The sequence below is a fragment of the Pristis pectinata genome, chromosome 10, assembly GCF_009764475.1.
Source record: "Pristis pectinata isolate sPriPec2 chromosome 10, sPriPec2.1.pri, whole genome shotgun sequence".
NCBI classification, from domain to species: Eukaryota; Metazoa; Chordata; class Chondrichthyes; order Rhinopristiformes; family Pristidae; genus Pristis; species Pristis pectinata.
Window position 1 is genome coordinate 97,509,525 of NC_067414.1, and position 232,477 is coordinate 97,742,001.

At 43.0% G+C, this 232,477-nt stretch overlaps 2 protein-coding genes across 5 annotated transcripts in view; both read left to right on the forward strand.

Moving 5' to 3' along the window:
* The first annotated feature begins 14,562 nt into the window (after positions 1-14,562).
* On the forward strand, positions 14,563-190,389 carry LOC127575387 (inactive tyrosine-protein kinase 7-like). Its single transcript, XM_052025208.1, has 20 exons — positions 14,563-14,924; positions 96,568-96,861; positions 110,006-110,108; positions 115,907-116,094; positions 124,939-125,086; positions 145,767-145,897; positions 148,751-149,017; positions 151,575-151,708; positions 153,346-153,481; positions 162,878-162,997; positions 164,753-164,899; positions 165,600-165,750; positions 165,916-166,043; positions 166,170-166,370; positions 168,043-168,198; positions 170,310-170,542; positions 172,563-172,643; positions 174,295-174,446; positions 176,886-177,064; positions 188,347-190,389. Exons 1-20 carry the CDS (start codon positions 14,870-14,872, stop codon positions 188,505-188,507), a joined length of 3,165 nt encoding a protein of 1,054 aa, XP_051881168.1. The 5' UTR covers positions 14,563-14,869; the 3' UTR covers positions 188,508-190,389.
* Positions 190,390-208,080: 17,691 nt separating this feature from the next.
* The window catches only part of LOC127575481 (serum response factor-like), a 65,332-nt gene continuing 40,935 nt past the window's right edge, over positions 208,081-232,477 (forward strand). Inside the window, exons 1-2 of one of the 4 annotated variants that reach the window (XM_052025414.1) lie at positions 208,081-208,790; positions 221,627-221,893. In XM_052025414.1, coding sequence (XP_051881374.1) covers positions 208,281-208,790; positions 221,627-221,893 — 777 coding nt within the window. In that variant the 5' untranslated portion in view covers positions 208,081-208,280. The remainder of the gene's footprint in view (positions 208,791-221,626; positions 221,894-232,477) is intronic. The other 3 variants (XM_052025413.1, XM_052025415.1, XM_052025416.1) reach the window with 3 other exon arrangements.

Consider the following 232,477-nt stretch of genomic DNA (forward strand, 5'->3'; position numbering starts at 1 on the left):
ATGGACCTAATGCAGCAGATGGGATTAGTGTAGATATACCTCACAGTTGGCATGGACAAGGTGGGCCAAAAGAGCCTGTTTTTGTGATTTAATAAATATGAACATGGATCTCTGGATAAAATGCTGACACATTTGTTTTCATTCCAAACATAAATGGAAGGGTTTTAATTGATTTGGAAGGGTTAGGGTAACTAAGGAGGAGAATCAGAGAGGATAATCAAGATGCAAGAGGACAGGGAGGGTCAAACAACAACAACAACAGTAATTGGAGGAATCTGTCCTGGCTTGGAGTATAAGTACATTAATGCAAAGAACATGAAAAATAAGGTTGCTGAGTTACAAGAACAAGTTGGCACGTGGAGTTAATAGAGATATAATGGTAATAATAAGCACCCAGCCCAAATTAATTATATTTTTAGGAGAAATAAGAGGAAGAAAAAGGAGTCACTGTCAGCAATGATCAAAGATATTGTTACAGCTGTGCAGTTGTGTTTGGAGGATCAAGAACAGAATTTTTCTAGCTTGAGTGAAGAAGCAGGCTAGACAAGTAAAGCACTATTAACCACAAAACAGTGGAGGAGTAAATATGCTAAAAAGTTTCAGAAAGACATTAACACAACAACAATAATGGTAGAGTCATAGAGTTACACAGTATTGAAACAGGCATTTCAGCCCAACTCCTCCATGCCAACCAAGGTGCCTTCCTGTGCTAGTCTCATTTGCCTGCATTTGGCCCTCTAAACTTTTCCTATCCAGATGCCTTCTAAATGTTGTAATTATACCCACCTCTACCACTTCCTCTGGCAGCTCGTTCCATAAACCCACCATCTTCCGTGTGAAAATCTTGCCCCTCAGGTCCCCTTTAAATCCTTCCCCTCTCACCTTAAACATATGCCCTATAGTTTTAGACTCTCCCTACATGGGAAAATGACTGTGATCATTCATATTATATATGCCCCTCATGATTTTATAAAATCACCCCTCAGCCTCCTTCACTCCAGGGAAAACAGTCCCAGCCTATCTCGTCTCTCCTCATAACTCAAGCCCTTCAGTCCTGGCAATATCCTCTGTATGTTCTCTACAGCTTAATCACATCCTTCTCACAGTATGGAGACCAGAACTGCACACAGTATTTCCAGCTGCAGTCTCACCAATATCCTATACACCTGTAAAATGATGTCCCATCTTTTGTACACAATGCCCCATCCAATGAAGGCAAGCATACCTGTGCCTTATTTACCACTTTGTCCACCCATGTCGCCACTTTCAGGGAATTTTAAGTCTCTCTGCCCTACAACACTCTCCAGGACCCTGTCATCTACTATGTAAGTTCTGCCCTGGTTTAACTTCCCAAAATGCACTTCATACTTGTCTGAGTTAATTTCCATCTGCCATTCCTTCGCCCACTTTCCCAGTTGATCTAGATCCTGTTGTAACCTTAGACAGATCCTGTTGTAACCTCAGTGAATACCACACCACCAATTTTGGTGTCTTCCACAAACTTACTAATTATGTCACCTATATTCTCATCCAAATTGTTAACGTATATAACAAATAGCAGGAGTCCCTGCGGCACACTACTAGTCACAGGCCTCCAATCTGAAAAACAGCCCTCCATTACCCCCTCTGACTCCTTCCTCCAAGCTGATTTTGTATCCAATTGGCAATCTCACCCTGGATCCCATGTGATTCCACCTTCCAGACCAGTCTACTATATGGGATGGCAAAAGCCTTGCTAAAGTCCAGATGAAGAGTCTTGATCCAAAATATTGACTGTCCATTTCCCTCCACAGATGCTGCCTCACCTGCTGAGTTCCCCCAGCAGCTTGTTTTCGCTCCAGATTCCAGCATCTACAGTTTCTTGTGTCTCCTTGCTGAAATCCATGTCGACAACGTCTGCTGCCCTGCCATCATCAATCCTCTTTGTCACCTCTTCAAAAAACTCAGTTAAATTTCCCACACACAGAACTATGTTGACTATCCCGAATCAGTCCTTGCCTTTTCAAATGCAGATATATCCTGTCTCTCAGAATCCCCTCCAGTAACATACCCACTGCTGCTGTTAGGCTCATTGGCCTGTTGTTCCCTGACTTGTCCTTGCAGTCCTCCTTAAATAATACTTAATTCTTAAAGACTTTAACACACTGATATAGTCTGGGAGATAATCACCGTTAAAGGGCAGGAAAGGAGAGGAGTTACTGGAACGTCTGAAGGAAAAATTTCTTAGGTCAGTTATTTCCAGTTCAACATGTGTTCAATCCTGTCCTAGGGAACAAAGCAGGGCAAGTGGAGAATGTTTCAGTATGATGGTACTTAGAAGGTAGTTCCACCAACAATTAAAGGTGAAGACGGTTAATGTGATTAGGTCCAATTTTATTTCAAAGGGGAACTGGGCAAAGTAGAATGGAAACAAGAATGGAAAATTATCAAGTGAAATAGTAAATAAGCAAAGGTGATTATCAAGGAGAAAATAAGTTGGGTTTAGTCTGAAGCCAACCCTTCAAAGGGAAAAGGAAGCTAGAGCCACCTGGATTATTGAGGAACCAGGTTAAAATAATACAATAAGGTGCTTTAAGATAAATGTCACGTTCATTTAATCAGCGTGAATCGTGAAGGATGCAGAAAATACAAAGACAGACAGAAAAATGGAAGTAAAATGTGTAAAAAGAATACATGAGAAGAGGTCCAATACTGAATTATATCATAAAAGCAGTTAAGTGACTGATGGGCAATAATGGAATTGAAGGCATGGCCGAGGTACTAAATGAGCATTTTATATAATCTCTATATCAAAGTGGATTTTGTCCATATTACAGTAGAAGATGAGATTAATTAATAACCTCATTGTGAAAGTGCTCCTAGAAAGCAGTGATCAAAATATAATTGAACTTCACATTCAATTTGATGGAGAAGGAAATGGGTCCAAGACTAGTATTTTAAACTTAAATAAAGGCAATTAGTTGGACGTGAAAGCAGAGCAAGCTAAAGTGAACTAATAGATGAAGTGTAGGGATCAGTCAATGGACCTGTAGTGGCAGACATTTAAAGGAATCTTTTGGAGCATTCCAATGAGGAAGAAAGATTCCAAGGGGAGGACACACCATTTGTAGTAAACTAAAACATTCAAATATAGTATCAAACTGAAAGAAAATGTATATAATTGCACAAAGGTAGTTGGACAGAATTTTAAAAGTAAAAAAATGACAAAAGATGAATGAGGAAGGAAAATTAGAGTAAGAGGTAAAACTATCCAGAAATTTTAAAAAAGTAAGAGCTTCTACAGATATTTTAAAAAAGGAATTGACAAAGTGAGCTTTGGTCATATAGAAAGTGAGGCTGGGGAATTAATGATGGAAAACAGGGCCATTAATGGCAGATGAATTAAATGGATATTTGGCATCAGTTTACATGAAAATAACGTCCCAGAAGTAGCTCTGAATCAAAACTGGCAGAAACTCAGGAAAATTACAATCACCAGGGAAGTGGTAGTGAGCAACTTATTGGAGCTGCAGGTGTCCTCTCTCTGCATCCTGATGGACTTCATTACAGGGTCTTAAAAGAAGTGGTTGGTGAGATAGTTAATGCATTGGTTTTAATTTTCCTCAATTCCTTAGATTTGAAGAAGGATACATAGATGGTAAGATAGTAAATATAACCACTTCATTCAAAAAGGGAGGGAGACATAAAGAAAGAAACTAAGGCATGTTGGCTTAACATTTGTCACTCAGAAAATGCCAGAAGCTATTATGAGAAACACTATAGCAGGAAACTTGGAAAAATTCTAAGTGGTAAAGCAAAGTCAACATGGTTTAGTGAAGGGGAAAACTTTGAAGAAGTAACATGTACGATGGATAAAGGGCAACTGGTGGATGTACTGTACTTAGATTTCCAGAAGGCATTGTATAAGATGATGCATTAAAGTTTATTCTGAAAAACAAAAGCTCATGGTGTGGAAGATAACATTAATAGGATACAAGATTGCTTGGTGGACAGAAGATAACGAGCAGGCATGAAAGAATCTTTCTGGGGTAGGCAAAATGTAATCTGTGCTGTGCCACAGGTCACAATGCTAGGCCCCCAACTTTTTACAGTTTATATGAATAACTTGAACGATGACACTGAAGGTATGCTCACTAAAGTTGCTAAAGACACAAAGATAGGCAGGAAAGTAAATTGTAGGGAGGACATAAAGAGGCTACAAAGGGATATAGATATGTGAAATGAATGGGCAAATAATGGAATATAATGTAGGAGAATGTGAAATACTTATTTTGTTATTTATATTTTTATTTTCAATTGTGAAATTGTCCATTTTGGCATCTACATGGTGAGAAATTGCAGAGCTCTTAGACACTAAGAGCATGTTCCTCGTGCATGTTTTGCAAAAGCCTAGAATGCAGGTATTGTGAATAATTGGGAAAGGTAAGAAAATTTTATTATTTATTGCTTGGGGAAATTTAATACAAATATAAGGAGATTATGCTTCAATTATATAGGGCATTTCCAAGACCACTTCTGGAGTACTGTGTACAATATTGGTCTCCATATTTAAGGAAAGATGTAATTGCATTGGAAAAATTTCAGGAAAAGTTTGCTGAACTAATCACTGGAATGGGTGAGTTGTCTTGTGAGTAAAGGTTGCTCAGGCTAGGCTTGTATCAACTGGAGTTTAGAAGAGTGAGATTGGACTTGATTGAAATATAAGATCCTGAGCAGTTTTGAGAGCACAAATGTGGAAGGATTGTCTCGTCATGCTGTAGAATCTGGAACTAGGGTTTACTGTTTAAAAAAGAGATTTAAGACATTTTAGACATTTAAGACAGATGATGTGAAAAGAGCAGTGCACTAATTATGGGAAACTTTAATCTTCATGTTAATTGGGTTAATGAAGTTGGAAAGGGTACTATTGAGAACAAATTCATAGAATGCATTCAGCATAGTTTCCTAGAAGAATAGGAACAATAGAACCAGAGAACAAGCTATCTTGGATCTAGTAATGGGTAATGAGGCAGATTTAATTAATGACTTCTGAGCAAAAGATACCCGATGAAGTAGTGATTGTAGTATGATAAAATTTTGAATTCAATTTGAGAGCTAGAAACTTGGGTTGGAAACAACTGTGTTTAACTTGAAAAAGAGAATTATAATGGAATGACAATAGAGTAGGCTAAACTGGACTGGGCTGACAGATGAGCAGGTAAGGAGGGTATTGATTTGAAAGAGAAAATTAATAAGGAAGTTAATATTACTGGCAAATAAATTCAGACTCCGGCTTAGAAGGACAAAAGAGATAATAAAAAATGAGAAAATAAACTGAGGGCAAACAAGTGAAGAATAAAATAAAACAGACAATAAGCATTTCTTTAAGTTTACAGAAAGACGAGAGAGGTCAGGTGAACATTGGTCCCTAGAGAACGAGGCTGGAGAAATAGTTATGGGGAACAAGGAATTGGCAAAGGAATTAGACAGATTTTTTGCTTTGAACTTCATAGCAGAAGATACTATGAACATTCTGATAATAATGAAAAATGCTGAGGAGAATTCAAAATAAATCAACATCAAGAGAGAAATAGTATTAGGCAAGTTAATGGAGCAAAAGGTTGATGTCCGCTGGCCTGGATTGCTTGCATTCTAGGATCCCAAAAGATGTAGCTACCAAGATAGTGGATACACTGGTTGTAATCTTCCAAAAATCCTGAGATGATGCATAAGTACCAGACTGGAACACTGCTAATCTGACATCCCTAGGGAAGGAGGCAAAAAGCAGATAACTTTTACCCAATTAGCCAAACATCTGATATTGGAAAAATGTTAGAATCAATTTTTAAGGAAATAATAGCAGCACATTTGTAAAATCATAATTCAATCAAGAAGAAGAGGAAATCATGTCTGTTAAATTTATTGGAGTTTTTTGGGGAATTCTTGAACAGAATGGATAGAGGGTCATCAGTAGACGCATTGTGTTTGGACTTTCAACATGGAGTCTCACAAAAGGATGAGTCACAAGATAAGAATCCATGGTATTGGATGGCATGGTTAGAGGATGGCTGACAGGCAGGAAGTAGTGACTTGGGATCAGAAGGTCATTTTCAGGTTGAGGACCTGTAACCACTGTTATCGCACAGGGATCAGTTCTTGGACCCCAACTGTTTAGAATAAATTTTAAGGAGGCAACGTACTTGTAGAGAGATATAAGATAGCTATAGAAAATGGATGATTCTAGCTTACAGAGAAATCAGCTTACAGACAGTTCATCAGGAATGGAATCCTTATTTAACATGGGCACTGCCTGTATGTATTTTTAGGCAAAGTTAAATAGATTCTCGAAAAGCAAGAGAGTGAAAGTTTAGTGAGAGTATGCAGAAGTGTGTTGAGGTTACATTCAGATCAGTTATGAGTAGCAGTGTAGGCTTAAGAGGCTGGGTGGCTTATTCTCACTCCTAATTCATATGATGACGGGTCTCTAGGACAGTGCTATTGGAGTCTTCAAGTTGAAATTTGGGTGCAGGCCCTGTTCTGGGAGCATCCAACAGTACTCCAGTGTGGCTGGATATTTTGTCATCATCTGTGCATACTTCACATCCCATCATCAGGCTGGCTCAGCCTTTGCCTGGGGCTCCCCAGCAAGTGGATAATGATGATGATGAGGAGGAGTGGTAGGGGTGGAGGAAAAGAAGCAGCGAGAGGAAATGGGAATTAGGGTTCATTTCTCTGGCTGGAGATTTGCTTGAAGAACCCACCCCACTGGCTCCATTATCAGATGAGGTAATAACCGGGGCAGTGACAGACTGTATTCACACTCTTCAGCTTTGGTATTATTTGGATGAGGTCCCATGACAAGAGGTTACTGTGGAACTCTGACTTTACTCTTCACCTTTCGGTTGCTCTTGCACGCTAAGACCTGTGTCGACAGATCAAAATGATGCAACCACTTTGTACTTAATGAAAGACAAACACATTCCTGTAAAGGATTAACTAATTGTCCTTAAGTCGCTCCAGAAAGTAAGAAAGCAACAGTTAATGCATACTTCCTTATCTTAAAAATCATTCTTTACCTTAAGCAGCGAAACAATCTTTATGGTGTTAACTTAATGAAAAGCAAAACAAAGATAGCTTTATTGTCACCAGATAGAGTCATGAGGATCGCTCCATATACCTAGAGGAATTAGTTAACTGGCGTCATTCAGGATCTTGAGAAAATGGGGTATAATTAAAGTTTCTATGCTTGCAGCCAGGTTACCATCTACACACTTGGGTCTCCCAGTACTGCTTATTTATTAATCGACCGTTTGTGACCATAATTTGCTAAGGCAACATTTACTGCCTTTTTCTAATCGGTCACAAACTGTGTCTCGTCCATTTTAGATGACAGTTAATTGTTGCGAATTTGTGGAGTAACACAAGCCACATTGGACAACCAAGGCAGATTTCCATCCATGAAGGACATCAGTGAACCAAAAGGGCTTTTAATGATAGTTCAGCTGCTTCATTATCACTATTCCCACCATTATATTTTTGATGTAAAACAAAAATTAAGTTCATCAGTTGCCATGGTGGTATTTGAACTTTGTCTCTAAATTAATAGTTCAAGAAACGGATGCCAGGTAGTCAGTAACTTAAATACCATTCTAATTACAGGAGGAATTCTCAGTTAGTGGCTCTCTCAATTCAATCACGTTAAACTCAGCAGTCGCTAAAGCATGCTACTTACTGTGGAGGTGCGGCACTGTCATGAGGATGCCCTCCTCAGAATCAGCAGCAAAATGTGAGAATTGTGCCAATCCTGCACCTTGGCAAATCAATCTTTTGCAGCACACCCTTAGGCATGATGTTCTGAAAAACCAGTTACCCAGTATTTTGAAGTTCAATGAAGATCATAAATAATGCAGAACACTCTCAAACATCTATGGTATCTCCTTTCTTATCCATCTACAGGTACGATTGAAGACTTGATGGTGGCTGCATCATTAAACATGGCTGGTGCACAAAAGAAGGATCTCATCTATTGAAACAGAGCATCTTCTCATGTGGTATCATTAGACTGATCTCAGATGGCCAACTGAAATGGATTCTTGGTTTACTGGGAAGACAGAGCACGATGTGTTCAGTGCAATGGGAGCTGGTTTCCTTCCCCACCCATCAAACTGCTTTGAAAATCTGTACTAGTCATGGCTAAAGACATTACCCATCAGGATGCCTTCATCACTATCACTCCATGACATTACCAATTACATACAGCTTCCCAACTGCATCTCACTGACTATCCAAGTTCCTGAGGAGCTTAAATCTTCCCAACAGGAGAACTAATCTATTTGCTCCAAATATTTTAAAGTGCAGGAGGAATATTAGTAACTTCGCTGGATAAGATATCTGGCACACTTAAAGCACAGTGACCCCAGTTACTTCAATTGCACTTGCCAGAATCCTCATTTACCTGGATATCACATCCATCTCATTGTTGAAGGGCTTCTGCATTTGCTGATGTTGCACAGAATCTTCCCAATGTGTTTGACAATTTGAAAAAATATATACATTAATTAAGGAATAAAGGTGACACACATCTAAAGTAGCATACAATGCTTCATCTTCCTGAAGCATCCCTCTAAATCAATCTGTATATTTAATCTAAGTGGTTATGCTGGAATGTGCTTCTCCTTGACTTTTCAACTTGTCTTGCTAGAACTACTACTCTAGATCAACCTCCATTCACTGCACTCACCAAATGCCCCACATCATAGCTGCAGCCAAGACCAAGCAAGACCAAGGAATTGATTGTGGGCTTCAGGAAAGGGAAGTTGGGAGAACACACACCAGTCCTCATTAAGCAGTCAGCTGTGGAAAGGGTGAGCAGCTTCACGTTCCTAGGTATTAACATCTCAGAGGATCTATCCTGGGCTCAACACATTGATGCAATCATGAAGAAGGCACGCCAGCAACTCTACTTCGTTAGAAGTTTGAGGAGATTCGGTGTGTCATCAAAGACTCTCACAAATTTCTATAGATGTGCAGTGGAGAGCATTCTGACCAGTCGCATCTGACAGATATGGAGGCTCCAATGCACAGGATCGCAAGAGCTGTCAACTGTCCCCACCATTGAGGACATCTTCAAGAGGTGGTGCCTCAAGAGGGTAGTGTCCATCACTAAGGACCTTCACCATCCGGCACATGCCCTCTTCTCTTTACAATCATCAGGTAGGAAGTACAGAAGCCTGAAGACCCATACTTAATGATTCAGGAAAAAACTTCTTCCCCTCCGCCATCAGATTTCTGAACTGTCCATGAACATTACCTTGTTATTCCCTTTTTTGCACTATTTAGTTTATTTTTGTAACTTATAGTAATTTTATGTCTTTGCACTGTACTGCTGCTGCAAAACAACAAATTTCACATCATACGTCAGCGATAATAATTCTGATTCTGAAAAGCCAGGCTTGTGGAATAGTCCTTTTCAATGACTATGGAGATGGTTGTGATGGACCACAAGGCCCCACTAGTTTGGCTGGCAACCACACTGTTACAAGTTGAATGGCAGGAACCTGGGGTAGAGAGCTGTGAGCTACATGTGAGGGCACTGTTGGAGAATCAATGGTGGCAGGTGAAAGATGCTGACATCCTGAAAAAGACCAACAGACTCCAGCTCCAAAATATCACTGACATCCAGTGATTCTTCTGCTGCCGGTATCTCTCCACTCCTGGATTACAGCAATCTGTTCCCAAATGGCAACTGTCTGGAACAGGGGCATAGTCTACTCTTAGGTGATGGAAATTGGAGCTCAATGGAGCAGAATAAAAATCTACTGAGACATGAAAACTTTGTCTAGCTTCAATGGAGGCAGGAAACTAATCTCTCAACCTTTGAACCACAAGAGTGTCATCACCTATTGGGAGTGAAGTTCCTGTAACTTTGCGTTGGAGAAGATGTCTATGTTGTTCCGCAGAAAGTTGTGTGAGACATTAGAGATTACACCTCCTTGACATTCTTACAAGTGATCAGCAGGTTGAACAATGCCAAGTATTTCAATAGGTTCTGCAACAGCCTTCCTAAGTCTGCTCTCCTATCACACTCCTCACTTCTAGTCTTCAAAGCAGAATTTATCTGCAGCCTTGGCCTTCGAGCAGTAATCACACTAACTTCCATGTCGCTCTGACCCAACTGCAACCATCTGTCTCTCCATAGGAAGCAGGCACCTCAGATCTATCCTACTCAATCCTTGAAGTGCCAATATCTGAATCAGTGCTTGGTTATTGGGGTGGTATATCCTCCTCCTCTGTGGAGTGTTTCTCATACATGGGGTGAGGATGCAGGACATTTGGAGTCAGTGTTGTAAAGCACAGAAACAGGCCATCATACTTATCTATATTAACCTCACTTGCCTGTATTAATTCCATATCCCTCTATGCCCTGCTCATCCAAGTACCCGTGCAGATTACTCTTAAATATTGTTACTATTCCTGCCTCCACCACCCCCCTTGGCAGCTCATTAGATACCAACTAATCTTCCTGTGAAAATTTTACCCATCAAATCCCCTTTCAACCTGCTCCTTCTCACCTAAAACCTATGCCCTCTAGTTTAAGACACCTCTACCATGAGAAGCAGACTCTGGCTATCTACCCTATCAATACATTTCATAACTTTATATACCTCTATTATGTCACCTCTCAGCCTTCTTTGCTCCAGGAAAAACAGACCCAGACCAACCTATCCTAGCTCTTCTTATAACTCAAGCCCTCCAATCCAGGCAACATCCTTGTGAATCTTTTTTGTACCTTCTCTAGCTTAATCACATCTTTCCTGTAGTGTGGCAACCAGAACTGCACATAATACTTCAGTATAGCCCAACTAATGTTTTGTGGAACTGTAACATGACATCCCAACTCTTGTACTCAATATCCTGTCTGATGAAGACAAACATGCCAAATGCCTTCTTCACCATCCTGTCTACCTGTGTTGCCACTTTTAGGAAACTATGTACTTTTACCCCAAGGTCTCTCTGTTCAACAACACTGTGGAGGGCACCACCATTCAGGAACAGCTTCTTCCCCTCCGCCATCAGATTTCTGAATAATCCATGAACACTACCTCATTATTCCTTTTTTTTGCACTATTTATTTATATTTGTAATTTATAGATTTTATGTACTGCTGCTGCAAAACAACACATTTCATGTCATATGTCAGTAATAATAAATCTGATTTACTGTGCAAGTCCTGCCCCTTAACTTCCTAAAATTCATTACTTCACACTTGTCTGAGTTAAATTCCATCTGCCATTCCTTTGCCCACTTTTGACAACCTTGTGATCTTTGAGACAGAGATATATCCTGTGATAAAAAGTGTAGTAATTGTGAGTGCATGCACCTTAAGGGCGAATGCCCAGCAGGCATGCAAATTTACAAGAGACATTGCTGTGTGGGGAGAAGGCATGTAAAAGGGCCGATTAGAAATGTCCTTAACTTCTTTGTCCATTTTATCCTGAGCCCAGACAGGGTGAATAGTCTGGTGATCCTCTCCAGCAATTCGATATGCCTTTAGGATTGTAAGGGTCCTCCTCCACAAAGGGGAAAGGGATGCATCCGCGATGTGCACACGTTGTTGTTGTGGCTTGTGTCGATCTCAAGTCTTCATTTAGGAAGCTGCCATGAAAAGGGCCAGGGCATCACTACCACTATTTCAGTTGCCTTCTCCTTTTCACTTCATCCCCGTATCCCTGGTGCAGAGATATGCCTCCTCTGTTCGTCTTGTCGTTGTCGTGGCTATCCCTCGAGGTCGAGGATGATAGTCTTTGTTCTGTTGATCTATTTATGGGCTCTCAAGAGGCTTATGAGTCTTAGGGAGTCATCAACGGGCTGTTTTGGAATGTTGTTAGCTTCCAGCCACCACATTGCCTGCTCACATTGCCCTTCCCCGATCACCGAAAGACTTGAGAAGTAGCCCACAGAGCGAAGACGCCTGTGCATGTATTTGTTTAATATGTACTTGATGTTGCACTACAAAAAGCACACGATACTTCACAAATCAACCAACTGATTCCAATGGCATGGAAACCACGATGATTGGAGCTGATGGATTTGTTGCCGCCTTCATCGGCCTTCACAGCCCTTGAGTTCGAAGTAACTTTGTCCGCCTGTTCCACTGTTGAGGTCTTGGTTGGATTGTTCTTTGTCAGGAACCTCACTATGGACCTTACCGCCATGGGTGACCCTACCCGGAGCATAGCTCCAGACGGCATCGCTCTCGGGATCTCAGGACCACACAAGCTTCTCCACCACAAGGTGACAATCCACGGAGAAGTCTGCATATATCTACATATATATCTACAGGATATAAAGACGGAAAACGAGTATGGTCCGACATCGTGACGGTGACGTGGCGCTAAACATTAAACAGGAATTGTCTTAGTTCTTTTCTGTTATCTTTTTCGGTCCAGAAATCCGGCATGACCCGAATGACTCCACTTTGTTGACATGAATATGAAGATCCATGTCACGCTCCCCTACCTGTCCTTCCAATCATTTCGACAGAGGGCACCAAAGATTCTTCCAGTGGCTCTGATTTGGCGGACAAGCCCTAAAGAACTGGAGTACTGATGTTAATTAGCACACGAATCCATTCGTAAATACACGGGTTTGAAAATATAATCGTTGCGCAAAATTGAGGCGCCAATATTTTCACCAGGATCTCGAATGAATGCGGAGACCCAGTTGCACTGGCGTTAAACAGGCGCGAGTTAAATGCGTGGCGCAAGTTCAATAGTCCCATTCAGGAGCAAATGAATTTCGAGGTCACCTGTTTCCAAGGGGTAGAGTCATTTGGCAATAAAGATTGACGATTAGGGGGAAGAAATCCAGAGGAGTGGGAGGTGATGTGGAGGAAGAAGTGAAATGAGAATTACATAAATTCTTGTCAAACAACGAATGCACCAACACACAATCTGCTGGAGGAACTCAGCGGGTCGAGCAGCATCTGTGAGAGGAAAGGGATTATCGAAACCCTTCGACCCGAAACGTCGACAATCCCTTTCCCCCCACAGATGCTGCTCGACCCGCTGAGTTCCTCCAGCAGATTGTGTGTTGCTCCAGATTCCAGCATCTGCAGTCTCTTGTGTCTCCAACGAATACACCATCTTAATGGATCTTGGAAGCAATTTCAAATTAACTTTTAAAGAGAATTCAATACATTATTGAACAGGAAAAAAAAGTTGTCAGACACTGGGAATGGGGAGAAGTGCCGGGTGATTGGATGGTTCATGAGCTTTTACAGACACCAGTAGCCTCGTTCAGTAATATTTTATGATAACTTGTAAAGGAATATTTTAAAAAGGATCTCATAATCTCACACATGAACTCCTAGTTACGGCTGCTATAATGTAGCTGCAAGATAACAATCAATATATTTTTTTCTTGTTGCTCTTTCTCTCCTTTCGTGTTTATTTTCAGCCCTCAGTTAACCACAGCCAGCAAGATATCCTGTGACTGCAGAGAAATAATTTGCTGATGGGTAAATATTTTGATTGCTACACTAACCAGGAGCTCTAAACTGTTTCTAAGCTCTAATTTCTTCATCTTTCGGTGTAAATATACTTTCAAAGTAATAGAATACAAATAAGTAAATTCCCCACACCAAATTATTCTTACGCCTAGTGGATGGGTACATAATATCCAGAACGATCCAAGTAGGTAATGGATAAACTGATCATCTGTTGTGGCAGTGAACCATATAACCCACGCGATCGATATTTAAATTCGTTGGCTGATGTGTTCTCGGCCGATGTGTTCTCGGCCGATGAGAGTGCTACATTCAGCCTTGCTCAAGTTTCGGTGAGTCTGCTGAGAAGTGGGTGCTCAGCTCATGTCTCTAACGCAAGATAAATGACCGATCACCACCATCCTGGCTCCCAGACAACGAATGGGTGAACAATGGTGGGGAGTTCTGAGACTTTCCTTCAGCCTTACCTCAACACCGAGATGGGCGAATAAAACAAAATGGTCAAACATTGCGCTGGGGCTTGGCAGACTGAAAATGGGACCAAAATCGCCTCAAGTTCGTTTCCGTTGCTTTCTCGGGCTGGAAGTACAGGATTACTGGAGTGACTGCGCTTCACTGGCCACAAGGCGCTGTGCAAAGTAAACTCCTTCTGTCCTCCCATGGCTCTGAACCATCCGCAACCGTTATCAATTACTTCGTCGCTGGGGTTTTAACAGGACCGGCCCAAGGGGCAGGGAGTTTAGAGAGCGTCGTCCCTTTTGCGGGGTTCCAGTCGGGAACGGTTCCTCCTGAGGAGAATGAACCGATTCCTGTCATGACTTGGGGTCTCGCGTGGGTGCAAGGACTTTAGCATAATGGAAAAATCTGCCGGCAATTATTAATGTGGTATTTGCTGAAGTATTCATCAGCTCGGCGACGCTCACCTCTCCCTCTCGGGCACACAAAGCGCCCCTTTGACTGGGGAAGACAACTTGGCCCGAGGGCGGGTCCGCCCCCGTGACGTCCCCATTGGTCGGAGAGTTGCAGACCCCGCCCGTCTCGCACGGCGAAGGCCGGCGGCGATTGGCCCAGGCGGCGATCAAACAAAGGGCGGGGAGGGCTGTTTCCGGCGGGCAGGTTCGGCGGTGGCGGTTTGGTTAACGTCCCCCGCTCGCGTTGCCCTCGCGCGTCTCCGTCGGTTGGGCGCGCGAGCGATGCTCAGGCCGCGTTGAGCGGCCGTTCAGTGAAGGTGTCCGGCTCGCAGCTCCCGCCGCCCGAAGGGAGGGAAACCCGCTGCCGTCCTCGCTTCGATCTCCCAATCCTTCCATCTCCACCTTTTCTTTCCTTCCCTCCCCCCCCCCCCCACCTTCCTTTCCTCACCCCCTCCCCCCCGGTGTTGCCGCGATGGCGAAGAGGACGGCGGCTGCGGCTGTTTGGGCCGCCGCCCTCTTGGCGCAAGGTAAGTGGAGAGAAGGCGCCCGGCGCCGCGCTGATTTGTTCGGACCTCGGGGGAGAGGGTTAATCTTTCTGTTCGGGGGTGTGTTGGAGGGGAGATGTGTGGCGGGGGAGTTAAATAATACAGTAGTAACTCGGCACCCCCCGGACTTGGGTGGGAGGGAGACTTTCTGCTGCAAGTCAAATCTGTGATGGCACCGAAGGTGAACTCGCCGGCGACTTTCCACAAGAAACATTGTGTTCAAAGAGCGTGCGGCGTTTTTCCAGTGTAACTTATTCCAGGCAAAGATGTCAGCGCAAGCTTGCGAGTTTGCAACAATACATGTAGTGTGAGCATGTGTGTGTTTGAGAGCCTCTGCCGTAACCCCAGTAACAATGAGAGAGGAGAACACAATGACCGCCTATCTATTTCCATTCAGGTATTTTATTCGCAACAGTTTTTTTGTGAGAAATCTCAAATCGAAGGGTGCTAAAAGGCACTTCAAAAAAAAAAGTCTGACCCGCGCTCTGTGATTACTGCAATAATTGCAGCCAGATGTCATTATAAGTCGGGGTCTGAAAATCTTTTAATCTTTCGGCGGCGATGTTTTGGTACTCTGTCGGGGCTATGGCAGAATTATTTCAGTTGCTGTGACCTGCACTTGGTTGGGTGATCTGAAATAATTTGGAGGCGGAGGATCGGGATTATTTTGTCGGAGTTTTTGGGAAAAATTGCAAGGTCCGGGGGAGGACGATCAAATCCAGTTACTGTATTGTAACGCTCCGGTTGTGGAAAAAATTGGATTCTAAATTCCAGCGTGAGCCGTTGTACTGGTGCACGAAAACGACCCCTTCGATCCGCTATGTCCAGGCCGGGTATCAAGTACCTATCTCTACTCATCCCCCTTTTTAAGCGCTCGATCCGTATTCTTCGGCATTTTAAGTGCTCTTCCTATTAAAATGTTGTGAGAGTACCTGCCTTCGCCACCCCCACAGGAAGTACGTTCCAGATTTCAGCCACCCTCTGGGTGGGAAAGCAATCGTCAAATCTACTACAACCCACGCCGTCAGATCATCGACATTTCTGCAAATGTTTCTCACCATCTACCCCTATCTATGTCCCTCATAATTTTGTAAACCATAATTGTGCCCCCCCCCCGCCCTTAATCCTTTTGCTTAAAAGAAAAGATACGACAAAGGTAAACTATCGCTCCCTGACTTTTCAGCCAGCCCGCTTCTGGCCAGGTGGGGCTGCCTTCCATGAATAAATAAAATTATGGCGCAGAGAGTCCATTCGGTCCATCGAGTCTGTCAGTTGTGTGGAATTTTTGGATTATTCTCACGTTTGAATCTTATCCATTGGTTAGAGAATTATCAGGCTGAAGAATAGTTGTTACCAGTGGTGCCCTCTAAACTAGGATACTACCGTTTTGCATTTCTGTGGCAACATTTTCCAAAAATGTGGCATCAATTTTGCAAAGATTTAGCATAGAGCAGTCATTTCCAATGTACATCTGCAGTCCTTAGCCACTGTTTCCCTGGCAGCAATCTTAAACAGAACCAGACTGTTCTAAACCATGTTCTGAACTTCGTCATGTTGTTTGTCGAGTTTTTTAAAGCATTTTTCTGTTCTTATTTCTTGAATTTGGTTTTGGATCTTGTATGAATGTCATTATCACAATCTATTTCCATCTCTATAAATGTGTATCGTCACTTGCCTCACCACATCATCTGACATTGATTACTTGAACACGACTCAAAGGTGGCTGTCCTCATTCTGCTTTAAACTTGAGGTTATCCAATAGGGGTATCCCACACCTCAAGGATAGCAGCAGTTCAAGAATGCAGCTCACCACCACCTTCTCAGGGGCAACTAGGAATCAGCAATTACATGCTGGCTGAGTCTGTGAAACCCAGATGCCTAGAATATATTTAAAAAAATAAATGCCTGTGTCCTAACTTGTACCAAGTCCAGCTGATCTCTCAGCCCTTGCCCTCGTTGACTTGTCCTGTGTTGGAAAAACAAAAGACAACAGATGCTTGAAATTCTGAAACAAGAACAAAAGGAAGAATACTTATCAGGTCAGGCAGTATCAATGGAGAGATGGAAAACAAGCATGCTTTAGGTTGCGGAGAAGTGATGGGGTGAAGAGAACAAAGACAATATCTGGGATAGAGTGGAAGCCAAGAGTGACTTAATGACACAAGTACTAGTCTGTAATTCAGAGCAATGAAGGCTTGTTAAATGATGTCTGGAGGAAGGAGGAAAGTGCTGTAACAGTGAGATGAAAAAATATTGCTGTTTTTGGAAATCTGAAGCAAAAGGGAAGCTGGAAATACTCCAGACAACAACTTTTGGGAGAGTAAAATGGAATTAACATTGGACTTGAGGCCAGCAGGTCCCATTTTGGCTGCACTTTGTCTGCATATCCCTCTGAACCTTTTCTGTCCAGGAACCTGTCCAAATGTTTTTAAAACATTGTGCCCACCTCTGCAGCTTCCTCTGGCAGCTCATTCCACATACCCACCACCCTCAGTGTGGATAAACTTGCCCCTCAGGTCCCCTTTAAATTCCTCTTGCCCCCCCCCCCCAAACTTAAACCTATGCCCTCTAGTGATAGACTATCTATGCCCCTCATTATTTTATAAACCTCTAAAGTCAGCCCTCAATCTCGTTTGCTCCAGGGAAAACAGTCCCAGCCTATCAGGTCTCCATTTAACTTGGGTCTCCAGTCCTGGCAACATCCTTATGACTCTTACTTCTCCAGGTTAATCAGAGCTATTGTGATTAGCATTGCGACCAGAGCTACACACAATAATGTAGGTGCAGGCTCACCAATGTCTTGTACAACAAAAGCATGACATCCCAACTCTTATACTCAGTACCTTGACTGATGAAGGCAAACTTGCTATATACCTTCACCACCCTGTTTAACTGTGTTGCCACTTTCAGGGAACTATGTATAATGTAATGCCACTGATCAAAAAAAGGGGAGAGATGGAATGGAATTCTTTTGGTCAGTTAGCCTAACAGTAATAAAAAATAGAAAATGCTGGAAATGGTGAACAGGTCAGGTAGCATCTACGTAAAGAGAAGCAGAGTGGGATTCTGATGAAGGATTTTGGACTTGAAATGCTATCAGTTATTGGGAAAACAGTGGAATCCATTCATAAAAGGGTGGTAGTAGGAAAGTTAGAAAATTGTAAACCAATCAAGCAGTCAACGTGGTTTTATTAAAGGGAAATTGTCTTTCCAATTCCAAGAGTAACTTGAGAATGTAAGAAATAAGATGGTTAAAGGGAACCAGTAGACATGTATTTGAATTTCCAGAAGGCATTGATAATGGTGCTACCTAAAATCTTAAGGTGAAGAGTACAAGAGATTTGGGTAATATATTGGCACAGTTAGATGGTTAGGTTACAGAAATGAGTTAGGATAAATAGCTCTTTTTTTTGGATTGGCCCTCAGTAACTAGTTGGGTGCCAAGGATTGTTGCTGCAGCCTGAAGTACTTGCAATCTATGTTAATAACTTGGTTGAAGGGACTGCTGATGACAAAGTTAAGTAGGTTGGCAAACTTTGGAGAGTTGTGAACAGCCCAGTCCATCACGCAAACCAGCCTCCTCTCCCCTCCCATCCCCTCCACTGACTCTGTCTGCACTTCCTGCTGCCTTGGGAAAGCAGCCAACGTAATCAAGGACCCCTCCCACCCGGTCATTCTCTGTTCTCCCTTCTCCCGTCGGGAAGAAGATATAAAAGCTTGAAAGCATGTAACACCAGACTCGAGGACAGCTTCTATCCCGCTGCTGTCAGACTCTTGAATGGACCTCTTGTACACTAAAAGATTAACTCTTGATTTCCCAATGTACCTCATTGTGGCTCTTGCACTTGTCTACCTGCACTGCACTTTCTCTCTAGCTGCAACACTATATTCTGCATTCTGTTTTTCTTTTTAACTATGTCCATGCACTTAAGTATGGCAAAATCTGACTGGATGGTGTACAAACAAAAGCTTACAGTCACATCTATCTTGGTACATTGTGAGGAGGGCACAACCCCAAAGAAATATGAATACATTATATGAATGGAAAAGTTGGCAGGTGGAAAAATAATGTTGAAGAAAATGTGAGCTTATCCCCTTTGGAAGGAAGACTGAAAACGCTAATAGTGATTTTTTTTAAATGAGGGGAGATGAAAATTTTGTGGTACTAAGTAATCTGGGGATTCTAGTGCATGAAACAAAGGATTGGCATGCAGCTCCAATAAGTATTAGGAATGCTAATGGAGTGTTGGCCTTTATTATCATAAATTATAATAAACCAATACCAATTATCAGGGGTGTAATGTATAAAATTAGGGAAGTTTTAATGCAACTTCATAGGATGCCAGTGAGTCTGCACCTTGAGTACCATGGTCACTCTTGACCTCTGTATTTAAGGGTATAAATATATTGGCAACAGTGTAGGGAAGGCTTATGGGGTTGGTCCCTGAGATGAAGGGTTCATATATGAAGAGAAGTTGAGCAGCTTGGCCTAGGCTTGCTGTACAGACGAATTGGAGGTGATCTCTTTGGAACATAAGAGTCTAATGCTGAAATGATGTTTCTCCTGGGTTATCTAGAGGCGGAGGGAATAGGTTCAGAATAAGGAGGCTGTTCATTTAAGTGAGAGATGAGTTTTTTTTGAGGCTGTTTGGAATTCTTGACTTCAAAGGAGCATTTCATGCATGAGGCAGATTTATACAAAACCCTGAATTTCCTCTCTAACCCACCTTGGCTATGGTAGATTGGAAAACTACATTAAAAGATATGACAGCAAACAAGCAATGTGATATGTAGTTTATACATACCCTTGGGGGAGGGAAAACAACAGGTAACGTGGTCCAGTCATGGTTATCGAGAGATCTCAAGGAAAAGCCCTTGGATTGGGAAATTTTCAGAATTCAGTAAAGAAGAGCCATAACTTTGGGGAAAAGGAAAGTAGAATATGAGAATAATCCAGTGAGAAATGCAAAGACAGACTTTAAGAGCTTCTCGAGATTTGTGAATAGGAAAAGATTAACTGATGTGGGTCCCTGCTAGACTGAGGCAGAAGAAAATGTATTTGGGAAAATAAAGAAATAAAAATTGAAAGGAATGTTTCACTTTTATAGGAGATATAGAAACCATCTTTGTAGTGAAAAACCACCGGTCTACAGTGAATAATGAACTTGAAGAAATTAATGCTAGTTTAACAAAATTGTTTTGGAGTAATTTAATGGGACTGAAAAATTATAAATCCCCACAGCTGATTGAATGCTTTTTACATGTAGTCCAGGAGTAATAGAGAATGCAACAGCCAACTGATACTCGGACAAATCTATGAAATCATGCTGCAGTAATGACCAGGTTTTATTTGGTACTACACAAATTTTTCTCCTCTGAATCCTCTTGCCAAATATAGTTTAGTTCATTGCTCACAAGTTGTGTGTGGTTAATAAAGTACAAGAGTGATTAACTTGTAGCTGGCCAAAGAAATTTACAACTTTGAATCTTAATATTGGTGCTTGTGAAGAAGTGAAAAATGTAAGCAACAATCTGCTGGAGGAACTCAGCAGGTTGAGCAGCATCTGTGAGAGGAAAGAAATTGTTGACGTTCTGGTTTGAAACCCTGCTGCAGGGTTTTGACCCGACACGTCGACAATTTCTTTCCTTCCACATCTGCTGCTCGACCCACTGAGTTCCTCCAGCAGATTGTTTGTTGCTCCAGATTCCAGCATGTGCAGTCTCCTGTGTCTCCACTGAAAAATGTAAGGGTGCTTTAGACGGTGCTTATTTGATCTCGCATCTTGGGGTTAATACTTCTGCTTGCTTGCTTGTATTTTAAATGGAACTGACTACAGAAAAAGGTAACTGGAATGTGGTTTCAGTTTAGTGCATTCAGAAAGTGCCCTTGAGTGTATTCAGTGGATTGCACGCAAATGAAAGTGGTGCTGGAGGCTTTTGTACAAATGAACTGGAAGCCGGTATTTTGGGATTTAATATGATGGTTTCTGCTTGCTCACCTGTCTAGGCCAAAGGAATAGTGTCTTCAGAATTGAACTGCTCTCATTTGTTATGTGGATTTTTTCAACTACTTGAAATTTCTAAACTTTGTACTTGTCTGTTTCACTTCAGGCTGTTAGAAACATTCTGTTGTACATGAGGATTCTGTACCAGTGTTGTTAATCTATTCAGCCGCTGCTCACATCTGGCATGATTTTCGTTGTTTTTTTTAAAAAGGCTAAAATCATAAACAATGTTGATAATTTTTTTTCAAATCTCTGAACTTTGTGGTCATTTTATATTTGGCATTGTGCACTTAGAATTCATATGAAGGTGTTTTAAAATATCTGGCATCCCAGATGTATTGGATCTTGGGTAGGAAATATGGTTAGTGACCAGGTGAAACTGGTTGCATGTTGGTTCACAACTCAAGTACTTTCAGAGTTCATCAGAAAATGGGGCTGACTGCCTGTAATTAGCCATGTTACTAAGGTGATTTGGTGATAAATGAAAAAGTTGTCTTTGGTTACCTTTAGATGATGAAATGGGGTGTAATAGCATATATAGAGGGTTTCACTAACAATCAAGAGATAAGAGTTCAAATCCAATTATTATAGCCAGGGAATTCAAATTAATTTCAAGTAATCCAGAATAAATACTGCTTTCATTTATGTGGGCCTCTGAGGGCAAGGGATTGTCATTTAAATTTCATCTGGAACACTAATGTTCTTGCAAGAAGGTAATCTTGCCATCCTTTTCATTGTCTGGCCTGTTTCACTCCAGACCCTTGCATGTGACTGACTTGCGATCATTGCCAGCACTTGCCCCATTTCTGAATAAATTTTTTTGTAATTGCACAGCTCCAGAGTCCTGCCAGGGTCAACACTTATAACTTCCTCTCTCACGCTTTGAGGTGTGGTGGCCCACAAGATGTAACTAGGCCACAGTGGGGAAAGTAAGACTCTGTCTGTGGGTCACCCTGAGTTTCTGATGGCTCAATACTTTTCTGACTGTGGTTTTGGGGTGTGAAAGACTAGAACATGCAAACAGACATACAAATTAACAGCAGCAGCCCCCAGATCCTTATCTGCCCTCAAATAAGATCTCGGCTGATTTGATTGTAACCTGAACTCTGTATTCCTGTCTACCTGCTGTAATCTTAACCCCCCCCCCCCCCGCCCCCCTTGCTTATCAAATGTCCTGTTTTAAAAATACTCTTTTACCATCATTTTGAGTTCCAAAGACTTAAGATCCTTTGAGAGAACAATGACCCATAGATCTAGATTCTCACACAAGATGAAACATCCTCTCCATTGCCCCCAGGATTTTAAATGTTTCAGCTTTCTCCCCTTCTAAACCACAGTATCTATGTAAATCTAGCCTGTCCAGTCTTTCCTTATAAGACACTCTTCCCATTTTAGATGTTAGTCAAGTAACCCTATGAACTTCTTCCAATGTATTAACATCTTTAAATAAGGAGATCAGTAACTGTGTACAGTCCTCCGAATGTGGTCTCACCATTGTCCTACACTATTTTCTTCCATAGATGCTGCCTGACCTGAGTTCCTCCAGCATTTTGTGCGTTTTGCTCCAGATTCCAGCATCTGCAGAATCTCTCTCTTGTCACCTGTACTATTCTCTTTGTTAGTCTCTAGCGATTGAGGGTGATTTGGTTCCAAGACGACTGATAAGGCCAGTGTGGAAATGTAGGAACATGGGGCAAGGGGGGCCTGATTGGCTGGGTGGATAGCTTGTAAATTGGTGTGCTCCTTCTGTTCATGTAGAGTTTGATATGCTCCTAATGCATCAACCATTGTGAATGTTCCTTCTATACTTGAAGTGGTAATGGGTCAGGGATTCCCAAGAGTTGGTGGTGGTATTACATTTTCTTTCAAGGAGACTTTGAGCACTTGTTTGAATCTCTTCATCTGTTTGCCTGCCAGCCTCTTCCCATGGAACCTGGTGTTGAGCATGCAAATGATGTGGCCTGTGCAATGGAGCCAGCTGAGTGCAATGCCCCATATCTGAACTTAACCTCTCTATTATGTTTCATTTCCCCTTGCAATAATTGATAACAATCCATCAGTTTTTCTGATCATTTGTTACTATAGACCTACATTTTATCCATGAGCACATTCTGCACTGGTGTGATGCCATCAGAAAATATCCTGTTACCAGTATGGTGCCTTTACTGATCAGAGAAAGATAAAAATGTTCAACAGCCTTCCAGAATTTCAGCAAGTTGATATTGGATAGGTGACCCTGGATAAGGGGCACTGCATCATGGGTATTTATGGCTCAAGGATTAAAAAAAAATTACCTTTTGGAAAGATTGGAAATTGCTGTTTTATTTTTAAGGTGAAGAAGGGTAGAGTAGAGTGAATTCCAGTACCTGGCACAGCTGAAGTTACCAAGTCAATGATGGGGTTTGCACATGGGTCAGAGTTAGAGCAGAGACACCAGAGGATTGTAAAGCTGGAGGAAGTTACATTTGGTCGAGTCAATGCTGTGGAGGAATTTGAAAGCAAGGATGAATTTTAAAATGGTGCTGTTACTGAATAGGGAGGTTATGGATGACTGGATTTACTGCTGTAGGTGGCAGATTTTTTGGCTCTGCAAGTTCGTGGATGACTGGCCAGGAATGTGTTCAGGAGCTGTTAAACTAAGGTTAATTGATTATGCAGTAGTGGGAGTTGGTGGCCTTAATAAAGGAGCAGATGTATTTAGAAGCACATCACAGGGTAGATGTAATACCAAGATGGTGTTTGTATCAGTCTTGGATGATTGCAGGAGAATTTTAAAGTAGTGAGTTTTAGACCCCTCTTCACTCTGGGTGATGTTTTATTTTATCAATTACTCCCTCTAATCTTTCCACATTGTCTTTAAATCTTTGCCCACTGGTTCATGACCCCTTTGCTCAGGAAATCGGATCTTTCTGCTTTACTGTATATAGATCTTTTAATTTCGTGCCCCCAGATTAAACTTTCCTTGGCAAACTCCATTCCAAAGGACACCACTCCAGCCCATATTGTTGCTATACACCATGAAAAGCAAGAGACACACTATTGACCTTTGAAGTACTCAACCGCAGGCAGCCTTCTATTCAGTAAAATTGTTGATCATTACCATTTTGCTTTTGGCGACAGATGACTTTTGGTTTCTCTTGTGCCTTAAGATTACATGGTGAGAAAGTGTAACTTGCTACCACAAGGAGAAGTCAAGGCAAGTAACATGATGCAGTTAAAGGGAAGCTCCATGGTTATTCTGTTCGGGTTGAGTAACATAGAATGGTGTGTCCATGCACTTACCAGCAGGGGTCAGTGGATAGAAATTGGAAGCTGTTGTCGGGTATTTTCCACCCTGATTTCCAGAATGAGTGCTGATGTCAGTTGTGGTGCCTCAACTGTGCTAGAGCACTTATCCATTAAAGTAGAAATTAAAAGGTAAACAATTTAAAATTTGCTCAGGAAGGGGTCATTGTTAGAAATGTTCATTTTTGTTTTCAACTGTAAGCTTCAAGTACTGGTAGGCAGTTAGTTCTATGATATACTACAGTATAAATCAGGACTTTTGGTCCATTTGAATTTGTGCCAGTGCTTTTGAAGACCAAGCCAGTCAATTGCATTCCCTCAAACTGTGGTTTCCCTTTTTGAAGATGCTGAGTCTGCATTCTGCTCCATGCAGTCCATTCCTTCCTAAAGTGTAGTGCCCAAAACTGGGGGTACTCTCCATGTGGGTTTGAAATAATATTTTAAATATAGTAAAATCTCATGGTTTTTCTGCTCTCAGACACACAGAGTAAAGCCCAGAATCGCATATGCTTCAACTCTGCGTCCACCCTTTCTGCTGGTCTGTCCCTACCCTCTTGAAGTCTTTTCCAATTTTCTCACTGTTCATTACTTTTTCAACTTTGTCACCTGCAGATTTCAATATTATGTCCTGTACCTGAAGTCAGTCCTTAATATGCATTTTTAAATTGCATCCAGATAGACAGGTTTGGGGTATGCCTCTCTATGCTTCCCTGCTATGTGGTGGGGGGGGGGGGGGAGAACACTTTCAAAGTTGAAAGCCATTGACATGACTGTTTCCTTTTTTTTGTGGACTTCAGTTCTGTTAACAAACCTATTGTGGCATTTTATCTAATATCTTTCCGAAGTTTATGTAAGAATATGAAATGCACACATTTCTTCATTACCGTGCTACAAAATTTGTATCAGATCAACCCCACACTCTTTAGCTTCAACAAATACATGCTGGCTTTCCATTTATTCCAAGTAAAGTGGTGGAAGCTTTTCCCCCCTCTTCTAAATTAATTTCCCCCTTTTTGTAATTGCCCTCTCAATCCTCTGTGAACATAAGTGCAAATATTTTTGCGACTTCACAATTTTTAGTTTTGACCAGTTGTTGAGAGCCCCAAAGATTGAATATGTGCAGTCATCCACTTGGATACTATGCTTTTATCTAAGGAGGATTAAAAATTGTTGCTCTGATATATGGAATTTCTACCCCTCCTGGTATTTCATGTTCAGAATAAAACTGTTATCGATGAATGTTAACATTTTAAGAGTGCGAGTAATTTTATCAATACTTGTCACAGCCAGTTTCAAACAGTATACTTCAGATGCAAACGTAAAATCTGAATTTATAACCACATCTCTTTTGCATTTTTACTATTAATTTTTATTTAAAATGCACAGCAATTTGAATAAGGACTAACTTTTTAGAATGTTAAATCTTTTGCAAATTTGTCTTTGAGTTGGATGTAAATGTATGTTCTACTTTATAAATAGTGCTTGTGACCTAGTGATTTGTAGAGCCATTTGCAGTTTGTGATTTTTTTTAAACAGAAGCAGATGCCTGGATCATGGATCCTGTAAGTTAATATCACCAGTTCTGTTTCTGAAGTTCCCTCGGAATAAGACAAGGGACCAGTTGCTCAACCCTTGGAACTCTTAACAAGTGTAGGCAGTACTAAGATTTATAGAGTGACAAGCTGAGGTTAGACATCTCTTGATCTGAGATTGTTTTAAAAAAGGCATCCAATACAGTTTAGAATATAATGGTAGAGGAAACTGAGTCATGCGAAACAGACAGAACTGTTCAGAAATCCCAATGGTTTTGCATCTGACCCACCAGGTGACATTTGCTATGCTCCTTTCAACTCGCCAGGTTCCCCGTTTCTGTGCTTCCTTTCAACTTTCTGAGTTAGTTGGGAAACCTGTATAATACAGGGTAACATCTTAAAAAGTGCATTAGAAGGATGTTTGCATTAATAGAAATAAATCCAATAATCTGGAAAATCTGCCAAAGTCATGATCGTGCTGGATTGTTGGAGTTTTATGATGCACTTTCTCTTTTCCATTTCTTTGACTCTAGAGACGAACCTTGCTGCTCTACTTTTCTGCATCATTATTTTAAATCATTTGAGATCACTCTACATCTGTCTCATTTGGACACTTATTATTCAAAGATTATTCTGAATACCAAAATAACTTAACTGTATTGAAATTAATTTGCTAATAACTCGCCCATTCTGCACCTTGTTAACATTTTACAGTAGTTTGTTGGTTTGCCTCTCTGTATGCCCTCAAATCTAAAAATGATGTTATGCAACAGTGAGCCTTCCTGAACTTGCATCTTATCAAACCTCATCAAGCAGTAACATTTGCCTTCCCATTGTAAACCTCATTATTTCCAATGATTGTAGAGTCGTACAGCACAGAAACTCTAGTGATTTTTATTTTGATACAGTGCGTTTTTGGCAATTGCCAAGCATGTCAGGACTTTTACCCTCTGTTCCAATTGAGAAACCTGTTGCTCAGTTGTGGGTTTGCATTCTGTTGTTGGAAACAGTAATGCAAGTATTTTCATTAGTTTCTACTTACTCTTCACTGTATGGTTTGGATGTTAACATCTGTGCTCTTGTGTTGGAACTGGGGTGTAAGGTCGAGGATACCTGAATGATCAGTTCCTAGCCATTGTAGGAGCAGGGGAGAGTTTTCTCAACAAGGGCTCAGCAACAGTTTAATTTTATACTGATGTTGTACAGACGGGTTTTCAAAAATAGTCTGAGTTTGTGTAGATGCAGCTTTTACAGCTGAAAATGTTCTCAACCCATCAAGAGAGAAAACAAAGCTGAAGAATTTGTGATTTTTTTTTGTGTGCGCCAAACAGTCTACTAAATTTTATTGTATCATCTTGTTTGATACGATATTTCAGGACATTTGGGTTCTACTATCATGGACTTTTGGTCAGTTCTGAAATGTGTGTGTATTAGAGATCACAATTTCCAATTTACCTACAGTATGTTGCTACAACTGGTGGAAGTCCAGTGTGGAAGGGTCAAAATATACTGAAACTGAATGATCTTGTGAAAATGAAGCATCATTGCAAGGGTATCATGATGAAATTGGGTTTTAATGGGATAGTGGATTACATCAATAATCGGCTTTGGGGATTGCAAACCACTGATTTAATTTTTCAACCTAAAATCAGGGAATAGAGGCAGACCAGGCTGCTCATCCTGGTTCCTTGTGCTTTCCCCGTGACCGTGTTTCTACAATTTTCTTTGAAAGTTACCATTGAATTCTTTTTCATGACCATATCGGTTGGTGTATTTCCAAGTCCTATCCTACAATTTAGAGGATTTTTTTCTCATCAGTTCTGGTTCTTTTGGCCAAATTAATTTATCTGTAATTTCTTATGTATCATTTAGAAATGACTGAAAATTCTTCTACTTACAAACTGTTAATCCATCAAGTTTCTTTCAACTTCGTTATGCTAGGTCCTTGTGTCAGATTGTGCTCATCTTGCCGCAAATCAGATTCTTGCCTCTAGATTTGGAAAAGAAAAGCAAACAATTTCCAAATTAGTTCTTAGTCTGTGATCGAGATGAACTATGTCATGTATAGTCAGAGTTGTACAGCACAGAAACGGGCTCATTGGCCCACCACATCCATGCTGATTTCTTTTGCCCATCTACATGAATCCCATTTGCCTGCATTAGGACAATATACTTCTATTCCTTGCATATTAAAGTGTCTGTCGTCTTCCCTTTTAAACAGTGATTGTACCTGATTTCTATCACCTCCTCTGGCAATACGTTCCTTTTTCACCTGTGTTATGATGCAATTAATCTCAATCCTTTTGCGTCACTTCTTACCAGCTGCACTCATTTGATTCTGTTGTCTATCCTACTGCAGCCAACAAATCTCCAGCATTGATTTTTTTTTCCCTCCCGACACTTGTACTTAAGGAGTTGTACCAATTCCAGTTCCCTCTCTAGTTATTATCTCAACCAGAGGGGGTGTGCTTCAGGAAAGATTGAGCAGAATGATCCTACCCTTAAGTTTAGGGGAACAGATTGTTTTAGGAGCTTCTGATGCTGCTTGACAGAGTACATGCTGTTGTATTATGTCCTGTTGAGGGCATTTAGAACTAGTTGGCATACTCTAAAGGGTCAGCCACTTAAGCAAAGGGGGGATTTCTCATGAATCTTAGGAATTGTTTATCCCAGAGAGTTGCGAATGCTGAGTCATCATTCAAGGCAGAAACAATTTGTTTTGAACTGGGAAATCTAGAGTTATGGTGATGAAGCTGTAAATGGAGTTGCCAAAGAGCAGTAAAGCTACTTTTATTTTAAGTGGAGAAGGTGGCTTTCTGGGCCAAATGATCTGTTCTTGTGTATTCTTTATCCTTGCTGTACTATGTAAATTAGCTGAACTTTGTAAATGCATCTTCTCTCCATGATCAAGATTGCCTTCTTCCTCCAATTTAACCCCTCCACATGGGAACCCAGTTCCATACTTCTATTAGTTCTAGATTTTGATTACTTATTTGTAGTTCTTCCATCCACTGGTCTTGACAAATCTGGTTGTATTCTAATCCACACCAGCCTCTTATTATTCATCAATTGTGCTGTTTTATTCAATTCAATTAACTGGCCTCCTCCTTCCTATTGCTTGTAGCCTTTTCTCCAAGAATGTGTTTCTTTCAACTCTTCCCACCTTCAGAAGCCAGTTAAGAGTTAACTGATTTGCTCTAGGTTTAGAGATGTATCATAAAGATGATGATCGGGGAATTCATCAGTTGGTGTCAAGAGTTGATGTTATACAGGGTTGAGATGTAATGATTTTGGGGGATGCTGATGGATTTCTGTTTTCTCATGAAATGGTGTAGGGGTGAGAGTAAGTGGCTCAAGACATCTTGGGTGCTCTGCCAAAAAGGGGTGGTGGGTGGGGAGTAATCTCTGTGAAAGGAAAGTCTGAAAACACCTAGCTGGAGGATTCTGATTTTGGGCAACTGACAAGCTCTTGGTTTTCAGTTATGATCTGGCTTGGTATAGGAGATCTAGCTATCAGCACTAGCTGATCACATGACTCCAAACAAGTAGTGTATGCCACTTGATGTCACAAGTATACAGCCAGTTAACAACTCTTGCACTTGAAAATAATGGTGACAGTTTTGACCCATAGTATTTTGCTTTGACCTGAAAATGGCACTCCAAGCAACTTATTAAAGTATGACCATCTCCAAGTGTCAAGTCAGTGGTGTGATAGAATACTTGCTATTTATTTGGGTAAATGTAGCTGCCACATTTTTGTACAAAACAAATAGGAGTTATTGACTGTATTTGCTGCCCTGTCTCTGAACTGCAGCTGTTGTATAAAAGATCTAAAATGGGCCTAAAAGGGTAAAGGAGGGAAACGTGTGTTTGGAGCCAGAAAATGTAGGCAAGGTCCTAAATGAGTACTTTTTGTTGGTATTCACCAAGGAGAAGGACATGAAAGATAGTGAGCTCAGCGTGGAGCATGCTAATGTGCTAAGGGCATCTTGAGGTGGTGGTCGGTCCCTTGAATGTTAAAGTGGATAATTTGCCAAGGTCTGGGGATAAACCCCAGGTTATTGAGGGAGACAAGAAATTAGATTGCTGGGGCCTTTTCCAAGATCTTTGTGTCCTCTCCAGTCACAGGAAAGGTCCCAGAGGACTGGCAAGTAGCGAATGTTGTTCCTTTGTTCAAGAAGGGAAATGGGGATAATCCTGGAAAGGATAGACTTTTGAGTCTTGTCAATGGTCGGGAAACTATTGGAGGAGATACTTGGGGATAGGATTTATGAGCAATTGGAAAAGCATGGCTTAATTAGAGACAGTCAGCATGGATTTGTGCACGGCACGTCATGTCTTACTAACTTGATCTGAGTTTTTTGAGGAGGTGACGAAGGTGATTGAAGGTAGAGCAGTGGATGTTGCGTACGTGGATTCGACAAGGTCCCTCATGGTAGGCTCATCCAGAAGATTAGGATGCATGGGATCCATGGTGACTTGGCCATTTGGATCCAGAATTGGGTTGCCCATAGAAGACAGGTGTTGCGCTTTGGGAGATCAAATGTAAAGGGACAGTACACAGTTAATGGCAGGACACAACACTGTTGATGTATAACGAGATCTAATGTTCCAAGTCCATAGCTCTCTGAAAGTGGCTGCACAAGTTGATAGTGGTAAATCAGGTGTATGGCACGCTTGCCTTTATTGGTTGAGGCATTGGGTTCAAGGTTAAGGAAGTTGCGTTGTAGCTTTATAAAACTCTGGTTAGTATTCTGGAGTATTGCATTCAATTCTGGTCGCTCCATTATAACAAGAATGTGGAGGCTTTGGAGGGGGTGCAGAAGAGGTTTACCAGGATACTGCCTGGATTGGACAGCATGTACTATAAGGAGAGGTCAGGCAAAGGATTGTTTTCTCTGGAATGCCTGGGAAAAAGATACTGGCCATCTAAGCTTCTCATAATCTTAGAAGTTTAAGATTATGAGAAGCTTAGATGACCAGTATCTTTTTCCCAGTGTTGAAATATGTAATACTAGAAGGCTTGCATTTAAGGTGAGAGGAGAAAAGTTATAAGGAGGTATGAGGCAAGCTTTTTTTGACAGTGGTGGGTGTCTGGAATGTGCTGCCAGGAGTGGTGGTGGAGGCAGATTCAACAGATGTGTTTAAGAGGCTCTTGTATAGGCACGTGAATATGCAGAGAATGGAAGGACATGGACCATGTGTTGGCAGAAGGGATTAGTTTAATTTGGCTTAATTAGTTTGGCACAACATTGTGGGCCAAAGGGCTGTTCCTGTGATGTGTTCTGGAGCGATGTGTCATGATTAGTTTGTCACCAAGATCTTCCCCAGTAGCTTCCACTGTTGAAGGTGGTTAAGGGGAAACCTGTATTTAACTTGAAAACTTTGAGGAATTGACAAAGTGAAGGTGGAGCACTTGATGTATTCTGTCTGAATTTTAACAAGACATTTGACAGTTATGTGGTAGGTTGATTCAGAAAGTAAAATCCCATGTGATCCAGGAGAAGGGCCAAACTGGATGTAAATTTTTCTTCCTGAGGAAAAAGGAAAGGCAATGGATTAAGGAAGGTTTTGCCCTTAATTGCTGTTCATGGGGCTTAGTACTTATCCTTGCCTTTCCATGATAAGTAATTAATTTGAATGTAGAGAGGCTGCAGAGAAAGTTTTGAAGGATATTGCCAGAGCAGGAGAAATGGGTGGCACTCGAGTTGTTTTCTTTGGCATGAAGATAGAAAGGAGACTTCACAAAATTGAGAGGCTTCAACAAGTTGAATAGAACTTTGTCAGCAGAGGGGTCGAGAACTAAGGGTGTATCTGATAGTTTTAGAGGGGAGTTGAGGAAAACCTGTTCACCCAGAATAGTGGATGCTGCCTGAAAGGTGGTTGGAGGGAGAATGCTTCATGATATTTGAAAGACACCTAAATGGCACGAGGACCCATACAATGCCACCAATCGCTGGGATGCGGGACTAACTTCATTTCCATTCAACCCAGCAAACAATGGAACTATGTGCCACATGGCTGCCTTCAGAACTATAAATTTAGATGATTCCATGGGATAGCTAATCTCGAGCTACAAGATGAGCTTTTCTGCATCCTGTCATTCTTTTGAGTATACAAACCCATTCTGTCTATGGGACAGCCCTTTATCAAATGAATCAATTCGGTGAAACCTTGTAGCATCTCTTGCCCTCTAATATGTTGGCCAGCCTTGGGTAAGTCTACTTGGCAACAGGCTTGTACAAAGGCATCTTCCGCACATCATATGCCATCTCTTTTTGCTAGCACAATGTTCCTGGTCTATTTCCTTTGCAGCAACCTTGTATTCTCCTTCCATTTCGCCTTGCCATTAACTTTGTATCATCAGCAAACTTGGATTAATTGGACTATTGGTCATGAGGTCCAATGAAGTGTGCACTTTGTTGATCCTGCTCTGAATATTGGTTCCTTAACTCCAGCCAATATTGATCCACTTCTCAACTTGATCTGTTTTTTTTAATTGTCTAGTTGGCAATGCACCAAGAATTTTGGTCTTGTCTGCTGCACGAGCTGATTTTAATTTTTTCATCTTTTGAATGATAGCTAAACTAGGAATCCTATTGTGAATGCATGTATTGCATTGGCATGCATCTGGTCTGCATAATCAGTCATCTGATGGGAGTGTATACAATTTTAAAACAAATCTCTGGGTAAATGGGAACAATGACTTTTTTTGTTCCTTTCTATGAACAAGAGCAAAGGTCAGTGTGTATATTATTAGGTCATATTTGATCTGCAAGAATGTAATCACTGAGTTTATATTGTGCAGAAATGTTTTTGGGATTATGATGCAATTTTTAAAGTAGTTTTTTTTCTTTTCAAAGTCATTCAGAGTAAGCCATTTTACTTTGTTTATGGAAAGTTTAGCTGCAGCTTGAAATTATTTTCATTATTGTAAATGTTTGACCCACGAAACTATGCACTTGATAGGACTGACATAGCAGTGTTGCTATGATATTTGTGTGAATAAACCTATTGCTATTTACTGATGGCCTCATTGTGTAAACCTCCAGACTGAATAAGTTAGTTTGGATCCTTTTTTTGTCAGCATTGATTTATGATTTCCGATTGTTCTGGGGGGGGGGGGGGGGAGTTGTGTTTTTAAGATTGTTTTAAATGCTTGGGTTGAATGATTATGATTTTCAATGACTTCATTTTCTTGATGTCTGAATTTTTGACATTAATGGTAATTCAGTCCAAATCAGATAAGTCAGTGATACTGCATCTCTGCTGACCGTGTACCCATTTGCACCTATTCCATTTTGTTTCCCCATATTCTCTCTCCAGATTATATCATTTGCCTGCATACTTTACAGTGGCCAGTTAATCTAACCACCCACGTCTTTGGGAGGTGGGAGGAAAAAGAGCACCCGGGGAAACCCATACAGTCACAGGCAAAACTTGCATACTTCATACAGCACTGGAGGTCAGGATTGAAGCACAGCCATTGAATTGCTTAAAGTTATGAGAACTTAACCAAGACTGAAATGGATATCTCTGTACTATTAGGTCAGTCTGACTGTTGAAGAAATCTGATTTTAAGGTGCATATTTTGCTTGGTTTGTGCTGCAGAAGCTAGATATACGTGTAGGTTGACACTTGATGTGTTACACCAGTTGGTGTGGGCTGAATGCATCAGCTGATCACGTCATTCTTATGGTTATGTTCTTTACACACCATAAAGTAAGTTGTATTTCTATTGCATTCCTCTCAAATAGCATTTTTTGGCACATTAAATTTGGGATGAATATCACACAAGGTTTTCCATTCCTTCTGGATAAGATGCACAGTAATGATTCTTTTCACTGTTTACATATTTCGTACTTTAAGACAAATAATTTAAATATCTACATTTCAAAGCATGATATTCTTGCACAGCTGTTTCAGGGTGCATGACAAGATTGTACAGTAAGATGCATCTTGGAGTCTGTTTTGAATGTGACCCAGCTGTGGAATGGGAATTACAAACTATTTACATATAATTTGTTGAAGAAAACAATCTGCTAGATTTGAGTTTTGCCTTGCATCAGGATACCTTTACGTTTCTATCTAGCAGTCTTATAGCACCTTGTAGCCTGGTCCAAAATGTACCTAAAATGCTAAAAAGAGGAACTTGAGTTTGCAGTTTGGGAATGCAGATTAATTCAGAGTTGTTTGTGATTTTAATTTGGCCCAGTGGTCTCTTATTAATGTCAGGACTGAAGTGTGATTTTTCTCCTGGGAGTTAGCTGTTTAACTGCAGTTTCTTCAGAATGGTATTTAAATACAGCGTGAGGCTTTAATGGCAGATTGGTACATTGAATTTTATGTAATATTTGGACATTTATGTAATAGGTTCAGCTGGTTCTATGAATGGAAATACAGATTGTTTTCTACTCCCATAAATCTCAAGTTTAACACTTTTTATTTTTAATCCCTTCAAACCCTGAGTGGAAGTCAAAGTAAGAAACAACAAAAAAAGTAAGGTCAAAATTGTTTCTGTTCAATGATTAAAATTTCTGTGCTGGTTGTAAAAGGGAAGAAGACAGAATTTGCTTCAAGAGTGTGTCAGATGGGGTTCAAATTGTCCATGTAGACTAGTGGCCAATTTTATTTGTTTTTTCAATTGTTGTGGGGGGGTGGTGGTGGTGGTGGTGGGGGGGGGGGGTGGGGAAGAAGGGAAGAGAAGAGGAAGTTTGGGCAGAAATAGGCTAAAAAGTCCAGGGTGTGTGCAATTACATGAAAATTAAGGTTTTTCTGAAGTTGTTCAGCTTTGGAGATTTTGTTCAGAGGCTTTGTAGGCAGCTGAAATTTTGAATGCTCTCAACCAACCAAACAGCAAATGACCTTGGTAAAAGAAAACCAATGTGATGCTGTGTCTGACCGGATTATTTTCTTTGCCAAACCCATTTCCTGGCAGATTGCAAAGTAGGCTAGTTTTAACTCTTGTGCTTGTGTGAGTAAAGCACCAGCATGAATGATGAAATCTGTTACCTCAAGTTAGGGCCAGACTTTCAGTATGTCCAATAAGTGTGTGGGTCCTATAAACATATCCCTCTAAAATCAAAACAATAGACTTCAAATCATGGAACAGCTTCAACAGGTAGCTTATTGACTTAGTGTACAGGCATGGCAAGTCGACCAATGGCTTTATTGTTACTTTGACTTGGTTGCTGTTGAGGAGATGGTGAAAATGATGCATCCTATTGACTCAAGTTGTTAATAACTGAAATTAACCAATTTTGCTGAGTGCAATTCAAAAGTTACAAAACATCCTTAACTGAACAAGAAACACTAAGCAAAAACATCAACATTTCTAATTTTTTTTAAAAACAAATCTGCCAGCCTGTTTTGCACCACTGTCTCATTTGCTGGATCCCCTGTGTCTTTAATTTCTCAGACTACTTGTCCATTATCAAGTAGCAAAAGAGCAAAGATTTCCTCCAACTAAATGAGGTAGACTGAAATCATTGTCTCGGTCCCCACCATAACCTTCTCCCTGACAACTATCAGAGATGAGCTGGACTGATTTCAACCTTGGTGTTGTATTTGATACCATGATGAAGTTTAGATCAGATGCCTGCATAATATTAAGTAATGCATATTTCTTCTTGAACAGTGCTGACCTCTGGCCCTTGCTTTGATACCCTCAAGCATGCCTTTGCTATTTCTAAACTATTCTAGCATGTACCTGGCCAAGCTCCCTCATTCTGTTGTCTGTAAAGTTAAGATCATCCAAAACTGTACTCTTTACACACTGCCACTTACTTCCCCAGTGCTTATCCAGTCCCTCTGTTGTATAGTCTAGTCCTTATTTTCAAAAGACCTTGACCTACCCTTATGGTATAATCCTTAAAACTATCTGCCCCCCTCCACTTTTGGTCTTGCTCATTGGTGAGCTTAATAGCTGCATCACTGACATTCATTCCTTTAGCTGTTGAGGCCTGTAACTCTGGAAATTCCTTCAAGTGCTGCCTTGTGGAGCAGTGGCAATTGCATTGGAGTCAACAGTGAATTGTACTTGAGAACAAGCAAAAATCAAATTGTACAACTGAATTATTACTGTGTGGTGTGCAATTGCAAAATTGAAGGTCTGTGTGGATGGTCCACATAATTTTCTTGAGTAATCATTCTTCTGTCCTGATCCCACCCACCCACCAAAGCTGGTCTCAAAAGGTAACTTGCAAAATGATTTTTAATGAATTCTATCTGCTGAAGCCTTTAACATCCTGTAGACTTTGAGACTTCAGAGTATGATTTGATTAAGTGTTGCATTGTTCCTAATGTAATGTTTCTGACTTCCAAATGTATCCTTTTAAATGTTTGTCCTTTTACTTCACCTTACACTATAAAGGACTTTCAGGTGCAAAGAAGAATTAAAATGTTGTGTGATTTTATTTTTGGAGACTGCTGAAGACATGGGAAAGGAGTTAAAATTGAGTTGAATGTGGATATACATTCAAGAATGAAAGTTAATGTTACGTAGATAAATATGGATAGATCATAGTGTATTGTTGTGAAGTACAATAAGTTCCAGTAATTGCTTTAAGAAAAGTTGCCTCATGGAAAATAAGCTGGAATCAAATGCAAGAAACTTGATATCAAAAACTCCTGAGATAGAAATTTTGTGGGACTGTCATTGCGATTATGGGAATGAACATAATAAAACCAGAATTATGTTTAGGTCATCTGGTCCTATGAGGCTGCTCTGTAACTAGTTAAATTCATCTTCTGTGGTGTGAAAGTTACTTTCCAGTTATTGTACCATGCTTGAAAGTGGTCTAGGTTTTCCAGAGCAGTTGCATTGGAGTATTGGAATTCATTGTTGATTGGATAATGGAAGAAAGGTCATTGATGAAGCAGCTGAAGAAGTTTGGCCCCAGGGTGCTGTCCTGAGGAATCTGTGCAATGATGTCTGGGGTTCAGATCATTGGGCAATGGTAACGATTTTCGATTATGCAGGTTATGACTTCAACCATTGGAGTGTTTTCCCCTTGATCCCTATTGGCTTCAGTTTCTGAGGGCTCCTTCATGTCACTCTCAATTAAGTTCTGACTTGATATCAAGTGTAATGGCTCTTGCCTTCCCTCTGGAATTAAGGTCTGATTCATGTGCTGAGGTCTGGAGTTACCCCATTGAAATCCAAACTGGGCATCGCTGAGCAGGTTTTTGTGGTGAATAAGTGTTGAGCGATAGCACTGATAAATGCATTTCCATCAGTTTTCTGTTGATCTGAGGAAAAAGCTGTAAGGCATTAATGAGCTTGATTGGATTTGTTCTACTTTTTGAGCAGCACATATCTGGACAATTGTCTACTTGGTCAGAAAGATAGCAATATTGTAACTAAACTGCAGCAGTTTGGCTCTTTGGCTGTTATCTGGTTGCATAGCCTTTTTATGTAACCAGTCAGTAACTTCTTTCTCAAATGGAGTGAATCAAAGCAGCCAAAAATGGGCTCCTGTGATGGCAGATATATCAGGAGGCAGCTAAATAGATTATCCACTTGCCACTTCAGACTGAAAGTAGTTACAAATGCTCCAGCTTTTAGCCCCACCATTGAGGATGTCCTTGGAGCTGTGTCCTGTAAGCTATTTGATTATTCTCATTCCTATCATGACTAGACGGCAAATATTTGATTTGATCAATTGGTTGTGAGTTCGCTTAGCTCTGTCTATTGCATACCGTTTTTCCCACACAAATGGTTCTCCTGTGATTTGTTTTTTCACCTGGTTGACACCTCATTGGATATGCCTGCTGTTGCTCCTGTTCCTGGCACCTCCTGCTAGACTGCTCATGTTGATGCCCTGTTTGCCAGTGATAGAATGAGAAATCTGTGAAGCCATGAGTTTAAGGATTGTCTTGGTTTGTTATTGTCACTTTTACCAAGGTACAGTGGAAAAACTTGTCTTGCATTCCGATCATACAGGTCAATTCATTACACAGTGCAGTTAGTACAGAGTCCATTGATGTAGTACAGGTGAAAACAGTACAGAGTAAAGTGTCACAGCTACAGAGAGTGCAGTGCAATAAGGTGCAAGGTCACAACAAGGTAGATCATGAGGTCAGAGTTCATCTCATTGTATAAGGGAACCGTTCAATAGTCTTATCTCTGTGGGGTAGAAGCTGTCCTTAAGTCTGGTGGTACGTGCCCTCAGGCTCCTACGCGATGGAAGAGGAGAGAAGAGAGAATGTCCTGGGTGGGTGGGGTCTTTGATTATGCTCGCTGCTTCACCAAGACAACGAGAGGTAAAGACAGAGTCCAAGGAGGGGAGACTGGTGTCTGTGACACGCTGGGCTGTGTCCACAACTCTCTGCAGTTTCTTGCAGTCCCGGGCAGAGCAGTTACCGTACCAAGCCGTGATACATCCAGATAGGATGCTTTCTCTGGTGCATAGGTAAAAGTTGGTGAGAGTCAAAGGGGACAAACCAAATTTTTTTAGCCTCCTGAGGAAGTAGAGGCGCTGGTGAGCTTTCTTGGCTGTGGCATCTACGGAAGTGTTCACTGATGCCAGTGATGTTTCAGTGCCTCAAATGCCCTGATTTTGAGCTACCTGATCTGTCCTAAGTTCCACACAAGGATGGAGGTATCCTTGGTGTGGAATGTTTGTGTATGTTGGGTTGAATGAAGGAACCAGGGTGGCTTTTGTTGCTTAAATGACACTACTTAATGAAGAGATGTTAAGACCAAATACAACCATTACAAATACTAAAAATCAGTGCATTACAGAGACATGCCCTTATTAGGCCAGGTTGACAAATTGGTGATGCTTGTTATAAAAAGACCAGAAACCTGAATCAAGCAACATTGGTGACTCAAGACTGCAGATGTTGGAATCTGGAGCAAAAACTAACTTGAAGAACACAGTAGTTCGGGCCTGTTTTCAAATCCAACATCTTCTCGTCTGTACAATTTGAAGGCAGCCATTCTAAAAACTGATAGCCCATTCTGAAGAGCTAGTAGTTTCTTTCACTTCATCTATATCTGTTGCTATTTTATTTGTGTCTCATGTTCTGTTCTGTGCCAAAGCAAACATTTTTGCTGACACTGTTATCTCCTGTGTGCATTATTGATTTGATTACTTCAATTATTTAGCTCCTTGTTCCTGTCTCTAATCTCTGTGAATCTACTCTCATACTTTATTCCCTTTGAGCATTTCAGACTGCCAGCCATATTCTTTCTCAGTGAAGCCTGACCACTGCATCAGATAATTGGTTGTTTTGCATGTTTACTCTTGTATATACCACCTAATTGCTTTCTTCCCGGGTCAGTTATTGGCTGAATATTTTTAAGGTGTTAGTGAAGGTAGTTCTATGTTCCTCTTTGAGTGATTTTTTTTCCATCAATTTTAATCTTTCACTTTCCATCCATAAACACACTTGGATGGCAGTTAATGGACTTGCATCAATTACCAGCTTTGGGATTCATAGCTTCCAAACCATTTTCCCCTCACTTGTACATCATCGGAAGCATACTGTTCCTTCATGGTCACTGGGTCCAGACATGGAATCTGCTAAATAGATTTGTCTCTGCACTTTGCCCAGAAAGACTGCAGTGGTTCAAGAAATAGCTCTCCACTATCTTCTGGAAGGCAAATAGGTTTGGGCAATATGAGTGACAGCAATGGCCACATCCTGGAAAAAGAATAAAAGAACTAGATGACATATTTCCTGCATAGTGTGATTCACAAATATAGTGAAAAGTCACCAACCTGTAAAAGTTAACTGTTACCTTTTCCACAGGTGCAGCCTGACCTGGTGGCTATTTCCAACATTTTTTTCATGCTGTAATAGTTTTAAGTAACTACACACAGCATTTGTTTTAGAGCTGTGTGGTGTTGTGTAAGGTCGTAAGAGTTTTGTTTTCCTTTAATCACTTGCTGGTTCAGTCCTTTATCTTCTCTTGATGTTGAAATGGGAGTGAAATGATTGTTATATAATCCTATTTTTTGCAGGTCTTCAGTGAATCAACCAGTTTCATCTACTGAACAGTATTGATTCATTGCAGATTCAGTCTCATTAAACTTGCATACTAGTAAGTTGGGTCACCAAAAAAGGTCAACTTGTTCAAATGCATTAACTGTTGTGTGTTCTGGAACATGGCCATTTTCAAAGCATGCTGTTCATGGAACATTGCTTAATAAGTGTTGCTGGTGTTGGGTTCTGAACAGTAGTTTTGACAAAGTTTTTCAGTCTTAAGATCATTCCAAAGTATTCTAAACAAATGATATACTGTGAATTGTAGTTACTGTTGCAGTAGGGAAATGTGGCAGCTGATCTGCAGACAGCATGCTCCTGCAACAGCAGTGTTACATGATGATAATATTTTAATTTCAGGAATATTTAACACATTACTGCCTAGCATACTGGGTATAATATCTGCTTTTCTTTGAAGTTATGCCTTGGCATAGTTTTGTATTCACCTTGGAGCAAACTGAAGCTCATTTTGACAACTTATCTGAAAGACAACCCATTTGAAAGTGCAGAATTACTTCAGTACCACATGGAGCAGTCAGCCTCAATTTTACTGTTCATTGTTAGAATGGACTTTTTTAAACTCTCACCCTATCTCCACTTCATATCTCCTCCCCCCCCCCCCCCAAAAAAAAACTGGCATTCATTTACCGAAGGATAAGGTGTTTGCAAATATTCCTCTCCAACATTTAAAGGATTTAATGTGAAAATGTTTAAATATTTTTTCAGAATTATCTTCTTGCCAAGGTGTTGTGCTCTTGGATTTCTGCCAGTTCAACTGCAATTGGTTGTTACATGGTATCTGATTTGTGTTTTGTGTTCCGACTTGTCCTTCTGATTCATTTGCTTTTCTATTGAAGAATAACTTGCCTTTATTTGGAGCTATTTATTAATGGACTAACTGACAACAGAAGGTCTTTCCCTGTGCTACAGTAATTTGGCTGCTGTCCATAATATTCTACTGTGTTTTGCTGGATTGTCATATTAACAGTCTAGAAGGCCATGGATTAGTCATTATATTTTTCTAGTCAGCACTTTCCAGAAAGTATATTATTTCAATTTAATTATGCATTATTGTGGAGAGGTGTAAGAGCAAACTTAGTGGATGGATGAATGATTTTCAGAACACTGCACCTTTTCCAAATGTGAGGTTCAAAAGGTGTGGCAAATGAACACTCAAGCATTTAACTTATTGATAACTTGCTGGAATATTTGTAATAATGATTAGAACCTGTTAATTGTTTTTTTTTGTTAGAATAGAGGCCAGACGCAGGTTGGAGGAGCATCACCTCATTCTGTCTTGTGGTCTCCAACTTGATGGCATCAACATCGATTTCTGTGACTTCTGGCAACCCCTCCCCTCCCCTCCCCTCCCCCCCTTTGTTTTCCCTCATTCCTGTGGCTGCCTCTTCTGCCTTCATGACCTGCCCATCACCTACTTCCTATTCCCCACCTCTTCCCCTTTATTTCATGGTCTACTGTCCTGTCCTGCCAGATTCCTCCTCCAGCCCTCTGCCTCTTCCACCTATCACCTCTTAGCTTCTTATCATCCCTTTCACCTGGACTCGCCTATCACTTGCAAGCTTGTGTTCCTCCCTCTCCCCTCACCTTTTTATTCTGGCTTCTGCCCTCTTCCTTTCCAGTCCTGATGAAGGGTCGCGACCTGAAAAGTTGACTGTTTGCCTCCATAGATGCTGCCTGACCTGAGTTCCCCTAGCATTTTGTGTGTGTTGTTTGGAAAGCCTCAGCTATTTATAAATTATTATTCATTCAAGGGATGTTGACTTTGCAGGCTGAGCCTACCCCTAATAGTTGCCCATCCCTAATCACCTTTGAGAAGGTGGTGGTGAGCTGCTGCCTTGAACTGCTGCAGCCCACTGCTCTTGGGGAGGGATTTCCATGATTTTGACCTAACCACAGTGAAGGAACAGAGATGTACTTCCAAGTCGGAATGGTGTGTGGCTTGGAAGGCAATATCAAGAAGGTGGTGTTCCCATTGCTTTTGTTGCCCTTGTCTTCCAAGCTGTTTGAGGTCGTGGGTTTGGAAGGTGTTGTTGAAGAGTCTTGGTGAGTTGCTGCAGTGCATCCTGTAGATGGTACAAGCTGCTACAACGATGCATTGGTGATGGAGTGAGTGAATGCTTGTGGATGGGGTGCCTGTCAAGTGGGGTGCCTATTACTGTCTTGAACACATCGGGTATAAGAGCATTTTTGTTTGCTTCAATGAAAAAGTCCACATTGATTTGGAGCTCTCCCTCTAAGGGTAAATCAGTCCAAATGTCATCTGCACAGTGCAGCAGGATTATTGAGGCTTGAATAACCTTGCGTCTGGATTGCAGTTAAAACATCGAACCTAGAACAGTACAGCATAGGAACAGGCCCTTGGATCCATGATGTCTGTGCAGATCATAGTGCCAATCCTGACTAATTACATCTGCCTGCACCTGGTCTATATCCCTCCATTCCCTGCCTGTTGATGTGCCTGTCCAAATGCCTCTTAAATGTTGCTATCATTATCTACTTCCACTGGTGGTGCATTCCTGGCACCTGCCATTATGCGTTGAGAAAAATACTGGTCATGCAAGACTCCTTTAAACTTCTTCCCTCTCACGTTAAAGCTGTGCTCTCCAGTATTTGACATTTCTGCCCTGGGGAGGAGGGTGGGGGTGGAGGAGAATGACTATCTACTCTACATGCCTCTCCTACTTCTATCACTTGTCATGAGTTTTATAGAAAATGAGCTTCACTCCTGTGAGAAGTTTCAAGGTGAAATATGGCATTGTGGTGAGAAAAATTGAGGGGGAGGGGAAGAGTGGGGCAATGAAGTAGACTTGTTTCACATTGTTTTTACTGAAATTTTCTCTGTTATGGATTTGTTGGGGCCATGGCTAGCATGCCATCATGAAGCAAATATAAGATGGAAGCACATTTTTGTGGGCAGGTGTATTTGAAGAGTTCTACAGACCGTCCTAGTTGGAGTTGCAAGCTTTAGTTTGAAAGGATGCTGCTGCTTTTCTATTACAGTAATTTCAGAAAAATGGTGAGATCTGAATGTTCGAGAGCTTAGGTTTTTAAATTTGCATCCTCCTTGTCTCTTTCAGGAAGGAGATTGCATTGCTTTCTGGTTGGGTGCAGGGATTGCAGTTGCTTGGGACAGACTGGATAGACATGAATCTTCCTGTTTATCATTAGCTTTTACATTTCTAAACTTCATCTAAAATACTTGATTTATAGAGCTTGACATCTGGAAACTAAGTATGGTTTGACTGCTGCTCCAATGTCTAAAACATTGAGAGCTGCTTTTCAGATCCTGGGTACCTTCAAGCTAAACTTGGCGAATCATCTTCAAAACAGCTGGAACACTATTTCCTGCACTTCACTTAGTGAACTTTGGGGTCAGGTTGTGAATTGATTTTGATTGTGAGCTAAGCTAACAAAACTTAGTGTGTGCAGTCTTTGAGCAAAATGCCTCCTTTCAGCAAGGGCTTGATCGGAAACTGTGCAAAGTATTTTGCAAAATAGTTTGAAATTCATTTCTGCTCAAAGCAGTCTGTGAAATTTAGCATGCCTTGACACTGTCAAAGCAATACAAATTTTTGTTAGGTAAAAATGTGTTTGGTAAAAGGTTTACTTATCTTTTGTTACTTGCCTGTTGTCTCAGCCAGGGACTAGCACTTTACCTCCTGTCAACATGTAGACATGCATAGATTGCACTTTGGCTTTCTTTTGGTTGGGGGTGGGGGAGGGGGTGGGAAGAGTGAGATTTGATTCTCTTTTTTAAAGTTTGTAATCTTGGAGGATTAAGGAGGAGAACTTGGATTCTAAATATTTTAAGGTACCTTTGCCAAGCATCGTTTCATTTCTCCCTCCACTCCACATTGGAGGTGGGATTAGTGTTAAAACAGTAGACTTCAGTCATTATCAATTATGGCTGAGATCAGACTGTGGTGATGGTTTTGGACTAAGCTACTTATTAAGTATTGAATTGGCAGTGATGCGAAATATCTATTGCGGTCAACCTTGTACAAATGTACTCTATCATTTTGGAGTCACTGTTATGTCTGAGCGCTGAGCATTTGTCTAATTAAATTACAAATGGATAGCAAAGATGTCTGTTGTGGAGAGGTGCTTGATGGCTTTGCTTTAAAAGGCTTCACACAATTACTGAGCCAAATACAGTTAGGTTAAACTTCAAAAGGTTCCTTTGGCTGTCTCATGACCTTCTCAAGGGATCGTGTGTGTGTGTGTTTTTTTTAAAAAAAACAAAGTACAATGCCCCTTTTGAAATTATTATTTCCTCATTTTCCAAAGTTAAGATTTTATTGTAGTAATCTGTTTACTGTCAACTTTGAAATTTTTCTGGATCATTGCCAAGTTGTTGTTTTTTTTTTGTTTAACCCATTAATCTTGGATCTTTAGAAATTAATTGGTTCTAATTCCCTTCATTGTTTGTTTCCTGAGTGTTTAATTTCCCAGGTAATGTTCTTAGCTGTAGAAGTAACTTAGGAATTTGTTAACATTCAAATTCAAGGGACTCGAGTGAACAACTGGAGATATAAAGAGGACTACCCTTCACTCTCTACTGGAGTACTCAAGATGGAAATTAGGAGGGCCAAGAGGGGGCATGAAGTGGCTTTGGCAGACAAGATTAAGGAGAATCCTAAGATTTTTTTAAAGTATATTAAGGGGAGAAGAGTGACTAGGGAAAGAATAGGGCCCCTCAAAGACCAAGATGGAAATCTATGTGTGGAGCTACAGGAGATGGGCGGAGTTCTCAATGATTATTTCTCCTCTGTTTTTACCATGGCAAAAGATGTGAAGGCTTCGGAACCTGGTAAATTTAATGGAGATGTTTTGGGAGCAGTCCATATTACAGGAGAAGAGGTGTTGCATGAGTCAAGATGGACAAATTTCCAGGTCCAGATGAGATATATCTAAGAACACTGAGAAGCTAGAGAAGAAATTGCAGGACCCCTTGTTGAGGTATTTTCAACATTGCTATCCTCTGGTGAGGTGCTAGAAGACTGGAGGATAGCAAATGTTACGCCTTTATTTAAGAAGGGCTGTAATAATAGACCTGTTAATTATAGACCTGTTAGCTTAACATCTGTGGTAGGTAAGTTGCTGGAAAGCATTCTGAGGAAAAGATGTACTTGCATTTGGAAAGGTGGATCGATTGGGGCAGCCAACATGGCTTTGTGCGTGGGAGAGTTGAGTGAAGAATTTGAATTTTTTGAAGTGACAAGGATGGTCATTGAGGGGAGGGTCGTAGACATATATGAATTTCATTAAGGCTTTTGATAAGGTTCTGTATGGCAGGCTGCCCTGGAAGGTTAGATCACATGGCGTCCAAGGAGAGCTAACAAACTGGATACAAAATTGATAGGAAGGATGTTTTTCAGACTAGAGGTCTGTGACTATTGGTGTGCCCCAGGGTTTGGTGCTGGGCCCATTGTTATTTGTCATTTATATTAATAGCTTGGATGAGAATATATGAGGAATAGTTAGTAAGTTTGCAAGTGACACTAAAATAGGTGATGTCAAAGACAGTGAGGAGGAGTATCAAGAATTGCAGTAGGATCTTGATTGGCTGGATAGGTGGGCTGAGGAATGGCAAATTGCATTTAATTCTGTCAAGTGCAAAGTGTTATGTTTTAGAAGGACAATTCAAGGTACATTGAACAGAAGGGCTCTGGGTACTGCTGTAGAACAGAGGGACCTTGGAGTACAAGTTCCTTTAAAGTGGAGTCACAGGTAGATAGGGCAGTGGAGAAGCCTTTTGGCATGCTGGCCTTCAGTGAAGGCATTGAATATAGAAGTTGGGTGGTTGTGTGATATTGTACAAGGTGTTGGTGAGGCCACACTTGGAGTATTGTGTTCAGTTTTGGTCACCCTGTTATAGGAAGAATGTGATTAAACTTGAAAGAGTGCAAAAATAGATTTACAAGGATGTTGCCAGTACTGAAGGGCCTGAGTTATAGGGGGAGGTTAGACAGTCTGGTCCTTGACTTTTTGGAGTGTAGGCGACTGAGGGGTGATCTCATGGAGATGTATAAAATCACGAGGGGCATAGATAGGGTGAATGATCTCTTGTCCAGGATTGGGGAATTGAAAGCTAGAGGACATAGTTTTAAAGTTAAAGGTGAAAGGTTTAATAAGAGTCTTAGGGGCAACTTTTTTGCACAGTGGGTGGAACCAGCTGCCAGAGGAAGCGGTTAAGGCAAGTACGTTAGGTACATTTAACAAGTACGTAGACAGTTATATGGATGACGAGTTGAGAAGGACATGGGCTAAGTGCTGAGAAATGGGGTTAGCTTGAATATCTTGGTTGGCATGGATGCCTATGGACCGAAGGGCATTTTTCCAAGCTGTACAACTCTGACTACCGTTCTCTCATTATTCATTTGTTACATCTTTTATTTTATTTCTTTTAACAACGAATAAACAATTCTTCAAGCGAGTCATGCTGAGGTTGGTGCTTGTTCTGATGAAATCCAACCTTGGAGTTCATTTGTGGGTTAAAGAACTAGTTTCTGTGGTCTCGCTCCCTCGCTTTTGTAATTGTTCTTAGCAGTCTTATGTACTTTTGATGCTATTCATTACAATAGTGTGGAGGTATGGTTACTGCATTGAGTGATTTTTGTGTATTTTCTAACGTGCACAAAATTGAGTAGTGGATGTCTGTAAAAGCATAATCAGTTTGTTTCTCAGGGATGGCCTGTATCTAACATTGTACAATATGTTAGCAGATAAAAATGCCAGACATGATTGTTTGAAATTATCCAGCTTCATTTCAGAATCTTTTAAACATTATTCAGAGTTCCCTGATGCATTCCAAGTTTAGTGCTCAGAAAACAAGTGACCTTGTATAAGACCTCTGCAGTTCAGCAATGGAGCTGAAGTGACTTAGTCAAAGATCTCCTTTTTATTCATTTAAAAAAGACCTCTGACCTGGCACAACTCATGGTCAATCGGGCAGCAGTGATCCTTGCACTCTATACCAGGTATCTGAAAGGATTTGAAAGGTACCAGAACACTGTCTTTGCAAACTTCTCAACATAAAGGGCAAAGAAATGTAACATCTTCACTGACTCTTGGAATCCCTGACAGTGGAAAGTGCACATGAGGAATAGTATTGAGAACCCCTGGTTCATACAAAGGGATCACACAAGTCCAGTGTAAATGGTAGAAGGAACATACTGCCTCAACTACCCACAGGCCTGATCTGTCGGGCACTTGTGGAAGTCTGCATTTCCCACATTGGGCTCATTAGCCACCACAGAACAATAAAACTGAAGTGAAAGCCAGTCACCCATGGTCCTGAGGGGCTGCCTGAGAAGGCACATGTCACCTTGAACTCGTCCAAAAATAATACCTTTTTTTTTAAACATAAACTTGTATTGGCTGCAGACCCGTTGACGCTTTTCAAAATTCTCATCCTTATTTTCCAATCCTGGTGTTATCTCTATCTATAAACTTGGACCTCTGCACCCACCTAATTTTCATTTTGTCAGCTACTTGGGCCAAAAACTCTGGAATTCCCTCTGTAAGCCTTTATTTTTGCAGCTTCCTTCCATACTTTGCCAATATGGTGGATTGGTGTCAAATTTTGTTTCATAATCCTTTTAATGCACTTTTATACAGAACTTTTAAAGTAGCAAATTTAAATGCAAATTTATCTTTAAAAAAAGCTATAAATAAGATCAAGTTTGTTTTAGCCTGGAACAAATGCAGTTTTAAAGATATTAAATCTTTTCTACCACAGGGTTAAGTTCCAAGGAGTGGCAAGTGCCAGTTCCTGAATTAATGTGGGGAGGCCATGGCACACCAGTTACTGTGAGGTCCTAATCCAGTGGCGTGGAGGCCCAAGAGGATTGGAGATGAGACTTAACAGCACAGATCAAGCGTGTACAGTACATGTTCAATCACGGGTGTACTGTAAGCACAGTCGCATTCACAGCAAATACTCTTGACACAAACATATGAACTTTCACACACTTGCTTAGCCTGCACCTTATAAACATGTATGTTGATTCAATCAGTTTCCCCTTCCTCAATTTCTACATCTAGCCCCCTTCAACTCCCTCCTTCAGTATCTCTGCCTCTTCCATCATTCCCCTCTTACCCTATTAGTTTCTTTCTGCTGATCTTCCCCACTTACTCAACTGCACCCTCAGCCGATTCTTGTCACACTCTTTGTGGTTGGTTGTCCCCTTCAGGGCCACTCCCTGATTGTTGATTTGTCCTCCCTGGTCCCAACAGCTGTGCTTCCAGTTGCCTGTAGATTTCTCAAGGGAGGATCTTCAGTCACTCACCCAGTGTTGTCTGATACCAATAGCTTTTGGTTGGCCATTGCCCACCAGGACTCACCAATGTCCTGGTTGGTTGAAGCAGATTCATTCTGCAAGAGCAGGAGGATCTCGCTTTACTGTCATCTCTGCAAGTACCCTGAACTCTTGTGTTGCCTTTTACCAAGTTGCAGCTAGAGAATTTAACTTGTTTATTAAAAGGTTTAAAATTGAGTTGAAAATACATGACTATTGCTAGAAATCAGCCATGGTGATCGTGGACTTGCCAGTTTGTTTTTAGTTTTTAAAAAAAAACTTGCAGTTTCCAATTTCATTTTGGTTAGCAAAGCTGTCCTAGTGTGATGTTAAAGCAACAAACAATCTGCTGGAAGAACTCAGTGGGTCAGTAGCATCTGTGGGAGGAAAGGAATTGTCAAAGTTGCAAGTCTATACTCTGCATCTGCAGTCTCTTGTGCCTTTCTAGTGTGATTCCAGGCCCAAAGCAATGTGGTCAGCTCTTAGTGGCTCTTCTTAAATGGCTGACCAAACCAGTCAACATTTACAAAAAGTACCAAGGTACTAATTTCCATCAGAGCTGGTTAAGCCCAGTGACAATTGAAGTCCTGCTCACCAACATCTGGAAATGTGCGTAAGTTGTGAAGTCACTTAAGACAGTGTTGGGTCCATTCCAATTGCCGTTAGAGAAATCCCATCAGTCCCATTCCCTTTTACTTCCCTGTAGCTTTGCAACTTATTCACTCTCAGATTCAGATTCTTTACTAATTTGAGTAACCAATTAACCTATCAGCATGTCTGTGGGATGTTGAAGAAAACCAGAGCACCTGATGAAACCCATGCAGACTTTATATACACAGCACCTGTGGTTGGAATCAAAGGTCCCCAGAGTTGTGCTGAATGCTATGCCACCATGTAGCCCTCTGTTATTGGCAACAGCTTAACAGAATAACAATCTGCCCAGGTACAGATGAGTTCAAATCCTAATATGGGAGCTGGTGACTGGAAGTACTTGAAATCTAGAATTTAAAAAAAAGCAATGGAACCATTGGATTATTGTACAAACCCATCAGACTCCTGAAGGGATGGGGAAATCTACTTGCTGCTTCTGCCTCATTTCTCTAGATGCACAGTAATGTCGTTGGCTTGTAATTGTGCCCATTTGGATCAAGGCTAATTGGGGATGACAGTCGGTATAGGTTTATCCAGCAATATTTTCATCTTGTGAATGAATATTTTAAAAAGACCTCTAAATTGTTAACGACCATGTATGAAAGACAAAGTAAAATGTCTTAATTAGGATTTCCTGCAATAGAGCTTAGTGAGCCTCTACTTTCCACTTGACTGTATGACACCTATGCAATGAGAGCTGGTGCTGCTATTAATTGTATTATATGAACAATTAATCCCTGTTCTGTTGCAGCTCCCTGCTAGGATGTGTACACTGACTGAAGGATAAAGCTAGCTTTGCTTTGATCTCTTAGCAATTTGTAGCCAGAAAAGCTTTCTCAAGCAGAATCACTGTATGAATGCAACACTTGACCAATTTGCAAAGAACAAACTCCTAGCATATTTTGTTTACTTAGTTTTTTGTGGAAATATTCAAATTGGGGACTATCTATGGAGAGGGGAAAAAAATAATGTTTTGGTTGGTGAGTTATCATTGGAGCAGACCCCCTCCTTCAGTCCACATGTGATGGTTGCATCTGTCTGTGATGGCACTGACACTGGTGTGAAGACGAGGTTTTCTCACTACAATCTTGCTAAATGGGATGGACTTGGAGCAGATCTGGCAAGTCATCAGGTTGTCCATGAGGCACTTGTACAGCACCATTAACTACTTACAGAAGTAGAAATGTGCACTACTATTGGTAACCTTATGACATCATTTATCTTACTCTATCATGAAATCAAGCCACAGGATCCACCAAAGTTCAGTGAGTAAAGATGTGACAAGCTGGAAGTAGTCCACCAACCACATCTTCACCTCCCTCACCTCTCTGCTTTCCATAAAGATCACTCCTTCAGTGACTCCCTAATCCACTTGTCCCTCCCCACCCCTGGCAGTTACCCCTGCAACCACTTGCTCCTGGTGGAGGTGGACTTGTTCCTACAACACACTCCTCACCACTATCCAGGGACTTAAACAGCCTTTTCATGTGTTGCATTTGGTGCGCTCGATGCGACTTCCTCTACAATGGCATGATCAAGTGTAGACTAGGCGATTGTTTGGCAGAGCACCTATGCTCTGCCAGCAATGGCCATCGTGAGCTCTTGGCTCCATGTCATTTCAACTTCTCATTCCCACACTTGTCTGTCCTCTGCCTTCACTGCTAGCGTGAAGCCCAAGGCAAACTTAAAAAAAAGAACTCCTCGTAAACTGCCTGGGTAGTCTATATCCCAATGACATTTTCCAACTTAAGGTAACCCTACTCAGTTTTATTTTCTTTATCACCTTCTCTCTTTCCTTCCAATCCACCTGGGTCCTACCACATTTTTTCTTTCCATGTCCTCAGCATCCAATTTTGTTCCTCTCTCCCTCCTGGTTCATTCCATCTATCACCTACATGCTTTTCCTGCAGTCTCCCATCCTTTACCCCATCTGGTTCCATTTGCCCATCAGCCCTCTTATCAAGTTCCACTTATCATCTTCATCAGATTCCAGTATCTGCAGCCTCTTGTTTCCACTTATCACCCTCCAGCTTCTCTCTACCTTCACCTTCTCCCTCCCCACTCCATCTGCCCTCTTCTTTTTCCTTGTCTGTTTTCACTTAACACCCCCAACCTCTGTTTCCCAACTCCATCCCTCACCCTCCTCAGTTCACCTATCACCTACTGGCCTCTGCCTCACCCTTCCTCCTCTCCCCTTTATATTGGCTATCCTCCCTCTATGCTTGCAGTCCTAATGTAGAATATCAACCTGAAACTTGGAATATTCCTTTCCTTGCACAGATACTACCTGATCTGCTGAAGTCCTCTAGCAGCTTGTTTTTAATGCTTCAGAATCCAGCATCTGTGGTCCCTTGTGTATCCAGGAAATTGTGACTGTTTGAGGGCAGTCATCTCAGCCACAGGAACACCTGCAGTGATATCTTTGACAGTGTTCCAGGTACAACAATTTCCAACACTCTATCAATGACCTTCCTTGGATCATTGACAACTCATTCGCAAATGACTGAACCCTCACTTGAATGTGGCAAGTTCCAGACAATATTCGGTTATGGGCTGATGTAGCAAGCAATATTAGTGTCACAAAAAATGTTGGAAAGTGTCATCAGCAAGGAAGAGAATCCAATCACCAATCCTTGACTTTCAATGGCACGGTCATCATCAAATACCTATCATCCATGTTCTGGGAGTTAGCATTGACCAGAAATTTAAGTGGACTAGCTACAAAATCAAGTCAGGCTGGGTTTCCTGTAGCGAGTGACTCTCCTCCTGACATCTGCAAAGCTTATGTATCTATAAGGCACAGGTCAGAGGTGTAACAGAATATTTCCCACTTACATTAGGGATAGGCATTAACAGATGGCCATTATATTTTTGCCCAAATCTCCAAAAATCAAGTTTCTCAAAGTGTGAATGGAGTTTTTGCTTGACTTTTGTTAGCTGTATCCACTGTTTACTGGTTGTGGTTACCAAGTTATCTCTTCCCTTCATAAATTTTAATTGCTTACAGAGTGAGTGTGTGACTGAATTAGTATCTTGTCCCTTGCGTGAGTAACCTGGACAGAAGACATTTAAAAGAACCACATGGGTAATGGTCTAATAACTAGGTCAGATGGCCTAAGCAAATCTGTTATCCTTCCATGGAAAGTGAACCAGATAACATTTAACAAAATCAGTGGGTTGTTATTACTGGCTCTAGCCATTTATTGCAAATTTATTTAATTATTCAGTCTCCCAATTGCTGTTTCTAGTATTTCAACTTGTGCCCTTGGGTCAGTCATCCAAGCCTTTGGATTTCTAGCCCAATGCCTAAGCTTAATTTTGATGTCAATGGTGGTTACTAGGGAGCTGCACCTTGCATGTGAGAATATTTCCATAAAGTGAAAGTAGCAATGTTTTTAAGAACTTGCCAAGACAGTTGTCACTTCACATGAAGAATATACTTGAAAAATTTTTAAGAGTTAGAGGAGGCTTTGGCTTAAGATTCTCTGCGACAGTCGCAATTAGTGAGACAACTGCAGATGCCGGAATCTGGAACAACAAACAATTTGCTAGAGGAACTCAGTGGGGCGAGCAGCACCTGTGGTGGTGGGGGTCCTAGGAATTGTTGACATTCCAGGTCGAATCCTTGATGCAGGGTTTCGGCCAGAAGCTTTGCCAATTCCTCTTCCCCCACAGATGCTGCTCAACGCACCTGAGTTGCTTCCAGAAAGTTGTTTGTTCACAGCTGGTGAATCTGGCTTCATTCCATAAGTGTATTGATTATAAAATATGTGATAAGGAAGGAACTGATTTAATTTTGGTTCGGCGTTGGTTTAAAGCATAGTTTGAATTTAACAATGCACTAATATTGTTCAAGGACGACAAGTTTTTTTTGTCTGTTATAATGGTACAGGATTATCTACCTCACTCAGTTTCATGAGTATTTAAATTACTGCTGGCACTGCTTTATCCTTACCACTGCTCTTAAAACATCTCCAGGGTTTTTTTCTGTTAAGGAGACTGCATAAAGTTTAACTGTTTGTGTGTCTGTTGGGGGGGGGGGGGGTGTGTGTTCAAATTCCATTAAATTCCCCGTGGCTCCTTGCAGTTTCTCAATTCTGTGTTGCATGTGTGAATATTTAGGGGTTGAAGTGGGTTTAGGCAAGGAAATAAGTACTGGATGCAATTATAATGGTTATATTCCAGGAAAGTATTTCCTGCCATTTCTTCCTCCCCCACTGGGATTCCTTATCTGCAATTAAATCAAAACTTTACAAAATAAAGGCTTGCAGAGTTGTTTCCCTTCATTGGGGTTAACTTTTCTCGTACTGGTAATCTTTTCTTACTCGGGTTTCAGTGCATTCATTAACTGGTTGCAAGGGGAACTATCAGCTGATAAGATCAGAAGCTGCTGTCACAGTATCAAAAAAAACTGAAAAAAATTAACCAAGTTTCAACAACCTGGATCCATTATTTTAAACAACTGCAATGGAAGTATTTGATTTTCCACAACTCTGGGTTTTTGGTTTGGATTCCAGAATTTGTTTAGCTTTTTTATGATTGTACCTTGTTAAATAGTGCCAATAAATTTGTTTCATGAACTGCAATTTTATGAAAAGCATATTTAATAGCTATCTCATGCAAGTGGATTATTTCACCTGAAGGATTAACCTTACACAAAGCATCAGTCTTGTTTTTGGTTTCTAACAACTGGAAACTAGTGTTTTTCAACATCCTGTTGAAACACATTTGCATTTAGGCATTCATACTGCATAACACAGCTGAGAATAAGTAAGTCTGCTGAAGAGTATGAGGGATGTAAGGGTCCATTTGAGAGGGAAAATAGGAGGGCAAAGAGGGGTCCTGAGCTATCCCTGGCAGGTAAGATAAAGGAGAATCCTAAAAGACTCCCAACTATGTTTAGGGTAGCCAGGGAGAGAATGGGTCCTCTTCAGGATCAACGTGGTAATCTAGGTGTGGAACTACAGGAAATAGGTTTAACTGAATACTTCTGCTCCAATGTAAATACAGATGAGAAAATTGAAGTGAATGATGTGCATTTTCTACATGATATTCTCTTAACCATATTCTCATTCAATCACTTAGCTTATTTATATCCCCTTCAAGCTTCTCGGCATCCTCTTTGCAGCCTGGTCTGCCATTCCACTTGGTCCCTTTTATCCAAGTCATTTAATGTAGATGGTGGGCAGCATGCCCCACAGCACCCCAGGAGTCAGGCTCTCTCTTGCAAATGACTTGTTTGTTCTTGGTGTTTTCTGTCTGTTAAATAAACCTCAGTCAATGTCAGTACATGCTTTTGTATGGCCATATCAAACACCTTCTGAAAATTCAAATACATTACCTCAACTTGTTGGCCCTTATCTCATTTACTAGTTTTGACCTCAAGGAACATAATCAGATTTGTCAAATAATTTCTCTTTCCTAAATCCATGTTGACTTTACCCAATCCTATTATAATTTTGTAAATGCCATGTTACAATTTCTTTAATAGAATCTAGCATTTTCCCTCCTACTGATGTCAGGCTGACAGGTCTGTACTTCCCACTTTTTCCTCTATCAATCATTTCTGAGATAGTGTGGTTATATTGGCAAATGCTTCAAGTCTATTAGAACTGAACTAGCTTTGCAGGCCATCACACAGATCTCTTCCACTTCACACCCTCCCATTACTTGGGGATTGGGTGAATTTTGAAGAGATTTGTGCAGGGGTGACATTGTAAGAAGCTGAGGAGATTTGGCCATGTTATACATTCAGCTTGCACTCTTCAGATTTGTTGTCTTTGTGCATAATTTGAGGAAATTCAAAGCTCTTACTTTTATGAAAGGAAAAATGAATAAAATTTGTTTTTCAGTGTTTTTTAAAAAAAAGCAAAGAATGAACAAGATAATTGATGTTTCATACAAGCCATTTTGAAAAATCTACAGTATTCTGGGATTGAATGTTATACAAATAAACTTTGCACTTTACTCATTTTTATTTGTGCTCTGAGTATTTTCCTTTACCTGTAAATGCAAGCAATAGACATGAGATGGCCATTGATATGAATGTTTCAGAGCAATGACAGAATTTGTTTGTAAAGTTCTAAAAATAAGAGTTCTAAGATTTACAAAATTAGTATCTAAAATGTCTTTTGGTTTGATGCAATTGGAACTTAATTTTTTTTGGATTGTAAACCTGTGTTTGTATCTTCTTGACAAAACTTCAATATATTTCAGACTACAAATAAATTACATTTATAGGGTGCTTCTTCAAACTAAGGGATAAAATATCATCATTGTCATTTGTACTGTACCAGTGATCCATTGGTTTTAATAATAGGGACCAGACCCTCCAAAGGTAGGAGTAGTTTACAAAGCAGAGTTGCAGCTATTTGAGCAACATTGCTTTTCAGTTGTTACAAATGGAATGTTAAGAATATTACTCAGTTTCTTATTTCCTTATGACATAGGATAAGCTAAGTAACTCCCATCAATGCTGCCTCCCATCAGTCCCATTCCTCTCACATGTGCCCATTAAATCCCAATGATTCTCCTAACACTGACCTATGTTTAGGATAATTTATGGGATCTAATTAACCTAACAACCAGCACTTTTTCTGGGGGAGGGCATGGAAGAAAACTGGAGTACTTGGGGAAACTTGTATGGTCACAGGAGTGATATGCAAACTTCACACGTGACGCTCAAGGTCAGAATCAAACCTGGGTTCCTGAAGTGAGCAGCTCCACTTCCTTCAGTGGCACTGTACTGTTCATGTGTTTTGAATATGTATATTTTAAATGATAAAATAACAGAATGCCACATATTGTCAAATGAATTTTTGCTTTTTGAGAACATCAGCATTTTCTTCAAAATAGGAACAATTCATTTCCTTCATTACTTAATGAGCAGAGGAGGTAAATCTGATTTCTCTTGTACCTCTTTGGCATAAATTTCTAATGTTTAAGGTCCCTTTTTGATCTTCAAGCAATTTACCTCCAGGGTGGTATAAACCTGAGCTGTATTTTAAAACAAAATGCATAGAACTCTGCCAGAATTTATAGTGTCTAACTTTTAATTTACTGTATTAATTTGATAGCAATGATATTTTTGTTATTAATTGGAGCTTTAAATGCTATTAAATACTGCACAAATACAGGGTGCAGTGCCTGTATTTGGCAGGATAGGTGCTCCATTATACTGTGTATTTTTCTAAGGTTGCTTTTATGCTAATTGGCTGGTTCAGTAACTTGTTTCATTAGCTGAGAATAAAACTGATTATTAAACTTGAGACCAGAAAACCTGTCTTTTCATATGAGTACCAGTACTTGTTTCAGTTTACTCAAACTCATGGGGATTTAAAAAATCCAAAAAATATACTGGGTATTGTTTTCTGATTCATTACACTGAAGTAGATATTTTAGTGCTGCCTGATTTCTATCTATGCCACCTATTACTTTATTTGCTTGCAGTGCATTTATTTTGGGGGGGTGGGGGGAATTAGCTGGCTGTGTCCTTGAAGAGCCATGACATGCATGGCTACAAATGGAGTGTTGTAAAGTGGGATTAGGCTGGGAAGCACTTTGACAAGTATGGATGCTGTGGGCTGAATGGCCTCCCTATAAGATCATTTCATCTTCTCTCTCCCGCCGCGCCCCCCCCCCCCCCCCCGTGATTACCTGTACACAATTGGCCAACGTGCATGAGTAGAATATAATATCTTGCAACATACTTAACAGCCAGCCAGGAAAATGAGCACGCATTCAATATAAATTTGGAAGAAAATTGCCTTGGGTAAATGGACCTCGTGGGTTTTTTAATCCCTATTGTGTATTCTTTAGCATTATTTGTAATTTTGTTGGCATTCAAGCATTTGCTTTTGGGTTTTTTATTTTGGTGTTTTTCAGTCCAATGGAGAGTATTCCATCATGCTCCTGATCCAGGCCCTGTAGATAGAAAGGCTTTAAGATGTCAGATGATTAATAACTCGCTGCAGAGTACTCGGCTTTGCCACTCTTTATTGACATGGCATTTTAGTTTCTGGTTGAGTAATTCCGCCCCCCCCACCCCACCCTAGGATGTCAGGAAGTCTGTTAACAGCGGATGACTTGCCAATTATCATGTGTCCAATGAAAGTCACGTCAGCTTTGTAGAGATTTGTTAAGTGAAAGCCACTCTCTAGTCATGCATTTCAAATTGAGTTAGATTCTTTCTCTGAGTGCCTTTTTTCACACTTTATCTTTGTTTTGAGGAGTTAAAACATGAAAATAGTATTTTGGGAAAGGCTATCAAGCGCACTTCATATTGTCTGTCGAGTGGCTTCTGAGGGAAAGACGGGAAGAGGTCTAATTTGACAGCTTTTGGAAGAAGCAGGCACAAATACATTGGGCCAAACAATGGATTTCTGTGCTATAACAATCTGATTCTATTTGGCTTCTAGCTGTTCTGTGATGTGAAGACTTGGGATTATTTTTGATTATGTTGTAACTTTAGAAGTAAGCAAACTGCTGTTACTTGGTTCTCTGGTTTGATGTTCATGGGGATATATTGGGGAGGGTGGGGGGAGGGTTCATAGTTCAAGTAGGGGTGAGCTGGTATGGGAAGTGTCTTGAAAATACCACCACAGCTTAAAAGGGAAATGGATTTCTAAGTTTCAGGTTCCCTCAGAGAAGGGGAAAATGATCCTGTACTGTCTCAATTTTTTTGTAATGCAAGCATCCAGGTGAAAGTGCTCATGTAGAAACTTTGAGATTATGTTTCGAAGGGGATGCTTCTAAAAATTGAGATGATGCCAGCAATAATTTATTCTCATGATATTGTGTAAGACTATTGTTCTTTACGTTTTATTTTAGTATTTTTTTTAAAACACAGTACTCTGAAAGGGGTTAATAAGGTTGAAACTTTTGCATTGTTCCTAGGCTGGAGAATCCAGAACAAAAAGCAATAGTTTCAGGATAAGAAGTCAGCCGTTTACCCCCAAGTATTTCTTCACTCACTGTGAATCAGACTTGTGCAGCATGCAAATGTGCTCTTTGGCCCAACTTGTCCGTGCTGCCCTCGATGCCTTTCTCAGCTGGTCAAGGAGATTTGAGGCAAGGTTTTTTTTAAAGTACACAGTGGTAGGTGCCTGGAACATGCTGCCGGGGAAAGCAGATACAATAGCAATGTTTAAGAGGCACTTAGACAGCACGTGAGTAGGCAGGGAATGAAGGGATGTAGACCACATGCAGGCAGATGGGATTAGTTCAGATTGGCATCATGGTCAGCACAGATGATGTGGGCCAAGAGGCTTGTTCCTGTGCTGCACTGTTTTTTAGTCCATAATCCCTTTCCTCACAGCTCAGACCTTCCACCCATGTTCCTGCCTTCTAGTCTCAACTCTGTTCACCTTCCCTACATCCTGCCCAAGTCTACCCTGATCCTCCTCCACTTGCCCTCAGTTCTCTCGGCCACTGTCCCAGCAGCCAGCCCGTTACTCTTTTCAAGACCCAATGACCACTGCTACTCATCCTCTTGGATTATGTTCTGGCTACCAACACTCTTTCACCAGTTGTGCCAGTTAAAGCCAGCAGGTATTGGTTTATTATTGTCACTTGTATTGAGGTAGAGTGGAAAAACTTGTCTTGCATACCAATCATACAGGTCAATTCATTACACAGTGCAGTTACATTGAGGTAGTACAGATAAAAGCAATACTCAGGATCTCTCCTGGAAAACCTTGGAAGAATTTCCTGCTGCCCACCTTTGGTCAGCAGGCTACATATTGTGTTCTGTGGGTGTCTTGTTGGATTCCAATCTGACACTCTCTTGTGCGTGTGCTCTTGCAGCTGGTGGAGGCAGCTGGGAGAGGGAGCACCCCACTTAGCTGCCATTAACCCCCAACATGTACAGACACTTTTAATATGTAATTTGCAGGAATTTGATTGTAAAGTGCTTCAGGATGTCTGACTTGCAAGGCACTATAACTCGTAGAAGTACAGTTTGATTTCCTGTGAAGTAGCTGAACTTAATCCTTCTGCACATGGGCTACATTTGATATTTGGCACTGAACATTACTGAAAAGGGCCTCTTGGCACCAAGGACCTGGGATCGATCCTGACCTTGTGCTGTCTGGAGTTTGTACGTTCTTTCTGTGACAGCATGGGTTTCTGCCAGGTGCATCTGTTTCTTTGCACAGATTCAGATCAATTTTAATTGGGTCCTGGGAATCATCCCTTAGTGTAGCTAAGTGACAAAAGAACTATAAGGCAAGTTGGTGGTCGTATGGGAGAGAATTGAGTATAGGGCTAAAATGGAAAGGGAGAATTGGATGGATTGGATTACTCTGCAAAGAGCTAGTACAGACCCAATAGGCTGAATAGCCTCTTTCTGTGCTGCAATTAATGTGGTGTCTGGATACGGTCAATAAATGTACTCTTGCTACTGGGGCATCCTTTTGTCAAAGTTTACACAGGGATGGTGGTGGAAGAGTGTTGGGTATTGTCTGAAAATGATAATTCTGTGTACATGACTGTTTAACTTGTATGGCAGCTCATCCAATATAGGAACATGAGAACAACATCTCGTATTCTGCTTGGGCAGCTTATAACCTCATGGTATGAACATGGAATTTTCTCATTTCAGATAACCCACACCTCCTGGCACTTCTCTTCCCCCACACACTCACCTGTCCACCGAGCTTTCTTCCTTTTTATTCATCCCTCCCATCTCCCCCTGCCTGCTTCCATCTGTCTATCATCCCCTTCCCCAACTGACTCCACCTATCCCCTACCAGTATACTAGCATCCCCCCACCACCCCACTTCGTACTGCTGAATACTGAAAATTTTGTTACAATTAGTACTGGATTCTAGGTGTTCTCGCTAATTTTATTATTTTCATGGTGGATTACTAGAATTGAATGGTTTAGTTAATCACGTCAGGGGAGAAATTGAGGGTCAGCCCCAGTGCTGGGACTGAAATCACACTAGGACATCACATTTTCTTCCCTAAACAATATCAGAGAATCGGCTAACTAGCAACTGTATGGTCAACATATTGTATTCTAATAACATTGATGTACTTTTTTAATTGAATTTTTTTTAAAAACTGCAGAATTGAAATTCCCCAGCTGTCACAAGGTGAGGGGTGGAGGGGCACAGGAGACAGAGGATCCCAAGTTGCAGGAAATTCAAAATTTGCCTCAAAATAAGCTGAATAATACAAGAATGATGTGCTTTTACCTTGGGATTTAATGCTGACCACATTAAAGCTTCATTCTTGTAGATATTATAATAGTTTCACTTGCTATCTTGTTTATGAAAAGCCATTCCTGAAATTTTCAAATAAAAACTCAATGTTAGGAATGCGAGATGAAATGGGAAATGCTTAACAGTTGGGCAGCATCTGTGGAGAGGGAAGCAGGAGAATTAACTCTTGGTTGCTAAGGAATGTTTATATTCACACTGACTATGTGCATTTCAGTCTTGGTATTTGTTAGCCGCCTCTTGCAGCGTTCCATTTTGTTATTACAATATTTTAGCTTAATTACATATCCATACAATCACTGCATTCAAGTATATTGAGGGAAATATTTACAGAGTCTATTATAGAGTGTGATTTGCAATCAACACCCTTAAGTTCCCCAGCAAATAACATATTTGAACAGGTATTGCAGTTCTCTGGTTGTTGCTAGTTCATATCCTGTCATTACTCTCTAAGCACCATCTTCAGAGCCCCGACAGCAAGAACTGCTGTGTTTTGGAGAGAAAGCTAATCATCCCCTTTTTCAGGAGAGAAAAAAAACTTTGCCAGTGGCACCTGCATCCTGAGAACAAAAGGTATGTTTTTAAAATGATTTAAAGCAGCCCATTTTGCATCTGCCAAACTACAGGGACCAGGTGTTGCAATTAATGTTGGAATTCTCGCTTTAAAGCCAATGAAAGACTGCTGCTTTTGGAGCACCAAATGGCTTGTTATATTTTTAAGCAAAGGGATACTTGTAATATCTGTGTTGGAGGAGTGAACGTTTTAGGGTTGAAATTTTGTAGCTGAAAATCTTAACTTTCTATCCTTGATCATTCATCATAATATTTCCACACTGGTACAAAAAAAGGACACACAGCCTTTCACCCCGTTACATGCAATATTTTCCATTCCAAAAATGTTCAGATTAATCTTCAAGCTCGAAGTAAAAAAAACTTAAGATGTTGGAAATCAGAAATGGAAACAGAAAATATTAATGTATGGCACTGCTATAACTAGAGTAAATTTGGTTCAACCCAGAAAACAAAATTGTGTTAATAAAACTTTTGGTGAAAGGATTTGCCTATGTTGTCAATCTTGTTTATTTGATCTCTTCTGCTTTTTGTTGAAATACTGGTTACTTAAATTGTCAGTTGCAGCTAATTTTGCTTTTGGGTGGAAATCTTTGTAACTACTTTGTGAAGGATTATTATTGAACTTCAACACATTCTCATCTGCAAAAAGGTCAAGAATTGGACAAAATATTTGGTACTCGAGGACAAGGAAAGAGTTAACTGTTCCCTTTTAGAGAATACTGAAAGGCGCCAAAATTAAATTGAGGTCTAAATCCATGAGGGAGTAGAGCCAGGGATAGAATCCAAGATAAGCAAGTTTAAGGGATTGGCATTGTTAACAATGGCACACTCATCTTGCCATTGTAATGTGGATTTTAGTGTAAGGTTAAGTGCTTGGGAATATCAGTGCAGTATGTTGCAGTTGAGTTTCATTCCCAGCTGCTATGGTGTGACTATGACTCCTGTTCTGGATCATAGAGCCATAGAGTAATATAGCATGGAAACAGGCTATTTGGCACAACTCATCCATACTGACCATGGTGCCCACCAAGATGGTCCCATTTGCTCATGTTTGGTCTACATCCCTCTAAACCCTTCCTATCCAAGTGTCTTTATGAATGTTGATTATTGTATTTTCCTCAACCACTTTCTTTGGCAGCTCATTCCACGTGCACTGCCCTCTGGGTAAAGTTGTTGCCCCTCTCCTCTCTCCTTAAACCAGTGACCTAGTTTCTATGCCCCTCATGACTTTATTCACCTCTATACGGTCACCCCCCAATCTCCTATGCTCCATGGAATAAAGTTCTAGCCTGCCCAACCTTTCCCTATATTTCTGGCCTTTGGATTGCTAATGAAGGAACTTAACCAGTTAATGTTGTTACTTTGTAATTTTGTGCTCTGTGAACTCAAATACAAAACTATGCTGCCAGTATCTTCTGCTTGTCTATGTCCATTCTCTCTGCTGATCCAGCACTTACTTTTGTATTCAAATCCTTTTGAAGCTCACTTTTTTGAACATGACCGTTTTTTAACCTTTTCTTACTTCATTATCTCTTTTAATGCTTCTGAATTCTAGTATAACTAGACTGTCATTGGAGTCTGTGTGGGTCCAGAAATGGAGTAGAATAATGTGCACCTACAGTCCATCCACAGCTGACAGACCAGGCTGTGGCTGAATGTTGGCAGTTCTCAAGTTGCCAGTTGCAGCCAACACAGTTGGTCACTATTACACTTCCATGTGTTTGTCTTGCCATGTGCAATTTGGTGTCTGCATTTTATTAAATGTGACTGTTTGAGTACATTTTGGAATTCTGAAAATTGAGGGATAGGGAAGATGTCTTGTGGTTGTATTTCACTGGAGATGTTGGAGACTCATCCTGTGGGTAATGTGGGGATGAAAGGTGCATAAAGAAACTTCATTGTGGTTCTGGTTGGGAGGAGAAAGAACTGAGGGCAACAGGAAAATGGACCCTATTCTTCAGAATAGTGAGAACATAACAAAGTGCTTCATAAAAACACGAGACTTGGGAGTTCTCCTTCAACTATAAAGTTAGTGGTGGCTTTTCAAGATTGCAGTTAAATCAAGAAATGTTTTTTTTAATTTCTCCTCCATTACAAGCTTTTACATTTTGTTATTAAGAGTTGCAAGGAGATTGAATTTGCATTCAGATTGGAGATTTATTGTCCAGAAGATGCAGAGGTCTACTTTGATCTGCCATTGACACTGTTTGCATATGACCTATATCACTGAGTGTTGAGTATGATTTTTGTGAATATATTTTTAGATACTAGGCATACTCCAGGTGAAGCTGCAAGAGCCTTTGTTCTGGAGCCCGCTTTGCCATTTGGTGAGACTGTGGCTGACCTAATAATCTAATTCCAGATGGGACAGGGAAGGATGTAGAATTAATGCAGCTGAGCCATAATTCAACAGGCTTGATGGGCTATTGCACCACTCGGAAGATGCCTTGGGAATCTTTGTATGTTCTGGAGGACCTTTGAAACCTATTTCCATGACAAAGTTGGCCTTGCCCTATTACAGATATTCCATATGCTTTAACCATCCCCATCCCCACCCTCCTCCATTTCCCCTTTTGCAACTTGTTATTAACTTGTTTTCTCTTTCCCAGTTCTCATAAAGGCTCTTTGACCCAAACCATGACCAGTGTTTCTCTTTCCATGCTTGCTACCTAACTTGGGTGATTCCAGCATTTTATGTTCTTGTTCTATTAATGGTTTAATCTGGTCCCAGAATTTAAACATGGTACCTGCATGGTTTAACCAGTGTTTTGAATAAATTTCATGTTTTTGTACTTCGGAGATAATGGACAGAACTCTCCGAGTGTTTGAATTGCTTTTTGTGTTTATGATAGTTGTGTCAATATACATTACCCCTCAAGTCCCTTCAAACCTGCTTCCAGCTTTTCTTCTGTTCCTTTTTAGTCCCAAGTGGATGACTTTGTACTTGTATTGAAACTCGTTTTCCTAATACAACAAACGCTCTGGAGGAACTTGCCAGTCGAGCAGAATCAGCCCTGATGCAGGGTTTTGACATGAAGCATCGACAATTCCTTTCCTCCCACAGATGTATTTCAACTTGCTGAGTTCCTCCAGCAGATTTTGTTGCTCTGGATTCCAGCATCTGCAGTCTCTTGCGCCTTGTTTGCTTAATATCCTGCTTTATGTAGTTTGCTGATGTCAGCTGGTGTAGTGTTAAGAACAAGAAACAACTTCTGCACCTCGAGGTGAGAAAGGTAATAATCATTCAATTTCTCCTGCTGATCTTGGACTTCTTGCTGAAGATATATCAGCCGTAATGCATGAATAAAAACTGAGATTAAAGTTGTCATTAGACTCACTAGGCTAATTTCTGGAACGAGAGGGTTGCTCTTTCAAAGAAGGTTATTCAGGTTGGGTCTGTATTTTTTTTGGAGCTTGGAAGAATGAGGTGTGGTCTTATTGAAATGTAGAAGGTCCTGAGGGGTTTTTGCGGGGGTGGGGGGGGGAAGGTGGGAGTTGGGGGGGGGGACTCTCCCACCAGTGGGAGAGTCTTGAACGAGGAGACATAGTTACAGGATTAGCGGGTGGTTATTTAAAACTGAGGTGTAGGAACCTTTCCTCAGAGGATGGCAAATCTCTGCAATTCTCTACCCCGAAGCGTTGTGTAGTCTAGATCATTAGGTGTATTTTAAGAGGAAGGACATCAACTTTTGAAAAATGAGCGTATTGGGAGCTATGGCAAACTGGTATGGTAGAGGAGACTTGGCTTGGGGCAGATCCACCATGATCATACTGAATGGCGGGGCAGAGTGGCCTACTCCTATTTGCTTGTGTTTCTTTGTCTTGTGTCCTAGTACCTCATTGTATAAAATCTGAGCAAGATGTGAGCCTTTCAAGGAGAGAAAGTAAGAAGAAATCACAAAATTTCTTCACAAACAGAATGAAGGTGGGTGCAATATGAAAATGATTTGTTTTTTTTATAATTGTATAACTGCAGAACAGGAGGAATGGCGCAGAAATGCATCACACTCTCTCTTATCACCCCAAAAAGGTGTGAGAGCTGCTGCTTCAGGGAATTGTTTTAACTTGAAGGGGTTAACTTCAGCTGAGGCATATAATGCAAACTCTTGGGATCTGGTAATATCACAGGAGGTGTTAGCATGATTAAGGGTAGTTTCATTGTATTGTCTTGATTTCAAGTATATTATTCTACCAAACGTAATTACATACCAACCCAAGTTTGCATGCAGATATGGTATAGTCACCAAATTAATGCTGCTTAAATTGCACCGTAACATTTTACTTACTTTACAGTATGGAATTACACTATTGAGTATTGTGAACCATGCTAATTTCTGGTAATGTGAAACCAGAAGACTGCGGGTCATCGTGGCTTCCCAGCAACGTGGAGCAGAAAGAAATCTAATGCCCTGAAGGTGTATACTTGTTATGCTAAACTGCTGTTGAACATTCTATCTTGCAAGTTTAATTGCATGGTGTGATTATTACATGCCGGTGTAGATTCTGTTTCAACAGTTAACTTTGGATTCTGAGGCAGTTATTCATGTGGAAACGTTTGAATGTGAAGTAGTATATTCAGCAGCTGAGTAGAATTGTTTGGGGATGGAGGTGGGAATCGTCAGAAGTGATTTAGAACAAACTCCTTTGTAGTGATGTACAGATTTTATTTTTAATCATTTTGCAGTGACTTTTAGGTCATGGCTATCTGGGATGGCTGCTCAGGTTTCCAGACTGACTGCGGTGCAGTAGGCGTCTGCCCCATACCATCTGGTTAAAGAATTGGCAGAGATCCTGATTGTTTCAAGATGTGGATGAAACATTTCCTTATATGGCAGAAACAAAGTCTTGCAAAGCAGGATTTCAGTGAAGCAAAGTGTTAAATTTCTATATCATCTATGTCCTGCAAACTCCCACTGATTTCCTCCAGTGTAGGAATGCAGTCGTACCCACAGCTATCCTGTGTTCTATTTAATACTTCAATCAATGGTGTACAGACCGTCAAAAAGGAAAAACAGCATAGTTTGTGCAGATAACCTTGCTGTTGAGATTGTTTTGTGTGCAGTTATTGCATTTAATGAGACTGATTTTGAGCAAGAATGGGATTATAATGGTAAATTATCAAGGACACTGATTTGTCAGCATTGGGGATGGACATTTAGGAATATGAACATTAAGAAGGTGATTTGTGGCCTCTGAAAATCACTCTTGCTTACTTTCTGATGTGCTGTCTGATGTTGCCCTATGCTTTTTCCTCTGCAACTAAGTATCTTGATTTCTAGTGTTCCCACTTGAAAGCACCTTGGTAAAATTTCTGTTTAATTATAGAAAATGAAGGGTGCACATTTTCAGTTGGAAGTGAGAGGATGAAAGTTGTAGGCTAATTTATGAAACCAAATAAAGAAGACTTTGCATATCAAAAATGCACTTTCACACAATTAAACAATTTTAGATGAAAATTGAAAAATCACCTGATTCGATTTCACTTTGTATAGTATAGTCCTTTACATTGAAGGATACCTAAAATGTCACTTTAACAAAGGGTTCCTGCCTAAGTGTGGTATATTATTCAATGAACATAAGAGGCACGCTCCAGCTAGTTGTGCACTGTAATCACCCTCCATGTTTTGTGACACAGTAATCAGATGGGATCAACTCAATAGATCTGGCAGCTCAAAACTGGACATCGATGAGATGCAATGAACCATAAACAGCAGAAATACATTCCACCACAATCTGTAACCTCCCAGCTTGGTCAATCACTCCCGGTACTATTGCTGTCAAGTCAAGGGATTGACCCTGGTTCAATGAGGAGTGCAGGAGGTATGCCAGAAGCAGCACCAACATATGTAAAAATGTAGTGCCAAGCTGATGAAGCCACAATACAGGATTACATGCAAGCTATACAGCATTCAATAGACAGAGCCAAGTGATCTCTTAACCAACAAATCAAGTGCAATCATACATGCTCTAGTCATGAATGGTGGTGGATAATTAAACACCAAGTGGGAGGAGGAACTCAAAGACTATCCTCAAAAGTGGTGAGGCACAGTATGTGATTGCCAAAATCAGGGCTGAAACATTCACAGCCATGTTCATCACAGCTGTATACTGAAGACTTAAACTCAGAGCTCGGTGAGCTTTTATCCAACTGGTTCCAATACAGTTACACCACTGGGATCTACCCAATGAAGTAGAAAATTGCCCAGGTATGTCCTGTCCACAGACAGGACAAATCCAATCTGGCTAATTTACCACTCAATTAATATCTCCTCAACTGTCAGCAGAGTGATGTCATTGAAAGTCCAATCAAGCATGACTTAGTCGCTATTGACCTGCTAATTGATGTGCAATTTTCAATTCACTGGAACTGCTCATCACAGCCTTGGCCAAACATGGATCCAAAGCTGAATTCTGGAGGTGAGATGAGAGTGACTACACTTGATATGAAGGTGGCATTTGACTGGGTGTGTATCAAAGAGCTGCAGCAAAACTGTAGTTGATCAACATCAAAGGGTAAACACTCTGGTGGGTGGAGTCTTGCCTTGCTCAAAGGAAGATGGCTGTGGTTGTTAGACATCAGATATCCTAGTGCCAGGACATCGGGAGTTGATCAGGGCAGTGTCCAAGACCCAGCCAGTTTTGGTTGCTTTGACAATGACCTTCCATCATGGTTCAGAAGTGGGGAGATTGATGCTTCAACAATATTCCATTCGCAACTGCTCAGGAGGTGAAGCAGTCAATGTCTGCACAGCAAGACTTGAGCAATATTAAGGCATGGGCTGAAGTGGCAAGTAACATTTGTATCACTGAGGTGCTAGGCAATGACCATCTGACAGTCAGCTGCACTGCTGTTGCTGAGTCCCCACCATCAATGTTCTTGGGTCATCTCAACTGTGCTAACCACATAAATACTGTGGCTACAACAAAAGGTCAAATGCTGGGTACCCTGCTGCAAGTGACTCACTTCCTGATAGCACCACCCTGATCAGGAAACAAATTGTCATCTCTTCCTTCATAATTGTCTGCATCTTGGAACTCCCTACCTGATGGTACTGTGCGAGTACCTTCTCTAGAAGGATGGCAGTGGTTCAAAGGTGGCTCACTGTCACCTTTTCCAAGGTAGTAATGGATGGATAATCACTGACCTTTCCAGCAATATTTTCGGGACTTGAATAAAAAGAAAATAGTTGACCAGCAGTTCACTGGATCAGTCCTTGTCATCCCAAAACAAACTTATGAAATAAAGGGTGGAAGAACTTATCTTTCTGTACTTTCGCAATTACCTCATTTCCCCCAAGATCTGACCCGAGTCCCTCCTATTTATTATCTCTTGCTCCCCACTGGCAATGTGAAAATAATCAGTTTCCATAGGTACACAGCTGACCATTTTCAGCTATTTTTACTGTCAATTCTGGCTCTAAATTCTCAGACTATTTGGACAATGTCAGTCTGAGAAGAGCAGAGAAGTCATGAAACTTTGGGAAGAAAGAAGCCATTGTCTCTTATGCCTTCCAGAAATGCCATTCCTGCCACTGACTCCATTGCCCTTGGCACCTGTCTGAAACTGAATTAAGCTATTAACAACCCTGCTCTTATTTTTGACTTCCAGCAGCTCTGGACACTTAATCTGCAGCAAGGCCAGTACTCTGTTTTACTTCTCCGTGATATTGCCTGACTCCACCTCTATCTGAGCTCATCCTCTGGTAAAACCGTCATACCCTGCTTAAACTGAGGTTGGAAATGAATGAGGCATCATAAATGGGAGAGCTATTAAGCAAATATTTTTCGTTGGTCTTCACAGTGGAAAATATTAAGGGTGTACAGCAATTAGTGCTGTTGCCTTACAGCATCAAAGACTGCGTTTGCTCCTGACTTCAGATACTCTCTGTGTGGAGTTTGTATGCTCTCTCTTTGACTGCTTACTCCAGGTGCTCTGATTTGCCCCCTCATCCCAAAGCCAAGCTGGTAGATTAATTGGCTACTGTAAATTAACCCTTGGTGCAGCTTAATTGCAAAAAGAATCAAAGGGGATTTGAAGGGCATGTGTGAGAAAAAACAAGTTGCAGGGCTATTGAGAAGTTGGGGCTAATGACATTGCTCCCCAGGAGGTTGGCATGGATCTGATGGCCCAATGATGATCTCCCATGTTACTATTAAAATGTATGGAGGAAAGGATGGTGTAGATCTTAGAACTGGAGGAAAAAGTACTGGGATTAAGCATTGACAAACCTCTGGATCTGATTGCCAGCATGCTTGGATACAGAGTGGCTGTTGTGAAACTGCATTGTTGTGGTCTTTCAGTCTTTCTGTGATTCTTCGAAGATCCCAGTAGATTGAAACATAAATAAGAAAATGCTTAAGTCCACAGTGAAAGTAACAACCGGACACAAAAATCCAAGGTAAGATTTGGCACGGTCAGCATGTTTTTATGAAAGGGAAATTGCGTTTGACAAATTTGTTATTTCTTTGGGTGTTATTATTAGTACAGTGACTAAAGCAAACCTGAAGATGTTGTGCATTTGGATTGCCAAAAGGTGCCGTGTAAAAAGTTGTCCCACAAAATGAAGGCTCATATTGGTGTGATAAATGATTTGTTGCCTGACAAAGCAGAGAGTAGGGATAAATGGATCATTTTCAAATTAGCAAGCTGTAACTTGAGTATCGGAGATGTTGGGGCCTTGGCTGTTTCCAATTTATGTGAATGACTTGGGTGAAGGGACCAAGTGTATTGAATCCAAGTTTTCTGATATAAAGATAGGTGGGAAAGCAGGTTGTGAGGAGGAGTTGCTCTGTAAATGGATTAACTGAGTAATCAAAATGATGGCAGATGGAGTATATCTGGCAAATGGTATACAGTTTTAACTGTGATTTAAGAAAACACACACTTGCTTCAGAGGCAGCTTAGATAAGTTTGACTTAGTTTATCGCTGTGACACTGAGTTGTGTTCATCCATCATCCCTGTGCTTGCTGACCTACTTAGATTCCTGGTTAAGCTCTTGCTCTCTTTTCTCCCTGTTTTGAGTTCTCGTCATGGTCCCATCCCACCCAATCTCTGAAATCTCTTCCTTCCCTTCAGTCTTATTCTGGCCTCTCAATCATCTCTGAATTTAATAACTGTGCCTGCAGCTGCCAACCCTTGACCTCTGCAATTCCTTCCCTAAACCACTCTCTCCTTTTTTTTCAACCTTTTTGAGGCTCCTGAAATTTTCTAACTAAGGTTCTGTCATCTGCTTTTATACTGTTTGTGGCTTGATGAACTTGGGTTGCCAGATAGTTCATTATCGGATGCATATGCTTGGTTGCTTCAGACTTCATAGACAGATTACATTTGCATCCTCTTAATAAACTCACTTCCTGACCTGCTCTAGTAGATTTTTAAAAAGAAAGTTACATTTTAATGTACTGTCCTTGAATGCACTTAAGACTAATTGATATAAATTGTTTAAATATAATTAACATGGCTGTGTCCTATTTCTTTTGATTAAAACTCTGGTGAAGCTTATGGTTTATGCAAATACAAATTGTTTTTGTCATTGTCCTATTAATGTCATTCCCACCTTGTGCTCAAATCTTTGTAATAGACTTGAACCTAGAACCTTGAAACTTGACTCTGAAGTGAGCACAGCATTGGTTTTCATTGAAGTATGTTTGTTGGCATACGTATCCCAAAAATGCTGGTGTCTGCCGCAAAGGTATTATTATGCAAGCAGTCATATGAGTTGTGCTAACATGTTTGTTATCTGGGGAGGAGTGTTCATACAAGCAGTAACCTAGCCAGGATTCGGGTTGATGTTTATTACCACCTCCACTCCACCCCCCCCCCCCCCCCCCAAAAGGATTTTAAAACTAGTCATGTTCCAAGTGATTCTACTCTGTTTCTATAGAGTTGATTGGGAAAAGTCAAGATTTAAAAAAAAGAAATATGGTATAGTCTCAGTGTGATGTCACCTCTATACTCTTCCCCCACCCCTTCAGCATTCTGACAGCACTGTTCTGTTGTGACACTCCGGATCATTCTTCCACCCCTGCCAAAACAGAGCTGTTTGTGGTACCTTCCGAGCCTTTTGAGGCCTTCACTAATCTAAAAGCAGGTTTCAGACCATGTTTTGAGGCTTGGGTTTTCACACAGTGTATTATACTCTGAGTGGAACCAGTTACTTGTTCTCTGGGGATACTTAAGAATTTTAAAATGTATTTTTCCAGTGAGTGGCACAATTTTCTGATTTTAAAAAATGAAGTTTTGCTTCTGTTTATTCTTAGACTGTGGATGTTAAGTGCTGGACATTTCAAGTAATCTTAAGTTGCTTTTGAGAAGGTAGTATGGAGACACTACAGTTCATATGATGGAGATACTTAATGATTTCCATGTTCAGCAAATTCCATGAATTTTGACACAGTGCCAATGAAGGACCAGCCATGTATCCAAGACAACTAGGAGGGGAATTTGTAGATGGAGCTATTCCTGCTATAAGAGTGAAGGCAATGTGGTCAAGTGCTGCCTTGATGTCAAAAGTGATCAATGACATCTACACTTGGGTATTTGAATCTTTTGTCAAAATTTGGTCTAAGGCCGTAATGAGATTTGCAGTGGAGTGATTCTGGAAGAATGTAGACTGATTCTCAGTCACTGCAGTATTAATAAGTGATGTTTGCTTTATCAGTGTTGCCACCTTTTGCTTCTCTGCATGAAATTAAGCTAAACACTATAATTAGATTGATTTGTTTTCTTTTCGTATGGACACTGCATCCCAGACACTTTTGCACATCATTGTTTAGGTGCTCTTGTACTGGAACAACTTGGGTAGATGTGCAAATTGTTCTGGAGCACACCTTTAGCCAAGATATTGTCCAGTCAGTGTCTTGTTACATGATTGTATCTTGCCCTTTGAAGCATTTAGTAACATGTGGAGTGAATTGAATTGGCTAAAGACAGGCTGCTGTCATAGTTGGGAACTTAGGAGGAAGCTGAGATGGTTGCTACCGGTCACTTGAATTCACCTTCTCTGTATGGTTGAAGATGGTTGCAAGGACTTGTCCTTTGGTGTCATCCTGTTAATAAATTTGTCCAAAATTATTCATGACTGCATATGACAGGACTGCAGAACTTTGATCAGATCCATAGGTCATAGGATTAATTAGTTCTGTCTGTTGAACTGTGTTCCTGCTGTTTTGCATACATGTAGTTCTTTGTAGCATCATAGTTAGTAATGTTCAATTATTTTCAGACTCCTCAACATCAGTACTTATTATGAAAACCAAAGTAAATTAACATATGGCTTTAGCTCTGATATACAATAAGCACACATATGGGATAAGGATAATTTTTTTATTATTCTTTTGGTAGACCAAGCAGGGGATGAAGCTGTAAGACTGGGGGGGGGGGGGGGGGTGGGGGGCAGGGAGGAGAACTCTCGTTTATTATCCTTTTGTAGTGGCAATACAGTATGAGGTTAAAAAAATAACTAGATGGGAAGTAATATCAACAGCCTCCTTGCTAAATTTTGGGAGAGGAATTTGAGAGTGCTTTTATTCTAAACTTAATGATGAAAGCAAACACATTTGTATGTTTGTTCTTCACGCAGCCATCATGACAGGTTACTTACCTTTTTGTTAACATTGGAAGCATACAACTGTGCTCCATTCAGTCATACAATATGATTGCTTTCTCTGAGTTGTCTGTGATAGAAGAGCTTTGGTGTGGAAGAAGGTTGACTAAACATTGGTTTGATTTGTTTGGCAATTCATTCATCATGTAGCAAAAAATTGAGAAGCAGCAGAGCAAATAAGGTAGTGAGAAACTATTGGAATGGTTCAAAATTATTATACAGAATGCAAAGTGTGTGGTTGTGAAGGACCTGTTTGACTTAACACAAGTCAAAGTACTTAAGGCAAAGTCTTCTCTCTTTAAACCCTGAAAAGGTGGTAAATGTGAAACGCAGTAGAAATTTGATCCAGTGGTTAATTTGGTTTGACTGGTCTGTTGCTGTGTGCAGCAGTGCATACTTGTGAAATTGCCTTGAATTCTGTGTGCATATCGTAAATCATGAAGTGTTGGGAAGTTAATTGACTATTTTTCCAATCTTGAGCCCCCCATCTGTTAAGACATATTCTGAAAGCAAATACTTTGAGGAAGATTGACTCCATGTCAGCATAACTTGCTGAACCTATTCATTGCCTTTTCTGCTTTCTTATTTTGGACCAAACATTATTAAATTTTATTATTAATTTTATTTTAATAATTAAATTATTTAAAATATTAAATTTTATTCCTTTTAACCCTCTTGTGAATTGCTGCACACAGATGGAATTTGATTCATATTTGGTGTTTCCAAGGCTTGGGAGTTCAAAACAAATAGATTCAAGCTTCACTTGTGCCCAAGGTATAACTAGGGAGCTATTGCCTGTACTTTGAATTGTCCTTCCTCTTCCAGAGCTATTGATTATAACTGTCATCACATCCACGGGTGCCAACTGTTCACTCTGTCAAGTATCTGTGCTTTATATGTCACCTTTGATAATTCTGGTTGGTCATTTGATCAGGGAGGTCAGATCATTTATGATGGCCATGAATATGTAGAATTGTGGCCAGGACTAGGAAAGCTGTCATTATTTCTGAAAGCCAAGTATGGTAGGTAGATTTTATAGCCTAAATTGATATTCAAATTAAAACCAGTCAGTTCAAATCTCCTCTTTGACTTGCATCAGAAAATTTGAGAATTTTAAATATTAAACATACTGTAGATTTTCAAAATGAAATTCGCAACATTATTCTTTTTCCAAGCAAAATATTCACTTTCCAGTATACAGTTGTGGAGGAATGATTCTTTTAACATAGTAAATTGGTATTTCTTTTATGGTTAGTGACTTAGGAGATTTGATTCAGTTTCTCTGAATGTTACAACAAACAATTTTATCATCTTTGTTGATGAAGATTTTGATCACAATTTAAGCCAGTTTTTGGTGAGCATTTACAAAGCTGTAAATGACTTGAAAAGGGAAATAATAGGGTTTGGATTATTTTCTTTGACAGGGATGGAGGCAAAGTATATTTTACAATAGTGATGACATTTCAGAAGTTCTTTATTGCCTTAACATGCTTTTTGGTATGTACAGAAAGTGATGCTACATAAATACAAGTCTGCCTGTCTGCCTTGCCCCAACCAATGAAGGCCAGTGCCCTTCACCACCCTACCTGTATGGCCACTTTCGGGGAACTATGGATTTAAATCCCAAGGTGTGTCTGTTCATCAAGATTCCTTAATGCCTGACTATTTGCTGTACATGTCCTACCACTATTTGACTTCCCAAAATGCATATTTTGCATTTGTCAGGATTAAATTCCATCTGCCAACACTCTGCTCACTTTGCCATCTGTTCTCTATCCTGCTGTAGCCTTGGACTACCTTTCTAGATATCCATAACACCACTGAGTTTCAGGTCATCTGTAAACGTATTAATCATACCTTCTACATCCACATCCAAGTCATTGATATTTTTTTGCAAACGATAAGGGTCGCAGCATCAATCCCTGTGGTACACTACTGTTTCAGACTTCCAATCAGAAAAGCATGTTTCCACCACTACCCCCCTCCCTCCTATTGCCAAGCCAATTTTAGATCCACTTAGCCAGCTGACTTTGGATCCCATGTGCCTTAAACTTTCAGACCAGTCTACCATGTGGGACCTTGTCAAACGCCTTACTGAAGTCCATATAAACAGTGATGAAGGCAGGGTGGTAGGCAAGCTTCTTAATTCAGTTTTTAGAGGAAGTAACTAAGTTAGTGAGGCAGGATTTCCCTTGCACAAAGCCATACTGAATATCCCTGATCAGCCCCTGCCTTCCAAATGTACATAAATCCAATCCCTTAAGAAAATTATTTGTGCCAAAAAAATACCTGCAATATTACAAGAATGGTACATTGCAGCTATGTCAGAGTTGTAAAAACATTGCAATGGGATTCTTGGTCTAACTAGTCCATGGCAACACAGCACAGCCACATCCTATCTGCTTCTGGCATGCAGATCTGGATGAATATCCCTTTTAATTATGCTGTAATTTTTAAATGTTGACTTGCAATATCAATAACTATTTCCAGAAAAGCAATTAATTACTTTAGGGTATAAGTACCAAATCCCTTGTGTTTAATTTTGTCTGAAAGCCTCAAGGTTCCAAAATTTATTGCACGCATCAATGATTTGGATGTAAATGTAGGAGACATGTTTGGTAATTTCTGCCGAAAGGTCGAAATTTCTGCTGAAACGTTAACTCATTTCTCTTTCCACAGGTGTAGCCTGACCTGTTAAGTATTTCCAGCACTTTGTTGTTGTTTTGTCTTTAGTAAGTTTACAAATGACACAAAAATTGGTGGTGTTAATTGGTGAAGGATACTTGCAGGCTGCTTTATGATTCTTAGAATACTAGTTATTCATTTAAGATCCATATGTCACTAGAATTTATTGTCTAATCAGTTATGATAAGGTAATGGGTAATTCTTGAACTGCTCTAGTCCTAATGAAGGCACTTCACACTGCACTATTGGCCAAGGAGTTACAGGATTGGTGAAAGACCAGCAATATATTTCCAAATCAGCATGGTATGTGATCTGAAAGGAAACTTGGGTGATTTCCACTATGCCTCTGAAGTCCTTGCCCCTCAAGATGGTAGAACTTGCTGGGTTTGGGCAGTTATCATTATTGATTTTCCTGGCAGGTCACCAAAACACTGGTAAACACAAACTGCTCCCCGACAGACATTTTGCATCCTCAGCATACTTGTTCTTGATAGCATTCCTTAACCAACAGATCTGAAGAAAAGCATCTTGCACAAAATGTAAGATCAAGAGTACACAATTATGTTTGAAGTGGCAGGAATATGGAAATGTTTCAATGCCTGTTAATCCAGAGTTTGGGGTTCAGAACTATAGCATATTAATGACTTGTAGGAAGGAAGTATTGTAGCCAAATTTGTGGGTGACACAAAAATAGGTGAAGACAGTTTGCAGAAAGACAGATTGGTTGAGTAGTAACAAGTTGCCAAATATCATATAATGTGGGAACATGTGATTTTAGAAGGAAGAATAAAAGAACAGTATTGTTCAAATGAATAAAATTTGTGGAAAGATGCAGCACATGGACTTGTACATGAAATTAAACCAGCACACAAGTGCAGCAAGTAATAGTGAAGGCTAATGTTAAAAAGGGGTTGAATTATAAGAGTAATGAAGTCTTAATACAGTTGTACAAGGCACTAGTGAGATCACATCTCAAGTAGGAACAAATCTGGTTCCCTTTCTTAAAGGACGATGTTATTACATTGGAGGGAGGTCAGAGAAGGTTCAGTAGGATAATCCCAGGCATGGAGGTGTTCCACAAGAAAAGGTTGCATGTTGGGATGTTAATCCTTGGAGTTTAGAACAATAAGGGGTGATTTCATCAAAACACAAAATTCTTAGGAGGCTGGATGGTAATTATTGCCTCTCATGGCCAAATCCAGAACCGAAGGACCTGGTCTCAGCATAAAGGGGCAGGAGATAAAGATGAGGAAGAACTTCTTGAAAGGCCAAGAGTCTTTGTAACTCCTTGCCGCCGAGAGCTGTGTGGACATAGTCATTTGGTATATGGCTGAAATAAATTTCTAATCAGTAAGAAAGTGAAGCATTGTGGGGGAAAAGGCAGCTAAGTAGATTTGAGGAATGTTTGATCAGCCCATTGAATGATGGGGGATATTGGAGGATTGAACAACCTACCCCCGAACCTGCTACTACAAATGCAAAAGTGACTGAGATGGAGCCTGAAAGGTTCATGGACATGACATTTTATAATGTTTCAAGTGATATTTCTACTTTTCAGGGTGATTAATCACTAGGATGGTTTAGATCTGTAGCCTTTTTGTAAATTCTGTTGGAAGTGGTTTTTGTAAAAGAAAGGTGTGCAATTCTGTTATAAATTGGAATTTTAAACGGTCGTGCCTGTGTTCTCAAGAGTATCTCAAATTTCTTTACATGTTAATCTTTTGATCCTATTTGCCAGGATAGTATCAATTTGTTTACAGAAATGTCTTCTGAAGATCAAATAAAATGAACAACAACCAAATTTATTGGCTTCTTGTGATGAAGACTGAAATACACATATGCAATGTTGAAGAATTCCTTTTTCCTTCAAACAGTACTAAGGGACATTTCACATTCACCTAAAAATGTCCTTGAATTCCTAACTCTTCAATTAGCCCACCAAAACCTGGGAGAAGACAGAGAAACCACAGCTGTCATTCAGCTCCAACCTCCATCCATATTTATGCACATCCAATATGGATTTCCAAGTGATGACTATTAGGAATTTTGCTTTATTTCACCTTCCAGGGTTAATGAGAACAAGTGGTATCATCCACTATTACTCAACTGAACTCACTAAACTCAATGCAGACCAGCTATCAAACCTGAAGTTGTTGGTCTGTCTGACTCATTATTAGGGGAGCAGACCAAACATATGAGAAATTTTCCAAGAACAATTGCACAGGGAAAGAGCAAAAGCTTTCACCCAACCAAAATTGAAACCACAGTTTAACTGTGATGGTTTAGCAATGTATACTTGCCCACAACAGAACAGAGTGAAGCAACTCTCACATAATTGAAATAACTGGGCGTCTATTAATTTGACCAGAAGACATTTATTTATAAACACACTGTGTTGTTGGCTGTTTGAAGTCCAATGTCAAGCTCCTAACCTTGCACTGCTTTAAACAAATAACGTTTCCTGTAAGTTCATTTAACATCCTTGAAATTCTTCACTGAAGCTCTTTTGAAATGAAGAACAAAGCTAAGTGAAGGCAGATCTTACACTTCTCATTGGAGTTACCAAATATGCACTTCAAGGTAAAAAGTTGCTTTAACTTGAGCAAAAGAAAGCATTTTTACTGTGCTCTGAGTAAGGAAGCAAGTTGAAAGAATTAAGTACAATCACAGCTCAAAGCACAAACAAAAACTTGGAGTAGAAAAGAAACCTCAAATAAAAAAAAATGAGATGACAATAAATGAAGGCCAAAATAATTGGACCACCTTTTTCTATCATGTTTCAGGATTTGGTATCATGAGCTAGGCCAACATTTATAACCCATCTCCAATGGACCTTGAGGAGGTGTTGAGCTGCCTCTTTGATCTGTTGCCACTCTTCTGGTGAAGGTACTCCTAACAATGGTGTTCCAGAGGAACATCCTGGATATAGACCCCAGCAAATGGGCAATATATTTGTAAGTTTTCCTCAATACTCCCTTAGGTCCTTACCATTCACTGTGTAGGTCCTGCCAAGTAGATGCAGAGTGTGGAAAGACTCTGAGGAAGGATAGCCAGTTTAATAAGGGCAAAAATTGCAGTCAGTTGGATGGGCTGAAGTGTGTCTATTTAATGGAAGAAGTATCAGGAACAAGGGTGATGAACTTAGAGCGTAGGTAAGTACATGGAACTGTGTTGTGGTGAACATTAGAGACTTGGCTGTCACAAGGGCAGGAATGGCTGCTAGATATTCCGGGGTTTAGATGTTTCAAAAGGGACAGGGACGGAGGTAAAAGAGGTCGGGGGAGTGGCTGATCAGGGACAGTGTCACAGCTGTAGAAAGGGAGGATATCCTGGAGGGATCGTCCACTGAGTCAGTGTGGGTGGAAGTCAGAAACAGGAAGGGAGCAATCACTCTACTGGGAGTATTATACAGACTCCCCAGTAGCAGCAGAGATGCTGAGGAGCAGATCGGGAGGCAGATTTTAGAGAGGTGCAAAAATAACAGGGTTGTTGTCATGGCTGACTTCAACTTCCCTAATATTGATTGGCATCTCCTTAGTGTAAAGGGGATAGATGGAACAGAGTTTGTTTGGTGTGTTCAGGAAGGGTTCCTGACACAATGTGGACAGGCCGACCAGAGGAGAGGTCATTACTGGACCTGGTACTTGGCAAATGCTCTCCCACCGAGAGATCAGGTTTCAGATATCTCGGTGGGAGAGCATTTTGGAGATAGTGACTATAACTCCTTGACCTTTACCATCGCCTTGGAGAGGGATAGGAGCAGATGATGTGGGAAAGTATTTAACTCGGGGAGGCAGGAACTTGGGAGTGTAAATTGGGAACAGATGTTCTTGGGGAAGTGCACAATGGAAATGTGGAGGTTGTTTAGGGAGTACTTGCATGGGATTCTGGATAGATTTGTCCTATTGAGGCAAGGAAAGGATGGTAGAGTGAAGGAACTGTTTGACAAGATGTAGAATATCTTGTCAAGAGGAAGAAAGAAGCTTACCTGAGGTTTCGAAAGCATGGATTAGGCAATGCTCTGGAGAGTTGCAAGGTAGCCAGGAGGGAGCTTAAGAATGGACTTAGGAGAGCTAGAAGGGGCATGAGAAGTCCTTGGCAAGTAGGATCAAGGAAAACTTCAAGGTGTTCTACACATGGGAAGAGTAGGAGAATGACTAGAGTGAGGGTAGGACTGATCAGAGATGAAAGAGGAAACTTGTGCTTGGAGTAGGAAGAGGTAGGGGAGGTCCTAAATGAATACATTGTTTCAGTATTCACCAGAGAGAGAGACCTTGACACTTGTTACGTTGGTGTATGACAGGCTGATTTGCTAGAGCATGTCAATGTGAAGAAAAAGGATGTGCTAGAACTTTTGAAAAACATTGGGATAGATAAGTCACCAGGGCCAGATGGGATTTATCCAAGTTTATTACAGGAAGCGAAGGAAAAGATTGCTGCACCTTTAGCGATGATCTTTGCGTCCTCACTGGCCACGAGTAGTGCTGGATGATTGGAGGGTGGCAAATGTTCTTTCCTTTAAGAAAGGGAGTATGGATAACCCTGGGAATTACAGACCAGTGAGTCTTAATTCAGTGGTGGGCAAATTACTGGAGAAGATTCTTAGAGAGATATGACATTTGGAGAAGCATAGGCTAATTAGGGACAGTCAGCATAGCTTTGTGAGGGGCAGGTCATGCCTCATGAGCCTGATTGAATTCTTTGAGGATGTGACAAAGCACATTGATGAAGGTAGAGCAGTGGATCTTAGTAAGGTGTTTGATTAGGTTCCACATGGAAGGCTTATTCAGAGAGTCAGGAGGCACGGGATGCAGGGAAACTTGGATGTGTGGATTCAGAATTGGCTCCCCCATAGAAGACAGGGTGGTTGTAGAGGGACTGTATTCTGCCTGGAGGTCTGTGACCAGTGGTGTTCTGCAGGTATCTGTTCTGGGACCCCTGCTGTTTGTGATTTTTATAAATGACTTGGATGAGGATGTGGAAGGGTGGGTTAGTAAGTTTGCTGATGACACGAAGGTTGGTGGTGGTGTGGATAGTGTAGAAGGTTGCTGTAGATTACAAAAGGATATTGGTAGAATGCAGAGCTGGGCTGAGAAGTGGCAGATGGAGTTCAACCCAGAAAAGTGTAAAGTGATACGCTTTGGAAGATTGAACTTGAAGGCAGAATACAAGGTTAATGGCAGGACTCTTAGCAGTGTGGAGGAACAAAGGGATCTTGGAGTCCATGTCCATCAGTTCCTCAAGGTTGCCGTGCAGGTCGATAGGGTTGTTAAGAAGGTGTATGGTGTGTTGGCCTTCATTAGTTGGGATCTTGAGTTCAAGAGCCACAAGGTGATGTTGCAGCTTTGTTGAACTCTGGTCAGACCACACTTGGAGTATTGTGTTCAGTTCTGATCACCTCATTATAGGAAGGATGTGAAAGCTTTAGAGAGAGTGCAGAGGAGATTTACCAGGATGTTGCCTGGATTAGAGAGCATGTCTTATGAGGATAGGTTGAGTGAGCTAGGGCTTTTCTCTTTGGAGAGGAGGAGAATGAGAGGTGACTTGAAAGAGGCACACAGATGATAAGAGGCGCAGATTGAGTAGACAGTCAGACTTTTTCCCAGGGCAACAATGGCTAACATGAGGGGACATAATTTTAAGGTGATTGGAGGAAGGTATAAGGGGGATGTCAGAAGTAAGTTTTTTTTTGACACAGTTGTGGGTGCATGGAACACACTAATGGCAGATGTTATGGGGGCAGATGCATTTGGGACATTTAGAGAGTCTTGGATAAGCACATGAATGATAGAGAAATGGGGAGCTATGTGGGAGGGAAGGGTTAGCTAGATCTTAGAGCAGGATAAAATGTTGGTGCAACATTGTGGGCTGAAGGGCCTGTACTGTGCTATAATGTTCTGTTTTCTAAAGTGTCACCTTGCACTTATCAGGATTAAATTCCATCTGCCATTGCTCTGCCCGTCTCACCACTTGCATAGTTCCAAGAAAGCTCATCGGAAGTTTGAGCAACAGCATCCCACCTTCTGAGGGCATCTTCCAGACTCTGTTAAATTCCACATTTTCAAATTAACAAATATTCCATTCTTGAATCTTGCATTTCCATTATTCAGTTTTTTTTTTCCCTTAGAGATTTGTTTCACTGTCCTATTAAGCCTCACTGCATGTAACTTTTGCTATTCACTAATCTGTACCGCCCATTTTCAGTTGACACCATCTCTCATTGGCCTCTTTCCTGGTCTGTGTTCTTTCAGACTTTCCCCTTTTATTCCCTACCCCCTCCCATGTTTACGGAATGTGAAACTTGTCTTGAGCTCAAACTATCTCAACATGAAATATTAATATTGTTTGTCAGCACAGATGCTGCCTGCTCTGAGTATTTCCATGTTTCAATACTGTACAATGCAGTTTTCCTGTTGTTCTTCAGAGCCCATAACCGCATCTGCTGAATAAGCTGTAATAAGCTCTCTTCATTAACTGAGATAGCCATAAGGCTTTAGGAAGTACATCTGGAGCCCATTTTGCAAGGAAATAGCATGGACCAAATTGGTCCAAAATGTTGAATGTGTACTAATGCTTAACAGGATAGAAAGCTTTAGTGCTCATGGTAGTCACATTTTTAACCAGTTGCTGTGGAAAAGGAAAAATAAGCTTAGGCTATAATTGGGTGAACACTTTGTGTACTCCAATAAGATTATCAGGTTGGTGTTGTAGAGATAAAGGGGAATTGGGTGTCAAATTGCACATTATAAATGAGGGAAAAAGATTGCATCTGAACATAAAATTATAAGCAAGAACAAGCCACTCAACACTTGATGCCCGTCTTGCCATTCAATAAGATCATAGCTGATCTTTTGCCTCAGTCCCTTTCTCCTGTAATAAGCCCCTGAGTACATTCTGGATAGATTGATAACTTAATCGTGGGAATCAAGAGATGCGGGCTTACTGCAGGAGAAAGGGACTGAGGCAAAAGATCAGCCATGATCTAATTGAATGGCAAGACAGGCATCAAGGGTTCAGTGGCTTGTTCCTGCTTATAATTTTACGTTCAAATGTAATCTTTTTCCCTAATTTATAATGTGCAATTTGTCACCTGATGCCCCTTTATCTCTGCAACACCAACCTGTTAATCTTATTGGATGCTGCGAACAAGATTTGCCAGTGCCAAGTTCCTAGATTTAAACCCATTGCTCACTGGAAAGAAATGATTTTTGGTGAATGGGTACAAAAGATGACTGATCACTATCTCAGCTCCTTTTTTTGTGCCAAAGCCCCATGTTTCTCCATTCCCTGACCAGTCGTGGCCCCATCTCATATTTCTCCCCTCATCCTGTATGCTCAGGTGAAGTATCACTGCCTTCCAAAAACAGTTATCACTGCCCTTAAAATGGCAATTAAACCTTCTGGACCACTATTGGTAAGGATTTAATGTTTATAGTAACTAGCGCTTATCTCTCATCATGAAGGTGATGACTTCTGCAGTCTAAAATAAAAACAGAAGATGTTGGAAATACTCAGCAGGTCAGGCAGCATCTGTGGGAAGAGAAATGGAATTAATGTTTCAGGTCAGAGATCCTTTGTCAGAACTAAGAAGGAGACCTCTGTGGTCTACATGTGTGCAGATGATATCCAAAAGTTGCTGTCAGCATTTTCTTGTTTCATGGTGCAATGCAGCATAATTTCTGTAAAGATGCAAACAGAAGAGGATTAACTTTTTTTTCTTGTAAAATGGTTTGGGTAGATTTATAATTAGCTAAGTATTTCCAAAAGTAATGCACTTTCATTTTTCCCTTCAGTTTTTACTTTTAATATTTGGTAGTGTAGCGGTTAGTGTAATGCTATTACAGCACCAGCGACCCGGGTTCAATTCCTGCCACTGTCTGCGTGATTTTCCTCCGGTTTCCTCCCACATTCCAAAGATCTAACTCCGTCCACAAGTTTGCAGATGATACCACCATAGTGAGCCATATCTCAAATAACGATGAGGCAGAGTACAGGAAGGAGATAGAGAGCTTAGTGACATGGTGTCATGACAACAACCTTTCCCTCAATGTCAGCAAAACAAAAGAGCTGGTTACTGACTTCAGGAAAGGGGGCGGTGTACATGCATCTGTCTACATCGATGGTGCTGAGGTCGAGAGGGTTAAGAGCTTCAAGTTCCTGGGAGTGAATGTCACTAAAAGCCTGTCCTGGTTCAACCATGCAGACACCACAGCCAAGAAAGCTCACCCAGTGCTTTTACTTCCTCAGGAGGCTAAAGAAATTTTGCATGTCCCCTTTAATCCTCACCAATTTTTATTGATGCATCGTAGAAGGCATCCAATCTGGATGCATCGTAGAAGGCATCCAATCTGGATGCATAATGGCTTGGTATGGCAACTACTCTGCCTGGCACCGCAAGAGACTGCAGAGAGTTGTGATCATACCTCAGCACATCATGGAAACCAACCTCCCCTCCATGGGCTCTGTCTATACTTCTCGCTGCCTTGGCAAAGCAGCTAACAGAGTCAAAGAGTCCACCCAACCCAGGCATTCTTTCTTCTCCCCTCTCACTGCACTTTCTCTGAAGCTGTGACACTTTAGTCTGCATTCTGTATTGCTTTCCCTTGTATTATCTCAGTGCACTGGTGTAATGAATTGATCTGTACAAAGGGTATGCAAGACAAGTTTTTCACTGTACCTCGGTATATGTGACAATAATAAACCAATTCCAATGTACAGGTTAGGAAGTTGTGGGCACGCTATGCTGGCACTGGAAGCCTGGTGACGCAAAAGATGCTTTTCACTGCGTATTTTGATGTACACATGACTAATAAAGATATCTTATCTAGTCTGTAAAATAAGTTTAAAAACTGTTCTCCTTTATGATTCTTCATTCTCATTGGTTGCTCTGCAAGTTTGTAGTGTCATGGTTGCTAAATCCCATAAAATCATTCCTCTCAGCCCCAAGGAAAGGGGAAATAAACATGATAGAGACTTGTAAATCGACCTTTAATCCACTAAAAGCTGACAGTTTGACTAATCAGTGGTAAGAATTATTATTTAGTTGCTCAATGGAAAATCAGGCAAATTTGCCCATTTCTTAGAGCCCTCTGAATTTTCTCCCAACAGATTTCTAAGCTTCCCACAGCACTAAAATGTTGCAAACCAAATTCTCCAATAACATTTCAGTGATTGTGATGCAAGTGCATTACCTCTCCGCAACTTCCAAAATTCATCGTGGTTGACCATATCAAAACTTCTCCGTTGACCACCTGCTGAGACTGTTCTTGTTGAGCTCAATTTCACTTGTCAGACTGCAGCTATAATCGCCAGTATAACTTTACTCTGCCCTCGTTGTTATCTGAGTATTTTAGGAATTGATTCTGTCTTTTGTATTTTCCTCTTCAGCAGGCTGTCCCTTGGCATGAGGTAAGCTTCCACAATTCCACATGCCTGGCAAGAGCCTTTGAAGCCCTCAGTCGTTCAGCATTATTTTGGATGAGGCAGATTTCTTTCATCAGACACTGGGGAGACCAAATCAAACACTTTGCAATGTTACACCTTCTGCTTTTCAGTCTCTCCAAACATTCACCACCAAGAGTCCATTTCAAATCCTGTCACTGGCTGTGTTCATCCTTGGCTCTAGCATTCAAAATTTCAGCACTCCTCTTTGCATAGAGACAGGGCGTAGTCTTGGGTAAATGTGCCATGTCCCTGGTTTAGTTTGCAAGCTTATGAGTATGAGTGCAGCGAACCTTAAAGGTGTTGAAAGAGCTGATTTAAATTAAAAGTCTACCATAAATGGATGGACTTTTATTGCCTTTTTATGAGGTAAAGTTTCCTTCCTGTAATTGAAAGGAATTTTTTTGAAAAATTATACTTTATTCCTGAAATTTTCAAATATGCAGAATGTTGATATGTTTCTGCTCACAACACAAAATTTGCTTGCAGAATTGAAGTAACATAGGCATGATATCAATTTTTCTTTCACATAAATTCCATGAGCAATAAGTCTAAGGGGGTTCTTGTACCCGGTGTGCAAGGGTGGGTGAGTGTTTACTTGTGGCCTTTCCCCATAGGCCTTTTGAGGCAGCTGCAAAAAGCTTAAGTGTGCACCTCTGCTTGTATTTTTTTCCACCTTTTTGGTCCTGGGTAGCTCCTTGCATTGGAAGACTAAAATGCAATTTTCACAGAATTGATTATTTTCCACTAGTAGTTAGTTTTGTCTCACTGCTGCTTGGTACTAGGCAGTGGAGCAGAAGAATCCTGTTACAAAGCTGCAGGGGGGTGGACCTCAGTAAGGGCCATTAGGTCCCTTTCCAGGCAATCGCAGTAGACACGCACTCCAGAAGGAGCTGGATGACTCTTTCTCCCCTACCTTGTGGGCAGTTTGTTGTGGCACTGAGACTGGTTGTGTGTGGAGGGTCTGATGGAAAGCCTTTATCACCACCAGCCATGCAGGGTCTTGGTGCTTGACTGAAAGGTCCAACAGGGTTTGCCACCTTATTTGTAAAGCCTCAGACATTCTGTGAAGACGAGCTAGATAATGGACTTGTGCTCAAAGAATGACTGAATAAAGTGTCCTGTGGTAACTTGGTCACAACAAACAATTTGCTGGAGTTACTCAGTGGGTTGTCCATCTGGTCAGAGCTATGTTGGGCATATTTTCTCCCCCTTGGTGATTGGCATTTTGTGCCTGGCAAACATGATCCATTTTTGACCTCCAAATGAAAATGAAGATGGTTTGGGTCTCTGTTGCTGAGTAGGGTAAGGGCCACACTTGAACAACAAAGAAAACCACCAAAAGCACCATTCATGGAATTGAGACTGTGTGCTGTCCCCACAGACCTAGTTCTGTTTCAGCATGATCATACACTTCACCCAGCTGTTGTTGTGTGCTCTGATTTCTTTGACCTTATACCCAGCACCTTCAGGTAGTGGGACATAACCGTGTTGCCACATGACGATTTTCCCCTTGCTGTGTTTTACTCTGGCTCGATGCCAGTTCAAATTGGTCCTGATTGTGAAACAATCTGTGAATTGACAATGGATCCAAGCAGAAAGTGGTGTCGCTGTCTATTTAAATGGAGATGTGACCTGAGTGCCTCTACTGCCTGATGGATTTGGCAGAAGACACGACACAACACACAGGCACAACAGAGGAGCGTCAGCCGTCTTGCTTAACTCCTGATTTGATCAAGATGCTTGCTATTTGCCCACCCATTAATTTGAATAGTGCTACTGATATCTGTGTGGAGCATTTGTATCCAGTTGTTCAGGGGATTCAGAATTAGGTTTATTATCACTGACTTGTATACGGTCAAATCTGTTGTTTTGCGGCAGCAGTATAGTGGAAAGAGTATATTCCAGCCCCAAGCTCCATTGTGATTAGCAATTCCAGTACCTGCGTGACCAGGATTCTCGGGGGCATTCTCCTATTTCAAACTAATTTAGCAAGTGTCCACCTTCCAGTCCTGCACAAAGCTGCTTGTATTTCTTAGCAATAGTTTTCCAGAAGAAATGCTAAATGCAATTTAGGATCAATGTAGTTTGAGTAGCACAAAAATCTCAACAAAACCTTCATGGATTTTGGTGATGGTTATTTAAAATCCTCTTTGCAGTGGAAGGCCCCGCCCCCCCAATCCCCCCACCACAGAAGTAACTTGCATATTTCATCCATATCGATAGCATTGCAGCAGCCAACTACATAGTAAATATTTTGGGCTGAGATCATTAAATGTGTGGAATTCAAACCTCCCCTGAAAATCATCCTCCTCCAAATCTTGTATGCTTGTTCCCTCTGCATCTTTTGTTTGCTCTCCGGGTGAGAGGAGCTTCTCATATTATATTGCCCCTTTGTCACACTGGTAATCTGACACCTTCATTAAGTTAAATTTGAACAGCTTAAAGCAATAAAAATAGATTTCCTTCTGGATGGGGTGGGGGAGAATAACAATTCTCTATGGATTAAAATCTGGTGATTTTTAAAGTATTCTCTACGTTCGATCATAGTTGAGATCTTAGTCTGTTTAAGATCGATTATATCCAAATCACATTATGTCGTTTGGTATACTTTTAATAGTTATTTAAAATTTCACACTGGGGAGGGGCATGACTGTTGGGGGAGGAACTTGGAAAAGGGAACAAACCAAGTTTTCTTAAATCTGATTTTGCTGAGATCAAGCTCCTTGTTTTGTCAGAGGAGTTGGGTGGTCGGTCAGTGGCAGTATTAAACACTCAGGTTTTGACAAACACTGAACTTTCCAGCTGACCCTGTTTTTGGGTTTGTTTTGTAGGTTCGCCTGTCTCACAGGAGACTGGGGAGGCATTTCCCTTGTGGCAGTAGTTCCTATTGTAGCTTTAATTGACACAGGATGTTAAGTTGTGGTGGGAATGGAGCTTGTTTAAAGCCAATCTCTAGCCAGTGTATATTTTGTTATTGTCCTAGATGAGAGGTTCCTTAATGAGTGAAGGAGCAATTAGGAACGAGTGCTGGTTCATGGTGGTTAATTCACTAAACACAGATTGAATGGGAAATGAGGTGTCTTGAAAATGAGTGCAGTGTGTTATGTCCTGTTAGCTGTATGTTCCGTACTGTGAAATATTCTGCCAAGTAGTGCGGCTGTTTTTGATAAATTCCTCAATCTTGAGTGCTTTAGGGCATTGATACATTTTATAAAGCGTTGTGCATAATGTAACTTGAAAATGTTTTGAAGAAATCTGTTTAAAGGCTCTCTTTATCATTATTTTTTGCATATCTGAAAGTGGATTTGTTTCTTTTAGTTTTACTGCACCTATAACGAGTAAAATAGAACAATTGACCTCAAGTAATGAAAGCCCCTCACATCTGGTACCATCTGCACTTTCTCCAAAGCTTATGACCTTCCTTTTGCACTCTGCCCAGAACAAGACAAAAAACTCCATCTGAGACCTAAACAGTTTTACGTAAAGGTTTACAGTAATTTCCTGGCATTCGTACTGTATGCCTGTTGCCCAAGCCAAGGAATCTATTTATTTTGATAGCCCTTTCAACTTTTTCTGCTATCTCCTGAAGATTAAGAATTCTATTTCTGCACCAACTTTAAGAAGGCACCAATTATTTTATATTGGTTTGTTTGTTCCTGTGAACAAAATGCTTTGCGTCTGTCCATGTCACAGATTAATCTTGCTCTTCAGATGTCTATTATGTTGCTCATTGCTTGCTACATGTCTGAGGCTGTTTAGTTTTATGTACACTCTGAATTTGTACCCTTCATACTCAGTTCTGTCTGTTACGGATAAAAAGCAGAGCTAATAGTGATTCTAGGAAACAAAAGTTTGTACTTGTCGCCGTTTGGGGTCGGGGGGGGAGGGGTGGATGGAACTATTCACTATCACTCTTTTTTTATCCAGTAGGCAAATTTTATGTCTACACTGCCACTGCCTTTTTTTATGGGTGGAGTTGGAGTTTAGAGCTTACCAATGAAAAGGTACAGCCTTCAGTGGTGGTATGGTAATTAATACCTTGGAGGCCAGAACTGGAAGAGAGCAGTTACCTGAGAATTTTGGAGCTGAAGGACACAGGCAGCAGAATTTTGGATGATCCCCATTTTATGGAGGATACAACAAGACTGAAAGGTGTAAATGAAGGTTTCAGCAGCACATGTGATGAAGCAGTATTTGAGTTGAAATGTGGTTTGAAGTTGATCTTCATATCAAAAATGACAATTTATTTTCACCTCAGACTGTACTTGGAGGGAGACTAAGGGTAGGAAATAAAGTTTGCTACTGGATATTTCATTGTTTTCTTATTATGGAGAAGTAGGCCTATTGATTCTATGCTAGATCTCAGAGCAATCCCATTGGTTCCATTCCCCCACTTATTGCACTGTAACCTGTTTTCCCTTGCATGGCCATCAACTCCACTTGATTCTCGTGTATCCATTTATACTTGCTCCAGTTTGTAGTATCCAAGTAATACAGATGAGCAATCTGACAATGTAGTAGATATTGAAGGGAAATCCCGGAGTATTTCATGCCTCTTTGTCTTATGAAGGCAACTGAATGTCTGTTTGATGCACGTGGGAAAGGGAGGAATGCAGACCTATTTTGGGTAGGACAGTTGATACTTTGGGATTAGGGGGTTCCAACTCGAGGTCTGTCAATGGATTAGTTGGGAGGTCATGGTATAGTATGCCAGATTAAAGTAAAAACGCAACAGACACAGGCTCATTCCATCTGGCTTCTGTACACTATTTTAAACAAAGAATGTAGCACCAGAAGGGTCTTACTGATCAGTAAATCACATTTTCAGCCAACTGCAGCTGATATGCCAGATACAGAATTGGGTTTTTGTCAGTGCTCAGCAAACCAGAGCTCTATCCTGTACTTCAAAACTAAAGCTGGTCTTGGCATTTGGCTGAGTTGGATCTTCTTGCAAAGTAGTGAGAGTGCATCCTGGTTGTAATGTATCTGCATCCCTGCTGAGGTTTCAGCTCATCAATGGGTATCAGTGCTGCCCATCAGTTTATGTACATGGCAGCCAGTAGATTAAAAGCACAAAATGCTGGAAATTGTCAGCAGTTAAAGCAACAGGAGTTGATGACTTAAAAGGTTAACTTTGTTTGTCTCTCTGCATACATTGCCAGACTGGAATATTTACTGTAATTGTTTGTATTTCAGAATTCCATTTTATTTTTGCTTTTTCAACAAGTGGATTAACATCATGGATTAGATGCATTCTTTTGATAGCTCCAAACCCAGAGACATATTTTGATTGTAATTCTCTTAATCCAGTTGTCTTCAGCTGGCTGAGCTGCTAAACATAAATGTTAAATAGGATGCTGAATGGGACCATTAACTTTGTTCTGCAGATCAGAATGTGTTGCTTTCATACATCTCCCAATACTTGGTCTTAAAGTGGCATTGGTAGGATGCAGGGAATGGTTGTTTCCCTTAAGCTTTTTCAGATGGAACAGATGAAAGAGCTGACCAAGGATTTAAATAAAAACCGTTTTTACAAAGAATAATAGTAGGTGCGGTGACTGATGGTTTTGCAAAGACTCATACAATTGCTCCATATGTCATTGCTAAAGTGGGATGGGAAGCAGATGTGTGCTTTCACTGAGATTTTTTTCCCCATTGGCAGTTGCTGATTGTATGCAGTCACAGACAGTCGGAGTATAAGTGAATACATGTCTTGTGATAAGGGGGTTGGGGAGAGAAGCATGGATTCACCGGTAATGACGATTCAAAATGGCATAGTTGCCAACAAAGGGTTGTAAGTCAAGCCTCTGCAATGGACTCGTTTACCCAATACCCAAGCCGAGCAGGTGTTTAAGAGCAACGTGGCTCATAGGAAATTTAAAATGTGGTTCTTTTTAAACTTCAGGGACTTCTGAAAGGCAGTTTCATAATGGTTAAAGCAACACTGGCTAAGCAAACAGTGGGAAGTTTATTATTTGAAGATTGTGTATTTTGAGTTGGTTTAACTCCATCAGTTACTCTTTGCATACTTGTGGTTGTCTGTAAGGTTGGTTCTGCCAGTATATGGCTTCATTTTCCAACCTCAAGTTGGGTCCCTCTTTCTGAAGTGGAAGAATGTCCAGTCCCATTGGTTAAGCAAGTTTTACGTGGGTTTTGTAGTTTTGTTGAGGGATTCTTGACATTTTAATAGGTTTTCTTGCAGATCAGACTACATAATACAAAAGGTGCACAGCAAGTTCAGGGGCATGGTACAATGTGACCGACTGTGTTGGATGCTTTGGGGGAAAAATGTTTAAAGTATTCGATCTGATTTACATCCAGGAAAGAAATCTGTGTCACACAATAAATGTATTTTACAATGAAAACTTCATTGTTGATTTCCATTTGAAGGGATTTAAAATTAGAACAGAGGTTTGAATATTCCAGTATAAGGAAGGAACAGTCGCCTAATAGCCTTGCCTGCATCATTTACACAGACTAGATGGTGAAGATCAAGGAGGCCTCAGAAGACAAAGCACTGGAAATACTCAGGCCAAGAATTTGTGGAAGAGAAACAATTGTAACGTTTGGGGTTGTGCTGCTGATTATTTCCAGCACTTAGACCTGTTTCAGATTTCCTGCATTTGCAGTGTTTCAGGAAAGATGCTTCTGGGAAAAAAGGCACAGTGTTCAACTTAGGAATTGTATCAACTTAATTTTTAGAATATAATTTAGCTACTAGTAGTTGACTCTTTAACATGATTTCAATGCATACAATTTAAAAACAATATTTTTATAACACTTAATGAAAATCAGCATAATTTATTGGTTAACCTTGTAACTTTTTTCCCTGCAAAGATTGTGCATTATATGATGTATATAAGGCCTTCCAGATCTTTTCCTTCCTTGTAACTCATTTCTCTTCTGCTTCTCTCCCCAAAATGAACTATTTGTTATGTCACTGTCAGTCTCATTAAATGGATTAACATTTAAAAGTGATTGTGCTGTGTAAAGTCAAAAATCTATAGTAAATGTTCAAATAGTTGAAACTATTCAATGTTTCCCTTGAACCCCAAATGCCACAAGTTTAATCTGGGTATTTTGCCAATAGAATTGGCATATTCAACTAGTTTGGGTACATTTTGGCTGAAAAGAGTAATAAATAATTAGCTGCTTTTGGAGCTGCCTGTTTTTGTCTAGCATTTGGTGCCACTCCAATAACTTCTAATTGCTCTATTCACACGAGCAGAGCTGACAGGTTACCTCCTGCAATGATGTTGATTATCTACACACAATTACGGAGGCAGCAAATTAATTCCGTAGCAAGTGCTTGGAACCAGTGATTCTGTGCTCATTTTAATGAACAACAACCATTTCAAAATTCTCAAGAATGAAGGTTTTTAATCGATGACTAATGTTCACACTCACGACCCTTGTTATAACACCCATCTTTGTTCCCTCATTCAAATTTATTTGTTACAATATAACCAGACTAACTGCAGTCCTTAATGACAACACCTGTATTGTCCAGATGAAGTTTTGTAGGGCTCTGTTCTCCCAAGTCAAAATTGTTGCTCTAAACACATTAATCTTGGGTGCCCCTTCTTGTAAAAGTGTCCTTTAAATGCTCACGCACCCCACTCTAATACAGACTCCACATGCAATGGAATTCTGGAAGATAATCTTTGCTGCTGCTGTTTCTCTCCCCATTTGCAAACTTCTCACATTCCTTCGAGTTATTGGAATTGGTTTATTATTGTCACGTGTACTGAGATGCAGTGAAAGGTTTGTTGCATGCCATTCAGACATATCATGCCACACACAATTACATCAAAGGAGTAAAAAGTAAACAGAATGCAGCATATAATATTGCAGCTACAGGTAGAAAGTGCAGTGCAGGTAGACAATGTGCAAGAGCCATGATGAGTTAGATTGGGAGGTTGAGAGTCCATCTTTCAGTGTATGAGAGATCTGTTCAAGAGTCTGATAACAATGGGATAGAAGCTGTCCTCAAGTCTGGTGGTATGTTGGTGTAGAGTGGCATAAATTTTGTTGCTAACAAATACCTTGATTGCTGCTTCATATCAGTCTCCTCCAATCCTGCCCCAAGCTGCTCTCATCAACAAATCCACCTCCTGCTCTCTCTGCCCCATTCTTGGGCATCAGAGTGATGATTTCCTGTGACTGCTCCCCTTCATCTTGAAATTTAAAAAAAAGGCATTGGGGATAAATGAGAGGCAATTTGTCCCAGATCCTGCTTTTCTTGCACACCATTGTCACAAACAATGCCTTCTGAGACTGTTTCAAAATAATTTACCATACTTGTCCTTCTTTCATCTCCAAATAACTCTCCGTGGGTTCTAACTTCATCGTTCAGAATTCAGTAGTTGGGCATTTGGCTAAATTTTACATGTAAGTCAGTTGGCTTTGTCATTTTGATCCTAAATTGATTCGGTTGAAGGCAGCCATTAAAGCAGAACATAGAACAGTACAATTTAGGAACAGGCCCTTGTGCCAAACTAATTAAGCTAATGACATCTAATCCGTTCTGTCTGCACACGATCCATATCCCTCCATTTCTTGCATATTCATGTGCCTATCTAAGAACCTCTTTGTATCTGCCTCCACCATCGTCCCTGGTAGTGCATTCCAGGCACCCACCACTCTTTTTAAAAAAAACCTGTTCTGCACATCTCCTTTAACTTTCTTCTTCTCACCTTAAATGCCCTCTAGTATTAGACATTTCGACCCGGGGGGGAGAAAAATACCAGCTGTATATCTATGCCTCTCATAATTTTATAAACTTCAATCAGGTGGCTCCTCAGCCTCTGAAGCACCAGAGAAAACAACCCTAGTTTGTCCAACCTCTCCTTATAGCACGTACCCTCTAATCCAGGCAGCATCCTGTTAAATCTCTTTCTGAAACCTCTCCATAGCCTCCACATCTTTCCTATAATGGGACAGCCAGAATTGAATGCAATACTCCAGATACAGCCTAACCAGAGTTTTATAAAGCTGCAACATAACTTTATTGTTGCCTGAAACCTTGTCTTTAACAAGTAGCCAAGTAGCCTAAAGCCTTGCCTTTGTTGCATCAGTTCTTCTAAAGAGTAAGTATGCCTTTGCCCTGGAGGTTTAGCTTTAAATTTACTGTTATGTAATTGTGTGATTTGGTTGATTGTTACACACAAAACCAACCCAAAATTGGACCATGTCAGCTGTTCACTTATTGGAAGCATTGAGTGAGAGAAATATTAAATGGGTAGCACAGTGTCACGGCAGTTAGTGCTGCTGCCTCACAGCTCCAGGGACCCAGGTTCAAGCTTGACCTTGGATGTTGTCTGTGTGGAGTTTGCATGTTCTCTCCATTACCATGTGGATTCCCCTGGGTGCTCTGGTTCCTTCCCCTGTCTTAAAGCTGTGCTACTAGGTTAATTAGCTGCTGTAAATTATAAGAATCCAGAGATGGTGTTCTTTCTCTGCCCACTGTTTTGAGTTGGGAATACCTCTGCTCTGTTGATCAGTGGCCTGTAGTCGTACATCATAGAAACAGTCTTTCGGCCCACCATGTCAATGCTGACTGTTGTACCTATCTACACCAATTCCACTTGCCTACATAAAGTGGGTAGACTTCAAGCTATCTTCTCCCTGGGTACATTTGCATTGTGGTTAAGTATTCAGTGGCCTGGATGTGGACACAAGAATTCAAAACCTAGCAATGAGAGGAATTAAGCAATTAATATGGATTTTAAAAAAATCATTCTGATCACGGCATGGTAGCGTAGTGGTTAGCGTGACGCTATTACAGCGCCAGCGATTAGGGTTTGATTCCCGTCACTGTCTGTAAGGAGTTTGTACATTCTCCGTGTGTCTCCGTGGGTTTCCTCTGGGTGTTCTGGTTTCCTCCCATATTCTAAAGACATACGAGGTTAACATGGGTTTAAAGTGGGTGGCTTGGACTCGTTGGGCAGGAAGTGCCTGTTACCATGCTGTGTAAGTTAAGTTTTAAATAACTATAAAGTGCTGGATGTCATAAAACCCTTTAGGGTTCACTGCCTTCCTTCAGGGAGGGAGATCATTGTGTTTGACGGTAAATTGTTTGAAGAAAGGGCCAAGTGAAGTACATTGTTCAGGGTGCCGTTAGGGAGAGACTCAATGCTGCTGACATCCACGTCCCATATATAGATATATTGCATCCAGCTTTTTAATCCCCCTTTCCTTCATACAAACAGGCAGCTTGGCAGTATAGGTGTAAACTACATCTTCATATCACCAAAATTGTTGCTTATTTTTACCTCCATGACTCCACCTGACTTTGACTCACATGCTGCTGAAACAGTTGGACATGATCTTGTTACCCATTGCTTTAAATGAAAACAAAAAATGCTGGAAATGCTCAGTAGATCAGGCAGCATCTGTGGAAATAAATGTCAGAACTGAGATTGGTAGCTTTTAGTTAGGTAAAGGTTTTGAATTTTATTGAATCAAGACCGGTAGATGGAATTAAGTTGCTGATCAGCCTTAATCTAATAGAATGGCAGAATGTGCAACAATCAACTAAATTGCTTCAAAGGAAATTTAAAACTTGCATGGATAAAGCCTGATTACTCTTTAGAAGAACTAATACAACCAAGCCAAAGTTTTAGGCTACTTTAATGTTATTATTTGAGCCTGAACTGGTTTGTATAATCTTATGGTACTGCTTTTCTTTGAGATGACACTTGGATCACACATCCACTGCAGGACCAAGATTACCTAGTTCCACTTTTTTAATAGCACTTGTCTCTGCCCTGCCTCTTACTGGCTGCATAACACTTAATTTGTCCCTTTTGTCACAACCAATCTTTATGATTCCATTTAACCTGGCTGTTCTCCTACCTCTTGCCCTACGGAAGTTTGTGTTCGTATAAGATTACGCCTTTGTTTTAGCTTTGTTCAAGTTTCATCTGTACTCAACCTTCTTGCCCTTCCCATCTTTCCTCTGCACCCACAGCCCACACCACATCCACCACGATTTACATCTATGGATGTTGACTCTCATTCTGATAGCATATTACTTTCAAAATGTGTTCTCATTCTTAACTTTCTCTATTATTATCCTGCCCTACCCTGCCAGAAACCTTAGTTCTCTGTACTTTTCCATTTCTGGCCTCTTGTAATAAAGATATCCCTTATCTTACATATGGGCAGGCACAGTAGAGTAGCGGTTAGCGTAATGCTTTACAGCGCCAGCAACCCGGATTCAATTCTGGCCGCTGTCTGTAAGGAGTTTGTACATTCTCCCCGTGTTAGCGTGGGTTTCCTCTGGCTGCTCCGGTTTCCTCCCACATCCCAAAGACGTACGGGTTAGGAAGTTGTGGGCATGCTATGTTGGCGCCGGAAGTGTGGCGACACATGCGGGCTGCCCCCAGAACACTCTACGCAAAAGAAGCATTTCACTGTGTGTTTCGATGTTCATGTGACTAATAAAGATATCTCTTATCTTACATTCTTGATTTTTTTTTCCTTAATGCTACCCTAATGGTGATGTGGCTTCAATTACCAAGGCCCAAAGTTCTTGAATTTGCCCCTATTGAAACCTCTTTTGTTTGAAAATGCTCCCTAAGTTCTACTTTTTGACTAAACTTTCTGTCTTCTGTTCTTCTATCTCTTTCTGGCTGAATGTCAAATGTAATTGAAGGCTTAAACTTAAATAAATACACAAATTTCTGAAAATGGTCAGTAGGTCAGATAGTAACTGTGGAAGAGCGGAGTAGAACTGTAATGTCAGCACTTCTGGAAGGGATGTGGCAGTAAATTTGACAGTAAATTAAAAAAGACTTTTGTTTTATAAAGCTGCTGTTAAGTAAAATGAGACATTTCATTATAAGTGCTGTATAAATGCAAGTAGTCATTGCTCAAAGTGTGGAATGCAACCCACCACATCTCTGGATGTTTAGTTTCTGAATGGAATACTCAAAAAAAAAATTAAGTGTGCAATGATTGATTAAAGCTTGATTGATACGATACCAGTCAGTTGTCATAGTTCAGATGTGTTACTGATTAGATGTCACAGCACCTTGCTTTAATAGGAGTGACTTTTGTTCTGTCGCTTTGGCCTGAATTTGGAAGTCAGCTCAGAGGTGAGTGAGGAGTGTGCATCATTCTCTCATGTTCAGACCCACTCCTGCTCATTGTGGATAAATCCTTGGAAAAGAGCAAAGATCATTGACTTGAACATGAACTTCTATTTCTTTCTCCATGGATATTGTCTAACTTGCTGAGTATTTGCAGCACTTTCTGTTTTGTGTGGGATCGATGGCTAATGGATAATATTTTTCTTTCTCTAGTGTGCTGTTTGCATGCGCTAATTCACTTCACCAAGGAGCCCTATTCCCAGGATGCTTTACATGGACGCAGTGCAATTCTTCGCTGTGAAGTTCAAACTCCAACAAATATCAAGTTTGAGTGGCTCCTAAATGGCAAGCCTGTAAAGACATCTGAGAGACGCTTCATTGAAGGCAGCAATCTGCAGTTTACAGCAGTAGATCGGAGGGAGGACAGCGGAGACTTTCAGTGCATTGCTCGGAATACAGTCACTGGAGAGGAGGCTCAAACGTCAGTGGCATCTTTCAATATCAAATGTGAGTACCAGTACTTTCTAGGTAGACAAGTTCCACATAATGAGCTCTAAGTTTACATGCAGTGATACGAAGGACCAGAAGAACATCTTCGGATGTCAAATAGTAATCATCTGTGGAAAGAGTTGCACACCTGAGGCAAATTCAGTGGAGGTAAATGCATGCCGGAAAAAATCAAAATTATTGAGTAGAAGTAAGTTTATGAACTGGAGGAAATGAAGAAAAGATCTGACATTTTATTCCGAGAATGTGGTTAAACATTATGTATGCATATACTGAGAGAATGTGATGGTAGGCCTCCTCCGTGAACTACTGCAGCTCTTGTGACAGTTATTGATTCCAGTAGGAGCTGTATATCATTCTTTTGGGTGCTGCTAATTGAAATGAAGGCAGGTGAAAGATAAGGTTGTTTTGCTCAAATCCAGCATCAGAACCAATTATGAGTTTACTAATCCCAGATCAGAGATTTTATTATTCAAATTTTTGATTGTGCGATTTCTGGTCATTCTGTTGTCTTCAGTGAGTTTTTCTCTTCCCCATTTTTAAGGAAAATTCCTTTGGCTTTTAAAGATTATTACATATTGAAACATAACTCTGAAATCTAGTTATACGTTGAATTTTTTAAAGCAGTGTACAGTTTCTCAAATATGCACATCGTCACAGAACAGTACAACACAGCAACGGGCCCTTTGGCCCACAACGTCTGTACCAACCATGATGCCAATGTAAACTAACCTCATCTGCCTGCACATTGTCTACATCTCTCTGTGCTGCCTGTTCATGGGCCTGTCTAAATTCCTCCTAAACATTTCTATCGTATCTGCATCCAACACTGTCCCCTGACAGCATGTTCCAAGCACCTATCACTCTCTGTATGTGTATATGTATATATTTAAAAAAAAACTTGCCTTGTAAATCTCCTTTTAAACTTTCCCCTCTCTAACCTTAAAGCTGTGTCCTCTAGTATTTGACATTTCCACCCTGGGCAATAGACTCTGACTATGAAAGGCATTGATAGGGTAGATAATTTTACATACTTCTCTGGTTGCCCCTCAGCCTCTGCTGCTCCAGAGAAAACAGTCTAAGTTTGTTCAACCTCTCCTTATAGCTAATACTGTCTAATCCAGAAAACATCCTGGTGAACCTCTTCTGCACCGTCTCCAAAACTTCTCCATCGTTCCTGTAATGTGGCAGCCAGATCTGCAGAGAACACTCCAAATTAGGTCTAACCAAAGTTTTATACAGCTGCAAAGTGACTTCCTGACTTTTATACTCAACTCCCTGACTGATGGAGGCAAGCATGTCATATGCCGCCTTTACCACCCTACCTATTTATGTTGCCACTTTTAGGGACCTATGGACTTGGACCTCTCTGTACATCAGTGCTCCTAAAGGTCCTGCCATGACTGTATACTTTTCCCTAATGTTTGACTTCCCAAAGTGCAATACCTCAGATTTGTCCAGATTGAATTCCATCTGCCATTTCTTTGCCCACATTTTCAATTGGTCTATATCCTACTGAATTCTTTGACAACCTTACTCATTAATCACAACTCTGCCAATTTTTGTGTTGTCTGCAAACTTATCAGTCCGCCTACATTTTCATCCAAATCATATCGTATATATATTATTACAGACAACAGCAGTCCCAGCACTGATCCCTGTGGAACACCACTGGTCACAGACCTTCAGTTAGAATAACTACCCTCTGTCTTCTATGGCCATGCCAATTTTGAATCCAATCTTGCAAGTCTCCATGGATCCCATATGTCTTTATCTTCTGGATCAGTCTATCATGAGGGACCTTGTCAAAAGTTTTACTAAAATCCATGTATACAACATCCACTGTCCTGCCCTCATCAATCATCTTTGTTACTTCCTCAAAAAAAAACTCAATCAAATTTCTAAGACATGACCTTTGAGCTGCTTAAATTAAAACCTGCCTCAGTAAACTAATGTTCTGTCTGTCCTATTAACGGAGAGTGATAACTGATATTGTTGATGTTGACATAGAAATTAATTGTTCAGTTCCATGGCAGAGTTTTTTTAGTTTTCTTTCAAGGAAGTTGCTGCTTTACAGATTAGCAGCAGAATGTTACAGCTCCCAGCATTTGGTATTTGATAAATTGTGGATGAAATGCTATCATTTTCAAAGCAGTTGGAAAGCTGTATTGACAAGCTTGGTGGTCTGATAGTCAATGGAATGTTGGCTTAATGAAAACTTCACTTTCCCACTTCAGTGGGGAAAAACAGCCCTCAAATCTGTTACGTTACAGTTTACTGAAATTGAGCTTTCTAGTCTCTCAAACTAACTTTAAAAATCCAAAACCTGTTTTGACTTTTTTCTATGGTTGCTGGTGTGCTTTTGTTGAGTTTGTCGAGACCTTTTTTGACTCGGTGTGTGAAATGGAGTTGAAATTAGTTCTTGAAACATGCTTGGTGTAACAACATCTCGGCAAAGTTGTGTCTGTCTTTTTTTCTCATGTCCATTCACTCGCAAGCATGATGGTACCAGCTAACTTGGTAAATGGCAATAGCAGGATTGGTAGTCAGAATGACTCCATAGGCCATGTTAGTTCTACAATGTGGGCGTTCCCACTATGGTCCCATTCTGTCCTTGCTTGAAATTCCCCCACACCTTGCAATTTGTGCTACTAGGTAAGTACTAAACACAATAATAGTGAAGGTTAACATTTTGCTCCCTTATACCTTCTAAATGCAAGAATGTTAAAACTGGTTATCATTGTTTTGGCATTATCACAGTGCAGACCTGGGGTTGTATTTGGGATCTCAAGTCTTGTGGCTTACTCACAAATAATCTGCCAACTAATGGATTCTCCAAGAGGATTTGCTCATTATTTAAGATTAATTTGGTGACACAAAACAGCAGGCCTTGCCTCAACCTCAGTTGCAACTACTCTGCATAATTTCAAGATATTTTGTGCACAAATTTTTGCATATTAAGTAATTTGGATGACATTACCTTGAACTAATATGTAAACTGCGGTGACAACACAAGTTAACTAACTGACAATAATTCATAATTGATGCTTGCGATTGGTGTTCTATTTTGAATGCATACACTAAAATGCAACTGTGTGCTCAAATGATAAGTAATTAAATATATGAAGCTATTTGTGAATAAAACAAGAAAAATATTTTTAGATGATCTTGGCCTTTTCCATCTTTTGGATAAAAATTATTACACAACCAACTCTTCTCTCACAAGAAGTAAATGTGTAAATGTAGAAGCCCCAGCGACAGATTGGTAAATTACTATTTGATCTGGAGGCTGGCCTCCATAAACCAATTATTGCATTCCAGGTACACCCTCGATTTTTGCTAGAATTCATTGATAGAGCTATTGAGAATATCATCAAAATCACGAAGTCATTCTTCAGCATGGTACCATCACAGCTGCACACAATTTTAATTGTGGCAGGTGATGTATTGTGAAGATCTGAAGCATGGGATGGAAGGATTTTTGGGTATTAAAAGAATTGAGGAATACAGAGTCATCAAGGGCAGCAGCAGCATGGGAGCACCATCAACTGCAGCTTCACCTTCCAGATAAACACGTTCCTCATTTGGAAATATATTGTTGGTAAATTAATAATTGGGTCTAAATTCCACAACTCCCTCCTGTGAGACCACCTTCACCAGAAGGACTGCAGCAGTTCAAGTAGACCTTTCACCTACCATGTAATGGTCTATCAGGTATGTTGGTCTTGTCAGCAACACCCACATCCTAGAATAATGTTAGTAATGTGGTAGAATACATATCCATTTATCTGGATGGGTTTTCCATAACACAGTGAGGATGTTGATACCCCCCCCCCCCCCCCCCCCATTTATTTTTGTAGTTTATAGATTTTTATGTCTTTGCACTGTACTGCTGCAGCAAAACAACAAATTTCACAGCATATGTTAGTGATAATAAACCTGATTCTGACTCATCCTGCTCCCCCTCTCTGGACACAGGCACCCTCCATATTATGGCTGTTTGCATGATGGTTGGGAACTTCTACCACTGAAGTCAATGTCTGCCTCCTGTGGCCACCGGTGTTGTGTGTATGTGTAAAATAGACAATTTGGATTGCTCCAGTTGATGAAGCATACTTAACGACACCTTCCACTAATATGATCTGGAGCAGGAACAAACACGGAAAATAATGGAAATTCCTAGCAAATCATGCAGCATCAGTTGAAAGATGTTCTCTGACCTGCTGAGCATTTAGTGTTTTCTGATTTTGGTTTCAGATTTCCAGTATCTGTTTTTTTTAATTTCCATAAATCTAGACAGGAGTGATTTAAAAGCAAAATATTGCAGATGCTGGAAATGTGAAATAAAAGCACAAAATTCTCAATGTATGTCATAGGTCAGGCAGCATCTGTAGAGCAAGAAACAGTACTAATGTTGAACTGGAATACTAACAGTCTTTCCAAAGATGGTGTCTAACCCACATATCTCTGGTATTTTCTCTTGCTATCTGAGCATCAGTGAGCAGGTAATTGAGGAAGTGTCAGTTGACAATACTGTTGGTAACTTCCTCCATGACCTTGAGACCTGTACTTTAGTTGTTTGGCTAGTTCTGGAGCTGCTGTGTTGTTTCACCCTATTGCCTATGCTATAAATATATTTAGCCACATGTTGAGTGAATTGAATAGTCTACCCCTGACAATATATGCACATTCAATTCATCAATGTATTGAAAAACTGAGGTTAATATTTGGACACTGAATGAGTTGAGGAGAATAGAGTTTGGCAGGAAAGTGAGCAATCATCATAGTGGTCGATAGGGGAGCTGAGAGTTCTGGAAAACAGTCAGTAAAGTGGAACCGAGGCCAAGATCAAATCAGTGATGATCTGTTTGAATGGCACAGCAGGCTCAGAGGATGTTCTTATGAATGCAGACAAGCTTGAGGCCGTAAAACCAGGTCATTCTGCTTCTCATGTTCTGATGTTTTAACTGCCTTCTTGCAGCCAGGCTCTAGATGAGCAGGTTTTTTGTGAAAACTGCTTGTTGGAGAAAAGTCAACATTTTGTTTCGTCAGCCAGATGGCAAGTAGCAATGAAAAGATCTTCCTCTGCTGAAATACACATATGTAACTCAGTTTCACCTTTATGTGAAAAGTTTCTTCCCATTGATTATATCCAACTGGCAGCTAGGAAATTTAACTTGAAGTAAACCAATCTGAAGTAAAAACTTGTATCAATAATATTCAATGTGAAATTATCATCAGAATCAGGTTTATTATCACTGTCATATTTTATGAAATTTGTTTTGCGAGAGCAGTATAGTACAAGATAAAAATTACCATAAGTTACAAAAATAAATAGTGCAGAAGAGGAATAACAAGGTAGTGTCCATGGGTTCATGGACCATCTTTAATGATGGATGCCACCTTCTTGAGGCACCGCCACTTGAAGATATCCTCGATGGCAGGGAGGATTGTGCCTGTGATGGAGCTGACTGAGTCTACAACCTTCTGCAGTCTCTTTTGATCCTGCACATTGGAGCCTCCATACCAGGCAGTGATGCAACCAGTCAGAATGCTTTCCACTCTATATCTATAGAAATTTGCAAGAGTCTTTGGTGATGTACCAAATCTCCTCAAACTCCTAATGAAGTAGAGCCACTGGTGAGCTGCCTTAGATTATCATTAAAAAGACAACTGGTTCACTGATGCCTTCAGGGAAGGAAATCTGCTGTCCTTGCCAGGTCTGGCCCGAAAAATCAAAGAAACAGATGCTGAAAATGGGGGGAAAAAAAACAAAAAGCTGGAAAATCTCAGCTCAGGCAGCATCTGTGGAAAGAGAAATGGTCAACATTTAAGATTTGCATCAGATGATGGGTCACGACCTGAAAAGTTGACTGTTTTGCTTTCCATGGATCCTGCCTGACCTGCTGAGATTTTCCAGCCTTTTCTGTTTTAATTTCAGACCTCTTCTGTTTGTTTCCAACCCTCTTAACGTGGTTGACCATTGACTGTCCTCAATGGCATAAGCCTCTTGGTGCACTGGGAATTTGGAGCTGCGAAGTAAACCACCAGCTTTACTGGTAATGCTCACATCCTGAGAATGAATAAATTGTGCCTTTGTTGCTAGCTAATGGTTCAGACGCTAGCACATGACTTCAATATTCTGTACATTCCTGTCTTGCAGGAAATTAGATTGACCTTGTCTGAACTCTGCCATGCAGTAGTTTTCTGATGGAGTATGATTTGTTATTCATCTATGGAATGTGGACATCACCAACATTTTGCCCAGACTTAATTTACCCGTTGATTTGAGTAGCTTGCTTATTGGTCACTTCAGTTGACAGTTAAGAGTCGACCCACATTGTTGGGTCTTAACCTTATCCAGCCTGGCCTAGATATTACTTATCAGATTTCCTTCCCTGATGAGCATTACCGAGACAGTTGGGGTTTGTTATTGTTCTGTTTAATTCTTTTTCAGGAGTGGTTGTCACTGGCAAGGCCAGCACTTATTGCCCATTGCTAATGACCATTGAGAGGTGGTGATGAGGAAAACAAATCCAGCCTTTTCCATTCTCTCCTCATTAGTGAAACACTCTATCCCAGGCAACATTTTGGTGAATCAACTCTGCATTCTCTCCAGTACAATTAAATACACCCTATAATCTGGTGACCAGAACTACACACATTATTTGAGCTGTGGCCTAACCAATTACTTACATAGTTGTACCATAACCTCCCTGCTTTTCTATTCTTGCTGGCTGATGACGGCAAGCGTCCTATTTGCTTTCTTAACCACCTGTGCTCCAGCTTCAAGGATCCTTGGAGTTGATTACTTATGTCCCTCTGTTCCCTAAAATTCCCTAGGGTTGTACATTCATTGTGTATGTCTGACCCTTATCCTGTCTGTCATTGCTCTACCTGTCTTACCAACTCATCAATATGATACTGTAGAGCAAGACTATTTCCACTCCCCCCCCATCAACAACAACAACAATTTTTGAGTCATTTGCAAACTTAATAATCCTACCCTCTGCACTCACGTTCAAGTCTTTAAGGTATACAACAAACAGCAAGGGTCCCAGCACCAATCCCAATTGTACACCTCTAGTTCCAGGTTTCTATTCACAAAAGCAACCCTCCGCCATTACTCTCATCCTCCTCCTACCAACCAAATTTTGGATTCAATTTGCTATGACTCATGGCCCCTAATCTTTTTGGACTTTTCCGTGTGGGTCCTTGTCAGAGGCCTTCATGAAGTCTGTGCAGACTACTTCAATTGCACAGCTGTCATCAATATGTTCTGTTACTAGTCTGAAAAAAATTCTAATTGGTCAGACAGGATCTCCCCATAACAAAAGCCATGCTGACTATCTTTGATTAATCTGCCTTTCCAAGTGTAGATTAACCTTGTCCCTCAGAATTTTGTCACTACCACTGATGTTAGACTCACTGGCCTGTAATTACCTGGTTTATCCCTGCTTCTATTTGTGAATAAAGACATCACTTTTGCTGTCTTCCAGTCACCCGGCACCTCAGCTGTGGCGAGCAAAGTGTCTGTCAATGCCCCAACCATCTCCTCCTTGCATTCTTATTAGCACCTAGGGATTTATCCACCTTTAACCCTGCCAAGATACCTAATACCTTTTTAATAGTGAGTTGTTCAAGAATTTCTCCTCAGTGAATACAGATGAGAAGTATTCATTTAAGAACCTCACCTACATCCTCTGGCCTTGTACAGGTTGCCACTTTTGTCCCTAATGGGCCACCCTCTTTCCCTGGTTACCCTATTGCTCTTAAAATGCAAAAAAAATTAAGGATTTTCCTTAATTTTGTCCACTAGTGATATTTCATGCACTTCCGCCCCCCATCCTAGTTTTTCTTTAAATAACCCTTCCACAATTCGTCTACTCTCGAGAGACCTCCCCCATTTTTAGTTCTCCCTAGCACTGATGTGCTTCCTTTTTTTTTCTCATCCAGCCTTCGATATCAAGGGTTTGCACTTGTTTTTACCCTTCATGCTTACAGGGACCCGCTGGCACTGAACTCTCACTATTTCACTTGTGAATGACTTCCATTTGTCAGATGTAGACTCAGCTGCAAGTAGCAGCTGCCAGTACACTTTTGCCAGCTCCTACATTGTTTTGAAATAGGCCTCCTACCCCACCCTCCCTTATCCCTTTTTCTTTTAGAACAACTGTGAAACCAAGAATTATGGTCACCATCCTGAGCCCAGCACATTGAAGAAGGCTTGCCAGTGGCTCTACTTTGTGAGCAGTTTGAGGAGATTTGGTATGTCAGCAAAGACTCTTACAAATTTCTATAGATGCATGGTGGAGAGCATTCTGACTGGTTGCATTACAGCCTGGTATTGGAGCCTCCAATGCACAGGATCACAAGAGGCTGCAGACGGTTATAGACTCAGCCAGCTCCATCACCAGCATACCATCACCATCGAGGACATTTTCAAGAGGCAGTGCCTCAAGAAGGCAGCATCCAGTATTAAGGACCCTCACCATCTGGGACGTGCCTTCTTCTCATTATTACCATTGGGGAGGAGGTACAGGAGTTTCTGCTTAGTGTTTCTTGTTCAGTTAAGGATGTTTTGTAACTTTTGAATTGCACTCAGCAAAATTGGTTAATTTCAGTTATTAACAACTTGAGTCAATAGGATGCATCATTTTCACCATCTCCTCAACAGCAACCAAGTCAAAGTAACAATAAAGCCATTGGTCGACTTGCCATGCCTGTACACTAAATCAATAAGCTACCTGTTGAAGCTGTTCCATGATTTGAAGTCTATTATTTTGATTTTAGAGGGATATGTTTATAGGACCCTGTCACTTATTGGACATACTGAAAGTCCGGCCCTAACTTGAGGTAATGGATTTCATCATTCATGCTAGTGCTTTAAGTTAAGAGTTAAAGCTTACCCATCTGTGGTGGGTAAGCTGCTAGAAAGGATTCTAAGAGATAGGATCTATGAGCATTTAGAGAATCATGGACTGATTAGGGACAGTCAGCATAGATTTGTGAAGGGAAGATCTTGCCTCACTAGCCTGACAGGGTTCTTTGAGGAGGTGACCAGGTAGATTGATGAGGGTAGTGCAGTAGATGTGGTCTACATGGACTTTAGTAAGGCATTTGACAAGGTTCCGCATGGTAGGCTTCTTCAGAAGGTCAGAGGCCAAGGGATCCAAGGAGGCTTGGCCGTGTGGATTCAGAATTGGCTTGCCTGTAGAAAGCAGAGGGTTGTGGTGGAGGGAGTGCATTCGAATTGGAGGGCCGTGACTAGTGGTGTCCCACAGGGATCGGTTCTGGGACCTCTACTTTTTGTGATATTTATTAATGACTTAAATGAGGGGGTGGAAGGGTGGGTCAGCAAGTTTGCAGATGACACAAAGATCGGTGGTGTTGTGGATAGTGTGAAGGGCTGTCGAAGCTTACAGAAGGATATTGATAGGATGCAGAGCTGGGCTGACAAGTAGCAGATGGAGTTCAATCTGGAGAAGTGTGAAGTGGTACACTTTGGATGGACAAACTCCAAGGCGGAATACAAGGTAAATGGCAGGATTCTGGGCAGTGTAGAGGAGCAGAGGGATCTGGGGGTTCATATCCACAGATCACTGAAAGTCATCACACAAGTGGATAGGGTAGTTAAGAAAGCTTATGGAATGTTTGCTTTCATAAATCGTGGGATCGAGTTTAAGAGCCGCGAAGTAATGATGCAGTTTTACAAAACTCTGGTTAGACTGCACTAGAGTACTGTGTCCCATTCTGGTCACCTCATTATAGGAAGGATGTGGAGGCGTTGGAAAGGGTGCAGAGGAGATTTACCAGGATGCTGCCTGGATTGGAGAGTATGGATTATGTGGAGAGACTAAAGGAGCTAGGGCTTTACTCATTGGAGAGGAGGAGGAGGAGGATGAGGGGAGACATGATAGAGGTATACAAAATATTAAGAGGAATAGATAGAGTGGACAGCCAGCACCTCTTTCCCAGGGCACCAATGCTTAAAACAAGAGGACATGGCTTTAAGTTCAAGGGAGACCTCAGGGAGATTTTTCACCCAGAGAGTGATTGGTGCATGGAATGTGCTGCCTGGGGTGGTGGTGGAGGATGATACGTTGGTCAAGTTCAAGAGGTTGTTAGATAAGCATATGGAGGAATTTAAGATAGAGGGATATGTGGGAGGAAGGGGTTAGATAATCTTAGGAGTGGTTTGAAGGGCAGCACAACATGGTCGGCCGAAAGGCCTGTATTGTTCTATGGTAGGGCAATCTAGTTAATATTAGGGAAGTTGCTAATATAACCCTCTTATTCTTAGACTTCTGCTGTGATTTCCCTATATATCTGCTCCTCTCTCTCCTGCCAACAGATCATTGATGAAGATTGGTATCCATAGGCCTTTACCATCATATCTGAACCCGTACCTGAAAGGTCACTGTTGAAGCATCTGAAGATGGTGTGGCCCAGGACATTGTTTTGAGGAAGTTCTGCAATGATGTCCTGGGGGTGGGATGATTCATTTCTAACCACAGTCATCATCCTTTGTGTAAAGTTTAAATCCAGCTATTGGAATACTTTCCCTTGGATGTGAATTGCGTTCACTTTTTATTAGGATACTTTGATGCCACACACAATCAAATGCTGCCTTGATGTCAAAGGCGGTCACTCTCTTCTCATCTCTGGAATTCATCCCCCTGAACAAAGGGAGACAAGATACAGCCAAGGTATGAGGAGAAGAGTAGAGTCAGTGGGGCAAGAGCAGGTGGAAACAATGGACCTACCGGGACAGTTCTGTTTGTGGATCTTGGGTAAGAGATGGAGATGGAGGTGGAAAGTGTGGGGTTGGGCCACTATTAAGTTTGAGTCTGTGGAGGCATCAGCAGTTAGATTTTTGCTCCAGATTCCAGCATCTGCAGTCTCTTCTGTCTCTATCTATCTGGCATTTCTAGCTGAACACAGCTGTGAATGCTTCAACGTTTTCTTCAGCAGTCGTGCTGGGCCTTGCCATCGTTAAGGATGTGTACGTGTATGGAGTCTTTCTCCCTTGAGCAGTTTAATTGTCCACCACATTCCACAATGTGCAGGCACGGTAGTATAGCGGTTAGCGTAACGCTTTACAGCGCCAGTGACCCGGGTTTAATTCTGGCCACTGTCTTTAAGGAGTTTGTATGTTCTCCCCGTGCCTGCATGGGTTTCCTCTGGGTGCTCTGGTTTCCTCCCACATTCCAAAGACGTACAGGTTAGGAAGTTGTGGGCATGCTTCGTTGGCGCTGGAAGTGTGGTGACACTTGCTGGCTGCCTCCAGGGCACTACGCAAAAAGATGCATTTCACTGTGTGTTTCGATATACATGTGACTAATAAAGATATCTTATTTTACAATTAGCTGTATAGTGGCCAAAAATGGGCAAATGGGACTAGCTGAGATAGCAATCTTGGTCAGCAGGGATCAGTTGGGCCAAAGGGCCTGGAAACGTGCTGTATGAATCTGTAACTCTATTTGGACTGAGTTACAAACTGCTCAGTTGATTGTAAGATTGCTTAGCTCTGAGTATTGCAAGGTATTTTTGCTGTTGAGCATGTGTGTAGTCTTGTATTGCAAATCTACTATGCTGGCACTTTCATCATTTTTAGGTTTGCTTGGTGCTGCTCTTCTGCACTCATTGAACCAGGGTTGATTTGCTGACTTGATAGTAATGGTAGAGTGAGGGATATGGTGGGCCACAAGGTTATAGGTTGTGGTGGTGTACCCTTCTGCTAATGGTTTGTGGCACCTCTTGGATACCCAGATTTGAGCTACCAGAACTGTTAAGAATCTTATTCCATACAGCCCATTTGTAGTTCTGCACAACGCAACTCTGCGGATGGGACCTTGTCCCTACAACCACTACTTCTACCCAAGCTATTGTGCACGGATGCATGTGCCAGAGTAGATTGGTGAAGCCAAGGTCAAGTAGATCTCATTGGTTCATACCTGCTTCATACTGTCTGTCAGCTTGGCCCTTCAGAACTCTGCCAGTTTGCCCTTCAGTTGTGCTGCCAAACCACTCTAGTTGATGGTCATTGAAGAACCCCACAGAGCATATTCTGTGCCCCTGCTGCTTTAGTTGCTGCTTCCAGTTTTGTTCAACATGGAACACATTGCCTTGAAGTGAACTTCTCCATTGTGGATGCCAATTCCCACATGTTTGTGAGGACGTCTTTGCTTGATAATCTGGTCTGGGATGTCATGCTGAACTTCATTTTGGTCAATGCTGTCTCATCCATCCAGTTTTATTCCCTCTCTGAGTGTAACAGAAACAACTGAGTTGCTTGTTTACCAACTTGAGAGGGTATTTAAGATTTGACCTCAATCACAGTTGCTTTACAATTGTTGCTTCACAGTTGCCATAAACTGAGGCTGGCTTTTTTTTTATCAGTCCTGATTTATTTAATTAATTGAAATTCAATTCTCAAACCGTAGTGGTGAAACTTGAATTTGGATGCTAGTGCAGCAATTTGATCACGATGCAGCTAGTTCAGCAGTAAGGCTCACTTGCAGCAAATTGGATGCCTGTTATCCAGTACATAAAAATTGCATTGGCTAGGTCAATAACTGCGTGTAGTTCAGTGTAATCAAGTTGATGTGGTGCAAGGACAAATGAGGTTGATAGAGTAAGATTTATCTCAGTGTGCACAGTGTCAGAATGCCAAGTCAAAGTCGAGTTTATTGTCATATGCACAAGTACATGTCTGTACAGGTGCAATAAAAAAATTTACTTGCAGCAGCATCACAGGCACCTCACATGATATAAGCAGCATTCACAAGAAAAACATAAATTAAACACAATTGTTACAAGAAAGAACACAATTTGAACAAAAAAGAAGTCTATTTTGGTGAAAAGTGGTCATAGTGTTGCTACACTCTCGTGATTAGGGTTGTGCCAGTTGGTTCAAGAACCGAATGGTTGAAGGGAAGTAGCTGTTCTTGAAACTGGTGGTGTGGGTCTGCAGGCTTCTGTACGTCCTGTCCAATGGTAGCTGCGAGAAGATGGCATGGCCTGGATGGTGGGGATCTTTGGATGTTGCCTTTTTGAGGTGTGAGAGTTTTGGATGAAGTCTGCTTTGAAGTAGTGGCTGCTACATTCTCTTTAAAAACACACATTATCTCTTTTATTGCAGGGATAGAGACAGGAGGAGTGGTTTTGAAAGATCCGCGCAATGTGTCTGAAATACAAACGTCAGCTCCGATCACTCTGCAGTGTCACATTAATGGACACCCTCGGTAAGCAACCTCTTCCTACACTGAGCACTTCCAGTAGTTATGTGGTATATAGACAGTTTCTTTATGATATATACTGTATTCAGTGAGAACGGCATTTTAAAATCAAGGTCGGCAATGGTGATGTACTTTGTGTCACTTCTATGACAGCTGTAAATTGTCACCCAAGCATGTAAAAAGGAATGCAAGTTGGTAAGGATTTATTTTCACAATCCAAACATTTTAACAAATGAATAACTTCTTCTGTGTTCAACCACCATTGTTGATGGTATTGTCTCATTTGAGTTCCTTGATGTACTGGTTTTACAATGAATTGCTTGTCACATAGCAACTGAAGTTTTTTCCAGTTCAGCTTGTTTATTATTAATTCATGGCTGCAATTTTGCAAAACATAATAGTGACATTTGACTTCAATATTAATTACAGCTCCTTTGGCCTGGTGGTCTGAGTAAAATTTGTCTGAATTGGTTGTAGATGACTGCAGTTCTACCAATTCTATGGGTACAGTTTACCGATATGAAACGAGAACATTTGCCTTGAGAATGACTAAAACTGCAGAATGACAACTTTACAGCTTTTTCCTGTGATTAAGTGTCATAGAGTCATATAGCATGGAAACAGGCCCCTCGGCCCAACTCATCCATGCCAACCGAGTTGTCTATCTGAGCTAGTCCCATTTGCCTGTGTTTGACCTATATCCCTCTAAACCTTTCCCTTCCATGTACCTGTCCAAATGTCTTTTAAATCATTGCACCCACTTCTACAGCTTCCTCTGGCAGTTCCTTCCATTTATCCACCACCCTCTGTGTGGGGGAAAATATTGCTCCATAACCATAACTTGGGATTTTTCTTTTAAAAAAAATCATTTACCTCAATCTGGTCAAATGTTTTAAGCAAGGTGATGCTCAAGAGAATCCAGATTGATTAGCATTCTGCACTCTTTCTTCCCCCACCACCACCACAACAATGAAATGCCAGACAACCTCCTTCTGACATGTCCAGTGCAAATGGTTCCATAAGCTTAAAGTGCAGCCAGTAAGTGAACCTTGGCATTGTTTTGAATGTAATTTCTGTTTTTTTTAAGTTATCAGGGCTTTCCTCTGTTGTTGAGCAGAGGCAGTTAACTTGCAGTCTGCACTTGGCTAGCCTCATTAGCACTGGGCTGATGGTAAAACAGGATACCATTATCAAAATCCTCCCTCCTTGTCGGTAAGCGTACCACGAAGCAGGAACTGCCTGAAATTTGAGATCTGGTACTATGAACTGGATAAAAGCGGATACCAGGAGGACAAAGGCACGCTGAAGTATGATTAACTGTACCAGATTTGGAATGGTAGCACAGGAGTTGCAGTCTAGAGCCTTGTACTAATGATCTGGAGAGGACAACTTGAGTCTCTTCATGGCAGCAAGGGAACTTAAATACAGCAAATTATGTGATGTTGAATAAAAACCTGATACCAGATTTATAACAAACTACTAGATTGTTATATAAATAACCTCAGGTTTGCTCATTTTTCTAGAGATAGAAATCAGCTATTCTTACTGGTTTTAGCTAATGTTCAACTCCAGACCATCATCACTATTTCTTAACTGAAAACTCAAATTGCTTTGTCAAAATAAGGAAACATACGAACCCCCTGCATCAGCTTGGTCACCAGATTAGGACACTACAAAAGCATATTTGGCCCAATTGACCTTGAAACATCTGTGGTTTTGTGCCTAAATTGAAATTTTTTGTTTTTTTTCTGGCCCAGTTTGCTGCAAGCTTAAGTGTCCAATGTTTATTAGCTAGTGTACATCATAGTCCAGCTGCCCATTTCCCATGTAACAGTATTCACTTCCACGGCCAGGTCATTTGTTTTAATATTTAAATGAGTTTAGTTTAAGTTGAGGAGGGCTGTTTTGCACATTTCTACATTTGTAACCTAAAACTGAAGAATTCATTGCAGCATGATGAGCCTCCTTACTCCAGTAGAAGAGCATTAATTATAACTTGAGTTTTAATATAACAAAGATTTCAGTTGCTCTGTGCCAGAACCCAATCAGAAGATGGCAGAGAGAGTTTAAAATTGCTGAAGTGGAATCTGAAGTAAAACAGAAATTGAATTGGTGACTTCGTTTAAAAAGAGTGGGCAGTGAAACCAACATAAGGGAAAATATGAACGGATGGATTCAGGAGGCCTGTTGGTCCCTTGACGCTGCTCTACCATTTAATATGATCATGATCAGGTTGCAGCCTTAACTCTGCATTCCAGTCCACAATGGCAAATTTCTTCACTCATTTGCTCACCAAGAATGTATTTAACTCTGTCTTAGCCTATTTTTTGATCATCTACACATCTTATTATGCCCCTACATTTGAATCAAAATTATTAATATCTCACAGAGAACAATGCACCCAGAAATAAGTCCTGTGGAACCACACTGGTAACAGCCTCCCAGTTGCAAAATCACCTGTTAACGGTTTCCTTATTGCCAGGACCAATTTTGGATTTAATTTGCTCCACTCTTTTGGATCCTCCTTTGACTAGCTCCTTTGGCTCAGTGGTCTGAGTAAAATTTGTCTGAATTGGTTGTAGACGACTGCAGTTCTACCAATTCTGTGGGTCCATGTGGGACCTTTTCAAAAACCTTGATTAAAATCTCCTATATACTACATCAGACTACCCTCACTATGTAGAAACAAAAATGAGATCTTGCTGATGGAGTTGTATTTGTGGTTTGTACACAAGCAAATTGGCTGTGTAAGAGTCGTCATTGGGGTAACGTGGACAGAGAATAGAAGGGTGCACGGGATGGAACATGGAGTCCTCACAGTCTGGACAGGAGAAGTCATTGAAGAAAATAGAAAATCTGAGATCTACATTTTGACCACTACAAAATACAAATGATATTTGTATGATGAAAGAAGAGAGACAATGAAGAACAGATGAGTTAACCTTGCCAAGTGTGTTGGGAAATCAAGACAGAGTGGAGATAATGTACTTTGCACTTTGTTCAAAGTCAGCAGTGTCTCAATGAGTAAAATGGGCAGGAAAGGATGATTGAAGATGGGTAGTTGTAGAAGGCAAGCAGGTTGAAGCTGAATTTTCAGATGGGATTGGTTCTCACGGTGGGCTAAGTAAAGTTTCAGGTGTTCAGTTGGATTGGATCAGTAAAACCATTCTCAAAATATAAAGTTTGACAGCCATAAAATTGTACGGAAAAATCAAGTACAAAAAGCTAAAATAAACTAAATTGAATGTTGGGCAAAGGGTTACGAGTTCAAAATAGCAAAGCCAAATTTAGGATTATAGCCAAGTAGTTCCTTGTGTGAGTGATTAACACATAGAAAACGCCTCCATGTAAAATAACACCCTGTCATTATTGGGGAAGTAAAAACAGTTTGGGTGCTTTGTTGAATAACTATGATCCTGCAGAGGATTCAAAAATAATGACAGGTTTGGGTGAGGTAAATGGGAAGGGGTCATTGGCCAAGGGGTCCTAGGATTATATGAAGAGGCATTTCAGAGTCTGAGTCATCAAGCACAAAAACAGGCCCTTAGGCTCACTGTGTTCATGCCAATTTAATACTTATCCACATTAATCCCATTTGTCAGCTCTTGGTGTGTGCCCTTGTATACCTTCGTGTTTTAAATGCTCATTTTAGATACTAAAATGTAATGAGAGTACTTGCCTCTACCACTCCCTTGAATGTAATGAGAGTACCTGCCTCCACCGCCCCTTTGGGCAGTGCCTCCAGACTCCAGTCACCACTTGGTGAAAATGTTCTTCCTCAGCTCCTCTCTAAACCACAGGGAACAGTACAGCACAGGAACAGGCCCTTCGGCCTACAATGTCTGCAGCAAACATGATGCTGAATTAAACTAAATCTTTTCTGTCTATACATAATCCATATCTCTCCATTCCCTGCATATTCATGTGCCTTTCTAACAGCTGCCTTAAATGCCACTATCGTATCTGCTTCCACCACTATCCCTGGCAATCTGTTCCAGGCACCTGCCACTCTTTTAAAAAAAGATTGACGCACACATCTCCTTTACACTTTTCCCCTCTCACCTTAAATGCATGTCCTCTAGTACTTGACATTTCTACCCTGGGAAAAAGACTCTAACTGTCTACCATATCTGTGCTTCTCATAATCTTATAACCTTCTAATAGGTCTCCCCTCAGCCTCCGCCACTTCAATGAAAACAACCCAAGTTTGTCCAACCTCTCCTTGTAGCACATGTCCTCTAATCCAGACAGTATGCTAGTAAACCTTTTCTGCACCTTTCCAAAGCCCCCATGTTCTTGTAATGGGGCAACTAGAACTGCATGCAGTATTCAAAGTGTGGCCTAACCAAAGTTTTATACAGCTACAACATGACTTCCTGACTCTAAAACTCAATGTCCCGACCACTGAAGACGAGCATGCCATACACCTTGTTTAACACCTTATCTTCTTGTGTTGCCGCTTTGGGTGAGCTATGGACTTGGACCCCAAGATCCCTCTTTACATCAATGCTGTTAAAGGTCCTGCTATTAACTGTATACTTTCCCCTTGCATTAGGCCTCCCAAAGTGGAACACCTCACACTTGTTCTTTTCCTTAAACCTATGCCTTCAAGTTTTATGTAGCCCTGCTATAGAGAAAAGTTTCCTACCATCTACCCTATCAATGCATTTCATAAGTTACTATACCTTTATCAATATCCACTCAGCCTCTTCCACTCTAAGAAAAACAAACCCAGTCTCTCCCTATAACTGAAAAGTTCCATCCCGGGCAACATCCTGGTAAACCTCCTGTGCACCCTCTCCAATGCAATCGTGTCCTTGCTATAATGTGGCGACCATATATAAATGCAGAGCTCCAGCTATGTCCTTTATACAGCTGGACCATGACCTCCCTGCTCTTATATGCTTTGCCCTAGCAAATGAAGGCATATATCCCACGTGCCTTCACCATTCTATCTACCTATGCTGCATCTTTAGAGATTCTTGGGCTTGTGCACCGAAGTCCTTCTGTTCCTCAAGACTCCCTGGGGCCAAACCATCCATGATGTATGATCCACCCTTATTAGTCCTTCCATAGTACACCAACGTTCACATCAGGATTAAATTCCATCTGCCATTGCCCTGCCTGTTTTTATCAAATCCTCTTCACTGTCAAGAACACGACCATCTTGGGACTTGTGGGCCTTTGTCAAGGACCTTGGTGAAATCCATGTAATTCCATTTTTTTCTGCAACTGGTTGTTGGTTCTATAATATGGAGCACATTCAGAAAGAGTTATGGGTGAAGATTGATTTGGGAATTTCACAAGGGTTATGGCAAAGAGCAGGAGAAAGGGACTTACTGGAATGTTCTATCACAAGTCAATACAAACTTTGGGCCAAATGGCCTGCCTCTGTGCTTTAATAATTCCAATTGTAGTTTTTCTCGATGGATAGTTATTGTGACCATAGATCGGTAGTAATTCCTTAACCCCAGATTAATTTTAACAGGGTGGTTCATAGTGGCAGTAGGGAATGTATGGTATTACCAACTCTTGATATCAAGTATCCAGCTTCCTCTACGAGCTCTGGTTGATTCATCTCCTTGCACACTTTTAATTACCCACTACCAGGGAAAATCTCCTACATCATGTTTATCTTAAATGCTTTTCTTTTATGTAATCAGATTGTACCCTAATTGTTTTTTTTTGAGCTGATTAAAATAGTCCTGAGGCATGTTGTAACTTGACATTATTCTTGTACCATCTTGATCAAGATTGCATGTTTCATAGATTCTTTGTCTTCTTTTTATTCCTTCAAATTTTAGTCCCAGTTGGCAGTGGTTCAGAGATGGCATCCACTTAACAGATACGAATCATTATACATTTAACACCAGAGAGCACAGTTTGACCATAAAAAGTGCCAGCCCTGATGATAACGGTGTCTACTACTGCTGTGCAAAGAATGCAGTGGGAAATGTTTGCAGCAATGATAACTTCACACTAATGATAATTGGTAAGTGGTGAACATTGAATTTGCTGTTTCAAATAACTGTTGAGAATCAATTTTAGTTTCAAGACTCTATGTAACTGAAATTCCAACAGTTTTGATTAATGATGGAAATGATGCATGTAGAGCTTACCATTGGTTAATGGACATAACTGCAGATTAAGGAGTTGAATAAGACAATTCAAATGGTGGATTGACTTGCAGAGCCAATGGGATGGATCTTCCTGAAAAAAGTAGTTTTGGGTACAGTGCTGACAAAGCAGTTAAGGACCAAACGAGTAATCTAGAGCCCTGGATAACAATATAGAGACCCAAGTTGAAATCCATAGCAACTGTGGAATTTTAATTTTGTTAATGATCTGGAATTTGGGACAACAACAACAAATAGTCTGAGTTAAGGTGATGACAGAAACTACTAAAGTATCACAAGAAACCTCATTTACTATTATCTTTCATGGGAAGATAGCTGTCATCCTCATCTAGTCTGGCTGATGTGGAACTCCATGTGGTTGACTCATGCCTTCTGAAATGTCCCAGCATGTCACTCAGTTGTATGTGATTAACCACCTTATCAAGGGCAATTAGAGATGGCCAATAGATGCTGTCCAGTTGAGCAATACGTAGATTCAGAACAAAAAGTAATTTTTTTTTAAAGAGTTCATTAAGTGCATGCAACATCATTAATCCATCAACCAGGGGTTTTGAGGTATTGAGAACTGGAGTTGTCAATTCCATCAAGCTGCTCAGTTGTTTGCTTTGTATTTTGATCCAAGGTTCCTGTCTTAAAAAGAACTTCCTGGATTTCCAGTTTAATTTCCTGTGCAATGCTCCACAAAGTTCAGCTGCTGCTTAAGGACATAAGTACCTATTTAATAACATGATAAGTGAGTTATGTGCTCCCTTCTAATTCTTCACTCCTGATCAATCTTAAATTGGTTTATTATTGTCACGTTTACCAAAGTACAGTGGAAAAACTTTGTTTTGCATGCCATACAGATCATTTCATCTCATTAGTACATTGAGGTAGTACTAGGGAAGGCAACAACAGAATGCAGAATATAGTGTTACAGTTGCAGAGAAAGTACAGGGCAGGTAGACAATAAGGTGCAAGGCCACGATGAGGTAAATTGTGAGGTCAAGAGCCCATCTTATTGTACTAGGGGACTGTTCAATAGTCTTATAACAGTGGGATAGAAGCTGTCCTTCAGCTTGGTGGTACGTGCTTTCAGGCTTTTGTATCTTCTGCCCAATGGGAGGGAGGAAAGGAGTGAATGTCCGTGTGGGTGGGGTCTTTGATTATGTTGGCTGCTTTACTGAGGCAGCAAGAAGTGTAGATAATAATTTAACCTTTGGCAGTTACTCAACCTTGTACTGAGTTTTCAGCCCTATCAAGAACAACAGAAAGACCATTTTCCTGCTTCATATTGTCTGTTCTGAAAGCTTCATTCCTGTGTGGAATCACCTCCTGATGCTGGGCTCTTGGAGAGTAGTTCACAATTAGCTCCATTAATGTGGGGATGGAATTGTATTTAGGCCAAATTACTCTTTTTTTTAATAAATCAATTGGGTATTCTGAAAATCTGACGTTTTCCTGAGCTCACTGCTCAGCTTTCCTGATGCCAGTTTTTTCCCAAGCTTTTCAAAACTGAATTCAAATGCTCAAACTATGTTGAGTGAGGTTTGAACATGTTTTGTGGTTTCCTTGTCCAGCCCTCTAGGTTAGTCAAGTTACCCAGGCACTGCACTATCAAACCATTTGTAAGCATTTTCCTTCCTTCCTTTGCTGCGCCACTGGAAATGTTCTCCTGAGAAATTCCCCAAATCCCTATCTCCCCACTTCCCTCTATTATTCTTTCGGTCATCTTTGTTGACCTTTTGGCTCGGTATCCACTTTTGTCCTTTTACATTTTTTTTTAAAAGTAGCTTGGAACCCACTTTCTACATGTGCATACTCATCACAAAGTAGCTATCGATAAGGCTACTTCATGAAAAAAAGGCAAACAAGGGATAGAATTGAAAGGAACCTTTTTATTTCATCCCTTTATACTTATAAGTTGTAACTTCTTGTTTTCTCTGTGTCACTGAGATGAAGTCGGAGCTTTGTGTGCAGGTCCTTTGAACAATCATTGTTCATAATACAGATACAAAAAATGGATTGTTGCTTCGATATCATATGTTCTAACTGTCCTCTGGAGAAGCCATAAAGTTTATACAGCATGGAATCAGGCTCTTAGGCCCAAAGTCCATGCTGACCAAGGTGCCTTATTGAGCTAGTCCCATTTCCCTGCATTTGGCTCATTTCCCTCTCAACCTTTTAACCACGAATTTGTCCAAATGTCTTTTGAATGTTGTAATTGTACTCTCCTCTACCACTTCCTCTGACAGCTCACTCCATATACCCACCACCCTCTGTGTGGAAAAACTTGCCTCTCAAGTCCCCTTTAAATCTTTCCCCTCTCCCCTTAAATCTATGCCCCCTGGTTTTAGGCTTCCCTGTCCTAAGAAAAAGATTGAGATTATCCCCTTGTCTATGCCCCTCATGATTTATAAGCCTCTATAGGTCACCTCCTCAGCCTCCTTCACTCCAGGGAAAACAGTCCCAGCCTATCCAGTCTCTCCTTATAATTCAAGCCATCTAGTCCAAGCAACAGCCCTGTGAATCTTTTCTACACCCTCTGTAGCTTAATCATATCCTTCCAATAGTACAGTAACCAGAACCGTATGTAGTAATCCAGGTGTGGTCTCACTGACATCTTGTACAGCTGTAACATGACGTCCAACTCTTGTACTGAGTACCTGTCCGATGAAGGGCAAGCATGCCATAATGCTGCCTTTACCATGTTTCTGCCTGTCTCTCCACTTTCAGGAAGCTACGCACTTGTACCCTATGTCTATCTGCTCAACAATACTCCCCAGGGCCCTATCCTTCACTGTGTAATATCCTGCCCTCCATTTAACTTCCCAAAGTGCATCACTTTGCACTTGTCTCAGTTAAATTCCATTTACCATTTCTTTGCCCACTTTCCCAGTTGATCTTGGTCTGGTTGTGACCTTAGACAACCTTCTTCATTGTCCACCACACCACCAGTTTTCGTGTCATGTCCAAACTCTGTACTCATGCAATCTACATTCTCATCCATATTGTTAAATAGATGACAAACAACAGTGGACCCAGCACCAATCCTTGCAGCACACCATTGGTCACAGGCCTCCAATGTGAAAAGCAACACTCTACCAGCACCCTCTGGCTTTGCCCACCAAGGCATTTTAATATCCAGTTGGCTAGCTCATCCTGGATTCCATGTGATCTTACCTTCTGGATCAGCCTACCATGAAGTACCTTGTTAAAAGACTTGCTAAAGTCCATGTAGATGACGTCTACTACCCTGCCCTCATCAATCCTCTTGGTCACCTCTTCAAAACAAAAATCAACTAAATTTGTGAGAGACAATTTCCCCACACTCAAAGCTATGCTGTCTTTCCTTCATCAGTCCTTGCATTTCCAAAAGTTTCAGCAAAAGAAACAGTCTTATGTTTGTGACCATTAAATGACTGACTTCCCCTAAATTGAGATGTTTACCCGCATCAACCCGTTCAGAATTGTTAAGATCTAGGTCAGGTCATGGCACAGCCTTTTCAAAAGATCCCCAGCTTATTCACCTTAATGTGATATTTTATCTCTTGCTTCCTGTATAATTCCTTAACCCCATCGAGTTTATGCTGGTTGTCAGAGCACACTCATTCCATTTCCCCACTTACTTCCCTGCAACCTATTTCCCCAAGTGTCCATTAACTCCCCACTGATTCTCTGGTCACCTCTGCACTGTAGTGGCAATTTATAGTAGCCAATTAACCTACCAAAGCACCTTTGGGATATGGGAGGAAACTGGAGCACCTGTGGACATAGAGAATGTGCAAGCTCCACACAGCACCTGAGGTCAGGATTGAACCCAGGTAGCTGGAACTGTGAGGGTGCAGCACTTGAAAATCTTCATCAGTCTCTCTGTCCTTTGTTCAATATGGAGACCAAAAGTGCACAGTACTTGATGTGGTCTCAAAAAGATTCTTTTCAAAGTTATATATAAGTTTGCTAACCTCCAATTCTTTTCCTATGGAAATATCTGTTTAACTTACTTTGGATTTAATTTCTTACAGTCTTATTCAATGTTGCTACTTTGAATTTGTACGTAGGTGGTTAGTGTACCAGTGTCTGTTGCTTATTATTCAAGCTAGATACACCTTCAGTCTTTACACATAACTACTGTATATTGAAATTCATTTACCAATAGCATCACCCTGCTGAGAGTTATTGATGCCTTTCCCTATGTCGTTGCTTTCTTTTTGTTATATTAGCTATTGATGTTATCCAAACAGTCAATCTAGATTTATAGATGGGTTACAGCTTCGCAATCAGGTGTAATGATTTCATTTGCAATTCAACATTAGTCAGTGGCATGCTTCTCAACCTGCTTCAGTGAAGAGGTACCCAGGGTTTTCTGTAATCTGGAAAGTCAAGGTCTGCATTGTGCTGGACCTTTTTATTAATTTTGGTGAAGATTCAATATTGGTAAGATCACCGATTTAACTCTAAAAGGTAGATGACTTTAGAATTCTATCTCTTATCAATAGTTACCTGGTAACAAGGACATTGCATCCTATTGAGTTTCTTTTCTATTTGCTTTGACTCCCAATGATTTATCAGTTAGAGGCACAAGAGACTGCAGATGCTGGAATCTGGAGCAAAAACTAATGCTAGAATAACTCGGCGGGTCAAACAGTGTCTGTGGAGGCCAAGGAGTGGTGGACGTTTCAGGTTGAAACCCTGCATCAGGACTGAGTATAAGGGAATTTAGCCGATATATAAAAGTGAGAGAGAGTTGAGACGGCCTGGTCGTGATAGGGAGGGATGATGGGCAGTTGGAACAAAGTGAAGGAGGGAATAGGAAAGGTGAACCAAGGGAGAAGAAACCCAGGTAGGTAGGTCTTTGGGTGGTGAGCAGGTGGAATCAGATAAAGGAGGGTGATGAGTCTAGGTACAGGTGGTGAGAAGGATGGAAAAGATGAACAGACACTCTGGGTGGACTGGTGGGAGTGGAAAGGAACATGGATGGGTTTATCTAAAATTGGAAAATTCAATGTTACCATTGAGCTCTGGGCTACCCAAGTGAAATATGAGACACTGTTCTTCAGGTTTGTGTTTGGCCTCACAGAGTGGTGAAGGCCGAGGGCAGGTCGGTCGGTGTGGGAAAGGGAAGGGGAGTTGAAATGATATGCAACAAGAAGTTCAAGATGGCTGATGCGGACAGAACGCAAATGCTCTGCAGAATGGTGACCTCGTCTACGCTGTGCTTGGTCCCATCAGCGTAGGGGAGGCCATGTTGTGAGCACTAAATGCAATAGGGCAGGCTGAAGGAAATGCATGCCTCACCTGGAAGGGCTGTTTTGGTCCCTGGATGATGGTGAGGTGTATGGTGTAGGGCAAGTGCTGCACCTTCTACAGTTGTAGGGGAAAGTGCCAGGGAACTGGGAGGGGTGGGTGGGAAGGGTGAGCAGACCAGGGAGTTGGGGAGAGAGTGGTTCCTGCAGAAGGCATAAGTGGGGGGTGGGTGGTGGGGAGGGTAAGATGTGGCTGGTGGTGGGATCCTGTTGGAGCTGGTGGAAGTGGTGGATGTGCTGGTGTGGGTGAAAGATGAGTACGAGGAGAAATTCATTAATTACATTTGGTTGAAGATCATTGGACAAAGGAGTAGGGAGTTGTATTTTGATTGTATTTGTTCTAAAGTTATTGGCAGTGATTTGTAGGAGAGTTGTTTTGATCACTGAATGATGTTCATGCCTATTTTTCTGCTGTGGTTGGCTGCTGATCAATTTGATCACTCCTGCAAAATTGCATGTCCTCCCATTCCTCCCCTGGGATTAATTAGCCAAACTTTGTTTGAAGCAAGTAATTAAAGCTGATATTTTTTGGGTATTTGGTTCCTTGTACCCATTTTATTACCTATAACCTAACTATACTATGGGAAAAAAATGCTCATGGCAAAATGAGCAATAGTTTTAAACAAAAACTGTCATACACAGTGGCACTATATGCTTTGAAATCTATTTGGCAAGAATAAAATTTGATAAATTGAAAAGGAATATTTTGACTCTGGGACCACGCATAGTTTACGTCATCTTGGTGTTGGGGATTGGACAATGAGGGGAGATGAAGCAGACTGAGCCCACAACTTTTGAGTTTAGTTGAATGAGAGGTGATCTCATTGAAACGTGCATAATTCTTACAGGGCTCGAAGGTAAATGCAGGGGTTGTATTTCCCTTCTAAAATTGGAGGTCACAGTCTCAAAATAAAGAACAGGCCATTCAGGACCAAGCAACTTGGATGAGAAGAAATTTCTGCATCTTGGGGGTAGTGAATCTTCGTAATTCTCCAGACAGATCAATAGATTTTGAATATTAAAGAATGTGATCGATGTTGGGTTGGTGCAGGAAAGTGGCACTGATGTATAGGATCAACCATGTCCTTAATGAATGGCAGAGCAGACTGACTGGATGGCCAAACTGCTTCTGTTCTTGGGTTCTTGTGTTCCTGTGTTATATTTTTGGCCAGAACTAAACTACTTGGTGCCAACTATGCAGTTGGTAGGAGAACAAAATCTTTGTATGGTTAGAACATGGAAGGAGGCAATTTAGCCTACAGACTTCATGCTGGCTCTGCATAAGAGCATTTATAGATTTATACAGCACTGAAACAGGCCCTTCAATAGGCCCCATTCTAACCAAGATGCCCCATCCAAGCTTGTCCATTTGCCAGTGTTTGGCCATAACATTCTAAACCTCTTCAACCTGTGTACCTGTCCAGCTGTCTTTTAAAAGTTATTATACCTGCCTCAACCACTTCCTCTGGCAGCTCATTCCACATAGATACCACCCTTTGTGTGTGTGTGTATATATTAAAAAAAAGTTGCCTCTCAACTTCCTGTTTAAATCTTACCCCTCGCACCTTAAACCTATGCCCTCTAGTTCTCAATTCCCCAACTCTGGGGGAAAAATACTGAGTGCATTCACCCCATCTATGCCCTTCAAGATTTCATACACCTAAGATGACCTCTCAGTCTCCTACACTCTGAGGAATAAAATCATAGCCTGTCCAACTTCTCCTTATAACTCAGTCCCTCAAGTCCTGGCAACATCCTTGTAAATCTTTTCTGCACTCTTTTCAGTCTAATCACATCCTTCCTGAAGCAGGGTGACCAAAACTGAACACTATACTCCAAGTGCAGCCTCACCAGCATTGACCATACCATTACCTCCCAACTTTTATACACAATGCCCTGACCAATTAGGGCTAGTGTGGCAAAAGCCACCTTCACCACCTTGTCCACCTGTGGCTCCACTTTCAGGGAACTATGTACTTGTACTCCAAGGTCCCTCTGTTCTTCAACACTCCCCGGGACCCTGCTGTTCACTGTGAAAATAGTACCCGGATTTGACTTTACAAAATACAACACCTCACATTTATCCAAATTAAACTCCATTTGCCATTCCTGGGCCCACTTACTCAGCTGATCGATATCCCCTTGTAATTTTTGATAACCACCTTCATTGTCCAATACACCACCTATTTTAATGTCACCCGCAAACCCACCAACCATGCCTTGTACGTTCTTATCCAAATCGTTGATGTAGATGACAAACAATAATGGGCCCAGCACCGACCCCTGAGGCACACCACTAGTCACGGGACTCCAGTCCAAGAAACAACCTTCCACCATCCCCCTTTGCTTTCTACCATCAAGCCAATTTTGTATCCAATTAGCTCTCTCTGGATTCCAGTCCAGTGAGACTCAATACCCTGCGCACTCGCCATTTGAATTTGCTCCTTTTAGCTATTTATCCATGTCTCTTTTGCTTCCACTACTCCCCCAGCAATGCATTCCATTCTGAACCACTTGTGTTTTTAAAAAAAACAAGTCTTTATCACTTGCGGAAAGTGTTGTCTACAGTCCACTTGGGCTTTGAGAGGAGCTGTTTTCCTGTTACCAGTGACCTTTTCTGCAAAGTATTCAGGAGAATAGGGTAATTCTTGGCTGTGACACATTCTGAGATTGAATAGACAGGGACTTGGTTTTAAGGCAGAGGCAGATAAATATTTGCTTATCAAGAATTTATTTATTTCTGCCTTAAATAGTCAAAGAATATGCTTCTGTTGCACTTGGTACTTCGAGGAAGAAACTTGCAAATATTCACAACCTTCTGAGCAAAATTTTGCCTTGTGTCTCTTTTAAATGGGTAACCCCTAATTTTTAAACAGGATCCCCTGGTTCTATATTCTCTCAAGGAAGCATCCTCTCAACATGTAACCTGTCAAACCTCTCCCTGATTTATCTGCCGTAGAGATGTCTTTATCTACCTGTCCATTATCTCTCGTTATCTTAAATGCCCTTATCAGGGCAACATTTTCTGTCTTGTACAAACTTATTTTATCTGGTCTTTCTATATTGTTTAGTTACTCCATCTCAGGTTACAATCCTGGTACATCTTTCAAAACGGTTGTGCCTGAAACTGATCCCATTACTCCACATGACGTGTAACTACAGTATGTTGTATTCTGCATCTCTTGTGCTTAAAGCTGTAAGGAAGTCTTTACCAGGATCCCTAACTGCAGTCACTTGCACTCCTGTTGTGCTGGAACATATTCTGTGGACCCATTAGTAATTCTTGCGGCAAGGTAAATCTTTGTGAAGGTCTGTTACTGGTGGTCCAGCTACATGAGCACTGGTCCTGGATTAACCAAGTTATTTTATTGTACACAACAGAATCTGAGATTTGCATGTGAATATGTTTTGCAGATGCCAGTTTCCCTCAGCCTTTGATTCGACCCCAAGACCAGATTGTGAATAAGAAGGAAGATGCCATGTTTCACTGTCAGTTCATAGCTACACCTCCCCCAGTACAAGAATGGTTATTTGATGATACCATCATTCATAACTCATCACGGTACAGTTATTTTAAGTTCTTGATTTTGAATGTTTGACGTAGGAAAAAATGTAAATGATAAGAGCATGAAAAGAATGTTGATTCTTAATCATATTTGGACAGCATAAGTGACGGCAAGGCATGCCACCAGTTAACTTGGTGAACTCTATGGACCATAATCAATTTAAATTTTTTGCTATTGCCTGCCTTCACATTCATATGTAGCATGGAAACGGGCCATTTGGCCCAATTAATCCAAAATGGTGTTTATGTTCCACACAAGACTTTCCTCGTCCAATTCCCTTATCCCTCATATCTAACTTCCCCTTAAATTGGTACTGGTTTATTATTGTCACTTGTACCGAGGTACAATGAAAAGCTTGTCTTACAAACCGATCGTACAGGTCAATTCATTACACAGTGCAGTTACATTGAGTTAGTACAGAGTGCATTGATGTAGTACAGGTAAAAACAATAACAATACAGAGTAAAGTGTCAAAGCTACAGAGAAAGTGCAGTGCAATAAAAGGCCACAACAAGGTAGATCGTGAGGTCATAGTCCATCTCATTCAATAATCTTATCACAGTGGGGTAGAAGCTGTCCTTAAGTCTGGTGGTATGTGCCCTCAGGCTCCTGTATCTTCTACCTAATAGAAGAGAGAGAATGTCCCGGGTGGGTGGGGTCTTTGATTATGCTGGCTGCTACACCAAGACAATGAGAGGTAAAGACAGAGTCCAAGGAGGGGAGGCTGGTGTTCGTGATGTGCTAGTCTGTGTCCACAACTCTCTGCAGCTTCTTGTGGTCCTGGGCAGAGCAGTCGCCGTACCAAGCCGTGATGCAATCAGATAGGGTGCTTTCTATGGTGCATCGGTAAAAGTTGGTGAGAGTCAAAGGGGACAAACCAAATTTCTTTAGCCTCCTGAGGAAGTAGAGGCACCGGTGAGCTTTCTTGGCCATGGCATCTACGTGATTTGACCAGGACAGGCTGTTGGTGATGTTCACACCCAGGAACTTGAAGCTCTCCACCTCAGCACCGTTGATGTGGACAGGTGCATGTACACCGCCCCCTTTCCTGAAGTGAATGACCAGCTCTTTTGTTGACATTGAGGGAAAGGTTGTTGTCATGACACCATTCCACTAAGCTCTCTATCTCCTTCCCGTACTCTGAGATACGGCCTACAACGGTGGTATCATCTGCAAACTTGTAGATGGAGTTAGAACAGAATCTGGCCACACAGTCATGAGTATATAGGGAGTAGAGTAGAGGGCTGAGGATGCAGTCTTGTGGGGCACCACTGTTGAGAATAATCGTGCCGGAGGTATTGTTGTCTATCCTCACTGATTGCGGTCTGTTTGTTAGAAAGTCAAGGATCCAGTTACAGAGGGAGGTGTTGAGTCCCTAGTATTGAAGGCAGAGCTGTAGTCAATAAACAATAGTCTAACGTAGGTACCTTTACTGTCCAGATGCTCCAGAGCTGAGTGTAGGGCCAGGGAGATGGCATCCGCTGTAGACCTGTTCCGCTGATAGGTGAATTGCAGTGGGTCCAGGTTGTCTGGTAGGCTGGAGTTGATGCGTGCCATGACCGACCTCTCAAAGCACTTCATGATGGTGGATGTCAGAGCCACTGGTCGGTAGTCGTTGAGGCATGTTACCTTGCTTTTCTTTGGTGCCGGGATGATAGTGACCTCCTTAAAACAGGAGGGAACCTGAGATAGAAGCAGGGAGAGGTTGAATATGTCCGCAAATACTTCTGCCAGCTGATCAGCACAAGATCTGAGCACACGGCCTGGGACACCGCCTGGGACACCATCTGGGCCAGATGCTTTCCTTGTGTTCACTCTCTGGAAGACTGATCTTACATCCTCCACTGTGATCACAGGTTCAGCTGCGTTGGTGGCTGACATCTCTACTGTTGGCTTCACCTATTCCCACTGTTGCTGTGTCCCTATTCTCACCACTCTCTGGTAAAGAAGTTTCTTCTGAATTCCTAGTGATATAGTGATGAGGTTTAATTTTCTCTTCCTCACAGGTGTAGTCCATCTATCATTTTGATGTACCTGTATCAGGTCAACCTTGTCTTTTCTAGAGCACGGAGATCTTGAGCATGCTTTCTTGATGGGTATAACCTTGCAATTCTGGTACAATTCTTGTAAATATTTTACACATCCCTTCCAGTACGTGATTCTCCTCATAATATAGTGACAAAAATGTAGTTGAAGCAATATATGTTATGCAAGTTGTGTATAACTTTTCTGATTATGAATTCCGTCTCCGGAAATGAATCCTTGTATTCGCTTTGATTTCATTATGGCTTTATTAATCAGTGCCACAACTTTTAGCTATTTGGATATTTGTGCTACTTTTTCCCTTTTGCTCCTTTACTCTTTTTTTTCCCCTACAAGTAATATCCAACCTCTTTTTCCTAATCTTGTAACTTGTTACTATATACATCCAAGTTTGGTGTAATTGGTAAATTTGAAAGTTATTTTGGGTTCCAAATGGTAAATAGGTAAAATGAATTGTGGAAGAGTGATTGCAATACTGATGCTTCTGGGGCTCACCACTCTGCCACATTGAATAGCCACCCTATAGCCTTCGCTTCTGCATTCTCAACTAGCCAACCTAGTGCTGCAGTATGTTCCTGTCAACTCCACATGATCTGACCATATTATTTGGTAGCTCATCCAAAATCATTTAGAAACTTAGATAAATGATACACATGTGGTGGCCCACACACGCGGGACTCGAACTGCCATCGGGGGCCATGGGCAGACACGTGGTAGCGCGTTTTGAACTACCCGCTCGGGGTGGACCCTCCGGGACAGTTGGATGTCACTTCCGCCCCACGGGTCGCAGGGGCCCTTGGGTAGAGAGTTTTTTCGCGCGCTTTTTGGGAATCAGTAAAGGTTTCTGAGTTCAGTACTCTCTGCTTCCGTGTGTTCCTTGAGTAACGCATTGCGTGCGGCACACTCTGCATTATCCTTGCCTACTCTATCTGTTACGTGTTCATTGTCCATGCCTTGAAATCTTTAAACTGATGAGAGGTAAATTCATAGCTCATGTTATAAAATGCTACAAATACGAGGTATTCTTTGATACTGGTGACTGTTCCAAAGGTACTACCTATCCTCCCAATCTCAATGGTTATCCTTATGTAAGTCTGAACAATACACAAAATGTAACTGCTGCATCATTTCCCAGTTAGGATGAAGGATCTTTGACCTGAAGCATTAACTCTGTTTCATTTGCCGCTGATGCTTCCAGTCTATTTCCAACTTCTGCAATTTTTTTGAACTTTGAGTATTAATGATTTGACAAATTCAGCACCACTTCAGGCAATGCATTTCTGAACTTGTTTCTTACAGCCTATGGTGTGTGGAAATGTGAAGTTATCCATTTAGTTGTAAAAATAGAAGTGCAGTACATTGTTCAAGTAGGGTATCTGCAAAATGCTTCTGTAAAGTTAGCAAATGGATGCTGCAAGTAATTAGGAAGCCAAATGGAATATTGATATTACAACATTTGATTTGGCTTCTGAACTACTTGCTGCATTTATATTGGAAAAGGGATCAAGTATAAATTTAGGGTAAGCCTTGTATTGTTCAGGCCTTTAGTGACAAGACTCCTGGAGTACTGTGTACGGTTGAGCTCTACAAATTTAAAGGCTGTAGTGGCTTTAGAGGCAGTTCAGTAAAGGTTAACTAGATTGATTCCTGGGAAGTAGTGTTTGTTTTGAGGAATTGTTAAACAGGTCTGACTTGTATTAAGCAAAAATCATGTTGCTAAGTCGTTTAGCTGAAATATTTTCGGGTGGTTGCCTTTTAAGAAAGTACAGAACTGTGTGTGTCCATTTATTAAAATCCTGTAGATCAGATGCTTATAATCTTGATCATGCCTTAAGATTTGTTTGTTTTTGAACCAGGGAAAGAAAGGGTGGAGTGGGAGAGGGTGAAACAGCGAACAGGTCAGAAAGTCTTTGGTTTTCTGTACCCTCACATAAATCCTGTTTCTTGGTCTTGTCAACTTCCACTAGCTACGTGTCCACTAGCATTTGTTTGAAATTCTTTTCCTTCGCATTTAATGTTGTCTTCGTCCTGCTGCAATCAAACTCAATGTGCCAAGTCTGAAGTGGCCTTACTTCCTGTGGGATCTATAGTTTTGTAGAGCTGCTTGGCTGGTGAAACTGCCTTTAATATACAACAGCTGGCTAAATCTACAGAAGTGACCTCTTCTGGTTGCAGTCCTTCACATATCAGACGGTTGGCATCATCTCAGTCAATCAAGTTAGAAGGCCTGTTCTGAGATGGGGAAAGTGTGTGTGATGAGAAGGAGCCTCCTTTGAACTGAAAAGTGAAGATTATTCAAATCCATTAGTCTTGGAGCATTTTGAAGTAAGATGTGGCATTAAGCTCGTGCAAAGAAAGGATGCCATGTTGCAGCTGTGCTAAACACTGGTTAGACTGCACTTGGAGTACTGTGTACATTTCAAGTTGCCACACCACAGGAAGGATACTCCAGGATGTTGCCTGGAATGGAGGGTTGTAGTTATGAGGAGAGATTGCATAACCTGGATTTATTCTCACTTGGACATCGGAGGCCGAGGGGTGACCTTGGAGAGGTTTACAAAATTAAGAGGATAGATAGAATCTTTTGCCCAGAGCAAGGGAGTCTAGAACTAGAGGACACAGGTTTAAGGTGAGAGGCAAGAAGTTTGAAGGAGATCTGAGGGGTAAGTTTTTCAAGCAGTGGGTGATGGTTATCTGGAATGAGCTGCCAGAGGAGGTGATAGAGGTAAGTGCAATTGCAGTATTTCAAAGGTGCTTGTCAGGTACTTGGATAGGAAAGGTGTAGATAGATTCAGACCTAATGGAGTGTAGAAAGGCATCATGGTCTGCTTGGATGAAGTGGGTCAAAAGGGCATGTTTCTGTGCTGTCCGATTCTAAGAAAGGTAGTAGTCTGGATGTGGAATTTTCAACCTGAAAATGTTGTGGAAACAAATTTTAAAATTGCTTTGAAAATGAAGTTGAATAAAAATTTGAACTGAGATTGCTTATTAAAAGGGGTGAGGGAATGGAATGAAATGTCTAGCTCGTCAGTGGGTAGGAGCAATGTGGACAAAGCTTCTTCCTGAAGTGTGATATTTTATAATTAGAAATAACCTTTTTTATCCCCATACCTCTGTTGGCAAACATTTGGTTTCCTCCTGCAGGAAGTGGTTGAAATCAGTGGAATTTGCCATTAGGACCAGATGTCATTTGTCATCTGGAACTCAGAGTACCTCAAAGTCTCGAAGCAAACCCCTTAGCTGCCCCTGAAGAAAAATCCTGTGCAACCAAAATAATTCAGTCTTGATTTAGATTCTCTTGTCCAGCAAATTCCACAAGTCTAGGAGATATTGAATTGTCTGAGGAATTGTAATTTATTTTGGTATGTGCTTATGGTTAGCACTTGAATATATTGTATAAGTGACAGCAATACCTGAAATCTGCCAGTAGTGTCATAAAATTATTGAAAGTGCATTAATATCAACCAAAATAGTTATAGCAGAGAGAGAAGGGTTTTTTTGTTTTGACATAGTTGACTTTCTTAGAAGGTAATGAAGTTAGTGCAATATTGATTTCTTTCACTATGTTGATTAGCTTCTGTGTAAAGATAGTTTTACGGTGTGTAATGGTTCTTGGTGATTTAATGGAAGGGAAGATAGAATGTTACATAGTGCCTTTCACAACCTTGGGACATGCCCAAGTGATCTATAGCCAAAGAACACTTCTGTAAACACAGCAGTAATTCACATGACTGGTAAATTATTTTAGTGATGTTGATTAAGGATTAAATATTGGCAAGAACCAGGTGAACTCTGCTCCATTTCTTGGGTCCCGTGGGAATTTTGATGGTTACCTGAGAGAGCAAATTCAGTCCCCAGTGTCTGTGAAATGCTGCACTGGAGTATTGATGTATTGCATCTCCCAAAATTTGCTATATTCTGGAGACTTTGAGTTGGAAGACAGCTAATGTTACACTATTATTCAAGAAAGGAGAGAAAGAGACAGAAGGCACGAAAGCTAAAGGCCGTTTAACCTTCCATCTATCTTTGGAATCCATTATCATGGACATAATAGCAGGATATTTAGGAAATCATAAGACAGTTAAGTTGAATCAGCATTGTTTTATGAAAGGGAAATGATATTTAACGTGTTAGAGAGTCCTTCTGAGGATGTATTCAATAGGGTGGATCTGGGGGAACCAGTACACTGATACCTCACTGAGCACTCAGGAAGCATTCCCAGAAATGAGAACACTAGTGGAATCAGCACTAAAAGGGGTTAGTATAGCATTTTGTTTTACACATGTATAGGGTAAGAGAGAGCTGTGTTGTGCTGCTCCATTGGGAACTTAGCTGATGGTTCAGCCTTATGCTCGTGCTCTTGCAGCAATGACCTGGTTAAAGTGATCTCATCACTATGCCTCAGCGTGGCATGAGCCACCAAAGCAATGTGCAGGCACTTGAGGATTGGTGTTGAATAGGCTGGCGAGCCGCACAACCATTCAGGGCTGGGATGTGAGGCTCAGGTAAACAGGAGTGAAAAAGGCATTGAGCACGCTGGCCTTCATCAGTCAGGGCATTGAGTATAGCAGTTGGGACATTATACTGCAGTTGTACAAGTCGTTGGTGAGGCTGCACCTGGAGTACTGTGTACAATTTTGGTCGCCCTGTTATAGAAACGACATGGTTAAACCCTCCCCTGTTGGGAAGCAATGCAGAGACCAAAGTAAAAGTTAGAAAAGAGAAAAGTAAGACTGGAGTACAGAAAAGCCAAATGCAAAAGACACAAAGATTACTGGATTCTAAAAGGTCAAATGGCACTTCATTTGAATGCCTGTAGTATTCAAAACAAAATTAATGACCTTGTGGCACAAATCAGTGCAAAGGGGTATGATTTAGTGGCCATTACAGAAACATGGTTGCAGGGTGGAGATGATTGGGAATTTCCAGAAGGCATTCGATAAGGTGCCACATAAAAGACTTACCCATAAGATAAGGATGCATGGAGTTGGGGGTAATGTATTAGCATGGATAGTGGACTGGTTAATCAATAGAAGGCAGAGAGTTGGGATAAATAGGAGTTTCTCTGGTTGGCAATCAGTGGTGAGTGGGGTACTGCAGGGGTCAGTGCTGGACCCGCAACTGTTCACGATCTACATTAATGATTTGGAAGAGGGGAGCAAGTGGGGCCTATCTAAGTTTGCTGATGATACTAAATTGAGTGGAAAAGCAAATTGTGCAGAGGATGCGGAGAGTCTGCAGAGAAATATAGATAGGTTCAGTGACGCGAGATTCTGCAGATGCTGGAATCTGGAGCAACACACAAAATGCTGGAGAAAATCAGCAGGTCAGACAGCATCTATGGAGGGAAATAAACAGTTGATGTTTCGGGTTGAGTCCCTTCAGTGAGTGGCCAAGCGTCTGGCAGGTGGAGTACAATGTTAGTAAATGTGAGGTTATGTACTCCAGAAGGAAAAATAGAAGATCAGATTATTATTTTAAATGGTGAAGGATTGCAGCATGCTGTTGTGCAGAGGGCCTTGGGACTGCTGGTGCATGAATTGTAGAAGGTTGATTTACAGGTGCAACAGGTTATCAAGAAGGCAAATGGAATGTTGGCCTTCATTACTAGAGGGACTGAATTTAAGAGCAGGGAGGTTATGCTGCAATTGTACAGGGTACTGGTGAGGCTGCACCTGGAGTACTGTGTGCAGTTCTGGTCTCCTTACTTGAGAAAAGATGTACTGGCTTTGGAGGCGGTGCAGAGGAGTTTCACCAGGTTGATTCTGGAGATGAGGGGGTGAGCTTATGAGGAGAAATGGAGTCACCAGTGACTATACTCGCTGAAATTCAGAAGAATGAGAGGGGATCTTATCGAAACATATAAACTTAGAGGCAGGAAAGTTGTTTCCACTGGTATGTGAGACTAGTACTAGGGAACATAGCCTCAAGATTTGGGGGAGTGGATTTAGGATGGAGATGAAGAGGAACTGCTTCTCCCAGAGAGTAGTGAATCTCTGGAATTCGTTGCCCAGGGAAGCAGTAGAGGCTACCTCATTGAATGTATTTAAGACACAATTGGATAGATTTTTGCATAGTAGAGGAATTAAAGATTATGGGGAAAAGGTAGGTAGGTGGAGCTGAGTCCACGGCCAGATCGTCCATGATGTTATTGCATGGTAGAGCAGGCTCGACGGGCCAGATGGCCTACTCCTCCTCTTTCTTAAGTAAACTGGAAAGGGTGCAGAGAAGATTTATGAGGATGTTGCTAGGACTAGAAGGCCTGAGTTACAGGGAGAGGTTGGCCGGGCTTGGTCTTTACTCCTTGGAATGTAGGAGAATGAGGGGTGACCTTACAGAGTGTTTAAAGTTATGAGAGGCATAGATAAGATGGATGGTAATAGTCTTCTCCCCAGGCTAGGGGAGTCTAATACTAGAGGGCATAGGTTAGGGGGAGAGGAGGAAAGATTTAAAAGGGACCCAAGGGGCATCTTTTTCACGCAGAGGGTGGTGGATATATGGAACGAGCTGCAAGAGGACGTGGTTGAGGCAGGTACAATAGGATCATTTAAAAAGCACTTAGGTACACGGAGGGGTAGGGCTTGGAGGGTTATGGGCTGAACGCAGGAAATTGGGACGAGCTGGATGGGCACCGTGGTCAGCATGGACTTGTTGGGCTGAAGGGCCTGTATCTGTGCTGTGTTGTTCTGTGACTCCATGATAGTGTGTGTGGGATGTTGCTGAGACGTGGTAACTATTCCATGTGTTGATAGACCACCTGGATCCTACAACGGTCTCTGCTGGATGTGATGAAAGCTGCTGTCTCCTGCAACCCCCCACCCCTCACCTCATTGTCTGGCTACACAACTCTCCCCAGCCATGAGGTTTCTCCAAGTAACAAACTCAACGGCTATTGACGACCACAGTGGTTCACTTCATACTAAGCTGGTTCATTGCTCTGGAGGGCTGAGCTGTGTGTCAGCTTCCCGGCCTGAGCAGACGTTTTTAAAGTCCAAAGATTTACAAAGTGGGTTACCAGAGCAATTTAGTAAATTTGAATTCCCCAAAGGCATCTAGTAAGGTTGCACAAAAGAAGTTTACTGCAAAAAATAGGAGTGCTCGAGATTGTGGATAATCTCGGCATGGATAAGGAATTGGCCTAGTAACAGAAAATGGCACACATGGAACTTATTTGGAATGGCAGTCAGTAATTGGTGGGGTATTACAGGGATCACTGCTGGTGCTTCAGCACTTTACAATCAATTTTAATGGTTTGGATGAAGGCACAAAGTGTACTGCAGCCAAATTTGCTGCTGATACAAAGATAGAACATTGAGCATATCAGCACAGGAACAGGCCCTTCAGCCCTCGATGTCACTGCCAACATCGATCCCAAATTAAACTAATCCCAACTGCCTGCATTAAGTACATATCCCTCCATTCTCTCCTTGTTCGTGCGGTCTGTCTAAATGCCTCTTAAATGTCGCTATCATATAGGCTTCCACCACTTCCCCAAGCAGCACATTCCAGGCACCTACCACTCTCTGTTTTCAAAACAAAAACTTCACACTCTTCTCCCTCTCACCTTAAACCTATGCTAACTAGTATTTGACATTTCCATCCTGGAAAAAAGACACTGACCATCTACCCTAACTATGCCTCCAATAATTTTATACACTTCCATCAGTTTGCCCCTCAGCATCCATTACTCCATTGAAAACAATCCAAGTTTGTCCAACTTCTCTTTATAGCTAATACACTCCAATCCATGCAATATCTTGGTGATCCTCTTCTGCATTTTATCCAAATCCTCCACGTCATTCCTGTAATGCAGTCAGCAAAACAGCACACAATAATCCAAATGTAGCTTAACCAATGTTTTATATGGCTGCATTATGACCTGCCAACTTTTATACTCAATGACCCACCCAACCAATGAAGGCAAACAATGCCGTACGCTGCCTTCACCAGCCTATCCACATATCTTGCCAGTTTCATGGAGCTATGGACTTGCACCCCAAGATCTCTGTATATCAGTGCTCCGAGGGGTCCTGTCATTTACTGTGTACTTTCCTCTTGCATTTGACCTCCCAAAATGCACCACCTTGTCTGGATTAAACTTCATCTGCCATTTCTCCACCCATATCTCCAACTGATCTGTATCCTGTTGAATTCTTTGACATCTGCAAACTTGCTAATCAGACCACCTACGTTTTCATGCAAATCACCTGGCCCTGCCTATTCTTCCTCTTAGACTTACTTGACCTAACCTTCAGGTTAATGAACACGGTGGGACTAATGGACTGAAGTATTTATTTCATTGCAAGGAGTATTACAAGTAAGGCAGAGGAATTTAGAGCCTGGATTAGTACATGTAACTGCAATGTTGTGGCCATTATGGAAACTTAGTTGAGAGAAGGGAAAGAATGGCAGCTCAACATTCCAGGATTTAGATGTTCCAGAGGCACTGGTGGGGGGGGGGTGGGGGGGGGGGGTTGTAAAAGAGGTGAGGGAATTGCACTACTGATCAGGGAGAATGATACAGTTGCACTCAGTGAGGACATCCTTAGCAAGCTATGAAGAGAACAGAGCCTGCCGGCTACAGAGAGGCTACATGCATGAGCAAAAAGTTGGCCAATAAATTATTACGTGCGGAAAATCTGAGGTTATCCACTTTGGAAGAATAAAAGAAAACATTTATTATTTAAATGGAGTGAGATGTGTAATGAAGGAATCTGGGATGAAACAAAGTCAGCATGTACAGACGCTAAGTAATTAGAAAATCTGATAGAATGTTGGCCTTTATTGCAAAGCGTATGGAATACAAGTGAAGGGAAGTTTTGGTGAAACTTTACAGGGAGCTGGTGAAACCCCACTTGGAGTATTGAGTAGAGTTTTGGTCTCCATATTTAAGCAAGTGTTAGAGGATGTGCAGAGAAGGATTACTGGGTTAATCCCTGAGTTGAAGGGGTTAAATTATGAAGAAAGATTGAAATGGCGTCTCATTGGAGTACAGAACAATGAAAGATGAACTTGCTGAAATGTATATGATTTTGAGGGGGGTTGATGAGATGGATTCTGAAAGAATGTTTTCCCCCAGTGAGGGCATTTAAACCTGGTGAGATGGTGTTAGAACAAGAGATCACCTATTCCAAGTGGAGGTGAAGGAATTTGTTTTCTCAGAAGATTGTGACTCTTTCAAATTCCATATCCCATAGAGCTGTGGATGTTGAGTCATCGAGACTGATGGACATGTAACTACAAGGGAGTCAGGGGTACAGGGAGAGAATGAGGAGACGGTGGTGAGACCAGAATTGGAGCAGCCATGATCTATTGCATAGCAGAGCAGGCTCAAGGGGCCAGTTGGTTTTCTGCTTTTTCTTATCTTAAACCTCTGAAGAGCAGTTTGAAGACGCAAGTTGTGAAGCTGGACTTCTCCCACTGAACCAAGGCTGACATCTAGTGGAAAGTAGTCTTTGTACGTTTGTAACAGTGGGACTGCTGGCATGTGGATATGTGCCATTAAGGTAACTCTCTAAAGCCTAAGGGAATATATGTAATCTACCAGTCAGCAACTTGATCCTTTTCCAGGGAGGTAGTTGTCAATACTTGTTATTTGTACAGGGGGGGAATAATGAGCACCTTGAGTGAGAAAATCTCATTGGAGGCACTTTTTACACTCTGCTTTTGGCAGTGAAATCATGGGCTCTGCAATCAATCTGTAGAATTCCCACATTTCCAGCATCCAAGTTAGCACTGGTTGTTGAAACGGAGATGGGTAAGGTGGGCAAGCAGCAATTGCTCCTATTGGCCCCACGTTGCCAACTCTGATTGGCGGTTTCGTCTCAATCCCCAACTATCCCATCCAGTCAAAGAGCCATTTTCCCCTTCGTTTATAGCTTATTACTGAAATCCTTCCCAAATGTGAATACCCTTTTCTATCCCTGAATTTACTGTCCAGTTGGTGTCAGAAGTCAAGCTGTCAGATGATAAGTACGTTGGTGCTTGTCATGTTGTGGAATAGAAATACCATGAAGCTTTTTGAATTTGCATCGAATGCTTGGCCATCTGATCCCAGAGACAAACTGCAGAAATGATTTGTGCTGATACCCTGGTTACCCCATTTAAATACTTGATGGATGAAAATGGCTTGGTTCGTTGTTTTGGGACTAATGTTTGAATGCTGTTTCAATGGAGGAGGGCAGGGTTCTTGGAATTGGGAACAATGTCAACAAACCATTGTTAGCATCTTGAGGTGAATATCCCCAGTTTAAAGGCTCCAATTACACTTGGTCAGCACCAAAGACAAGGCCACGTCACTCGCTTTTCTGACGCCAGTCTCCCACAGCAGCTGCTCCGCTCTGAGCAGCGGTCACAGCAAAAGATTACCAGGAGGATAGAGGAAAGGCTTCAAAGCCACCTTGAAAAAGTGTAATATTCCTTCACTGGAGGGATTTACAGATTTGTGACTGCTCAAAATGGTGAAGGAGCATTCAGGAAGGCATTGAGAACCTAGAGCCTCTTCTGAAGTATCCAGAAGCCCAGTGAAAATGGTGGAAGGACTGCATCTCCATCATTACCACCCACCCCACCAATTACCCTCTGCCCAATTTGTGGCAAGAGTCTGCAGGTCCTGTGTTGGTCCCATCAGCTGCCTCATAGCTTACAGATCTGGTGTGAAAGTGACTCATCCTCAGCTCTGCCTCTGGGGGCTTTTGTACTATAAATAAAAGTGGAATTTGAAGCCTTCCCTCTACCCTAAAAGCATGTGTTGATTAGGAAATGGCTTTCCCAAGACTTGTTTCTACACTTCTGAGAAATGTTTGATGCATCTTTTAATGAGGCACTGAAGATGATACTTTTGGTCAATTATTCACCTTTCACTTCCTTTTGATTAGGGAAGTTCACACCTCATAAACCTGTCAGGTTCTGCTCCACCAGGCTGTGTGATTGAAGAGATGCTGCTGAAGATTTCTGCCTTGACACAGGCTTGCTAATGGAGATGGGGAGAAAAAACCACAGGAAGCCCTGCTGCTTTGATCTCAATGAAAGGAAAGACACAAAAAGCATTGGCCACAAAGGGACTGCTTTCACTTTGTATTTCAACAGGATGTTGAATATATTCCGAACATGAGAGACTCCTAGAGCAATCCAAATTAACTCCTCTGTTCTCTGAAACCATGCATCTTTCTCTAACTTAAATGTTTATCCACATGCCATGATTGGATATTTTTGATTTATTTGTGGGATATGGACATCACTGACGAGGATTTGCTCATTGCTACACAGACAATCCATGGCTCCTGTTGGTTGATGGGAAGTGGCTGTAAGGTGGTTGCCGGGAAATGCTCGCATCCTCTATTGCTGCTGTAACGAGCATGTGGAAAACAGTGATAGTATCAGTCCTGGTCGGCATGGGTTTATGAAAGGAAGATCATTCTTGACAACCAGAGCATGTGGTGTATTTTGACTTTCAGAAGGCATTCAACAAGGTCCCACATTGGAGATTAGTGTACAAAATTAAAGTGTGTGGAATTGGGTGTGACGTACTGTCGGAGAGAGAATTGATTGGCAGACAGGAAACCAAGAGTAGGAATAAATGCCTCCTTCTCCAAGTGGCAAGCAGTGACAAGTGGGTATCACAGAGATCAGTGCTGGGACCCCAGCGATTGACCAAGTATATTAGTGATTTAAATGAGACAATTAAGTGTAATACCTCCACGATTTTGGACAGTACAAAGCTGGGTGGGAGAGCGAGCCTCGATGAGGATTTAGAGAGGATCCTGGGGGACTTGGACAATTTTGGTGAGTTGACATATGCATGGAGGATGTAGTATATTGTGGATAAAGGCAAGGTTAGCCACTTTAGTGGCAAACACAGGAAGACATTATCTGAATGATGAGAAATGAGAAGAGGGGATGTGCAACGAAACCGATTCTTTGTGCACTAGTCGATGAAAGTGAGTGTGCAGGTGGTCAAGAAGACAAATGCTGTGCCTGCCTTCATAGCAAGAGGATTTGGGTACAGGAGCAGGAATTGTGCAGGGCCACGGTGAGATCACATCCATGGTGTAAATTTTGGTCTCCTGATCTGAAGAAGGAAGCTTGTGCTGTGGAGGGAGTTAAGCTGTGGTTTACCAAACTGATCCCTTGGATAGCAGGACTGGGGTATGAAGAGAGATTGGGGCAAGTGGGCTTGTGTTCCCTGGAGTTTAGAAGAATAAGAGACAACCCCATTGAAACTTATGAAGTCCTAACTTCTTCACCCAAAGAGTAGTGAACCTGTGTAATTTTCTACCACAGAAGACAGTTGAGGCCAAATCATTAACTATCAATTCATATGGTCCATTAATATAAACTTACAAGAATTCCAGTGCACTGATTAAAATCTTAAAATGATTACCTTCCTAGCCAAGTTCGAACAACCACTTTCATATTATTACCCCAAAGTGCCTGAAGTAAATAGTTCTTTTGATCCCCTTTAAATTTACATTACAATTCCATAATTCATACTCCCTGTACAATTTACAAATTACCTGACTTTTCTGAACTTCAGCCAGTGGGGAAACTCTCCTGGTTTCCTACAAGTTTGAGTCTCCTTAATTAATAGTAGGTTAATTGCCTACTCTAAATTATCCCATGGTGAAGGTTAATGGCAAAATGGAATCAAAGAGGAGTGAGAGAATAATTTGCAAGAGCACAAGGAAAATAGGGAGGGGGGAATTGATCTACTGGGATATTTCCACTAGAAGCTGGCATGGATGTGATGGGCTGGGATGTACTTTCCTCGCGAAAAGCCTGAATGGGTCTCAACTAAAACATTTGCCATCCCTTTGCCTCAACAGATGCTGCTTAGCCTGCTGAGTTCTTACAGCAGTTTATTTTTTGCTCCAGACTCCAGCATCTGCAGTCTCTTGTGTCTCTTGACAAAGAAGCTGCTCCTTCTAAGACTAAGAAGGACAAATGCAGAGAATTCATTGGGAAGCCACCAATGCAATACCCTCCAGGTTGCGCCATCCTCACTACGTCTGTATTCCAGTGTTAGAGCACCCTGACAATTCCTTCATCACAAGAGCTGCGTTTGCTCGAGGTTGCCCATCACTTTCTTGGAATAAGTATTAAGTGCTGGTGATGTCCAAAATCCGTTAATGAATATTAAAAACAAAAAGGTTATTGGGACTTGTGGGCAGTTTGTCGGGGAGCTCCAAATCTTGTTGCTATAAATATGAGCTAGTCAGCAATAAATCCATGGAGGAATTTAGGAAAAAGTTCTTTACTCCCAAAGATTACATTATGGAACTTGATGGGATGTGAATTTGGCATTGACTATTTGGGCTCAAGCTTGTTTCTGTGCTGTAATTTCTAAATGTTTTTTGTGAAACTGGTCTCTTGTTTCCAACACTTCCCAAAATGCCAGATTCTGTGCTTGGTGACCTCTTGTTCCCCTTGGCATTGGGATCTATGGTTGCTCTATTGAGTGATGTTTTAACTTTTTAGTTGTGTATACTGCCACTGACTGGAACTCTAAACAAATATTGTAAATATAATTGTCAGCACCATCCCTCCAACAGTTTGGGTTTCCCTTTAGATGTGTTTTTCTCCTACTTGTGCCAGAGGGTTTATACAATCTCTGGCTGATGTTAACTGAATTGAAAGGACCACCTTCAGGCTTCTTGTGAGTGGACTGAATGTTCAGTCCTTGAGTGTATCCAGCACTGTGCTCTTGGCACTGATGCCCTGAGAGTTGACTTTAACCCACCAAGGGAGATAAGGTATGCAGCTAGAAAAAAAATTACAGTGTGCTATATTTACTCAGTTAATCTTGTACTGCTGCCAGTTCTCTGAAGTTTTATCAAAGTGGATTGTTGTTATCAGGTGGATTATAAAGCATTGAGAGCCCAGCACACGGTCATTTGTTTTCTTTAAGTCTGCTTTTTCTTGTTTTCTCTGATGTATCCAGCTCCTTTGAAATTCTGCACATTTTAGATCAGTGGTGCATTTATAATTTAAGTTGCTACTTGAACGGTTGGTATTGGTAATTGGTTTATTATTGTCACATGTACTGAGATACAGTGAAAAGACAGGTCATTTCAAAACAAGTACATCGATGTTGTACAAGGGAAAAGCAATTATGGTGCAGAATATAGTGTTACAGTTACAGAGGATGTGCAGGCAGACAATAAGGTGCAAGGCCATGATGAGATGGATTGTGAGGTTGAGTTCAGCTTTATTGTACAAGAGGTTTATTCAAGGGTCTTATGACGGTGGGATAGAAGCTGTCCTTGAGCCTGGTGGTGCGTGTTTTCAAGCTTTTGTAGTATCTGCCTGATGGAAGGGGGAAGGAGAGAGAATGTCTGGGGCGGGAGGGGTCTTTGATTATGTTGCTGCTTTACTGGGGCAGTGGGAAGTGTAGACAGAGTCCATGGAGGGGAGGCTGGTTTTTGAGATGGTCTGAGCTGTGTCCACAACTCTCTACAATTTCTTGAGGTCCTGGGCAGAGCAGTTGCCCTACCAAGCTGTGATGCATCCAAATAGGATGCTTTTTGTGGTGCCTCTATAAAAATTGGTGAGGGTCAAAATGGACATGCTGAATTTCCCTAGCCTTCTGAGGAAATAGAGGCTCTGGTGTTCTTTCTTGACCATAGCATCTACATGGTTAGACCAGGACAAGCTATTGGTGATGTTTACACTTAGGAACTTGAAGCTTATAGCCATCTTCACCTCAGCACCATTGATACATATTTAAACTTTAATTTTAATTTCCATAGCTGTTTAAAGCATCAGAGTTTGTGCTAAGAACTAGTTGATAGGTTATACTTTGCAGTTTACAGCCTGTTCATGAATGCTCCTTTTTCTCATTTGTGAACTACATGAATATTGATGGTTTTTGCTTGTTTGCAAACATCCTTTGACCTCTGGTTAATCTTTCATAATGCCCAAGAGACCGTTACATCAGACATGAGAAGCCCTGGGAGTGCCTCTAGTCAAGACGCTAGAGTCTGCTAGTACAGCGGAGCTAGGATTTCGCCTCACTGCAGGTCAAAGTCAAATTTTCAGACTCCAATTATTTAAGGACTAGAGGAAACTCTCAGCAGAGCAAAACAGAAGTTCATTTTGTGTGTAAAAAAAATCAGTTTATGTGCTTAGTTGAATTTGTCCCTATTTGCATATACACCTCTGGTGTATCTGGGACAAATGTACATGTGTTAGTGTTATAGTTATAGAACATAGAACATTACAGCACTGGACAGGCCATATGGCCCACAATGTTGTACCGATCAAATGATGGAATCTAGAAGAACAACAAAATGCCGGAAGAACTCAGCAGGCCAAGCAGCATCTGTTGAGGCAAAAGGTGTAAATCAACGTTTCATCAGGACTGAGAGGGAACTGTCCCAATGCAGCGTCCCGAACCGAAATGTCAACTTACAGCTTTTGCCGCAAAAGATGCTGCTTGACCTGCTGAGCTCTTCCTGTGTTGTGTTTTTGTTCTAGCAGTCAAGAGTCCTGGAAAAATGATGCTGTGACACTGGGAGGATTTATATTTTACATATGAAATTCTGGAATAAAACACTAATAACAGTGATTATGGCCATGAAAGAACAGGACTGTGGTATACGGACGTCTGGTTCATTAATGCGTTTTGGAGAAAGGAATCTCTCATCCTCACTGAGTCTGGCCTTTGTGCAACCATGCCAATGTAATGTGGCTGACTTGTAACTGTTGTCTGAAATAGTTGAGCAAGCCCCTGTATTTGGGGGGGTGCAATTAAAGAGGTACAGTAAATGCTACCTTTGCTAGACAAATCAACATGCTACTAACAAAAAATAAAAACAAGTTTTTGAAATAAATTCCCACTTGCAATGTGCACATTTGGGATAAGTGTACATGTGCAGTGTGGGTAACCTCCAGGTTTAATTTTTGTAATCCAAAGCCCAATTTCTAAATGCATGTGAAGATCAAAGTGGTGAGAGAACAGCAACAAATTCTGAAAAAAATCTTTGCTAAATGGTCATATTAGTGGTAATTGACTTCCAAAACCCAGTATTGCTTGAGACAAAGAATGTGAAAATTTGAGAAGTGGATGCCAAATCTTATGGGGTCTTGATTAGACCACATTCAGGGTACTTTATACAGATGTAGTCGCCAATTTTTTTAAAAAGTTTATCAAAGTCAACGTAGAGTTTATTGTCATGAGTTTGTAGAGGCACAGGAGTGTGCAAAAAGACTGAAAAGGATGATGGCAGAAAGACCAGGTTCCAGTTATCAGGGAAGAATCAGTAGGACTTGGAATGCTAGGGTGGTGAATCTCGGAAGGTTGTAGAGGCCAGATCTTTGGGAGTATCTAAAGAGGAAGTGTATACATTTCTGAAAGATCAGGGAAATGAGGGCTATGGACAACTAGCATAGGGGTCCAGGCCAGGGGCAGATCAGTCATGATCATATTGAGTGATGAGGCAGGCTTCAGTTGCTGACTCGCCCAGTACCATCCCTATTTCCTACATTCTTATGTGAAAAGAGAGGGCTGGGATGGAAGTTTTTCAATGGAGAAGTTTTGATGGAGTGGATGCAGTTGTGTATTTTATGACGAGACTGAGGGGTGATTTTCTAGATGTGTATAGATAAGGTGAATGCACACGGTCTTTTTCCTGGGGTCGGGGAATCGAAAATTAGAAAGCATAGGTTTAAGGTGAGAGGGGAGCAATTGAGTAGGAATTTGAGAGGCAACTTTTTTTTACACACAGGTGGTGATTTGTGTATGGAATGAGTTGCTGGGGGAAGTGGTTGAGGCAGGTACAATAAGAACATATAAAAGACATTTGGACAGGTATATGGATAGCAGCACAAGATGCTGGAGGAACTCAGTGGATCAGGCAGCATCTATGGAGGAAAGTGGACAGTCAATGTTTCTGGTCGAGACCCTTCATCTGGACTGAAAGATAGTGGGGATGCAGCTAGTAGAAAAGGTGGAGGTAAGAGGTGGCAGGAGGATAGGTGGATCCAGATGAGGAGGGGTGATAAGCAGATGGAGGAAGGAAGAATTTAAATAGTGACAGAAGTTGAGAGGTGGTAGGTGGAAGTGACACAGGTTGACAGATCAGTAAAGAAAGCTTTTGGCATGCTGGCCTTCATCCTTCTTCATTCTGGGCATTGAGTGTAGAAGTTGGGTTGTTATGTTGCAAGACATTGGTGAGGCTGCATTTGTAGTATTGTGTTCAGTTTTGGTCACCCTGCTATAGGAAAGATTGTCTCGACCCAAAGTTTTGACACTCCATTTCCCTCCATAGATGCTACCTGAGTGCCTGAGTTTCTCCAGCATCTTGTGTGTTGCTCCAGATTCCAGCATCTGCAGTCTCTTGTGTCCACAAGATACATGGATAGGAAAGGTTTAGAGGGAAATAAATCAAATATGGGCAAATGAGACTAGTTAAATGTGCATCTTGGTCAGCATGGACAAGTTGGGCCGAAGGGCCTGTTTCCATGTTGTATGACTCTATGCAATTTTAAGGGACAAGAATCCAATAGGAAGAGTGGTTTCTCAGTGGCTAACAAAAGAAGTTAAAGATTGTATTAGATCAAAGAGGAAAGAGCTGAAAAAGGAATTAGCCTGTGGTTTGGGACAATTTCAGAATTTAGCAGAAAAATTGACACGGATAATTCAGCAGGACATCGAAAAACCGAATATGAAAACTTCTGTGGACATGTAATGTGGGTTCCTTGTATACTCAATCAGGAAAATAATTTTGGGGAATAAGGAAATTAAGCAATAGAAGTATAATTTGTATCTTCCCTTAGGAAAAAAAAGACACAGAAAACCACCCAAAAATAGTGGGGAACAACTGTGAATGAGGAGAATTGAAAGAAATTACCATTTTTTTTTCATTTTAAAAAAAAGTACTGCATAAAGTAGTGGGAGAGAAGGCTGATGTATCGCCAGGACCAGATGACCTGCATCCCAAGTCCTTAGAAGAGATGGCTTTGGAGATGACAGATGCACTGGTTGTCATCTTCCAAAATTCCCAGTATTCTAAGTTGGAAGACAGTAAGAGTAACTCCATAATTCAGGAAAGGAGGCAAAGAGAAACTGAGGAACTGCTGATCAGTTAGCCTGATGTTAGCAGCAAGGAAAATGTTGGTGTTTGTTATTCAGGGAATGGTAACAGTGCACCAACAAAATAGCAAGGCTTCGTGAAGAGAAAATCATGTACGATAAATATGTTAACTTTCTGAGGTTGTAATAAGTGGAATACATAAGGATGATGTTGTGGATGTGGTGTATTTGGATTTTGGTAAGGCTTTTGATGATGTGCCAGACGAGGTTATTTAGCGAAGCTGGGATCGGTGTGATGTACTGAGTTGGATGGAAAACAGTGGGAATAAATTGGCGATTTTTGAATTGGGAGGCTGTGACAAGTGGGATAATGCAGGAATCAGCACTTTGGCTGCAGCTATTCAATGGACAGTGTGTACAAGTTTGCTGCTGTTAGAAGGTTGGATGACAGTGTGGGTTTCAAGGAGGGTGCAGAGAAACTTTGGGGGACTGTTGACCTATTAAGTGGTTGTGTGAGGTCAGTGTTCTGAGCTGGAAGCTGCAATGAAAGGCAGTACAAACCAGTGTTTAGTTTTTAACTGCTTTAAATCTGCTCTCCTCAGGACTGTGGTGTTTGCTAATGGATCTCTGCTACTTACCAATGTGAAACCTCGCAGTTTTGGTGTGTATAAGTGTGTTGGTCGGGGCCCAAGAGGGAAGCCCACTGTGATGGAAGCTGCTCTACGCATGGCAGGTATGAATAATGAATGATTTCAATACTGCAATCTCATTTGTCGTGAAGTAGGATTAAATCAGTCATACAATAATACAGTGCTAATAAATTGCTCTCTGCAAGGGAGAAGTGTAATTACACATTTGAAAGTAGTAGTATCCAATCTTGCACCACAGCTAAATATAGATGCACCCAACAGCTTTTATGGAGATGAAAAGACTTGAAGTTATTTTTCCTGGTAAGGAAGTTATTGACATGGTATCTTTCATGACCTTGTTCCTACCTCTAATCTTCTCCAGGCTAGCAGATGAAATATTTCTGGCCCCTTACTTTTAACCCTTCCACCATGCTTTCAGCTGTCAAACTCCTATTTCCGCTCTACCTCTCTTAGCTCATTGGAGAAAACGATATGTTTTTAGAAATGCCGAGGTGGTGTTTCTGAACAGCATGTCTCTCTTGCGTAGTCTCGTACTGTTTCAGGTGTTTGCTTAGATATACTTGTTAATGTTGTGAGAGTCTCTGCCTCCAGCATCTCCTTGGGCAGTGTGTTCCAGAATCTGATCACAAAAAGTTCTTTGATCCTGTCTATGGATCCTGTCTAAGCCTCCTCCCCTTACCATAATCTATGCCCTCTGGTTTTAGACACCTTAGGTCTAGGGGAAAGTTTCCTGCATTCTTTGCCCTTCATAATTCTGTATATCTCTGTCATGTTCCCCCTTGGCCTCCTCCACTCCAGGAAAAACAAACCCAGTCTTTCTTCATAATTGAAATGCTCCACCCCAGGCAAAATCCTGGTGAACCTCCCCTGCACCCTCTCCAGTGCAATCACATCCTTCCTATACATACCCACTCTGGGTTATGAATGCCTGATTTATAGTCACCCCATATAAATGAGTGTTTGGGAGACTGGTGGGGTGGATTTGTCAGCTGCTGCGGAGCTGTGGACATCTTCTGCCGGGTGGGAAAGGGCATTTCCAAATGCCTTCTCTCCCCCCCCCTCCCCACCCAAGCTGCAACAACTGGGGGCTGGGTCAAGCTGAGCAGACTTGCTCACTCACTTGGTCAGTGTGACCGGCTGGCAACTACTCTCCCTATGCCTACTTCCTTTCCCATCATAGCTGTGATCCTCTGCCACACACTGTTTCTGTTCCAGCTGCAGTGCAACCAATGGTTTATCAAGTTGTACACAAACTTTCCTGCTCTTACATGCTTTGCTCCAACTAATGAAGTCAAGTAACCTGCGTGCTATCTTCACCGCCTTGTCTATCTGCATTGCCCTCTTATGATCTTTGGATTTGTACTCCATGGTCCCTCGCGTTCCTCAATTTTCCCTCAGGGCCTCCATTTGATGTGTAATCCCCAGCATTTTAAGTCTGCCCAAAGTGAATTATTTCACTCTTAGCAGGACTTAATACCATCTGCCATCACTCTGCCTGTCATAACAACTCATCAGTGTCATCTTGTAGCCTATGCTCCTCGCTGTCAGCAGACTACAACAATTTTTGTGTCATCTATAATCATACCTCCAACATTTGCATCAAAATTGTTAATGTATATAACAAACAGTAAGGGCCCAGCACTAATCCCTGGTCACGGGATTCCATCATTAAAAACAACCTTCAGTCTTCTATAACTAGCAAATTAAAAATTTAATTTGCACAACTTGCTTTGAGTGTCATGGGCTCCAACCGATTGGACCAGTCTCCCATATGGGATAAAAACAAAGTGCTGGAAACACAGCAGGTCAGGCAGCACCTGTGGGAAGAGAAATAGAGTTAGCATTTTGGCTCCGAGACCCTTATGTGGCACTTTGTCAAAGATCTTGCTGATGTCCATGTAGACTCCATCAACTGCACTTCCCTCATCAATACACTTGGTTACCTCTTTGAAAAATTCAGTCAAATTGGTCAGACAAGATCTCCTCCTAGCAAAGCCATGCTGACTCTCTTTAATTAATCTAAGCCTTTCTCAGTGCAGATTCATCCTGTCCCTCAATGTTTTTGCAATAACTTCCCCACCAGTGACATTAGGTTCACTGGCCTATAATAACCTGTCATATCCCTGGTGCCCTTCTTGAATTCAAGTAGCACATTTGTTTCTCTCCAGTCATCTAGACCTTACATGCGTCCAATGAAGATTTAAAAATCTGTTTTTTTTGCTATGGAGAATATTGTACTGGAGTGATTTTACTGTTGATGTGGCAAATTAAAAATGCAACATTCTCATCATTATAAATCATAAAAATTGAATCTTAAAATATTTTGAGTGGTTCTTCTTCAGCATTTACACAATGAAGTTTGACATATTATTAATTTAAGAGCAAATTATAATTCCTAAGCAGGGATGGAGAGCTGCCCTTTGTTGAATATAAGTTATGAAGTTATGGGCCCTTTTGGCTCAGAGTTCACACCGACCGTGAACAACCCACTAATCCCACATTTATTCCAGTTTATTCTCCCCCACATTCCCATCAACTCCCCCCTGTTTCTACCATGCACCTACTCACAATGAACACTTTAGTGGCCAATTAACCAACAAGCCCACATGTCTCATGGATGTGGAAGGAAACCAGAGCACCCAAAGGAAACATTGTCACTGGGAAGTGTGCGAACTTTACACAGATAACATTTGAGGTCAGGAATGAATGCAGGTATCTGAAGATGTGAGGCAGTGGCTCAAGTAGCGATGCCTCTGTACCATATCTGAATGACTTGAAAGCTTTTTCTCAAAACTACTCTGCATAGCTTTCGTCGAACAGTTGTTGTGAACATTAACTTAGTTCCTACCAAAATGATGCAGGGAAGTATAGGTTAGAAGTAAGTATAAATATTTTAAGCTGCTTTGTAACCATTTTATTTTGTTTTAAAATTTTAGAAATCCATGATATGCTGCCATTCATTCCAAAAATATTCATTGCAAATACCACAAAAGACATTGAATGTTCACCTCCAAGAGGACTGCCTCTGCCTGTTGTGTCATGGTATAAGGGCAGTGCACAAGTTCCAGCTGAAGGTCGTGTCTATCAGGCTGGGAATAAGCTGGTTTTCAATCAGACAGCAGAGGAGGATTCAGGAATTTACACCTGTCGTGCTCGAAACAAAGCTGGAGAGAAGACCAGTGAGCTGAATGTCACTGTGGCAAGTAAGGGACACTTAATTTTGTTTTAGTCATATCCAGAGGAAATCATTCACAGCCAATGAATTACTTTTAAGGTTCAGTTAACATTGGAATTCAAATAAAAGTAGCCAATATACACACATTGAGATTCCATAAACAGCATTTGGATCAATGTCCATATTTGTTTGTTTTGGGGGGAGTTGGGGTTTTGGTTGAGAGAGAAAGATTGGGCAGAAGAATGGAAGAAACAAATACTTTCATGTAAGGAGTGAGTTTTTATCATGGATTAGGTGGCTTATCAATTTGAGGCCTTGGCATACTTTTCTCAAACACTAGACAACAGACAAATTCAAATCTCTCAGCAATTCCCTTGGGCCTTTACCAAGCCAAAAGTCAGAATTCACCAACCATGTGTTTGATTACATGTTGTAGATTAGGTTCCTTGCACAGTTCTCTGGGTTTAATGCACCATTTTAAAAAAGACAGTGAGTACAGGTTGATTTGTTGTGTAGTTTTGTTGTTATTGCTTTGGCTGCTGAAGAGCACTTTAGCATTGCACCATCACATTGAGATACATAGCAGCCAATTGGGCAGCAGATTCAATTATTAATGGATAAGATAACTGATTATTTTTGAAAGGATAGCTGTGTTATGAATCTTAGATTTTGTACCTTCCATTAGATTTAAACCAGTGACTTGGCTCTGCTCACACCTTCGACTGCATCAAAGCCGACACTTGCAACAATAACTAATTTCTGTTGTTAGGGTTATGTGATCCTTGAGCCCAAGGGGGGGAAGATCAACATGTTTCTATAAATGCTATCCTGTCCTCCTGGGTGAAATATGTGTGTGTACATTTGTGAAAACTGAAATTGGCAAGGGCAAAATTGGGCCCTAATGTAATGGCCTAGTTACAACAATGTTCATTTTATCTGGGTGCTCACTTAAATTTTAAAATACTTGGTAGCTGCTCATGCCTGCAGGACCATGGTTAGACAACTCAGAACAGACTTGGCAAAGAAAAAAGATTAATCTGACCTTTTGATTACTGCTTGTAAACTTTAAAGCTGACCCCTCAGTTATTACACAAATGGAAGCTGGAGCCTTCCTGTTACTAATGGCCATTGGTTTTCTTTCAGGAATTGAAGAAGGTATGCTTGCATTTTGTTCTGAAAATGATCTTAGATGATGTGTCAAATATCTGTTAAAGTAACAGTGTGATTAATGCTTATTCCCGTAATGTATGTGCAAATTGTATGGCAACTTCGGTAAAAGACAGATGCATGTGTGCAAATATCTGTCTGAATTGTACAGCTCCACTGTCAGCTCTGCAAAAATGATATTTCACTGTCTGTTTCATCATTAATTTGTATTGAATGTCATGAAATTGTTGCATTTACACAGTGCTCATAGCACATGTTTAATACTCATAATTAGAAGTGAGTGTCCTTTTAATGACCTGCTCATTGTTATACTTGCAATCAATCTCTCTGGCACCTAAAATTAGACAAGCATGGAGGTAAATTCCTTCAGGTTTTGCCTTACTTTAATTTTCTAGCTTTTCCTTTATCTTTTCACTATCCTAATTCAATCTGTCTTCAGTTCCTGAACTTTCTGTGGCTGATTTGATACCATCTTCAATCATTTTATTTTTGAATCCTTCAATATTACTGGTTGAAGGTGCATGCTGTTAATTGCCCTTTTCAATGCGGTCCCAGAACGCCTATCTCATCTGCACTGTCAACTTGCATTTAAGGGACAAAGAAGTTGTGAGCTGAAAGGTTCAGTTGTGGGTCTGATGGACGGCAGGTGTCATCAGTTGCCTGGTGTAAAGGAGTCTGACTCTCAAAGTATTGACCATGGCCATTGTGGTCCCCCTGCCACACACATCCAACTCTTTTAGCTTTTTCTTTGAATACTCCATTCTTCCCCTACTCCCCTTCCCTCATTTGTGTTCCTGATTGCCTCAGTGGTCCGGAGATTGAATGGAAGCCTACTGTTCTGGTTGGCCCATCACAGCTAACCTGGCCAACCTCAATTTGTGGAGACACAATAGACTGCAGATGCTTAATCTAGAGCAGCACACAAAAAGCTGAAGGAACTCAGCAGGTCAGGCAGCATCTCAGGAGGTAAAAAGGACAGTTGACGTTTCAGGTTGAGACCCTTCGTCAGGACTAGTGAAGGGTCTCGACCTGAAACTTTGACAATCCATTTCCCTGACCCACTGAGTTCCTCCAGCTCCCTTGTGTGTTGCAACCTCAATTTATGTCAGTGCAGGAGCTTAAAAATAAGCAAGCACTATTTTTCCTCTCCTCTTTCCAGCATGGTGTCTTAAATTACAGGGGTTCCCTCTACACCCAGAGGCAAGGGAAGTAATTGCATTTAGAGCCCCTCTGTGCCATGTCTCATGATATGGTAACTCTGAACTATCTGGAGAAGGTGATTTCACGTAATATCTTGTTGGCAATAGTGCTTTTTTCTGTAAATGATCTGAAATGCTCATTCTGTCCTTGAAGTATAGTGGAATTGGAATGTTGGGTTTGCCAAATTTCCGCTTGTGAATCTTTCTCTCCCCGCACAGCAATCCCAGAGTGGGTGGTCAAGCCATCAGACCGCCAGCTAGATGAAGGGATGCCAGGATTTTTGCCCTGTAGCACCCGGGCTACCCCAACTCCCGTCGTTACCTGGTTCCGAAACAATGTGGACATTTCTGGTGTAAGTATGTCACCCATCTTCAGAGGCGTGTGTGATTTATGTCTGGCTCATGTTGATAAAGAAGGAATTACTAACTATTTATCTAAGCTTCCACTGAAGGAAGTAAGTTCAGGTGAAATTTACAACAATGCTGTCTGCACACATATGCAGACAGCATCTTTGTAGATTTCACCTGAAGAACTTTTTTTAAGAATGAATCCTTATTTTTGATGGGTTATTTAATGGAGCATAATGGAGCATCTTTGCTCTGTCTCGTGTGTTGCCCATTCAGTGTTCGTAAATGAACAGCCCAGGCTGGGTTTACTGCTCAAATTGGGGATCTAGATGACATCATCCTCCCTTAATCAGGAATACTGACTAGTTTTAGTACCTTGTCACAGGGCTGGCTGACAACGGTACAGATGGACCATTAGATTGATTTGTGTTCCATAGCAAGGCAATGTTAGATTGTTTGTTCCATGTGTTCTCACAGCCTCTTAAAGTCAATTATAGCTTGTTTACATTTGATGCTGATTGTGATCTTATGATGTCCTAAACCCAGGGCACATTATTGAGTTTTATAAAGAACATGACGACCAACTTGACGGTTGTCAAACAGCAATGTAATAATGACCATGTCATCAGGCTTTGACCTTCATTATGTGCAAACCTGGCTCCAGACTTCCAGAACAAGCAGCCGACTCCAGCTCCACGGCAAGCGATTTCCAGGAGGACAGACAAAATGCTTTCAGGATGCTCTGCTCATTGGGGGGAAAAAATAAAACATCCTCAGCAACCTCATGGGAATCTCTGGCATGCAACCACTCAATGGAGGAGCATTCAGGAAAGCACTTCTCCACAATGGGAACCATGTGCCAACAGAGGAAGGAACTCCCAACATCCCAAACAACCCACTCACGGCTCCTGTGGCAGAGCCTGCAGACCCTGCCCAGGACACTTGAGCCAGCTCCAAACCCACAAAGCTGAAGTTGGAAGCAAGTTATCCTTGACCCTAAGGATCCATGTAAGAAGATGAAGAAGATCAGGTTGTTGATTGAGGAATAAATATTAGCTGAAACCTCATCTACTATTACACACTGTACACTCTGAATATTTTCAGGACAATTAACATTTCAAAATGAAAGACGATGACCCTGATTTTAATACAACGTTTCTTGGGTATAATATTGCTGTGAGAGCTTGATTTAGTGCTCAAATCCTTTGGCTTGTTCATATAATCTAATTCAGAAGGCAAGATGCTGCCGGTGAGTCAAGTTTGCACCTGGAGCAAATGCCAAAATACTTTTCAAAGCAGCTGAAGTAAATATTAACCTGATATGGGTTGCTCATGAGGAGAATGTTGCTGAATCATTTATTGTGTTAGGACTGTTCAATTCTGAACAATAGAAATAAGAGATGTGAACACCTTAATCCACAGTTAACCGTTCCCACATTCCACACCTATCTTCAACAGTGATTAGTCAAGTTGTATAGAATTTGGGAGAAACAAAACAACTTTAGGTGATCAATGCAACTTGGTATTGCCTCCCTGCTCTCTGCTCCCTCTCCCTCTATTAACAAATGTTGCAGACTACTGTTTTTTGTAAGGCTACAGGTGCTGTGAATTTAAGTGGCTCCGGGTTGTTATTAAATTACAGGACAGTCGGTTTGAGCAGCTGGCCAATGGAACTCTGCGTATTAATAATGTGGAGGTATATGATGGAACTCTGTATAAGTGTCAGAGTAGCACTCCAGCGGGCTTCATCGAAGGATATGCTCGTGTCCAAGTCCTTGGTAAGTACAGGTGGTCATCTTCGATAATCATTTGTCTTTCTAATTGTGTCTGAGTTCTGCAATCAGCCAACTTGTCTGTGGTAGTACCCAATTTCAGGACAGCTGAATAGGAAATACCAATAATAAATATCGTGGTATTGCTCATTTTTAGCATTTTTTAAACCATGTGCTTCTATAGTACATTTCCATTTATACTAACCATTGATTTGCTGAGGTGACAAGTATCATGTTTAATGAGTTTGCTGTTGATACAAACTTGGGCAGGATTGTGAGTAGTATAGGATGAAAAGACTCTTCAGTGGGATATCTAGAAGCTGAGAGTGGAAAGAATGTGGCAGATGCAACATAATGTCAAAAATATGGAGTGATCCACATCAGTACACAAAATAGAAGAGCAGTATTTCCTTTAACTGCTAACAGATTGGGGAAATGTTCAAAGGGGTAAGGGTGTCCTTCTGCTCACCATGGAGGTACAGTATGCAATCAGGAAGATAAATGCTAACTTGGCCTTTATTAATGAGAGGATTTGAGTACAGGAGTAAACATGTCTTCCTGCAATTATATAGGGCACTGGTGAGATTGTACCTGAATTACAATTTTGGTGTCCTTGCAATAGAGGGAGTACTACAAAGATTCACCAGACTAGTTCCTGGTATGGTGGCTTTGCTCTATGAGAAGAGGTTGAGTAGACTAGGCCTATATTCCCTAGAATTTAGAAGAATCTCATTGAACTTTACAAAATTCTTACAGGATTCAAAAGGGTGGATACAGGAAGAATGTTTCAGTAACAGTCTCAGAATTAGGGATTGGTCGTTTAGGACTGACATGACATACAGTATGTCTTAATTTTGAGAGTGGTGAACATTTGGAATTCTCCGCCATGGAGAGTTGCAGAGACTTGGTCATTAAGTTCATTCAAAATGAAGGTGAATGGTCAAAGCTTTCTGCATTAGGAGAACCAAGTAATGTGGGGATAATGGAGCTGAGGTAGAAGATCAGCCATCATCTTGATGAATGGTGGAGTCTACTCCTGCTCCTGCTTAAACAATTGAGTATTTGTGATACTCTTGATATGCTTGCAAACTCTTTATCCCTGTGGTACTCATCACTAGGCCTGATCGTATCCTGTGCATTCCAGACACAGGCATGTACAGTTTCCAACTGAAATTGCTGACATGAGGCAGCAGTGGGAAACCCAGAGGCTGTTGCTCCTCTTCCATATTTCTCCAATATCCACCACAATAAGAACACAGAAAATCACTTTGCTATTCTGCCTTTTTAAAGTGGAAGGAAGGACAGAGGAGGGAGGTTATGCTTGGAGTCGGAGGAAGTGGGTAAGGTATTCACCAAGGAGAAGGACATGGAGGATAGTGAGATCAATGTGGGGTATGCTAATATTCTCAGGCATCTTGATATCAAGAAGGAGGTGGCATTGGGTCTATTGAAGAACATTGAGGTGGATGAGTTCCCAGGGCCTGATGGGATCTATCTCAGGTTATTGAGAGAAGAGATTGCTGGGGCCTTGACAGAGATCTATGTATCCTCCCCAGCCACAGGTGAGGTCCCTGAGGACTGGAGAGTAGCCAGTGCTCTTCCTTTGTTTAAGAAGAGCAATTGGGGTAATCCAGAAAGTTATAGGGTGGTGAGCCTTGCATCAGTGGTGGAGAAATTATTGGAAAGGATGCTTAGGGATAGGATTTATTCGCATTTGGAAATGCATGGGCTTATTCGGGATGGTCAGTGTGGCTTTGTGTGGGGCAGGTCGTGTCTTATGAACGATTGAGCTTTTTGAGGGGGTGACAGGTGACTGATGAGGTTAGGGCAGTGGATATTGTGTAGATGGACACAAGGCATTTGATAAGGTCCCTGATGGTAGGCTGAACCAGAAGATTAGGATCCATGATGACTTGGTGGATTAGATTCAAATTTGGCTTGGCCATAGTAGACGGGGCAGTGGTGGAGAGGTATTTCTCTGACTGGAGGTCCGTGACCAGTGGTGTTCCCCAGGGATCAGTGCCGAGTCCTCTGTTGTTTATATGCAGATGAGCTGATTAGTAAGTTTTCCAGTGACACAAAAATTGATGGAATTGTGGATTGTGAGGAAAGTTGTCAAAGGATATAGCGGGATATAGATTAGCTGGAGATGTGGGTGGAGAAATGACAGATGGAGCTTAGTCTGGACAAGCATGAGGTGTTGCACTTTGGTAGGTCAAATGTAAGAGGAAAGTGTACAGTCAATGGCAGAACCCTTAGGAGCATCAATGGACAGAGGGATCTTGGGGTGCAAGTCCATAGCTCCCAGATAGTGGCAACATGAGTAGATAGGCTGGTAAAGAAGGTGTACAGCATGCTTGCCTTTGTTGGTCAGAGTGCTGAGTACATATGTTAGTAAGTCATATTACAGCTGTATAAACTTTGGTTCAGCCACATTTGGAGTATTGTGTGGAATTCTGGTCGCCGCATTACAGGAAAGATGTGAAAGCTGTGGAGAGGGTGCAGAAGAGATTCACTAAGATGTTGCCTGGATTAGAGAGTATTAGCTATAAGGTGAGGTTGGACAAACTTGAATTGTTTTCTCTGGAGTATCGGAGGCTGAGGGGAGGCCTGATGGACGTATATAAAATTACGAGAGGGATAGATAGGGTCAACAGTCAGTCTTACTCCCCAGGTGGAAATGTCAGATACTTGAGGCAAAGGTTTAAAGTGAGAGGGGGAAAGTTTAAAGGAGATGTGTGAAGCATATTTTTTTTACACAGAGTGGTAGGTGCCTGGAACGTACTGTCAGGTGGGATGGTGGAAGCAGATACGTTAGCAACATTTACGATGCATTTAGACAGACACGTGAACAGGCAGGGAATAGAGGAATATGGATCGTGCAGGCAGATGGAATTGGTTTAATTTGGCATTATAGTCAGTACGGACATCGTGGGCCAGAGGCCCTGAATCTATACTGTACTGTTCTTTATTTTAAATTCTATGTTTTAAGTCATCCTCAATCTTGAGGGAATGTCTAAAATGGATTTGGCCTCAGATCAGCAAACAGGATGACGACCAGTAACCAAAATGGAGCTAGCATTGTCTCTGATTCAGCAACACAAAGCAGTAAATTTGGTCTCATGGCCATTACATTAGTCTTCGAATGATTTAAAAATACTTTTTGCTAATGTCAGTTTTGATCAAATTTTTTTTGAAGTTTTGCAGATCTTAAACCAGCGTGGTAAGTTGACAAGTTAAAACATCTTGGTACATTTTATTTGCAGAATTATAGCGGGGTCACCCCTGGAGTTTCTGTCCATGTTCATTGCTCAAGTATCACCAAAACAGATTAGCTGATACATATCTCAGGCTTTGCTCTGCCTGGTGTACTATTGACATTTTTAGTTCAAAAAAACCCAGAAAAGAATCAAGAGAATGCTGTCTCCTTACCAAGATGGGTGTTATAAATCATACAGTGATACAGCATGAGGGGAGGTTGTTTGGCATATTATGCCCATGTCAGTTCTTTGAAGAGCTTGTAAATCTTCTCTGAACTCCATCTGACATTCTTCCTTCACTCTGATGCCCAGAATTGGCCACATTATTCCAATTAGGCCTCTCTTTGAAGTGCCAGGGATCCTATTTGCCAACATATTCTGCCATCTTCATAAACTTGTGTAAGTGCAACATCTGTCTGCCTTTAAAGTTATGTCATTTAATTTTTATTGCCTCATCGACCAAAGTGAATGATTTTATGCTTTTCTGTTAAATGCAATCTTCTTCACTAATCTGTTTGTATCCTAATTTGTTCCAATCTTGCTGGCTATATTTCAAAGTTTATGTTGTCTGCAGACTTTGAAATTTACATCCTGCATATTCAAATCCACGTCATTGATAAATAGCAAAAAATAATTTATCCCTGATACTAAACTAAACACTTGTATCCAGTCTGATTAAACATTCACTGGCACTCTGTCTTTCTGTTCCTTGGGTTCCAAGACCTTCAGTGTGCTACCTATCATATTCATAATCCATATGCATATCAATTGTACTACTGTCATCCGAGCCTACGTGCTTCATCACCCCTACCCAATTACTTCATTAAACAACTGTCAAGTTAGTCAAATATGACTTGCTTCGTTGGCTTTCAATTATCAACACATTTGCCAAGTGCCAATTAATATTGACCTGAATTAATGTGTCTGAAGGTTTCTCTGTCACTGATGTTGAGCTGACTGGCCTTCAGTTGCCAGCTTTATTTTTTTTTGAACAGGAGCAAAACATTTTCAATCTTCCGGTTCTCTGGCACCACTTTAATCTCTGAAGAGCATTGGAAGGTTACCAGCAGAGCTTCTGCAATTTCTCTCTCCACTTTCCTTGGTAACCAAGATTGCATCCTATTCAAACTGGGTTCCTTTTACTATGAACATGCCAATTTTTTTCAGAAACTCTATCACATTTAATTTCTTTGTTATCTTCTCCTTTATGAAGACAAGTACCAAGTACTTTGTCTCTCTGTCTTGTCCCTAGACTCCACAAAAAATTTTCCTTTTTAATCCTTAATCAGCTTCACCTTTAGATTTAAGTCTTTACAGAATAGTTTTGGGTTCCCTTTTATATTAGCTTTAAATCTACTCTTGTATCTTCTTTGATCCTCTCATTTCCTTTCACAACTCTGCTTTTTATATTCAGCTGCTACTGAATTCTGAACTCAATATTTTTCTGTTTCATTCTAATCCCTACGTGTTGAAATCACGTCATATCTTTACTCTATCATAGTAGCTTTGATTAATACTCATTCTTCCTTTCTTCCCACATTGTTTGTGCCCAGTCTTTGTCTTTTTATGACCCTTTTTCTTTTATTACCACTATTTCATAGTGGCTGCTTTTTCCCGTGATTCATTTGTAATACTTTGTGAACTTTAAAGTCGTCTTAGTTTTTCCTTCCTTTTTTGCATTGATTAGAGACTCTCAACACAGCCTTTACTATCCATGGCTGAAATTGCATGATTGCAATGGTTTTGATTGAAACTTGGCTGATTGGTGGTGAAGGTTCATTCCCTACTGAAGTCGTCCTACTTCGATCTATGTCCTTCTTTCCCATTTCCTCCCAAATCTTCCCCAGTGATGGTGACTTTAAAGCTGATCTGTCTCCACCCCAGTTCCTATGGCAGCTTGCTTCTTGTTTTGTGTCTCTCCCTTAAGATTTTTCTTCTCCACCATTCCCACCCTGAGATCTTCCTTTTCCTTTCTCAGCTTCTGCACTGAGCTACTTTTTATCCTTAGTGAATTGGGTCACTATTTAATCTCTTGGTCTCCTATCCCTACCCATTTCATACCTTTTCCTCTACCTGTGTTATCAGAGTGCTTGTCTATTATCCACAAGAATACAAGAAAATAGAAACAGGAGTAGGTCACTCAGCCCCTCAAGCTTGTCTCGCCATCCAATACGATCATGGCTGATCTGATCCAAGCCTCAACTCCTCTTTTGTGGAGTTCCCCATTGTTCTCAATTCCCTAATCTTGCAAAAATGTATCACCTCTTTAAATGTCTCCGGTGTTCTAGCCTCCACAACCTTCTGGGGTAGAGAATTCTGGATATTTGCCACCCTCTGCAAGGAAAAAGTTTCTCTGTACCTCAATTCTTAAATGACCACCCTCAATCTTCTAACTGTCCTCTTACTCTGGACTCTGCCACAAGTGGAAACATCTCGACATCATCATTCAGGATCATGTATGTTTCACTTTAAACCACCTTCCCGTCACCTTAAACCCATGCCCTCTAGACACCCCTACCATGGGAAACAGACTCGCACTATCACCCCTATTGATGCATCTCATAATTTTATATACCTCTGTTATGTCAGCCCTCGGCCTTCTTTGCTCCAGGGAAAACAGACCTAGCCGATCCAATCTCTCCTTATAACTCAAGCTCGCCAACCCAGGCAATGGCCTTCTGAGTCTGTTCTGCACCCTCTCCAGCTTAATCACATCTTTCCTGTAGTGTGGCGACCAGAACTGCACACAACAGTCCATGAGCGGCTGAACCAATGTTTTGTACAACTGTAACATTGCGTCCTGACTCTCGTACTCAGTGCCTTGGCCAATGAAGGCAAGCATGCTATATGCCTTCTTCACCACCCTGTCTACCCATGTTGCCGATTTCGGGGAGTTCTGTACTTCACACTTGAGTGAGTTAAATTCCATCTGCATTCCTTTGCCCATTTTCCCAGTTGATCTGTATCCTGTTATAACCTGAACAACCTTCTTCACTGTCCACTCTACCACTAATTTTGGTGTCATCTTCAAACTTACTAATTATTCCACCTACATTCTCATCCAAATCATTGGTACATAAGGCAAACAACAGGGGACCCAGCACCAATCCCTGTAGCACAGCATTGGTCACAGGCCTCCAATCTGAAAAACAACCACTGCCGCCCTCTGCCTCCTACCACTGAGCCAATTTTGTATCCAGTTGGCTAGCTCACACTGGGTCCCATGTGTTCTAACCTTTCCTTGCTAAAGTCCATGTAGATACCGTCCACTGGTCTATCCTAGTCACTCCTCTTGGTTACCTCTTCAAACACCTGTCAAATTTGTGAGACATGATTTCCAAAGCCAAATTACTTCAAAGACTAAACCTGATCAATCCTTGCCTTTTTAAATGCAAATAAATCCTGTCTCTCAGAATCCCTTCCAATAAGTTTCCCACCACTGATACAAGGCTTACCAGCCTGTAGATTCCTGTCTTATTCCTGCTGACACCTGAGACTGCAGGTGTTGGAAACAGGAGCAACAAACAATCTGCTGGTCAAGCATATTTGTGGTGCGGGGGGTGCGGCTGAAGTTGTTGATGTTTGTTTGAAACACTGCATCAGGACCGCCTTAAAGCTGTTGATGGTATGGCTGATAGTGTTAGGCTGCAGAGATGTTTTGCTGAACTGGGCTGAAAATGGCAGATGGATTTTAATCCAGATAAATGTGAGGTGCTGCATTTTGGGAACACTTGAGGCCTGGACATATACTGTGAATGGTGGGGTCTTGGGAAGTTTTGAGGAACAGAGGGAGCTTGGAGAACAAGTCCATAGATCCTCAAAGGTGGCAGCACAGGTGGTTAATGTGGTTAGGAAGGCATATGGGATACTGACCTACATGAGTCAGGGCACTGAATACAGAGGTAGGGAGGTTATGCTCCAACTGTATAAAACGTTGGTCAGACCTCAGCTGGAGTACTGTGTGCAGTTCTGGTTCCCAAGGTACAGGAAGGATGTGATAGCTCTGGAGAGGGTGCAGAGGAGATTCACCAGGAGGTTGCCTGGGATGGAGCAGTTTGGTTCTGAAGAGAGACTGGAGAAGCTGTGTCTGTTCTCCCTGGGGAGGAGCTGGTTAAGGGGGTGAGAGGGAATGTGATTGAGATGTATAAAATGATGAGGGTGTAGCTAGGGTAGACTGCAGGAAACTTCCCCAGATCAGAAGTAGAAAAACTATAGGACCTGGGTCTAGGGTAAGGGGGAAGAGATTTAGAGGGGATATGAGGAGGATCTCCTTCATTTAGGAATGCACTGCCTGTTGAAGTAGTTGAAGCAGGGTCATTTAAGAAGTGTCGAGATGAACACTTGGAAAGCATAGAGGGCTATGAACCAAGTGCTGGGCAATGGGCTTAATATGAAAAGGTGCCCACCAGTCGGTGTGGGTGAGTTGGGACAAAGGGTCTGTTGCTGTATGATTCTATGATAAAGGCAGTTCTTACCTGGGATTTAGTCAAAGCCTTGTGGACCATTGACTGGTGCACAAATAACTAGGCCAACTGCAGGTCAGAAGTTTAGCTAACAGTTGCGCAGACCATACATCCTTTTTCGCTGTACTTGTCTTTTGCTGAAAGGAGACCCAGACAGGGAGACTGGTGTGTGCATAAGTTATCTTCTATGGTGATCATTTGTGAGGAGAAAGGGACTCTCCCTTGCTTCTGTTGCCTAGAGTTTAAGCTTCCTGTATGTTCGTAGGGTTGGAGTGTCGTGAGATGGGTTGAGATGGATGGTGAACTTGTTCCAGCAGTTTGACTCAGTGAGAGAGTTCTGGTTAAGGAAAAAGCATTGAATTCAGTTATCAAGGTTCTGCTATAAAGGCTAGTTACAGAGAACATAGAACACTACAGCACAGTACAGGCCCTCCGGCCCACAATGTTGTGCCAACATTTTATCCTGCTCTAAGATCTATCTAACCCTTACCTCCCACATACCCCCCTATTTTTCTATTATTTCTAAGAGTCTCTTAAATGTCCCTAATGTATCTGCCCCCACAACCAGTTATATCTATATTTTTCCACATTACAATATAACATAACTTCCATTAAGTTGCAAGTTAGTTTGAACTGCAGTTTGGCTCTAATACATAAATTAATATTACTTACTATCTTAAAAGCTGAATTTTGGAACGGTGCAGAAACCAAGCATCAGATTCACTCCAACTTCAAAACTAGACCCTTTTTACTTGTGATTATAAGGTTTGTTCTGTCTCTTTTTGATTGCATCTTTTCCTTAATCCTAGCACCTTTGTAAAATACTGTTTCCACCTCCAGTCTAACAACCAAGTCACTGTGATATCACATTCCCATTGCCGAGGGTTGGGAGGGCATAGAGGAAATCATTTCCAGTACAGTCTTGCTGGGGGTTTCCAAGTGATTAACAGTGCTGCAAGCATTTATATAATGCAAACCAAACAACAAATTGCTGTGTGCCAAAATGCTAGATAGAATCTGAAACGGCACTCATATTTACATGTTCCCAGAATTATTGTTGGTTTCACCATTATTTATACTTTTAATTGAAAACACAACCAAGACTGGCTTGTAACACAGATTGATGCAGTTGTTTAAGCATTCTGTCTCTGTGGCCTGAATTGGTTTTGCGACTGGTAGGATATCTCCCGCCTCCCTGCTCCAATCCTTTTTTTAAATTCTTACCAGCATGTACCCCATGGCTACAAGGAGTCAAGTGTCTGGCCTAAACAATGTTTGTTGACAGACAGTTTAGTCACGGAGGGCTTCACATCCTACCTGACATTCAGACTCTTCACATCAGGCTCACTTGATAAATATCATCAGCGGGAGCCTTCACCTTTTTGTTTTTTGCCCCCTGAAACTGAAATCTTTTTCGCATCCCCATTCCTACTGTGGCTGTCATAGCCAAACTCAGCAGAGATCACAAATCTGGTTGATATGGTGTAGGTCCATTTCAAGATGTTTCCCACCAAGCCATTAGTGGGAAGTAGTTACGCTAACCCCTGGGGTGTAATTTTCTTTCCTCTTGTATCACTCGGGCAACCTGTACAATTACTAATCTATTTTCCATCCTAGTGCCCAAAGTGCCATGTGCTGAAACACTGATATCTTGAGACTCTTTATGTTCCCTATTGCAGAGAAGCTGAAGTTCACACCAACTCCCCAGCAACATCAGTGTATGGAGCTGAATAAGGATATGACAATCCAGTGCTCTGCTACTGGCCGTGAGAAACCAGTCATCAGATGGAGCAAAAGTGGTGAGAGTTCCTTTATGGATTGATAGCCAGGGCACCAATCAGTGAATTCCACTGCATTTTAAACCTTGTTTACAACCTTGTTAGAACGTTACTAAATATTTAAAAAAAACTATTGAACTAATAAGTTGGAATTTTTTTCACAAATTATGATTTACATTAAGTCATAAAGTTGCGTAGATTTCTTGCCTCTCCATGAAGAAATTCTCTCAAAACATTCTGTCCTGCCACAGATGTTCCTTTAGGACATTCACAGCAACTGTTTCTTGGACCTCTGTCAATGCTGTTCTGTTGTGCAAAAGTGGCCCAGGGTTTCACCTCCATTTCTTCCCTCTCTGAAAATCCTTGGTCTCTTTGCTCATTCCACAGAACGTTGAAGCTGAGTTTGTTAACTTGACCTCCAACACCAGTGAACTTAGAGTTTCAGATTTCTAGAATTGGAACAAAAGGCTGTTTTCCTTTTGCAATTCATTTTGCAAGGATGTATACATGTTTATGAAGGCTGCAAGTGTGTTTACTCTTTCTGAATTTTCCACATTTTGTTCTCAGCTTATCAATTCACCCTTTCACTGGTTGACCCTCAGTGAATGATGTCAATTCCATTGTCTTGTTTTTTTTAAAGTTTGTTGCTCCTCATCCTACATCGTCCATTACCTAATCTTTGGCCTGTCATTGTGTGAGCATGGAGGGGAAGGGTCAGCAGGTAGATTTAGCAGCCTTAACTTGTGAAGATTGCATTCAGGTTGGCATGGTGGTACAGTGGTTAGTGCTGCTGCTTCACCCTCCAGCGCTGTCTGTGTGGAATTTGCACATTCTCCTTGTGACCAAATCGGTTTCCTCCCATATGCCAAAGATGTGATGATTGCTAGCTGAATTGGCTACTATAAATTGCCCACTATAAATTGCCCTGACTATTAGTGGGTGGCAGAATTGGGGCCCAGGGACAGTTGTTGGGAATGTGAAAGGAAAAGTGGATAGGTGCATGATAGCCGGAGCAGAGGTGATGGGTCAAAGAGCCCATTTCTGTGCTGTATGACTCTAAACCCATCCTCCTCCAATGTTTATCAATGTTTGTTGAAAAGTGGTTCCCGAAATTTTGTTACAGTTTTGGTGGATTTTTGTGTTGTACTGGTTTAGATGAAACTCGACCGTGTCAAACAAATGTCAGAAATTTGTTTATTATTTTGGAAAATTTCCCCTCAAGTTTTGGAGCTTAATTCATTGCTTATGAATTTTTCCCCCTCCTCTCTCAGATGTGACAATTGTTTTCTGGGCCACTGTTATCTTTGACTAGCTCAGCTGCTCAATGGCTAAAGACAGCTGAGGGTGAGGACAATCTGGGGGAATTAAGTTACAGTCTGTGATGATCGACACACAGTTGCTTTTTACAAGGGTTACAGGCTGAACACCAACATGAACACATCCTCCTGAAGATTCTCCTCCAGTTCTGGTGTGTTTGGGTCAGTATTTCCTGGACCATTGCTTCACAGAATCGCAGAAAATTTATAACGCCAAGTAGGCTTTTGGCCCATTGTGTCCAGGCTGGTTGAGAAACCTACCCAGCTGAATCCAACCTGCAGGGACCTTGTGACTCATCCACTTGCTTTATGAACCAAGCGTGCTGTCTGAGTTTGTTAGCTATTTGGCATTTGCTTCCCCTTTGTAGTGCGCTTTTTTTTTTGGTGGTGCAAGTTTTGGAATATGCCAATGTCTTTGATTTAGCATCCGAATAACTTGTGTTAATTCTAACTGGTGTAGATGGCAGTCATATATCCCCTCACGTTAGACAGAAAGCTGGATTATTGCACTTCACCAATGTGACCAAAGATGATGCTGGACAATATACCTGTATTGCATCAAACAGTCAAGGAGAAATCAAAGCATCCGTCCGCCTTATTGTCGCAGGTATGATTATTTTATCCACTGGCAGCCATCTGTTCACCTTTATCAGCCTGTTTAATTGCTCTACCTACTGGGACAAGCTTCTCATTCAGTGGAGATTCCAGCAGAGCAATGGAACCTTAACTTCAAAAATGACCTGGTTAGATGCTCAGTGTTTTTCTGAAATAATTTGTTTTTAAATTGACTTCACTGATCTAAGGCAAGTGTGTTGGGATAAACAGTAATATTTATAGGATGCTGTGTAATTCAGTTTAATCTTTCAAATATAAAATGACAAAGTTCAAACGACAGTTAAGCTGGGTGGCTCACTGGCTCCCTCGCTTCAGTTAGAGTCTGAAATCAAGGACACCTCTTCACAGTGGTTTTCATGGTTTGGATGTTTCTTGTGTGCTGGATGGGGAGGGGAAGTTTTGGAGATAATGAGACAGAGTGTTGGGGAAGGTAGGGGCCAAGGAGAGGGGATGGTGTGGTGGGTGGGAAGCAGTGGAACCAGGTTCAAGTCTCTCTCTGTAGTGAACCCAGGTTCTGCCAGGCCTGGAGGTAATTGCTGCTGGCTCTCGTGACAAATAGAAAACACATTTGGATGTTGAAATGTCTCCTAATGAGTGGAGGGGGGCGGGGGTGGGATGGGGGAAATGAAGCACCTCACATCCCACACCCTACCCATGCCCCTTACACCACACATATCTGTGTCTTTCCCTAGTCCTACCAAAGTTTAAGATGGAGCCCGAGAACACAACTGTGTACCAGGGATACATTGCAGTGTTGAACTGCCAAGCCACTGGGGAACCACAACCAAACATCCATTGGAAAGTGAAGGAGAAGATCTTGGACTCCAACAAGGGCTCACAGAGGTAGGAGGTACTCTGTTACTAATGCAGGCAATATGGGCAAACCCTCCAGTGCGGCAGCAAAGCCTGCTGATGCTATTGTTAGCTGTCTGGAATATTGCCTTGAACATCCCTTAACCAGCCATGACTGATTCTTCTAATGGTTTGTTTCTGAATATTTTATCACAGGATACGGAAAATGGATAATGGTTCATTGATAATCTATGATGTCAGTGCAGAGGATACAGGGAAGTACACGTGCATTGCTGGCAACAATTGCAACATCCAGCACCGAGATGCTTTTCTCTATGTCGTTGGTGTGTATTGACAACTGATGTACACGGTTCTTCTCATCACTTCAGACTTGAGTGCTTATTGTCAATTCAAAGTCATAAATAAAATCCTAACTTTGCTTCATGATCTTTGTTTGCATGTTCCTGCAGAGAAACCAGCTGCTCATGAAGATGAAGACAAGCAGCATACTCCATACAAGATGATTCAGACAATTGGCCTTTCTGTCGGGGCTGCAGTTGCTTACATCATCAATGTACTGGGTCTTATGTTCTACTGCAAAAAGCGACGAAAGGCAAAGCGGTTGCACAAAGGACCGGAGGGGGAAGAACCTGAAATGGAGGTGCTAAATGGTAAGGTGCATGCACACCATGTACCTCCAGCCAATAAGATGCTAGTGAAAATAAGAAAAAAAAATTGCAGATGCTGGGAATCTGAAAATAAAACAGAAAATGCTGGAAACGCTCTACAGGTCAGGCAGCATGTATGGAAAGAGAAACAGAGTTAACTTTCTAGTACAGAAACCATTTGTCAGAACTGAGAAAGATAGAGAAAACAAGTTGGTTTCATTTGCAGAGAAGGTGGGGGATAGATTCCTGGGGCAAGAGGAAGCGTACCTTGTGATTAAGGTCTGATCTCAATAAACCTACGACATCAGCAGATCAGTTTCTTTGTTTTTTAGGTTCCTGTGCATTAATAGTGCATACACCAGTAGCTTGCACCATTCAGAGGTCTTCACTCCTGTGACCAAGTTCTGTACACCTATCTTCACCCCGTCCCTTTGTATCTTCACATAGTAGAAATATGTCAATCTCAGATGTGAAATTAAACTGTTGACCAGTATGCAGAAGTGAGTTCTAAATTTCCACTGGCACTGTCATGGAAATATTTATCAAGTTTACTCCTAAAGAGACTGGCACTAATATTTAGGTTCCCATCAGAGTAAATAGAGGAAGTTCAATAACTTGAGAATTACCTTTAGAATGCTTTACCTTTGCAGAATTTTCATCCAGAAGGAAGCTTGAAGTGAAGTTGGCTAAATATATGTCAAGAAAACTGTGTTTTTAGGCTTAAGGTCTTTGTTTCTCCAAATAAAAACGTAGGCCCAACGTGGGGTATGAGTTACTCGCATTACTCAGCCATTTTATCAAGGCTGGCACTCATCAGAAATATTTAAATGGGGAGAGAGATGCAGAGAGGGAAGCAGTTTTAGTTGCTCAACCTACAGCCTGTCCCCAGGTTAAGAAGGCCTGACTGTTGGACACCTGCTACATATGAACAAGCTCCCATAATATTATTAAATTCAGAAGTCTTCGTTCCTACGAACACAGAACTAGTTTCCTCCCTTTCTCTCCACTTTTAGTAATTGTTCTTTCCTATCAGTCTTGTGTGCTTTTGATGCCATTCATTACATTACTGTGATTTTTGTGCATTTTTCGACTTGTGGACAAAAGCAATTTATGGATGTCTGTAAATAATCTGGGGATGGTCTTTAGTGTCACACTGTTGTGAAATGGGCTCTTCAGCCCACCAAGTCTGTGCCAACCATCCAGCACCCGTTTACACAAATCCTACAGTACCATTTTATTCTCCACAAATACCCCCAAGTTCTACCACTCATCCATGTGTTAGGGGCAGTTCACAGTGGCCAATTAACCTACCAACCAGCCTGTTTTTGGATGTGGGAGAAACATTCACCATCCAGAGGAAACCCACATGGTCTTGGGGAGAATGTGCAGACTCCTCATAAACAGCACGGAAGGTAAGGATTGAATCCAGGTCTCTGGAGCTGTGAGGCAGCAGCGCCACCAGCTGCTCCTTATTCATGATGATCAAGGCTTCATTTGTCATGAGGACATGAGGATTAAACTGAAAAGTGAAATGTGTGAATGGGAAGTTATTCTATACGAAGAATTAATAATTTATTTATCTTGTACATGTATGTGTATGCATTACAGATTATAATGAAACAAATGGCTGGATGAAATGTAAATTTTTAAATCGTCATTTTCTTTTGAATGCTAGGTGGCACTGTGCAGCAGAATGGCCAGCTAACAGCTGAGATTCAGGAGGAAGCATCCATTAACAACATCAGTATGACCGTGGTCCCCAACAAGCGCCACAGTATGCATGATAAACTGCACTTTCCTCGTGCAAACCTCCAGACAATCACAACCCTTGGTATGTAACAAGACATGCAACGTCTGAGAAGGAAAATTGTAAGAAGTTCTTCCACCACTTCTCTACGGCTACTATTTTTCAGGAATTGGTGATAAAATTCCTTCTTTAAAACATAAGGAAATTAATATAATATAATCCACGCTGGCCTCACCTCCTCTTCTGTGTTATTTCTCCATATCCATTTATTCCATGACCTATCAAATATTATCCACCTCAGCTTTAAATACTTCTACTGATCCAGTTTCCACTGCCAATCAAGGCAGAGAATTCCAGAGGTTCACTACCCACTACAAGTAGAGATTTCTAAGTACCTCAGTTTCAAAAGACTGGCCCCTTATCTGGTAGTTTATGTCCCCTTGTTTAATGCTCTCCCACTAATGAAAACATCCCACATCTACCCTGTCAAGCCCCCTTAGGATCTTGTATGTTTGAATAAGGTCACCCCTCATTCTTCTAAACTCCAAGAAATACAGGCCTAAATATTTAGTCCCACTTGGTAGGACAACCATCTCATCCCAGTAATTAGCCTGTTGAACCTCCTTTGTACTGCCTCCAATGTTACCATGTGTGTGTTAGGTAAGGGGACCAAAGCTGTTTGTGTATTACAAGTGAGGCCTCACCAACACCCTGTACAATTGCAACAAAACCTCCCTATCTTTAAACTCCAACCCCTTTGAAATCGGGGCCATGATGCTGTTTGCTGCCTTGACTATTTGTTGGAGTGCATAGATCATGAGAGTGGTTATTTTCACTAGTAAAGTTGCTAAGCAGAACGTGTTTTATTGGCAGGTTAGCTGCTCTCTAGGTGATTGGCTGTTGCCAAAAAATTCTGTGGGGGAAGGAAGGTACAATGTAAAGCTTTAAATTCACACAGCAATATCTGTTCAGAGAATTGTATTTTGGTAAATTGGTTTATTATCCTCACATATACGAGGTACAGCAAAAAAACTTTGTTTTGCATGCCATCCATACAGATCATTTCACCACATCAGTGCATTGAGGTGGTACAAGGGGAAAACAATGACAGAATGCAGAATAAAGTGTTACAGTTACAGAGAAAGTACAGTGCAGGTAGACAATAAGGTGCAAGGCCATGATGAGGTGTCTAATGGATTGGCTTTTTGGCATTGTTAGTTTTGTTTTGTTTTTCTGTTACTGTTTTTTCCTTGTTGCTTTTCCCTTGTACTACCTCAATGCACTGATGTGATGAAATGAGCTGTATGGATGGCATGCAAAACAAAGTTTTTCACTGTACCTCAGCACTTGTGACAATAATAAACTAACCAATTTTTGGGGGCTTCAATCCAGCCCACTCTTTAAGGCCAACAGCTCCCTCAATTTTTCTGTGCTGGAGTTCTTTATATTTGAACGTCAAATTCTGTTTGTACAAAGTTAAAAGATTACAAACTGCATATTAAATCAAGGAACTTTTTTTGTTTATTTAAAAATGAGATAGTTTAGTGATGAAGAATTTAAAAAAATAATACTGCCCACCCTAAATGGTAGAGTTGATGTGTAAGGGTATCTTATACGGTAATGCAGAATATTACGCGCCAGGAAGGTTGCAGGTTCTATCCTGTTAGCTGCTGAGTTTACTTCACATTATGTTCTGGATTAAAATCAGATGCAGTTGATTTCAGCAGTTGGAGAATGAGCCAGGATCATGTTTCTATCTGCTATTCAATCATAAACATGTGCATGAACATTACGTGAGGCTTAATCTGTCACAGCTGTGTTGCCTGTCAGGGCCAGAATGTTAAGATAGTGGGGCCATTAATTCTCTGCACATGTATCGAGCCTGAATGCGTGCGTCAGGGGAAGGAGTGGGTGAGTGTTGCCTTGAGGAAATACCTGGCCTACAATTCTTCCTCCAAAATAAACAATCCCACCTGAGTTACTCACTGTCCAGGAGCCTGTGTTGCTGCATGATCCATTTTGACAGAGCTGTATACATGGTGTGTTGGCGGCCTGACCTGAGTGTGCAGAATGTGAGATATTTAGTTTTAAGCACATATATACTGCCAAAAAAATCAGGGATTCCACTCGCTGTATGGTGCATGTGTCTTAAACTGGGTACCATTTAAATGTTGGTCTTGTGTTTGTAAATGCAGGAAAAGGAGAGTATGGCGAAGTCTTCTTGGCCAAAGCCAAAGGGATTGACAAAGGTGAGCCAGAGACGGTAGTTCTGGTGAAGAGCCTGACCACACGGGATGAGCAGCTACAGCTAGAGTTTCGGCGAGAGTTTGAGATGTTCAGTAAAATGAATCACAGCAATGTAGTGAGACTGTTGGGCCTGTGCCGTGAAATGGAACCGCAGTATATGATCACCGAATATGTGGATCTGGTGAGAGACTCGAGGGGAAGCTTTTCTGTTACACTGTTTCTTACCTCTGGATGGCTCAAATGTGACTTGAGAAGTTCTAATCCAGCACATTTTGTCAACCATTGTTGCAACTGTCTAATTGCCTTGTACATCAGGAACCAAAGGTGCATTTGTTTTAATAACTCCTTCACAGTTTGCAGGCAGTCTCCAAGTTAAATGATGTATATCCTGAATTAGTAAATCAGTGCTTGCTTTTATCTGAACTGATGATTCAGACTTGGTGTCAAACCAAGCTTAATTCTGAGGGTTCATGAGATCAAGGCTCATTGCAGAGACCTAAGCACCCAACCTATTGAGGGAGGGCTGTGTCATCCTTTGATGCTTTTAAGATGAGGTATCATCTCCCTCCAGAGGTGAATCTGAAAGAACCCATGACCTTTTTCCAAAGAAGATCAAGGCAGCTCAATTAGTGTCCTAGTCAATGTCTGTTCCTCAGATTAAAACATAATCTAGACAATTCTTTCATTTCTGTTGGTGGGACATTATTTCCTGTATCACAAGAGCACTAACACTTCCAGATGTATTGATTGATGGAATGCCTTGGGCTATGAAAGATTAAGAAATGTATGTGGTGCAGTTCTGTCTTTTGTGAACCCTATTACACGGTTCTTTATCAATCTGATAGTACTGTCCATTACAATAATAGTTATAGAAACTCAAGAATTCAATATTTGTCATTAAAGTTGACAAGCACTCTTATTCATATGCTCAGCCTAGAACAATTTCCCTTATTAATGCTTCATCATATATCACAACCTAAACTTATGCATTGCCATTCACTTCACTTTGCCACTTTTGCTCCCTGCACAGTCACTATGTTCAGGAGTGAGAGATTTGGACTTAATCTCCTGAAGTTAACCTTGTGATCTCTGAGCCAAGTCTCCCCCTTCAGCAGAGGGTGTTAAGTCCTCAAAAGCCATAATCATTTTCCAGGGTAGAGCCAAGAGACCCACCCAACTTGCTCACTGGGAGAACAACACAAAGGCCCCTGATTTGTGGAGTGTGTCCTTGTTGGCAAACCACTACGTTTTCAAAATCTTCGGCCATGAGCATCTTTGGAGCACTTCTTCAAGTTCCTGCTGTCCACATCGTTACGTGACCAAATCCTGCCATCCCACCGCTCTGTACTCATTGAGCTATAATTGCTCCTGGTTAAACCATGCCTTCACTTTAATGCACAAAGACATCCTTGTTTTCAACAAAATAAGAAATGCTGGAAACACTCAGCAAAACAGTTGCATTTTTGGAAAGAGAAACCATGTTAACTCATCAGGTCCGAGACACTCTGACCTGAAACATTAAATCTCTCTCTTTCCACGGATGCTGACTGACACGCTGAGTGTTTCGAGCATTGTCCATTTTGTTTCAGATTTCCAGTGTCTGTAGCTTTTTTTGTTTTTACCCACATTCCCCTGGCCCCTGCCCCTCCATCCCACCCCCTTCCTGACTCCTTGCTGGATCCCACTACTCCACATGTCAGCTTTTGCTACTCAACCCCCATGGCTTGGTCTGCTCCCTGCTCCCTGCTGCCTCCTTCAGCTCCCCTTCCATGCTGTCCCTTCACCCTTCCTTCCTTCCTTCCTTCCTTCCTCCCTCCCTGTCTGTGCAGCTCTTTCCTCCTTGCTGTCCCCCTATCTCTCGTACCCCTTCCATCTCTAATTTTCCTCCTTGTTGGGGGTCCCTCTGCTCCTTCTGCGTCCGCACACATTTCCCCACCACCTGCATCTATTCCTAAAGTAAACTCATTGTGCTGAGAAGTGCAAATTATTTCCTTCTGCTTAAACTGGACAATTCCAGCATGAACTCGTTTGGTGAATGGCTTCCTCTACCATGCTGTTTCTTTGATGTAAAGGTGTGGGGTATATTTATGATGGAGGGGCTGGCTGGGTAGTGGGCTGCCACCTCCGCCTGATTTGGCCTTGCCCAGCCCTGCCTCCATCACCAGTCATTGGTGAGCACTCTAACTTCACTTCTCTTCCAGGGAGACCTCAAACAGTTCTTGCGTATTGTGAAGGGCAAAGAAGAGAAGATCAAGTCACAGCCATTAAATTTGAAACAGAAGGTACCGGATCAAGAATTTGTAGTTGTGACTTTTAAGATCATTTGAAATATTAACTAGAAAATCAGTTATTGTGTGAGGAATTCAGCCATTGGAGGAATGCCGAATTTCTACCTGGGCATTTATCTGCTCAATGCTGTTCCAAAACTTGGAACAAAACTATGTTTGTTTATTTAAATTTGTGTGTAACTTCTCCAGATGCACTGTGTCCCATATAGCCATTCCCTGGGTTGCCTGAATAATTCTGAACTGGAATATTTTTTACTCTTTTGACCTGATGGCTATGTTTTCTGGTGTTATCCTGCTTCCTTCCAGACCTTGACCGACTGCTGTCAGCTGAAGTGGACAGCTTGGTGGCTGCTTGACCACAGAAAGTGTCCCAGTCAAGACCAGTCTTGTCTTTTCCTGCACTTGCGTGGTTGCTCTTGCCAGAAGGGCAGCTGTCACAAATGTGATCCTCGGCTCTTTTGTTTTCTCTTGGCCAGGCCACAGATTGCTTCCACACAGATCTGAGTTCTTCTGGTCTGCACATGTGGTGCCAAGCAAGGTGGTGCAGTTACAATGTGAACTGCAAAGTAAGCATCGACTGATCGTGTTTAGCTGCAAACGTCTTCTGTGCATTGCAGAGTAGGGAAATGCTCTAACCCTGCTGATTGAGAGTAACTGCTGGCTGTAATAAAATGAATGTGAAATAACTGATGAAAGTTTCTGTTCCCCTTGCTAACCAAGACCTGTTCTGTAAAAGCGTAATGGGAACAGGAATAGGTCACATGGCCCCATAAGCCTGCTCCATTGTTCAATAAGATCACAGTTCATCTGATTTTGGCCTCAGCTTCACTCTTCTGCCTGTTCCCCCTGACCTTCTACTTCCCTCGTGGTGTAAAAATCTAACTCGACTTTGAATGTATTCAGTGATAGAGGTTTCACAGCTTTCTGGGGTAGAGGGTTCCAAGGATTCATGACTGAATGAAAAAAGTTGTTCCTCCTCATCTTTGACTTAAATGGACAACTCCTGATCCTGAAACTGTGCCCCTATTTAGGTTACCCCTCTCCTCGCTATTGAGGCATCTTCTCAACATCCACCTTGTTGAGTTTCCTTCAGAATCTTCTATGTCTCAATAAGGAAACCTCTCAGTCTTCTCATTAAGACTGATGTGAGGAGAAATTTGAGGGTTGTGAATGTTTGGAGTTCTCTACCCCAGAGAAGTGGTGTTAGTGAATATATTCAAGGTGGAGATTAATAGGCAATTAAACTACAAGGGAGTGAGGAGGTCACGGGAGAAGGTGGGAAAGCTGTGACCTTATTGAATGATGGAGCACACTGGAGGGGCTGATCAGTCTAATGTTGCTCCTGTTATGTGTTGTGTTCTCCCTCATTTCTGACACTTTGATCAAGACTTTAGTCATCTTGCCTCGAACTTGGCGTCCACATTTGGATCCAATAGTTTTCATGTTAAAAATGTAAATGGTTGTATTTGACCATTTTTGCAAAGATCCTCAACGTAGCTTTCACTTGATCTGGAGTAACAGGGAATCTTAGTCGATCCCTCCAACTCCAGGACCACTGGGACCAGCTAAAGTCAAGTAAACCAGCATTGCCCAGAGGTCAAACTTATGATCCATTTTCACACCACATCTTATCATTCTTTTCCAGGTAGATATTTGCACACAGGTGGCATTGGGGATGGAATACCTGTCAAACCATCGTTTTGTACACAAGGACTTGGCTGCTCGAAACTGCCTGATCAGTGCCCAGCGACAGGTCAAAGTAGCAGCACTTGGCCTGAGCAAGGACGTGTACAACAGGTATGTGAAATGACTCCTGCAACTGGTGGGGCTCAGCCAGGTTGTGGAAATCGTATTGGATTGGGTTTCTACATAACTTTCAAACCAGCAGCATGTAAGACAGAAATCCTCTATCACGGACATGAATGTCAAGAACTGTGATTCTCCCACTATCTACTACGATCACAAAAAAGAAGTAATAATACCAAGGCAAATTACACTGATCAGCTGCAGAGATATCAACTGGTTCCTGCTGTTCCCAAACCTTATCAAATGTCTCCATTCACACCTGAAAGGTAACTGACCCAAATCTGTGGGTTTGAATTGTTCTCAGGGGAAGTGGATCAGGCTGGCTTTTATTGCTCATCCCTAGCTTCTCCTGAGAACAGGCACTTTCCATTCTCTGTTGCTTTTGAGCTAATGTAATTCTAGGAAATTAGGAATGTACAAGACTGGCAATGTATGTGTGTCCAAATCATGATGATGGAAAGCAGCAGGTGATGGTTCTCACAACATTAATGTGGTAGCACTTGGGTAGGAGATGAGCTGGTCTGCACACCGTGAGAAGTTTATGTTTCATGTCATCATTTGTTCAGGATTCCTGACTGAACATTATCTTTCTAGAGTCAGGGAATGTTTGTCAGCTTTGACCCAATTGGGTGTACAGTGAACATTGAATTTGTTTGTATGTTGTTAGTGGAGAAAAATTTTGGCCAGGACATCTGTTTCTCCAAGTTATGTTATGGATCATTTCCATTCATATGTACAGATAAATGTACAAAACATAAGTTACATTGTTGTGCACGATTTGGGTTCTGGGCTCCTCCTGGACTGGGACTTGAACTTGCCCTCTGATGGACAAGAGTATAGTCACCAAGCCAAGTGGATGTGCTTGTTAACCAGGCACTACAAGGAAAAAAAAATGTCTATTGATAAGCTGCTGTAGCACCTCAGGTGCATGAGCCAAGTCACACTTTTCATATTATTGCTAATGAAGCTGCACTGATAGCTAGCTTCTTTTGACCTACACGTGCTAATATGACCTATGACTTGTACATACTGGTCTGGAGAGTAGTAATGATACCATCTTGCTGATATAGGAGTGATGGCTTTGTTACTCATGGACAGTGTGTAGTGTTCAATCTGTATGTCTGATCACCAGCTCCCACCAGAGGGCACTGGTGGGAGAAATGACAATGGAATCTTTCCTAAACCAAAAATTGTTGCAACAGGTTTGCAGATCATTCTGTGTTCCTTTTGGGAGAAAGCATTATTTCAAACAAAATCTCAAAATCTGCAAATTTGTTAGTTTTTCATTAGTTTGCACATTCCTTCCAATGAGAAAATAGTTGTAGAAGCAGGAGCTATTTAATGTTTAGCTGTTGTTCCATTGGTGATGGGGTGTGCGATTACTGAAGAAAATTGTACTTGCCTTTTGAGATTGAGTTTATTCAATATTAAAACACATTCCAATTTTTTCCTTGATTTATGGATTATTTTCCTTTTGTATATTTTTGTTTTGCTTTCAAATCCTTCCATGCTCTAGCCTCACTCTCTCATTCTGGCTCTTTGTGCAGTTTTAATCGCTGTTCCATTTGTGTCCACCTCTTCAGCTGAAGTTTTGAACTTTGGAATTCCCTTCCCAAAATCCCTTGCCTCCTAGCCTCAAAATTTGTGCTGTGTGTCAAACTTGGATTGATTACTCTTACAAAGTGTTAAACATGCTAGATAAAGCACATTCTCCAGCTTTCTCAGCTACATCACAGGATGCTATTCTGAGATTGTTGTTCTTGGTGCTAAATGCAAGGTTACATCCTGCTCTTAAGATTCTCTATAAACTCAAAAGCATACAATTAATAGCATGAACTTTCCTGGCAGTACATCATGGTGTAGGGCTTTTAAACAGGGGTCCAGAAGATTCTGTGCCATTTTTCAGAGGGATGGAGAAGTTCACCCAGGTCATCATTACTGAAATAAAACTGAGGCATGCTGGAAACATTCAGCTGGTCAGACAGCATTTACAGAGAGAAATGGAGCTAATGCCCAAGGCTGATGATCTGTCGTGACCTGAAAAGTTATTTCTGTTTTTCTCTCCACAGATGCTACCTGACTACTAAGTATTTCCAGAACTTCCTGTTTATACTTTAGATTGTGTTTGGTTCACTACCCCTTCCCTTCCACGAATGCTGGCTTTGATGAAAGGTCATTAACCTGAAGCATTAATAGTTTCTCTCCATAGATGCTGCCTGAACTGTTAAGTATTTCCAGAATTTTGTTTTTATTTCACATTTCCAGCCTCTGCATTATTCAGCTTTTGGATTATTCCCTCAACCAACATTACTACAAAACCACTAAACTTGTGATTCATCTCAATAATCGGTTACAAAGTAAATCTGTGTGTGAATTAATGTTTCTGTTTGGACACTTCATCGATGCAAACTGAATTTTTTCCGCTTCCAGTGAATACTACCACTTCCGCCAAGCATGGATTCCACTGCGCTGGATGCCAGCTGAAGCCATATTTGAGGATGATTTCTCCACAAAATCGGACGTGTGGTCCTTTGGGGTCCTGATGTGGGAAGTCTTCTCGCAGGGGGAGCTGCCTTTTTCTAATCTCAGTGATGATGAAGTATTAACAGGTATTGGTGTCATGTTTTATCCTTACTCTTTTCAACTTGTCCTCCTCCTTGGGACCGTCATGGTTGTTACTAAGGGGGGAGAGTTGGAACAGAAGTAGAGTGTGGTACAGCTATCTTACACTATCAGTCTGTGTAAATACAATCCATTTGGGATTGTGTTTCTTCTGTTTCTCTAGTTTACATTTCATGGATCTATATTTTTTGTAAAGGTTTACTGCTAGTTGGTTAAAGATGGATAAATCTGTAAATAAAACCTCCAAACTCCAAGTAACCTGATGTAAATAGAGATTAATGAGAAACTTGGATTTAGACCACAAATAACATCTGATTAAACCCCTATTTGGTTGTAAACTATACTAGCAAGGCCCAGGAGAGTTGGGGAAGAGAATCTGATTGATATCCAATAAGAAGTCCACAAATTCCATTCCAGTGTAAAATTTTGACTGATGACAAGAATTAACTTGCGTTGATGTGGCACCCAGTCAAATTTGCAGCACTCTCTACAGTAATGAACTGACAAATTATTTTTCAAGTATAGTCAGTGGTGTAGAATGACATAGTTCAAGCAGCAAGGTCCCTCAAAAAAAGGAATGACTGGAAATGATTTTGTCTGTTGGTGGTCAAAGATTGAACTTTGGTCAGGATGTCAGTAGAATATTCAACTTGTCATCAAATAATGCCAGGGAGCTGTTAGTTCACCTGCATCAGCAGATAGTATCAGGGCCTAATCTGCCCACTGAAAGACAATTTATCTCTCTGTTTAGACTTGCAGATTGTCCTGAGGAAAGGCGAGAGCCGGTTCCTTTCGGGGAGCTGGAACAATAACTGGTTGAAAGCTAGTGCTTGGGGGAAAAAGGTGGTGTGGTTTGTTCCTTGCCGTCATTGCATAACATTTGCAGATGAAGATTTAGGTGCCTTCATTCTTCCCTCCCTGTTACTTCAGTCTGTTTCCTCAGTATTTCTTGGCATTTATCTCCAAATGGAAAGTTATTCCACATGTTGATCTCAATTGAATTTTCTGAGTTTGTTCCTAAAACTATTTCTCCACAGTGTCTCTTGGCTGCTAATGCCAGGTCTCTTTCAGACCCCAGATCCCTGATCCTCGTTCCTCTTTACGGCCTTCAGTACTTGTAAGTGGAACCAGACAGTGTCCAGACTGCAATCTGACTTGTTTTTTCTCCCTGTACACTTGGTCTTCACTGCTTCGACTGTTCTGCATTTAGTGATCAAGAAATTTTTCTTAACAACAAACTATTTTATTGCCACCACAGCTAATTCTAGCAATGGTAATGCACTTTATTAATTTTAACAAATTTTACTTTTCCCTGCTGCCATATGGTGAAGAGCCCAGGAAACATGGACCCCATCAGATGAGATTCATTGTATAGGCTGAATGATGATGAAGGCTGTTAAAGGATTAATCCACCTGCCTTAGCCTGGAAATTGTGCATTGGGCCCCCCCCCCCCCCCCCCCCCCAACACCCACCCTCACAGCACCTAGAGACAGCACTGGGCAGAAGATCCACTCAGCCTTTCCTGGGACAGGTTCAGGAGTTCAAGGCTGGGCCATGACTACCAGGATTGGGGGGTGGGCAAGAGCTGGGGAAGTCGAGAGGGAAGGAGGTGGGGGAAGGGGGCAAACTAGCGCAGAGGATGTGAAATTGAAGGGGGGGCACTGAAGAGAGAGGATCAGGGTGTGAGGATGAGGGCTGTCAGTAAGATCTCCTGGAATATGCTTGTGTTAGGGAGGAGGAAGTGCTAGAAATATTGGAGCACATTAGGGTGGATAAATCCCCTGGGCTTGATGGGATCTATCCCGGGAAGGAAGAAGAGAATGCTGGGGCTCTGACAGAGGTGTTCGTATCTTCACGAGCCACAGGTGAGGTATCAGGAGACTGGAGGATAGACACAATAGTGTGCCTTTATTTAAGAATAGTAGATATGGTTAACGTGGACTTCAGTAAGGCTTCTACAAGGACCCACACTGGAGGCTGGCCCAGAAGGTGAGGGCACGGGGGATCTGAGGCATGTTGGTGAACTGAATCCAAAATGGGCTGGGTAATAGGAGGCAGAAGGTAATGATAGATGGGTGTTAATCTGATGAAGTCTGTAGTCAGTAGTGTACCACAGCCATCAATGCTGGGACCTTTGTTGTTTGTAGTATATATCATTGGCTTAGTTGAGTATGTAGGTGGTCTGGTTAGTAAGTTTGCAACAGCATGAAAATTGTTGGAATCGTAGATAGAAATAAAGTTGTCCAAGGATACACTGGGGCATAGGTCAGCTGGAAAGTTGGGCAGATGGAATTTAATCCAGAAATGTGTGGGGTAATGCACTTCGGATGGTCAAATTCTAGTAGGACATGTAGTGTAAATGGCAGTGATCTTGGGAGTGTTGATGTATAGAGACACCTTGGGGTGCAAATCCATAGCTCCCTCAAAGTGTCAACACAGGTCGATAGGGTAGTGAAGAAGGCATTTGGCATGCTTGCCTACATAGGCCAAGTCATTGAGTATAAGAGTTGTGAAGTCGCGTTGCAGCTGTACAAAATGTAGGTTAGACCACACTTGCAGTACTGTGCACAGTTCTGGTCACCACACTACAAGGAAGGATGTGGGAGCAATAAAGAGTCCAGAATTTTTTCACCAGAATGTTGCCTGGAATGGAGGGCTGGAATTATAAGAAGAGGTTGGATAGGTTTGGTTTATTCTCACTGTAATGTTGGAGGCTGAGGGGTGACCTTTATAGAATTATGAGGGGGATAGGTAGTCAGAATTTTTTTACCTGGGATGGGGAGTCTGGAACTAGAGGGATGGGTTTAAAGTGGGAGGGGAGAAATTTAAGGAGATCTGTGGGGCAACTTTTTCACATAGAGGGTGGTGATTATCTGGAAATCAGCTGCCAGAGGAGGTGGTCGAGGGAGATGCAATTACAACTTTAAAAAGGTGTTTGGACAGGTATTGGATAGGAAAGTAGCAGAGGGGTGCTGGCAAATGGGATTTGCATGGATAGGCATCACGGTTGGCATGGACGAGGTGGGCAGAAGGGGCCTGTTGCTGTGCTGTAAGTTTCCACTATTTTTAATTCAATAAGGATTGTGTATGCCTGTGGTGGGGAGGTGGGGGATTCAGAATGAGTGTTCATGCAAAGTCTGCAGCAGAGCCTAGTCTCCAGTCACCCTGTCCCACCTCGCCATTGGTCCAAGACCTCACTCCATCTAGCCCCTGTGGTATCTGGTGTACAAACAGGTTAAAAGAATTCGTGCACGAGCATCTCCCACTCCACTGGTCGGAACTGGAGTGGAAGCAAAATCCTTGCTTCCGAAGGACTGCCTAAGAGGAAAAGTTAGCTTGATTGATCTGTGAAGGTTTGAGATGTTTATTATAGGTTTAAATTTGATGGAAATTATTTCTGAGCTATATGAAAAATCCATGTACTCGATGTCAGCAAGGCCAAAGAACTGATTGTGGACTTCAGGAAGGGGAAGTCGGGAGAGCACACACCAGTCCTCATTGAGGGGTCAATGGTGGAAAGGGTGACCAGCTTCAAGCTCCTGGGCATCAACATCTCAGAGGATCTTTCCTGGGCCCAACACACTGATGCAATCATGAAGAAGGCACGCCAGTGGCTCTACATCACAAGACAAGGGAGCAGAAGTAGGCCATTCGGCCCATCGAGTCTGCTCCAAAGAAAAGGGAAAAAAAGAAAAAGAATGAGAAATGGGGGGGTGGGCAATGAAAAAAAAATCTATTCTAACCCCAATTTCTGGCCTTATCCCCATATCCCTTGTACCTTGACTAATTAGATATCTATCTCCTCCTTAAATGCTTCCAGTGATCTAGCCTCCACTGCTGTATGTGGCAAGGAGTTCCATAAATTCACTACCCTCTGGCTAAAGAAATTTCTCCTCATCTCTGTTTTAAACCTGTACCCTCTAATTCTAAGATTGTGCCCTCTGGTCCTGGACTCACCCACCAAGGGAAACAGCTTGGCCTCATCTACTCTGTCCAGTCCTTTCAACATTTTAAATGTTTTTATGAGGTCCCCTCTCTTCTGTACTCCAGTGAGTACAGTCCAAGAGCCGACAAACTCTCATCATATGTAAGCCCTTTCATTCCTGGAATCATCCTCGTAAATCTCCTCTGAACCCTCTCCAACATCAGCACATCTTTCCTTAAGGTATGGGGCCCAAAACTGTACACATTATTCCAAATGAGGCCTCACTAGTGCCCCGTAGAGCCTCATCAACACTTCCTTACTTTTATACACTATACCTCTTGAAATGAATGCCAACATAGCATTCGCTTTCTTTACCACTGATCCGACCAGGTGGTTAACCTTTAGGGTATCCTGCACGAGTACCCCCAATTCCCTTTGTACTTCTGTACTTTGAATTTTCTCTCCTTCTAGATAATTGCCCGTTTATTTCTGTTTCCAAAGTGTACAGCTGCGCATTTCTCAACATTCAATCTCATCTGCCATTTCCTTGCCCATTCTCCTAAACTATCTAGGTCTCTCTGCAACCTTCTTGTCTCCTCAATACTCCCTACTCCTCTACCTATCTTGGTGTCATCTGCAAACTTAGCCACAAAACCATTTACTCCATCATCCAAATTGTTAACCTACAGGGTAAAAAGAAGCGGCCCCCAACACTGACCCCTGCGGAACACCACTAGTAACCGGTAGCCAACCAGAACAGGATCCTTTTATTCCCACCCTTTGCCTTCTGCCAACCAGCCAATGCTCCACCCATTCTGTTATCCTACCTGTAATTCCACGACCTCTCATCTTATTAATCAGTCTCTTGTGCGGCACCTTGTCAAAGGCCTTTTGAAAGTCTAAATACACAACATCTACCGCCTCTCCCTTATCCACCCTACCTGAGATTTCTTCAAAAAAAACTCCAATAGGTTGGTCAGGCAGGATCTTCCCTTCACAAAACCATGTTGGCTTGGACCTATCTTGCCTTGCGCCTCTAGGTATTCCATAACCTCATCCTTGAGGATCGATTCTAATAACTTTCCCACCACCGACGTCAGACTAATGGGTCTGTAATTTCCTTTATGCTGCCTCCCACCTTTCTTATGCAGCGGAACTACATTTGCGACCCTCCAGTCCTCCGGAACCATGCTGGAGTCTATTGATTCCTGGAAAATAATCACCAATGCCTCTGCTATCTCAAAAGCCACCTCCTTCAGAACCCGGGGATGCACCTCATCTGGTCCGGGAGACTTATCAGTCTTTAGTCCATTTAGTTTTCCTAGCACCTTCTCTCCAGTAATCTTAACTGAACTCAGTTCCATCCCTTGAGACATCTGACTAACTGGTATATTGCTGATGTCCTCCACAGTGAAGACCAATGTAAAATACTCATGCAGTTCCTCTGCCATCTCTTCATTATCCATTATAATCTCTCCCGCACTGTTATCGATTGGTCCTATATCAACCCGTGTCTCTCTTTTACTCCTTATATATTTAAAAAAACTCTTAGTATCCTTTCTAATGTTATCTGCCAACTTCCTTTCATAATTCATCTTTTCTTTCCTAACGACCTTCTTAGTTTCTTTCTGCAGGTTTTTAAAAGTTTCCCAGTCTTCTGTTTTTCCACTAATTTTTGCTTCCTTGTATGCCCTCCCTTTTGCTTTATTTTAGCCTTCACCTCTCTTGATATCCACATTTGTGCCTTCTTTTCCATTCCAAACCTTTTTTCTTGGAATATATCTATCCTGCATTTTCCTTATTTCTTGTGGAAATTCAATCCATTTCTGATTCGCCGTCCCTCCAGCTAGCTTACTCTTCCAATCAATTTGAGCCAGCTCCTCTCTCATGTCACCTGTAATTTCCTTTGTTCCACTGAAATGTCGATACCCCAGTTATCAGCTTTTCTTTCTCGAATTTGAAACTGAACTCAATCATATTGTGATCACTAATTCCCAATGGTTCCTTTACATTTAGTTCCCTTATCACCTCCGGTTCGTTACACAGCACCCAATCCAAAACAGCCGATCCCCTGGTGGGCTCATCAACAAGTTGCTCCAAAAAGCCGTCCCGTAGACATTCCACAAACTCACTCGCCTGAGATCTACTGCCTTGCTAGATTTCCCAGTCCACCTTCATGTTAAAATCCCCCATAATTATCTTAACATTGTCACTCTGGCACACTTTTTCTATTTCTAACTGCAACTTGTATTCCACTTCCTGACTGCTATGAGAGGGCCTACATATAACTGCTACTATTGTCCTTTTACCCTTGCTATTTCTTAGCTCCATCCATAAGGATTCCATCTTTTCTGACCCGATGTCCTTCCTTTCTGTTGATTTTATATCACTACTAACCATCATGGCCACACCTCCCCCTCTGCCTTACCCGCCTATCCTTCCTATACACTTTTGTACCCCGAGACATTGAGTTCCCAATCACATCCGTCATAAAACCATGACTCGGTGATTGCCACAATGCTGTATTTATTAATCTGTAGTTGTGCCACTAGATCATCTACTTTATTCCTAATGCTACGTGCATTCAAATATAGTACATTTAGTCCAGTATCTGCTATTGATTTTGTTGTACTTCTAATGTTCAGCATATTATCCTGACTATTCACCTGCCTGTCCTTCTTACCATTGTCACTACACACTATCTCGGACTTGTTTCTATCTATCCTAATGTCCTGTATCCTAACATCCTGGTTTGTTGTACTTCTATTGTTCAGAAAATTATCCTGACTTTTCACCTGCCTGTCCTTCTTGCCATCCTCACTGCCCAGTCTTGGACTTGTTTCTATAAACTTCCTCCCTTGCCCTAACATCTTGTATCCTATCATCCTGGTTTCCATCCCCCTGCCAGATTAGTTTAAATCCTCCCCAACAGCTAAATTAAACATTCCCGCTAGGATATTGGACCCTTTGGAGTTTAGGTGTAACCCATCCTTAGTGAATAGGTCATGCCTCCCCCAAAAAGGGTTCCAATGATCCAGAAATCTGAAGCCATGCCCCCTGCACCAGTCACTCAGCCATGCATTCATCTGCCCAATCTTTCTATTCTTACTACTGTTGGCACGTGGCACAGGTAGTAATCCTGAAATTACCACCCTATAGGTCCTACTTCTCAACTTTCTTCCTAACTCCTTGTATTCCTCCTTCAGGACCTCTTCTCTTTTTCTACCTATGTCATTGGTACCTACATGTACCAAGACTTCTGGCTGATCACCCTCTCCCCTCAGAATATTCTGGAGCTGGTCCGTGACATCCCATACCCCGTATTTCGGTAGGAGTTTGAGGAGATTTGGTATGTCACCAAAGACTTAGAAATTTCTATAGATGTATGTTGGAGAGCATTCTGACTGGTTGCATCACTGCCTGTTATGGAGGCTCCAATGCACAGGATCGCAACAGGCTGCAGAGGGTTGTCGACTCAGGCAGCTCTATCACGGGCACAACGCTCCCCCCCCCCCCCCCCATCGAGGGCATCTTCAAGAGGCAATGCCTTAAGAAGGCAGCATCCATCACTAGGGACGCTCACCTCCCAGGACGTGTCCTCTCCTTGTTACTACCATCAAGAAGGAGGTACAGGAGCCCGAAGAAACACACTCAGTGATTCAGGAACAGCTTCTTCCCCTCAGCCATCAGATTTCTGAACAGTCCATGAACCCAAGACCACTACCACATTATTCATTGTTTTTTGCACTTTTTTTTATTTTTTGTAATTTATAGCAATTTTATGTCTTTGCAGTGTACTGTTGCCACAAAACAACAAATTTCACATCAGATGTCAGTGATAATAAACCTGATTCTGATTCTGAATTTTGTTGCTTTGAACAGTGTGGAGTCCAAATCCTGAAGTACTTCATGGCGTTTGTGAACCACTAGATGGTGCTGTTGTTGGGCCTGTCCTTCAGTGCCAGGACTTCTCTGAGACAGAGGATGCTCCTTGAGGGTTAAACCTCAGTTGTAATCTCCTCACCCCAGTATGTTGGTGCACTGAAGGTATTAAAGTAAACTGAGCTGCAATTGAACTGTGGCCCCCCAACTGCAAATTAATTGACCTTGAATTTTTCAGGTTTAACTGAAAAAAATATCCCTGAAGAGCTGCGTAGAAAATGTATTTTTTTTCACTTTTGCAGAGCCATATATAAAAACAATCATATTAGCTACATATTTTATAATGCCAACCATACATTTCAAGAATGTGGGATCAGATTGCAGATATTCCAAATGAATCACATTTGTTTGATGTATGTCACATGACTGGGGTAATGTGTACGGCACCCAGAGCAGTGAAAATACAGGCCCTAGTGGGTGGCTTCTAATGCGCAATTTATTCTTGCAGTCTTTACTGATGTTGTTGCAACTTATTATAAAAATCTAAAGGTCATACATTTGCCCAGTTTTCTTTTAAGTAATTGAAGATGCACAATGTTGTCAAACAATAATAGCAAAAAAAAAACTCGCAAACCAGGAGTAAACCAGAATAAGGTAACTTGTATAAATTAGAAGCAAGAGGAGAGCTGGGCTCTGGGCTTTTATTCCAGCTCAGTTTAACTGTGCCACCTCATGTCTTCCTGAGCCCTATAATGGAAGGAAGGTCCAAATCGTACAATGCTCCAGAAGTAGCATGTTGCCAGGGTGTGGAGGGAGAAAGTCATCCCACAACAGATCACCATACTGTGGGTGTGTGAGGTAAGAAGCATTCAACTCTTGGAATGAGTGCAAAGAAGGTTTACGAGAATGTTGCCAGGACTCGAGGGCCAGAGCTATAGGGAGAGGTTGGGCAGGCTTGGACTTCATTCCTTGGAGCATAGGAGACTGAGGGGTGATCTTATAGTGGTGAATAAGGGACACAGATAGGGTGAATGCACAGAGTATTTTTCCCAGGGAAAGGGCATCAAAAACTGGAGGGCGTAGGTTCAGGGTGAGAGGGCAAAGACTTAAAGGGGACCTGCTTTTTCACAGAGGATGGTGGGTATGTGGAATGAGCTGCTAGAGGAAGATATTGAAGCAGGTACATTAACAACATTTAAAAGGCAGTTGGACAGGTATGTGGGTGGGAAAGGTTTAGAAGGTTACGGGTCAAACATGGGCAAATGGGACTAGCTTAGATGGGCATCTTGGTCAGCATGGACCAGTTGGGCCGAAGGGTCTGTTTCTGTGCTGTATGACTCTGTGACTCTTTAATTCTAATTGTGATGCCATCACGCACTGTCTGCCCCTCACTAAATCCTTGTCATCGTTGAAACATATCCTCATGTTTGGGTCTTGTACGATCCCTATTAGAGGGCCATCATTGAAAGCAGCTGTTGACCTTCTCTCAAACTAGAAACTGCTTCAATTTCTCACTCTTCATCTGCCACCCCACCCATTTCTAATGAATGTAAAAACTCAACAATTTGAACTGATTGAAGAGTTCAAATCCTCAAAACTCCACAAGGTGGATTCCCTTCCTCCAAAAAGTTGTTGACTGATGTTGCCCAGCAGCTGGACTCACCGCCCAGCACTGACGAAATGACGTCAACGTTTCAGGGCTGCCCTCACAGTCAGGATATGCCTATGGGAAGAAGAAATGCCATGAAGAAGGTTTACACCCCTAGGAAATGCCCATTGAAGGGTGGGGGTAAATTTTCTCCACTTGTCAGGATGTTGGCTGAATACCCTTACTACGACTGTAAGGAGAAGCAGCTGCTGTATTTGTACTCCTAGGTCCCTCTTTTCTGTAAACACTCTCCAGGGCCCTACTGCTCACTGTGAAAGTCCTAGCCTGGTTTGACTTGTGGAATGTGGAACGACCTGCCAGAGAAAGTGGTTGAAGCAGGTACGGTAATACTTATAAAAGACAGTTGGACAGGTACTTGGATTAGAAAGGTTAGAAGACTTCTTACCTTGCTAATTGGAACCATGTGACACAATGTGATGGGCACACTGAAAGACCCCACAAGTAATGATGTGATAACTACCTAATAATCTGCTCTCGTCATGAATAAATATGGAGGAATGGCAAATGACATTCAATTCAGATATGTGCAAGGTGTTACATTTTGGGAAGTCAGAGTTTCCATACAGCATGAAAACAGGTCCTTTGTCTAACTGGTCCATGCCAACCAAGATGCCCTATCCAAGCTAGTCCCTTTGCCAGTGTTTGGCCCATAACCTTCTCAACCTTTCCAAGCCACGTACCTGTCCAACTGTCTTTTAAAAGGTGTTACTGTACCTGCCTCGACCACTTCCTCTGGCAGCTCATTCCACTAGTCAAACCAGGGTAGGACTTTCATAGTGAGCAGTAGGACCCTGGAGCGTGTTATTAGAACAGAGAGACCAAGGAGTACAAGTACATGGTTCCCTGAAATTGGCATCACAGGTAGACACTGTGGTGAAGAAGGCATTTGGCACATTGGCCTTCATTGGTCAGGTATACTGAGTATAGAAGCTGGGATGTTATGTTGCAGTTGTAGAAGACGTTGGTGAGGCCGTCCTTGGAGTATCGTGTACAGGTTTGGTTACCCTATTGTAGGAATAATGTCATTAAGCCTGAAAGAGTGCAAAGAAGATTCCCGAGAAAGTTGCCAGGACTCAAGGGCCTAAATTACAGGGAGAGATTGAGCAGGCTAGGACTTTATTCCTTGGAGTGTAGGAGACTGAGGGGTGGCCATATAGAGGTGTGTAAAATCATGAGAGGCATAGATAGGGTGAATGCGCTTAGTCTTTTTTCCAGGGAAAGCGAATCAAAAACTGGAGGGCATAGATTTAAGATGAGAGGGAAAGATTTAAATGGGACCTGAGGGCCATCTTCTTCATGCAGAGGGTTGTTGGTATAAGGAATGAGCTGCCAGAGGAAGTGGTTGAGGCAAGTGCAATAACAACACTTAAAAACACTTGGATAGGTGTGTGGATGGTAGAGGTTTAGAGGGATATGGGCCAAATATGGGCAAATGGGACTAGCTTGGATGGGCATCTTGCCTGGCACAGATGAGTTAGAACGAAAGGCCTGTTTCCATGCTGTGTGACTCTGACTCTAAATACACAACTAGAACCGTTTTATTTGGTAGTCACCACCAGGGAGATCTCCCTGCTCCTGTTGTACAAATTACAGGGAGACGTTTCATCTATCCTGCTTGTACCGTGAGAGGTTAAGCCATCGTCTGTTGAAGTGAAGGCTTGCGTAGCTGATGGAGACATCTCAAGGGAGCGGCACTTCTCCCTGTACTTCTCCGTTAAATGGTGGGGATGAGAGAAATTGAGGTGCAACATGTTTTCATGCAAAGGTCAACCAAGATTGTGTTGTTTTCCAGGCGTACAGAACAGTGAAGTCAAACTCCCTGCACCTGAAGGTTGCCCGTCCAAACTCCACAAACTGATGCAGCGATGCTGGGCAGCCAGCCCCAAGGACCGCCCATCCTTCAGTGAGATTGCCAACACTCTCGGTGAAATTCCTGCTGACAGCAAAGTGTGAGGGGAATCACTGACTGTTCCCAGAATTGTGTATCATGTACAGTGTTTGATGAGGAATGGACAGGCATCCCATTGGGCTTGTCTGTTGGCTGTATCTGCTATTTTATTGTAATGTTTTTTTCTTTTTTTATTATTATTAATTCATACAAGGAAATGAGCATCTCAAATTCCAGGGTCCTTTTGCCTTAAGCTCAACACTGCAGACTGCCGTTTTCTAAGCCTTCTGGCCTCTGCTAACTTTGTGCATGCATTCCTGCCATGGAGAATCTTTATCAGGTACAGGAGCTTGGGATAACCTCCTCCAAGGCCACCAGCTGAGCTCTGGTAGGCAGAGAATGGCAACAAGACAGACTGACCAGTGCATTGAATAAGAGCAATAAGTATCTATTACTCCACCCACTGTCTCAGTTGGGAAATATTAAAATAGCACAATCATTGATCTTGTAACCAGCAAGTTAGTGGGCTGAATGAATTTGCTTAATCAATCTATTTATTTCCAAAATGCAAGAACTGCGCACAAGGAATCTTGGATATCTAATCATGTTCAGAGAAAAGGAGAGATGAGCATGAACTGCAAACGTGTCGGCTGTCTGCTGCTGGATGGTTCGTGACCTCGTGATGCTTGAGCGAATGTCATCAATGCTCCTTGCTGTAGAAATAAGCTGGAGTAACCTCTATTTATTCTAGTAGGTTCTCAGTGATCTTGTCTTTCTATCATGGTACCGTTTATTTGCCTTTTTTAAAAGTTTATTTTATGTATGTTAACCTTTAAACGTATCTTTACAAGCGAAAACGCTATATCTAAAGCCAGTATTGAACTGGTGTTACATATAGTCAAATCTATTCTGAACCAAGTGCCTGGTCAATGAAGGAATTTTTTTTTAATCAATGTTCAAAACTTAAGAAATGCAAGTTCCTGTTTTTTATTAAATTTCTTTTCAGAACTTTTTTATATTAAGACTTTCAGTTTTTTAAAGTGTGTAAAGAGATAAACCTTGGCTGAAATAGATTTTTTAAACTTGAATAACATTTTTTTTGCTCATATTTGGCTTCTGCATTTGGTTTCATATCCGTAATTTTTTAAATGCTGCTGTCAATAAAGTTGACAATTTTTTGTATTTGATTTTACCTTTATGCAGCTGTGGAATATCTAACATTTGTTCACTGCAAAGAGTCTGTGCAGCACAGCAGGGAAAAGGGAAACAGCCCGGTTAACAACTGTCACAGACGAGAGCTATACAAGGCTCTGTGTGTCGCAGTGAGACTGGGTGTGACTCTGATACTTGTGTCACAGTGAGAGGAGAGGCTGGATGAGGCTGTGTGTGTGATACGTGTGTGTGTCACACGTGTGTGTGTCACAGTGAGAGGAGAGGCTGGACAAGGCCCCGTGTGTGTGTGTGTGTGTGTGTGTGTGTGTGCATGCGCCACTCTACAAGCTTGGACGATATTGTGAGGTATGTGACTGGAGGAGGCCTTGCAGTTGATTGTCCCTGTTTCCGACCTGTGACTGTTGGCCAGTTGTTGCACTGACCTAGTCTATCCCCACAACACTAATTGTTTTTCCTATAACTATTAATCTGACTTCTTTTTGAAAATTACTGTTAAACCAGACTCTGAATGTACTCACCGTCCTGTGGGAGCCCTTATCTCTCATCACCTTGTATCTGTGGCTCTGTCTGGAAGTAAATGCCTGTTTCGTAACTCCATCCCAACAGTTCATGACTTCGAATATATTTTAACTTTCTACGCTCCTCCTTAACCATTTGAGCTCCAAGGAGAATAAATCCAGCTGTTCCAGTCTCTCCATAAAACAAGATCTTCACCCTTTGTATCCTTACAGTAAATCTCCTTCACATTCACGAGGGCCTTGACATCCATCAGTAATGAAGGCAATACTCCAGCATAGCTTCCTTGTTTTTCAAATTGTACTTCTGTTAATAAAGCTTGTATATTTAAAATAATTTATATTCTTATAGTGAAGGTACCTGTGGCTCCTGGCATCATTTTCCCATTCACAGTGAATGTAGCAGAACTGCATTGTTAATCTGACCCATTGATTGTGAGTTTGTTTCACTCTGTGATCTGCTGCTTCAACTATTTAAAACACATGCCAGATGCTTGGAATTCCCTACCTTGGAGGGCTTTGGATGCTATGTTAACACAACAACAATTTTCCCATCTCTCTCAAAAATGACTGACCTCTTGTCCTAGGACTTTCCCCCTCGTTCTACACTCACCAATTTCAAGAAAATGCCTCTAAGCAAGTTGTTAATGTTGCAGAATCTTCTGTCTGCACCCCAGTGAGTCTGGACCAGTGTCACTTAATCTCATGTCAGAATTCCAAAGCAAGTATATCCTCCAAATGTGGTCCCTGCAAACCCTATACACTCACAGCCCTTTTGTCCTGAACCACACACATCAACAGACCTGATTTGCCTCCTTCAGGTTTACTCCCTGTGCTTCCTGAGCCAGCATGTTTTTTGTCACTGTTTAAAAGTATTTTTCTATTCTTCCTGCCTGAGGAACTAACTTCACATCTTTCTCACTTTTTCCCCCACCTGCCACTCCCTTGCCCAGCCACTTCACCCATCTCTGTCCTTTTGTTGACACCTTGCATCCTCTGACTGACTGCTATATCATTAGCAAACGTGGATGTATTACCCTATCTTGGCATCCAAGTTATTATAAATTGTGAATAGCTGTGGTCCCACTGCACCCCATGGTGTCAAGCACTCATAAAATTCACGAGCTTTAAACATCCCTTTTGTCCCTACGGTTTTCTTTCCTTAATCTATGCCTGAGCCCTTATTTGATGAAACAACCTGTTGTGTGGTCCCAAATGCATTTTAAAAATTGAAATATACCACATTCACTGGTTCCCTCTGTCCTTCATTCTCAAAAACTTGGGTTTGTCACGCAGTTTTTCCTTGTCAAAACCATGTTAACTGGCTTAACCAGATTCTGATTTTCTAAATGATTTGTTACATTGTGAATGATGGATTCCAGCATTTTGTTGAAAACAGACATCAAGCTAAATGATCTGTGTTTCCCTGTTCGTGGCTTCTAATCTGCTGGAACTGCTCTGGAATCTCAGGCATTCTGGACAATTGTCATTAGTGCATCCACAGAATCTGCAGCCACTTCTTGTAAGAGCTCCAGTGGATTTGTCTCCTGAATTTCTTCAGTCTTTTCTCTTAAATGACATCCTCGCTCATTGGACCTTTTTTTCACCGGTTCTCCTTTTGTCTCTGTAGGGCCTAAATTTACTTTTATTATAAAACAAATGCTGGAAACCTTCAGGTTAGGCAGCATCTGTAGAGGGGAAAAAAACTAATGGTCAGGTCATTGAGCTTCATCAGAACTGTTTTTGCTTCTCCTGTTTACATTGATGAAGAAACTCTGAAGAACTTTTTATTTCTTTGCTACACACCTTCTCCCACGTTATCAATTTGTGGTTCACCTGCTGGTACTTCCGAAGACTCTTTCAGTCCATAAACCTGTAATTCTGGACGACACTGTAAACCTCTTTTCTAATCCCTTGGCAGTTAACTGTGGATGAATTGCTTTCTTCCTGAAGCTTTTGTTTCAAAGTGGAAGCTACATTGAGAATTGAACCATTGCTTTAATGACTGTCGTCGTTAAACATGACAATTTATTCAACTTTCCCAATCTATTTTGGGCAAACCAAACCTACGTCATTGGCTTGATGTAAGTTCAAGATTCCAGTTCTGTATCTGTCTTGAAATGTATACAAAATTCCATATATTTGGATCACTTTATCTGAGTGGGTCACTTACTGTAAGATTACCAGTTAACATTTGTCTTGTGCATGTTCCATGATGTATTCCAGGGAACTACCCTGTCTGCATTCTGTGAATTTGTTCTCCAAACTTGACCTGTGAAGATTAAAGCCCCCACAATTATATTACTTTAGCTGTAAACTTTTCTTACTTCTGGATTAACTTCCTCTCTAGTTGTGTGAGGCCTGTGAACTGCTCTGACCATGGTTCTTGCCCCGTGTTATCATCTCCGCCTGCCACCCAGTCTGTTTCTTTCTCTTGGCAGTTGCTTGGGATGGAGGATCATGTGCTTTCACTCCAGGTCTGAGGAGGGAAGATGCATCTGCATGGATTACTTAACAAACTGGCTCTTGCACACCAGCTACCAAATGGACTTGACAAGAGTGAGGTCTTGGCTTGGTGGCAAGGAGATCCTCAACTGGCAATCAGGCTCTTCTGCACAGACTTATCACACATGCGTGCACGCACACATGCAGACCCACTCTGAATACACACAGGTTATCATTGAGACAATCTTCCTCATGCACTCTCCTTGCCTCCCACCCCACCCCCCCTTCATCTCACACTGCACTGGTAACTTCATGCTCACCATAACTTATTTAGCGACAGTGAATATTTTTTATTTAACATTTAAATTCCCCTACTGCCATGTAGTCATGGGGGAGCCCAGGAAAAACAGGCCTGGTAAGGTCTGGGTCATTGCTGACATCATCACTCAACACACACACAGTGAGATGCTCCCACTCACATGGGATGAATCGACTTCCATTACCTGGGAGACTGGGCGGTGGGACCCACAGGCCACCCACGGAGTAGCTGGAGGCACGATCTGCCAACATCAGGCAGCACCAGGAGGCAGTGGGGTTCTGCTGAGATACTGGTTCGGTTGCAGTCTGGTTACTGTGCAACTGCATGTCCTTAACTATCAGGTCAAACCATCTTTTGCTGTGCTGTGGTTTGTCTTATTTGTTACAAATGTTGTATTCATTCCAAGGCCTTTAGTTTTAACTGCTGACCATTTTTTCTTGAATTGACTTTGTTTCCTGATGCACTTTTTCCATGAACCTGTCACCTGTCTGACTCTTAGCTAAACTGTTACTTTGCTTTTTAGCCTTAACCTTTTCCTTTAAGTCTATAAACCTTCCTCTTGCCCTTTTTATTAGTTGAAAGCCGTCTCTGCAACCCTAGTTATCAGACTTTGTTGGTCTGCAGTTCCAGCCTGGTTTCAGCAGAACTTGTCCCCGCAGGATGGCTTTCTCATCCCCCAGGACTGGTGTCAGAGTCCCAGTGAGTCCAATGCTGTGCACAGCGCTGGTCCATTAAACTAATACCAATTTGTCTGTTGTTCAGGTACTATAGTGTCACAGCACAGAAACGGAGCCTTTGGTCCACTTTGTTCATGCTGACCATCATGTACCCATCTGCTAGCACTTGCTCTGTAACCTACACTGCCTTGACAATTCAAGTTTTCATCCGGATGCTACTTAAATGCTGTGAGATTCTCTGCCTCCACCATTCCCTTGGGCAATGTGTTCCAGATAGCAACCACCCTCTAGGTGAAAAAGATTCTTCCTCTGATCCCTTCTGAACCAACTATGCCCTCTGGCCTTGGACACCTCTGCAGTGGGGAAAGTTTTCCTATTATTTACCCTGTCTATTCTCATAATGTTGTATACCTCCTGTCACGTCCCTTAGTCTTTTGCATCAAGGGAAATAAACCCAACCTATCCAATCTCTCATAATTGAAATATTCCATCCCAGGCAACTTCCTGGTAAATCTTCTACACACTCTCCAGTACAATCACGTCCTTCCTATAGTGTGGTGACCAGAACTGCGCACAGTATTCCAGCTGTGGCTTAACCAAGGTTTTATAAAGTTATGACAGGACATCCCAGCTCTTTATACTCGAGCAGCCTCAATACTACCTTCACCATTGATGTTTTAGCCTTGTACACCAGGGTTCTTTTGTTCCTCAATACTCTTGGGCCCCGTAATTAATGGTATATGCCCTTTCCTCATTAATGCCCTCAAAATTCATCAGGTTTAAATTCCATCTGCTATTGCCTTGCCCATCTTACCAGATGATCAATATCATTCTGTCCCACCCTCCTCACCTTTCACCTGTCCTTGACACTGGCATCCAGGAGGGAACACAACCGCCCAGCTCTCTGGGTGGTTAGAACAGTCTCTATTGCGGTAACTGTTCACTGCTACCGCCACATCTCTATCACTGCCCCATTTCACTAATCCCCTGCTCCTTGATGCTGGAGGTCAGATTTTCCATCATTCCTCCTGCACGTGTTCATGGTCATGCGGGCAACAAGCAGCTCACACCTGTGGGTTTACAGGACGCTGGTGAGGCTGCACCTCGAGTATTGTGTTCAGTTTTGGTCACCCTGCTCTGGGAAAGATGTTAAACTGGAAAGATTGCAGAGGAGATTTACAAGGATATTGCCAGGCCTTGAGGGACTGAGTTATAGGGAAAGGTTGGACAGGCTACTACTTTATTCCTTGGAGCATAGGATACTAAGAGGTGATCTTATAGAGGTGTATAAAACCATGAGGGGCATAGATAAGGTGAATGCACACAGTCTTTTTCCCAGGGTTGGGGAATCAGGATCTCGAGGGCATTGGTTTAAGGTGAGAGGGGCAAGGTTTAATGGGAACGTGAGGGGCAACTTTTTTTTACACAAAGGGTGGTACATGTGTGGAATGAGCTGCCTGAGGAAGTGGTTGAGGTAGGTACCATAACAATGTTTAAAAGACAGACAGATACATGACAGGAAATGTTTAGAAGATTATAGATCAAACACTGGCAAATGGGATTAGTGTGGATGGCCATCTTGGTTGGCATGGACTAGTTGGGCTATGTGATTCTATGACCTTGTTGACATGGGCAAAAGACTGAAACTGCTGTGTAATTGTAACCCAGGTCACTGGACCTGCCTCTGAACACCACCCACGTAACCTCAGAAGCATCACAGATGGCAGTGTCTGGATAATGCTTTCTTCTCAAATGCATCATAGTGGCCACAGCTCAGACTCCAGCTCAACAACTCTGAGCTGAAGTTACTCATGCAAGCACTTGCTGTGTGGCTGCTGGGATTTCTTTTAGACCAGAAAGTGATAGGTTTGTTACGACAGATCCTGTAACTGATTTGGCTGACCTTTAACTTTGAAAGTAGCAGAGGCAAGTTGGATGGGGGGTTGCGGTGTGATTTGGTTGAAGAGAGGATTCTGGGGGTGAGTGGGGTCAGGGGAGGACTGGGCCAGGAGGATGATGTGGAAGTGTAGGGAGGGTTGAAGACTGGTGCAGGTGGTGGGTTGAGACCGGACTTTTGGGGAGGTGGGGTTTGATAGGTGTTTCTGGCCAGATTGTGGGAATGGGTGATTTCTTAGGCAGAGACGTTGGAAGAAGCCGATGCAAGAGACTGCTGTTACTGGAATCTTGAGCAATAACTGATGTGCTTAATGACCTCAGCAGGTCGAGCAGCAGTTGTGGGGGGTGGAAGGATTTGTCGATGTTTGCTGTCAAAACCCTGCATCAGTCTGGGATTGCTGGACATATAAACCTGAATGAGAATCTCACACGCCAAATATACTCAACAGTCCTAAAGTCAAGGAGAGAAATCAACGGGAACATAAGGACAGCATTATGGCCCAGGTGCCCTCTAGGTCTCCCAGCGACTACAGGTTGATGGCTGCCAACAGATTGTGAAGTTTTCAACATGACTAACATTAAAAAATTCAAATATGACACCTGTGCTTCAATTTGGTAATAAAGCTGAGTTTGGTGGATGAGTTTGTGGAAGATCTGTGAACATGGCGATGGTACACACCCAAAGTGATCCTCAGTGTCCAATCTATTCTTCAGCTGGGTTGAGGCAGTGAACCTGGCTTCTCTCACACACTCACACACATACACCCCAATTAATTGTGATCCTTTCCGGGATTCCAGTTTCCCAAGATAACTCCAGTGGATCAACTCTACACTTTTGCGTTGTTTGTGTGGAAAGCAACCCAAAACCTTGGTGTGCAGTTGGGTTATACGACTCTTGATTGTTTCCTTTAGTGCTTCTTTTTCCAACAACTGTGTTTCTAGATACATCTAATGAAACCCTTTGCAATGTGTTTGATCCACTGTGAGAGTTTCTGAATGCAGCAATACTGTCAGTTTACTCAAAATGATTAAAGGTGGATTCAGCTCATTCAGTTGTTGTATTAAAATTGGCAGATACATTGTGTGAAGAAGCCAAGTGTCATGTGCCCAATGTAACATCTTTTCTTCAAGAAAAGTTTAACAGGACAGGCAATAAATGTGACTGTAGTAAAGCAAGCTCTCCGCTTTCTGAAGAAACTGAAGGAAATTCTTCTCGCTATTCCCTCCTTCAAATCATTGGTCTAGTGCATAGCTGGAGCCTAAACACTGATTCCAGTGGCACCTCACCAGTCGCCGCCTGCCACCCGGGAATAATCTTTATTTCCACTTCTTTTCTTGTGCCTATCAACTAATTCTCAATCCATGCCAGTATATTACTCACAACCCCATGTGCTTTCGTGTTGCACAGGAACCTTAAACGTGGGATCTCAAAAGCCAATCTAACCCCTTAAATCTGTGTTTCCTCACAGCCCCAACACCTTTGGATCAGATGTCACTGCCAAGACCTCCAGCTAACCTCAGATCGACGTCTCCTCTTTCATTCAACCTTCTGCAGGCAAAATCACAGCTGCAGCTCAGAAATTCACTGTATATTCGGCTCTTTGGGAAGTGATAACAGCCAATGTAACATTATTTTTCCCAAAGAGAAAAGAAGCCTGCAATTTTTTTCCTTTTTTTCTGTAACTGAAAGAACCAGGTCCAAAAGGTTCAAATAATTGTCCTAAAGCATTCTCTGATACAGGACACAAAAAAATGGGAGCAGAAATAGGCCATTCAGCCCTTTGAACCTGTTCCACCATTCAGTAAGATCCTGGCTGATCTTTGCTGTACTCAACTCCTCTTCTGCAATCTCTTGTGTCTCCATTTTTTTCCTCTTCCATGCCAGTTCCCCATAGCCCTCAATTCCTCGACCTTTCAAATATTTACTATCTATTGCCACCTCAAATGATTCGGTCTCCGTCATCCTCAAGGGGAGAATTCCAGAAGTTCACCACCCTCTGAGATTCCTGAGAAAAGAGATTTCTATGTCCCTCAGTTCTAAATGACCGGCCCCTTATTTTTTTTAACCATGTCCCCTTGTTCATGACTCTCCCACCAGTGGAAACACCTCAATGTCCATGCTCTCAAGCTGCCTTAGGATCTTATATGTTCAAATAAGATCACCCCACATTCTTCTAAACTCCAAGCAATATCAACCCAAACTGTCCAGCCTCTCCATCAAAAATTTTGAGGCAGAGTCGCAGCCTTGCCACAGGTGGAAGGAATATTCAATTGATTTAATGTTTAAAAGATGCCTTTCAATTTGCATCTGTGCTGCTGTAGCATGCCTGTGTGCGAGGGGGGTGGTGTGTGGAACATGTGGCAGTGTGTGTCAAACCCTGCTGCTCTACACAGGGAGTGCGTGACCTGCGCGGAGGATGTGTTTCCCCACCTGTGCCAGAGCTGGTCACTTACTGGTACATCGGGGCACATTTGTTGTTCCAGATAATCTGAAACTCTTAGACAGCTGTAGCAGCAAAAACTCTGCTTCCATCAATCCTTCCTGTCCTGCTCCATTCCTTTTAATCTCTTTATGTGTCAAGCTGCTTGTCTCTATTCTGACTTTACAACCTCAACATTCAACAAGCTGAGGTTGTTCCTGTCACTCAGGAGTGGCCAAACACTACGCTCAACACAGCTCTCCACCGAGAGATAGATGGGGTGTGAGAGGGATAGAGTGTGTGGGGGGGGGGGGGGTGGAATGAAGGAGAGAGGGTAGAAAGAGAGAGAAAGGGGATAATGAGGGAGAGGAATAGTGAGGGGGAGGAAGGGGGACGGTATGAAGGAGAAGAGGAGACTGACGGTGAGAGATGGGTGAGAAAAAGGGACAGGGTGAGAGAGAGAGAGAGAGAGAGAGAGAGAGAGAGGCAGGGTGACTGAAAGGGAGGGAGGGGTAAGGTGGGTGTCCAGGTGAGAGAGCGAGAGACAGCGACGATGAGAGGAGACATGAGGGGGGAGTGTGTGAGAGAGAGAAACAGAATGAGAAGAAGAGACAGAAAGAGGGTCTCTGAGAGATTGGGAAGGAGAGAGAGAGGAAGGAGGGAGGGAGGGAAATGGAATGAAGTACAGGAAAGTAGGACGGGAGAGAAAGGTAGAGAGGAAGGAGAGGAGAATAGAGAGGAAGAGGGATGGGAAGATAGAGTGTGAGGCAGGGAGAGAAGAAGCAAGAGAGAGAGTCATGAGGAGAAAGAGAGACGACAGAGACAGGTGGACATCAGACACCTTGTTGCAAGGTCAGCTCCCCCTATTTAATAGGCATTGGTTTGCTGTTTCCAGGAAGTCACTGCCCAGGATACCTGCCATGTCTCTGTATCCATGTGTGTGCCAATGTGAAGTCTATGTGTGTGTGTGTCAGTGATGGTGTCTGTGTGATTGTTAGTGTCTGAAGTCTGTAAGAGGGTCTACATGTGTATCAGTGTGAGTGTCTGTGTGAATGTCTTCCCATGCCATCCCTATGCCTGAAGCTTACAGTCTCTCTCTCACCCTGTTTCGCATTGATATTTATTTTATTGCTCTGAGCTTTGCTTTGTTATTATTTTTCATGTCCCCAACCGTCCTGTTTAATCTGTCAACTATAAGAATTCTGCAGTTTCCAGACCCACTCTCTATGCGGTCCCTCTCTGCCCCCTCCCTCTTCCTCCTGCTCCTTTTCTCTCCTCACGGCCCCCTCTAACCCCACACCTGTTCCTCAGCCCTCTCCTGCTCTCTGCTGAAAGGTAGGACCTCATTTTGCATGTGGTGAGATCCAACTGGTAGAAATCTGATGCTCGCTTCAAGTGTGAAGGTTGACCATGAAGCTGGTGAGAATCCTGCTCTTTCTTCAAAGCAGTTCCCTGGGAATTTTCTGTCCACCCAAGACTGTGGCTGGTTGAACTAATCAGTAGCGATGAACGGAGCTCCAGAGCTTGTTCTCACAGTGGTGCTGGTGTGTCAGCCTCCTTTCATACCTCGGCCCTCGGATCTCACCCAAAGACCCTGAGCCAAGCGAGACAGTGACCTGGTTAAGTGAGGTCGATGCCCTCTCATTAGTCCCCCTCCCTCAGAGGTTCCACCAGAATAATTCCAAAATATGCACTCTAATATGTCCCAAATTTCCCCTCCTCTCCCTAGTCGTTGGAATATTGTTCTGTTTGTACAGATCTTTGCTGGAAGAGGTGGTGCAGCTCCTGGGAACTGACCCAACCACAGCCCCAGCCCACACTCATAGCTGGATTTTATTCCTCTCCACACTAATATTAATAAAGACAGCTTGAAACCATGGAGATAGAAATATTGTGACATCACTGATGAAACCATGGCAATGGAAGGCTCCAACATCATCTGCTCAGGTTCTGCCCTCATTACCTGACACTTCAGTTCCAAGTTTGCAATACAAACAGAAAATGCTGGAAACACTTGGCAGGTCAGGCAGCGTCTGTGGAGAGAGAAACAGAATCAATGTCCCCTTGTTTGAATTTATTTTGGATTTTCAGTATCTGCTGTTTTTTTAAAGTTCTGAATCTCCTCAACCGAGCTTCAGAGGAGTGTGGGGGCAAGGCCTGGGTGTGGGGTGGGGGACACAAGTTGCACCTCCACACAAAAGTAAATCCTCCTTTCCTCACTGCACACCCATAACCTCTCAGAAATAAAAATGGTTTATGAACAACTTGCACAGGGCAGATTTAATTCTTGATGGTGTGGTATCTGCACCTTTCAAATCGTGATCTGAGGCTGGCTTTTGTGAAGAAACGGAGCATTTTTCTGCAGCTGGGTGTTGTTGCAGGAGGATGCAGCCGCTGGAGGGAAGGTGTGAATCCAGGCAGACACCACCTCCACTCAACACTCCCACAAGCAGGGAAGTCGGCAACCCCAGCAACTTCCTGCCAATCGTCTGTGCACCATTGACAGAGGATGGAATGGGGTGGGGGGGGGGGGTGAGCGTGTGTGTGTGCATGCAAGTGTGTGTGTGTGTATAAGGAATGTGTGTGCAAGTGCAAGGTGTGTGGTGTGTGTGCAATTGTGTATGAGTGCAAAGTGTGTGTATATATATGTGTGAGTGCATGTGTGAGTTGTGTGTGTGTTGGAGGGTTTGACCCACTCTGGAGAACCTTTGCCTGAGGTTTTCCTCGGGGCTGCAGAGTGAGGGAAGTCATGGGGAGGACTTGGGAGTTGGGGTGGTGGTGGTAAAGGCAAAGGAAAGAGTGGGGGAGGGGGGTGTCTGGTGCAGGGAAAGGGAGGGGGAGAGGGGCTGAGGAGGGTGGGTGGTGATTCATCTGTGGAATGGGTGTAGGGGGTAAGTGGAGATTTGGGGTAAGGAAGGAGACAATGCAGGGTGAAGGGGAGGAGGGGAGTAAGGATGCCTGTGTCTGACCCCAGCCGAGACTGTGTGTGGGTGTGTGTGCATCAGTGGTAGTAGGGCAGGGCACAGTCTCTGATTGCCTCAGACTTGTGGCCCAGGGACGAAGACCTCACTGCGTCAGGTCCGTGTGGAGCTGGTGTGTCATGGCCACCCCTGGCACAACCTCTGCTCAGTTCAGAGTCCAACACTGACAGACCTGAACACCATTCACATGGAAGTGCTGGGACACAATCTGATTGGATCAGGGGATCAAGTGTATTATATCCAAGTCTGCTGATGATGCAGAGCTGGGTGGCATGTGGGTTATGGGGAGGATGTAGAGAAGTTGGCAGGGAGATGGTTAATGACGTGTAATGTGGAGAAAGGCGAGGTCATCCACATGTAAAAAACATGGAAAGGTGAAATATTTTATAACTGGTGAGAGATTGGTGTTCGGAGGATCCTGTGTGTCCTTCTACACAACTCAATGAATGTGCAGGTTTAGCAGGCAAGTCAGAAGGCAAAAATATGTTGGCCTTTAAGTGGAATAGATTTGAGTACAAGAAATGTCTTGCTCCAATTACGTGGGGCTATAGTGAGACTGCAGCTGGAATATTGTGGACAGGACTAGTGACAGATGCAGGGCAGTAAAGGAGCGGGGAAACAGGCCCTTCAGCCCAACTTGTCTCTGCCGACCAAGATGCCCATCTAAGTGAGTCCTATTCACCTGCACTTGGCCTATATCCCTCTAAACCTTTCCTATTTGTGTACCTGTCCAAATGTGCTTTAAACATTGTAATTGTACCCGTCTCTGCAGGTCAGCCAGATGGGTTCCTGGGATGGAGGATTGTCGTATATGGACAGATTATGTTGATACATTCTGGAGTTTAGAAGAGTGAGAAGTGATCCTATTGAAATGTACAAAATTCCAGTTAAGCGTGGTGGGATACAAGCTGAGTTGATGTTTCCTCTGGCTAGGGGAGTCTAGAACCAAGGATCACAGTCTCCAACGATCAGTCAGCCGTCCAGAGATGAGGAGAAATTTCTTCATCCACAGGGTGGTAAATCTTTGGAAGAAATGATGCAGCTCAGTCATCGAGTATGTTCAAGGCAGAGATTATCGACTTTTAGATATTGAAGGAATGAAGTAATATGGGGTTAGTGCAGGGAAACAGAGCTGAGGTAAAAGATCTGTCAGAATGGGTCGAGCAGGCTCAAATGGTCCACTGCAGTTTCTATTTTGTACATTCTCATGTTTAAAAGGGACAAGTCTGACAGTGATACTTAGAGGGTTTACAGTGTGCAATGACAGAGGGTGAGACAGTGTCAGAGCCAGGGAGACACAGTACAGAAACAGGCCCTTTGGCCCTTCAAGTCTGTGCTGACCATCAACCATCCATTTACATAAATCCTACATTTAACCCCATGTTTTATTCTCCCCACATTCCCATCAACTCCCCCCAGATCCTACCCCTCACCTACACACTAGGGACAATTTACAGCAGCCAATTAACCCACCAACCCGCACATCTTTGGAACATGGGAGGAAACCAGAGCACCTGGGGGAAGCCCACACAGTTACAGGGAAAACGTGCAAACTCCACACAGTGCCCAAAGTCAGGATTGAACCCCGGTCTCCGAGGCTGTGAGGCAGTGGCTCTACCCGCTGCGCCACTGGGCCACCCCAGGGTACTGAGGGAACATGTGCTAAAAAGTCCTGATGAACAATTATATGATTTGTCCACGAGTAGGGTCCAGTCTGAGCACCACTGTTTGGGAAAGATGGAAAGACTTTAGAGAGGGTGTAAAAGAGCTTTACGGAACTGATTCCAGGGATGAGGGATTGGAGAAGTCGGAGTTGTTTTCTCTGGGAGCAGAGGAGGTTGTGAGGGGATCTGATCATGAAGTCTGGAGAGGGGAGACAGAGAAAAACTGTTCCCATTGACAGAGGGGTCAAGGCCCAGGGCACATAGAATGAAGGAGATAGGCCAACAAAGTCAGAATGAATGAGGGAATGCATAGATGGGCATCTTGGTTGGCATGGACAAGTTGGAGCGAGTGGCCTGTTTCTGTGCTGTATTTTCCGATGGACTCTACCCAGTTGTGTTAGGTGGTCTTTGGGTGTGGGTGAGGCTGCCTCAGGCACCAACGCGCTGGGTGGGACGCACCGACTTTCTCCTTGTGCCGCCACGTCCTCGCGGTGCTGTGCTCTTGGTGGAGGAGAAGGATTCCAAGACCTATGGTCCCAGGAGCAGGTGGGAAAGGAATGTGTTGAGTGTCTGTGGTCATCAATGTTAGTACAGAACATAAAAGCAGAATCAGGCCATTTGGCCCTTCGATTCTGCCCCACCATTCAATCATGGCTGATTTTTTTCAACCCCAACTGTCCCGCTTTCTCCCTGTAACCCCCTTAACCAATCAAGGACCTATCAATCTCTGCCTTAAATACACGCGATGACTTGGTCTCCACAGCCCTCTGTGGCAACGAATTCCACAGATTCACCACCCTCTGGCTGAAGAAATTCCTCCTCATCTCAGTTCAAAAGGGACGTCCCTTTACTCTGAGGCTGCGTCCTCCTCTCCTATTAATGGAAACATCCTCTCCATGTCCACTCTATCCAGGCCTTTCAGTAGCCGGTAGGTTTCAATGAGATTTCCCCCCTCATGCTCCTGAACTCCATTGAGTACAGGCCCAGAGAAACGATTGCCATTTCTCTGTAGGTGGCAAGAGTGTTTCGGTTTCCTTCCTTGTACCCGAGGCCAACACCGCCCCTGGCCCGGTGACATTTACATTTCTCACAATCTCTTTGCCAATGACATCACTGAGCTCAGTTGCTGAAGCATTTGCTGCTTTACACAGTGGACCACTGGTGGCTGGGATCACAGTGAAAGCTTCCAAAATCTTTCACAGAAGGGTTCTGACAAGAATTGAGAAGGGAACAGACAAGACAGGCAAAGGGAGGAATGCACGGTAGACAGGGAGAGAGGGAGGGGGTCTCGACAGTCACTGAGTGAAAGGTGAAATGGGCAGAGAGATCTATGGAGAGAAAGGGAAAGAGTATTCTCACGTAACGGGAGCTAAAGTGAAACAGATAAAGATACATAGGCAGAGAGGGAGGGAAGAGGAGGAGAGCAGGAAAACAGCATGGGAAGACAGAGGACAAGAGAGGGAGGCAAGCAAAATGGGCAGAATTAAGGAGAGGGGAAGAGATGAGGAGAGGAATCAAGAGTGGAAGTCAAGAGACCAGCTGAACAGAGAGAGGAAGAGGGAGGAAGAGAAAGTGGAGAGGCACAAAGGAAGAGAGAGAAGGTCAATGCGGGCACAGGAATCAGAGGCACGATCGTACGAAGATGGAAAGGGAGGAAGACAAGGTAACCAGAGGGAGAGGAGGACGGGGAGAAAAAAGACAGAGAGGGAAGAAAGGAAGGTGTCACGAGAGAGGGAAAGAAAGACCGGACACGGAGAGGCCAATAAGAAGGAAGAGAAGATGGCAAGAGAGAGAGAGAGGAAGTCAAGGTGGAGGGTGGAAGACAAAATGGGCAGGGACAATGAGTGGAAGACAAAATGGACTGAAAGGAGAAGGGGAGACAAAGAACAGCAGAGAGAGAGAAGGAAAGAAGAAACTAACCGAGGTATAGAGAGAGGAAGAGAAGATGGGAAGAGACATAGAGGTAGAGAGGACAGAGAGCGAGAAATAGAGGAAGAGAAGATTGGCAGAGACAGGGAGAGAGGGTGGGGAGATGCACAGAAATCAAGATGGGGAAGTGGGAGGGATGGGGACAAACGGAGCAAGAGTAGGACGAGGCAAGCAGAGGTAGGAGGAGATGAAGGTAAGGTGAGCAGAGGAAGAGGAGAACGGCAAAATCGTAAAGGAAGGGGAGATGAAATGGTCACTTACAGCAGAAAAAAGAGTAAGACAAGGCAGAGGGAGAGAGGCAGAGAGAGGCGATGGGAAGCATGGACGAGCGGGGAATGGAGACCAACAGAGAGAATCTACATCCTAGTCAGCTGAGGCTGAGTCCCAGAGGTGAGCTTCAGCTTTCAGCCTCCTCCACCAGTCACCGCACCTTCCACACACTCAACCTTGTGTTCTTGCTAATTACAGGTGGTAAGAGCTTCCTCAGTCTGCTTCCTGACTATGCAACAATCTTCGAGAGAAAGAGCCCAAACTCTTGTGGAAGAACGGTTTCTGATCTGTCCTCCGAGATCAACCATGACACCTTCGACTTCCAGACTTGTGCCTTGCACAGTTTCCTTCCCACGTTTTATGGTGCCACTACATTCTGTTGACAATAAATCAACAAAAACAATGTTTCTCAGGTATAATGTGTTGTCGACCTAGGACATGGACACAGACACATAGAAATTCAAGTGTGCTCCACCGATCGACAAGACCATGGCTGATCATCCAAGTATAGGCCCCTTTTCTCCCCCTACCTCTTCATATCTTTGGCCATTGGAACTAACCCCTCAAATAGAATTAGTGATTTGGCCTCGACTGCTCTGTAGAGAATTGCACAGGTGAAGAGGTGTGGAATTCTCTGCCACAGAGGAGACATTCCCTGGCCCCATCTCCCCTTCCCCCTCTCCACCCACTCACTCATTAACCCCACTTCCCCCTCTCCACCTCATCACTCATTTAACCTCTTCCCTCCCATTCACTCCCTGCCCCTCTCCCTTACTCCCTGCCCCGTTTCCCTCACACATTGACCCCTCCCTGCCCCCTTTCCTTCCACCCCTCTGCTGCTCCCTGTCCTCTGTTCCCCTCTCCCTAGTTATCCTGCTCTGCCCCTCATCCCCACCCTCCCTCCAGCCCCTTCTTTCCCTCCCTCCACCTCCCTCTCCTCCCCACTTCCCTCCCCCTTCTCCCCACTTCACCCCCTCTCCCTGCCCCCTCTCTCTCCTCCTCCTTCCCTCCTCCCTCCCTATCCTCCCCCTCCCCCTCCCCTCCCCCCCTCCTCCCCCCTCCCCTCCCCCTCCCCCCTCCCCTCCCCCCTCTCCCCTCCCCCTCCCCCTCCCTCCCCCTCCCCCTCCCTCCCCCTCCCCCCTCCCCCTCCTCCCCCCCCCCTCCCCTCCCCCTCCTCCCCCCTCCCCTCCCCTCCTCCCCCTCCCCCCCTCCCCCCCTCCTCCCTCCCCCTCCTCCCCCCTCCTCTCCCCCCTCCCCCTCCCCTCCCGTCCCCCTCTCCCTCCCCTCCCCCCTCCCCTCCCCCTCTCCCTCCCCTCCCTCCCCTCCCTCCCCCTCTCCCTCCCCTCCCCCTCCCCCCCCTCCCCCTCCCCCCCTCTCCTCCCCTCCCCCTCCTCTCCTCCCTCCCCCTCCCCCCCCTCCCCCTCCCCCCCTCTCCTCCCCTCCCCCTCCCCCCTCCCCTCCCCCTCTCCTCCCCTCCCCTCCCCCTCCCCCTCCTCCCCTCCCCCTCCCCTCCCCCCTCCTCCTCCCCCTCCCCTCCCCCCTCCTCCTCCCCCTCCCCCCTCCCCTCCCCTCCCCCCCCCCCCCTCCTCCTCCCCCCCTCCCCCCCCCTCCTCCCCCCCTCCCCCCCCTCCTCCCCCCCTCCCCCTCCCCCTCTCCCCCCCCTCCTCCCCCCCTCCCCCTCTCCCCCTCCCCCTCTCCCCCCCCCTCCCCCCCTCCTCCCCCCTCCCCCTCTCCCCCCCCCTCCTCCCCCCCCTCCTCCCCCCCTCCCCCTCTCCCCCTCCCCCCTCCCCCTCCCCCCTCCCCCTCTCCTCCTCCCCCCCTCCCCCTCTCCTCCTCCCCCCCTCCCCCTCGCCTCCTCCCCCCTCTCCTCCTCCCCCCCTCCCCCTCTCCTCCTCCCCCCCTCCCCCTCTCCTCCTCCCCCTCTCCTCCCCCCCTCCCCCCCTCCCCCTCTCCTCCTCCCCCCCTCCCCCTCTCCTCCTCCCCCTCTCCTCCCCCCTCCCCCCCTCCCCCTCCTCCTCCCCTCCCCCTCCTCCTCCTCCCCCTCCTCCTCCCCTCCCCCTCCCCTCCTCCTCCTCCCCTCCCCCTCCTCCTCCCCCTCCCCCTCCCCCTCCTCCTCCTCCCCCCCCTCCTCCTCCTCCCCCCCCTCCTCCTCCTCCCCCCCTCCTCCTCCTCTCCTCCTCCTCCCCCCCTCCTCCCCCCCTCCCCCTCTCCTCCTCCCCCCCTCCCCCTCTCCTCCTCCCCCTCTCCTCCTCCCCCTCCCCCTCTCCTCCTCCCCTCTCCCCCTCTCCTCCTCCCCTCTCCCTCTCCTCCTCCCCTCTCCTCCTCCCCCTCTCCTCCTCTCTCCCCTCCCTCCACACCCCTCCCTCCCTCCCACCCACCCACCCCCCCTCCCTCCCTCCCACCCACCCACCCCCCCTCCCTCCCACCCACCCACCCCCCCTCCCTCCCACCCACCCCCCCTCCCTCCCTCCCTCCCTCCCACCCACCCCCCCTCCCTCCCACCCACGCCCCCTCCCTCCCTCCCACCCCCCCTCCCTCCCTCCCTCCCTCCCACCCACCCCCCCTCCCTCCCTCCCACCCTCCCACCCACCCCCCCTCCCTCCCTCCCACCCACCCACCCTCCCTCCCACCCACCCACCCACCCTCCCTCCCACCCACCCCCCCTCCCTCCCACCCTCCCTCCCTCCCTCCCACCCACCCCCCCTCCCTCCCACCCTCCCTCCCTCCCTCCCACCCTCCCTCCCTCCCCCCCACCCCCCCCTCCCTCCCACCCTCCCTCCCTCCCTCCCACCCTCCCTCCCTCCCTCCCACCCACCCCCCCTCCCTCCTCCCACCCACCCACCCCCCCTCCCTCCCACCCACCCCCCCTCCCTCCCTCCCACCCACCCACCCACCCCCCCTCCCTCCCTCCCACCCACCCACCCCCCCTCCCTCCCACCCACCCACCCCCCCTCCCTCCCACCCACCCACCCCCCCTCCCTCCCTCCCACCCACCACCCACCCACCCACCCCCCCTCCCTCCCTCCCACCCACCCACCCCCCCCCCCCCCCTCCCTCCCTCCCTCCCACCCACCCATCCACACCCCACCTATGATGTAATTGGAAGCCCGCACTGGTATGTAAATTATTCGGGAGGGGGCGGTGACGCCGACCGGGCCTCAGCCAATCAGCGCGCGGAGCGGTGACTCACCATATAAGGGCAGTTCGCGCCATAAAAGGAAACATTGTCTCTTTATATGGGGAGGCGAAAGTAGTGCCGGGCGCCGGTGCCGCGCTGCCTCCGCCATTGAGGGAATCCTCGGCCGCCGGAGCCCCCAGTCATTGATTTACCCCTGGAGCCGCGGCATTGCGCGGGGGGGAAGAGTCAGGTTCTTTGCGGGGCGGGGGTGGTGGGTCGGGTGATGCGGGCTTGTGGTTGAGCGCGGGATTATTTGCTGGGCGGGGAGGGGAGCAGCGCGCCGCGCCGCGCCTCGGCCGCCGGTGTAGCGAGTTGGTGGCGGGAGGGAAGGAAGAGCGGCGGCGGGTTCCGCACCTACCGGAGCCCGCACCATGCTGCAGAGCCAGGCCGGAGCCGGAGCCAGCGACAGCGCCTCGACCGCGGGCAGCCTGCAGCAGGCGCCCCCGCCGCCCCCGCCGCCCGCAGCGCCCCCGCCGCCGCCGGGCAGCATCCGCAACCGGGAGCGGGAGCCTCCCCTCGGCTCCGCCTACAGCGGCTCGGAGGCCAGCAGCGACGACGAGGATGACCTGGTGGTGCCCCCGGCCCCGGTTGACAGGCGCGGGGTGAAGCGCAGGGTGTCGGACATGGAGGTGGCGGCGGCCGGCTTGACCGGACACGACCCGAGCTTGGACTGTGGCGGCGGCGGCCCGGGGCTGGCAGCGGGCAGTGGCGGCGGGGCTTACGGGGTGGTGGCGGCCGGAGGCCCGGCGGCGGCGGCGGCGGCTGGGCTGAAACCCGGTAAGAAGACGCGCGGCAGGGTGAAGATCAAGATGGAATTCATCGATAACAAGTTGAGGAGGTACACGACTTTCAGCAAGAGGAAGACGGGCATCATGAAGAAGGTGAGGGGCCCGACCCGCCGCTGACAGCTGCCTGCCTCGGCTGACAGCTCGCCGGCGACCGCTGGGTTAACCTGGGCGGTGGGGTAGTGGGGTGGGCGGTCTCCCCTCCCCTCCCCGCCCCGCCCTACTTCATACTGATGGGGGAGCAGGTGACCCCCCCCCCCCCCGGCCCCCGAGCTAGTGGAGGTGAGAAAGGCTCCGGCAACTTGTTGGGATGTGTGGCGGGGAGCATCGTGGCTGCAGAAAAATATTGCAGTTGGGAAGCATCAACAGGTTGCTGGAAATCCAGCCACTGGTGTCCGTCTGCGGGACGGCTGCCCTGTGGAGTTGCCTAACCTCGTGTGGCGCAAAGTAGCAGATGCACCGTAACCTGGTGACCTTTCGTGGGGTGACGAGGAGCTGCACCTAAGTTTACTGATGCCTGTCTTCTGGATCGATGGCGTCCCTCTCTCCCCCGTACCAGCCAACAGTTGCATTTTGCTTCCTGATGGTCCAGAGTGCTCCCGCGATGTGCAGAGCGGGAATATGCCAACTTTCCAGCCTGTTCTACGTTCAAGTGACAGGGCAGATGTTGGGCCCGAACCCCTGGGTTTATTGGGGGGGGGGGGGGAAGAAGAGCAGTTAGCCAAGCTCTCTAGATTTCTGTTCAGTGCCTCCAAGGTCAGGGCCCGGGTGTCGACCAGTGCTTTACTATAGGGAAGCATCCTCTGTGTGAGGGGTAGTGTGCTGCGCAGCAGGATCTATGAGTTGCTAAGGGGAGGGAAGCTGTTCCTGGTTCATACTTGGAGTGGTTGTTGTAGACTTTTGGAACTTTGTTTAGTTTTGGTACTCTCTGGTGGTTATTGGGACTGTGGTGACAATCTCTCATGCTTGCTTCTTCTCATTGTAATGGGGGGGAGGGTTGCAAGTTACTCCAGCTCCCAATTAGTTCCTGCCACTGTTCCAACTGTGTTCTGGATCACAGGCTGAGCCAGGCCGTTTGTAACCTTGGTGTGACCCATGTTTGCTGTCTCTCTGTCCTCGGGCCTGTCTGCTACTGAGTCCCTCGTTGCTGGGGCCTCTGTCACTCCTGACCTCCATCCAAAAACTGCTCCTTCTGTCACCCCTCCTTCACTCCTGACCACCACCACCCCCCCCCCCCAAGTCAAAAATGCTGTCTCCCTTCACCTTGCTCTCTGACCTCCACCCTCTGTTAAAATGGCTGTCTCCTATAACTCTGGTCTCTGACCAGCGTTGAGTTCCCATTTAACCCCCGCATGTGTTCTAAACTCCCATCCTTGTGTTTAAATCTCTCCAGGTTCTTGTCCCTTGCAGGGGAGCCTCTGCTCCTGTGAAGTGATGGAGTTAAATCATTGTATTGAGGGTGATGTGTATATTACATAAGTGGTGCCAATACCTTCTGGGTTAGAATGCTTCTTTCTGTTTTGCTCCCAGGTTTCAGTTAGTATGCTATTTAAAACCTGGGGTTTGGGGTGGGATACTTTCTGTTCTGTAACACCTGCCATTTCTCTTCACGTTTGGTGTTCTCTGGTACCCCGGTCCACGGTTATGATTCGGGTTCAGTGAGTGATGTTTAGCACGGCCATCCTGTCATTGGGTTGGGTGTGATGGTTTGATAGAGAGAGGTGATTGACTTCTTGGCTTTGATGATGGTTTGTGTGGCTATGTGTAGTGGCACGTCCACCATCTGTCTGGTGAGGCTGGTCCATGCAGGAGCACCGCACACTCACCTCCCCTGGGCAGTACAAGGCCAATGTGGCATGCAGCCTGGTGGTTCATGTTGTTTCTTCCCCCTGGTTTTCAACTGAGATTGTTGAAGAACGGATTGGCCTGTCACAGTTGAAGGTAATTTAGTGGAGTCAGATGCAATCCCCAGTGCCCAAATAAATTTGCATTCTGATTGTCAGCGATGGATTTATTAGAGAGAAGGAGCTCTGCTGTGATGAGTAACTTGAGATGTAATTCCAGCAATGGAACTACTACCTCAGTTCTTCCATCTTTCTCTGGTGTGACATTGGCTGAGGCCCAGTCCAGGTGCTGTTTGCAAATGGGTTCTGCAATATTTGTGCATGGCTTTATTCTTCATTGGATGAATCAAATTGGTGAAGGTAGTCTAGGCAGCTGGTGCATTGTGTGTATTTGGGACAATTTTTCAGAATGGTACATTGTGGAATGAGTTATTTTGGATCTGGCTGTACATATTGAGATGGGATTAATTAATCCCATAGAAGAAGATGCTCTGGAGAAGAGTGATCATAATGTGATAGAATTTCTTATTTGGTTTGAGCTCCAAGCTGGGGTCTGAAACTAGTCTTAAACCTAAATGGTTAAAGTATGAAGCCAGAGCTGGTTAAAGTGATCTGGGAAAATAGAATGGAAAAACAAGGTGATAGGTAACCTGCAGAAGATAAATGTTTTCCAAAAATCCATTCTATTGAGAAGTAGATTTATTGAGAGAAATGATCCGTCTGTGGTGAACTTAAAAAAAAAACATGTTATCAAACTGCATGCACTTGTAGGTTGGAATATCGGGAAACATTTAGAAATAAGAGAGAGAGGAGTTAAATTTTGGGCTAGTTAGCTCTCAGACAGTAAACTTTGGTCTCTTAGAATACAACCAGCAAATTAATAATAGGGAACTGAGGAAGTCGCAGTGGCTTTAAATAAAAGATTAGTGTCTCTCCAAAAGCACTGCGATCATTGAAGAAGATCAGAGGGAGAAATGGTGGGGAATTTCACTGGAGGAAAGGTACTTGGCAGATTAATGGGCTTGAGGCCGACAAATCCTCTGGACCTGACATCTCCTTCCGAGGGTCATGAAAGAAGTAGTAGCAGAGGTATTTGATGTCTTGGACTCCTAAAGTACCCTAGATTTTGGAAAGGTCCCAGCAGATTGGGAAAATGGCAAATGAAATGCTACTATTCGGAAAAAGGAGTGGGTTGGAAAGTAGAAACTATCGGCTGGTTAGCCTAACATTTGTCATTGGGGAAGTGCTGGAATCCATTGTTGTTAAGATGCTGGCAGGACACTTTCTTTAAAAAGTCAAAAGATAATCAACTAAGCAGAATCAACGTGGTTTTGTGAAATGGTGTTTGATAAACTTCTTGGTGCTTAAGGATGTAACGAGCAAGATGAGTAATGGGGAGCCTGTAGATGTGAGTGCTTGGATTTCCAGAAGGCATTTGATCAGATGCTGGAAGTTCACCACACAAGGTGGAAGCTCATAGCACTGGAGTAAATATTCACATGATACAGTATTGTTAAACAAAACACAGTTGGGATAAATGTCATTTTTGAGCTGGGAGGGGGCTGGAACTAGTGAGGTACCACAGGCAATCATGCTGGACCTCCACGGTTTACAATCTTTTAATGACATGGGTGAAGGAAGAGTGGAGTGGAGACGGATTTAAGGATGATTGAAAGATGGGACTGGAAGTTGTGAGCAGGACATGAGGCTAGAAGTTGAGTGAATGGGCTGAAGTCTGGCTGATTGAGTCTAATGTGGGAGGAGGTTATCCATTTTGGTAGGAAAATTGGAAAAACAGAATATTTTTTAAATGCTGCTGTACAGAGGGTTCTCGGTGTCCTTGTACATGAAACACACAGCATGCAGGACATCAAGTAATGAGGAAGGCCAATGGAAAGTTGGCCTTCACTGTAGAGTATAAAATAATACTCCTGGTGAGACCACACTTGGAAAATTGTGTATGGTTTTAATCTCTATATTTAAAGAGTATTACACATGCATTGAAGACTGATCTTTGGAGCAAAGGGTTTATCACGTGAGCAAAGGTGGTTCAATTGACCCTCAAGCCTGTCCCACCATTCAGTAAGGTTGTGGATGATTCAATATTGACCTCCTACTCCAATTTCCCATAGTCCTTGACTCCTGTGTAGTTTTACTGTTTGTGCACCTTTTGTGTTGAATCAAGTTAGTGATGCTGCCTCCACAGTTTTCAGGGGGTGGGGGGGGAGAATTCCAGAGATTTTCTCCATCTCAAATGGGTGGCCCATTCTTCTGAAACTGTTCCCTAGTTTTTTGTTCCCCACCAGAGGAAATGTCCCCTTGGTGTTCATCCTTCTGAACTCCAGTGAATATCAGCCCAACCTTCCTTTGTGTCAGCTATTTCATTCCAAGAATTAAGGTAACGAACCTTCTCTGTACTGCAAGCAAATCCTCCCTTAAACAGGGAGACTAAAGCTGTGTGTCTACTCTAGGTGCAGTCTCAGTGCCCTGCAAACTTGCACCAAAAATTCCTTCCTTTTAGACCCTGTACTCTCTACCGTGAAGGCCAACTTTCTGTTGGCCTTGCTGATCACTTCCTGTATCTGCATGCTTACTCTGTGGTTCATGTGCTCTGTCCTCAGATCTCGTTGTGATGCAACGTTTTGTAGCCACGCTCCACTTAAATCTTTCTCTCATTCTTGTAGAGAGGTTGGGCCAACAGTCAGTGGAGTTGAGAAGTACAAGGTTCTTGTTGAAAGATAAGGTTCTGGGGGTGGTGGTGGTGATGGGTGGGATGTGTTGACAGGGTTGATGGGGAGTGGAGGCTTTCCCTTGTGGGGCTACCCAGAATGAGGGGATGTGGTTTGAGAAAAGTTTGCCCATTTAAGGCAGATGAAGGATTTCTTCAGAGGGTTGTGAAACTTTAGAACTCTCTCTGCCAGGGTGGCTGAGTCATTGAATGTATTCATGGCTGAGATAGGCAGATGTTTGCTCCAAAGGGCAGCCTGGGAACTGATGGGAAAGTGGAGCTGAGGCCAAGATCTGATCAGCTGCAACAACACTGAAGATAATCGGGCAGCAACTGCAGCGGGAGAACGTTTTAGGATGATGGCCCTTCGTGATGAGCTGTGATCTGGCTGAATAGCAGAGCAGCTTATTTCCTTCTTCCTCGGGATCACTGATTAGCAAGACTGAAAGTTTTCAGTGGTGAGAGCAGACTTTGAGGGCAAGTGGTTACGGTGTGGGACTTGCCACCATGTGGAGGAGTTGAAATGAAATCTTGGAGCTCGATGCTTCTCAGTTCCAGTATGTCAGATGTGTTGGAGCTGATTGGGGGGGGGGGGGGGGGGGGGGGTTGGGAGGGGGAAATGAGGAAGATGTACTGACAGTGAGATGAAGCAAGTTCTGTGGGAGGAGGCTGTTATTCAGCATGGGACCGGGAGATGGTTCCTACACTGAAGTCTGTGGGGGGGGGGGGGGGGGGGGGAATCCCCTATGAAAGTCCTGATAGTTTCACTTGGTGCCCAAGTTTGTGTCAGAGATGGTTGGGTATCAAATGGTTAACTGGATGATGCCAGCTCCACTCGAGGGCAGGATGCTAACTGAGCAACTGCCAGAGTTGAACCAGTCTGTGATTATGATTCCCTGGGGCTATTGATGGTGGGGGGGGGGGGGAGGGGTCACTCCCAGAAATGGCTGCCTGCTCACCTGTGCTCACACGAGTTGAGGGAGTGCTAACACTTCCAACTGTGGGCTGCTTCACCTTACTTGGCTAAGTGACATGATTGGGAGACTTGCTGGGTGGGACTGGGGAATGAGCCCCTGTGCTTAGACTGGTATGGTTCTTGTCTGTGCTTCTGGACTGGTCTGTGCTAGTTCTTGCCCTCTGTTGTTCTCATCCATTCTTCCTCAGTCATCCTCTGGATTCATTGCTCCTGCATGTGGAGCCCTTGACTCCAGGCAGATCAGCATTCTGAATATTGCCCTGATTGGGGTTCTGAGGGTACTGGATGCACCGTTTAGTGTAAAATGTGTCATCCAATCTGTCAAGTTGTTCACCTATTGATCATCAGTCACTGGTTACAGCAGCCTTAAGAAATCGTCAGAAGGAAAGGAACGTTCATAGGATATTAAATTCTCCTCTGTGTGAGTAGGCTTGGCATTTAGATGGGTTCATTGGAGTTAATTAAGTTAAGAATTGGAGTTCAGTTTATAGACCAACTATAGGCAAATGAAGCTGCACTAATTAGTACAGCACAATCATGTCTTTGGGACTGAAGGGGGTGGTGGTGAGGTGTAGTTTTATTCTGGGGTGGGGGGGTGTAGGTTTATCCCTGGGTAGGGTTGTGGAGGGTGAGTGAAAGGACCTGTGGGGCTCCACCCTTGCAAGGTGGCCCTCTTGGGTCAAGGGTTTTGTGATATCGTCAACTTTGATATTTCACTTGCTCCCTTTCGTGTAGTCCCTGTGACCCAAGGCATGGGCAGGAGTTTCTCCCTAGGTCGCAATGTCTGGATGGTTACAGTTGAGCACCTGGGTGAGAAGGGACTAGCCTTCCAATGCTGTGGGGAGGTGACTCCCAACACAGTCACCTTCCACACTGGTGACTGTGGGAGCTTCTGGCTTTGTCAGAACTCTTGCACGGAGGGAAAGTCTCGTTGAGGTGCCAGGGCTGTGACGAAGGATTGTGGGGGTCACCTGTGGATTAAAACCTTCAGGAGGATCAGGGAGAGTCGGAGACCTGAAGATTCAAACTTCCCGGCTTAAACACGTTCACTTGGTGACATTCTCCTTGGAGTGTGAGTTCCTCTGGAAAGATAAATGTGCTGGTTGTGAGGAGGCATTATGTGAATTGGAAGTGTTTGAGGGTTTTGCTATGTGGTGTTGATGTTGCTGGGTCCACCGGGTGTTGGTTGTAATGCTGGGGCTGTGGTTAGGGCACTGGTTGGTTGGTGCAATGGGCCTTCAGGTTGTGAGAATTACTGCAGAGGGGGTTAGGTTGACTTGCACTAATGTGGGCTGGGAACTGCAGATGCATTCAGCAGTAATTGGGGATGTTCCTGGTGGGGGACTGAGGAGTGGTTGGTTTGTGGGGTGGGCATGTGGAGGTGCATGGGTTGAATGTCTCTGGAAATTATTTGTCAGGTGTACATCGAAACACAGTGAAATGCATCTTTTGCGTAGTGTTCTGGGGGCAGCCCGCAAGTGTCGCCACACTTCTGGTGCCAACATAGCATGCCCACAACTTCCTAACCTGTATGTCTTTGGAATGTGGGAGGAAACTGGAGCACCCAGAGGAAACCCACGCAGACACGGGGAGAACATACAAACTCCTTACAGACAGTGGTGGGAATTGAACCTGGGTCGCTGGTGCTGTACTAGTGTTACACTAACTGCTACACTGTCGTGCCTGCCCTATGATATAATAACCCCATGAGTGAGTGTGGTTCACTCCCTGGGAGCAGGCACTTGGAATTTTCACCCAGGCCTTTGAACTGATGTCAACTGCTGCAGCACCTTTGGTATCTACGAGGATCACCCCTTCCCCCATGTCACCAAGGTGCCTTAAAGGGTTAATGGGTTAACTGCCCATTCCTGTGTTAATGAAGGGATGGGATCTTCCTACTTGGGATGGGTCCATCACTGGTTTTCCTGCTCATTGTGGGGCCTGTTTCAGGGTTAGTGAGGGTTGTGACAATGGCCCGTGTGTGATGGTTGTGTTGCCACTACACAGTAAAGTTGAGTGGTTCTAATTTGGGAAGGTGTTGAGCACAGCCCTGCCTACGTGAGTGGCTGAGTTTGCTGTGCGTGGGCCTGGACTCTGGCTAAGGGTTGGCTGTTTGTGGGCTGGGTTTGATTCAGGGTACCCTCCCCTGGTGTAAAGTAGATAACATCTGACACCGCTGCCCAGTTCACAACGTAAGCATGAGTCTGTGCTGCATTTGAGAGAGGTCGTACTCCAAAGAACCTTGCACTCAAGTTTGAACACAGCTGAGCTGTTGCAATGTTTTCTGAAGGCAAATTCTGCATGCCTTGTTTCTCTAAACCACTGAATGATACAGGACCTGGAGGCTGGGTGTTGATCTGCAAATCTCAAAAGTTCAAATTGAGTTTTTTGTCAGATGCACAACTGCATGCATGCAGAGATGCAATGGAAAAACTTGCAGCACACAGCATCAGATATACAACATTCGCAAAACATAAATTAAACAGTTTTTACAAGAAAGAACCTAATTAGAACAAAAAAGCCTATTTTAGTGTTAAGTGGTCATAGTGTTAAACTGTAGTGATTGGGGTTGGTTCAAGAACTGAATGGTTGAAGGGAAGGAGCTGTCCTTGAACCTGGTGGTGTGGGACTTCAGGCTTCTGTACCTCCTGCCTGATGGTAGCTGTGAGAAGATGGCATGGCCTGGATGGTGGGGTGGGATTTGCCTGTGATGTATCGCTACTCTCTGAAGCTGCTTGCGTTCCTGTGCATTTGAATTGCCATACCAGACCAGGCTCCTTTCAATGGTGCATCTGTAGAAGTTTGTTAGAGTTCAGTGACAAGCTTAATCTAAGAAAGTGAAGACTTTTCAAAAACATGAGAAGCTGCCTAAAGTTATAAATTTGTGTTTTTAATAATTCCAATGCTAGACCATTTGAAAATGTAAATTTGAATGCATTTAATTGTTAACTTGTTTAATTAAAGGATGTAAATTTCCTTCACCTTGTCCATCCCCTTTGGACCTTGTCCCTGGAGGGGATTTCTCTGCTGGAAAGTTGCTGCTCTGTTGTCAGAGTAGAAGTTCAGTGATGGTGACAAGGAGCTCTTGAGTTGGGGATTCCCACGTTAGCAAAATGGTCCTTGTATTTCAGGTTAACTCTCCAAGCAACACAATGGTGGTGTTTGTGTTTACAACTGAGTATTTTCTGCTGCTTTGGTAGCAAACCAGCCTCCAGCCCAAGTATGTGGTGAGCTCGGTGTCGTATGTGCTGTATTACACAGACCAGTGCCCAGTGCATTGCTGGTGCTTTGGGGTGTAAAGTAGATCAGCTTGTGACAGGGTTTAACATGGTAATCACCAGCACTTCAGTCCACTAACTGGGATAATCTGGCGTTCTTGTGTTTGGCAGATTTTCCTGACTATTGGTTGTTTCTCCTGCTATCACCCCCACCTGTATTGGTAAGGAGCTAATTAATATGTTAGGAAAATGGTCCTTGTGTTTCAGATCGACCCTCCAAACAAAACGATTCGGCTATTCTACAACTTTTAACATTTCATTAACCAAGGCTGAGCCACTTCCTTGGTTGGGATTTTGTGCTTTGAAAGGGATTATGTAGAGGTGAATTATGTTTTAATTCTTTAAGTGTTAGAGAAGTGTTTCCCAACCAACTCGTGTCTCACCCCTTCATAGCAAATGGTAGAATAGCTGAAACCTTCAGAGTGAACAAGGAGCTCAATGGAACCGGCAGTGGTGAACAGAAGTATACCGAAGTTACTGGGGCTGAAAGCTGAAGTTCCCAGGAGCTGACAACCTGTATCCCAAGATTTGAAAAGAGATGGCAGTGGAGATGCACTGGTCTGTGTAAAACAGCAATTGATTGATTAATTAATTAATTGGGGAAGAGTGATCATAACTTTTTTAAAAAGATTTTGGAAGTGTTTGGGTTCAATGTGAAATGGGGATCTTGGAGCAAGTTATGAAGGGGTGAGACACGAGTTGGTTGGGAAACACTTCTCTAACACTTAATTAATACATAATTAATCTCTATATAATCCCTTTCAAAGTATAAAATCCCAACCAAGTAAGTTGCCCAGCCTTGGCTAATGAAATGTTAAAAATGGTAGAATAGCTGAAACCTCCAGAGTGAACAAGGAGCTCAATGGAACCGGCAGTGGTGAACAGAAGTATACCGAAGTTACTGGGGCTGAAAGCTGAAGTTCCCAGGAGCTGACAACCTGTATCCCAAGATTTGAAGAGAGATGGCAGTGGAGATTGTGGATGCACTGATCATTTTTCCACCCCCCCAGAATGCCACAGATTGTGGAACTGTCCTTGCAGGATGAAAGGTAGCAAATGTAACCCACTATTTTAAGATGAGATTGGGAGAGGGAGGGCAAGACGGAGCTGCAGACCAGTTAGTCCGACATTGGTGCTTGAGAAAATGCAAGGATGTAGTATTAAAGAAGTGTAAGCTGGCACTCAGATGGATTGGGCAGAATTCAAATGAATTAATGAAAGGGCATTTGTGTTTGATAAATCTGTTAAGCCGCTGAATACGTGAGAGGAAGCCAGTATATGTGGTGATTTGCACTTTTTTTAAGGCGCCACATCAGAGGCCACTACCCCGTTCTGTGCACTCTAATTTTCTCTAATGTCCTTGTGTGTATTGATGGGTAGCTAATGGTAGGAGGAAAGGGGTCCCTTCTGAGGCTGTGACCTGTGGGTGCTGCAGGGATTGGTGCTGGGTCCCCAGCTGTACTTGACTGGGTGTCAGGAATAATGTATCCAAGTCTGCAGTGTGGGCTGTGAGGGTTTCAGCGGGTGTTGGGAGAGGCTGGTTGAATAGACATCTGCCAAGTCCTTGGAATGGAGTGGTGGCGGGGGGGGAGAAAAGGTAAATTGGTTTATTATTGTCACATGTGCCAGGGTACAGTGAAAATCTTTATTTTGCTCTCCATCCATACACATCACTTCATTATAAAAGTGCATGGAGGTAGTGAAATTTTTAAGACTTTATTACTCGCACGTACATCGAAACAACGGTGAAATGACAACAGATCTGGGGGCAGCCCACAAATGTCACCACGCTTCTGGCACCAACATAGCGTGCCCACAACTTCCTAACCCCTATGTCTTTGGAATGTGGGAGGAAACCGGAGCACCCGGAGGAAACCCACGCGGACACGGGGAGAACATACAAACTCCTTACAGCCAGCGGCTGGAATTGAGCCCAGGTTGCTGGCACTGTAATAGCGTTACGCTAACCGCTACACTACCGTGCTTGCCCTATGTGGGAAAACAATAATAGAATGCAGAATAAAGTGTAACAGAGAAAGTGCAGGAGACAATAAGATGCAAGGCCTTAACGGGGTAGATTGAGAGGTCAAGAGTACATCTTATTGTACAGGGGGACTGTTCAATAGTCTGGTAACACTGGGATAGAAGCTGTCCTTGAGCCTGGTGGCATGTACTTTCAGGCTTTTGTATCTTCTGCCCGATGGGAGAAGAATTTCTGGGAGTATGTTGGCTGCTTTACTGAGGCAGTGAGAAGTGTAGACAGAGTCCATGGAGGGGAGACTGGCTTCTGTGATGTTGAGTTATGTCCACAACTGTCTGCAGTTCCTTGTGGTCTTGTGTAGAACAGCTGTGATACCAAGTTGTGATGCATCTGCATAGGATGCTTTCTGTGGTGCATCAATAAAAATTGGTGAGGGTCAAAGGGGACATGCCAAATTTCTTTAGCCTCCTGAGGAAATGGAGGTGCTGGTGAGCTTTCTTGGTCATGCACCTTGGTAGAAAAAAAATAGTAAAATTGAGTATTTTAAGTGGTGAGGGATTTAAAAGTAATGGTGTTTAGAGGGACCTTGTGAGGTTAATGTACAGATAAAGCAAGCAATTAGGAAGACAAGTTTTATTGTCCAATATTGCAAAAGGAATTGGAATAAGAGTGGAGGTGCCCTGGTCACATTACCCAGGCCTGAGGTGAGACCACATGGGGATGCTGTGTTCAGGACTGTTGTCCAAGAAAAGATGTGTAGTGAAGGGGGTGATTGAAGATTTACCAGGTGTGTTCCTGGGGTGGGGTGTTTACCCTGTGAGGAAAGATGAAGCACATTGGGCCTCAGGATGTTGATCACCTCGTGTACTCTGTGAAGTGGTGTGTGGTATCAGTGTTTCCTCTGGCTGGGAAAGGAGTGGGATAAGGAGTTGGTAATTCAGGACAAGTGAGCGGAAATTGCTTTATCCAGAGGCTAGTCGGTCTCTGGAATTCTTTACCCAAGAGGGCTGCAGAGGCAGAGCTCTATGGATTAGATATTGAAGGGAACTGAGGGATGTGGGGGTTTGGTGCAGGGACTTGGAGCTGAGGTCGAAGATCAGGCCTGACCTTGCTGCAGGACAGGATGGGAGACAGTAACCACCCCTGATGGTCCTCCTGCTTCTGTTCACATTCACTTTGGACATACTGTGCTGTGTATCCTGTCTAGAGCACCAGTACGAGTAGGTCTGTGTGTTGGGTGTACTGACCCTCTGTAGCAGGTGTACTGTGCTGTGTATCCTGTCTGGAACACTACTAAGAGTAGGTCTGTGTGTTGAGTGTACTGACCCTCTGTAGCAGGTGTACTGTGCTGTGTATCCTGTCTGGAATCCCAGCACGAGATGTAGATTGTGTGTACTTCGCCCTGTATGTAGTCTGGGGCCCTGGTATGGGATGGTGTGTCTTTTGAATGTACTGTATTGTTAGCCAATATGTTAGTTCTGTGCTGTGTCGACTACGTGGATCTGCCTGGGTATAATGTCTGAGCCAAAGTCATGCTTATTGTCTTGTCGCGGGTGCAATGAGCAACTTACAGCAGCATCGTAGCATCAGGTACAAAATGGTTGCAAGAAAAACAAATTATATGTGAGAAATAAAACAAAAATGAAGTTTACTGTGGCGCAGTGGTCATAGTGTTGCTATACTGAGGTGATTCGGGCTGTGCAGCTTGGTTCAAGAACTGAACGGTAGCCTGACCACAGCTGAGTACTCCATCTCTTCCAACCCTGACCTAACCCTGTAACCATCTCGGTGCTGTGTTTGGGAGCAATGCATGGGGTAGGACAGAACTGATCGCCCTAACGTGGTTGTTACAGAGTCAGTCTGCCAGTGGTCGGGTCCTGTTGGGCTTGGGTCAGGTATCCAGGTTCTGGTGCGCGGTGCAGGCTGGCGCCCTGGTGTGCGGCACGGACTGGCATCCCGGTGCACGGCGCTGAGGTGTGCGGACCGGTGCCCCCTGTGCGCAGCGCTGAGCTGCCTGGCTGGTGCCCCAGTGCGCAGTGCCGTCCACCTGTGATTCCCTCAGTGCGGTTGAGGCTCCTGTTAAGCGATGATAAAACAGCCTGTCCTTCCTCTGCCCTGTGTACAGGCGTACGAACTTTCCACACTGACGGGCACACAGGTGCTTCTCCTGGTGGCCAGCGAGACAGGGCACGTGTACACCTTTGCCACCCAGAAGCTGCAGCCGATGATCACCAGTGAGACGGGCAAGGCGCTGATACAGACGTGTCTAAACTCCCCTGACTCCCCGCCACGCTCTGACCCCACCACGGATCAGCGGATGAGCGCCACTGGCTTCGAGGAGACTGATCTCACCTATCAGGTATCGGAGACTGACAGCAGCGGAGAAAACAAGGTAAAGACCATGGTGCAGTGTCCGGCAACGTGATGGTGTGGTGGGGAGTGCGTGTTACAGATGGTGCTGCTCTTCCTTCAGTGGTTTATGGCTTTCCCTGTGGGGCCTGGAGTAGGGTGAGGGGTTCCTTGCACTCCAGAGAGGGGGAGTGGATCTGGGGCTGGCATAGACCTGATGGGCCGAAGAGTCACCTCCTGTGGAAACAAGACTGTAGATGCTGGAATCTGGAGTAACAAACAATCTGCTCAGCAAGTCGAGCAGCAATTGTTGGGGGAGGAAGGAATCGTCTACGTTTCGGGTCGAAATCCTGCATGTCCTGACGATGTCGACGATTCCTTTCCCCCACAGATGCTGCTCGACCCCCTGAGTTTCTCCAGTAGATTGTGTGTTGCTCTAGACCCATCCTGTGTCTTGGTCTTCTCCCGTGGTGGTCTCACAGGACTATAAGTACTACAGCTCAGAAACAGGCCCTTCAGCTCATCTATTCCATGCCAGCCTGATTGAGGGTGACTTGCTTCCACTCCATTTCCAGAGGTGGTTGAGGCCACTGTGGGAACCTTGAACTTGTCTGCTGATGGGATGGTTGACCGGGTGGGGAGTTTGTGAAGGGGTTTGCTCCTTCCACGTGTGCAGGGCTTCTGCTGTGTGCTCCTGGTGCACAGCCTTGGTGTTCTCAATGGGTCCCTGCGTGGAGTGGTCTGGGCCACAGAGCCCCAGGAGTTGGTGGCAATGTTGAATTACTTCAAGATACTTTCAGCACATCCTTGAATCTTTCTTCCTGTTTGTGTGATAATCTCTTCCCATGGCGGAGCTTGAAGTTTGGTGTTGAGCTGTGATTTGGAAATGCAAAATAATTGAAGCTGGGGTTAGGCATCTGTTATTTGTTTTCTCTTCATTTTTGGGCTTTCTATTTATTTAGTTTTACTAAATTTAGTCTTAAATAATCCTGTTACTAAATTTAGTAATAGGATTATTTAGTTTTACTGATAACAATGGATGTGTTTACAGGTGAAATGTTTCCACAAAGTAATTTTATAATTGTACGGCAAGTTTGAGAGGAGTGTCATTACTGCGTCATGTACCATTTGTTCCTTTGCCATCAAACAAAACTTGGTTATTAAACCATGATTACAGGAGCTATAATTGAGTCAATGTGGCTCAAACTTTGATTGCTAAATTCTGGGCACTATTGCATTTGAAGAAATGTCAAGCCACGCTTGTATGTTGTAAGTCTACAAGCTCCCCTACAACTATTTCAGATTTGCTGACTGTATCACCATTCCTCCTTTGTTGCTAGGTCAAGGTTCCAGAGCCCCCTACCCACAGCACCATGGGTCCCTTCACCCAGCACTGGAGAGGATGGAGGAGGCAGCTTCTCTGGGGTTGTGCTAATGATCCTCACATGACGGGGACAGCTGCCAGAAGTCAGTTTGTGTTTGTTCTAAGTTGGTCAACCATCCAGCTTTGGAGACTGTACCCTGGCTTCTCAATGTGTTCTGTGGCTTTAAAGGTTCAGACACCAAAAGCAAAACACAAATTCTGTGCATTTGCTGATCCCTGGATTGTGAACCAGGCAGTGACCAGTCTGTGCAGGAGGGTGGGGTTGTACCTCTTTTCTCTTTCTCCTTCCACTCCCCATGAACACAGCAGTGAAACCAGTTACCAAATCCTTGTTCTTATCCAGATTGGAACCAACGCCGCCATGGTTAAATTTAAAATCTGCTTCGTTTCTTAGTACGGCCTTGAGTTTGACTGGGGTGGTGGTGGTGGTGGGGAATGTGGCGGGATATCTGATGGGAAGTTGCTCTATTTTGCTAGTGGGCTGATCTTGTCTTTGTGTCAGAGACTTTGGGTCTGCAGTTTTTGTGGGCATTCTTGTTGCTCGCCCTTGGACCCTGTGTTCAGCAGTGTACCTACACTGTCCCTGTGATTCGTGTAACATTGAACATAGAACAGGTCCTTCGGCCCACAATGTCTGTGCTGAATGTGATGCCAAATCTCTGCCTGCACAGGATCCATATCCCTCCATTCCCTGCATATTCATGGGCCTATCTGACTGCCTCTTAAACACCTCTATTGTATCTTCTTTCACCACCACCCTGCCAGCCAGTTCCAGGCATCCACCACTCTGTATGTTTTTAAAATAAAAAGTAATTGCCCTGCACATTTCCTTAACTTCCCCCCTCTCAGCTTAAATGTATATCCTCAATTATGTGACACTTTACCCCAGGAAAAGATTTCTGACTGTCTACCCTATCTATTCCTCTCAAAATCTTAAAATTATATGGGGTCTCCCCTCAGCCTCCACTCCAGAGAAAAGGAGCAAGTTTGCCCAATGTCTTCAATACGACCTGTGGAGTTTGGGCAAATTGTTAGAGCAGACAGAGTGACGGGTGAGTTGCAGGCTCCTCTTGGTGACCGAGGAAAGCAATAAACCCACCCCACCAACTTCCTGCGTTAATGGTGGGCAGATTTCTGACCCAGTGAGTTTGAGTACAAGGTTAGTGAGACTTATCTGCTGCTCTGGGCTCCCATTTCCACACCAGTCCAGATGGACAATGCACAGGCAAGACAACATTCTGCATGATCACGCCTGGTCTTTTACCTTGGACCATGTTCCTACACTAGCCCCATAACCCTCAAGTTCCTTTTTAATATCTAAAATTTCCTCCCATCTTGAATCTGAATAGCAGACCCCTTATTCTGAGACTGACTCCTGTTTCTTGACTCTGTGGTTGGAGGGGGGACCTGATCCCTGTATATACTAAGTTAAGCTTGTTAAGAATTTTGTGTGCTTCAATGAAACCACTTCCCATTCTTTCAGTGAGAGTATGGGTCCAATTTGTTTACTCCCCTCCCAGTATGACAACCACTATCTTCCTTCTATATCCCAGCAACATCTGTTAAACCTCCCCTGCACTGTCACTTCTCTCCCTCTCTCTCCCAGTCTTGCTCCCTGTGGGTCTTCCTTGTCTTTGCCTCTTAAGGCTGCTCCTTGTTGGTATCTTAAAGGCACAGGCTGCATAATCTTACCTGTTTTTCCTTTTAAGTTTGGAAAAAGTGATTGAATCCAGATGTTTCTATATGCAGCATTATTTCAAAAGAAGTCCCAAGTCCTGCTGTTTATTTTTCCTGCTCATAAAACTCTTTGGCTATTAATGTCAACAAGGGAGAATTTATATTTCCATTTTGCCTTTAAAATGACAGCACCGTGCTTTCAAAGATCGAGAGGCTTGGAGGGACCTGTCTGTGGGAGGTGCTGGTGAAGGGAGAGGCAGAGATGGTGCAAAGGACTAAAGGTGTTTGTGATGGGTGAAAGGGAAATGAAAGAAGAATTGGGGTAAAGCCTAGACTGGGCTATAATTCTCATTACTAACATTTGATTTGTGCTTCAGAGAAGTTAAAAGTTAAGTGAGGTTTCCGAATAAGATCTGATGAATAACAAAAGCTCTGGGTGATGGTGCTGTAGTTTTTGCTGGCAGGGGGGGCCTGGGTTCGAACCCGACCTTAGGTGATGTCTGTTGTTTGGACAATCACCGTCTGGTGCACTGCTTTCCTCTCATATTCCCAGAAACGTGTCGGTAGGTTAGCTGGCTATTGTAAATTACTCTTGTGTAGGTAAGTGGCAAAAGGGGGACTTATTGGGTCTGAGGGTGGGATTAAGTTGCAGGGTGACATGGAAGTGAGGAATGGCTTGGCTGGGGTTTCTCTGCTGGGAGCCAGACTGGAGGGAATGAACTGAATGGCCTCTGGTTCCAAGTAAATGAGGACAATGGGATAAATTCAAGCCTACGAACGGAGGATCTGGATAAGTGGTTGCCGAGAAGTTGTTTCCTCTGGTGCATTTAAAAGTGGTGGAATCTTAGAGTGAGTCCATTTTGGAATGAAGTTGGAAATCAGTTTTCCCATAAAACAGTGGCAATGTGGAACTGGGGAAGGGGTGAAGTGTGCACGTCAGAGAAGGGAACAGGCGCCATGGTCCCACTTGAAGGAAGATCTGGTTTCTTGCCAATAAGAATTGGGTTTATTATCTCTGACTTGTGACCTTGTTGTATCGCAGCAGCAGTGCAGTGCAAAGACATAAAACTTACCCAAGATTACTAAATAAATAATGCAGAAAAAAAAAATGAAGTAGTGTTCATGGACTTTTCAGAAATCTGCTGGTGGAGGGGAAGAAGCTGCTCCTAAATTGTTGAGTATGGGTCTTCAGGTACCTAAGGTTGTTTTGGGGCCAAGGCTGCATACTGATTGGTTACGTGGGGTGCGAGAGCCAGAGTGACCACATTGGAAAAGTGTGTCTTTGCTGCAGGATGCGCTGTAGTGTTGGGAGATGTTCAGCTAGTGAAGTGAGAACTCCATGGACCAGACAATACAACATCGAAAGAAAATGCACTCTTTTAGTTCCTGAGAGGCATGAGCTGGAAGGAGCTCGCTGCAAATGATTCACCTCTGAAGCCACTCAGAAGGCTGGTTTTTCTTCAAGTCAGTTTCCATTATGGGGAAAGTTGCAGATTAAAGTTTGGGTGAAATGGCAGGAGTTCAGCCTCCCAGGGTCCAGTGTCAGGAGGTCATATGAGCAGAGTGAGTCGCATTCCAGCCCACACAACCACATGGGGAAGTAAGGTGGGAAAGAGGAGGTTGCTTTGAAGTAGTCACAGGGCAGTAAGAAGGAAGCACTTGCTTTCATTTTTTTATAGCCTCTTTCTCATCCTTCGCAGTTCCCAGTGTTTGACAGCCAGTGGAACTGCTCTGGTACAGTCACGGCCATATTCAATCTGGCCCTGGTCACAGGGCACGATGGGGCATCTGCAAGTGATGTACCTTGGTGTTGGCTGAGGGTACGTTGGAGTGGTGTCTGGTATTTGACATGTAAATGATGCCCAAGGCAGTTGACTGGGTGTAATTAGGACCACATCCTGGTGTCCTGTGAGGGGATTCTGCCGATTGACTTCTGTCAGTGAATTCAGTGGATTTTGAGTGACTTGGTATTTTCCAATACCTTCAGGTGCCTGCTGTATGTAGTCCAGGTCTCAGAAGCTTGTCTGAAGGGGAGGGATCACTGCTGTCTGGTAGACCATGAGTTTTGTGTCAAGTCTGATTCCTGGTCTTGAAACCCCTGTTCCTCAATTGATCAGAGGCTGTGCTGGCATATTGAATGTGGTGGTGAATTTTGTGTGAGAGTTGGTGCTGGAGTGTGGGAAGTGATCCACATTGACCAAGGTCTTGCTGCGGCTCTTCTTTGTTAGAGGACAACATACTGCAGTTGGGAGAGGATCTTTTGCTTTGGGGATGTTGAGTTAATTATTAAAAGTTAATTAGCTTTTTTTTTATCCACAGGAGTTTCTACCTGTTCAGATTCTATGATCCTGAAAAAAAAATTGGCTTCAATCTGCAGATACACTGGTGATTATATTATGGGTCTGATTTTTGGAATATGAGCATAGCTGGTGTTTATTATCTGCCTGTGATGAGCATTGTGAAGGTGGTGAATGGCTACTGTCTCTGGTGAAGGATTTGGGTCAAGTGATCACGGAGGAATGGTGATTTCCATGTCAGGGTGGCGTGTGACATGAGGGGAACCTGCAGGTGGTGGTGTTCAGCTTTCCCTTGGACTGTCACAGATAGTCCTCGCTGTGTTGAAAACGGGGAATCTTCTTGGAGCTGCCATCTCCTGTTTGAATTGCCCAAGATGAGATGTGGCAGGGCCAAGCCTGCAGTCCTGAAGTAGTATCACTAGCCTGGTGCCTCACTTTGAGGCACGTCTGCTACTGCTCCTGGATGCCTGTTCTGTGCTCATTGAACTGTGGTGGCCTGGTGGTTGGTTCTCCTGGTAGTGCTATGCTTCTGAGGGTCACTGCAGGTGGTGGTGTACAGTTTTGCTGATGGTACCCCACTTCCCCCTTCCCCCCCCCCCCCCCCCCCCCCCCCCAAATCTCACGGGTGCCCAGCATTGAACTGCTGCAGGTAGGTTGATGACAACAAGGTCCTAACACAATAGGAAGGCAATTTGGCCCTTTGGGTACAGGTTGGCTCCTGGGGAGCAATCCCATTGGTCCTATCCCCTCTCTCCTTATTCCCTTGTACCTCGACAGCTTATTCTCTCTTGCATGTGCACCCCTTGTGTTAACCTGCACTGGGAGTAATTTAGAGGCCAATTAATCCACAGTGTGTTTTTGAGATGGGGAAGAGAATCAAAACCCTTGGGAGAAACTTGAACTCGTGGAGAGAACATGCAAACTCCATACACAGCACCGGAGGTCAGGATTGAACATTGAACCTGGGTCTCTGGAGCTGTGATGCGGCATTGCTGACTGTCTCTCCGCTAGGTGCGGTAGGGTTGTATTGGTTCACCCTACCTACCTCGGGCCTGTGTTCTGCAGTTGGTGGTGTTACTGAGCCACTTGTGAGCATCAAACCCAAAGAATATCTGTGCTCTTCACTTGGTGGTTCTCCCAAGTGTTGGTCAACATGGAGAAGCATTGATTCGTCAACTCAGGGCAACGATGGGTGGTAGTTAGGTTTCCTTGCCCTTGTTTGACATGATGCAGTGTGACGATAGGAATTCTGGAGGTGATGTTGAGGGTGCCTCCCTCCTGTCTGTATACCACTTACCACCACCCCTTGGGGCTGATCACAATCTGGAATCTAATAGGTGGGGGGGAAGTGGTGGGTGTCACCTGTTGTAGTGGACAGCTGGGCATGTTTTGTTGAAGTAGTTAAATTCTTTGTTGGGAGACGGTGGCTGGCAGGTGATGGGTAGAAACAGGTGAGGAGAACAAGGGGGCTGGAAGGTGATAACATGAGCAGCTGCAGATGTGGGAATCTGACCACTGAGGAACAAGGTCATTGGAACCAGGTATGGGTGGGACGGTAGGCGGATGGAACCGGTTGAGGAGGGAAATGAAACTGGGTTATGAGGGGCTGTGAAAAGGGGTGAAAAGGGTTGGAAAGAACCTGGGTGCGTCAGGAGGAGGGAAAGGGACATGTGACTGTGGGTTACCTGAAATTGGAAAATTCAATATTCATGCTGTTGGTTTGTAGACTATCTGAGCAGAATATGTGGTGGTGTTCTCGCCCTGGCAGTGGAGAAGGCAGATGGCACGGAACTGGGATCCTGAGGTGGACACTGCGGACCGAACGTAGTTACCCAGTCTACACTTGGTCTCGCTAAGATAGCATCAAATTGAGTAGATGAGGTTGGAGGTGCATACAAACCTCTGCCTCAGCTGGGAGGGCTGTTCAAGTCCCTGGATGGTGGTGAGTGAGGAGGTGTAGGGACAGGTGTTGCACCACCTCGGGTTGCAGGGTTCAGTGCCAGGTACAAGGAGTGGGATGAGCAGCGCAGGGTGTTATGGAGAATGTGGTCCCTGCAGAAAAGGGGGAGAGGAAGCTGTGACTGGTGGTGGGATCTGTTGCAGCTTGTGTAAATAATGAAGGATGAAGTGCTGGGTGGGGTGAAAACTGAGAACCAAGGGACCTCTGTCTGGGGGTGGGGGTGGGAGTGGGAGGAGGTGGGCTGAATGGAGAAGTGCAGGAAATGTTTAGAGATGTGGGTAAAGGCTCCAATCAGAGTAGGAGGGAAGCCAAGTTTCCTGGAAAAGGACATTTCCAGTGTCCTGGAACAGAAAGTCTCATCTTGAGAACAGATGCAACTGAAATGGAGACCAGGATGGCATCCTCCCCAGAGATGGGGGCAGGAGGAGGTGTAGCTGTGGGAGTTGGTGTGTTCATAGTAAATTTCTGAGGATAGTTTGTCTCCTGCGTTGGAGGCGGAGATTTAGAAAATGGAGTGGTGTCAGAAATGGTCCCAGTGAATTTGAGGGCAGGGTGGGTCTGTAGCGAAGGTGATTAAAATTGATGAATTTTGCAGGAAGCATCACCACTGGAGTCGTCGGCACTCCAGACAAAGTTGGGAAGTGGTGCCAGAGTAGGTTTGGAACAAGGACTGTTCGATGTAGCCACTGAAAAGACTGTAGCTGCGGCCCATGCAAGTGCTTATGGCTGCCCCTTTTGATTTGTAGAAAGTGTGAGGAATCAAAAGAGAAGTTCACGGTTCCACCCATCGCCTGCCAGTTCTTCTCACCTCTTTATACTGGGTATCTCCCCTCCACACTTGGTCCTGATGTAAGGTCATAACCCAAAATGTCGACCCCCATCCCTGTGCCTCCACAGATGTTGCCTTGTCGTTTCCTCCAGCAGTTTGTTCAGTGTGCAGCTTCATTGGTTTTAAGAAGCTTATCAAATTGATAAATAACACTTTATTTAATTGACTTCCTTCTCAGTTATCTGTCATCTCTGGCGCACTGCTGTTGAGAAACCAAAATGCTAGTGAGATTCATTAAGTAATTTTAGGCCTCAGTGAGAGTGTAGAGAAGATGCACGTTTTGTGTCCCCTGGGGCAAGGCTGTGCAGCTTGAAATGCTTTTTTGTCAGAATCTTTCTGGCCTCAACAATTGAGGGACAGGAGAGTGGGCCACTCCCTGTTGTTTAACAGGATGAGACTGAAGCCACAGATAGAAAATGGCCTGCAAGAGTGATTTGGAGCTGTCGGCAGGAACATGAGAGTCAAAGGCTGGAAACTCTTTGGACAGGCATCTCAGTGAAGAGAGGAAACTGCTCACGCTTCAGGGCATGGTAGTGTAGCAGTTTGCGTAACGCGATTACAGTGCCAGCGACCCGTGTTCAATTCCCACCGCTGTTGGTACATTCTCCCCGTGTCTGCGTGGGTTTCCTCCCACATTCCAAAGACGTACGGGTTAGGAAGTTGTGGGCATGTTATGTTGGCACCAGAAGCGTGGTGACACTTGCGGGCTGCCCCCGGCACATTCTCAGTAACGCAAGAAGATGCATTTCACTGTGTTTCGATGTACATGTGACTAATAAATAAATATCACATATCTCTTGTTGGAAACTGGGAAGGAGAAAATGGGGGAAAGTTGAAGTTGCCAAGGAGCTGGTGGGAGGGATGGGCAGGACAAAGGGAATGTTTGTGACTGGATGCAATCAGGTGAAGTGGGGGCATTTAGATGGTGATTACGCTTTTCTGCATTACTGACAGCAAGGCTGTGGGACGTGCCTAGCAGGTCGGGCTGTACCAATGGGGGGGGGGGGGGGGGGACACCAACTGAGCTAGAATCGCAGATGGATGAATTACAGCAGGAATGGCCAGTTCTGACACAGGAGAAAGTGAGTTACCTGGAGTTGGAGAATCCAGTATTGAACCCAGAAGATGTGTTGTTCAAACTTGCGCTGGGCATCACTGTGACAGCAAGGACCCATTGGTCAGTGTGGGATGGAGAATTAAAGTGATAGGCCACTGGAAGGTTGGGGCCATCCCTTTTGGACTGAAAAGTGCTTTGCAAAGTGGTCACCCAGTCTGTGTGTTTGGCTCCTCCAGTGCAGAGGAGACCACACTTTGTACGCCAAATTCACTTGCATTTCTTCCAGTCTGGTGAATCGCTGCATCACTTGGTGGGGCTGTCTGGGTCCCTGGATGCCAGGAAGGGAAGAGGTGAAAGGATGGGTGTTGCACCTCTCTGTGGTTGCAAGGGGAAGTGCAGTGGGGAGGAGAATGGCTGGTGGGAATACAAGACCGAACCGGGAGTTGCAAAGGGAGCCAACTCTTGGAAATCAAGGAAGGAAGGGGGCAAATGTGTTGGGTGGGGTGGCGTTTTGTTGGGGCTGGTGGAGATTGGGAAGGATGATCCATTGAATGTGGAGGCAGTGGGTTGGAAGATGACCGGGGGACTCTTCCCCTGTCCAGGGGGAGGAGGAGTGAGAGCAGAGGTGCAGGAATTGGATGAGATGTGTAGGTGCCTCTGTCCACCTTGGTAGATGGGAAGTCATGGTTAAAGGAAAAGATATTTTGGAAGCAGCTGTGCAGAAAGTCTCATAACTGGAGGAAATGAGATTCGGGTGGAGGAACCAGGAGAATGCAATGCAGTCAGATTTCATCACCTTGGCTGCTATTTTCCACCCTAACCCTTCCCTTCATCCATCTGACTTCCTTTCCCCATCTGCATCTCTCCATCTGTCTTGGGTAAGCTAGCCACCAACACCCATTACAAGCTTGTAGCTATGGTGACCATACTTCCTCCTGTAAGGACTACGTTCCATTTTTCCCATTTTGTTCTGATGAGAGAGCTGCTGCACTGGTGACCCTGAAATGTCTTCCTCTCTCCCATTGTGGGCAAAACCCTTGACTGCATCTCATCTACTTAACCTATACCTCTGCTCTCAACCCCTCCCTCCTGCTGGAGTGCCAGAGAAGATTTTGGTGGCTGAGGTGGTAGGTCTGCCTGGATGGTTCTGCCTGTGGATCTTGCAGCTCTTGTGTTCCAGGTCCACACAGCCTACTTCAGGTTGGGGAGGGGTGAGCTGTGTGTGCGCCCAATGGTGGCCTGATGTTCAGTGGTGGGGTTGTGGTCCAGAGTTAGGTTTGAGAGCTGAGATGGAGGTCAGTTTGCTGGATCACAATGGCACTATCCTTGATGGGTTTGCTATAAAGGGTTTGCTTTATTGTGAGCTACAAGTTTAGAAGGGGGAAGGAATGACCTGCAGCCCTGCTGTTGGCTGCACATAACA

Excerpts from the sequence above, each read along its gene's own strand:
- LOC127575387 (XM_052025208.1), top strand. The coding sequence starts at position 14,870 with ATGGCGAAGAGGACGGCGGCTGCGGCTGTTTGGGCCGCCGCCCTCTTG. Across the intron at positions 149,018-151,574 it reads GCTGAATGTCACTGTGGCAA|CAATCCCAGAGTGGGTGGTC; the intron begins GTAAGGGACACT and ends CTCCCCGCACAG. Across the intron at positions 164,900-165,599 it reads CGTCCGCCTTATTGTCGCAG|TCCTACCAAAGTTTAAGATG; the intron begins GTATGATTATTT and ends GTCTTTCCCTAG.